This window comes from Protopterus annectens, chromosome 8.part0 (genome assembly GCF_019279795.1).
Source record: "Protopterus annectens isolate FY-2018-M chromosome 8.part0, PAN1.0, whole genome shotgun sequence".
Classification (NCBI taxonomy): domain Eukaryota; kingdom Metazoa; phylum Chordata; order Ceratodontiformes; family Protopteridae; genus Protopterus; species Protopterus annectens.
In genome coordinates this window covers 1,930,492,453-1,930,744,952 of record NC_056741.1, presented here as the reverse complement: position 1 = coordinate 1,930,744,952, position 252,500 = coordinate 1,930,492,453, and the positions used below count along the sequence as shown (strand labels likewise).

The 252,500-nt window shown below is 37.3% G+C and overlaps 2 protein-coding genes across 2 annotated transcripts in view; both read right to left on the bottom strand.

Annotated features, from left to right (window-relative positions):
* KIAA0895L (KIAA0895 like) overlaps nucleotides 1–46,990 on the bottom strand; it is a 297,059-nt gene extending 250,069 nt beyond the window's left edge. Inside the window, exons 1-2 of the mRNA XM_044081439.1 lie at nucleotides 46,744–46,990; nucleotides 4,017–4,647 (exon numbers count right to left, since the gene is read on the bottom strand). Of these exons, the coding sequence (XP_043937374.1) occupies nucleotides 4,017–4,592 (576 nt within the window). The 5' untranslated portion in view covers nucleotides 4,593–4,647; nucleotides 46,744–46,990. The remainder of the gene's footprint in view (nucleotides 1–4,016; nucleotides 4,648–46,743) is intronic.
* Nucleotides 46,991–117,428: 70,438 nt separating this feature from the next.
* Nucleotides 117,429–249,941, bottom strand: LOC122809731 (exocyst complex component 3-like protein). Its single transcript, XM_044081437.1, has 4 exons — nucleotides 249,822–249,941; nucleotides 230,236–230,391; nucleotides 181,165–181,289; nucleotides 117,429–118,165 (listed from the first exon to the last, which is right to left on the bottom strand). The coding sequence occupies exons 1-4, from the start codon at nucleotides 249,906–249,908 to the stop codon at nucleotides 117,979–117,981; spliced, it is 555 nt and encodes a 184-aa protein (XP_043937372.1). The 5' UTR covers nucleotides 249,909–249,941; the 3' UTR covers nucleotides 117,429–117,978.
* Nucleotides 249,942–252,500: the final 2,559 nt, after the last annotated feature.

Genomic DNA, 252,500 nt, shown 5'->3' with positions numbered 1-252,500 from the left:
ACTACATTTGCTTCTGCTCCTACTGGTCAGTGAAGATAAGTGCAGCTGTACACTAGTAAGTCCAGAGGTTGCACTACTAGTTTTGCATTCTCTTTGGAGCAATATGATTTAATTCTGACCTTCCAGATGAGAAACTTCATATAACTACCCAGTCTGTAAATGCTAATAGCATCAGAAGAGCTGTGTATTAGCAAGGAATAATATAAAACTATTTAGTTACAAATCATGAAGTAATAAAAGGTATTAAACTTGGAATGAAGGCTGACACTGTTTTAGTAAAGGACCCAAACTCTTTATGTGACGGTTGTGATGATAGTTTCCATCTGAATTAGTTACATTTTTAAGCAACTGTTAAAATAGCTGGTGAATGCCAGTGCTGACTTACATACAGCATTACCAAATTCCTGGAAAGTGGTTTAAAGTGATGTATAAATGTTTTTATGCCGAGTGGGTGTTAGCAACATTAACAGTTTTGAGTATAAAACATACATCATTCAGAGGCATGCCTCACTGAACTATCAGCAGCTAGCTGTGTAAAACCAGAGTGCATGAAATAAAGAAGTACCTCACTAGGTGGGAAAAGGTAAAAAAATGTAAGTAGGTCACCTGTACAGGAGTGGTATTCCTGTTAGGCTCTACAAAATCGTACAAGAAGCTTGTCCTTGCAGGGACTAACAAAAAACAGAGAACAATGAGCCTGCATACTTCTACAATCCTTGATTATACTAGCAATAGTACAGGACTGTAATCTAACTAGTCTGTAAGCTATACCTCAAGCTTCAACTTTATTAATAGTTGTCAAGAATATCTATGTATTTAAGAAAAAATAATACAAAATAAACAATCGTGGAGATCTTCTGTAGGTTTAAATCCTCCAATTTATTTCTTTACGAATACTTTCATCATACAAATACTTCACTGTATAAAAAATGATGAAAAGGGGAAACGTGGAGTCGGCTAGCTGGCATGATTGGTTGATGAGACAGGAAATTGGATTGGTTAGAAAAATGTGCTGTGAACTGTAGGAGAAAAAATTCCCTTAAAGAATATGAAGGCTGACTTACTGGCATGGTTACCATACTCTTCAGGTTCGCATTTAAGAAGCATTTTATTTACAAGCAGAAAAAAACATTGAGTAAAACTTTTATATATGTGCAGATACCAGAGTTAACAAATCTGTCCTTAACAGTGCCCACTTATCCATTAGATATCAAGGGGTTATTATTTTCTTTTTAATTTTATTTTACTTTTGGTTCACTATCATCATTGTTACTGAGGGAGTACAGCAAGAAATCCAGATATCCAATATTGTCCAGGAAAGAAATAAAAGTCATTTGGAGGTCCTAACTATGCTTTCAAGAAAGGAGTCATGAGTACATAAAAGATAACTTTAAGGTACTCAGGTCTTAAGTTCATGTTACCAATACTGCTCCACACACATACACAGACACACACACACACACACACACACACACACACACACACACACACACACACACACACACACACACACACACACACGCACATGCACATATGCACAGAGAAGCAGCCTTAAGTCCTGTCATACTACATAACAGAACATACCCTTGTGAATTAAACTGAGAAACCCAGAAATATTTACTAGGCTTCTTTATGTGCCCATAAATGAATCCCACTGTGTGAAAGACTTGCTTAATTTCAGCTAGCTAACCATTTTTGGAAATCTTTTTCTTCTAGTACTAACTGCCTTATACTTAGTGGTCACATTATGCTCGCCAGAATAGCATTTTCATTGTGAAGATAACTGGCTTTCATTCTAAAGAAAAGTCATAAACAATCTTCAGAAGCTATGTTTTTCCTTGCATCTGTACCGCTAAACTCTTTGCAGCATAAAATACAACTTGCTGAGTCCCTTATGATGCTTTTGTCTGCAGTAGATAACTTTCAACCAACCTTTGCCCAGTGAATCATCCTTTTTGCTTCCATTCTTTTCTTAAGTATATTTTTACAATTATTTTTCATTGTTTTTTTATGCGATGGAATGCTTTGTCTATATTGTCAGTACTTACATTATGCTGACCCAGTCATTGCCTCTTGTACTGTTGTACCTTTGCATCTTTATAACACTGCTCTTCCACTACTCAGTCACTTCGGGAAAATATCTTCATTTTATTCATATTACCACACCCCTTATAATAGCTGCCTTTCCTTCTTGTCCTTGGTCTGTCTTCTTTATCAGCTTTAAGTTACATCTTTTGAAAAAGTGGAATTCAGTTTTTGATATAGTTTTTTTTCATGAGTTGGTTTGAACATAACAGACTTCCCTTACACTTGTACACTTAACATAATGGAATTAGAAAGAATAAAATTGTACACTTAACATAATGGAATTAGAAGGCAGAAAATTGAACACTTCCCCTGCACTGATAGGCTCTAGTTGATCATGGCAAGATATGGCTGTCAGGTACTGAAAATGAATGGATGAGCATATGTGTAATGCACTTAAGTGGATCTAGCTTCCATAATGTCAGACTAGGAGTTTAAGCGCGACCTGGATAACTGGATGGGGAGAAGAAAATAAATCCCTGGCATTCCACCTGTGTCCCCGCTGGACGGTGGCATAGGGTGCAGACCTGGTGGAACATGGGCTAAATTCTTGGCTAGGCTTATAAGGGCCTCAGGGTCAATAGCCTAATAACTTCCTATGATCCTTTGACCTCTGATGTCAGCATATGCTAAACAGAGATCATCTGCATTTGCCTCCTAATCTCTACCCCTCAGACCTTGCCTTTCTCATTTTCTCATCATTGTAGTTGGCAAACACTTCCTTGTATTATTGCATTGTACAACAGTGCAAGTTGCATCATTCATTACCTGTGATATGCACATCCTTCAAGGCTTCACTCCACTTCCTATCATATAATGTCGCTTCCTACCATATAACACCAAGAGCCTCCCTTTACTGCTCCTTCAGTAGTACATAACCAATGAGTTATAACCCTATTTATGTCAGTCCTAGTTATTTATATTGGCCCAGGATTCAGCAACGATTCTGAAGCATTTCAGTATGCCATCAATACTTGGAGGTTATTTATTTTATATACGAATTGCTCTGTATTAAGACAAACAATATTCTATGTAGCTTTAAACATCCAGGTGATGCTTACATGGCCTACTCTGACATTAGCTGAATTAATTTAGTTCTTGGTAGTTTTTCTTCTCATTTCATCTTAAACAGATCAAACTACCTTTCAAAACTGCATTTATTTCCCTCATTTCCCTTATTCTTTGAATTTTATTAATTTGTCAGACAGATAATTCCAATGAGCACAGCTCCTCCTTTTCAGGGGTGAGTCAGAAGCAAAGCCTTTTTAAGCAACTTACTGAAAGACACGGGGCTTGCAGATCAGTAGAGAATAAAACCAAAGACAATGGATAATCAGCAGCTCACAGACAACTTTCTATACTAAAGTGGCAAATGATATATTGTGCTTTTGAATAACGTACTTAGTTTTGTGAAATTATTCCTAGTTTGATCCTTTTTATTACCCATAGTTGGTTTCAGTGACTGAAGTATACTTCTGAGTATCTAAGTTTTTGGATAGCTGGTAAACAGTTACCAGCAGATAGTTTTGCATTCTAGGAAAATTTCCATCCCTGCACGCCAAACTGACCCTTTTTTCCTGATGTCAAATACAAGCATCTAAATTTGATATAAATTTGATATTTTCCTGTATGTCAACATCAGTTAGAATTAGGTAAACAACCTCCTTACATGATCTGCTTTTGAAACAAACTGAAGTTATATTCCTGAAATCTTTTTTTATATACTCATATGACAGATCATTGTTCATTGTTTGCACCTTAGTCTATCAAGTCAATGTTTTCAGATATTCATCCAAGGAATCTGACAGCTTAAAACAACATTGTAATTTTAAGAATGATTGCTCATCACATTTCATCACTTAGAAATATGCCAACTTATTAATTCCTGACCTCTGAACTTAATGTTCTGATCATGACCCTGCACAACTCACCTGAGTGAGGAAACGGTCAGATGCCACATTGTACTTGTCCAGCACTGTATCAGATGGTTGTTCTGCATATTCAAACTGAGGATTGTACATGTAGCCAGAAGAGAAGAATCGCTCTCTCTCCTCTTCAATATTAGATGGTCTCAGTGCCACCAGCAAGCATGGGCTTTTAGTAATGGAGTTTTTTTCTCGATTGCTGTATTTGGCAATGTGAGGTAAGGAGGTTGCATTACGGATACGACTCTGAGTGCAACTGTTTCTGCTATTAACACTGCAGGAGCTCTCACTACGTCTCATCCAGCTACACTGTCCATTTAATAGTGGTGCAATACAACACCTAGATGGCATCACACGTGAACTCCGGTCATCAGGCCTAGAGGTAGTTCTTTGTTTGCACCTTGTGACTGATGATGTGACAGTTTTTGGTATGGAACAAGACAGGCCATAATGAGGACGTAGTCCATTTCTGTCAGATACTTTTCTTTCTGGTTCTCTCTTGATCACAGCAGACATATCTGCAGTTTCTTGTCTGCCTTTTGGAGTCCTCTGAAAAGACTGTGGCCCTGAATCAAGTACCATTTTCCAAATTAATAAAGCAGGTGTTAAACAGATGTTCAATCCTGTTTTAGGTGACCTGTGAAAAAATAAAGACATAGGATAAGTGTGTTTCCTAATATGTGTGTGTGTGTGTGTGTGTGTGTGTGTGTGTGTGTGTGTGTGTGTGTGTGTGTGTGTGTGTGTGTGTGTGTGTGTGCATATCTTTGTGTATATAAACAAACACATGCACACGTTTGCACACATATGTTACTGTCTCATTTCCAAGGATGACTTATGATGGATAGAAGAAGTACATGTAATAACACTGTCATCTTTAACAAGTCAAGGACATGCACAAATAAAATGAACTCAGATTCAACTCACCAAATGCAGTAATGTAAAAAGAGGTATTAAATTACTAAATGAATCTGGATTAAGGAGAAACAAAATGGTAAAGAAACATGAGAAACCTTGACGTAGATGAAATTTGCTGATTTTGGCTCATTGTAAAATAGGATGATAAAACTTCTTTTTCTGATTCTGTCTTCACCAGTCAACAAGCATTTCTAATGAATATGCAAAAAAATAACTGTTGGTAGTATGATATGTACAGAAAAGTGACTCAGATGAACAAGGTGTAACAGTTTTTCATGAATCATTTACACTACTTATACTTGTGGTGTTGCGGTAGCGTTGTCACCTCACAGTAAGACGCTGCCCAGTTCGATTTGCAGTTAGAGTGTCTTCTGCGTGGAGACATGCGTGAATGTGCGTACCTTCGTTGAAGGTTGTGCATCAGGGCTGGCAACTTGGCACGTAAAAATCTACTGCCAATCATTAGCGGACCGGAGTTCCGCTGTGGCCACCCCTAACCGGGAAAAGCCAAAAGACACAACAACATACTCTGGGTCATTCCACACATCTGTAAATATTACAATAATTGACTTTTTTGATTGTATCTGATTGTGCTTCCTGTATTTCTCTTTATAATTTTTACACTTTGATTTTCCTTTTGATTTCTTGTGCCATGTTACTTTAGTACACCAGAGCTGAGACTAACATTGGTTCATAGGGATCAGTGCTCTACCCCGGTTTATGAAATCTAAATAAATAGTCAGCTATTACGTCAGTTACTTAGGCCAATAATTCATACAAGAGAATACATATACTGGAAGGAAGTTTTCCTAATTTAGATAGATGCCATAATTTAACTTATATAAAAAATAAAATAACATATTCTTTTAAGTGTGGCACTTCAAATCTTAGCAGACATCTGATTTAGCTGATAACATACCAAATAAAATGTTCTCACCACATGTGCATACAAGAAATGCAGACTGTTTGAAAAGTTGCAGCACCATTTCCACCAATTTAATACTTATTTGTTCGACACATTTTTTTTTTGTCATGTGTTGTTTTGTCTTTTCTAGTTTTACCTGACTCCCATACTTTAAGCCACACAGTGGCATGATCACCATTGGCTAATGATGCCATAACCTTAACATCCATGATATCATCTTCTGCATTGAGTAGAGCCATGCCCAGGAGTCCAGATGTTCTGCTGCAGTCCTGAACCATAAACGCATCCCATAATGCTGTAATGGCTAGGTCACCTTTATATAAAAAGCCATCTTTAATTCTGATCAGCTTCCACCCAGTCCCCAGTTACTGAAACATAACCACAGTCTCTAAAACATGCTATTTCAGGATCTGACCTCTAGACATTTACCTCCTTTCATCATCCCCTTAACCTCCACTACATATATTGAGCTATGTAGGGGTCTAGTGTACTGCAAGCAGTTCTGTTTACACAGTGTAACGTGCATCTGTATGTGTATCAATGTAATATTTATACAGCTTGGGAGGGTGAAAAATGACACACATATATATATATATATATATATATATATATATATATATATATATATGTGTGTGTGTGTGTGTGTGTGTGTGTGTGTGTGTGTGTGTGTGTGTGTGTGTGTGTGTGTGTGTGTGTGTGTGTGTGTGTGTGTGTGTGTGTGTGTGTGTGTGTGTGTGTGTGTGTGTGTGTGTGTGTGTGTGTGTGTGTGTGTGTGTGTGTGTGTGTTTGTGTGTGTGTGTGTGTGTGTGTGTGTGTGTGTGTGTGTGTGTGTGTGTGTGTGTGTGTGTGTGTGTATAAAGAATACACATTCTCAAGTAAGGTTTAAGGGAATGCAGGAATTAAGTGATTTATGTAACGTACTGAAGATAATTGTACAAAATAATATATATGACGTATAATGTTCATAAATAATGTGAATATGCTAATATTATTTGTTTCCTTTTATATAAATGTATGTTTGCCTACGTCTTAAATGATAATTCAGTAAAGGCATTAAGAAAAAAAGATTTTACACACACACACACACACACACACACACACACACACACACACACACACACACACACACACATATATATATCTATATATAGGGTGTATATTAGAACATCGAAGTTTCAAAACTTCGAATGTTCTAATATCGACCCCTATTCAATGAAAGCTGAAAATATCGAAGCAACAGAAAACCAAATTTTTTCCTAGGGAAAGAATTTGGTTGTCTGTTTCTGTTGCTTCGGTATTTTCAGCGCTGTGTTGGAAAGTTATGGGTTGGGTTCAAGTAAGTGTGCGACTGAGTGCGGGTTAGATTAGTTAGGGTTAGGGTGTAGGTTAGGTATGTTTGTAATTATGTGGACGTGGAGGGTAGGGCAGGTTAGGTGAATTAGGGTTAGGGTGCGGGTTAGGTATGTGTGCGATTGTGTGGATGTGAGGGTTAGGGCAGGTTAGGTGAGTTAGGGTTACGGCGCAGGTCAGGTAAGTGTGCAATTGTGTGGATGTGAGGGTTAGGGTGGGGTAGGTGAGTTAAGGTTAGAGCGCGGGTGAGGTGAGTGTGCGATAGTGACAGACCTTAGGGTTAGTGTTTGGGTTAAGGTAAGTGGAGAGTTAGTGGTGTGTGTATAGTTTAGTGCAGGGTTAGGTGTAAGATTTTAGGTGTATGTGTGTGGATTGCTGTTTGTTTGGTGTGCTTGTGTTGTTTGTATGTTTTGTAACAACAAATTTTTTCCCTAGGAAAAAATTTGCTGTTCTGTATGTTCGATGTTTTCAGCTTTTGCCGAATAGGGGTCGATATTAGAACATTCGAAGTTTTGAAACTTTGATGTTCTAATATAAACCCTATATATATATATATATATATATATATATATATATATATATATATATATATATATATATATATATATATATATATAGGTCTACTTCACATCACCTAAAATCCATTTGACTGACTTTCATTTCACTAAGACCAAATTACCTAATTTCAAAATACTGAAAACTCATTTGACTGAATCTCATTTCACCGAAAGCTTACAATGCTAAATTTAAAAAGAGTAAACGTTAAACCATAAACAAACATGCTCACAACACTAATAACTACCTCTTTCCTGACCTTAAAAACTACTTACTTACCCTCTTAGCAGAAACTAGACAATATAAAACCAAACTACGTGGGGGGGCTATGCCCCCTGCTACCCCCAATGTGAGGGCTGTGCCCCCCACAACCCCCCTAACTATATATATTAATTCCAGGATTGCACTACAGTGGGAATAAGGGCATACACATTTTACTTGCTGTACAGTACTCTACACACTGCCACTACTGCTAGTAATGCACAAAACAACATGCCCACATTTAAAAACACTACAACACTGCTTTCTACATGGCTATTGGTATTCTGACAGTCCACACTGTAAGTTGCAGAAATTCTTTTTAATTACAAAGCACAGGTGTGTGAAGACTCACATCTTGTCTATTGCTTACAATTCAGTGAAATCTCTGGTTCAATCCTCGGCTGGGGTGCCTTCTGTGTGGAGTCTGCATGTCCTCCCTGCGATCGCGTGGGTTTCCTCCGGGTGCTCAGGTTTCATCCCAAAAACATGCTGTAGGTGGATTGACACTCCAAATTGGCCCTAGACATGAGTGCGTGCCTGTGTGTATCTTCTGTGGAAGGTTGGGTGTCGGGCTGGCAACTTGACACCATAAAACTGCACTGCCAATCATAAGCGAACAGGTGATCTACTGTGGTGACCCCTAACTGGGAAAAGCCAAAAGAAGCTGAAAGATTTACAACATCAGCTACAACTGGATCATGATATAGACAATTACGATTGGGATTATTTTAATGCTGAACAGTAAAAGCTCAAATATGTGACATAAAACATTTTTAAGGCTGTGGTTAGAAACTGTTAGTAAAAGTAAAACTAACATTTTAGAAATTCTAACAGCAAACAGATTTAAAAGAGCATTGGAGAAAGTGAGTATTGCAAGGTGATTAACAAAAACTCTGATAAGTTAGTAACTGAGTAGACTATGTATGGGGTAATGACACATTGCTTCAAAATGAATAACCTCCTTTTAAGTCTGAAGTTATAGTAAGAAGTATACCTTATTTGAAAACAAGCAGCACGCAATGGGTTAACTTCTTTCAAATGGGTTTAGAAAGGGGTCACATAGTTGAATTCTGCTCCATTAATACTGATGATTATGCTAGTAGCATAAATGTGAACACTGATATGCATGCAACAGATGAAATTATTCCTTCAGAATGTGATAAGACTGTAAAATTGTCAGCATAGCATTATTGTGTTATAATCAAGCTAGTGACATTTAATATATATATTAAATGTATGTATATATGTATATATGTATAATATATATTATATATGTATATATATATATATATATATATATATATATATATATACACATACATTTAAAAAAAAAAAATAATATATATATATATATATATATATATATATATATATATATATATATGTAGAGAAACTTAAGCCCTGCTAGATTCTGGCATGACTCCCTTCTCAAGGATGCCTTGATATTTAAGCATAAGATCTGTAACAAACAAAAAGTGGAGGTAATACAAATTCCTGGTGATGGAAAGGAATATCCCCTCAAACATTTTGAAATTCAAACACTTCTAAGAATGCTTTTACATCCTGTGGCTGCAACCCCTGACTTGACTCATGACGTCATATTAGGAAAAAGTGCCTCCATTTTAAATTACTATGGAAAATGTGGGAGGAATGAGAACCCATTGACACTGCTGGCTAATACACTTCAAAAAGAGGAAAAACAAGAGCTAGATATAACTATTCAAAACAAGAGCTGTGACAGCAAGACAGTGACATACATATAGAGGCCAAGAATCAGAACTAGAGAAGACTGTTAGCAATGATGTTAGAAATGGACTAGAATCTGATTGTGGTTAGGCAATGTAAAGGATCCTGTGTGTTACAAAGAGTCTGGTCCAATGACAGAGCAACAGAAACAGAGCAAGAGATGTTAGTAAAGGAAAGTGAACTGATAGCAAAGTCTGGATTAAAACTTAATACAACTCCTGAATTAAACATCAGTTCAAGACAGAAGAGTCTTGAGTCAGGACACTCAGGGCAAATAAATGGTAGCAATGTCTAAAATTAAGGTAGGTTAGAAAGTGTAGGCACCGAGACCTTTGCCGATCCATGGTGATCTGAAAGCAAAAGAAAAAGGGAACTCTTAAGGAGTTTGCTTAGATAGTTGAAAAGTTAAAGGGGAAGGCAATTTTTATCTAAAATTACCATTTGTAGGGAAAGATAGAAAAGAATTTGCAGTGCCAATATTTATGGGAGAGGAAACTATACCTTTCGCATCAAGACAGGCTAGTGAAGTAAGTGCGAGTTAGTAGACTTACAGGTGAGACATATAAACTAAAAATGGGGAGATGGCACTTAGGTAGGCATGAAAGAATATTACCAAGTTTATATTCCCATTACTTCTTACCATTATTTGGAGTTAAAGTGGCCTCTAATATGCAGTAAGTAAAAGACAGGGAGGAACAGCTACATCTATGTACAGTGCCAAAACAATCTCATAGAACATTAGCAATGAATTTAATCCATGATCTTATGCTAGGAGGTCACCTGGGCATGGACAAAACTAAGACAAGAGTACTACCCATATTTTATTGGCTAGACATAATGAAGAATAACATTTTTGTGCTTATTGTCAGAATGCCAGAAAGCTAAACCATCCTGGATTTATAAGTACATTGATCCCAATGCCAGTTAGATTGGTACCACCTGAATATATTGCCACATACTGTGGTTCCCACTAGTAAAGTCTAGCAATGAGTATCATTACAAACTGGTAGTGATAAAACCCGTCACAAAATTTCTAGAAGCAGTACCATTATGCAAACCTAATGTTACAAAGATCCTTACAAATATCCTTATTACCAAGGCAGTCATTTTATATGACTTTCAATTATGCCAATGTTTAAAGTCAGACAGTGGAAAATGTCATTCTACTATCCACAGAACAATGGATTAGTGTACAAATTCAATAAAACACTGAAATCCATGCCAGAAAAGTTATTAACATAGATTGGAAGAACCGAAACTGAGGTGCCACATGCTTCAAATGGGTTTTCTCTCTCGTCTGGTCAGGATAAAACAGACGAAAAGTTGTGGGTTCTGTTCAAGCAGTTTTATTATATGCAAATACATCAGGACTGAAGCTTAGTAACTTAAACTTAGATAAACGTATAAACAGACTGACTACCACACTCATACATGTTCACATTCTGGCTGCTCCCTCAAAATGTCACTGCTGCCTGCACATGTTCACTATTTATATGCACTTGCCACACCTGGAAATGCTTCTTAAAGATACAGCACACACACTGTTCTACAGTTTACCCCATTTGAAATTTTAAACAGAAGGCATCCTAGATGATGTGCTTGATACTGTTTAGGAAACTTAAGGGTAACAGAAAATACTGTTTAAAAGTTTGATAGTACAGTACATTATTTTGCAAGACAGACTAAAAGCTGGTTATGCCTGTGGTAAAAAAGCACAAGCAGGCAGTCCAGGAGATGCAATACAGAGGATTACAAGCAGATGACCGATCATAACCTGCTCATCATATGTAAGAAACATGAATGTCAAGAAATCCACCTCCAGAGGGAAGCTCAAGAGTTGAATCTTGACATCCATGTCAAGAACACATTATTGAAGGTTACGACTGAAGACCCTGTGATGATGTGAGGTACTGCCAACTATGCCAGGAGAAGTAAGGCAGTGGATGTGTAACATATGCCAGCATAGTTAGCTGGAGTTTTGTAAAGAATTATATGCCATCTGTATATAAAATGATTTGTACAGGTGCTTGTGTTGAAAATGTATTTGTAAAGCTGCTTGTGCTAAAAATGTATCAACAGTGGGTCCTGCTGGACAGAAAAGAAATATACCTACATGTTAGACTGTATTGTGACTGTTAAAATTAATATATTGTAACAGAGGATATTGTAAGAGAAGAGGTTAATCTCAGTCCAGCTAACTTTGACAAATATTCTGAAATCAAATTACCTGGTGTAGGCCATAAAGATTGTATCTTACAGTTTGGATTGCAGCCAGAGACAAAATATGTGCAAAAAACAGGACTAGAAATCCTACTGTGTTGTCCTTAGGGGTAAACTAATTGCTACACTGGAAGGGTGGAAGTTTTTGAAATGGTTTTATAGCTTTCAGATGCTATTACATATCTTAGCAAAGCTCTACATGTGTGTGCATGGTAACACATATGCACTAGATTCTGGTTCAGTTTCTAGTAAAACGGGTAATGTGGGAACCAGAAGCCAGATGATCAGATGCATGTGATATCATTCTGTAATCCAGCACTGAAATGATGTTTTAATACGAGATGAACAGAAGTCTCATGGCAGTCTCTTTTTGAAACCTGGAAGATAAACACTTTATATTCAAACAACAAAACACGGCAAAGCTTTCAGGTATAAACCCTTCTTCAGTGCATTCATTACAACAATTAAAACATAATGCTTATATAGTGTGGGTTAACATCACATGACCTGCAGCCCAATAGTCACATGACGCACATTTAAAATGACAACATATCTCATCTCAATTTAGTTTGCTGTAAAAACTTAAGGACAGGTTTCAATGTTACGACATCATTTATTCCCGGTGGTTTGTCTGCCTGTAACCTAGTTATCCACTCATATTCCTTCAATTCCAGTTTATTATTTATATCACCTCCCCTAGGTGTTACTTCAACTGTTTGTATAACACGAAATAAAAATTTATGTTTGGTTCCATGCTCTTCTATGTGCTTATACAGAGAGTTAGTTTTTATTTTTCTATTAATTTCTGACTTGTGTTCAATTATTCTGTTTTTTAATTTCCTAATAGTTTTACCTATATAGAACGATGAACACTCAGAACAGGTAGCCATATATACCACTGATGTACTGTTACAAGTGGCTTTAACATTAAAATTATACATTTTTTTGGTGTTAGGATGTTTAAATAAATCGCTATTTTGATCATAAATATCTGGACAGCATGTACAGTTATAACATTTACATGTTCCTGTCTTTATGCTATTGGGCACATGTAAGATGGAAAAGTCTTTATAGCATAATTGCTGTTTCAATGTTCTCATGTTCCTAAAAGAAAAATGGTTTCACATCTAATATTTTCCTTACATCCATACATGCCATCAGTATAAGCCAGTTCTTGCGTATAACTTGTTGTATCAAATGTGTGTTAGAGTTAAAAGAAGTAACAAATCTAACTTTCATATCATGCTGTCCTTGTTCTCCCACTGTAACACCACTAGTATATATAGGTTTAAGGGTGGTAGCTCTCTGGGCTATAGTTTTATACTTATACTCCAGGACTAACCTACTATCATAACCACTAGACAGCAATTCCTGTGTTGTGGATTCTAGCTGACTATTAAACATAATTTCATCTGTATTTAGTCTGCTCACTCTACCCAATTGTGATTTTATTATACTATTAAATACATGGGGAGCATGCATACTACCAGAGTTTAGGTATCGTCCTGAGTGTACTTCTTTTTGATATATACTGGTTTCAAACGAATCACTGGTTTATTGTAACATTAAATCCAAAAACACTATTTTATCTTTGGAAAATTCCATTTTAAAATTTAAAAAGTTTGTGCTCTCATTCAAATATGCTAAGAAAGAATATAACTGAAATTCAGATCCCTTCCATAGTAAAAAACAATCATCTACAAACCTCTGGTAAAATGCTATATGTTCTGCAAAAATATTATCCTTGTTAAGTATAAATTTATGTTCCCAAACATACAATACCAGATTCGCATAGGTATTCGCTGTCGAAGTACCCATGGCCACACCCGATGTTTGTAGATATATGTGTTGATTAAATAAAAATACATTATTGGTTAGGACCAAATCCAGTAATGTACAAATAGTTTCTACCTTACGTGATGTGTAAGGAGTTTCTGCAGTTAAAAATTCTCTTATACAATCAATACCAAAATCATTAGGTATCACTGTAAATAATGATGTAATATCTAACGTTACTAATAAAACATTATTAAATATTATCCCTTCATTTTTTAGTAGCTCTTGTGTATGCTTTAACTTCAATAGAAAATCAATAGTGTCCTTCAAGACCGTACTACATTTTTCCATAAAAGGATATAACTGTTGCTGGAGGTAAATAGATATTGGTTCCGTGATCCAACCTCCACCTGAGACTATTGGTCTCATGGGTGGATCACTAATAGACTTGTGTATTTTTGGTACCCCATATAAGCTAGGTATGAGGGGACACGGTACTGTAAGAAAATTGAACAAGTCTATGTCTATATCTTCCTGTAATTGTAGTTCATAAATGGCCATATTGATTCTACTAATACACTTTTTAACTTCAAGCTGGTTAATAATTTTAAATGCTTTATCATCACTTAATAAAATATCCATGGATTGTATATATTTATCTTTGTCCATTATGACAGTAACATTCCCTTTATCGGCTGTTTTAATGATAACATCATTATTACAAACTAATGACTTTAGGACTAGATGCTCTTCCATGGTCCTTAAGTTTTTACAGCAAACTAAATTGAGATGAGATATGTTGTCATTTTAAATGTGCGTCATGTGACTATTGGGCTGCAGGTCATGTGATGTTAACCCACACTATATAAGCATTATGTTTTAATTGTTGTAATGAATGCACTGAAGAAGAGCTTTGCCGTGTTTTGTTGTTTGAATATAAAGTGTTTATCTTCCAGCATCTGTGTATATCTTTATTGCTGCTTTTTACTTAAGTATTCTTTTTGAAACCTGACAAAAAAGGATCACTCACCTACATCATCTTGCCTTGCTCTAGTAAATGCACTAGGGAACAGTAACTCTTTAGTCAGTAAGGAAAATATAGTGAGATTAGTTAAGTATTGTTTTTCTGTATCTATGTTAAAATTCCATCTGTGTTATTTTTAGTATTTCCTGTGATTGAAACTCTGATGTTTATTGTAAACAGATATTTAGTATTTTCGTGTTCTTTTATTATTTATTATTAAATATATTTAAACTTTTGATTGTGGCTGGTCTTTTAGAGAATATTTTAACCTTTGAGAGTACTTATATTTATTTGGAGACACTGTGGCCATTCCTAAAAGCCTTGCTGCATTGATCAAACATCACCATTTGTATTAGTACTAATTTTACTCAGTATAATTGGGTACCATTGTAAGGGACCTTAGACTATCTGGCTTTGGAGTGTTCTGGTAGCAGTATCTACCTTACAGTCTGGGCAAAGGGGTGACAGCTGGTAAATATGTGCCAGCCTCTCCCAGGTGTGTATGTTTGTGTGTGTGTGTGTGTGTGTGTGTGTGTGTGTGTGTGTGTGTGTGTGTGTGTGTGTGTGTGTGTATGAAAATCAAATCTCAAAGAATGTGTCTGCAGGGACACAGAACACTGGTTTCACAGAAAGGGTGGGGAAGGACTTGGCTTGGAACACTTGGCTGAGGACTCAACTCTACAGCTGTGATCAGTGTGAAGTCTTATTTGGGGCCTGGTGAGACAGAGAGGGAAACCCAGCCCTGGATGGGAGTGTGCTCCCTGTCTGCTCTTAAGGAAAACTGTGCTTGGTGCAGACAGTTGCATCTGGAAATACTGTGTGTATCTATTTTTGTTCCAAGTGAACGTCCCTAACCAGTGTTAGTGGTGAGGACTGAGGTTCCTTGATTACTGTCCCAGAAGAGGGGTGTCACAGACCCAATCATAATTCTACGTAGTGCAAGGAGCTTTAGCTGCTCCTGGTACTATTAATTACAGAAAAAAAGAAAAGAAAAAAAAGTGATAAGTGTTTTCCTGGCTTTCAAAGCTGTAAAGCGCTTAGCAAGCACTGTCAGAAAGACAGTGTAACACAGTTCCTTATGTCTGCCTTCACCTTGCCATGCCTCTCAAATGTCCAGATTTTTGCAGAATGTCCAGATTCTCACCTCATATGTTGGTCTGCTCCTCATAAAATATTTGAGTTCTTAAGTCACTGAGGATTGACATCACTAAATAATGACATTCATTTTAGTTTCAGGCTTTGTTTCTTTTAATAAATGCAGGTAAGCACACATAGGTTCATAGGTGTGTACTAGGCTAATGGCCCTGGAGTACAAGCCTAGCCCAGAAAAGTGTCCTGGCATCGTGCCACTCCACATTAGTTCCCAGTGCCTCTATCAAGTAGAGCCACTGGAGTGATCGCCGGGTGAACTTTCTATTTCCATCCACTCATCAAGATTTCTTTTGAAGAGGCCAGTGAGGTGCTCTGCTTGACATGTATGGGAAGTCTATTTCATAGCATGGGCAGTCTCTGGCTTATGAACCTGTCCCTCCAGCATATTCTGTTGATTGTGGTAATGATGCTGAGGTCTCTGGAGCATGTAGTGCGTAGGGATTGGGATTTCTTTAGATGTAGCATTTCTAACAGAGCTGGGTCAGACATGGCTTTGTAAGTCAAGCAGAGATTGCCTCTTAGTAGATAATATGAGACAGAGAATAGCTGGAGTTTTTTGAGTCTGACCATGGAGGCCTCATGAGGTACTTTTCCTGGCCTTTCCAGCTGTTGCAGGTGTCTAGTGAGGTACATGCCAAATGGGGCATTACACTCGAATTTCAAAGTTTGGCTATTGGCGTTTTTTCAGCACACTCGATGATTGGCCTAATGAGGGAAGGGTAGAGAGAGAGAGAAAATTACCTCTTTCTTCCTGGATGCAAAACCCTTGGTAATGAGATGTGCTATATAGAAGAACCTTCTGACCACAGTGACAATGTGGTGGTCAAAGGAGAGGTTGCTCTCAACCTGTGTCCCCAGATCTCTTATAATGCCTTCAGTGTTCAGTGGGCTCCCATCAATGTGGTAATTAGTGAGAAGTGAGTTTTTCCCAAAAGGGATGATGACGCATTTTTTGGCATTAAGCTTAAGGCCATGGCTTCAACACCAGTTACTGGTCTCAGTGAGGCCTTTCTGCAGGATGTCTACATCACTTGGGGAGTTAGTAATGGCTCACAGCTTGCAGTTGTCTGTGAACTTGGTTAGCCAGAGTCCCTCCGTGTTCACCTGAACTTCTGAGAAGTAGATGTCAAACAGGAGAGGACCCAGGACCGATCCCTGTGGGACTCCACTCGTGACTGGTCAGCAGTCTGACTTGGAGTCCGCTACTTTCACACTGTGGGTTCTATCTGTGAGCCAATTTGCAACACACCTAGTGATATAGGGGTTGATGCCTAAAAAAGACACCACTGCCAAGCATTGAATCCAGGACCTTCTGAACTACAGTTGGAGAGACACACCACTAAGCCAAATCAACTATACATCCTGTTGTTCTAGCTTCTTTCTAAGTTTATGACAGGAAGTGAGGAACACATTATTAGTATGGACAGCAGGAAAAAAAAAATCTCTTTATTTATTCCACTGCTGTCTTTTGCTAGTCAGTACTTGCAGATATGACTTCCTAGAGTGAGACCCGACCTTAACAAGTTAAAGTAGGGAGTGCTTAGCATTTGTTAAAATCAGGTCTGGTACTATAGTAGTGTTTAATTTATTTGTATTTTTTTGGATATCAGATCATAATCACCAAGCTGCATACACTACAATGAGTTTATAATAGGAATGCCCGACTTAGAGAATTAAACCCAGTCGATCAGGTATTAGTGTTAGTGACCTCCAGAGAGAACAAATTTATAGTTTAGTGCTAACGGTCATATAAAGTAAGTGAAAGAATGGGGTGTAGTGAATTATAAGTGTAGACAGCCAAAAAAATGAAAGATAGACTGAATCTGTTTTGTTATTGTACTGAAGCCATGGAAAGAAGTAGAATGTTCTGTGGTAAGTTTGTAAGCTGAAGTTCATACAGAAGAGATCCAGGAACCTCTGCCTTAAGCCAAGATAGAGAAATCCTTGTCAAAAGTATAAAGGCGGAAAATCAGAGAATTTTTATACAGAAATAAAGGAGTGTTCTCAGACATGTAACTGATAAAACACAACACATAGACAACACCTGGACTGAAGGTTAGAATGAGACCTTAAAGAGCACCAGAGTTACAGATATAAGTAGTAATAGAATAATCTGAAAAGATGTTCAGCTAGGAAATTATAGAAGAGGCACAGTGTGAATAGAGTACCAGTTCCTAAGCTGGACTGAAGTGCCAGATTCTGTAAAGACTTCAAGAAATTGCATAACAGAGATGTAGCTGGCTCATTTAATGCCTGGTGCCATTCTGTTCTATCATTGGATGAGCATCACCCAATCATGTCCTCACACATTCCACCCAGTGTGGCTACCTCCATCGCCCCAGCCTAAATATGTCCCTACTAAATAGCATTTTAGAGTCTAATAGCTATCCCATGCTCAGACGTGATGTGTTAACAGAAAATCTAGGAAATTCCAGATGCTTAATAATATTAGACTTGATAGGGGGTTATAGCAAATATCCCCTTCTCCCTCTCCTGAAGAAAAAGAACAGTCTTTGTAAACCTTAATGGTCTATTTCAATACCTAGTGCTATAATTTGGTTTACACAGGGACACATCCATGTTTCAGGTATCAACATCCAGAACATTAAAGCCTCACTCCCAATATACTGCATACCTGCATAACGTGGCCATCAGTTCAGAGGGCTTGGAGCCTCAATTACCAGAAGTGCTGACTGTGTTAGACCCCATAGTACAGGCAGGCCAGACTGTGAATGCTAAGAAAATTAAATTGAGCATGGTGGAAGCCGAGTATTCTGGATTCCTTAAAGCAAAAGAGGTTCTAAGACCACAACTAGAAAATGTACAGGCCATAAAAACTGGCTTATGCCCTCAAGTAAATAAAAGATGCAAGCTTTTCTTGAACAATCTGGGTACTGCAGAACATTTGTACCTAATTTTGAAACTACTGGTTGTCTTTTGACAGATCTCACAAAAAGAAAAACTCCTTTCAAAGTACAATAGTCCCTTGAGACAGAGTATTTAAGGAGCTAAAAAAGAATATTATGTTTTGGGACCACAGTTTGTGACTTCTGATTTTGCTAAGAAATTTACTCTGTATATGAATGAGAGAAGCTTCCTGTGTGCTATATCATTCAAAAATTAAGCAATACTGAAAAATAGATATTCAGTGTTTGAAAGTTTGTTAGACTATTTAGCATTAACGGGAACCTTCTGTTCCTTAATGTACTATGTATTAGGTTAGCACTTCAACCAGATGACTGATCATGCCACATTACACTGGCCAAATAAGCAATGAGACAGTAACACGAGATTGCGCTACTAGGCACTTTCCATCCAAACAAACCTCTCAACTGTCCCTATTTTGGAAGAATTCTCCTCTTTTCAGGCTTGATTTGCACCTGCACTTATTTTAGAGGTATGTGCCTATTTTCAGGTTTGATTTACTCCTTCATACAACTTTCTGTATTATTCTCGTAACATGTGATTTTTGAAAGTGTCTAGTACACGGAAAACTTTGCTACATAATCAACATTTTAGTGGCATCAGTAATTTAAAGAAAGAGGAGACAGATCTTACACCTCCTTTTTTCTGAAGCAAAAATAAATGACCTTATGTGATAGAACTTTGCAAGGCAGTTTATTAAAGTCGACAGATTTTACACAATCTCTTTATAATGTACTGATACTTTTCCATCATTTTTGTCCCTCTCCATTTTTTATTTAAACACGTGTTTCTGGATAATATCCTACATTTCTACTGGAAGCAGGAAAAGTTATGTGCTACTTGATATTCAAATATTATGCTAATTAGCTGCCCAGATTTTCGACTGTAAATGTATGCTGTCAACTATTTGAGTATACAGTATTCTATAGGCCTGGCTTGGTTAGTACAATTGCCAATAGGTTATCAAAGTTCCACAAATCTTTACTGCATGTCCAATACTGATTTTTGGGGGCTGGGAGGGAGATAGCATGCTTTTAAAAGTGTGGAAATGTAGCTTAAAATTCATAATGAATTGTATTAGCTTGTTAACTGCTATATGGTGCTTGTATAAAAGGTAGTTGCCTGAAAGAGGAAAGCCAAGAATTAAGTTTCTCAGTCAAAGATTTAGCATGGAGTGCAACAGGGTTTTTACCCAAAAGTCCAAGACTCATGGAGTTGGACAGTCCAGTTGGGGTTCATTCTGGATATGGCTTGAGTAAATTCAGGAAAAGATGTTTTGTTGGTTGCTAAAGCTGAAGGGAATGTCTGGAAGCAGCTACAGCTGTAATTACATATCTATGTATCCAGCTATTGAGAGATAGATATAGATAAAGCTATAGATATAGATATACATATAGATACACATATGCATATACATATAGATATAAGGTAGCAATTCTAATGGTTTTGCACCCCAAGAAAAAAGTTATCCCATGAAGCATGCAGGATAGTAATGATTATTTTATAAGAAGAGTGCAACAAAACACTAAAATATTTGGAAAGCTTCCTAATCCTGTTAAGATGCAGAGAGGGCCATCTGCACTTAATGGAGAAACAGTCTTGTTGACTGTGTAGAATCCTGTTTTGAATATATTTACCTTGAGACCACAGAAGCTGTCAAAACTGCTTAGAGTTTCTAGTAGTAAAACCTCTACTATCTTATTAGAATTTAAAAGCATTCAGTCGTTTACAGACCTTAAGTCCTTGAACTGGTGATCAAGAAGTTGCCAGCCTCTCTATGCTTCATTTTGCAAACTAAGTAAAGCCAATGATAGAATAGCAAAGGGAAAAAGTATAGGTGTCAATGGACATCCATGCCTGGTACCTTTCTTACTTGCGAAGCTGGGATGAGTCAAAGTTTGTGTACACACTGACTTGATTGTCATTATGTAAAGGTGTCCGAGGCTGACACTGGAAAAAAGAGATATCAGAAAGAATACAGGACTCCCTCCGCTAATTGCAGGTTTGATAAGAACATAATATAGCAATAACTCACACCTGGGTGTGGGTAATGCTGGATTTACCCACGGTTGGTGTGGTTTGGTCATGAGGGTGAACTAAAATTCTGTCTGATTTCTTTGGTAAGGGCTCTGCCACATCAGGGTTCTTCCAGACTTTCCTGGTCTGGCCAAGGCCCTCTCCACAGCCTCAAAGCTGACTCAGCCAGTAGAATTGAAAAAAGAGCCACCTAGTTTAGCAAAATCAGAAGTCCTCTCAACTCCCAGAGTTGAAGGCTCCAAGGAGGACTTTGAAACTGAGCTGTCCAATGCCAAAGCCCTAAGAAGTAGGGATTACTCTGAAAACCTCGTGATTGACTCCACCATCAGAGCTCCAACACCAACACTGTGGCTGCTGGACTCTACACGACCTGAGCGCACTAGAGTTGAGTGAGTGAGGGAAGATGTCATAGCCAAAGTCTCTGAAGCTGGTAACGTGGGAAGGTTGGAGCCAACATACACGCTCCAGGAATGGAGATGGCATAGAAAGCAGAACAGTTGTGGTGAAAAGAGCTGATCCTGGTCCTTTCCTCAGGGAAAACTCCCAGCTGAATCTGAGTCCTCAAAATCTTCCTCATCATTTGGTCAATGTCAAACTCAGTAAGGCTAGTATATCGACCAGATCCCAAGGAGGAGGCGAACTGGGATTCAAAGGCAGTTTTTGTAGGATTGGTGAAGGAAGCCTGGGGCTGATGAACCCCAGTTTAAAAGAAGTCTTCTGTGAGGGAATCTGGATCTTAAGAACAATAGGATCTGACTGTTTCAAAACTTTAGAAGCTGGACTCGCAATAGCTGTGGGATTGGGAGACCTTTGCTTGGATTTATTTGAGCGATCCTCGTGTCTCTTTTCTTTATAATTTTCTATTGCTTTATCTCTGTCCCTTTATCTGTCTTTTTCTTTTGATCTTTCTCATTCCTTATCTTATTTCTTCTCAAAGGAAGGGGAAGAGGTGAATGTCTTTTGGTCTAAAGACATTTAGGACCCTGTCTGTTGAGGCAGAAGGCCTTTAAAAATTTTCTCTTCTCCCCAGAAGGGCACTGGTGCCAAATGCAGTACAAATGGAACATGAATACTGGAAGTGGGAAGGCCCCAAACAGTAGACAGACTGAGTGTGAGTCTTGAGGGGATATTTTATGCCCACAGGAGGAACACTTTTGAAAACCTGTTGACATCAAAATCAGAGTAACAATGAATATGTATATAAGTCTTAACTACAAGCTATCCAAGCTACTAGCTTACAAAAGTAACTACCTATCCTGATACTACATATAGGAACACACACACACACACACACACACACACACACACACACACAAGGAAATATTAGTCACAATGATCTACCTTAAACAACTAGTAATAACCTAACATTATTCTAATCTAATAATAGGTATCAAAATTCTCAAAAGGGTGGATGATGTGTCCACTTATCATGAAAATGATGGGGCTCTTGGTCTACACGTCTGGTTTAGTCAAGCAGCAATGAGATCTGAGGTAATTCAGACAGGAAAGGGGAATTGTGGGTAGGGGAGAAGTTAGAGTTCTCAGATCCAAAGCTTTGATACAAGGCGCTGAAGTAGGATCCAGCCAGATATGACAACCCACATGTTGAAACCACATGATGAAAAATAAACATCGGATCCATGATTTCAGATTAAGAAAACAAAACTTGTACACTTGTCTTACTGAAGGGCCTGAAGCAATTTTTCCTTGTTTTTAAAGCTTTTAGAAATTATTTGCTTTTCAGTGTTTAGGCTTAAGAAGATGTACTCCTGACCAATTGATTTTAACTACAGGATTTACCTCTACATGTTGGAGACTAAACTGAATTATAGAATGTACAGTTCCTTCATGGAATGGACTGTCAGTGGAACTTGTGGATTGTAGACTCTAGTGAGCTTTTTAGAAAGGACACATATACACTTATGTTTTTTTTGTGTGTGTGTGTGTGTGTGTGTGTGTGTGTGTGTGTGTGTGTGTGTGTGTGTGTGTGTGTGTGTGTGTGTGTGTGTGTGTGTGTGTGTCAGTTTGTTAGGAAATATAAGATTCAGTAGCATAACATGTGGAGTAGAAATATGAAGTTGGTGTGCCCTGGCAGTTAACTAATTAAGGCTATGAGCTGTTAATGAGCTGCTTCATGTAGTCAGAGGGTTTAACTCCCTCAGCCTCTATTTGCCTAATAAGTGACTCTGAGCAAGTAGCTAAACCAGACAGTGATGTGGAACAATTGGGAAATTGTACTTGCTTCATTAATGATCTCCTGGACTGCATGCCTGGCTGCTGCCTACAAACCTATCCACATTTCTTGTCTGGAAATTGTGATGCATGCACTTATTTATGTGTGATAACTTGCATGATATATGCAGCTTGCAGTTATCAATGGCAATGGTGTTCTGTTGGCGCACTGGTGATCTCTTGGGTTTGGTAGTAGAAGTACTGAGTAATAAACATCCAGTTTGTCTTATTTATTTGCTAATAGAGATTTAAGTCTTTTATTTAATGTTTGTGGAGCCATTTATTCTTTGGAGGTGTGGGAGTTAGAGCTGTAGGAGCTGGAACAGTCTTGGGTCATTAATAGCATGAAATGCTAAACATAAATCACCTTGCAGAAGCCTATAACAGACAGAGTGCTATAGGTTCATAGGTAATTACTAGGCAATTGGTCTACAGACCATTTTAAGCCTAGCCAAAAAACCCTATTCAGAATTTTCCTTTAGCCTCAAGGATGGCAAGACAAGATAGACTGGGAAAGAATTTGAGGCTGCCCATCCAATTATTTACATTTAACTTGAAGATGGCAAGGTGAACATGGAGTGGAGGTTAGGTCCAGAGGTGAAGAAATGTTTGATTATGATTCTATCATGCCCATGTGTCTTATTTATCTGCTGACAAAGGTTCAGTTCCTTTAACTGAGTATTTAAGGCATCATTAATTCTGTGAAGGAATAGCAGCTCAAATAGGGCTGGATCTTTCATGATACGAAGAGCCAGACAAAGGTCTCCATGGAAGAGTCTGTAAGAGATGGAGTACAGAGAAAGGGCTGCCAGTTTCTCTTGATATCTAAAAGTTTTGAGGCCACTGATCTTTTTAGGTATGAATCTCTGAGGTCTCTCAAGTTGCATGATATGCTTAGATAAAATACATGTCAAAAGGGGTCTATGGTTTATCATCAAACAGAATAATCACCGAATGGCATATCATCAAAATCCAATTGTCGAACATCCATCAAACGAGCACTTCATCGAACCTGTGAGATGGGTAAAGTAACTAGCTGGCCAACACTTTCCTGTCTCACTTTTCCCCACAGTAGTGTGACTTCAGAGTTGGTATATATAATTGGGGGTGTGGGGGGAAAATCCCCCCACATGAGTGGGTTTAAAATACTGCCATTTGTGAGACGGAGAAGTGTTGTCCAACTACTTACTTTGTCCGTCTCACAGATTCGATGAAGTGCTTGGTCAATGGATGAACATTCGATGATTGGATTTCGATGATGTGTCATTTGATGGTTAGTCCGTTCAATAATTAACCATAGACCCATCCAAAGGTGCATTATATTCAATAATGGGTCTGATAAGATACGAGTAAAGGGAATCAAGACTTATTTGGATCTAGTAGTGATGCCTTTGGAAATTAGATGGACCAAACAAAATGTCTTCCATAGTACTATGGAGACATGATGGTCAACTGATAAGGAATTAGCAACAGCAGTACCCAGATCCCTTACAACAGTATATGATTGGAGGGTTATATATCCTATATGATAATTGAACTGTTTTGTTGACCAAAATAAACTATGCTACATTTCTTTTTTACATTTAACTTAAGACCATTGCTCTTGCACCGATGTTAACATAGTCTAAGCCATGCTGGAGCAATTGTGAGTCAGTTGAAGATCAAATAACAACACCCAAATTACAGACATCTGCAAACTTATTTAACCTTAGACCAAAAGTGCTGGCCTGAAGGTATAAGAAATATATGCCGAATAAGAGACAGCCCAAAACTAAGCCTTGTATTACATCTCTGGTAATGTTTTTTTCTTTCAGAAGTGGCATCTGTTATTCTAACAACATGGGTTTCGTCAGACAACCAGTTTGCTATCCATCACAAAATATAATAATTTAAGTTCAGATTTACAAATCTATCATTAATGCTTGCATGGGGAATACTGTCCGCATTGCCTGGCAACATATACCTGTCTTGGTAACTGAAGGCCTTTATTCCAGTGACCTTTTTAGTTAGGATCCACAGAGGGTCTTTCTAGGTGTGTGCATATGTGTGTTTTATATTTTACATACATATATGTGTGTGTGTGTGTGTGTGTGTGTGTGTGTGTGTGTGTGTGTGTGTGTGTGTGTGTGTGTGTGTGTAGCTCAGCTTCTGAGGAAGTGCAAGCAAAATCATTCCGTCAGTCATTCCACCTTGCAAGACATTAAATTTTCATTAACCACATGTAAGTGCTTTTTTTCTCTTTTTTATTTTTCCTTTGGTGTTTTGCTATCTATCTATATGTGTGTCTGTGTGTGTGTGTGTGTGTGTGTGTGTGTGTGTGTGTGTGTGTGTGTGTGTGTGTGTGTGTGTGTGTGTGTGTGTGTGTGTGTGTGTGTGTGTGTGTGTGTGTGTGTGTGTGTGTGTGTGTGTGTTTGTGTAGCTCAGCATCTGAGGAAGTGCAAGCATCATATTCCCAGTCACACTCCCTTCAAGACATTATTTTTTATTAACCATGTAAGTGCTGTTTTGTTTTTTTTTTTTTGGTGTTTTGCTGTCTATCATATTTCTGCTTAACAACAAGCCTTATAGCATACAAAAGAAACTGTAAATACGCAGTAATAACGCTGAGCAAAAGTCCACTCTTTTCATCTACATTGTAAATTAACTTTTAAGTTCTGTTTTCATCACTACAAATAAATTACACCTGAGCCAAAGAGACTGTCTCCAGTGTATGCTATACATTACACTGGTGGTTTTGGCAGACATAGTGTGGCCAACATATACTGAACTGCAGTTTTTTTTTTTTTTTTCCTGACTAACAGCTTGCAAGTGCCAAACATTTCTGAGTGAATTGCCCCTCATGGAAAGAGAGAGAACAGTAACTATTTTCATGGTTTACTCCACAAAAAAAGTGGGAGTGAAACTGGGTTTTCTTTTTTTCTGCACTGTGACTGAACTGTTAAAGTTTACCAAAATGAAGATACTTGTGAAGACTTTGATGCAAACCAGTAAAAATATGAGTCAATATGGCTTTCAAGGACAGGACTGAGGCTATTGACAGACTTTTGGTCATTCTCCACAAACAAGTGAATCCACAGTATTGACTACTCCAAAGACTACCTTACCATTAAAGAAAATGAGTAGACATGAATGACATTGAAGCATATCTTGTCACTTGTGCAAGATGTGCCACTTAAGAAAACTGGTTTCACACTAACTGGGTAAAAGTGTTATCCTCACAGATTATAGGGCATGCAGTGGAGGCTTGTGTGAACATGGAAGGTACTGGCTGCATGGTCAAGCAAAAGCTCAAAAAACTGTCTGGTAGACGAGGCCAGTCTGTCTTCTGAAACACATGACAGTCCAGCTGTGTAAGTAAAACTTAACATAACAGTAGATCATTGAATGATCAATGTTCATACCTCTCAACCTCTTAGAGCAAGGAATCTAGACAATATTGCTCTTACAAACTTAAAAAGTTGATAGAATAACAGGTTTTGCATTAGCATGAATTTTCTGAAGAGTATGAAGTCTGAAACTCAAATGGCTGTCATTATTTTCTAACTTCAATCTTTAATGATTTGCCACTAATTTGCCAGAAAACCACAACTTTATGAAAATCGGACCAAAAATATGAAGCATAAATCTGAACATTCTGCGAAAATCTGTGCAGTTGAGAGGTACGTATGCTGTAGGTTATATCCTGCCAAGGATATAACAGCCAGCCAACTTCCAAAGGTTCAGGGCACCTTCCAAGCACCCATATTGTCAGGCAGCTTGATCTGAGCTGAGCTGACTAAAAGACAAGTTTGGGTGCAAAGCCTTTCAGAGCTTTCCTGCCAGCAGAGAGAGAGAGGGAGGTTAAGCCCTGAAAGGACAATGCTAGGAACAGCAAAAAATAAATACCTGGCTTAAAAAAACACACCAAAAAAATGGGGATTTAAGAAAGTAGTGGCTACTGCAGCAGTTGATCATTCGAACATTTACTGTTATGGTAACTTTTACTTACACAACTGTACTACACTCATCATATTGATCACTACTGCAGTAGCCTTAGCTATGCATGGGTAGATTACTTTAGCTAACTACGCCTGAGAGGTGGAAGGAGTAGAGTCCAGGAGTCCCTGGAGAATGATCCTAGCAAAGCCTGATCTGGACCTATAAAAGGAATTCTGGTTATAGTGCCTTCCAAACGTATGTACAGAAAAACAAGTAGCAGCTTCTAGAATACTTCTAGAATCCAACCCTTTACAAAAAGCCAGAGATAAAGCCAGGGCCCTAGTAGAGTGTGCTTTGACCCTTCCTGGAGTTATGGTGAGTAAAGCAAAAGTTAATAGCCTTAGACAACCACTTGGAAATAGTCTGTTTTGGCACAGGTTGCTCTTTCTTACCTTCACAAGAAATGAACATCTGATCTGAAAATCTGAATCATTTTTTTCTGTCATGATAATGATGGGCATCCAAGGAAATGGGTATCTTTTCTCCCTCATTTCTAGGTTGAGGAAAGAAAATGGGGAGAGGGATAGTTTGGCTTAAAGGTAACTTGGAGACCACTTAAAATGAGATAGGGTTGTCTCAGCATAAAACGTTGCAACTCAAGATACCCTTCTTGCAGACATCAGAGCTATCAGTAAAACTGTTTTCCATGGTAAGAACCTCAAGTCACCCAGATTAGCTGGTTTAAAAAGAGAAAAGGTTAGCTTCTCTAAAACAAAATCAATCCCAAGGAGGGATTTTCTTAATAACTGATCTTGGAATGTGGGTTGCATTTTCCTTAACTATGATTTAGTTTGGTCTAATCAGTAGTAGTGTGTGGGGATCGGGGATGGGAACTTGCTGTTCTAAAATGCAGTTTTATAGCCCTGTTTATATTGCTTGCCATGAAAAAGCTGGTTTAAAATTAAACAATGCATATATTTTCCGGTTTACTACAAAAATGTTGTATGGCCGTTACATGAAAATGGGATGGTGGAGAGTATGGTTCCCCGTTTCTGTAACACTGATCTGAAAATGTTCAACTCTACCTTAGTGAATGCTAGTGTGCATTTGCTCATATGAGGTCTACATTCTGATTGGAGATCGCACTACAGTGGGGATCGGGAAATTTACCTTTTTCCTCACTGTAGTGCATTCTCAGAGGTTGTATATAATATGCAGAGGGTGTGGGGATGCAGCCCCCCATATGTTTAGTGCAGGGGAGCAAAATGTAAGTATAACATTACCGTAAGTCAAGGTAACCTGAGTAAAGTTGATAATATTGAACTGCGAATTATCGACATTACCGCTGTTGTCGTTGTGATGAAATAACTTTTTTTATTTCTGAAATTTCTTTTCGGCTAAGTGCATACAAGAAGAACTGTAATTCTTGATTTTGATAGTAAACCATATTTTCCACACCTACTTCTAAGTATATAAAAGCTGATATGTTTAACACTGTTAAAATATTTCAGATTTTTTGTTACTGACCATCACTTGCCTGTAACCAATAAAGGCTTGTTGCTTTGGAACACTACCTGGGTTTTATTATTTTTGGAAATTATTGTGACAGAGCTCATCAACGAAGTTTTAAGACCACTAGTTTCTCTGTTTTTTACAGTTTAGAACTGAGCAACCTAAGCCAGTAACCGAAAATGTGCCGATGTCTATGAATGTGCAAAAACTGTCAGCAACTGAAATAGGCTGTCCCAGATGAGGAACAAAGGAAACACAAATAAAGATTGTTTAATTTAAAATGAGAATGTAAATGTTTTACCAATGAAATGTGATTTCTAACCAACATACTGGTAATGAAAATGGACTGATAGAATATTGTAATATAACTGCTAATTTAATGGAACCAGTATCAGAATCGGATCATGCTCAAATGGGGTCCTAGTCGGGGTAATGGAGCAGGATCCCCCCAGCCACTCCAGTGTCCTGTTAGCTGTCTCTCTTCCCCACTTACCATAAACAGTATTAAAACTGTCATTGCACACTATTTTCTTCTTTACTTTTGAAATGAGCACAAAGATATGGATTTAATTTAAAACAAATGATAAATAAAAATAACGATTTCTGGAAATCAACTGAGATATCCAAATTTGACAACTATCCAGTGGCTAGAGTAGATGAGAAACTATGTAAATCAAGGGTTTTAACCACTCTAGATCTGAACAAAGGGTACTGGAAGATTCCACTCAGCCCTGAAGGCAAAGAAAAGACAGCATTCTCTACCCCAAATGTATTTTTCATTATACTGTCTGGACTTCACAGGCCTCATGCACTTTTCAAAGACTCGTGGATACATTTCTGATAGTTTCATGTCAATCACTTAGCAGCTTGCCATCATAATCACATTGCAATTTATTTGTAGAAGTATAAGTCACATTTAGCTAAACAACAAACTGTCCTAGACTCCATATGATAGGTAGGAATTGTAGTTAATGACATCAAAAGTAGGCTTTGTGTGACAAAGCCAGATTCTTAGGACATATGATTGAGACAGAGGTAATCACACTGCAAACAGACAAAACAGAAGCTGTTAAGAAATTACTTACAGCCAATACCACACATCATGTGAAGCCATTTTTGAGATGAGCAGGCTACTATAGAAAGTTTGCACCCAGCTTTTCTACCACAGCCTAACAGACCTTACAAAAGGTAAGGCTCCCATGCAGATAAGATGGACGATAGCAGCAGGTGAGGCCTTTAAGAAATGTAAGATTATTTTGTATTCAGGGCCAGTCTTAGTTGTCCCTAACTTCAGTAGATCATTTACTGTATACACTGATCCATTTGAAGTAGGGTTAGAAACTGTGCTGTCTTAGAAGGTAAATGTTGTAGAAAATCACGTCTGCTACTGCAGCAAAAAGTTAGGTAGGGCTATGGTCACTCCTAGAGAAGGATTTTCATGACAGGAGTCAATATTCTTTGGGAACCTTGACCAGAAGAAGCTGAGAAGTGCAGCCTAACTGTGGATACTCAAGGAATACCAGCTGAGTACTAGGGACATGTATGTGTACATACTAAGAGGTGCAAGGCAGCCTAACCTAAACTGGAGTACCAAAGTTGGGGACTATCAAAAAATAATGCACTTCTTTGAAAGACTTTAAGCTGGGCTGTAAGTAAGCAACAATTGTACAGAATGAGAGAATACTGACTTTGTTTGTATTGTAAGTGAACTCCAAGTTTTATTTTCTTCACTTTAAAGAAAATGTACTTTAATCAAAGGCTGCCTCCAGTGTGTGATATCCATATCTATTTATATTTAAATATATACATATTTGATTAATAGGGAGTTTGGCGACATCTATTTAATATATGACATTTGGTCAACTATACAATAGTCGACAGGTGTGCAAAATCGACAATCCCCAGGTAGGGGAATATTCTCTTTCTTCGGGGATTGTGCAATCTTAAAGTTAGCATATATAATTGGAGGGGGGGGGGGTTCCACAGGTGAGTATATTGTTATGTTTTGTTTTGTTTTTTTTGAAGTGATATTTCCATGTGCCAAGAAGTAACCTCAGTGCATGTGTACTAGGAAGTCGAGATTTCCATTTTTGACATAGAGTGGTTTACCTTCAGTATGTTGACATTCACGTTAGTCGATCAACTGAAAGCAAATCATATATATATATATATATATATATATATATATATATATATATATATATATATATATATATATATATATATATATATATATATATATATATATATTAGACTAAAAAAACTTTTGCTTAAACTGTAGAACAAAAGAAACACTAAACCATGAAACTGATGTTGAGCGCTTTCACTCATTTAATGTTTACTTGAGCTTCATCAGAACAATAAACTAATAACTTTTATTGTTCTGATGAAGCTCAAGTAAACATTAAATGAGTGAAAGTGCTCAACATCAGTTTCATGGTTTAGTGTTTCTTTTGTTCTACAGTTTAAGCAAAAGTTTTTTTAGTCTAAGATTTTTTATTTTACTTCTTTAGTGAGTCGGATTCTAATAATATATATATATATATATATATATATATATATATAGATAGATATATATATATATTTCATATCTATAGTTGATTGATACTCTGTTGAATAGCAGTTTGTTTCACAGCAGTTTTGGCTGGGGAAGTATGTGGGTAGGACTTACTTTTGTGTGTAACTTGTGCTGAAAGTTGGAACTTCGAGTGCATCTGAGTATAGTAAACAGGAATGACGTTTTATGAACTGGCATTAAAGTAAGGGCTATGTTAGGGGACAGATTTAGTGGAGAGTGTGTGTGTGTGTGTGTGTGTGTGTGTGTGTGTGTGTGTGTGTGTGTGTGTGTGTGTGTGTGTGTGTGTGTGTGTGTGTGTGTGTGTGTGTGTGTGTGTGTGAGTGTTTGCAGGTTAATAGTGGAGAAAGGGCTAGTTTATGGGAAAGAAGTATTGCTGTGCATGTGAGTGTGTCCAAGACTCCTGCACTGTGGTACTATTAGTGAAAGAGTCTTCAAAACTGAATGCGTAGGTCAAAGTTGGGGTTAGCATGCATGAGTAAAGTAAGGCAGTGAGAGTTCAACTTACTCATGCATGCTTACCCTGTCTCTGCCACTGACCCTAGCTTTTCACATTATTTATTTATTTATTTATTTTATTTTACATTTGTTAACCGGGGTTGTCTGACTGAGCCGAAAAGGCCCTTTTTCAGCAGAGGCCCGGGGAGAAAAGCTCCACAAAGAAAAATTACAGACACATTTAGTTATTTAGACATAATCAGTATACAAGAAATGCCAAATACTGCCTTAACCAGATAATCACTTCCAAACACTCGTGTATATATAATAAAGATAAACCAAACCAAGCTGTGAGTGATGGAGTGAAGCAGAACAAATGCTCCAAAAATAGTCCAGAAATAGTACAAAACTTTAATTCAAGTATTGTAAGGCACGAATACAATACACTAAGTTGCAGTTGATAAGCGCTTTCACCCAAGAATGAGCTTCATCAGATCAAATCACTGCTACCCATAATACACTTATATATTATCTGACGCCCTATCAAATAACTTCATCAAAACAATTGATTCCAATTAAAACATATTCAAACATATTTCAAACACATTTAAAATGATAAAACTCTTGTTTGTAATTAAAACATGTATCTATGCTTGCCATTCCAAAGCTACTATGCAAAATAAGAATATATGTACATATAAGAATAATTCTGGACTATTTTTGGAGCATTTGTTCTGCTTCACTCCATCACTCACAGCTTGGTTTGGTTTATCTTTATTATATATACACGAGTGTTTGGAAGTGATTATCTGGTTAAGGCAGTATTTGGCATTTCTTGTTTACATGATTTACTTTGGTTCCTGCCTTAACAGAAGCAGAATTGCTTAGAACTGAAATGATCTAATACTTATAACATTTACAACGTTTACAACGTACATACGAGATGCAGAAACAACAAGGAGAAATAGATATAGAACTTGATTATGAGCCCCGGGGTGTAGACCTGGGCTCTTCGGTTCTATTATTTAAGAGGTTTGAACAGCAATTGCTATGATCGAAAGCGGCTTCCTGGCAGTTGAACAACGAGCAGCATACTGATGACGATAATGCGCCGACAACAGACTTGGAGAGGCTACAGCACTTGTTGGATAAAATAGAGAAAGATTTTGGCCGTTTGAAGAGGCTGCAAACGCAGCGTATGCACTTTCAGTACTGTTTAGATAAACGCATAGTACCGAGAGGTCTACGCGTTTTTAATATGCCGAATCAAGGGGAGCATCATCCGGAGTTAATGACTAAATGGCAACGTATCAACTTGGAGGTCAGTAGGCAGTATATGCAACTGCTGATTGAGTATTTTGAACCTGAAGAGAACATGTTAATTCCGAACATTAAAAAACAACAGTTGGACATTTTTTCTATGTTTCCGAATGCATTAGTAATGCCTTTGTTTGAAAGTTTGCTGGACGGCGTTTCGGCGCTAGAACGCAAGCTTTTACAACAAAAGCATAATAAAATTAGATGTGACCACAAGGATTTTTCTTTGGGTCATGTCTTTGTATGGCCTAAATACGGTAGTGAATTAAATAAAGAATGTGTTGATGTTAATAGTAGGAATAGTGGTCAAATTTCACACAGTAATGTTATAGATAGTCAATCTACTCCGGTCATAAAACCTACGGTTTCTAGGAATAAGAACATGGAGTCTGTTGCTCTATCTGAACATAATATTATTGTACAGGATCTGGTGCATGGAGCTAATTCTAATACTGATGTTTTATTGAACAGAGCATCAGTTAGGGCATCTAATGGGTCTGTGGACACTGATGATGTGATTAGTATTATACATGCAGATAATGATACAGGAATTAATGATGTGACAACAGTACATGAATTTGTACAAAATAAGTCTATAGAGACGAATTTATATCCTAATGTACATGTTTTGAATAAAACATTGAGACAAGAAGGAGCAGTTAATGACAGGGTTGTTAGACCGAAGGAAAATAATAAAAACATGGGTGTAACAGGTATATCAGGTGGAGAGATCCCTTTTCCCTTACCTGTAAGAAAAGACAGAGGGATGAAAAGAGGGTGGTCTTTGAGTAGGGGCCGACAGAAAAGGAAATTCTCGGAGGAGTTTCAGCCACAACACACTATAAAGAAAATGTGGAGGAACAAATTAGGACAGTAAATTCAACATATATACCTGATAATAGTGATATTACTTATAATACCAGTACATTGGTTTGTAATATCTCTAGACGTATGTTAACAAATGATGAGATTAATTTGTTGAATAAAGGACTCAGTTTCATCCCTAGTGGTCATAGCAATTTAGCTGATATGGTGTTAGATATGAGGATGTTTTGCCGCAACCTAATGTTGAAATTGTTGTTTCATGACAACAGTGATCACATAACAGCTGGAAGGGAAACACCATTAGTATTTAAGAAGTTGAGTTGCTTTACACCTATACATCACCCACTCGTTGAGGCCTATCTAAAGCTAACAGAGGATGAGTTATACAAATACTTTAATGGGAATGTATACATGAAGAAGAAGGATAACCTCAATAGAAAGGAAAGAGAGAGTTTACGTAATTTACAGGTGGATGAATCTATAGTCATAAGGCCAGCGGATAAGGGGGGACAGGTTGTTATCATGGATACCGTGTTTTATCATACAGCCATGTTGAAATTGTTGAGCGATAAGTTTTATTTAGAAATTAATGTAGATATAGTGAATAATATTGTCTCATATGTTGGTAACATCTTGATAGATATGTTTAATAGTGGTACCATCGACAAGGATTTATTTGATTATCTTAGAATAATCAACCCCTTGATTCCTTTGATACAAGGTTTTCCTAAGATACATAAGAATGTCAGTGATCCACCCATGAGACCAGTAGTAGACAGGGATGGGTCACTGAACATCTTTCTGTATACATTGAGAAGCACTTACGTCCTGTACTGAATAACAACTCCACTATACTTAGAGATTCCAAGCAATTTCTGTTGGAATTATATGAATGTGTTAATAAGATAGTAGATATTGATGAATTATTATTTGTCACCTTTGATATTCAATCATTGTTCACTGTGTTACCCAATGAGGTAGGCATTGTTTATATTAGAGAATATCTGTCTAAACATAGTACATATTCACCGGTTTTGATAGATTTGTTGTCTCTTTTTATGGATATAGTATTGGGAAACAATGTTTTTATGTTTAATGAAGTACTATATCAACAACAAGCTGGTGTTGCCATGGGTACACCATGCGCAAACAGCTATGCGAATATGTTTTTAGCCCATTGGGAAAACGAGGTCTTATTTAAAACTGAGGAATACAAACAGTATGTGATATTTTACAGACGTTTTGTAGATGATGTTTTTGTTTTGTGGCGAGGGGATGAGAGCACATTGATGGGATAGATTTTTTGGATTTATTTGTTGAGAAATTGGGCAATGGTTTAGTGAATACAGGGGTGTATCGGAAACCTTGCCATCACAATACAATTTTGTCGTGGCTTAGTATGCACCCACACCACATATTCAAGAACATCATTAGAGGACAAGGTATGCATACATCTAGACTTAATGCTACTAATGCAGGTTTTGAGACAGCTATCAATGATTTGAAAGGTAGATTGATAGAACGTGGGTATGGTGATAAAGAGATTGAGAACCAGTTAGGAGACATTAGTGAACTTAGACAAGGTAGAGCGGCTCCATATTTTGGACCAAGACAAGTGAGAGATGAGAATCCTCGTGTTATTAACAAAGAGGTCAAGATTTCATTACCATATACTAATGATTGTGAAGTCCTTAAAGACATTATTGGTAAGCATTGGTCAATATTATGTACAGATGAGGGAATTAGGAAAGTGATAGGAGAAGTACCACGTTTTTTATTTAGGAATAAGTTGAATCTTAGGAGGCTACTATGCTATTCTAAGAAGGATGGACGGCACTTAGAGACCAAATATACTAAGGCATGTGGACGTTGTAATCAGTGTATACACATAGATAATGAAACAGTGTTTATACATCCAGATTCACATATGCATTTTAAGACTCAGGTGGGTGCCACGTGTATGAGTATGAACATTGTATACTTGGCAGTCTGCCAGGTATGCAACGCATTCTATGTAAGAAAGACCAATCATCAGTTTAAAGATAGAATACGTGAGCATGTATACCATATGAGGAAGGGCAATTTGCATAATGCACTAGCCAAACATGTGGCTGAGTTAGGTGATGGACATCATTTTTTGTTCAGGGCTTTGGAACATATAGAACCTAACATTAGGGGGGGAGACATCAGAAACCACACTGAGGACAGAGAAAGCAAGTGGATCATAAGATTACGAGCTGATAGGGGCTCTGGGTTAAATGAGAGAGCCTCTATAAAGCCGGCTCTAAAGAAAAGGAGAAATGTCAAATTTAAGTGCAATTAGTATATGTTTATATCTTTCTTTGATTTTGACCACTTTTATATCCTTCTCTGATTTTGACCACTCTTATATAGACCAGATTTAGGCAATTGTAAGTTAGATATTACGTTAATGTTTTATATAATAGCACTACCAGCCTATTATGCTATAGTTTTTAACATAATTCTTATATGTACATATATTCTTATTTTGCATAGTAGCTTTGGAATGGCAAGCATAGATACATGTTTTAATTACAAACAAGAGTTTTATCATTTTAAATGTGTTTGAAATATGTTTGAATATGTTTTAATTGGAATCAATTGTTTTGATGAAGTTATTTGATAGGGCGTCAGATAATATATAAGTGTATTATGGGTAGCAGTGATTTGATCTGATGAAGCTCATTCTTGGGTGAAAGCGCTTATCAACTGCAACTTAGTGTATTGTATTCGTGCCTTACAATACTTGGATTAAAGTTTTGTACTATTTCTGGACTATTTTTGGAGCATTTGTTCTGCTTCACTCCATCACTCACAGCTTGGTTTGGTTTATCTATAATCAATATACACACAAATTACAAGAGACATGTTTTTACAGTGGTATGCGGCACAAACAGTTACAGTGGAGAGAACAATCAAAAAAATATTCATTTTAAAAATAAAGGTAAGTAATAGATTTGTGGTGTACAGCTGAACTTTGGAATGTAGGTAGAATACATACATAGTACACAGGTACAGTACATACACTGTAGATTAGCCAGTGTTTGTGAGTAAGATTGAAAAACTATTATCAATTGCTCTAGATTTAGTATGTATACGTTATCCATGTATATGCTATTAACTAAGAAAACACATTTCACCAACACTACTAAATTTAGATAAATTTGGTCTAAAGGTACTTTTAAGGTTTGGTTTTGGATCATCTGGATTTTGGTGTTTTCTTGTCTGGGTGAGTATCTTTTCAAAGAGATTTGATACTTGTATAATTCGATAGTGTTGTATAATGATATATGCATATAGATATATGTGTGTGTGTGTGTGTGTGTGTGTGTGTGTGTGTGTGTGTGTGTGTGTGTGTGTGTGTGTGTGTGTGTGTGTGTGTGTGTGTGTGTGTGTGTGTGTGTGTGTGTGTGTGTGTGTGTGTGTGTGTGTGTGTGTGTGTGTACATATAATGTGTGTGGGGCGGGTAATTTCATGGAAACTCTCCAATGTTGACATCTGTTTTGTTGACACACTTTGATCACCAAAATAGACGACCAACAGGCATGTAAGATCAGCATACCTTTCAACCTGCAGAGACTGAAAATAGGTACAAAGGCCCTTGAGAAGTAGGAATATCCAGCCAAAATGTAGACATATAATTAGCATAGAATGTGACTACCAAATAGCACATTATTTGCTGTTTTCAGAAGGAATTTGAGATATTCCTCAAAAACATGTCTAATGATCAGAGTGACAAAAATGATAGAAAAATGTAAACATAAACAAAGTGATAGTCCACAATCAGTAGACTTTAATTAATTAAATTGTGAAATTTTACCACACAGGGTCAGTTATTTTTGCTTTCAAAAAAGGGAGGTATAATAAGACATCTGTCCTCTTTATTTAAATTATTGGCATCACTAGTATATTGGCCATATAGTGTGGTTTTCTGTGCACTAGGCAGTTTCAAAAATCACATGACGAGGAAGGATTCAAAATTTGTGTGAAAGGGTAAATCAAGCCTGAAAATAGGAACATCATGTGTAGAAGTGAATTAGTCCTGAAAGTATGTTCCTCCAAGACAGTTGAGAGGTTTGGAGAGCAACAATATCTGGGACTGGGGCATATGCTCCTTTCCTGGGGACTGTGCATTTACAGATACAGAGGGTATGGGGTGCTGGGGGCTTGCCCCTAGTAAAAACAGTATTTTTGTAATTTTTTTTTATTTTGTAAGGTGTTTTTACATTCAGAGAGTGTACTTTGTGTGTGTGAATACTTCCCTGTCAACATTTACATTACCGACCTTATGTTGTCAATGTTATTCATACCCTTGAACCAATAACTACTAACTCCCAGATCATCCTACCTCTGAGAAAAGGGAATCTTCTGAGAAATACCTGTTTTGGACTTAGTATATGTAAGTCAATTTTTTTGGCCATTCAGTCTCAGCATTACATGACTCACTAAAATGTGTCCCAGATTTCAACCCTGAGGCAAAACTTTAAAGAAGTACCTCTAAGCTTTTTTTCCAAATCCAAAGCCATGTTGCTTAGCACATCAGGAAGGTTGAATGAAGTTAATATTTTGGCATATTCTTCGCCTTTTATTTAGTTTTTTAGATTGTCCAGGTAAATGGCTGTATTCTACACTATCTCACTTCTCCTGTCTCTGCCTACATCTATACTCACATACTACAAAACAGACCAGCATCTTAAGCCATTTGTAATATCAGTATATTCAATTCTGTAGGCTATGCTACCCATGAACAAAGGTATTTTAATCCGGCACTGACAAGATGCACCATGTACCAATAGTTGCTACCTCAGTTACTAATTCTACTTGGTTCCAGGCCCTATTGAAGAAGCAGTGTAAGTTCATTGTTCAACTGCATCTATCACTGTGGCTTTCTGAATACTCTTGGTTGGCTGCCTCTTGTATTACAGGCTATGATAGAACTTTGTTGTACCCACATTTTGAAGCAGTTCTTTAATAAATACCACCAAACCTCCACTTTCATTCTTCCTGCCTACTGGAGTAGACAACTATGGCTTTCTAATTCTTCATAAAACTCCCATAACTCCATACCAAAAATTCACCACTGTCAATAAAGCATTACTCCATTAAGAATCACAGATAAAGAAAAGGACTCATGTCTGCCTTATGGATGGTCATGATTTGAAGGGCTTTCCTGTAAAACTGAGAAAACATTCTTTGTAAATATCTAACACTTTATATAAAGAAGTTGCATTCAATAATTGGATTACTTGTATTATTTCCTCTTAATATAACTACAGAGTTTATTGAAGGAACCAATGTTAATATTATAATGAGAATAGGAAATAAGAATTTCATGTTCTGGGCAAGTTGTTTAGAACATAATAGAATATTAGATATTAAGTAACTCATTAATATATTTTATCTTCAACAATGTGATTGGTTATATACATACAAAGTACAAGAAAATTTTAATGGACAAACCGAATAGCCAAAAATTTTAAATAGTAATATACGATCCTGACAAAAATATAAAAAGTCAACAAAATCTGATTTATATAAAGTTATAGTATATTATAAATAATTACAGACATATTTTAGGGAAAATGTTTACAACAGAAGAGTAAGTAATGAGAACAAAATGGTGTCAAAACCTTCCTCTAAAATTACATCTTCAATATTTAGGAAATAAATGAAATTCTTAAATTAAGTGTACTACAATTCCAAAAAAACTGGGGAAAATTTGACAGAATGAAGAGCTATTCTTAATTAACCCTTAACAAAGAACAGTCTTAAAATCTCCTGCTTGCAGGGTCTTTGTCAGAAATATTTTATTACCCAAATTGGAATATAGCCTTCCTTTTGTTGTTATGCATTCAGCCCACAATATTAAGAGAATACTTACTGCACCATTGCAATTTGCTAAAAATTCCAAATGGCTTTCAGTGCCTCATCAGCCCACTTTTCTTCTAAGTGCTCTAATTTACAAAGTATTAAAGCATGGCTAATGCTCCCCTCTAAGAGAGCAACTACCTTTATATGAAAACCTTTATTTACAAGTGCACAGGACAAATAAACTTCCATGGTGGTGTAGTGGTAGCGATGTTACCTCATGGCAAGAGGTTCTCCCATTCAATTCTCGGCTTGGGTTGGGAGTGCCTTCTGTGTGGAGTCTGCATGTCCTCCCCCGCGGTTGAGTGGGCATTCAAAAGACATGCGTTGAATGGGCATGCTTTCATTGAAGGTTGAGTGTCGGGCTGATAACTCGACACCATAAAAAAAAACAACTGCCAATCATTAGCGGACCGGAGTTCTGCTGTGGTGACCCCTAACTGGGAAAAGCCAAAAGACAAACAACAACAACAGGACAAACAAATTTTCTGTCTGTGGTACACCCTTCATTTAAATCTGCTGTAGGTGAGAGAGCACCTTCTCTAGACAAGGACCTAGAATCACTTGCCTACTGACTCCGAAAACATAGGAACCATTAAAAACTTGAAACTTGCACTTAAAGTGCATTTCTTTACAGAATCTACCTGCAAACTGTAACCATAGCAATGCTTGGTAACTTACCATTCCATATTGTAGATAATATAATGCACTTAAGAAACTTTTCTCTGCCTCATAATGTAGCACTTTATATATGTATATTATATCATAAATATACAGCAGTATATGTTTACGTACTACTTGCATAACTGCACTGTATTTTATAAAAAAAAATAATCTTCGCTTCAGTTTTTTTTTGTTCTCTCCATGCACTCTGACTGGATTTTTTTAATCCTACCGTACTTTCATTGCATTTTATCATTATGTACTGAATTTTACCATTTAGTCACTCTGTATATGATATTATTGATTAGTAAGATCCTAAAGTATTATTTGATTTTTGAACATGGGTGATGGCTGAAAATGCTGACTAGACCAGCACACTTACCTGGTGAGCAAACAGCAATAAAATAAACAAACAAACATTGCAAATGTAATTCTCAATTTGATACAGATTTGGAACATATGTTTTATATTTGTTCATTATTATCCAAATTAAAAAAAATAAGTTATTTGTGCAATCTTTATGGTCATATAATTTTCAAGTATCAAATTGACTAATAAAGTGTAAAGTTACAGTTCCAGGTTGTCTACCTAATGATCACTGTCCTCGTCTTTGGGCTTTACTATTCACTGAAAGCAAAGTAATTCCTAGAAATTGGGGAAAAATACTTCCTCTTTTTTGTAGACTTTGATAATTTAACTAGAGATGTGCACTATAAAGGTATGAATATGATTATTATCATATGAAATAGTGCTCAGTTACTATTTCAACAGTTAATTATAAATATTTTACTAAGGAATGCTACTGGATAAAATGGACGTTAATCAGGGATAACAAGCAGCTGATTAAGATAAATATTTAAATGTGGATACAGCTTTTAAGTACTATATATGTGTTTAGAGTTGAGTTTAATTAGATTATTGTTTAGAAATTTAGATGTACAATACAGGGTCAATTATCCAAATGTCGATTATCTGAAATGTCAACTATCTGAACACAGCCTTCTAAAGTTTTCAGGTATGAAATATCATAAAGTCTGAATATGTAAATGTTATACATATTTACTTGTGCATGTTTTTTGAGCTTGTAGTCTGCTTGTGTGTGAAAAATATTCTTTTTTGTCCACCGGAATCACTGAATGTTTGAAAAGTGTATTCCCTGCATACAGAAAACACCAAGATTTTAGAAGTTTTTCATTCAGTTAAATGTATGTTTGATTATCTGAACTACCCCAGGTCCCAATTAGTTCAGATAATTGAATCTCTACTGTATCTTATAATCATATTTTATCCTGAAAAAAATAACCTTTTGAAAATTTTAGTATATAGAAAATTGGATATAGAGATTAAGAAAAAAAAATGGCTAAGTGAATCAAAGTATCATATTCTCAACTGATAAATAAAGTAAACAGAACATATTTAGAATATAAGCCCAAGAGTTAGTGATATCTTCGCAGATGAGGTCAATCCTGATGTTTAACACATTTCACATCATTTTCCTAATCAACTTACTTCTTTGTGGTATCCTTGGTTTTCCTATACCTGTTTCTGTGTCTCTCTCCTATTAATGCCTCCACTCTCCTCATAGGCTGTTGCACCTAACTTACATACCATATATTTCCTTTCTTTAACTTACTCCACAGACCACCTATACTTCACAACCTCCTCCATGACTCATACACCATCTGTAATCACCTTTTAGTCTCCAGGTAATATCACAACTTTGGCATGTCACAACTCCTCTAATTCACATTTGTATGCACTACTACTGCATTTTATGTTGTATTGTTGCACAAACAGCATGTCCTTGTCACTGACTGGACTGCATTTTTTACTTAACTTTTGCTAGTTACTTTTTTGCATGTTTCTTTTCTCCAAGGTTGTGTCTGGAATGTATAGTTTGTCCACTTACCAGGTTATTAAAAGCATAAATAAACAAATTAAGCATACAAATAGTGTGAACCCAGGTGACATTGTACTAAGTTACAAAACACTTATAGGTTTCATTATATAAGAGCACTCCCTCTGGAAATCGTGTTCTAGTTTGCTACATCATAAACAATCCTGCAGTCTCCATATGTACAAGCTGTGCAATGCACTACATAGATACATGGGAGGGCACTGGGTGTAACTGACAGATCCCAGCATGGTATAGATACATGGGAGGGCACTGGGTGTAACTGACAGATCCCAGCATGGTATAGATACATGGGAGGGCACTGGGTGTAACTGACAGATCCCAGCATGGTATAGATACATGGGAGGGCACTGGGTGTAACTGACAGATCCCAGCATGGTATAGATACATGGGAGGGCACTGGGTGTAACTGACAGATCCCAGCATGGTATAGATACATGGGAGGGCACTGGCTGTAACTGACAGATCCCAGCATGGTATGAAACAATGAAGTGAAGTTCCAGATGCACCTGTATTCTGCACTACTGCTTAACTTCAAAATGCAGAGATATAAGACTGCAGTTGTGAAAAGGTTCTACTAATAAAACACCTATATGTGTATAAACAGGAATACAAGCAGGTCATGCTGACCCCCACTTTTGGGTAAATAAGAGAGCACAGTTTGACCCTGTACCTGTCTACACACTGCTCCATATCCCAGATCTCTTGTGTGTGATTTAAATAACTCTGAGTTTCTATGTCTGTACATATGTGTGCATGTGTGCACGAGCGAGTGCACACGTGTGTGTGTCTGCATATATGCATTTGCATGGGAGTTGTTTGTCAGGGTTGTAAGAGAGCAAATGGAAGATGACTTACAGCTACTATCTAGCACCTTTCCTAACCAATACATGAGGAGTTGTAAGACTGCCAGAGTCCATTATGTAGTCTGAGTTGGTAAGAACAAAACTTTACCTTACAACATACTCTTTGACCTATACTCCTCTTAAGTCCAGCTTACTCATAAGATGCATCAATAAGCAGGTAGAATGTAGAATACAGGATTAGTCATATCAGAGATGTAGCTCCATGCATTTTAAGACTCCTTTGTGTGTATGTACTGTGACTCTCAGTAAAAATCTGATCCTTGATATTACATCTACAAAAGCACACAAATGTGCATGCACATATACACAAGCATAGAGACACGCACACACACACACACACACACACACACACACACACACACACACACACACACACACACACACACACACACACACACACACACACACACACACACACACACACACCAGCTGGCATAATGGTCAAGGTCTTCACCTCCCATGCACTGTATGCAGATGATGTGGCATTACAGGCAGACAATGAACTAGGACTTCAGTAAAGGACAGGAGAATGGAATGCAAACTGAAGGCACATGGGATGAAACTAAGCATAGACAAGATGGTGGTAATGGCAACAAACTGGGGAAATCAGAAGAAACTGAGAATAGAGATAGAAGGGAAGATAGTGGAACAGATAAACAGCTTCAAGCATCTGGGAAGGGTGGATGAGGAGAAGGGAAGTCTGAATGAAGAGGTCAAAGCTAGAATCAGAGGGGCTTTGGCCAACTGTCATAGAGTGTCAGGTGTAGTCTATGACAGAAGAATGCCAAAGTAACTGAAAAGTAAGGTGTACAAGGCAATAATGTGACCAGTACTACTGTATGGTACAGAAACCTGGGCAGTAAAGGCAGAACAGTTGAAGAAGGTAGAGGTGATGGAAATGAAGTGTCTGAGAATGGTGGTAGGATGCACACTGTGGGACAGACAAAGAAATGAGGACATACGAGCAGAAGCCAAAGTAGCTCCAAGTGCAGAAAAGATCAAAGAGAACAGATTACGGTGGTTTGAACACATGTGCAGACAAACAGAAGACAATCTGGTGAGGAAGATTTGGAACAGGCAGGAAGAAGGATAGAGGAAGTGAGGATGTCCAGCAAAGAGGTGGGTGGATTGTGTGAAAGAAGATCTGCGACAGTCAGGCACGAGTGTTGAAGAAGGCAGGAGTGTGTCACTGAATCGAGAGAGGTGGCTGCAGTTAACATGATACCCCGACCCCATGTAGAAAAATGGGAAAAAGATGGCTGATGATGATGGTAACACTGACACATTTTGTTATCTGGAAAATATATGTTCCATTTACTAAACACATAAAGTAAACTACCCCTGAATTAACTGAAGTGAAAAGAAGGCTTAGATTTCAAAAGCAGCCTTGCATCTAAACTAACACCACTTTTAGGCAGTGTATTAGGGAGCAGTGCTTACTCGCTAAAAGTATAAATACAGAGCCTACTTTGACAATCATGTACTTGCAGCCTGTTTAGACTACACATTAGCATAATGACCCCGAAATGATTATTAGCTTTGTACTTAATGTCTTGAATCTCTAACTAGAGCAATCATTAATTTTTAAACCTTTGCCATCTGGGATTACTTTAATACTGTACTTTTAGAGGCGCACATTAAGTGGTGTGTAGCTGAATTGTGGCAAAATACATTTTAATAAAAAATAAGATATTACAAGACGAAACAAAAAAACACTGTACTTTTAGATGTTTAAACCTCCAGATTCTTATAATCTCATGTTGGTAATTAAAGGTAGTGTTGGAAGAATTGCATAAGATAGCACAAATTTATGATGTAAAGCTGGCTGATTAAAACAGTGTTTACTTACATTAATTAAGTGTTTTTTGGACAGTAGAACATTAATATTCTTATTCACTAAATATTTTTTACTTAAAGATGATATTCATTCCAGATTGCATTGCAGTTAATTTGAGATGCAACATAAAACATCTTCCATAGTACGTATTCATGTATGTGCATATGTATGTACATAGATGTGTAATTTTTATTTATTCAGTCATTTAGTCATTAATTCATTTAATTTATTTTCAATTTATTAGTCCCAGTAAGCCAAGTGATCATTTTACAGGAATACAATGATTAGAAAACTGTGTAATAGAAACCTAGGGACATGTTATAGTAAATAGCCCATCAAATATGCCTTTGAGAGACAGGCAGCAGTTGGAGATTCCAGAGAAAAGCCATGTTGATATGATGAGAACATGCATACTCCACCCAAACCACATCCAGGAATTAGGACTGAACTCTGGATTCAAGTGAAATCAGCAGCACTAACCACTGGGCCACCAGGCCATCAAGTCTTATTTTAAGAGCTGCATGTACAGCAAAATCTGAAGTAATACTGCTTCAGACGATTAAAAAAAAACATAACAGCGAATATCAGTGTAAGCTAACAGAAGAGACTAAGTGACTTAATAATGGACAAAATAAACAGGAAGGATATGCATCTCAATGTACTCCATGAACTAAATCTCAGCACTAGCAAACGGAGAAGCAGTTTTTGCAATTTTCTAAACAAACAGGACCTTGCTGCTTTGTTTCCCAAAAGAACTTTCTCAGTTTCTAACAGGTTGGAGACAGCTAATACTTAATTTCTGATATTCTGGTAAGATGGCATTAAAAAAGTCCATGCAGCAATAGCAGCTTAAGGATCAGAATGGGCACTGACCTTTCTGAAACTTAAAACTGGTTACATGTGACCTGAACTGCTCATGCCTCTTACCTTATAGCCAGGGAATTGTTATGGCTAGGCTTGTATTAACAAACACAATTGTATTAATTGTATGGCTACGGCCGATAGCCTAGTACCAACCTATGAACCTTTTACAACTTCATAACATTTGTGTTTCTTATCTACATTATCTGTCCAGGTAGAAGATAACTGAAACACAACCCATCTATGAATTAAAATGTGGGCATTATGGCTTCTAAAAAAAACCTGGGAAATAAGAATGCATTCTCATGACAGATACACATGTAGATATCCAAACATCTCAAGCTGTTGGAACTTGTTTGATACTACCCCTGTACCTTTTTGCCTCAGATTTTTGGTCTGTTCCTCATAAAATTTGCATTTTTCAAATCATTGAGGACTGAATTCACTAAATAATGACAAATATTTGAGTTTCAGACTTCATATTCTTCAGAAAATACACAGCAGCAAAAGCCTTTTATTCTAACAACTTTCTAGTTTATAAGAGCAACATTTAAAATTTATCCCTATTTTTGGGCCTTTGTCCCTCCATTAAATGACTTTGGCTGGATTGTTTGTGCTAAGAGGTTGAGAGATACGGTTTGCCCCTTCCCTGTTATATCCAGATGTCTGCAGTACTGCTTGCCTACAGAAGAGTCAAACATGAATAATGCCAATAATGAATGTGCTGTGATGTGGGCTGGGGTGGAATTCCCAAGGCAGGAAGGGGAGGAGAAAATGTAAAAATAAAAGGTGAAGATGAGAAATAAATCAGTCACTACTGAGCAGTCCAGCAACAGTTAAAATAGAGATGCTCCTTTCTCCTTTATTCCAGTTGCATAGACCCAGCTGGAAAATGCTGAATTACTCAAACACTGATATTCATTAGCATCTTTTCTTCACATATCACAAAACACGTAAATGCAGCAGCAGAAACAAGTGATAGGCATATACTGTACTTACAATGAAGCATTCCGGTTAGCTGGGGCTGCTGAATGCTTACGCTCTGTAGAGACTGCAGAGCTGCTGCTCTTCCTTCGATGACATGACTTCAGCTGTATGGCTTACGGTTTTTCCTTCTGTATATTGATGCTGCTGCTGTTTATAGACAGGAAGCTATCCTCCTCCCTCTTTCTCTCTCTGATCAAATGTTAGAATCAATCTCACTTACACCAGTCAGCTGATCGTAAGGCCTTCTGCCTGTTAACCATGTGGTCTTCTTCTGTGTATATGCAAGTATACAGGGAGGGGGATGGGGAAGCTGCAGAGAGGTGGTGACATCACCGCTGTCAGATCTAGGATTTTTTAAAATCAGTTCAAACTATCTAGCAGAAGGGCACAGAGCCAAAGTAGTAAGGTGAAGCATAAAGGTATTTCATTTTTTTTTTTTTTGGAATTCAAAGTGGCACATTTTGGCCAGCTACTCAAAGCTTCCATTTTAGGTTTGTGATCAATTTATGCACTCTAGATCAAATGTAACTGAAAAGCATCAAAGAAAGGTTCAAAACTGCAGGCTCTGTGATCTCCTGTTGTACTGCACCCAATTAAAGTGAAAGGCAGTTGTTAGTTAAACCAAACCAAAACAAATATTTGCCAGTGCACTATTGTTGGTTTGTATGCACTTGTCATCTTAGCTGTCTCAGTTTTCATTTTAGGTAACTCTTTATTACAGCACAAGTGGACAGTGTACATTTGTGAGTGTGTGTGTTGTTTTAATATAGCAGCATTATCCTGGATTCCTTCAGTGACTTAGCAGTTTCTCAATCAGCTTAAAGGCACTGTCAGAAAGTTGTACATTTTATATGAGCACGTGTGGAGTGGAATAGCTCCCAAGATGCAAGCATTTAGATGGGAACTACAAGTCACTGTACTGCTTGCCTTTTCAGCTGGGAATTTGACAAAGCAGCAATGATCCTGTCCAACTACTGTGATAAGTGTCGGCACATTTTATAGGGCTAATTGGGGTTCCTATCACGAAATCGAACAGGCTGAAGAGCAAAAGGCTTTAACATCGGAAATGCCATTCATCAATGTGCTTTTTGTGACATTGCGGTAGAGTGAAGATTGGAAATTTTGCTCTTTCCTCACTGTAGTGCGATCTTGAAGTTGGTATATATAATTACTGGGTGGGGGGATGCAGCCCCCCCAAGATTGACTTTGGGGTACGGCATTTTTGATGTTTAAGCAGTTCGCTCTCTGATCTTTTCCATCTCATAATATAGACCTGGCTAATTGTACCCAGACTTACAGATTCACTGAGACAAGCGATTAAAGAAAGTAAGGAAATATACAGAGGGAAATCTGACTGTGAAAAGTAATACAGTAACCACAAATAAAGTAGAACAAACAAATGTTACATATATTGAAGTCAGTTATATAAACTAATCCTTTCATCTAAAGTTTTTAAGGTAAGCACTACAAATGCTTACAAAGGCAGCAGGTCAGTACGCACCCAGTTTTCTGAAGAACAAAGGCTGTATTGCTAATTCTATTATTCAGGAAAAAAGCAATGGGTAAACCAAGTAAGGTGCTTTGAGGAGAGTAGAGCTGACATCTATATAAAATGAAATTTTTAAGTAGTGAGCAGTGGTGATCATTCAGAAGCTTACTGGACAGTATGTTTAGCAAAAAAGATGTTCAAGTGTGTACCGAGAACCAGTTATTCTTCTTAAGATAAATTTTATTAATTTAACTGATTCATTTATAATGTCAGACAGTGATGTTCTGACAGTGGTGCAAGCTGTGTAAAGATTGTGTTTTCAGTCCTTTGCACTATGTCAGGGTTTTGGGAGAATGTAGTGGGATAGGGAGGAGGGCATCTTTTAATTTGGGAGTAGGCATTGATGGCAAAAGCTTACGTCGATTCCTTCGGCAAGAAGTTAGAGATTTTATAACTAAATCTGAGTTGGCAGAGGACCATTTGAGTCTGAATATATTTGTTTGAATGTCTATACATATAACACATCTATACAGATAGCTATAGAAGGATATAAAGGCATAAAGAATATGCCTCTTGCACTGAAATTCACATTACAAAATTCTAGCAAAATAAATGTGTGTGTCTGCATGTGTGTCTTTTTTGCAGATTATGCTGGCAGCAAGGTAGCTCAAAATATCCTGATGTCTTGCTCCTGTACAAGCCTCTCATTGTTAGGATGATCCTATGGCTTACTTAATCTCTGTGTGTCTCTTTGGTGATGAGTACAGCAATCACATGCCTACAAGCATACATCCTCCGTTGTGTTAGAGTAAGGCCATATTACTGAGAGTTACCAACATGACCCCTAATATTGGCAGCAGGGGTTGTTAGCTTACTTTACATGTACTTGTTAGCAAGTACATCTGCTGTATGTATTCTCATATGTGGCTCTACATATGGGCATAACACAATAACTACCCCTTAGTTATAATAGGATGGTATAATTAGATGTCCAGTTTGCCTGTAGCTGTCATTCTGTCAATCCAAGTAGCATACAGACTCTAACTTTATGTTTTTTGTTCTGAAGTGTCTTAATGTCTGTAGTGTGAGGTGAACAGCAGATGTAGACAATTTCAGCCTGTTGCCTCACTACAGGCATTCTTTAGAGAAGAAGTAATGGCCATCCTTTTACATAATGAAGTATGGGAGAAAGTAGTCCATACCATGAATGCAGGGGGAACACAGTCACACATTTCGGTAGTCCTAGAAGCATGTTACCAACATGCTATGCTGTATCGTTGTAATGACACATTCCAGAGAAGCTGAGGAAGGGACGATCTGAAAGTAGTAAGCTGACAGAGCCTGAGGACTTTTTATTGTCCATCCCATGATCACTACACTGTGCTTTTTGTTGTGTATTCACAGAGCAGAGCACTGCTGCAGTGATACCTGAAAAGGCTGATGATGACAACAAGCCATAGATATCCAAGTCCAGTCTGTCACTCCTGGGTTGGCATCCATCTACAATACAGGCTGAAGGTGTATCTTGACCTACAGATGAACAGGAGGCTATGCAGTCTGAGTGTTCACTGGCCACAATGAGGAGCGAAATTGCCCATGGCTCCAGTCACCAACAAAGTCCACCAAGTGGCTGTAGCAGCAAATGCTCACACTACATCTTAAATGGGCATACCAGCCATTTTCAGCCTCTCAAAAATGCCTGACATTGGCATGTGCCACAGTTGGCCCAAGACATGTGAATAACAATCAGGATTAATTACTGCATGTGTCACTGTATAATCCAGACACAATCTGCTACAACCAGGTCCAGCATAAACCTGAATGCTGTGTTGCATGAAATCCTTGTGGACCTGGAGGCCAAGGACACTGTAATGACTGATCTTATGATGTCTATAGCGACATGCACTGCTTTCATGTCAGCCTCATTGCTGGAGATTGCCAGTGCTACCATTGCCGCTCCACTGGTAGTGTTGTCTATAGTAAAGGTAGGGTACACAGAAGGGGTGGCCATGTAGGGAAGGCCATACATACCCCTCACCTATGTGTGGATGTGAATAACATACTGTCACCCATCATCTTGGGCAGCCATGACACTCAAACTCTACAGACAGATACAAGTCATGAGTGAACTACATTCAGGTAACAGTCCTTTAGTCACACTCCATCCTGTAACAGGGAACCCCAAGTCTTAGTGCAGCATATAGTTACCCACAAACCACATCACAGCATGAAATTTTCTATGACACAGAGAGCCAATCACATCAAGACTTCCATTTTTTATAAGGGTATGTTCACATATGGGTTGCCTCATTTCAAAGCAGGAGGAAATTTTGTATACACAGAGTAAGCATAACTTCAATACCCCTGCCTCAGGCTCTTGTGCGATGCACCTCAATCAGTTAATGTAGACAATCGTTCATCACTGCGTCCCTAGACACCTGTGTTTATGGTGATAACTGTGACCCACTCCACCCTCCCTCAAATGTGATAAATGTGGGAATGCCTGATGCACAGAATGGATCAAACATGAACTTACCAGAATAGCCTGAGATTAGCACTGCATGCATCATGTTTGATTAGTGTGACACCATTCTGTCATCATATGCTCTGCAAAGCTGACAGATCTGCACTAGATGTAGCCGATTTGCCTGTATTGGCACATACTCCATTTGTTGATCTAAAACTATACCTAAGAAAATTGAATTTTAAATGTATATTTGGCAAGTCTGTACCATTCCAGTGTAAGAATGATGATTTTCTAATAAGTAGCACTTACAATCCACCCCTGAATCCAGCTTTACAACTATACGAAAAGGTATGTGAATTAGATATAAGAAAATCTTTTGCAAAAGTACATATAAATAATAGAGGGAAACGGTTTAACCTTGCCTTGGAAAAAAGAAATATTCTAGAATATATAAAAGGTCAAAATATAAGATTTATGAAGCTGGATAAGGGGGGTGGGGTTGTAGTCATGGATGTGCACGATTATAGCTATAGAATAAAGGAGTTATTGGAATCAAGTACCTATGAAGTAGTATCTAGAAATTAATTAAATGAAACCTACCCTAGAGTATATCAGAAGCTAAATTATCTATGTGTACAGGAACAGATAGATGTAGATTTTTATAATTATCTGAATATACCTTATCCAATGGCACCAGTTATTTTTGGAGTGCCTAAATTACATAAAAATATTGAAACACCACCTATGAGGCCAGTAGTTGATGGTCATGGGTCTATATTATAAAATCAAATAGGAAGAATGTCGAACGCTCTAATGAGTGAAACTGCCAAAACTCTAAGTCTTTATTGTGAGGGGCTGCACCCCCCACACCCCCGCTAAATATATATTCCAACTCCAAGATTGCATTACACTGAGGAAAGGGCAAATATTCCACTCTACACTTTACTAAAACCTCAATAACGGACCCTCGAGTTTCGGCAGTTTTGCTCATTAGAGCATTCAACATTCTTCCTATTTGATTTCATGATATATATGATATATGATGGGCACAAATCTATAACAATGCCATGTGCTAAGTTTTTGGATATCAAACTTAAAAAGTATTTAATTGATGAAGTACAAATTTGTTCGGATTCATGGAATTTTTTTGGCCCTTATAAATTAAATGAAATATGACCCAGATGATGTTATTAAATATTGATGTTAAAGACCTATACATAACCATTCTGCAAGATGTAGGGATAACATGGGTAACTGGATTTTTACTAATGAAAGGGGCATCACAAACAGAAATAAACCTGTATGAAGAACTATTATAACTGGTTTTAACAAATAATTATATTCTTTTTGAAGGCACTTATTACCTAGAGAAAAGGGGAGTAGCCATGAGATCACCATGTGGAGTGGTTTTTGTCAACATGTTGATGGCTTTTTGGGAACACCAGTTTTTATTTAATAGCAAATATAAGAACAAGTTTTGCTTGTATGTCAGGTTTTGATGATGTGTGTATAATCTGGAAAGGAAGTAGGGATGAAATAGGAGAATTTATCAACTATATCAATAAAACTATGAATATTTTAAAATTTACGTATGAAATGAATGCAGAAAATATATCCTATTTGCATATATTATTAAGAAAAGACAGAGCAAATGGTTGATTTATTTCTAATATTTTTGGCAGGGTATTTACTCTAATAGTTTTTTGCGCTATACAAGTGCTCACCCACTATTTCAGAAATGTTCGGTAGTTAAGGGGCAACTAGTTAGAACTTCTGAAATGGTCTCAATGGAAGGCTATTTTATTCACGAATGTTCTAAACTAGTAGAAATGTTATAATGAAAGGTTACCCTTCTGAACGCTTAGATGAGCTAGTACAGGAGGTTACACTGAAGAGAGAAAGATGTTCAAACCTATTTAATATAAGGAATCAACAGGAATATCTACTGAAACAGGCAGGAACTAAATGTATTAATGCTATATGGATAGTACTTCCCCTTATGTATGTAAAATGGAGCTTGATTCTAAGGTGACTTTTATTACTACCGTTAATAAAAATATTTGAACAATAAAATTTATTTAAAAAAAATGGCTGTTATTAGATGAGGAGGGACCAATTAGGAATACGAAAGGAGAAAGACCTGTTTTAGTCTATCGTAAGGTACCTAATTTAAAGAATATTATTGGAAAGGACTAATAATTATCCCAATAACAAAAATGGAGAACTGAAGAAATGTTTTTTTGCCACTATTGTAAGCATGTGAGTGAGGGTAAATGGCTCGAAATACAACAGTTTAATTATAATATTAGAGGTGGATTTAATTGTGAATCTAGGGGAGTGATCTATATTGCTAAGTCTATGAAATGTGTGTGTTTTTATGTAGATAAAACTGATCATAAACTGAAAGTGAGGATATATGAACATGAATATAATATTAAGAAGAGCAGGTCAAATAGCGCCTTAGTGAAACATATTAATGAGTATTCGGAACACCATTTTTCTTACATAGCTATTGATTCTATACCACCTAATATAAGGAACAGCCCTCAAATATTGCTATTGGAAGAGAAGGAACTTATCTGACAAATCCAATTAAATGCAGGTACGTGACCAAGTGTTAATGAACAGACTTCTATTTCTTGTCTGTTAAAACTTAAAGCCCTTGAGCGATGAAAGTAAGGGCCTGTTTTAAAGTGGAGTTATAAATATTTTTAATATTTTTATGTAAGTATGAGTTTAAATGCATTGTACCTTTGTTCATTCTTTGATTTAGAATGTGTAATTTGATTCATACTGATTTGCTGCTAAAAATGAGGATGTAATGATTGAGGAAGTAGCAAGAAGGGAATATATTATGAAAGGGTGTGTGGTTTAATCCGCCAGTTGGATCACAATTTATTTGATATGTAAATTGGAATTATGTTGGATAAAGGTTTTTGTTTAAACCAATCAGTGAAGCTCTGGGTTGTCTTTGATAACTAATGAATTATCTTTGATGTGTATTTTAACTTCAGTTTCTAAATGCATAGTATCTGAAGAAGTCCATTATTTAATGGACCAAAGCTCTTTTGTTACATTTTTTATGTTTGTCACAAGTTTTATCCTGCTTTTAAATATGAAGAAATTATTAAAAGTTAAACTTATCTCCAGTTCATTTTCTGCGCTGTGGTTTCAGAACATTTTTATGGGTCTTGGGGATGGTTGTTTGACTGCTAGTTGTTGCTGTTCCATCACAGTACCATAAGATAAAGGTGGTGATGCTAAGAAAATCCTACTAGCTGTGACAGAGCCATACTGGGGTGCCCCCAGTCAGGGAGCAGCAGAAGTCTAATATTAAATAAGACTACTGATGTTGCGAGTTTGTAAGTGTGCAGTGTTATTCTGAAGTTGAACTACATTCTATGGGTTCCATGTGGCTGTCATGAGCGAGGGCTCCAACAGATATGCAGCATTACCTGCTATAGAGTATGATAATGTGGGGAAGTTACTACATTTGGAGACATCATAACAGTCACTGTAAATATCTTGTCAGATATGCGATTCATGCAAGCTCTCTGGATACTATGCAGGAATATTGGTTACGATCCAATGCATATCATACACTGCCTGGTAGTTCACAGAATGGAAGCCATTCCTGTTCACAAACCACTGTGACTGTGGGTCAGGTGGGAGCTTTATTGGTACAGGTGTACAGTGTTTGCTGCCCACTACTCCAGGGAAGTAGACAATGTTATAGGATGCTTGCATACTGTTAGCTCACTCTTGTAATCAGCTAGGAAAACAAATGCGATGTATTCAATATTCTAAGGGTACAAACATGCCACTAGCTGGTATCTGAAAGGTTCCTGTAGCTAGTATAGAAAAAGCAATACATACCTTGCTCTCCACAGATATGGGAAGGCCATGCATTCCAATCAATTCCATATGACGGTGATACATGTTGACCAAGAGCTGCACAATGTTCTGATCAACTCTAAAAAGATCAATAATCTCTTGTTCAGTAATATACTGATAGGTCACCGTTAAGATGTTTGTATTAGTGCTGGATAGTAGCTCACACATACTGGCAGGAACCAGTGACAAAAGGGATTACAATATGCTGCTGTATGATTTCAGCTGCTATGCTGAGCAATCTTACTGTATGTCATGCTTTGCCCCATTTATAGGCAGGTGCACAAAGCTGTACAATTTACTTTGTGTGGGACTATGAATAATTACTATGTTGAACTCGCAAATATTTTAATATTATTAGGACCTTGTAACTTCCGCAGTGGTGCAGTGGTAGCATTGTTGCCTCACAGCAAGAGGTTCTCCTTCATTGAAGGTTGAACATCGAGCTGGCACCTCAGCGTTCGTGAAAATCTACTGCCAATCATTAGTGGACCGGAGTTCCTCTGTGGCAAACCCTAACCAGGAAAAGCCGAAAGACAACAACAACAGCATTAGGACCTTGTTATAATACTCTATTTCGTTTGCATGTCATTCTGCTCTCTTTTTTGTGGTGTCACCATGTGTTTCACTTGACCGTCTGCCTATTTTTGCGTACTCTGTACTGAGCTGCATTATTCAGCCTAAGGCTTGTTTCTGCTGAGCTGACAGATGCTGCACATCCGTGTACCTGATGTTTCTGAAAGAGTCTTCTGAACCAAGCCCTTAACATGAGTGGAATGATGTTTTTCAAGCTCCTTATTGAAATGTCGACACTTGAAATGCAGAGTAATCAACAAGCCAAAAAAAAAAAAGACTGAAAACCCAGGAGAATAGTGTATCTCAAGGGATCACTCTTCTACTTTAAACTTCTTTTTTGCAGTATGGTAAACCCCCTGCACCCCCAATGTGGAGGTCAAGCCCTCCCACATCCCCAAACTTATATATATCAACCTGAGATTACCATACCTAGGAAAAAAAGGGAATATTCCAGGAAGTGGCCATCACAGACTTAGTATATGTAAGTCCATCTTTCGGCTGTTCATATATTGTTTGATTTCACTGAATATTGCATAGTACTACCCCATTTTTGAGGTTTACTATGATTTATTCTGATGATTGTATAGATTTTTTGGATGTGTGTATTAATAAGACTGTCAATGATTTATCTAATTGTTTCTTTAACATACCATGCAAGAAGGTTTAATGTTTTACATCATAATAGCATGCACCCCCGACATGTACACAGAAATGTTCTAAAGGGACAGTTTTATAGGCTTGCTAGGCTTAATAACAGTGATGATATGATGTTGCATGCATCTGAAGACCTGAAATTAGATTTTTTCAAAGGGGTTATATGGAGCGAGAGAGCGTGATAGTGCTCTTGATGTGGTTTTAAATCGTAGGAATGACTTTGCTAGACCATGTTTTTCTGCTGCTAAAAATGCTAATGCCATTACAAATTACTATGTTTCTAGCAACCTTTGGATGAACATTATATGTTATAATGATGTGCATTTAGTATGCAACATTATTAAAAGAAACTGGTCCATCCAAATGACAGATGACAGGTTTTAGATGCTCTTAGGAGATGCGCCACATTTCTGCTTTTAAAACAGTTGCTCTTTAAAAAGAAACCAAAACAGACAGAAAGGCTGTGGGCACTAAAGGTCTGCAGCAAATAAATTCCACAAGTGAAACCAATTAAAACCACAGAATACAAGGCTAAAATTATATATTTTAATCCAGGAATGGTAAGTGCTTTCGGGATACACCCTTCATCAGACAACTTACAGCAGTAAAATCGCATTATTTAAACAAATTACAACCAACCAAAAGTCAAAATTCTAATAACTGGTCTACACCTCTTTAAAACAGGTTTTAAAAGCACAACCCCATTTAAACCAGGGCTCCTATCTGCCCCACTTTCAATAATCCACTGTATTTCACAAAATTTAATTATTTGAATTTTGACTTGATTGGTTGTAATTTGTTTAAATAATGTGATTTTACTGCTGCAAGTTGTCTGATGAAGGGTGTATCCCGAAAGCTCTTACCATTCCTGGATTAAAATATATCATTTTAGCCTGGTGGTCTGTGGTTTTTATTGGTATCACTCTTTAGAAAGAAAACTTTGTTATAAATATTATAGAAAATAATGTTTAGGTTAGAAATGCATGGAACTTGTAATATGTGCAAATATATCAGTAATGACCCTTTTTTTATACATCCATTTACAAAGAGTATCTACAATTTTAATTTTTAATCTATGCAACCTGTAATAGTAATAATCTGGTTTATTTAGCTATATGTAAATTATATGTAAATCATGTAGAAGCTTTTTATATAGGCAAGACAAGTTATGCACTTAGCGATCGCACTACAAAGCACATTTCATGACATCAGAAAAGAAGATCTAAGGACTACTCTCTTTAAACATATTCATACAGCTGGTAGTGACTATATGTTTGAATTTTTGGATTTGCAACTATATAATGTTAACTGCAGGGATGGTGACACTAAGACTTGTACAGAGTGTCTTGAGCTTAACTGGATTTTAGAGCTGCAGGTTGATAAGGGTTTGGGTCTCAGTGAGACTGTCCCTTTAAAGCTGGTTTTAAAGTCACATGCTTTAGTCTGCTAATTTGGTAAGTTTGCATTTAAATGACTTTGTGTTTCTGTGTAGATTATGATTTAATGAAGTGCCTAGGTTTGGTGTGAAAGCGCGTATCTATTTTATCTCTCTGTCTGTTTGTGCAATAAATAGATTAATTTTGCTGCTATGTTAGCTGGATTTCTATAATCTTTGCTAATTTTCATAAAAGATATAATTTTAGCCAACTTAAAAGAATGCTCACAAAGCACAATGACAGTCTTCTCCTCCTTTCATCTTTTTCCGGTTAGGTGTCGCCATAGTGGAACAACGGTCTGCAGAACGATTAGCAGTGGAGTTTTATGGTGTCAAGTTGCCAGCCCAGTGCTCAACCTTCCACAGGAGACACATACATGCACGCACTCATACCTAGGGCCAATTTAGAGTGTCCAATCCACCTACAACATATCTTTGGGGCATGCGAGGAAACTGGAACAAACTTACACAACTGCAGGAAAGACATGCAGACTCTGCACAGAAGGCACCCTAGCCAAGAAACGAACCAGAAAACCTTTTGCTGTGAGGCAGCAATGCTAACTGCTGCACCACTGGGCACAAAGCAAAGTGACAGTGCACAAGGTCTGACTGTTACCATAATGGGTCAGGACAGTGTGCTGCATGTGGCAGAAGCTGTAAGAAATCTAAGAGACTGGGTCATTTTACTGACATTTCTAAAACAAAGCTAATTTAAATTGTGGCTTCTATAAATGGGAGTAAAAATAATGTACAGAAATAATTTTTCTGGGGTTCAGTCACTATTGTGACAGATGTAGAAAGCAAACTGGAAAATTAAAATTCCAGTTCATGGAACAGTTGTGAATTTTAAGATTGATATAGGGGCTGATGTTACTGTGGTATCACGTGTTCCATATAGATGAATCTTGGAGCATCTGCAGTTGTGTGAAGCAGAAACAGAAATTCGTAGCCCCGAAGCCACATCACAATGAAAGGAGCACAGCTTTGAGTTTTGGATTTGTGTGCTGAATGGTCCTTACATAAATAACCTGCTTAGCACAGTTTTAGCATGTGAAATGAGCTTAATTGCTAGATGAAGTTAGCATAAATGTGTTGGGTGAAGTTCATTTGTTTATTCTTTGTTCTCATGATTGATTGTTCATAGGTTTTTACTAAGCTTACAGCCAACAAGCCCATCAAGAATTTCATCTGTATCACCAGTACTGGTAGGAGGCCACCACTGTCTCCAACTGGAGAAATTTTGTGTTCTTAAATCCAGTCATCCAGACTACTTGTAAAGGTTGCTACAGAAGTACTCTGTGCTGCTAGGGAATTACTATCTATTCCAAAATGGGGGAGGGGGGTTATATTGGGTTAGGTTTCTGTCATGCCATCTGGTGCTGTTGATGTGGTAGTGTAGGTTTAGGCCTCCAGAGAGTTTGTTTGCTTTTTCTCTGATTCTGTTTACGTGAGGAAACTTTAAAGAGTGCTAGGTAAATCACAACATGGAAATCTAAGCAGAGGTCACCCCTCAGTAGTATCTATGACATGGAATAGTTAGACGGAGCTTTAAGTCTATCAGAATAGATAAGGTTATGGAAAAATGAGATCTTTTTGGTATAAAAACATTGAGGTCTCTTGGGCTAATTTTGTGCTTTGAGAGGTAGTTACAAAAAAGTTCATTATATATAATGACAGGCCTGATAAGGAATGAATAAAGTTGGACTATAACTTCTTTTGACCTTGAGGAGATACTATGAAGCAGGCATTGTGCAAGGTGGCTTTTCATCCACCATTGAGATGTTGTGGTGAAAGAAGAGTCTATTGCCAGCATGCATACCCAAGTCATCAATGATGGTGTCAGGTTTAAGTTGAATGTTTTCATAATAATGATAGATTTACAAAAGGTGAACAATCATTTTTGATGTTGAGAGTAAACCTATGATTATTATACTAAGTATTTGTTTGGTTCAGTAATTACTAGAGAATTTGAGTATCAGAATGAGATTTGATAACCAATGAGAAGGTCACAGAGAAAAAACAATCAATAAAAACTAAATTAAAGCTCCATCCAAGCTAGAATTGTCAGTCAATAAATGCGATATAACTGGTGAAAAATGAGTGTCCGGTTCCAAGGAGAGACAGAAAATACCAAAACTGTAGTTTATTAGTACATCAGGTTAAGTGCTTTCATCTATCCTCCATAGACTTCTTCAGAACACCATTTCCCAAACTAACAGCCTTTAAATAGTACTAATTAATTAAAATTATCCAATCCTGTGATACACCAATTTGATCTCATGAATATTAATTTCATGGATACTGAATGACTCATCCTGACATGGATTCTCATAACACAACAACCATTTAAAATCATGAAAATACATATAAAATAACTAAACAGTTATATAACTGTTTACGCATGATATAAAATTCATAATATTCAATAATAAAATTACATAGTAAAATAAAAATTTAAAAATGTTAAAAATACAACTATTAGTTGTGTCTCACAATGAACACACAAAACTGTGGGAAATATATACTAATCACAATATAAGGATAATGACCCCCGACAAAGGAGGGGGAATTGTGTTATATGATGCAAATGAGTACGCACAGAAAATGTATCAAATACTAAATAATTCCGGGAATTATGAAATCTGTTCTATAAATCAAATAAATATTGCCCATAGGAGAATTGACTTATACCTCGAGGAATATTTAATGGATAATAGAACAGACAAAGAAATATATCAATTTTTAAAAGTAGAACATCCAGTATTGGTTACAATAGTGGGGATACCCAAGATTCATAAAAATATGGAGGATCCCCCATTTCGACCTATCATTTCAGGTAGTAAAAGTAAGACCTTTCCTTATGGAAAACTAATAGATAGATGGCTAAAAAACATTTATAGCAAGGCCCCACACATTGTCAAAGATTCTTTGGAATTTTTGAGCAGGATAAAACCCCACCTGTGGAAAGATAGTGTCATATTTTTGACTATTGATGTGGTCGACCTATTTTCTTGTATACCTAGAGAAGATGGAACAACTAGGTTTATTAACAGTATACAGAGGTATACACAATTGGAATGAGAGAAAGTTGTTTTATTGGAAGAATTTATGGGTATTGTGCTGGATAATAATTATATATATTATGAAGGTGAACATTACAGACAGACCTGAGGTGTTGCTATGGAGGCCGCGTGTGCCCCTATGTTTGCAAACCTTGTTCTGTTAGATTGGAAGGATGAACATATGTTCACCAGTCAATGGTACCAGTTTATTAGTTGTTACATCAGAGTTTTGGACGATATATTTATATTGTGGACTGGTACCATGGATGAAATAGTATTATTTTTAGACTATCTCAACACTTCCAGCCCATACTTAAAATTTACCCACAAATGTGACAAAAGAGGTATATCATATCTTGATACATATATCTATACTACGAGTAAAGGTTTTAGGTCAAAGATATATAGAAAAGATACCTTTAGTAACACATACTTGGAATTTTCCAGTAATCATCCATGGAAGCAAAAGAAAAGTATAATTAAGGGGCAATGTATAAGAGCAGCCCGGATGACATCGGACTATTCGGAGATGGTAAAAACAATAAGAAATATAACAGGGCCTGTATATTGGGGTTCAACCCTTGAACGAAGAGACTACTAATAGTAATCAAAACAATAAGAAATATAACAGGGCCTGTATATTGGGGTTTAACCCTTATGTAAAGGAGGCCAAAAGTATTATACATAAAAATTGGAATATTTTGCGGTGTGATGAGGTGGTGCATAATAAATTGGGAACTGAACCCCTTTTTGTATACAAAACTGGAAAGAATTTTAAAAGAAAAATCCAAAATAGTGATAGAAATAATGATACAACCTCTGTAGGTACAAGTAAATGTGGACACTGCAATCAGTGTTGCGCCATATATGAGGAGCACACCCGCACTATAGATAATATCAATAAAACAACAGTAAGGTTCAAAAAGGGCAACTGTCAGACCCAGTTTGTGATTTATTTAGCCATCTGTACAAAATATCCATGTTTCTACGTAGGAAAAACTGAGAGGAGGTTAAGAAAGCAAGATACTAACAACGCCCTATATAGGCATATTAGAGATAGTGAGACTTGTAACACTTTCAAGTTTGCAATTGTAGAGTGTGTAAAGATTAATCCTGGAGGAGGTGACATGAAAGGTATATTGGGGGAAAGAGAAGTGAAGTGGCAAATATTATTAAATGCAGCCACTTACCCCGGATTAAATTATTGTATTCCCACCAAGCCCCTGTTAAGGGTCTAGAATGGGTAAGAAAAAAGTAATATTAATAGTAGGGTAGGTGTTGTTCCAAGTTGATTATACTCATCGAGCTACAAGTTTCCCACAATTTTGGGTGTTCATTGTGAGATACAACTAATAGTTGTATTTTTAACATTTTTAAATTTTTATTTTACTATGTAATTTTATTATTGAATATTATGAATTTTATATAATGCGTAAACAGTTATATAACTGTTTAGTTATTTTATATGTATTTTCATGATTTTAAATGGTTGTTGTGTTATGAGAATCCATGTCAGAATGAGTCATTCAGTATCCATGAAATTAATATTCATCAGATCAAATTGGTGTATCACAGGATTGGATAATTTGAATTAATTAGTACTATTTAAAGGCTGTTAGTTTAAGAAATGGTGTTCTGAAGAAGTCTATGGAGGATAGATGAAAGCGCTTAACCTGATGTACTAATAAACTGCAGTTTTGGTATTTTTTTGTCTCTTTCCTTGGAACCGGACACTCATTTTTCACCAGTTATATCGCATTTATTGACTGGCAATTGTTGGGTTTGACTGGTGTAGTACTTTTTCAAGCTCAAATTGTCACTGAGGGGACTTCTTCAACCTTTTATATTAGAGGCACATGGGATATATACAAACAACCCTTATGAACATCAGGAGTTCTAGCGATAAGAAAATTCTAAACACCCATGACTTATTACTTTTAAAATCATTTCAACAGACAATTAAAGCCAATAAAGTCAAACCCCACGAGTTGCAAAAAAGCACATATAGCAGACTTGCTATAACCTCATATCATAAGCAGAGTGCTTAACTAACCAAAAGAAACACAGGGCAGTTATACCTAGATGATGTCCATTACCATAAGGTTGACTGCAAAATATCCCAACTAACAAACTGAAATAAAGAGTGAGAAGGTCACACAGAAAAAACAATCAGTAAAAACTAAATGAAAACTCCAGCCAAGTTAGAACTTCCACTGAGTGACCTCTCAAACCTCTTGTATCAGAGGCACATGGGATATATGCAAATTATGCAAATGATGTTCATTTGCATATATCCCATGTGCCTCCAATACAAGAGGTTCATCCATCATTTGCATATATCCCATGTGCTTCTGATACAAGAGGTTTGAGAAGTCACTCAGTGGAAGTTCTAGCTTGGCTGGAGTTTTCATTTAGTTTTTACTGATTGTTTTTTCTGTGTGACCTTCTCACTCTGTTTTAGTTGAGATGGATGTCTGGCATAGGTACCTGGATGACTGCTGGATGGTTTGGAAGTCTGATATGATTTATTTAAATGAGTTTGTTAGTCATTTAAACAAAAACAAATGGGGAATTCAGTTTACTGTAGAAGCCAATAAAAGATCCATTTTTTTTCTGGATGTGTTAGTTACTAAAGAGCCAGATGGTACATTGGCTAGCACGGTTTACAGAAAGCCCCTTTGTTCAAATTCATTACTACATGCCTCCTGCTGTCATCCAGGTCATATTAAGTGAAACATCCCTAAATCCCAGTACATGAGGAATAAGAGAATTTGTTCAAGAACAGTCGATCTTGAATTATGTAATCAAGACCTCAACAAAAGATTTATGGAAAGAGGTTATTCAAAGGGTCATCTATCTGAGATTAAACATCTTGTAGATAGGATGCCTAGAGAGCAGTTAATAACCTATGGTGAATCTAAGTCTAGATGTACATCCACCTATCCAACTGTATGATAAAATACAAAGGACCATTGGGGATTTTACATCATATGGATGTTACCCCTGTGAACATTGTACCTTCTGTAAGTATGTAAACAAAACCAAAGAATTCTCTAGCAGAAATACATCTAAAGTCTTTGAAATCCATACATTGTCCAATTGTAGTAGTTGTTGGGTGATTTACTTTGCTGAATGTCAATGTTCAGCTTTTTATATAGGCCAGACGTCTCAACCCTTTAAACTTAGAATTTCTGAGTATTTGAGTAATATACATAACAAGGTAATCACCAATGCACTGTATAAACATGTTCAGGTTCAGAAGACAGTGAGATTTTCATTCACCATCATTGACAGAATTGTGGGTTCTAAATTCTCCAAGAACAAATGGCATGATATTCTTAATAAAAAAGAAATATCTTGGATCATTAATCTGGGTGGTTTATTTCCCCCAGGTTTAAATGATCATTTATGAATATTGATCCAGGTTCATTTGAATACAAGAAAATTTAGATCTTGTTTCATTTGAATATAAGAACATATATATGTATATATACATATACATATACATATGGAATATTTTGTGAGACATTAACAAATCATCAGTGTGTTAGAGTAGGTTAGTTTTTATGGTATATGCATACATGGTTATTTTGATGTATTTTTCATATATATATCATATATATTTTTTCATATATATTTTGTTAGACACCAACATTATTTTTACAAAGGTTGGTTAAGTATGTACATTTATTTGTATTTTGATGTATTTAATATACAATGTATGTACATTTTTATTACTTGGTGTACCACTTTATATATATATATATATATATATATATATATATATATATATATATATATATATTGCATCTACCTTTAACTCTTGATGAGGGCATTAGCATGTTTTGTTTTTTGATTGGTGCGTTCAAATTATGGTGTTACTATATCTGCAAGTGTTTTGCGGATTCCAAATGTTACATTGATAAAGGTCATTAGACCAAAACCGGTTTGTAGTTCTTCATAAATAAATGTGGTTTCTCGAATCTGCTGGCCAATTTGTGGTGATATTTTGCAGTCACCCTAATGGTAATGGACATCAGTGGGTATAGCAGCCATGTGTTGCTGTGGGTTAGTCAAGTACTCTGTTTTCCTGACGTTCATAAGAATTATTTGCATATAACCAATGTGTCTCTGGTACAAGAGATTTAAGAAGTTTGAGAGGTCATTCAGTGGAAATTCTAGCTCTACTGAAGTTTTCATTTAGTTTTTCTTTTTCACCATTCCCACTTTGTAGTCATCAGCACCCTTAGTCGGCTGTTGTTGCTTGATATCAGCTATTATATCATAGAAATATATGCCAAAAAAGAGCTGGCCCAAGACCGAGTCCTGTGAAATACCACTAGGGACATTTTTTTCTGTCTATAGAAAATAAACCAAAACCTAATGGCATGGATTCTGTAACACAGTCAGTTACCCATACAGCAAACTATGTATGGGTTAGTCTTGAGCTGGGAAGAGTTTGTCAATAGTGTCAGCATGGGGAATAGTGTCAAAGGGCTTGGCAAGGTCTAGACAAGTAGAGTAGACTGCATACTGCTTATCCATGGCCTCAGTAACCCTTTCAAAGAGCTTAACAAGACTGAGCAGGCATGAGCTGCCTTTTACACAGCTTTACTGGTGTGTACCTAGGGAGATTCCATAGTCTTGTGAATAATACTAGTTAGACTAGTATGCCTGTAATTCTCAGGGTCAGTAGAGGAACCACCTTTATGCAAGCTCACCACAACTGCCATTTTCTACTGCTTATATAACCAGAGGAGAAACTCAGGTTGAAGAGCTGATAGAGTGGTTTTGCTAGGTTAGACTTTATGCTTCTCAGCAGACATTTGGGGATATTGTCAGGACCCACGTAAATATGATTTTAACTTTGGAAATTGCCAAAAGGTCTAGGTCCAAATTGATCTCAGGAATGGGAATGTGAGGGAGAATAGAAGGAACACTCCAGAAGGGTGAGTGGGAATTAGTTGAAAGACAATTTGTCCACAAGAATATCAGATATCTCCTTAGGACTAGAGAAGGAAGTACCATTGAAGATGAGTTCAGTGCAGAGCTGTTGATTACTTTATAAACGTTGTAATATAACTGAATAATGTCTTATGGTTGTCTTTTTTATTAGTTGCAACCCTAAGTTCATAGCTGGATCTTCCTAATGGTAAGTTTTGAGGTAGTTACTCACCAGTTTTAAATCCCTTTTGTAATGTAGTGGACAGGAAGTATTAAGCTAAAACCAAATTTTGTTCCATATGCTTTGGCAGCACCCAGGAGGATGCTATTTCTTATGCTGTCCAAAAGTAGAGGGAGAACCTAAACAAATGCAAACTCTTAGCATAATTGAATGTGTTACTGAACTGACTGAAAAAGCTCAGTGATGCAGTTGTGCATAAAAAGTTTATTCTACCTACAGTAAAAGACATAGCACCCATGCTTGTTAAGGCTAAAGTGCTTTCTTATGAATCTGGATGATTCCAGTTGTTTGACAACTATACCTTTCAACCTTCCATCTCCAAAATGTGGAAAACTACCTTTCATAATGTGGAAAAAATGGGGAAAATGTGAAAAACTAAGTTTACTGACAACTTCAACTTGGGAGCTCACAAGATGGTTGCAGTTTGTTATTTATACTTAAAAAGGTTCTTTTGATGAGTTAATGTGATTCAGCAATACTTACCATGGATATCAGTTTAAAAAATTTAACAATGAATAACTGGCAGACTCCTTTCAATGTCAAACTGCAAGTAACATAGATATTTTGAGACTCAGAATGAGAAATGCACCTTATAATGAACCCAGTTGACAGGTATTCTTACAACCTTCATCCCTCCTGTGTGAAAGTTTTGTTTTGAAAGGCTGTTACTTGGTATAACCTCAGCAACAAAAAACGTCCAACTTAAAACGACTGATTTACTCAAGGATCTCTATGGTCCAGGTAATGAAACATATCATTCCAGTTTAGAGGCAGTGTGCTACAAACTATTAAAAACTCTTGCTAAAAGCTAAACCAGGACAAATACTGCTTTTGTAAAACAGAGCTATGGTATTTTGATCATAACACAAGTGCTTGTGAGATCAGATCTGATCAGATGTAAGCAAAGTCAAATTAATAGCCAAGCTACAAGATCAATATTGTGTGACTGAATTGTATGCCACCCTAAGCATGATTAACTAATTGGGTAAGTGTGTAGCTAACCTTTCCCCAATACATCATCCTTCAGCGACTTGTTAAAGATAAATGTGTGATGGTCTCAGTGAAAAGTTGCAGCCCAAGCATTCAGAAAAGTAACAGAAATGTGACAGCAACTCCACAGCTAGTGTAATATGTCACTAAACAAACACTGTTGAGTGCAGATGCTAGTAGCTATGGCCTAGGGGCAGCATTACGCCGAAGAGCTGAACAAGTATTATGCACAGTTGCCTATTTGCTCCAGAATGGTAACAGACACTGAGCAGAGAGATTTGCAAATAAACAAGAATGCCTTTCAAGTGTGCTGGTCTGTGAGAAATTTTGCATATACCTCTTAAGGCATGAGAAGTTCCAGCTCAAGACTGGCCACCAGCCACTAGTTCCACTAATCAATTCATATGACTTAGACAAAGTGCTACCAAAGTTCCACAGACTGTTAATAAAACTAAGAAAGTCCAATGTCAAAGCAGTATGTGTGCCTGGAAAAGAAAACAATACATGTCCTTTGAAAGAAAACAATACACGTGCCTGGAAAAACAGTTAGTTGTTGTAGGTGTGTTATCCAAAAAGTATGTATGTAACCAACCTTAATCAGAAACCAAAAATGATGTAGCTGGTTATGTACAGAACATAAAAATAACCCAAACAGTAACTGCTAAAAGAAGATAAAAGCTGAAATAAGCTAGTCAAAAAGGGATGCATGTTGTTATCCAACATATGAAAAATGATGGTTAGATACAAATCACACACTTGTGCATAAACACTTCACAGTTAGAGTCCATATACCATTGCAGTGATGAGAGCAACATGATTGCCACAAGGAAGATTGCTTCTGATTTTATGTGACGTTGAAGGTAAAATCTACCTGCTTGCATTAGACTATTACTTAAATACTGTTTCATTCTCAACATTTTTGCTTCATTCATACTGAAAACTAACTACATGTGCTTTAATTTGGTTCAGACTTTCCATGATAAAAATATGCCTTTTTCCCTTACTTTGTATGCCATTTCTTTGGTGATAGTAACTACTTCTTCTTTCGGTCGCCACAGCAGATCGACTGTTTCCAGTTCTTCCTATCCTCTGCATCTTGCTCTGTCACACCAGCTATCTGCATGTCCTCTCTCACTGCATCCATAAACCTTATCTTAGGCCTTCCTCTTTTCCTGTTACCTGGCAGCTTCACCCTTAGCATCTTTTTCCCAATAAACTCTGCATCCCTCCTCAGCACATGTCCAAACCAACATAATCGTGCCTCTCTGGCTTTGTCTCCAAACCTTCCAACCTGGGCTGACCCTCTAATATACTTATTCCTAATCCTGTCCATCCTGGTCACACCCAGTGCAAATCTTAACATCTTCAACTCTGCCACGTCAAGCTCTACTGACAAGCTAAAAGTGAGTTCTGGCCAAGGAAAGCCAGTCCGCATTATAAGCAGCTGTCCTACATTGCAAGCAGAACTGTTTTACAGTTCTGTTCTTGCTTCTGCTTTTGACAAGATATTGTCCCTGTACTGTACTCCTGTGTTTATAAACCTTTTTTTCCAGGCTAGTGGCTGCCTGGTTATGAGTGTGGTGTAATCCCAGATAATCCATCAATGTAGAAAAGTCTCTGGAAATACACCAGTCTGCCTGTGGCTGGCATTCATGAAAGCCAGACAGATTGCAGTGTATGTTCAGCTAGAGTTCAGATAATAAATGAAGGTTTAGATAATAAAGTATGCCTATTATATATAAATGGTCTACTCGTGCTGTTTTGAAGACATTATATCTAAGAGAAAGTATGTTGTTGGATTAAAAAAATATTCCTGCTGAACCTAAAATGACCTATTTGGGAAGAAATGACTAATTTAGGCCTGCTGTGGAATTGTAGTCAGCATATACTGAGAGAACCAAATGACTTTTCAGTGCAAATGATTTTTGTGAAGACAAGCATGCAACAGCATTATTGGGTGTGGTGGCTGCTTCTACATGTGGGCTACTAAGAAATGCAAAATATTTGGTTCAGAAATTAAACTGGCTTTGTGTTACAGAGAAAAGGATCCTTGGTAGTAAGCTGAGTGACAGGGGTTTGATTATTGGCCATCTCATCTCTATGTGGGGGGAAGGTGGTGCATGCTTGGGGACAAGACAGTTAGGCAAAATTTATCCAGTGGAGATCAGAAAAGTTACCTACCATGCTCAAGGGTTGGTGAGCGAGGCTGCTTGCAGGTCTGCATCTCCTGAGAAATGAGGGACTTCCCAGCACCACCAACCCATTTCATATTGCACCATCCTCGGAATACCCAAGAGTGTGTGTGTGTTTGGGGGGGGGTACAGAATAAGAAAATATACTCAATCCACCTCTGATGGCGGCTTCATTGATGTACTATTTCTGTCTGATTTTCACCCTGGAGGTTACTGATGATCTTCAGGCAGTATAGGCAAATTGTAGGAACACATCATATTAAAATCAAAATACAAAAAGATGAAAACACATTAAAGCAAAATCTTTCATCTTTCCACAGCTATCTATAGTTAGGGCTCAGAACGACCACTTAATGTTAAATTAATCTTTGCAACAGGAAGGTGAAAGATACTATGATTTGATATACTGCCAAGCTGAAATAAGATGCCCTCAGCTTTGAATTTGAACCGCTAAAGGATAGAGCCATTATTGGTATTCGCAGTGAAATGTCACGTAGAAATGCAGTATCTAAATTTAATGTAACACTCCCAAAGGCATATGAAACTGCTTTGGTATGAAAATAGCAGACAAGAAATGCATTTGCTGAGGAAAAAAGAAGTATTTGTTATCACAGTACATAGCAAAAGTTAAGACAGATAACTAGAAAGGTTAAGTATTTTATAATCATTGTTACAGGAGAAATAATAATCTATAAGACCGTTAAAGAAGAAAAATTCCATAAATGTGAGAAGCAGGGACATCTAAAAATAGTATGCCACAAGACAGTCCCAAGTTAAGATTAAGCATAAAAGAGTTTTTTTTTTTTTTTGGAAAGACTATGAAATATGTCACTAAAGAGGAAATGGAATTGCCAGTGTTTTCATTGTTAAATGATACCAGGGAAAATAATTCTGTGTTTGTCTACTTTTCTGTTGAATAATTGAGTGAAGAGGAGACTGATCCTGGGGCAGAAGTGTTGATTGCATCTGAGAAAAAAATGCTGCATTTAGTGTTTCTAAACAAATCATTATAACCATAACTTTAAATTAAAATGTAAGATAGGGGAAGTTTATTAATATTGCATTAGATTATGGCTACATTAAGATGTAAAAAGCAAAAGAACAGTTGTCATTAATTGTAATAAAATGAGATGGTCCTTCTTGGTTAAACTGGAAACAGAGCTTGTGAGTTAAAGTAATTGGACAATGATCTTGAAATGTATCCTGAAATGTTTCAAGAGAAACTAGCAAGTCTTTTGGTGTGAATGCCAAGACACATCTCCAACATTCATAGTGAAAGAGATTGCCAAATATGAAAAGGAAAGGAAATATTATCAGTGTCAAATGAAAAATACTAAATGGACTGCACCTCTATTTTTCAGTAATAAAAAGGGACAATTCCATATATTTGTGAAGTAGTTACAGGTTAACTGTGATCTAACCAGGCTACTTGGATCTATGGAAGGAAAACAGAAAATTTACAACAGGACTTCCCCCTATGCTACTTATGGACAAAGACAGCTCCTAAATGCTTTATTCCTATGCTTGGGTCCCCTCATTTTATCTATGGCATGATCACAGTTATTCTCATTAGGTAATATATAATTATCGATCATGGGATGGGCAAGACTAATCTCTAATCAAATGGAATAGGTTAATTTCAGCATAATAAGGGAAACTGGCTAGGTTTTAAAATGCCCCTCAAGAGCAGCTAGCCAAATACTTACCTATGAGCCTATAACTGTTAATGGTCGTCACAAGTGGTGATGCTTTATTCATTTAAACTGATTTAGAATTTACTGATCATCAATTTTGCTTAACGGTAGATCTAAGAAATGTGTAAATATAAACACTCACAAGGGTCTGTTTATCTCTAGCAGATTACTGTGTGAATTTTGTCCTGTTTTTCAAAAAATTAAGTAAAACCCATGGAAAGATGTAAATGTAATACTGTACCTAGATTGTTTATTAGTCACTGACAAATGGACAGACAGTAAACACCTTAAGAACATAACAGAAAACATTGTAAGGACTATAAAAGTGTGATTTTAAAAAATATAAATGCAAGTGTGGCACGTCACAGCCTATTTGGGACTTGCGTCCAGCAAAACAAGGAATTTGGCTTCTTCGGCTGAGAAGGTAAAAAGCAGTGCATGAACTGCCATCATCTCCATACACTACATCACTCATATGAAAGACCTATAGGCTATTCTAGGATTAATTAACTACTCTGGAAGTTTGAATCTAGTCAGAGTAGAGTATTAGACCCTTTGTACAGATTGCACATCAAACATGTTTCATAGTAATAGAAGAATCAGAAACAGCGTGCATTAAAAATGTAAAGAATTATTGACGTATGATAAAAGTGTTCATATGATCACTGGAGATTTCTAGGCTATTAACCCGGAGGTCATTTTAAGCCTAGCCATTTCATCCCAATGTAATACCATGAAAATGCTAGTTAATACCCAAGAGTGCATTTAGTGATGACTGCCCATATCCAGGAAGGTTGTGAGCCCTATCCCCAATAAGAATTTACGGTGCCCCATCCACTCGTCCAGGTTCCTCTTGAAGAGTGTCATAGATGTGCTCTTTTTCACATGAATTGACAGCCTGTTCCAAAGACCCAGCAGTCACTGGAAGATAAATCTGTCCCTCCAGCATGTCTTATTTAAGTTTCAGGTCATATTTAGGTCCCTGGAATGGGTAGCCTTAGTCCCGTTTGATTTAATGCAGCAAGTTCATTAGGTTTGGGTCTTGGATTGCTCTGTAGGCCAGGCATAAGTCTCCCTCTAAGATGTCTATACAACACTGAGTATAGTGACAGAGACTTTAGTTGGTTTGTGGAAGGCACATGCTGAAGCCCCTTGATCTTCTTTGTTAGAAACTTTGAGGTCTCTCCAGATGCTGCAGGTGCTATGTACGGTACATGCCGAATGGGGCATTATACCCAGTTGTAGGCCAGATTAGTGCTGAGTATAGAGGGGTTATAACCTCTTTTGCTCTCGAGGCAATGCCTTTACTAATCAAGTGTGTAGGCACATGATGGTTGAAGTTAAGGTTGCAATCAACTTGTGATCCAAGGTCCCTTACCACTTTATGGGTACTTAGGGTATTCTTGTTGATTTGATAGTGTAAAGGGACATTGTGTCAAAGGAAATGATGATGCATTTCTTTGCATTTGTTTGAAACCATGACTAATACACCAGTCATTGCTCTGCGTGAGACCCTCCTGGAGTATACTGACATCATCTAGAGATTCAGTGATTGCACTAGTTTGCAATTGTCTACAGACTTGTTCAGCCATAACCCCTTAGTTTTGACCTGAACTTCTGAGAAGTATATACCAAACAGTAGAGGGCCTAACACTGATCCCTGTAGCACCCCACTAGTAACATGTCCTGGTTGACATGGAGTTACCAACTTTGACAGTGTGCATCCAGTTTGTGAGCCAGTTGACAACCCATCTTACAATGAAGGGGTTTACATTCAGTTTGCTAAGTTTATCGATAATGCCTGAATGGGGGATTGTGTCGAAAGCCTTTGCCAAGTCAAGGTATGGTGTGGGCACAGATTCACTCTCATCAGTGGGCCTGGTTGCATTTTCAAAGAAGTCCACCATATTTAACAGGCATGATCTGCCCTTGACAAAGCTGAATTGGGTAGAATCCAAGGTTTGGAGGTCATCTATGTCTTTGTTTAAGAGGCCCATAATGATACATTCCATGGCCTTACAGATGAGACTGGTCAGCCTTATGCATTTGTAAATCCCCAGGTCTGTTGCTAGGCCACCTTTGTGGAGGGGAATAACTGTTGCTGTTCTCCATTCTGCAGAAACAAAGCCTGTGGTTAAGCTATCATTGAAAAGGGTACTTAATGCTGATACTAATTAATGTTTTACCCTGTTTAGAAGACAGTCTGGGATGTCGTATGGTCCCATAGAGGCTCTGTTTTTTACCTTAAACAAGGCATTGAGGACCTACTCTTCAGATCATACCTCTCAGCTGTCCAGATTTTTGCAGAATGTTCAGATTTTTGCCTCTTATTTTTGGTCTGTTCCTGATGAAAATAGTGGTTTTCTGGCAAATTACTGAGGATTGAAGTCACTAAATAATGACATAAGTTTGAGTTTCAGTCTTTATATTTTCAGGAAATGCATGCTAACACACATCCTGTTATTATATCAACTTTCTAAGCTTATAGGAGCAATAATTGAAATTTGTCCCTATTTTTGGTCCTTTCTCAGCCATTATTTTAGACTTTGTCCAAAATTCTTGTGCTAAGAGATTGAGAGGTATGTTTAAGATATGTGAGGGGTGGAGTTTGGGGGAAGGTTTGTGATAAGTTAGGAGAGGATAAGGGAGTGAAATTTTCGCCAAACCTATCCACTAGCAGGTTCGCTATCTCTGTGGGGTCAGTGTGTGTGTGATACCGTTGGTCACTAGTTCTGCACATGCTTGGGTCCTACCTTTTAGGTTATGTATGTAGCTGTAAAAGGCATTATGGTTATCCTTGGCTGTACTTGCTAAGTTTCTCTCAAAGGAGCCCTTAGGCTTTGACAAGTTGTCTTATTTGCCTGTTAAGCCTGAGAAGGGTGCTTTTTGATTGTTGGGGCCTTGCCTTTGTTTTCTTGGACAGGAACATTTTGCATTTATTGTAAAGTTTGTTGATGCTAGATGTTCACCATGGCAGCTTGTTTTTACTTGGGGCTCTAGCTTTGATTCTTTTTGGTACAGACAAGTTTATACACTTATGCAAGTGATTGTACAGGGCTTTAGTGTAAGCTTCAGCATAGTTACCACTTCCGGCTTGGCGTGGGGCTTGGAATGCATTTGTATCTTCTCCGTGGAGAGTATAGTTTGCCTTGGTGAAGTTTTTTAGTCTGATTGCACCCTTTGTGAGTTCTGGTGTTAGTGCCAGCTCAATGGTGACAGTTTTGTGGTCAGATTTAAATAATGACTGTCCGACAGTTGCAGCAGTGCATCTCTTTGACGTGTTAGTGAGGACCAGATCTAGACTGTTTGTTCCTCTTGTCAGGATATGAGCAATTTGTTCCAGGACATTTGAATTAACAGAGTCAAGGAACTTTTGAGCTACCAGGTTGGGGCTAGCATTGGTTTCCCAGTTGAAGGTGGGATAATTGAAATCCCCCATAACCAGACTGTTCAGTAAAATGTGGATTGTCTCCAGTTTGGTTAAATAAGTTTTGAGGGCATCATGGCCCATGGAGGGGGATCTATAACTGGCTATGGCTTGAATGGGGGTCTTACCTACCATGAACTTATCTCTAGTATAGCTAGAAACACCAACTCCTTTGGTTTTACCACATTCATTTTGCAGTCTAAAGGTGTTGAAGGCATTGTAGTCTTGCAAGGCCTAAGTACTCTCTGAGGCCTTGAGCCAGGTTTCTGTGACTGCACAGACATCTACATCTTCTAGTGATAGAAATACTTTCAGGCAGTGCAGTCTTTGGTTTAAGCTTCTGGCATTTAGCAGCATGGCCCTTACTTTGTCTGGCTGGCTAATTTTATGTCAGTCCTGTTTTTGTGACCTTGCTTAAAAAAGGCACTATGGGGGAGGCAAGACCCTTTGTCAGCAGCCAAAAGCCTAGAGGGGCCAGGTCAAACTTTCTCTGGCAAAGCAGTGAGGTTTGTCGAGCATGGCTTCTTAGTCTGACGGGAACTGGATCCCCTTTGAATGACACCAAAAACTAAGCCAACTGTTGAAATCAATCATTTTTTTATACTACAACATCATTCTAGGTGAGAGTAGTATGCTGCTCAAGGCTAGGAACATACCTGCCTGGGACACATACTTAGAGAGTTTAACCATGTCTACATCTCAGGTCATGCAAATGGTACTTGTTTCTGAGAGACCTGAGTACATGTGTCATCTGATGAATCCTGGCACCGGGCAGGCAGCTGAAAGTCCAGCCTGGTAAGTGGGACATCCGTGTGTTTCACTATTGGGGCTCCAATGACAAGAAAATTATTTTTTGATTGTTTCACCTTATTATATGCTTGGTGAGTGAGACACTGGTGTTGCTATGTATCGAGGGTTCTGTGGGGACTGTGTTAGTTGTAGCTGTCTTATGTTTTGGAGAGCTCTGGTGTTTATGTGAGTTTTTTGAAAGAACCTCCATGTATGTAGATTTTTGTGTTTGATACATACTATGTGTATGAATAATGGTTCTACATGCATATGCAGTGGTGGGTGAGTTGACAACCTCTTTTGTTTTACTGTTTTGAGTGCTCAATAGCATGGATTCAAGATTCTTGGTGTAGATACATCCTTCACACTCTGTACTAGAGTGAGTTATTAGTAGAGGGTTGTTGGTGTACATGAGGCAATTGCTACACTGCCTCAAGACACCCAAGTCAACAAGGTTGGCAGGAGAAACAAGGGTAGTCCAACTGTTTATAATGGTAGGCTGAAGACTGTTGTCACTAAGGGTGGCGTTCCAGAATCCTTCATGGAGGAGCTCAGTGGTTAGATATTTCTGCCTGGGGTTTTTTTTTTTTGCTGGTATTTAATAGGTTACAGCTCACTAGCAGTATTTCTTTGACCAAGAAAATACTAAGGCTGAGGGCTACACTAGTGTGCTACAGTAGTATCTAAGGGAAACAATTGTTGAATCTAACTGTCCAGCTTTGACATACAATTGAGCAGTAGTGTGTGGTGCTGTGCAACTTGCAAACATGCAGAAACAAATGTTGGTATATTATGACCAAAACTTCCATTTGCATTAGTTTGTGATGCCTCTGCATAGCGCGCTGAAGATGTGTTTCTACATGTTATATCTGTGATTGAAAAGCAGCCAGATGCTTAGACTTCTAGAACCTTTTCTTTACCAGACAAAAATATCATGAATCAATAAAAACACCTTGTACTTTGATTATTGGAGTAAAAAGTTCCATCTGAGTCTTTGGGATAGAAGAGTCAGCATGGTTACAAACCATAAATCCTACGTAACACTGTTTGCTAAGAATAGTGGTCTGCCTGTCCACTATGGCAGCAATATACATTGAAAAATGGATTATAATTTTATCAGCTTACGATTATCAGAATGAATAGTCAATGTCCAAGGGACACAGTAATGCTGATAATAGCCCAAGAATTCTGCAACCACAAACTTTTTGTATAGTAACAGAATAAAAATAAGAATACAATTCATGTATTGAAGCTCATTTTCAGGAAATCCTAGCAAAAGCTAAGATGATAACACGTGTGATGTGATAACAGTAAGTTTTTGAAGTGTTAATCTTCATAATTGAAGGTTCTCACAGAAAGGTTAACAGTTCAAAAGTATATTGCAGAAGATATGAATTAACCCTAGTGAAAGTTTTATGTCCTGTAGGAAACTAGAGTTATTATTCCTAGGAAACTGAAATATAGGATTTAAAGAATTGTATACTGCACATCAAGGGGTTAACATGTGGAGCCTGATTTTAAAGTTTGTTTGGTGATCAAAGTTAAATCCTGCAGATGAACAAGTGTAACAAAACGTGCTCTTTGTCATACAGAACAAAATTGCCTAAACAAGCTTCCTTGCATTCCTAAGAATTTCCAAGAATATTTTTGGGAAAACACTGCATATTGATGCTGCAGGTCTAGTCATGAATTGTGTGATATGGTGGGTATATACTCAAAATGATTGGAAATATTCTGTATGACTGCTGCTTACAATTTACCAGAACATAGTTTTATAAATAATGACATTTGGTTCAAGCCAGAAGAATGCAATTGTTTCTTTTAAAAAAATGCAATTGTTTATTCCACTAGTTTAACAGGACACCCTGATATGAATGGTTTAGCAAAAAGGGATGCTCCGGCATTTAAATTCAGAATGAGACAATTATTGAACACAGTGCTGGAGATGGAAAATGAAGTCCCACTGCACCCCTCATGTGAAGGACTGTGCCCCCCACACCCCCTGCTAACTATATATACCAACTCCAACATTGCACAACAGTGGTGAAGGGGTTTTTCAGTCTTCTGATTTAGATATATATGTACATATATATATATATATATATATATATATATATATATATATGTATATATATATTTATTTTTTAACTTCTAGCTCAGTCTTCCCTCACTCAGTTGGCATGAAATCTCTGAAGGGTTTGGCACCCAAACCCATCTTTTTAGGCACTTCAGCTTGGGTAGTCTAATGGTTTGGTTTTGGGCATATGGAAGATGCCCTAAAGCTTTGGAAGCTGACAAGCTCTTATATCCTTAGCAAGACATAACCCCATATAGCTAAGGCTACTGCAGAAGTGATCGATATGATGAACTCAGACTTATTTCTGTTCTAGTGCAAACAATCCCAGTTGTATTACCTGGTCAGTTACCTGCAAATTTTTGTTTAATATCCCCATTCCACTCACAATTGAATTAATCAAACAAGCATGTTGCTGTAAGGAAAAATAATTTAAAGAAATGTCTGCATGAGAGGCATAAGAAGAATATGTCATTCCCTAAATCTGATTCAGTGTGTCACCAGGATATGAGAAAAACACTTGACAATGATGTCATATATAGAAGACAAAGTCCCTCTGACAACCAGAGTGACTGTGGACACTAAAAATCCTGAGGAGGTGAGTGTACATACAGAAATAATTGATACCAATACTGAAAGTGAGCTTAACACTTTGTAAGATACTGTCATGCCATATGTGAGTCTATTGTTCCAGGATTAGCTGAGTCTATGGTAGAATTGAGACATTTCTAGGAGGTCTGACAGATACCCCAGTTTTGAATTTATGGTGCCCAAATCCATGATATATGGACATCCTCTTCATAGTAACAAGAACTAATCTTCCTCCCTATATAGACTCTGACATGCCATTATTCTCTGAGTAAAAAGTCTGATTCTATGTATTAATTTAAAGGAAAAGGGCACCTTCCTACAGTTTAACTAAACCCCTGGGTTGCTTTTTTCCCTGCAACATAGTTCCAGTATTGTTTAGGTACCAGACACTTACACATACTTCATGAAACTTTCAGTGCTTTGCTTTGGAATCAACTCCCTTGCGGATTTTCAGATTCTTCAAGAAAGATTAACATGCACAAATAAGTGGGGTCATGACCATAGTCTCAGTTTAAATGCTGAAAAGTGCATTTGTAGTATCCTTTGGCAAATAGGAACACATTCTTACCACATTAATGGTATCTCACTCAAAATGAAGCAAAGTTATCAGAAAACTAGGCATATTTGTGAACAATGAGCACTCATTTGAATATCACATAGCCATGGTTATTAGAAAACCTTTTAAATAACCCATTTGATTATTAATGTTATTTTCTCCAGATCGAAGAATGTTATCCTCTCTCTCTCTCTCTCTCTCCCTATCCCTTCATTATTAGACCCATAATTGAATACAATGCACTCTTTGGCATGTCACTGTCCAGGTCATATAATTGGGTCTATATTTGAACATCAAAAGTTTAATGGTTCGAATCACTAAAGGTCGACCTTTAATGATCGAACCATTAAAATTTCTAATGTTCAGAAAAAATAAATTAAAACAAAAAAAGAAAATCTAAAGGGTGTAGGCAGGGGGGCAGGCCCATCCGCACCCCCCACACCCCCTGCTACTTAAATATACCATCTCCGAGGCAGCACTATATTGAAGTAAATGGAAATCTCCCCTTATGGAGATTTCCATCTAACCATTCGACGTTCAGCACTTTCGCTATTCTCGTGTCGACAATGTCATCACTTAAACACCAGGGATCTGAGTTTCATTACCTGTGTAAAACACCTTAAAACTCTCTTTCTCTCTTCTGTGGAGTGACCTATGTCTGTCTTCAAACAATCCTGTCCTTGATAACCTACTTCATATTCACAAAACCAGCAACACCATGGCTATCAGCACTAAAGAACTGTAAGTATGTTAGGTGACTGTCTCAGAGATTTCCTCTCTTATAGAACATAGTACAAATAAAAACATTCTAGTGATTGGTGACTCCATAGTTCACTTTTCATTAAGTTAGGCAAGAACAGAATGATGATGAGTTTTCTTTCAGGTGCCAGGATCTCTGAAATCTCACTGGCCCTTAAGGTCCTTAGACCTAACAAATACAGTTATGACATGGTGATGGTCAGTATGGAAATAAATGACTTAGTACACAAAACCCAGGGGGAAATGCAGAGATACGTCACAACCCTTCAAGACCTTGGTATTGAATGGACTCCTTCCTTCTGCAAGAATAATGCTGAAGTACAAAGAAAAGCTTGGCTTCAACAACTGGCTAAATATCTTGTGTTATTCCAGGGGATCCAGTGTGTTTCAAATTGGGATACGATGCTGGACAGCCCTCCTTGTTTGCTAAGGATGGCTTGCACCTCTTGTTCCAAGGCTTTTGCATACTGGCTATAGCCTTCACTATCCCCACAGTGCCTTTTATAGACAGTCAGCTAATGGACCTATGGATCTCCCAATATAATAAAAAAAAAAACAAATTAATCAAACACAAGATCACTTCAAGGTGGCTCTGTTCAATGCCAGGAGTCTCAATAAAATGCCCAACCTTGAGGTCCTCCTGCATTTGGAGTGCCTCCCTGTATATGCAATCATCAAAACTTGACTTAAATATTCTGATAGCACTCTCACCATACCTGGTTTCTGTACCTTGCATACCTTTAGACCTGATGCCAACTGTGGCAAAGTCTTCATATTTGTGAGAAACCACATCATCTCTAGGCAAATTCCTAGAGATCCACAAAAATATCTCATTAGGGTAAAAATTACACTATATAGGACTGATTATCAGGTCATAGCCTGTTAACAAGACCCCCTCTATATCTTCTGAGAATTATGTTATGTTCCTAAATATACTTGAAGAACTTCCCTTAAGCAAAAACTATATTACTCTGGAAATCTTTAATTACCTCTTTAATAAACTGGGGCAGCCATTCTTTGAATGTAGGATATACCCCAAAATTTCTAGATTTAATAAACAAAAACTCCCTAAACCAGATATTCAAAGATCCCAGTAAAGGGTAGAATATCCCAGACCTACTTCTTACAAATACAGTGGCTGTATGCACATTAAACTGATATCCCCTCCCTGGTTAAGTCTGATCATAGACTGGGAAAACCCTTATCTTCAAAATATTAAAACCAAAAGATGCCAGTGTCATTGAATTCATGAATTTCTAATGTTTAAATCTTCTCCCATTCTGTGATTACATGTAGCAGTATCACTAATGACATTGATACAGTAAGTAGCTACACACACACACACACACACACACACACACACACACACACACACACACACACACACACACACACACACACACACACACACACACACACACACACACACACACACACACACACACACCAGTCCATACCCATATACACATCCATGCTAACCTAGATAAATGTATAATGCTTGCAGCCCCAATCAGATATAAATATAATTTGAAGTTTAACACCAAACTGTCCTGGTGGTCCACAACCATAAGTAAATAATGTAACAAAAGAAAAAAACTCCTTAAAGTGTATAGCAGAACAAATGACCATCAAATCAAGGTTAACATTAAGGAATAATCGAAGACTTTAAAAAATACCATTAGTAAAATCAAGGTAGCGCATAAGCTAAGGCTGGCATCAGAAGCTAAGAATAATTACAGATTCTTCTCTACCTACATAAGGACCTACGAAATAATACCCAACTTTGCTCAGAACTTAATCAAAATGACATTACCCACTCAGATCCTGTGGATATTGGTAAGTATTAACAAATAAACTCAGTGCAAACTTCACCAAAAAACAACCATCCAAAGCTCACATATCCCTGAAGATCTGAGATCCTATCATCACTAAAGAACATTTTCTAAACCTGCTCTCCAAGACTAAAACTACATCCTCCATGGGACCTGATAATATACCTGGCTGTGGGACCTGATAATATACCTAGCTGTGGGACCTGATAACATACCTGGTTGTGGGACCTGATAATATACCTGGTTTTGGGACCTGATAACATACCTGGCTGTGGGACCTGATAACACATCTGGCTGTGGGACCTGATAATATACCTGGCTGTGGGACCTGATAACACACCTGGCTGTGGGACCTGATAACATACGTAGCTGTGGGACCTAATAATATACCTGGCTGTTTATTTGGTATTAGAGAATTGGCAAACTGTACATCAACACCCTGACTGGAGAACAAACCTCCTCCAGCAGGGTATTAATGTGCAAGTAATGCCTGCTGAAAAATGAGTCCTGTGCTTCACAGTAGCATATCAAGCCGCCGTGGAGCTCGGACTGAAAAAAGAAATAACATCCGCCATTATTTTATGCTTGCTAAACAGCACTTCTGCTGTTTAGCGAGTGTAAAATATATTAAAAAAAGAAAATTGAAAAACAAAAGTGTGTGTGTGTTTATGTCTGTCTGTGTGAGCATATGCCTGCATGTGAGTGAAAGTGAAAACGATCGCACCATTATTTTGCACTCGCTAAGCTGCACTTTTGCTGAGTGTAAAATTTAAATATAGCACAAAAAAGTGTGTGTGTGTGTGTGTGTGTGTGTGTGTGTGTGTGTGTGTGAGCTCGCACATGTGCACGCGTGTGCATCTGCGTATGTTTCTATTTCTGCGTGTGTGTTTATGTTTCTGTCTGTTTGTATGAATGCATACATGAAAGCGAGGTGAGTATATGAGTGAGAGACAGAGAGTGAGAGTGAAGAGTGAGAGCGATCCAACAATGGCAGCAGCAGCAGTCAAGAGGTTTATGTATCCCTCACCTCTTAGACAAGTTAAGTGAACAAAACATAGAATAAAGAAGGAACAAAGGCTCAAAACAGGAACATATTCCTGTTTAAAAAAAGCACAAAGTTGGTAGAATAATAGGACTTGTGTCAGCATGCATTTTCTGAAGTACAGGTCTAACGGGGGGGGGGGTGTCTGTGTGACAGAGGGAGAGACAGTGACATTGATGGAACACTGGCAGCAGCAGATAAGAGGTTTGCGTACCTCTCGACCTTTTAGCTCAAGAAATGTTGATAAAGCCTGAACTAAAGGGGAACAAAGGCTCCAAAACAGTAACAGATTTTAAATGTTATACTTAAATTAAAAAGAAAGTTAAATAACAAGATTTGTGTTAACATGAATTTTCTGAAGAAAATAAAGTCTGAAAGTCAAATTTATGTCGTTATTTACTGACTTCTGTACCCAGTGACTGGCAAGAAACCATTTTAGCAGTAAGGGACCAAAAAATAAAGCAAAAATCAAGATATTTTTAAAAATGAAATATTTTGGATGTAAAAATGCTTCCTCTAACAGCATTTACATATACTACAGCAACTTTGAAACATTAGGCAGAGGAACTATTTTACATCCAAAATATATAAAAAAAAATATAGTAATAAAAATACAAATAAGTAAGTAAAACACAACAATTTTACAGACAGCCCATTCTCTAAGCACAATAATGCCCTCCAGGGTGTGTGTAAATGTGTAATTAATATCCTTTCAGGGATGTAGAGACCCTCTGCCTGAGGCATCGGGTCACACAACACCACAGGGTGGGCATTAATTATACATTAACACACATCCTGTCAGGCATTATTGCTTGTGTACTAAACAGGCATTGGCAGGGCCACTCCTTATACTATTCAGCCTGAGCCACTGACTTTACCCCTGTGGTCTGGAGCACAGCAGTTGTGATGCCACTTCACAAGGGTGGCCCCACCACTGACCGAGGAAAAATAGCTGAATCAGTTTGACAAATCTCATCTGCAAAGTTATGAATCATATCTTGACTGACCTGATTAACTATAATATTAAAAATCTTATCAGACTAGATCTGAAGCAGTTTGGTTTTATCAGGGGTAGATCTTGTCTAGTAAATCTGATTAACTTTTTTGAAAGGGTAACACGGGGTCATGCTATACACACAGCATACCTCAACCTGTCAAGAGCGTTTCCTACCAATTTTCATGCTAGCATAATAAACAAGTTACATATAGCTCTATGTAGTAAGCTGCAAAGCAAATTGACTAAAAGATAGAACCCACAAAGTGAGGGTAGTGGGTGCTTCATCAGAGTGCAAAGGTGACAAGTGGCATTCTTCAGGGTTCATTGCTGGGACCAATGTAGTTCAACATCTGCTTTTTTGATTTTGGTTAGCCAAGTTTGAGGATGACGATAAACTGGGTGTCATTCTCAAATCCCCTTCTGACACCCAAGATCTTCAATACATGCTGTACAAATAAAATACTCGTTAAATGCGAAAAAAAGTGCAATATTAGATAACACCTCACTTCAAAATGACAATGTAATTAGAGGACCTTAAACATATGTTGAGAATTCCTTCTCCTTTGATCATTATGTTGTTGTTGTGGTCAGGAAGTTCTTCTACTTAGTGCAGCTGATCGCAAAAGGAATAGCATCCATATCTAAAGAAGTCATCGCCAACCACACATCGCTGTGTATGTAGTGTACAGCAATGCACAGAGCAGCACTCAGCAATTACAGAGCATGTTCTAACAACAAGGAACATGTGTGGACAAATAAGTACAGCTAGAAACATAACAGTAAACAAATTGTGATACTATTAGCTAGACTAGCATGATCCATCATAAAACACAACACCTACATCCAGATGAAAATGTTCTGAATTTATAGACTTGTAATACACCTGTATTTCTTCTAACATTTAACTTCCCATGAATATAGTGATGAAACATAATGTGAATTATGCACATGTATTTACCATGTATAGTCAGCATAACAGAGAAATGGAACGTAATCCATGAATCCTGGATGGCTGTTACAGTGCAACAGGAGCAAAACAAAAGGCAAACAAAGCAGCAATCAGGAAGCATCGTCATTAATAGGAGGTGACACAAATACAACAAAATCAATGTATTTTTCCATGAGAAGAATATCAGCATGAAACTCTGTACAAGATGCCATAAGGTTCCTACCACCCCCTTCAAACTTACCTGTATCCTCTACTCTTGAAGGGTCTCTAGCATTATGAACTGCTACATGAGTGACATGGTCCATGTCTGTTATCAGAAGTAGAAACCAGCTGTAAAGGCCCTATAGCTGCCAACACTTCTGGATTTGGAGGTAGGCTGTTTTCATTCCCCTTCATGACAACCTGTGTATGTTGGCACCTTAGAGGACTCTTGCAGAAGTGTATCCAGAGAGGATGACCCAGAATATATGTTTTATCTTTGCCTGCAGATACTAGGATAATGAAACTGGAAAATTTACAGACTTTGATGGCACAGACCATATGGAATATAGGAGTCATGACCTCTGCAACACAACATGTCATCTTCCATAAGTTTAGTGATATGACTTTTGGTCTGCCTGGTGGTTTTCAAAGTTGCCTAGCAAGGAAGCTTCTGTAAAGACCCAGGCAGATTGCAAACTCCTCTGGCCATCAATCACTAGATATATCTGAATTTCTTAGACACTGGGAGGACTCTCCCATGCGGTCCTCTAGGTGTTAGGCCAACTGATAGAAATGGATTATGCAGAGATCAGACTGCATGCTCCATGGCAGTCACTGGAATATAACCCATCATGTTTATTGTGCCTCCTATCACTGTTTTTGTACATCCTGCTGCTGATCTACAACACACAAGTAGATAAAGTGTATTTCATTACAACACTGACATTCCTCACCCACATGACAGCATCCACAGCATACATTGAAAAAAGGGTTGAAGAATTTCCCCAGTGTCCTGGCTAAATTTCTCAAAGTCAATATGATTACCACTTCGGGTCTCCCCTAAAATAAGTTATGCATTGTGGGAATAACCTGATCAACAAAAAACTAACTAAATAAAAAATTGTGAAATGCATGTGTCACATTTTATTACTGATATTTATTTTATTATTAGGTTCCCTGATCATCTGCTAGCTAATGCATTAGTTTGATACATGCACATACTTTCAAACAGAACCAGATCAGATATTGCCTAATAGATCAAGTACAGGTCATTCCGAAGTGACTAAGAAGTAGAATAAAGCAATTATAAAGCCTACAGTTTCCCTAGTAAAGACTCAGTACACTTCAACTTGTTTTAAGTGGCTTCTTTGAAGGCTTTAGCAGTCAACATTGTATTTTATAATAAGCTGCATCAGTGAAGCAAGATGGAGCAATGATCTCTTTATAGTAAACAGGCATGCCCTTTAGAACTGGACAGGCTACAAAATATGCTTTTCTTACTTTGAGAGATACACAGTAGTCAACATGTTTAAATTGCTGTCTACTGCTCTCCAAAGGTAGTGATGGCATAATTTTTATGATATGACAATTAATTTTATAATTGTAATTTACATTTTTCCAGTTCTTATGTTGCTTCATCTACAGACCTTAAATGTGATGTCAGTACTACTGCATCAGTATGTATTGTACACAATCGAGGAGAAATTCAGCATCTTTCATTGAAGTAATTATGTTACCCAGTTTGCAGTCATTAGCAACAATACAATACAGTTGGGAAATAAATTGCACCACGAATAAGTAAAACAAAAATCATCCAGAACTAAACTGGTCAAGATAAACTTTATTACATACGCAAGTAGTAACTTTCACTCAAAGCTTCTTCAGGCATAAAATACTTAGTAAAACACACCACTTAAATACAAAGTTAAGATCACATGACAAATGTTAATAAGATTAAATTAAAAATTAAAGGTATAACATTAAGTGACTTTATTTTGCAACTTTTTTAAAATGGGTTTAATACTGACAGCTCCATTCAAGCCTGGGGCTGAACGTGCTCTGAATCTAATCACCTATTTAGTTTCATGCTTTTCTGCCATATTAATCAAATCGCCTCCCCTAACTTGTTCAAAAACTACATGTAAAATCAAAAATTTAAAACAATAAAAAACATGATTGGTGTCAATACATTCTACAGATAATAGGAATACTGAGAATGTTAAGAATATTATAAGAAAATATTGGCCTCTGGTTTATCATCTACCATAACTTAAGAATGTAATAAATGATAAACCTAATTTTGGTTATAAAAGGTGTTATAACTTGAGAGACAAGTTATGTTATAATGAACAGAAAAACATAGTGAAATATTAGTACAAAACACAGTACTTTTCAATGTCACAAATGCTTCTACTATCTAGCTATCTATCTATCTATATATATATATATATATATATATATATATATATATATATATATATATCTGGGATACGGGCACATGCTCGACTAGCATATGTCCGCATCACAAAACATCAAACACACATACATGAAAGCGCTTAACATTGACAAGCGCTTCTGTGTATGTGTGCCTGTTTCGTAGTTCAGACTACAGTGTGAGTAAGGGAAAATACCCTTTTCCCCACTGTAGTGCAATCTCGGAGTGAGAATAATAAAGTAGGAGGTGTGTGGGGGGCACAGGGGGGTGAAGCTCCCCTGCAGAAAAGTAGATTTTTTTTTGAACTACACATACAGGCGCTTTTGATGTTAAGCTTTTGTATGTGTTCGATGTTTTGTGATTTGGACATATGCTAGTCGAGCATGTGTCCTAGACCCATACATATATATATATATATATATATATATATATATATATATATATGTCTGTGTGTGAGTGTGTGTGAGTGTGTGTGTGTGTGTGTGTGTGTGTGTGTGTGTGTGTGTGTGTGTGTGTGTGTGTGTGTGTGTGTGTGTGTGCATGTATATATGAAAAAAAATCAATAATCCATCCATCATATGGTAACACTTTTTTTCTACAGGCTTATTTATTTATTTATTTATATTTGTTGACCGGGAGTGTCGGACTGGACGTAGGTCCATTTTCAGTAGAGGCCCGGGGGGGGGAGCTCCACAGTTAAAATAAACAGACAGTAGTTACATTGGATTACATAGCGATTAACAATTTACATAGCAATTACTTACAACATATTTACAGATGAAGAACATAGTACATCAGTAGACAACTAGAATCTTTATCTGTGAAGTACATAACAGACATTAACAAATGTTACAAGAAGAAGTTCCTGCTGTATAATAAGTACTGGCTTATGAGCATCTGAGCTTGCTATAATCAAGGTAGTTAGTGGAGTGGAAAGAAAGGTAGTGGTTGGATAGGGAGGGTGATATTAGAGTGGGAGTTGCAAGGGCATAGCCAGCATGTTTTAGGTGCGCTTTTAGTAAAGTTTTGAAGTGGGTGCATGATGGTATGGAGGTAATTGTGGGTGGGAGGGAGTTCCATAATTTGGCTATGGTGCAAGAGAATAGTGCTTCACCAGCAGAGTTATTGGCTTTAGTGATATGCAAGTGATTTTTGTTGCTGGATCTTAGTGGTCTGGTGGTGCGATAGGGTTGGAGTAGATTCTGGAGGGATGGGACATTTAGTGGAGGATTTACTAGTTTGTGGGAAAGTGACAGTTGATACCATTGAAGGAGGTGAGGGAGTTCAAGCCAGCCCAGTTCAGCAAGTGAGAGACAGTGGTGGATGCCCCTGTGGCGAATTTGGCGATTTTGTTGTAGCAGGTCTCTAGCTTGTTTAAATCGCATTGCCTTAGGTTGGTATATATTGGACAGGCATAAAGTAGGGTGGAGATAAGGTGGGAATTTGCTATTGAAATCTTTCCCGCTTTGGTGAGAAGTTGCTTATTTCTGTATAGTGCTCCTAGTTTATTGTGGACTTTTTTTATGGTCAAGGATATGTGAATGTCAAATTTTAGTTTATTGTCTATTTCCACTCCTAGCAATTTGGTGTGTTCAGTTGGGTATATAGTGGTGTTGTCTTTTGCTGTGATGTTAAAGTGAGAGTTGTTTTGAGTATGTTTGGTGGGTTGGAAGATGAGTAGTTTAGTTTTGTTTGGGTTGAGTATTAATTGGGCATCGGATAACCAAGTTTCAACAGAGGAAAAGGCTTCCTGTGTGACGTTTTGCAGTTTGGGTAGGGACTGGGCTGAGCAGATGATGGTTGAGTCATGTGCGTATTGTATGAGTGTGCCATGTTTGGTGGCAAAGGCTAGATTATTGGTGAAAACAGAGAAGAGTAGGGGTCCAAGGAAGGATCCTTGGGGAACCCCTATGGAGACAGGTAGTTGGGGAGATATGTCATTCTGCCATACAACGGATTGTTGGCGGTCAGACAGGTAACTCTGAAACCAGTTGGTGACCGATTGTGAGAAGGATAGGTTATTGAGGACAGAGATAAGTTGTTTGTGTGGGACCATGTCAAATGCTTTAGATAGGTCTAGGAAAGTAGCAGAGGAGAGATAGCCATTGTTTTTATGCTGAAGGATAGTGTTAGTAAAGGAGAGTAAGGCAGTGGTGGTGCTATGGTTTGGTCGGAAACCATGCTGAGTATTGGAAAGGAGGTTGTTAGTAAGGAGGTAGTCTGAGACCTGAGAGTGTATGCATCTCTCTAGTATTTTGGAGAGTGGAGAGAGGATAGCTATGGGGCAGTAATTGGTTAGTTCTGTGGAGGGTCCACCTTTGTGGAGGGGAATTATATGTGATACTTTCCACAGTGTGGGAACGTAACTTTCTGACAGAGATTGGTTAATCAAGATGGATACTGGGTAGGCCAGAGCATCAGCTGCAATTTGTAGGTATTCACTTGGGAGGTTGTCTGCTGCTAATCTGGTGGGCTTAAGTTTAGTTAAGAGTTTTTTATGTTGGAGGTAGGTACAGGAGAAAAAGGGAAGGCAGTGGGGAGATTACTAGTTGAAGGTGTGGGTTGGAGGGGAGGGGGTTGTGTTGTTTAGCTAGTGATAGTATGGTTTATGTGAAGTGTGTGTTGAATGAGGTAGCAATATTTTCTGAGGAGTGAGGGATGTTAGGAGGAGGAGTACTGACTTTACCTGGGTGGAGGATGGAGTTTATGGAGGACCAGAATTGTTTGGGGCTGTGTTGAGAGGAGTCTAGGGCAGACTGGTAGTATTGGAATGTGTCCTGTTTTATTAGCTTTTTGACTCTATTGCGTAGTTCTAGGAATTTCTGTCTAGTTGAGGGGGTTTTGGTTTTGCGCCAGTGCTCCCAGGCTTTATCCCTGTTTTTCATTTCTGACTTAGTGGTTTTCTGTAGCCATGGGGAGGGTTGTACTTTGATTCTGGAAAGTCTTATGGGGGCATGGTAATTAAGGATGCTCAGGAAGGTAGTATTAAAAAATTCAACTGTGTCATCAAGGCTGAGGTACTTTTGAGGATGCCAGTTACATTCTTTGAGGGATGAGATGAATGTGAGTGGGTTAAAGTTTAGTTTTTTACGTATTTGACGGTAGATGACAGGTTTAGGTTGGTATAGGTATTTTTTGTGTAGGAATGTTGGGGAGTGATCACTGAGGCTATCTGATAAGCAGCCTGTTATATACGACTGGGGGCTCTTACTGACTAGTATCCAGTCCAGGGTAGTGTGCTTGCTGGAGTTTTTATTTATCCTGGTTGGCGACTGGACTAGTTGGGTGAAGCCATGAAGGTTTACATGATGGGTTGGATGGTTGCCAGAACAGGATTGCCAGTCAATACTGAAATCACCTAAAATGATAGTTTCTTGAGGGAGATGGTGGGTAGACCAACTGAGGAGGTTTTCTAGTGGAGGGATGTTTTGGCCAGGTGGGAAGTAGCATCCAATTATGTTGATGGTTTTGTTTTGGTTTATTTTGAGGTTGGTATATATTATTTCTTCATTGCCTATTTGTGGAGCTGATGATTTTAAGATCTGGATGTTTAGATCTTGTTTAAATATTATAGCTACACCGCCTCCTTTCTTGTTTAGCCGGACTACTCTTAGTATGCCATAACCTGTGGGGAGTATTTGCTCACTGGTAATGTAAGGTTTTAGCCAGGTTTCTGTCAGGATGACTATATCTGGGGAGTACAAGTCTATGGTGGCATGGAGTTCATGGACTTTGTTGGATATACTTCTAATATTTAGACTTAGTAGAAAGAAGTCACTTGGCTTTCTATTGGCTGTAATATGGGAGAAGTTGTGGTTTCTAGTCTGATTATGAGGATTGGGGTTGGAGATGGTAAGGCCAGGGTTGGGGTGGATATCTCCACTTAGGGCTAGTTTAGATATGCATGAGGTTATTAGTTTTCTCAGTTTTTGAACGTGTTTGTTTATAAGGGAAACTTTATGATTGTGCTCTTTGGGTAATAGGTATGGTGGGAGGGTTGCTGTGTAAAGTTGTAGGGATGCTTTATGCTTGAGTAATATAGTTGGTAGGGATGTTTCTTGAGTTGGTGGGAGGGGAGCTGAGTGTGGGTGAGACATGAGTGGTGGTGTGAGTAGTAGTACAGTGGTAGTGATTGAGTGGGGGAATGATGGAGCTTTGGTAGGATGTAAGATATGCAAGGAGAGTGCATGCTGTGAGCATAGGTAAGGTATGCTTGTACATGTTAGTTGAGGAGTTGTGATAGTAGTGGGAAGATGGAGGAGGTAGTGTTGGGTTAGTGCTGTGGTTGGCTACTGGAAAGATGGGAGGGGTTTGTGAGTGTAATAAAGGTGGGACCACTGGGGGCGGAAGGGAATAGGGGGCAGGGTGGGGAGAGAAGCGGGTAGAGACCCTGTTACTTGCTCTTATGAGGGGGCTGGAAACAATCAGGTAACAGAGTTAACTGATAAATGAACATATGATAGTGACAAGGGTGGTTGTAGTTGTAAAAATGGTACATGTGACACCAGAAATATTATTTATATGACCAAATGTGAGTCCTGTGATGCATACTATATAGGAAAAGCAAATCGTAAACTTAGGGAGAGGTTAGGCGATCATTTGTCTGAAATCAATAGGAAAATAAAAACTAATGCTCTATATAAACATATTCCTGAGACTAGCATATGACACTATTTTAAATTTTTGATTTTTCAAGTAGTTTTTGAACAAGTTGGGGGGGGTTATTTGATTAATACAACAGAAAAGCATGAAATTAAATTGATTAGTAGATTCAGAGCACATACAGGCCCAGGCTTGAATGGAGCTGTCAGTATTAAACCCATTTTAAAGGAGAAAGAGTTGAAAAATAAAGTTACTTAATGTTATACCATACATTTTTAATTGAATCTTATTAAGATTTGTCATGTTATCTTAACTTTGTATTTAAGTGTTGTGTTTTACTGAGTATTTTATGCCTGAAGAAGCTTTGAGTGAAAGTTTATCTTGACCAGCTTGTTTATGGAAGATTTTTGTTTTACTTGCAGTCATTAGCATTTGGTTATCTAGTGCTCATATCTCTGATTTGTACCCTAGAAAATTATCCAGAAAAGAAGTGGATTCAATACATAGTCATGTGGGACACCCCTTGTAGCAACCAGTTGGACAGACATATAATCCCCACCTGACTAGTTATGCCCGGTTGCTTAAAAGTAATTTACACACTGAATTATGTATGGATGGATATTTAATGTTTTTACTCTTTCAATTATTTCCTTATGCAGAATCACATCAAAGTCAATGTTAAGGTAAACTTTATTGTCATACAGATCAACACAGAGGAAAAAGTGCCTATCACTGCACAAAATTTCGATACTCAGGCTCGTACCAGGAATTACAGTGTACAGAAGGAAGATAAATTAAATTAATAACAATCTAAAAATACTAAAAATAGAAATCAAAATAAGATACTAAAATAAATACAGAAAATAAAATTGAAAGGTTTTTACAGTAGAAACAAAAACAAATACAACAGGAACAGACTTAGTAGAAATATAAGGATATATAACAAACAGTGCTATAAATAAAGAGGCACATGTAAAAAAACGTACGCACCATCAACATATGCCATAAACTTACAGTTTACAGTTTTCATAGTGCAGATAGAGATATGTAAAATAAGCTATGTAGAGAGTTATGTAAATAACAATGACATATTGCACATAAATAATGTTTTACCCATTTATCAGTCCTTGTTAGGTGAAGAAAAGCATCTTTCATTGTCAGTCCTTTATTAAGTACTGCTGTTACCACTTCAGACATGTTTGTAGGCATGTGATACAGCATACACAAATGTTTAAACAGTACGTACATGTGTAACCTACAAAAACATGGACTGCCGGGGGGTGGAGCCTAGATGGCCAAATGAGAGCAATGAATTTTGAGACCTCCATAAACTAGTATAATAATATAGGAAATTTTTATTATTTTCAAGTTAAAAATGTCAGAAACCTATAGATAAACTGCTAAATTCCATAAATATTAATTTTGGTGGAGATATACAAAAATTTTCCTGTCAAGTAACTTGGAGATTCATTGAGTCACTGAATATGAACAACTCAAGGAATTCCATCCAGATGCTGCTTTGAAAAAAGAACTGCAATTGATTACATCTATTGAAGATTACATCTTTGAAGATGGATGGCTTTAAAAATGACTTAGAAAACCTCAAATTAAATTCTCAAAAACAGACTGATACTCTTAAGGAACTATTGCAGCAACACCATACAAAAATAACAAATATAGAGACTTCTCTAAATGACATTGAAGGGAGACTCAAAGAGGAAGAATTCCAAAAAGAATTTCTACTTAAACAGAATACATGGCTGCTTAACAAAATAGATGACTTAGGGAAAGGAGAAACAACATAAGGATCTTTGGTCTGCCTGAAAACACTGAAGGAGAAGACATTATTTCATTCTTAACAACCTGGATTCCTGAATTTTTAGACTTGAAAGAGGAACTTTCATTTGGAATTGAAAGGGTGCATACAGCACTGAGGAAACCTCCTTCTAACTCAACAAATATTCCACCTAGATCCACAGTTATAAAATTAATTTCATTTCTGGACACGGAACTAATATTAAAATCTGCTTGGAGAAAATCACCCTTAAAATACAATAAAAGCCTGATAAGGTTTGACAATGATTATTCTTCCAGAATACTAGAACAAAGGAAGAAAGCCTGGCCAATAATAAAACTGTTGAAACAAAACAACATTAAAGCACAGCTGGTCTTTCCAGCCAAGATAAACATACTTTTTGCCAATGAGATGAGAACTTGTAATGACTTAGAAGAAGCTGCTATATTCATCAAAAACAACAGCATAGTGTCTATCCCAGGCAAAATGGAATGGATGGCCCCCTACTCTTAAAAGAATAAAAGAAACAAATCCTGGGACTGATGCTAGAAAGAAGAAACAAAAAACTGATTCCAAGATAGCTGTCCCAAAAAAATAACTTTTGCTACTACGTCTCGCAAAGTATCAACTTATATGATACATCACTTGTCATCTGTTTTTATTTTTAAAAAAAGAGGGTTTCTTAAACAACTGAGAAACAGTAATGATTTATTCAGAATGTTGAAACAGTCCAGTAATTTCTTCACAAACAAAGGTAGGTCAAGATGGGTTACTATTTACATTATATATAAGCCAAACAAAGCAACATATAATACAAACATAGAAGTTTCTATTCCCCTACTTGAACTCAATGAATATTTATCTTGTTCATTTTTCATTTATTTTACTTATAATAATTTAAGAATTAATTAAATAATTCAAAAAGGTACCATTCGTCAGAGATCAAACTCAAATGTAACAAATTAACATCACATATAGTAGCAGTAACAGTAGAGTGTTTTGAAAAAAAAAATGGTGTCATGGAGACTAATGCCTTCTTCAGTTAAAGTATGATTTAGAAATGTCACGTATATCCTGGTTAAATAATAGTAGCAAGCTCTTAGTACAAATGTCATCATTATTCTGCCTAAATATAATTAATATCAGTTATGGCAGGTATCACAGCTACGAGGGCCGTTTGATCAATCCTGATATCGTGTGCATAGATGCAGCCGTGTCTGGCAGCTAGTACAAATGTCATTATTATTCTATCTAAACATAGTTGATATCAATTATGGCAGGTGTCATAGCTTTGAGACCTGTTTGAGTAAGCCTGACATGGTGTGTGTGGATGCAGCTGTGTCTGGCAGCTGTTGAATGTTGCCATTTTTGTCTCTGGGAAGCTTTGGGTTGTGGCTTGTGATTGAGGTTTACTGATGATTGTGTATTAGAAAGAGACATTTGTTTTTTTAGCTTGGATCCAGGGGAAAGGGGTGGATACAACTGCGATTTGGGATATTTTGGCAGAGAATAGTTTGTTTATACATCTGCTGAGTTAGAGGTGGGAAGCCTGGAAGAATGTGTTATCTCTTGTTGTGGCGGCTTGTTGGAAGTTTTTTTTTTTTTTGATCCGTTTGCTCTCCATTCTTTCCCTTGCTGCTGCCGCACTGAAAGGGCAGGAATTTAGGCTTGAAGTTGCAGTGAAGTTAAGCTTTGCTTCAGGTGCATCGTGAGCCTCTAGTATGCAGTACACAGACACAGTAACAGAAACAGACACTCCCAGGTTGCTATGGTAACAGAGACAGAATGATGATAATGCTTAACGGCTCTGAGGAGCCTCCAAGATGATTCTCGGCATTGAAGTTTTTGGTTTAAAAAAAAATATATATATATATATATATATATATATATATATATATATATATATATATATAGGGGCTGTTTTAAACCACATATACACATATTGATGGTCATTTAGCTCATTAAGTTGATTCTTGATTAAAAAAAATAATAATAAGCACAATTTATATTTAAAATGTATTTTGGTCCAAACACATTAAGGACTTCCATAAGAGTGGAAGTCTCAGTTATTGTGAAAGACTAAGAGCACTTGGTTTTGTGCAGTACCATTTGCAGTGGTCTGGGAGGTGAGCTTGCTCGGACGTGTTGGGCATATGGGGATAGCTGATTTTGGGGTGTTTGAGGTTGCCAGGAAGTGCTAGAGAGTCATGGAAATATCCATGGGAATGGAAGGTGTGTTGAGTGGTTCACTGGCAGAGTGGCCACTGCATGGAACAGGCTGGCAAAATGGAACAGGACAAATACTGGTTTGGATATTTTAAGAACAGCCTGGAAACACATCACATGAACTAGTGAATGGTATTCTGACAAAAATGGATGGGCATTGTTGCCCATGCCTGAAGTACTGATATGTGTGTATGTAAGGATGGAAATATGTTTATAACAAATAAGAAACTAGAAAAGTCTCATAATTTAAAGTCTATCGACTGTATAAACATGCTTGGAAGGAGCTAATAATAAGAATAAGCATTACAGCTTGTGGTCTCTCAAATAACTAAGCAAAAGCCAAAAAAAAAAAAAAAACACACACAATAGTTATGTAATGTATGATTTTAGTAAATCTAGACATAAAATATATAATCGTCATATAAGATGAAGCAGTCTGCTGAATTTAGATATTAAAAACAGGATTTAATAACATGGGCTTGTGTATAATAACACTACTGTCTTAACTTGTCATAAATGACATGCACTACATTGAACATCAAGGGGAAGCATGATGATTTTCTTATATAAGTAAACATGCATAATAAGTCATGTAATTGCTTTAACTTGAATTTTAGTTTTTGTAACCCATCTTGACCATATATAATACCTAAGTGGTTACCAAGGTAACTAATGTTTTATACATGGCATCAAACTGACAAAGTTGTTCAAGAGAAACAACAGAAGCCTGAACTTGAAATGACCCTCAGTTTAATAACATGTGCTTGTGTATAATAACACTACTGTTTGCCGTAAATGACATACACTATATTGAGCATCAAGGGGAAGCATGATGATTTTCTCATATAAGTAAATGTGCATAACAAGCCATATAATTGCTTTAACTTGAATTGTGGTTTCATAACCCATCTTGACCATACATAATACTTAAGCTGTTACCAAGGTAACTAATATTTTATACATGACATCAAACTTACAGTTGTTCAACGGAAACAATAGAAGCCTGAACTAGGAATGTCATAGAATGTAACAATCACATTCTGAACAAATAGTATTAAATTGACAATAATCACTCACTTTAACCTTTGCTGATTATACAAAATAGAATGTTGCCATTTAAATCTAAAAAAAATTCAGTATATGCCATAAAAATGGCAATTTATGAATATGGAAAGGGAACTTGTAATCATTAATCACAATAAGTGAATTTGTTGTTTGTAACCTATAATTTTGCTCATTTTATAATAAGAAGTGACAGATATGAAAATCCTTATGTGCAGGAAATGGGGGGAAGAGGGATGCACTGATAATTAAAATGCACTAACTTTCATCAATGTTCACATAAAACAAACCTGATGCTTTAAGTAAGTTAGCAAGAAAGTAATTATTTAAATGCTGGCAACCAATGAAATATAACTTCTGATATAGCCAGTTAAATACATTGTATTATAAACATGAGGTATACATATTATTACCATCTATTTATATTAAGTAATAAGTTTTGAAAGACTTCATCAATAAGGGTGAATATGTTAAATAACTGTGTACTATAATCTTTCTCTGAGGTTTTATATATGATACATCCTACTTTACAAGGATTGAATTGCTTGTCATCTATCTTTCATGTAAATATTAATTGCTTATACAATAAGTAGACATTTATATTGTATTAGAATTCTGTCTAATCTACAATATTACTATATCTGTTCATAGGTTCATAGAGTAGTACTAGGCTAATTGCCTTTATGGGCCATTTTAAGTCTAGCCAATTACCCCATGTGAGAATCAAACCCTGCACCTTTGGTTTATAAGGCAAACACCTTAACCATTATGCCAACCTCCCCTTGCTTATTCCTATTACAAATATTCTCCATATGATAATTCAATTTATGGAGCTCAGATGTTCTGGATTGTCAAGGTATGAGTGATAATCTGATGAACTTAGGTTTATCCATCATATTAGGAATGATTTTCATTCCATGGCTAGTGTGGATCTTAGTTTTAACATTTATTTATTTAAATTTATTTCACAAAAACAATTTTAGTATGCCTGACCAAAACATTACTTTATTGGTAAACACTCAAAGTATAAAACTGATAATTTCTTTTAAAAGCTCAAACATATACTTTATAGTTATCAGAGGAAAATGTTTAATAGTCACAATAAAACAAAAAATACATAGTCTAAATAACCTAAGATGGATTTAACTTTATTATCTTTAAATACCAATGGCTTAAACAATCCTAGCAAGAGATCGAATCTACTAAAATATTTAAAACTGAACAAAGCACAAATTGTGTTCCTTTAAGAAACTCATTTCAGAACAAATGACAATTACAAATGGAATCCTAAGGAATATATGATATTGGCGCAATCCACTTATAAGACAAAGACAAAAGGGGTAAAAAATTTATGGAAAACAATGTGATTAACTCAGAAATCATTTATGAGTATGAAGATAAAGAAGGTCTTACGGCATTAGTAATAGTTAAATATAATAACAGAATATGGACCCTAGCCAATCTATACTAGTTCCCAGGCATTGGGACAGGAACTGTTAAAAAACACTTGAATTTCATTTCCAGTAATTATAAAGGCAACTTAATATTAGGAGGAGATTTTAACTGTATATTTGATATTTCTGAAACTACATATAAAAGACTGATGCATACATCTTCTATATCAAAAGCTTTAAACAAGTGGGTAGAATCATTTCATCTGGTATATACTTTCAGATTTAAAGAATATAAATCTTTGTTGTTTTCCCATCAAGATCACAGATTTGGTACCCAAATTAGAATAGATAAAATATTTGTTGCCCATGACTTACACTCTAAAACCATTAATTTCTCAATCACTCCCTGCCCTTTTTGAGACCACAATTCATTAATACTAAAACTTCAAAATGGGTACAAACCATTAATCTTTAACTCCAGAATTCCAGCATATATAACTACAATTAAAGAGTTCAACCCCTAGTTACCACAGAGATAAATAAAATAATGATATGGGACTCTTTAAAAAGTTTACATATATGGTAAAACCCTAACTTGGTATAAAAAAAATCAAAGAATGGGATTCTGAATTATTATATCTACAATCCAAACTTTTGTCAGTAAAAGCTGAAAAAAATCAAAATCATTTGGAGATGAAAAAGAAAGTAAAAGTATTAAACAACAAATACAATGACATTCTAACTCATAAACTAGTTTAGCTTTAGACAAACTAAAAATTAATACCTTGGCCACTTCTCCCAAATATCTACATAATTTATCCACAAGAATCAAAATACAATCAAAAGCTAATAACAATAAAAGTATCTTTCATGAAAATAAAGGTTAAATGACTGGGATATAGGTGACATTCTTGATGCCTATAGAAATCACTATATGGAACATTTCCAAAAAGTAAATATACATATTGATCAATTAAATCTAGATGAAAAATGTTCTATTATAAAAAAAAACAGAAAAATTTAAATTAAATCTGCAAGCACCCATATCCTACAAAGAAATTACATACACAATAAAAGAGGGTAAAAATAATAAAGCTCCAGGTATAGGTGGTATAATTATGGAAATATATAAACTTTTTCCTTCAAAGATACTATCCCTCTTCCATAAAACTCTATTTGAAACTCAGTCACAAGCTTTAATACCACCCTTTTGGAGATAGTCCTTAATCATATGAATCCTAAAGGAAAACAAATCTCCAAACATCTGTACCTCTTATAGACCTGTATCATTATTAAATAATGACTATAGGATATTTATGACAATATTAACTAACATAATGAAAATACCACTATCCAAAACTATAAATAATAATCAGACTGGAGTTATATATCATAGACACACACATGACAATATTAAAAGGATGATTCCTTTTATAGATTATGTTAACAAAGAAAATAAAGAAACACTCATAATTGGCTTAGATATAGAGAAAGCCTTTGATTCCCTAAATTAGGACTATTTATTCAAAATCCTAATGCTATTTGAATTTCCTGCATCCTTTGTTCATCTCCTAAAGAATATATATACAAATAATTTAGCGTATGTCAATTAGGTCCTTTTACCTCTGAATCTATACAAATAACAAAAGGCACTAAACAAGGATGTCCCAAGTCACTGATTCTATTTGCTCTGGCTATTGAAATATTGGCAAATCCAATTCATAACAATATAAAAAATCAAAGGAATAGATGTTTATGAGCAATACAGTTCTAAAGTAATGCTATTTGCTAATGACATATTACTAACATTATCTAATACAAAAGAGACATTAGACGAATTAGATATATTAATTGATATATTTCACATGACTTCACAATTCCATTTCAATAAATCAAACTCAAAATTTTTATTTTTAAATAAAAAAAGAACTGCAGACTAAGGGTGATCACATCATAGGGAAAGAAGAATCTACCTTAAAATATCTAGGAATTGAGTTATGCAAGAATAATAATGAATTAGTCTCAAAAACTACAATAATATCATCAATACAATTAAAATATCTGTGGATAAATGGAACAAAATAATATTAACATTTGAAGATAGACTACAGTTAATAAAAATGGTTTTACTGCCCAAGATCCAATATATAGCCTCGGCAATACAACTGTTACCAGAAAGGAATATACTTAAAGAAATAAATTCACGCCTAATAAAATTTTTATAGTTTCCCAAAAGAAACAGAATAGCTTTAATACATCATATCAGACCATGGAAACAGGAAGGATTTAACTTTCCTGCTATAGAAACATATATAAAGGCATCAATATCTAAAACAATCTCAGATTGGATAAGTCCAAATTACTCTGCAAATTGGAAAGAATTACTAACTGTAATATCAATAAATGAATTTGATTTACAAAAAAGTTTCAAATAACAGATAAAAACAATTTGCCATGGCACATATGTATTAGTATGCAATATAACATAACCAAACCCAGTAAATCTCGTATGATTAATTATTACATTTACTCATTTCGGAAAATTATTAATGCAAATATTGATTTAAAAATCTGGTTTGATCTTTTAACACCATTTATAGTCACAAAGAACTTTCCACATAAAATATATAGAGAGATTATTAATTCCTGGGAACAGAAAGGATTTGTTCGTTGGCTCCAATGTATCAAAGAACTAAAAGTTTTAGATATGCAAGTAATAAAAACAACATACAACATTCCACAGCAGGACTGACTAACTTTACAGAGTAGTCTATCATATTCGCAAGATTTAAGTAGAATAATTAACAATTCTTCATTTAAATAAATACCTAAATATAAGAAATACATATATGAAATCATATATAATGACTTTGACATAAGAAACAGTATTTCAAAATTTTACAAAATATTGATAAACTAAAAAACAACACCCAAAACCTCATATTGGAAATATATAACAGAAGGACACTCAATACAGTTAACTGAAGATATTAAAACAAATATTATCGATAAAATATACATCCTTTACACAATACTGCAACGTTTTTAATTGGAAATGCTTGCACAGAGCATTCTTAACTGCAGACAGAATCTATCAAATTAGTTCTTCCATAAATGGAATATGTTGGAAATGTGAGCAAGTACACAATGCAGAACGGACCCACATTTTCTTTGATTGTGTTAAAATTAAGCCATTTTGGAATGGTATTAATAACTTTCTCAAAGCTTTATTTAATGAATCATTTTATTTAACTAAAACTCTTGTATTATTAAATGTGAGCGAAGGTCCTCACATGAATAGGTCAAACATGTATCTAGTATGGACTATACTTGCAATTTCAAGGAAGTGCATAAAAAGAAGATGGAATACAAACACAATATCAACTTTGGAAGACTTCTACAGCCTACTGAAGACTACAGCATTATTGAAAATTAAAATTAAAGAACTAAGAATTTATCCAAAGCCATTTATCAACAACCCTTGGGGAAAAGTCTTATCATTGATTGACACTATGCAATAATTGATCAGGCACTCTGATAATGGATTGGGCATTCTTATAAAGTAACTGTATACATTAAGATCTGTTATAGTGTCAGGCTAATGTAAATAGTGTACATAGTTATTCGAGATGTTATGTATAAATACTATGGAATTAATTTAAATGTATTTGAAAAATAAAAAGAAAATGTTTGAGGAAAAAAAACATGGACTGCCAGATCCTTCCTAGTGTAACACTCTTTAATGATGTTTTAAATGTAATTGTTCCCATATTAGTCTTGGTAAGGATAAAGAAACAGATCCCTTTCTTTTTCTTCCTTTGATCATCACACAGTTTTTTTTTCCATAATGTGTTTGCCAGTGCATATTTTACTTGGCTTTTGGTTTATTTGGATCTGCAGTGACCATGCATGATTTCTTTTGCATACTGTCTTCAGTAAGAACTCACACAAATAAAACAAAAATTGTTGAATCAAGTATCACTTTCCCCAATAAGATTCGTAAGAGCACAGGCTGAAATTTTTACCCTTTATTAACACTGATACAAAATAAGGTTTAGTGCTTTCATCTACCTATTGTAGACTTCATCAGAACACTGTATTAATTACACTGCTGGGTTATATAATGGCCATCTTCCAATCATTCTAAACTATTAATTAACCTATTACATAGTCACACTCTCTCATAAATATACATAATATGACTTGATGCTTAAAAGGTTAAAGTGACATCCTCCCTAATAGAAAATCATTGCTTGTACAATACAAATACATCACATGTAAGCTTTAAAACTATTTAAATATTGTTATTTAAAAACACATTAAAAGCATTAAAAATACAATAAATTCTGTCAACACTAGATAAAAAGCAATGATAAGAACTATAACCTTCTTCTAGCACTGTTTTAATAGGTATTTTCTCATTTATACTTGGGGGGTGTAGTAGCATTCAATAAAATTTACCATTTCACTTCCCTATCCCCCAATTTTATCTTCACATTCCCTCCCCAAGGGTAGGGCTTAACATGCTCTAAAATGACAAACTTAAAATTATGACAATTGGCACTCCCTTCGATGTGCCTATAAAGTACGTTGTTCCTGTCTTTTCTTCTAATGCTATATAAGTGATCATATATTATATTTCTAACACATCTATTTGTTTTGCCCAGATAAAAACTTGGGCATTTGGCACACTTAGCCAAGTAAATCACATGTTGTATCTGGCAGTTTCCTTTCTTAAACTTAATCACTGTTCGATTAAAGTTACTTAGTGTTACAGTTCTATCTTCTAGTACAGCATGACACTGATTACAGTGTCTGCATTTGCTAGTACCCCCTTCTCTTCTATCATATCCATTATTAGATGTAGTTGCTTCACATTTATTTTTTAAATAAAAACCAGTCTTGTAAACAAAATGGGTTTGCTCTCCTAATTTTTTGTGGACACTGTCATCACATCTCAAGATGTTCCAATTCTTTTCCAAAATAGCTTTAACATCTTTAATGAAAGGGTTGTATTGAAGTATACAAGCTCTTTTAAAATTAGTTGTAGTCTCCATAACCTCAATGTAAGGGGGCCCTTTTGCCATTTCCAGCCCTACCCCCAATAGGGGTTTATATTTTTCCCCACTCTCGCTGAACATAACAAGTAATGTCAGCTATGAGTGCATCTGGATATCCCCGATCTCTAAACATGCTACCAATTAAATGTAATTCATTAATCATCTCCTGATAATCTGAGGTCATACGGGGGGCTGTTATACATTGTGCTTTAAAAATACTTCTTTTCTGGCTTACAGGATGACAACTAGAATATTCTAGATAAGAATAACTGAAGGTGTCTTTTCTGTAAATTTTTGACTTAAAACCATTTGCTGTGGAGTAAATATAAGTATCCAAGTATGGTAAACCCATACTACTAGAATTGTGTGTAAATTTAAGATAAGTACTCGACTGATTAATGTTCTTAACAAAAATCTCCATCTCCTTAATGCTACCAGCCCATAAAATAAAAATGTCATCCAGAAACCTGACATAACTTTTAACGTTTGAACAATGTATTCTTACATAAATATTCTTCTTCCCAATCAAGGAGGACTAAATTAGCATATATATTGGGGGCACAGGCGGCCCCCATGGCTACCCCTCGATTTTGCCTGTAATATTCCCCTTTATAATAGATATAGTTGTCTAATACGAGGCTCATAAAATCCAGAAGTAGGCTCATCTTATCCCATTCAAGTTCTGAATGTTTCCGTATACTCTTACTAAACCTAGCCATACTGTCGTCCTTGGGTATGCATGAAAATAGATCCACCACATCGATAGTTAGAAATATTAAACTGTCCTCTCACAATTGGAGTTTCAGCTGACTTAAAAAGTCCCAGGAATCTTTAACAATGTGTGGGAACTTCTCATATATTGGTTTCAACCATCTGTCAATAACTGTACCAAATAGGAATGTTTTTGCCTTACTACCTTAAATTATAGGCCGGAATGGGGGGGGGGGGTCAGATACATTCTATGTACTTTGAGTAGTCCCACTATAGTGGCCAAAACTAGAAACTCTACTCTCAGATATTTATATCTCAATGTCAATTCTATTGTCCAATAAAAATTCTTCTAAATAACAATCAATTTGTCGATGGGCAATATTGATCTCATTTAAAGAAGAATCTTCCTATTTACCAGAATTAAGTAGGATGTCATGAATTTTATTAATATAATCATTAGTGTCATATAACACACTGCCACCCCCTTATCTGGTTTCATTATGTGTATATTGTAACTACATAATTCTCTTAATATTTGATATTCGCCTCTACTTAAATTGTATTTCATCTTGCTTTTTTTACACACTTCCTGATATTTATATAACTGATCTGTCACTACTTTTTCATAAGCTGCTAAAGTACTATTCATTGGTGGGGTAAAATTACTCTTCCTCTTTAATTCTCTATCTGTTGGTACTTCCTTCTCCCCATGAAAATAAAAAGCTAAATTTAATTTCCGTAAATATAGTTTAAATTCAACCAAGCTACCAACAATGTCAAATTTCATGTTCGGGACATATTTCATTCCCCTAGAGAATAACATAAAATGCTCTTTTTCAAGTTTAAATTGAGTATAGTTAAATATATTAAAATCACCCAGACTGAATTTCACCTCATTATGCTGGATTATCCCCTGTTCCACATGTCATTGTTCAAATTCTCCCATCCCCTGTGAGATGGCTGATACCCCCAGTTCCTGTTGTCCTGTTTCATATACTCCTCTCTGTTGTCCCCTATCCAGCTCTGATTCATTCCTCCTAAAAAATAACTATTATTGTTGTTTCTCTTTTTGTAGTGCCCAAAGTAGTTTTTTTGTTCACCTATTACTTGATGTGCCCCATCCTTAATATTGTATCTACCAACTATATAATTTGCTTTGTTCCACCTATATGCAGTATGTTTTTCATATTATTCTAAATCTCTCCTTAATTTATGACATTTTCTATCAAATAGTTTGTTACTGTTTTTTCTCCACCACATCAAATTGTTTATTATACAGTTTCTCCCATTGACTGAATAACAAGTCATTCAATATCAATTCATTAAATTTTTTGACTTCTTTAAACATCCTACATAAGAGGATATATGAGTCTTATTGGGGAAAGTGATACTTGGTTCAGCGATTTTTGTTTTGTTTCTGTAATTTCTTTGTGGATTTTGCTGGTTTGTGTTATTTAGTTATACTGTCTTCAGTACTTGTAATCATTTGGATTGCATTGTGTCAGAGATAAAGCAGAATGAAAAATTAACTTTGTAGTTACTTTTTTCCATTATGAACAATCTTACAGTTAGTACATGTAAGTAAGAGAGTAGAGAGAGTGAAAGAAAGGCCTTGCCCATTGCAGAAATGTTGCTTTAAGTATCTTGGTTCTATTTTATTTCACTCATTTAAGTTATGAGTTCAGTCTCAGGTTGATATTTGTGTGTGACGTAGGCATGAGCAGTTTAGTTTAGCAATATACTGGTGAATCCCATGCTTCTGCCAGGGGCAGGAATACTATTTCCTCTCTTTCACTCTCTTTCAGGCCAGGATTCTGTTTATATTATGTTGCAAACAAAGAAAGACTGTTGTATTACAAATGACAGCTACCTATATACAATCATATCTTAAGAAATAAAAGCACTTTATAATACTTAAAGAGAGAAGCCACATGGCTAAGCTGCTCAGAATCAGAGTTTCTTTTGACCTCCACTTTGACCTGAGGAAGCAACAAGGGGACAAAAGCTGGACATTAAATAGACAAAATGCTTTGTTATGTGTCATTTTATAATTTTTATTTAACAGCATTTCTGGCCTTTTGCACTTCAATATTGAACCATTTTTCTGCCTTACACACACTGTGAAACTTTTAACATATTTAATCCTAAACTGATATATTAAAGAGAGTCAACATTTTTTTTTGTTGCTGTACTAAATAAGTTAACTAGATAATTCATTCTTAAAGTAATCAGTCACTATATTAGGAATTAGCTCAGGTATGCTATAGGGTACATTGAATAAGGTAACGTATGTATATTTCTTAAAAACAGAAAAATCGAAATAAATAATTTGACATAAATATTCATGAAAAATATTAACATAAGATAAATGTCACTTCTTTTCTTTCCCTGCACTGCATCTCTGTCTTGCTATGCATTAACCCTTTCAAAGGAATAAATAATTTAAAAATGTTATGGATAAACATGCAGAAATTGATCTTAAAGCTCATTAGAAGACCAGATGATAACAGATTCTGGTCTGCATTTTTGTGTTAGTTTTCCAGTAAGACTTGTGTCTTTTAACTTTATTTTGCAAATGCATTTTCATATAACATATTATGATTTTTAATTTTTGAAAGACTGGAATTGTTTTAATTGTGTCATGTGGAGTAAACAATATAATCAACAAAACTTTACTGATATGCTTTTATATGCAAGTGTGTTTTTATGCCCTTTTTAATGCTGCTGCTGCATTTTTTATCTCACAAATTACATTCATAATAGCATAACCAGGGAATATCTTCCAATAAAAGATGACTTCTTTATTTTGTAATAATAGTCCTTTTGTAAAAGCATGTTTACTACAGCTGTGAACATAGATTCAGTTGTTTTTGCAAAGATGCTCAGTGCCTTCCACAAATAAAATCTATAGCTCACTAAAATAACTTGTAACCTTGAAGTCAGAATCTTCCACGCTAAGTAATATGCATTGCAGACTGTTACAGCGCTTGACACATTGGTAAATAATAGCTTAATTCAGCATGTGCCCAAATGAGATAGCAAAGGGACAGACTGAATGAAGATCGCTTTGTGTTCCTGTGATGCTACAATCTCATGCTGTAGAACATATTACATTTCTAATAAAGAACTTCTATATCACAAGAATATGTTTGATGTCATCTTCTCCATGGAGTCTTAAGCATGTGATAGCTCTCTCATGCCTTGGGATTCCTGAATTAAAAATGCATTTATTTCCTTCATAAGCCCTCTCTGCTTCACAGTTATTTTGAATCCTTTACAAAAGGCCATTTTGTAAGCTAATTTCATCCATGCAAATATACTGTTGAAACTGAAGTTATTGTGTAGAGGCAAGATGAAGTCTTCCTTACACCACCTCTTCTGTTTTGGACATGATAAAATGTGAAACAGTACAGAAGCAGAGCATGACTGGAAGACATTCTTAACAGGGACAATAAAGAAAGGGTATTCCTAAAAGATGATTTGACTCTGTCATGTGTGAAACAGTTTATTCACAGTAAAGTTAAATATAAACAAGAAGCTTTTTATTTCATTTGTTGTACAGGCCTCTGGTTCCACTGAGTTACAGTACATTATAAATACCCAAACAAGTCATCATGATGTAACCAACTTTATAGTCACACAGTACTGTTGTGCTCAACACCAGAGAATTCATTTGTCACAATTACTGTTGACATCAGAAACCACTAATGAAGGTATGAAAGATATTAGACAAAAGGGACTTCATAATGAGATATGTACTATTGCAAGCCATTAGATGTTCCTTTGATGTGTTCAGGAGGCTTTTTTATGTATTTAGGCTATAGGAAATAATAGCAATACTATAAGCAAGCATATCAATTAATGGATCATAGTACAAAAAAGTCCAGTATAGTCAATTATATGGTAATAAGACGAGGTATGACAAAGACAATATAGGTAAAGCACAGAACAATGAGCCAATGATAAGAATACACCTGACAGCTAAATGCCTCAAAATATATAGAATTCTCATTCCCCAGGTGCTGAAAATACAATCAATCTGGACATTACAAAAACAGATTAATCACTTGAAAGTTGCCTTACACAATTAATGAAAATGTAGAGACAACTGCAATAATGGATAACTGAGAAATTGAAAAGGATCTAGGCAAGATAATTCATTCTACAGGACAATAAATTTATTTTCAGAAGTAAAAGCTGCTCATATCTAGACATGCTGGGATCTGATGATGTGAATTATCAACATGTAAGAAAGGATATATGATGCAATAGGCTATTAATTATTTTAATTTCAAAGCAGGCAAATCTGTACATGGCATTATTCAGTTTTTCTAAGGCTTTGAATTGTGTCTATAGACTACTGATTCAGAAAATGTTAACACTGGAATTTAAAAAGAAATCCCATAGCTTGGATCAAGGAATGTTTAAGATCAAAATGGCAGCAAACTAAGTTTAGCTCAGAGCTATGGAAGGAAAGTCCTCTGGTTAGAAGAATCATAATGGGGTCAGTGTTGGGCTGCATACTTATTCACTCTTCATACAAGTGGCATTTCTATAATTCATAGAGGAACCATAACTAAATATGATGATCAAATAATACATAAGATGGTTTTGAGAAGCAAGGATACAGAAGTGCTACAAGTTAACAATGACAGAACAGTCCTCCAGTGTAGAGAAATCCACGTCAGTAAATGTGAGCAAAGTGAATGCATCAGTTCTCAGTAAAGATGCATACCAGTATGGGTACACAGTAAGCACTAAACTAATCTCTTCCAGGAAAAATTACAAAGAATTTGGTATAACTACAGAGCTGTATTTAATAACTCATAATGCATAGGCAATATATGCATGCAAGCTACAAGAATGTATTCAAATGTATCAAAATTAGAGACCAAAACATCCTCAGTTTAATAGTCTGATAAGGCCTAAAGTGTAATGTGCAGCACCATCTGGATACTGTACAAGAACCATCAAAAAAGGATATAATATTTTCAAAGAAGGTTTACTCAAAAAGTAAACAACATACAATGAAAACATATGAATATCTGCAGAGTTTAGGTCTGTACTCCCTTCAGTATAGAAGACATGAGAAAATTTAATTCTGAGATGCAAAAGTCATTTTATACTAAAATATTATTTTACCTTATGGGTTTACAAATAAGTTCCAGAATGAATGGGGTTTTCGATGTAATAAATTAATGTTACAACAACACTAAATTCAAAGTAAAGAATGGCTAGGCCAATACCTGGCTGGAATAGTAAAGGACTGAAATGCATTAGCATGTGTCTTAAGAAATTGAAACTCTTTGGAGCATTTTCAAGTAAACTAGATAACTAAATGAGGCCAAAAATATGCCTGACCTCATGAGAGACTTTGCATAGCTTTCCATATTACTATGTTACTGCAAAAAATGTGCATGTCCATACTGATTGTACTGATATATGCAACAAGTTTCATAGTTCTAAACATGTTATATAAACAGCAAACACAACCCCAACACAGGCTTCTGAGTTAAGGAATAAATATTTAGGCCTGACCAAGTATCTAATAATTTCTTAAATATGTCCAAAAAATTACTCTGCAAAATATGGAACTTTCTTAAGAGCTAAATATATAACTTAGTGTTGTAAGATCCTGGAATAAATTACTCATACAGATTAAGCAGTTTGGAATATATAATGTCCACCTTGTGATATTCAATATGATTGTAGCAATTCAGCTTTTAATTAAAGCCTGAATTCTTCTTCATGAAATGCCCAGTAAGCCAAGCAAAGCCTACCTCTTGGTCAATGACAACTAATAGAAGATACAGTTTGCAATTCTTAATTTTTTTTGTATACTTCCCTTGATAACTCTCCCTTTGAATATGAACAAAGTATGGAATAATATTCAATAATAGGCCGAACATAAGCTAAATATAATTTCACAAGCACAACTTCAGATACTGTCATAATGTATTTGTCTTAACTATGCATTTATTTCACTTTAATGATAAATTATGGCTTATGTAGATAACTAAACCCTTATACTAAGTCACCTCTTATATTATATTACAAAATTCCCCAATCTAAATGTTTGTTTTCTTCTAAGTGTACCAAATATATTATCCACTTTCTAGAAAATTAATATTGAGACCATGTGTTGAACCATCTAAGCACATCAGACATATATGAATTAAACAACAATAGGTTAAGTGTAGATGATAAATATGGTTCAGTTTTAAGATCAAATGAATGGTTTCCCATCCAACAAACTGTGATGAATGGGTAATTATGAAAATACAAAATTAAATAATATAGGGCCCAGTATGGATCTCTGATGGACACCAGATGTAATCTCTGACCATGTAGAAAAATGACCACGGATCTTAACATTTTGGCATCTATGATTAAGCCAACACTTTGCTCATTCAAAAATGTATGGGTTAATATATAACTTTATCAAATAATTTATTAATACGATGTGGCATATTGTCAAATGCTTTCTAAAGGGCAAAGACTTTACTGACAGTTTCATAAAATTTTAAGTTGGTAAAGGTTTACCTATTTCTTGTGAAATCATGTTGATAGGGAGGAGCAGGAGAAGAAATATCTCAATCTTTACTTAGTATGACAATAAATATGTTTCAAAACACTTGCCCAGTAGAGTTGTTAAACTTATTACGTGATAGTTATTATTATCATCAAGGAATCCACAATTATGTTTTAAGACAATATTTGCTAAATTCCAAACTTTAGGAACCATGCAATTGTCTTGCATGGTTCCTAAAGCATGCAACTGTCTTGTTATGTGTTAAATAACAAAGTTAATGGATGCATCAGATGGTCTAAAAAATTGGAAGTGAAACAACATGGGATAAGATTAGGTCCAATACCAGTAATCTTGCTATAATCCTGTATTGTCTGTGTCATGGATGCTATTATGTAGATATATATATATATATATATATATATATATATATATATATATACGGGTTTCGTACACTAGATCAAATTTACACTAATTCAAATTAGTGCATGGAATGCTCACTGCAGAGAAAGTCCACTTAATCGAAAGTGCACTTACGCGAAGTTCAGTACAACGAACTGGTGTTGTACTGAACTTTCGTGCGGTACTCATGGACCTTAGGGTTAGGGCATGGGTCATACAGACTATCCCCTTACCATGACCCGTGCCCTAACCCTAAGGTCCATGATGACTGCAGCGCAGTGAAGGACATAGCAATGTCCTCCACTATTGTGCGATAGTCACGAACCTTAGGGTTAGGGCATGGGTTAGGGTAAGGGGATAGCTTTACTAACTATCCCCTTACCCTAACCCGTGCCTTAACCATAAGGTCTGTAACTATCGTACCATAGTGGAGGACATAGCTTGTTTTTTATGTCCTCCACTGTGCTGCGGTGTTTTCGGTGAAGTGCACTTATGCAAAAGTTCACTTTCGTTAAAGTGAACTTTCGCAGAAGTGAGGCTTACTATTACAAGTTCAAAGTAGTGAAGTTTCATTCTTGTAATAGGAATCCATATATACATATTTATATGTACATACGTAAATATATATATATATATATATATATACACACACACACATGCACACGCACACACACACACACACACACACATATATATATATATATATATATATATATATATATATATGGATATATATATATATATATATATATATATATATATATATATATATATATATATATATATATATATATATATATATATATATATATATATATATATATATATATATATATATATATATATATATGGGTGTGTGTGTGTGTGTATAAATATATATATGTGTGTGTGTGTGTGTGTGTGTGTGTGTGTGTGTGTGTGTGTGTGTGTGTGTGTGTGTGTAACCAGATAAAAGCAACATTCCATAAATCATTACTCTGTAAATATTTAATTATGATATGCAGCACACCATAATAGTTACTGAAATTTATGAAATGACACATAACCTAACCACACCTCACTCTCCAAATGCTAAGTCATGGCTTGGTCAGAAATGTTCTTCCTCAGTGTCTGATCTGAGCCCTACAGCTGACCTTATGGTCAAATAAATGTCCCACTACCTAGGCCACCTTACAGCCCATGCAAATAAAAAAGAGATTTAGTCACAACATGTGCTGACGTTCACAGATCACCTACAAGTATATAATTTATACCCCCGTGAGCACCACCTATCTGATAATTTCATTTCTCATGTAAAACTTAATTCACCTTGCCCTGAGAAACCTGTTGCTCTTCTTATTCTGATGAATTCTATTCTATTCTTCTACATTCTGTAGAAGTCCAAACATATTAATGACTGTTTATGAAAATGACAGGCTGATTCCTTGTTGGAAGGTATCTCTCCTGTCATATGTAAAAGAATAGTTTATTTACTTCTACAAGCTGGCCGTTCATAGCTTGTATGCTAGGTGAAGTACTAAAATGTATTCATATGTGACAGGGACACAAATTTAACAGACAGGCTTTATTCTGTACAAAAAATAATACTGCTGAAATTATATTTAGATTAAAAGTGCAATGTTTATTTTACATGGTTTGACACAGAATCATACCATTACTCAAATTAAATGAAAAAAGCAGACCCTTTTTCTTAACTGTCTTTTAAATTCACATTTCAGAGCACTTTACAATAATATATCAGTGATAAGTTGTATACTGAAACAGTTGCACAAGTAAATAAAAATGAATTTTGTGGCATGTTTTCTCACCTCCAGCAACAACCAGCTCCATTACTGCAGTGACTCACTGCAGTTCTATTCTTTAAAGACACAAACTACCAGGAGGCAATAAGGAAAAGTCAGGAATGCATTGTTGGTAAAGTTAGCTCTAGATTGGGTACCATACTATGGAAGGTAAACAACAGGAAAAACATGACAGATACATTATGCAGCATCTTCCAAGACTCTGAAATGATCTGCTCTTTGAAGAAAGATAAAAAATGGCTTGTTCTGATTCTAATATTTATGAATCGTGCATGGGAAGCAGAAAACATTAACATGGGGTTACAGCAGTCAAGCTTATTAAAGCCAGTTGGTCAGAAGCTTATGAAATGAAACTATGTTGCTAACCCCTCAGAAAGAATTCTCATTTGGGAGCTCAGCCACTGGTAATCAACTGGAAATATGTACTGCTAATGGACATTTTGAGTAGTTTATCTAATAAAGTAAATTGATTACCGATTTGTATGACCGTTCCTTTTGTTGTCCTTGCCTGCTTGTTTTCACAAACCCATCTTTTTTCTTTACCATGAAGTATTATCAGCTTTTTTATAACAGTTATTTAATAGACATTATTTCAAATGTTTTAACACAACTCCAAACAAACAGTGTTGTTTTAGGAACTAAGCAATCTGCTTCAAGGCCCTATCCCTGTATTTTGTCTCTTACAGGCTGTTGAGGGGAGATCTATGCCTGGCAGACAAGGCATTGTGAGATCCCACTCTGATGGACCTACTGCATATCCGCAAAACAAACAGCACCATAATTACCTATCCTAAAGATTTAAACCTTGCCTGTGATATAAATAGGACATGCTGGAAAGACAGGTATGCATCCCAGAGACTACCTCTTCTCTGGGACAGGCTTCTTATCCATGTGAAGCAGAGTTGCTGCCTAAACCAATTCAAGTGTAACATGGAAAATTGGATGGGGAACAGGAAATTCATTGTACCAATTGTTGGATGTGACTGATAAGGTACATACAAAAGGCAGAATTGCACTCAGTAATAGGTCTGATGAATGCTGCGTACAGTGGAACATTGAATTCCGTGGATCTACATGCCATACCTTTGTTTATAAGTTTCTAAAACTTAGAATGATTTCCCACTAATGCTGACACATGATGGTCAAAGGTTAAATTACTGTCTATGTATATCCTCAAGTCCCTGACTACTGGGTCGACTCTTAGGGGTGTACTATCAATATGATAGTTTCAAGGGGTGGATGATTTCCCAAAGGATACTTTCATGCATTTCTTGGCATTTAGTTTTAGTCCATGGCTCTGACATAAGTTACTTGCCTGAGTCAGCCCTTCCTGGAGAATAGTAGAGTCAGTGGGGGATTCTATGACTGCTCAAAGCAAAACAACTGGGTGCATAACTAATACTAATAACCACAAAAACATTGTGCAATGGTTACGGTAGGCACGCATGAAAAGTCAGAGCGTGAATAGGTTTTCAGATCCAATGAACACTATGGTCCAGGTAAAATCAACTCCATTTATTGTCACTGGTTTACCACTTTTGTCCTATAAAGACCAAAAACTTTCTCATAACAAATCCATAATTATGCAAGCCCCTATATATATATATATATATATATATATATATATATATATATATATATATGTATGTATATATATATATATATATATATATATATATATATATATATATATATAATATAAACATACATTTTCTTAAGCAATTGCTTCCCACAATAAGCATTAAATAATACAATTATTATCCTTAATTAAACCAATTAAGAAACTCATCTTAAAGGAACAGATGCATAAAACCTTTTAAACAATTAAATATTCATTCCATTCTAGAGTAAAATCTGAATACACAACTCTTAATAGATAATTCAGACCCTGAATACTACAAAAAAACTTTCAAGACATTTCATTATTTAAAAACTTGGGCAAAAAAAAACTCATGAATCAGTTCTATAAGTAACAATAAATTTAAAAATACAACCATTGGTAAAATAGACTTTAAAGTGTGGCTGCTCTCGGTCTCACTACAAGGCTAACTGATATATTTTCATTCAAGCTAGTGGGGATAGAGGTGTTCAATTTAAGTTACCAAAGCAACTCCTAATATTCTAACTTATTTTCTCATGCTCCTCCCCTCCTATCTAAAGGAATAATCTCCAGAATACAAAACAAAATGCTTTTAAAATTGTCGCACATTGTTTTCCTTCTGAGGTTTAATATCATAATAAGGCTTGCAAAAATTTCTCAGTTTTTCACACATAATAATAAGATCAGTTGGAACATATAGATAGATAAACCATACCTTTACTGTGCCAATTGCCTTGCTTTGGTTTAATGTAAACTCCTATATGACTCCCCTATGAAATTTGGAGTACCTGTTAAAATATGTTTGCATTGTTTACAAAATCCACAGGGATATGTTCCTTTATTCGCTATATTTATTGGTCTGTTTTCCCTCATACTATTCTCTAAACATTTTTAAATATTTTTAGGTGTTTTATAAACATAGGATCTTCACCTGTCACTTTATCAACTGTGTCATATAATTTGAATAAGATCCAATTCCTTTTTATTATATCCCTGGTGTAATTACTCCTTGCATTATATTCTATAATCATAGCGGCTTCAAAACGGCTTTTGAATATGGTTCTCATGTGAAGTTTCTAGTGAACTGAATATTCTTTTAAGTCCTTTTCCCAATAAAGGACCAACATAAATATGTCTCCAAAGCTGGATGTCTTTATACATGTCAATAGCAAATTTCCTAGGGTACCCACTGCCAATACAAATTTTGGTCAACTTTTTACTCTCCTTTTTAAACATTTTATCATCTGATATCATTGTGGATAACTGTATAAATGACCCTTTCACAAGTCCTCACTTAACTATATAATGATGAAAATTTTCAAAAAGTACATCATTATTACTAAAGACAGAGTTCCTATAAGTATTAGGAAGAAAACCATCAGTTTTAACAATTAATGTACCAAAGTAATTCATTTTTTTCCAGAAATGTGGCCAAAAGTGAACTTCGAAAAATTTATTGTCTTGTTCAAATACTCTGCAAATTCCTCAATGTTATCCATTGATTCAATCCAAAGAATAAAAATATCATCCAGAAATCTTAAATACAGGAATCAGTTAGAAGAAAAATCAATATTTATTCTCTCAAGTGTATAAAACTAAAATCCATGCAGTCACAAATTTTAGTAATATTGTTGCTTGTCAAAAAATCAAATGTAAGAAAGCTTCTTAAAAAAATTAATTCCTTCTAAACGAGGAATAGTCATAAAGGGATCAGCTACATCTACTGCTAAAAACTGGGTGTGATCCCCATCATACTCCTCTTTTAATCTCTTTAAAAAAAATCTCAAGAACCCTTAAGTGAACATTTGATCTCAGAAAAAAAAACAAATTTTAGTAATCTGTCTATATATATACAACCAAAGGATAAGTTTTAGAACTTTGGGCTACCACAATAAATCTGAAGGGTGGATTCTCACAACTTTTATGTCTCTTCAGTATTCCAAAGATTGATGGAGGTGGATTATATAAACAATTGTATGTATCTACATCAATAGCTCATTATGTTAGATAATCTTCTATCTATAAATCCACTTTTCTAAAATGAATATTGGCTTCATTACGTAATGCCTCTTGAAACATTGTCTGAAATGTTTGTATAGTGGGCTGCATGAAGGGTAAAAAAGTACTTTAAATTTTATCTGGGAGTGTGCAGAAAAGCACTCTCACTGGAAGTCATTTGTGCGCAAAAGCATGCATTCACAGTGGATCCAGCATAACAACCATAGTGTTGCACATATATTGATCTCAAAGCAAAGATGACCAATATTTTTTTGCCAAAGAAGATACACAATTTTATATTTCAAGTTCAGTAAAACAGAGCAGGATATCAAAGAAACTTTATATATTTGCCAACACAGGCAATGAATTATGGCTGAAAAGTGATAGATTAACTGATACTGATAATAAAACTAAAGATTACATATTACAAAGTTGCATATCTACACAACTGAGAAAAAAAGTCTTGTATAACCAGATCTTATGTTAAAAGACTTGTCAGAATATGGATGGACACTAAAGATGTGTGAACAATATGGCAATATGGCAGTAAAATTAGGTAAAAAAAAATAAACAACATTTAAATGCATAGATACATATTCAGACAAAAAGATATTTTAGAAATTATATAAAGTAGTCAAAAAGGAGATTGCAAAAGTCACTATATCTGTCCATAAAACTTATGAGTAATGTTCCTTGTAAAAACAAAAGTCTGTCAAAAGGAAAACAGAGTCCTTCTTTTAGAAAAAACAAATCATTTTGCAAAGGGATGCAGATCAAAATGGCAAAAATAAATGAAAATTAACAGAAAACCACTAAATGTGAATCATCCCATTAAGAAAAAAAAATCAGGTTTCTAGTAATCAGAATCAGAATAAATAAAATGACTCATCATACATGCATCACAAAAGGGCACGCCTAAAAAAAAGTATACATAAAGAACACACCACTAAAAGTTATTAATTCTGGAGGAACAACTAACTTAATAAAAGAGTCATTTTTCTCCATGCTGAATTCTAAACCATTTTAAAATATCAATGTTTTCATAGCTTTCCTTAAAAGAGCAAACAACATATTTCTTTGAAGAGAATAACGGAAAGTACAGTCTCAACTAACAATTCTAGTCCCACTTTGTCAGTGTAAGTTTGCTTGATGGAGTCCTGTAGAAGGTATATAGAACATTTTTGGTGAGAATATTAAAAGATGATTAAGGTCTGGTCCTGAGATAAACCAGATTTTCAAATATACAGAAAGCAATGCATCTACTGAAATGCATTCCTTCATTTAACACTATTTACAGACAGCCTACGAAAAGAAAAGTGGGGTTTATGATCCATGGGAAATACAGATCCATAAACTTTTTGAATTCACAGTCATAACAATACAGAAGTTCAACTTTGATCCATAAAGGTAGTAACAGATTATTTATTGTTTTGTATAGTGATTAAAAACCTATTTGTTTTAATTTACAGACATATGGCAGTTACGTGTTGATGATATATGACTGACCAGTATTGCAGAAAGGGACAATTCTTGGTTATTGCATTTAGCACTTGCTTCATATAGTATTAATGATGATGTAAAGCACAAGAGGGACAGATTCTAAACAAATTCATAATGCACAAGTCAGATGAGATGTTAACACATTTGGTTCAAATATTTAGATATTGTACGTGCTACTTGTGCAACAGATTGTCAATGTATTCCCTCACAACACGCAACACTAATAAACATCAATAAGGCAAAAATTCCACGAGTTATTTTCTTAATGTTTCAGACATTTATTTTATAATGTGCTTAAAGAACAAATAATTTATGGTCTCTTCTCAGACATAGTGCCTTCAAAAAAATCATTCTGTACAGAAATAAAATAAAACACATGAGCTCAGAGGCCAGGAGTATCTAGCCTTTTATCTTCCTGAGGTTTAGGATTAGTGGATTCTTCCCAATGTTCAGATTGCTACAGACAAGTCAAATTGGTGACAAAAGTGACAAATGGATGGGGTGTTGCATAAAAATAAACAATGTTCAAAAAACTTGCTAACTTAGAGTTTCTTTTGTTTGAACATTGTTATTGAGTCAGCAGCAGTTTTGCACTAATTAGCAATGCTTTAAACAGTGTGGGATTACTGAGCACAGTGTATATAGTGTCTGTGCATATATATATATATATATATATATATATATATATATATATATATATATATATATATATATGTATATATATATATATATATATATATATATATATATATATATATATATATATATATATATATATATATATATATATATATATATATATATATATATATATGTATATATATATATATATATATATATATATATATATATATATATATATATATATATATATATATGTATATATATATATATATATATATATATATATATATATATATATATATATATATATATATATATATATATATAGCTACCTTACACATACCAACAATATCCCTCCCACTATCCCTGGAGAGGAATACCAGCTTCCTCAAGATCAAGATCCACTTTTCATACAAAACATTAACAGATAATGCACACATCATACTATACTCAGTTATTTCATATTTACTTTCTGCACTATGTTCCTTCTCATTGTAGGTGGTAGAAAAATTATTTCAGTATTTAACATTATGTTAGCTAAAAAGTATAAATTCATATCTTTCTCACTTTAAATTCATCTTTCCCATATATGTAAGGAATGAATAAAGGTTTAAACCGAAATAATGTACTGATCATAGATATGTTCCAACCTCGGGGGTAAGAAAGTTCCCAGAGGTGCTGAAATACATTCCTGTCATCCTGCTACTGCTTCATTGGTAGAACATGACTTCTGCTGCTCTGTATCCCATTGGTAGTTGCTGCTGTCACTGCCTCTATACAAAAACAATCACCACCCAAAATGAGATTGCCTACATCCTGCTCCCAGAAAGATCATTCTGTATCAGGGACAGAGAGGGCAGGGCAATGGTAACCTTTTAGGTACATTTAACAGCTGGAATGCAGAAAGCCATGGCTGGTGTTGGAACAAGGATATTGCTGAATACAGACTGATAACCTTCTGGAAGTGTCCTTGAGTTTTCCTGAAGCAGTTCAAGCACAGTCATGCGAGTTTCTTTGGAGACATCTCCCCGGATATCCAGCAGCACTGAAACATGCTCATCACTGCAAAACAAAAAGTCAGCAAAATAAATGTTTATAGTATAGACTTTCATTCCTGTTTACAGGTGATATCAATCTAAAATAAACCTCAGCAACAGAAAGAGAGGATAAGATCATATTTAACAGTATGGTACAGATAACGATCTTATCAGTCCTGTATTATTAATAACATAATTTAACTCGTACTAAGATCTTTTATTAGTTTCTCCCTATTCCTGTTATTCTCTGTTTTTCTGAACCTTCTAGATAATATTTTCAACTACCTGTGAAATGCACCAACACTAGCAACCTCAGTAAGAAACTAGAACTATAAAGGAAACAGAAATTATTTCCGAACCCATGTCATCCATCTGTTAGCATGATTTCCCACTACTAAAGAACTGGAAGCAGCACAAAATATATATTATGAAAAATTACTTTTTTAGAAATTATGTCCTGTATCATAATAAAATGTTATACCTAGCACAAAATAGTGTTAATGCTAAAAGTGAAGTCGTATTTTAGTTAAAACTTTTCAGTAACATTCACATCTTCACTGATGCAGGAAAGGACATGCAGACAAATGTATCTTACTGTTCCTTTGGCACAGTAGAAGAAATTAATAATTGGTTGTTATAACAGAAGACAACTGAAACCATCAACTGTGTTGTTCCATTATGTGGAGCTCAAAACTTTTGTCTTGCTTGATATCCAAAGAAAGCTATGTGGTGTTATCGCATTTTAGGATCGAACTGTACTGAATGTCTGGTGAAAGAATACAAACAGCAGCATACTGAAAATCCTTCTGCTTTCCTGAAGGGATATTACAAACATATTTTGCCTGAAATCAGAAGAGAGGATCAATGCATGACATCAGCAGACCCCCCCCCTTTACAAGTGAGACTCACAAGAGCTGTAAAGGCTACATCTTCTGAAGCAGGATCATTTGTGACAACACTAGATGGTTTAGCACACCAGATGAGTTCCCTAGGCTGTAGAGTCAGCATTGAAGTTACAGAATGAATAAAGAAAGGGCAGGAGATATATTATTAGGAAGCTCCTGCCTGGTGGAATGTACATAGTACTGCAACATTCTGCAAGGCTTCAGATGAAGTGAGACAACTGTAATATTAACCCTCCAGCCATTTAGGGAGCTAATCAGGAATCAACACCTGGAGATACTAGATAGGAATATTCATGAGTATTCTGTAACTAAAAGGCTACTAACCATTCACATGTCCAGCTATATAAGAGGCCAACGAGGGCAGTATGTGTCAGATGATAGAATATGAGCACCTGAGGCAGGTCAATGGATCACCCTGCAGTGATTTGTTCTCTGAGCTAACTCAAGGAAACCATTAGCAAGGTAAGCCCTCTGGAAACTACATTATGGGGTGGCTGTACTTAGGACGTCAGCTAAGCATATTTATATAAGTTCAGGGATATTTCTTTTCACTGTATTAATTATGCTGTTTGCATTTGTACATGATGGGCAGAATCACGTTTCAAGGGATCAGATATCCACGGAGAAGTTAGAGTTCTTGAGCAGCATGTAGCTAGATATATTACTCTATATAATAACTAGATAAAATGTCCAGTCTATCACTGTACAGTCAGGTTCAGTGCTATATACATTTTGATAGAAGTAGGACAGTGTAAGTGTGATATGAATATACATGGCTGCAAGTGATCAGTTAATCAAAGACACACAGATCTAACGGAACAGAAAAAAATGTGGCGACTTTAGCCACAGGGCCTTAGCCTTTTGGTGAAGGTGAAACTGTCCATGTTTGCATGTCTGTCTATTTACTGGGCACAAATTTCAGAAATCACATACACAGGTACAGTCAAAGAAATGTTTCAGAGATTTTCTGTCTCCCAAAGAGCCAGATAATTGTTTTTAAACCTAAAAGATCGATTAGTTTCATTCATTATGTAGCAGTTTTCTTGAAGATGAGAAATGGACAGTAAGTGGCGAAGGAAAATGGGTGTGGAAAACAATTCAAAGGAAATATCACAACTAATGATACTCAGCTATGAAAGGCTTACTCTAGATGGTAATGTAGGGTGCTACCCCTATTAAAATGCCCATGGGAGAAGAGGATGCAGAAGAAAATGGAAACTGTTCTAATATAAAATCTAACTAACAGAAAGTGATTTTTTTGGAAAGGATAAAAGTAAGTGAGCAATATGCATGCTTTATATATAAGCTGAGATGGACTGAACTTTTAACAAACATATCAGATTGCAGAAATACAGGAATGCTAGCATTCATTAAACAGCTGAGGAAACTGTTCAAAGTTTGAATGGGTGGAGTATATCAACAACATGTTAATGAGATTGTCAGTCTTTGCTAATTAGGGCAAACTCCAAAATTATCTGAAGCACTGCCTGCCTTCACACCAGAAGAAGAAGCAATTCTCTACAGACTCTTTTCATTCATGGTTGAATCAAAGTTGAGAAAAGAAAAGTTCCTTTAGAAGGTATTGGGTCCACTTACTGTACACCATCTTGGTAGCTTTATTCCATTTTTAAGAGATCAGCATTTACTAGAAAATGTAGTAATTGTTGCACCTCTGTAGAAAAAAAAAATCAAACTCTATTTAAGAGCTATAGAGTCAGTAGAAACAAACGTTCTTGTTTGGATAACAGAAAGCATACAATGAAAAAAAAACTCTGCAGACTATTCTAACGCATCAGTAGTGCTCACTGCAAGTTAACAAGATAGAAAAGAAGAAAAACGCTCTGGTTAAAACAGCATATGCCAATGCAGACTGCGAAATGAAGTACGGTATGGCATAGCATAGGGCTTGCTGACTCTCTGTTGAAATGTCAGCACTCGAAATGCCAAGTGCTGATAAGCCGAAAAAAGACAGAAAACACAGGAGAAGAGCAAATTTCGAATATCGCTATTCTCCTTTAAACTTCTTTTGGTGGGGGGAGCCCCCTGTACTCCATTATATGTATAGCACAAGCACCCCCCCAAACCCCCAAACTTATATATGCCAACTCCGAGATCACCATACTTTGGAAAAAAGGAAATATTCCCAGAAATGACATCTCGGACTTACTATATGTAAGTCCATTCTTTTCTTCGTAATTCGGGACTCAGTCTAGCAGGTCCCAACATTTCAAATGGCTATCAGCCTTGCTTCTTACTCTAGCTAATTAATTTGGGATTTTCAGAACATGCCCTTTTAAAGACAACCATGACACATAGTGACCACTTGCAAGCAGCAATGCCTAACTGCTTGATTTACTTATTTTTCTTGAACTGTGAAAATAAGGAGATCATGCGTTAAAGTGCAGTTGTCAGATTAAGTCAGGAATATTGTTCAGCTGCCTTACACCCAAGGAAACTGTTGTCAATGCAGACAGACTACAGACGGAACCCCTCTAAATGGCAACTTTGAACATTCACATGGTCTTGTGATGAGTCATCTGAGATTAGAGGGTTCCTCAGTATAAAATGATTACTTATTCTTTATGTTGATCACTTAGAAAAATTGTTAATTTGCTTACTGATTGCTTCTAGAGATGCAGATGAGGGCATATCTACTAGGAAAATAGAGGAACGAAGTACAATCCCTCGCAGCAGTGTAAATACTTTAGAGTTGCACTATATGGTGGGACAGCCCTACTAGAGGACTGCTGATCACAATATTCAATGAGTGTGAGCTTGGTGTTAAAAAGGCATTAAGATAAAGTACTAAGAAGATTTAATACATTCAGAATTGCATCATTTTGATGATTAAAACAAAGAATGTAGAAAAGGGATGCAACACTGAGCATTTAATAGGAGTGCGAATGGAAATGGAATAAATAGCCTGCTGATAAAACATGTTTTAGCTAACTTGTTAAGAGACCCATGCCAGGCATCCTTTTCTTCCAAGAATCAATCACATTTGTCTCATAGGGAGTGCATTCTCGTCTGTTTATCTCAAGTAATGAGTTAATTTCCATTTCTACCTTCTAACATGAAAAAGGAGAGGGATTGTTATAAAAAAGAATACACTTTCAAGCAGATAATAAGATAATATGCCTGGGAAGACTTTAATGGTCATGGTATCAAATACTGTTTGACATCATGTCATATATTTCTAAACCTCTTGCAATAATATCACAGTAATTTGTGACAATGTCAGAAAAACTAGAAAACTTTGGGGGGTGGACTCCAGTGTCGTTTATCATAGGTATATAAATCAACAAAAAACACATGTTGAAATGAGTGGCAAAAAAATCAGATTTGAGGAAACACTTCTCTCTCATCACAGCACCACACTGAAAAACAAATACAGCAGACAGATTAGATAGTTTCAACCTGCACATAGACCACTACAAGTAAAACTAAATAAAGGTTATCAGTTTTAGTGGAACATAAATACTTAAGGGATACATCTTAAGCCCAATGTTTTCTTATCCAGGAGTATTTGTCCCTATCAAATGACTCATTCACTGTCTCATATAAACAAAGCATAACTTAGAAGCTTTTCCCTTTCTGTAGCATCCATATGCTGTTTAACTTAATCAGTCCACACCATGCTGGATTTGCATTAAATTGTATAATACTCACTTTAGAAATGTCTCTTTATGACTCTTATAACACTAAGACCTTTGACCTAACAAAGTCCACACAGCAACATATTTATAGTCCGTCCTTCTTTCCACTCCACCTGAGGTTATAAATGCATAAAGGCTCTTGGGATTTATTGGTCTTTTTCTGCAAGTACAAAGAACAACTGAAGCTGGAATTTCAAAAATCTGACACAAATGAGTGACACAGACAAAGGAAAGGGGTCTCTGAAGGTTGCAAATTGTTGGATACTGTCTGCAGTATAAAGAAAGGGATCATTATAATTCATGTGCAACAAAAAAAAGGTCACTGGAAAAGAGTTACTGATACTTTGATCAGACATTATGAAAGTAAGTAATAATTCTGAGAACTGCTATCATAAGTGAGTAGAAAAAAGAGCGTAAAGAGAAAGGGCAGTATATTATCTTCTAGGCACACAAAATAAATTCAAACCAGCAAAAAACAAAAAACACAATCCAGGGTAAAGTATCACCTCCTAAAAAGTAATATGTATGTCCAAGATGAAAGAGGTAGATACACCAAGACAATCGAAGTCAACCACAATTGTATATCACAGCAACACGAATTTATTGAATAAAGTAAGCGCTTTCACGTCTGCCAGGACACTTCATCAGACTTAAAGACATCAATTGTGGTTGACTTCGATTGTCTTGGTGTATCTACCTCTTTCATCTTGGACACAAAATAAATTGTTGAAAAAGGCAGCTTAGTTAAAAAAAAAAACAAAATCGCATTAGCATGTCTGTCATAATTGGGCCGTTTTGGGGTAGAACTCATGAACATGAATGTTAATTAACTGCTAATTGTGGTGTACAAAGATTAGTACTGTACAAAGCAGTACGAAGATGAATTTATTATTTCTCAGTTTCCAACCATAGTGGTCTTTTAATATTCTCTTTTAGTCACTAGAATATACCCAGACGTTGCTTGAATTTCAGGTACTGGAAGACAGTGGAGTGTCTTCAATTCCTGCAGTACTTCAGGTGAAGAAGAATCATGGAAATGTCTTCTGCAATGTTAAAGTCTGCAAGTAATTATTGCTTAACGCAAGGAAAAAATGTTAAATGTAGTATAACAATTTTAGCGCAGACTACTTTATAGAGACTTTACCATTTTATAATTTGGAAAAGGAAGAGGACAGTAGGAGACAAGAGGCCTTCCCAGTCTGCAAGCGGAATATTGTGAGGAAAGATCAGAGTTTGCACTGGGAATTAAGGTGAAGAGCCATCTGTGATGTCTCATACTTAGCCAGGATGAGATGGTGCAAGACGTACTGATGAGCCATTGACAAGATGGAGACGTGCTGTGACCAAATAAAGCAGCTACTGACAGCATGCTGTGGAGTTATTCTGAAGGCTGAAAGAAGGTTGTACTAATTACAGCCATAAGGGAACAGCAACTTCTGTAAGTGCCATTATTAATGAAACAAGCCACCAAACTGTTGCAGATCTAAAAGCTTGCAGCCAAGATGAGGTACTGCTGCAGCAGTTTGGTTGAGAAAAAATGAAGAAGTAGAATCCATGAGCTTACATAGCCATCAAACAACCTAAAACATATTTCTTCTGATGTTAAGAATTCTGTTCTTCACAAATGCTTTTCGTAAATGTGCAAATCTTTTCATGTGGCTCAGAGCTTAATTTTACCGTCTTCAGAGTTTCTGTCTAAAGATAAAGTCTTAAGAATGCAAACAGTTTCACTGCATATGAAATATACTTTGTAACACAACTAAATGGGGAACAGAGATTCCATATTAGTTTCAGAGTAGTGTGAAAAAATAAAAAGAGGTAGAAGGGAAAAATACTAATCCTCCATTTACCTAAGAAAAAGTAATATATATTGCAAAGCATGAATGTACAAGTTGTGTTCATTCAAAATAAGCAGGGTGCTGTACATACTTTGGTTGACAAGATGGGTGGTCAACAACAATCACAGGGGTTGGGGAATATGTGGCTTTCCCAAGACTTGTGTGATGTTGGAGTCAGTATATATAATTAGCAGGGGGTGTGGGGGCACAGACCCCAAGCAGGGTGCTGTACACACTTTGGTTGATAAGATGGGTGGTCAACAACAATCACAGGGGATGGGGAATATGTGGCTTTCCCAAGACTTGTGTGATGTTGGAGTCAGTATCTATAATTAGCAGGGGGTGTGGGGGCACAACCCCCATATGGAAGCTGCAGGAGGGCTTGACTTCAGCAAAAAAATGTTTAAATTCTGCATGCTTCATGGTTGTAATTAAAGCATGTGCAATGCCGTGTCAATGTTCTATATTTAGATTTTTTGCTATCAACACCAGCTACAATGACATGACATTTGTGAATTTCAGTTATTTTGTGTGTGTGTATGTGTGTGTATGTATGTATATATATATATATATATATATATATATATATATATATATATATATATATATATATATATATATATGGATCTACTTCACAAAAACGAAACCCCATAACACCGAAATCCACAACACCAAGACCACATGCATGAAACCCCATAACACCGAAAACACACAACCACGTTAAAACACATACATAACACACACATAGAAAACTTCCCCAAACTACCTAACACAACATCCTATAATACAGTTCATATCATATTTAAGTAAGGGGTATGAGACAAAGGCCCCACATATGGGTGGATTGCTCATCTGCAAAACAAACTGTTTTGGGTGTTACTTGAATGCAAAGCTCACAACTGCAAGTTCAAGAATGTTGATCACTAAAATGTGAGTTCATTAAGGCTGAGACCACCACACCTTGTATTATTCCACTCACTTTACAGTAAAGGAATTATGACATTAGGGAAAATATGTAGCATGTATGTGTGGGTGGGTACTTCATAGGTTCGGTTCATAAGTGTGTACTAGGCTAATGGCCCTGGAGCCTTTACAAGCCTAGCCCAAAAAAAATTGCTCAGGCACCGTGCCACCTGATGTTAGTTCACAGTGCCCCTATCCAGTTGGGCAACTGGAGTGATCCCTGGGGTGAACTTTCTGTTATCCATCCACTCGTCAAGATTTCTCTTGAAGAGGGCCAGTGAAGTGCTCTGCTTGACATGAATGGGAAGCTTATTCCAGGGTATGGGCAGTCTTTGGGAAATGAACCTGTCCCCTCCAGCATTTTCTGTTAATTATGGTAATGAGGTTGTGATCTCTGGAGCATGTGGCATGGGGGGATTTGGGATTACTTTAGGTGTAGCATTTCAAGTAGGGCTGGGTCGGACATGGCTTTGTAAGTCAAGCAGAGATCACCTCTAAGTAGATGATAAGAGACTGAGAACAGCTGACGTTTCTTGAGTCTGTCCATGTAGGACATGTGTTTAAGGCCTAGGATATTTTTTGTGAGTACTTTTGTGGCCTCTCCAGCTGTTGTAGGTGTCTGGTCAGGTACATGCCAAATGAGGCATTATATTCAATGATTGGTCTAATGAGGAATGAGTAGAGAGGGATGCGAAACATTTGGTTATAACTTGTGTCACATAGAAGGACTTTCTGACCACAGTGGCAATGTGATGGTCGAAGGTGAGGTGGCTGTTGACCTGGGTACCCAGATCTCTTTATGGCCCCTTCAGTGTTCAGTGATCTCCCATCAACATGCTCATTTGTGAGAACCAAGTTTTTTCCAAAGGGGATGATAATGCATTTTTGGCATTAAGCTTCAGACCATGGTTCCAACACCAGTCATTGGTCTCAGAGAAGCCCTTTTGTAGGATGTCTGCATCACTTGGGGAGTTGATAATGACTCCTAGCTTGCAGTCATCAGTGAACTTGGTCAGCCAGAGTCCTTCTGTGTTGGCCTGGACTTCTGAGAAGTACATTTCAAACAGTTCTGATTAGTTTGCTACTTGTGTGTCTCTGCTATCCTTAAACAAAAACAAAAAAACAAAAATATCTTGCTATTTTCCCACTTTCTATAATTTAAAAAAAGTTCAGTTACAGAGTTGCTGTTCTGAACTGTTTGTAAGTTTCTTGGAGGCCAGTACTTACTTGGGTAAAGGGAAGTCTCTGTGTTCACCAGTGGCAGTGGTTAACACTGAGCAGCCTGCCTGTCCCAGTAGGAGTGGTTACTGCCTAGAAACTGTAGTTTTATTGGCCATTTTGGGTCAATTCCAAACTCTTTGATCTCTCTGTCTTAAAACCCTGCAACTCTCTTTTTGCGCAGTCTTGCACACAGAGCAGTGTCAGGCAGCGCCGGTTATCTGGGGTATACTATTCCTGGCTCCACAAAGTCTGCGCTGCAAATTTTCCCTTAGAACTAGGCAAGCCTCAACTCAAGTGCTTCAGATCAACTGCTCTTTTGCAGCACTTGCATAACCCAAATCAGCACTTGTCCAAATCTCCTAGACAACACTATTATTTTCCAAATCTCCTAGACAGCACTATTATAATATAGCATAAGACCCTCAACTGTCTGCAAGACAAGTGAAACTCACTTCCAAGCATGTCCAGAGGTCAGCTTCAAGTGTACTCTCCAGTTCATCTGGTGGAATTGGGCATCCTGAGGCAATGTCACAACTACCTCATGTATACAGACAACCCTCTCCTCTTACCTCTAGACACAAACACTTGTGAGAGATGCAAATACACAGCCAGACTGGAGGCTAAGCGCTGTCAACCCATGACTGTAACAGACAGTCAAGAGGAGAAGAGACACACTAGCATCACACCACCAGTCACACATGGATCTACAAAACAAGCACCGACAAAACATACACATAAATACACAAAAACATATTCGGAGGCACTAGGTACCAATCTGAAAAAGAAACAGTGCCCTCCAAAGCAGACTAGCAAGCAACCTGCACCTCCAAACACAAGCCAGAAAACACATAATTCACCTCAGCAGTGTGCCTCACGACAGCCCCTAAGGCAAAACACCATACCCAACATGCTAGTAATAGGAGACTCTATAGTAAGGCACACAGATATTCCACTCACCAGGCTGAACAAGGAGAAGGTTACTGTCAGCTGCCTGTTGGGTGCTAGGATCCGCCACATAACACAGGCACGTAGGTCACTCCAGAACAAGTACAAGTATGACGCTGTCATTGTACATGTTGGTGTGATTGATCTAAGACGTACCTCCCTGGACTACATGAAAAGAGACATTGAGGAGCTCTCTGATCATGTAGTCCAAGCTGGTATGACCCTGACCTTGAGTAGCATACTAACTTCACCTAGAATGATACCACAATACAAAGACAAAATAATCAACTTCAACAACTGGCTAAGCTTCTGGCATCATTCTAAGGGGATCCAGTGTCTGTCTGCCTGGGATGACATGATAGACAAGCCTCGCTGTTTCACCAGAGATGGTTTGCACCTGTTACCCCTAGGCTTTCGAATACTGGCCAAGGCTCTTGCCGTCCCCATAGTGCCTTTTTTAGGCAAGGCTCAAAGGACAAACCAACCACCCTAACTTGCACAGGTAACCAAAAACTAAGGGTAATGCTACTCAACGCCAGAAGTCACAACTTCAAAATGCACGCACTCAAGGCACTCCTCAGTATGGAGGAAATCGATGTTTGTGCAGTGACGGAAACCTAGTTCAAGGCTCCAGAGAGCACCCCAGCACTACCAGGTTACAATTCATATCATACCTTCCGGCCTCAGTTACCGGATTGCAGTACAAAGGGGGGAGGGTATCCATATTCATCAAGGATACCCACATCTCCAGGTTAGTGGCGCAGCATGATGCCCCAGAGATCATCCATGCACAACTATCAGCAGGCAAAACCACATTTCAAGTCGTAAGCTGTTATAGATCGCCCACCATGTCCCAAGATTCTCACTCAGCATTCCTTGAGGCATTGGAAAATATAAAGGTCCTATCCAACACCATAATCTTTGGTGATTTCAACTACCCTGGTATAGACTGGGTGAACTACCTTAGTTCTAACTCCTATGCCCAGCGGTTCATAGAATTTATAAATTCAAATGCCCTTGAACAACTGGTATGTTCTCCCACTAGAAGGGACAACATATTGGATTTAGTCATCACAAATATGGGCGTCCATTGTACCACACCCGTTATCACTCCCTCTCTGGTCAGATCAGACCACAAACTGATAACCCTGGACGTCCTCACCCCTCCACCTCCACCAGACAAAGAAACCATTGTAAAAAACCTTTCCAAAGCAAACTTCAAACTACTTGCGGCTGAAGTGGAAAGCTTCACTATTCCCTTGCAGAAGGATAATGATATCCAGGATGCGGAATCCTACACCGAGGCACTTTATATACATCTTCAGGATTGCATGGACCGTGCTATCCCAAATAAAACCAAGACTCCTTCCTCAAGCAAGAAGAAACCAGTCTGGTGGACCCCAGCCATAAGCAAACTATACAATAAAAGGAGGAGACTTATGAAAAAAAAGGCCACATCTCAAGTAGAAAAATCATCCCTGATCAGCATTAGTAAGAAAGTGAGGGCCGTCATCAAGGCAACTAAAGCCAATTTCGAAAAGAAGGTTGCCAAGGATGCCAAGGATAACCATAACGCCTTCTATGGTTACATCAAAAACCTAAATGGCAACACTCAAGGTCTTTTCTGAGCTAGTACAAAATGAAACAAAATGCACTGACCCCACTGACATTGCCAACATCTTGGCTGATAGGGTTCAGTGCAAATCCCCCCCCCCCACACCTACAGGGCCTATTACTATTCCAGGAGATTGTGTAACTCCAATTATTACCGATATGTTGGTTAATAAGGCTCTATCTAAAGCTAAAAACACTGCCTACATGGGACCAGATGGGGTCCCGGGCTGTGTCATATGCGAGCTCCAAAATGAATTAACCCTGCATCTGAATACCCTGTTCAGTCTCAGCCTCTCGACAGGATATGTGCCCATAGAATGGCGCACAGCAACAGTGGTTCCGCTGCACAAGGGTGGGCCCACAACCGACCCTGGGAACTACCGACCAATAAGCCTGACCAGTCTGATCTGTAAGGCAATGGACCGAATCATTATGGAACTCATAAATGGAGAGATTGGGAACCCCCAAACACTTGACCCCACACAGTTCGGCTTCGTCAAGGGCAGATCATGCCTCCTGAACCTGGTGGACTTCTTTGAGACAGTTACTCAGGCTATAGATAAGGGAAAGGAGGTACACACGGCTTACCTTGACCTTGCTAAAGCATTTGACACCATTCCCCATTCGGGTATTATTGATAAACTCACCAACCTGGGCATAAACCCTTACGTCACAAGATGGATTGCAAACTGGCTCTCAGACAGATCCCACAAAGTAAGAGTAGAGGGATCTATGTCCGAATCCAGACCAGTAACGAGCGTTGTGCCTCAGGGCTCTGTCCTGGGGCCCCTCCTGTTTGGCATATACTTCTCAGAAGTACAGGCAAGCACTGAAGGGCTGTGGCTGACCAAGTGTGCGGATGACTGCAAACTGGGTGCTATAATAGAGTCTCCGGCCAACATGGATATCCTCCAGAAGGGCCTTAATGAGACTGATGCATGGTGTCAAAGCCATGGTCTCAAGCTAACTGCTAAAAAAATGCGTAGTAATCCCCTTTGGAAAAAACAGAGTACCTGCGAACTACCACATAGCAGGTAACCCCCTAAAATCTGAAGAAGTAATAAGGGATCTAGGGACCCAAGTAGATAGTCAGCTTTCCTTTGACAACCATGTTGCCAAGGTGGTTAGAAAATCCTTCTACGTGACACATCTGATCACGAAAGGGTTCGCATTAAGATCTAAGGATGTAGTGTTGCCCCTCTACTCTTCCCTCATCAGACCCATTATTGAGTACAATGCACCAATTGGAATGTACCTGGCTAGGCATCTCCAGCAGCTGGAGAGACCACAGAGGTACCTCACTAAGAGGATTACTGGCCTCAAACAGTTGCCCTATGCAGCACGACTGAAAAAACTAAGGCTTTTCTCTGTTGCATACCGCCTTCTCAGAGACGATCTCTGTCTAACATACAGAGCCATGTCCAACCCAGAACTGTTGAACATGCTCCATCTTAGCAAAACAAAATCTACTCGAGCTACACACTCTAGGGATACAAACCTCAGCACAACAATGAACAGAACATGCTGGAGGGATAAATTCCATTCGCAAAGACTTCCCTTGCTATGGAAAAAGGTCCCGATCTACATAAGACAGAGCCCCTCACTATCACACTTCAAGAGGAACCTTGACGAGTGGATGGGTAACAGAAAGTTCATACCAGTGATCATACTAACAAGCTCTACTAGATAGGAGCCAAGGGTACTAGCTGCTAGATCTAGGGCCTAGGGAACTAACCAAAGGGGCGGTGAATACCGCACAACGTGGCTGGGCTAATATATGCCTTCAGGCAGATAGCCCAGTACCTACCTATGAACCTATGAACCTAAGGAGAGGTCCCAGGACCAAGCCCTGTGAGACTCCACTTGCGACTGGTAGACAGTTTGACTTAGAATCCACAACTTTCACTCTGCGGGTTCTGTCTGTGAGCCAATTTGCAACCCACCTAGTGATGTAAGGGTTGATGCCCAGTTTGCTGAGTTTATCAATGATACCTGAGTGAGGAATGGTATCAAAGGTGTTGGCCAAATCGAGGTAGGCTGTATGCACTGCCTTACCTTCATTCACAGGCTTGGTGACTGCCTCAAAGAAGTCAACCAGGTTCAGCAGGCAGGATCTCCCTTTGACAAAGACAAACTGTGTGGGCTCAAGAGTTTGGAGATTGCCTATATCTTTGTTAAGCAGGTCCATGATGATGTGCTCCATAGCCTTGCATACCAGACTCATCAGGCTAATGGGGCAATAGTTACCAGGGGCTGTAGTTGCTCCCCCTTTATGAAGCGGGATGACTATAGCAGTGCGCCATTCATTAGGGACAAATCCAGAGGTAAGGCTGCTATTGAACAGGGCACACAGATGTGGTGCCAGTTCATTTTGTAGCTCACATAAGACAGAGCCCCTCACTATCACTCTTCAAGAGGAACTTTGACGAGTGGATGGGTAACAGAAAGTTCACACCAGGGATCATACCAACATCTCTACTAGATAGGGGCCAAGGGTACTAGCTGCTAGATCTAGGGCCTAGGGAACTAACCAAAGGGACAGTGAATACCGCACAACGTGGCTGGGCTAATATATGCCTTCAGGCAGATAGCCCAGTACCTACCTATGAACCTATGAACCTATGAACCTAAGGAGAGGTCCCAGGACCAAGCCCTGTGAGACTCCACTTGCGACTGGTCAACAGTTTGACTTAGAATCCACAACTTTCACTCTGTGGGTTCTGTCTGTGAGCCAATTTGCAACCCACCTAGTGATGTAAGGGTTGATGCCCAGTTTGCTGAGTTTATCAGTGATACCTGAGTGAGGAATGGTATCATAGGCGTTGGCCAAATCGAGGTAGGCTGTATGCACTGCCTTACCTTCATTCACAGTCTTGGTGACTGCCTCAAAGAAGTCAACCAGGTTCAGCAGGCAGGATCTCCCTTTGACAAAGCCAAACTGTGTGGGCTCAAGAGTTTGGAGATTGCCTATATCTTTGTTAAGCAGGTCCATGATGATGTGCTCCATAGCCTTGCATACCAGACTCATCAGGCTAATGGGGCGATAGTTATCAGGGTCTGTAGTTGCTCCCCCTTTATGAAGCGGGATGACTATAGCAGTGTGCCATTCATTAGGGACAAAGCCTGAGGTAAGGCTGCTATTGAACAGGGCACACAGATGTGGTGCCAGTTCATTTTGTAGCTCATGTAGGATGCAGCCAGAGATATGATCAGGTCCCATGGATGCTGTATTCTTGGTTTTGGACAATGCAGCTTTTACCTGTGCTGCAGAAATGGTGGGTACCAGGCTTTTTTCTGGTATTGTGATAGGGCCCTGGGGGGGAGGGGTAAAGTTGGCACTGAATCTGTTGGCCAGTATGTTGGCTATATCTGTTGGCTCAGTATAGGAAGGGCCATTGTGCAATAACTCAGAGCAAATCTGGGTATTGCCTTGGAGGTTTTTGATATAGCTATAGAAGGCTTTGTGGTTGTTTTTGGTGTCAGCCGCAATTTTGCCTTCATAGCTGGCTTTAGAGGATTTGATAAGGGATCACAGCTTTTTGTTGAGACTTATAAGGTAGGTTTTAACCAGCATTACTGAGAGTTTTTGATGTTCACTGTTTTTATTGATAAAGTTCACTGTTGACATTTCTATGATTTAAAATTGTGAGGCTCAGTCTTTGGTCAAGGAGCCATATCTGTAACACACAGACACTATATATATATATATATATATATATATATATATATATATATATATATGTGTGTGTGTGTGTGTGTGTGTGTGTGTGTGTGTGTGTGTGTGTGTGTGTGTGTGTGTATGTGTATATACACACACACACACACATATATATATATATATATATATATATATATATATATATATATATACAGGTTTGCTGATTTTAGTAAGATTAGGTTTAACTTAAATGTAGTTTGTTAGATATAAATACAGTATTCTGTTTGCATAGGTCTAGAAATGTAACCATATTAAAGCAGGCCTGTATCTTCATTTTATACTTTACATTTTACATACAGTTTCAATAAAAAGGAATGTTTCAGTACAAATTAATAACCATCAGTCAAGAATACTAATAAGAATAAAATCTGCTAACAGAAAGAGCAGTACATTGAGTACAAAGTGATCTTGTTTAGATGGTACGAGACTTGAGAACCAAGGTTAAAGAGGCATGTATAACATGTAGGTAATTTACAGGGTTTTGGTATTATTAGGAGAGATACTTCAGACACAGAAGTAAGTTTGTTTGGACTGATATACAGAAAGTCGTAGCTGTACAGTCCACAGAAGTCTGGTAGAGACACTTGAGAGTGAGTGCAGAAGGAACAATTCTGAGTACAGAAACTACAGACATTGCAATTCAGTCTATTTCAGTTTATCAGCACTGTTATTCGAGGCAGAAAGATTTGATTTGGATATTGTTCACATCTACCTCCACTGTAATTAATAAAACATTCTTAATTGTAGTTTAGTGTATGCAGTCTTTTATTCTGAAAGGAACAAGATTTGCCGCATACAGGAGAGACTGGCATCTGTTCAGCATAGTGCTGTGTAATAAAAAGATAAAGACATTCATTCCAGTCTCATTCCAGTTTCTTCGAGTTTATTCCAGTATCATACAATCCTTGCAATTCTTACACTCATGTTTGTTGAGTAATCCATACATCAACCTACAAAACAAAAAACACAAAGGTCAACAAAGCAAACATAAGGGGGGTGTAGCCCCCCTCCCCTACAAAAGGAGGGTCCAATGTTCACTGAATCCTTCTTTTGTGAGGGATTGTGCCCCTACACCATGCTAATTATATATACCAAATACAGTGGGGAAAGGGCAGGTTTCCTTATCACTGCATTACCAATAAGTAGGTACTATGTTCCATTTCCTTTATGTTGGCCAACTATGTTCATTCATTGAAATTATTTATGATCAGTTGGCCTTTTGAGGAAAGGAAGTTTCGATGGGCTGTGTACTGTGAACTGCCATTTGATGAATGTTCTGTTCAGTCATTAAAATTAGACCCGGGCAAATCAGGTGCATTTGAATATAATGATCTAGAATATAAAGAGAATATAAAAATCAACTCAGTACCATAGGGCATTCCGTCTTCATGCTAAAGTGATTACAGTGCTGTTAGTTGCACAATTTCTTGCATTACATGTCAATATTAAACTCTAAACAATGAGCTATGGTGTGCAGTATAGAATATATCATAACAGTCCTAATTTGCACTATGTATTTAACAACACAACAATATCTCAAGGTGGTACTCAGCTGAATTCAATGCTCAGCAAATCAGCTCCTCAGCCTATGTATTTCAATGCAACATAAATCATCTTGTGATAGTACTGAACGTTATGTTCTACAGATTCAGCTGCATAAACTGGGGTATTTTGTGGTGGTATTTAATTGTCCAATGTACAACATACCATGGCAGTACTAAACTGAATCCAATGCATGACAAATTCAGCTCTGCAAAGTAAAGCATTCCATGGCAGTATGACACTGAATCAAGTGATTTGCAGTTGCTCTTAAACAAATCAAGGTAGAATAGTGTCCAGATTTCTACCTGTCAGCCATCTCATACTTTCTCATTTTCTTTACCACACATATTTATCCACTAATGCTATAGTACAAGCTAATATTGATTAATGACAATGTTCCTTTATCCAAACTGTGAAAGTACTAAATCACTGCCCAGCTAAAATCACGTTTTTCTCTGTATAATTTAGTGTTTGTATAAAGGGTAGGGTACTCTGTAGTAGTGTGAATAAAAATGCACTTTATTTTCTGATTTCTCATCTCATGGTGCATGCTACTCATGAATGATGCCTGCACAATAAGAAAACTAGAACAAACACTTTTTTTTCAGTTTTAAGGACAAAATAGGCATGGAAATGTTTAATGTGAATCAGGGACAATTAGACATTCCTCGACCATCTGTGAACATTACGTTTATTACCATCATCTTCAAATATTATCCATTTTGTATACATCACAGTTGTCAAAAATGATGATACAGCATATGTGAAAACTAGATTTTGTTAGCAGTTGCTTTCTACAAGATGATGCTAAACTTAAGATCTGCTTAAATAAAAGAGATTTGTTCTCTTAATACATATCAAACCGTTTTATTTCATTTTTTTGGTGAAGGATGAGAAAAAGTTCACTTTGTATAACAGATGTCCAACTGAGTATTTTATATGTAGTGAAGGTAAACATATGACAGAGCAATGTAATAATGTTCAGGTACTAAATGTAGGGAGCTGGGGCAATGGTTTTAAAGGTAGAAAAGTAAAACTAATGATTCCTTGAAAATACACAGACTCATTTGTGATCAACTCAAAAAATACTAATCACAAATGAGCAAAACCCTAGGTACGTGAACAGCATTCTGTTACACAAAAATACTGCAAAAAAACATTTTTTGCAAGAGAGAAAGCCTCCCCCTGCACTCTAATGAGGGTACTGCACCCACACACCCCTGCTGCATATATGCAACAACTCCAAGAGTGTACCATTACTGGGAAATAGGAAATACCTAGCACACTGACAAGTCAACCTGCCAGGTACTGCACCCACACACCCCTGCTGCATATATGCAACAACTCCAAGAGTGTACCATTACTGGGAAATAGGAAATACCTAGCACACTGACAAGTCAACCTGCCAGGGCAAAGCCCAAGTGCTCACTAGTGATCTACCATATGAGTATTAATCTCTACAGTTTCATGAATAAGTCTGGTTCTCAGAATGGCAATTGGCTTGTGTAAACGACAAGGTCATGCTGTTGAATCATGTGAACCTGTAGATTAAGTATCTGAAAAAGAACAGATTAGATTGATCAAAACATAATAGAATGAATTCCGAAAATGAGATTCCGCCGATAGGGATGACTGCAATTAGGGATAAAGGCAATAGGCAAGAGGGGGCTGGAATTTATTGGAGAATACTGGCAAATAACTAGACAGGGGAAGGGTAATACTGTGGGAAGATGCCAAGAATTTATTTGGACTGAAGGTTAGAGATTGCCTTCCCTGTCAAGGATTGTTAACAGAGTATAGGCAAAGAGAAAGAAATAGGGGTGTCCTAAATGATAGGCTAGCACTTGCAGAGTTTTTAGTAGAATCTAGAAGAGAAGCTGCCAGTAAAACAGGAATAGTTAGTAAAGCATATAAGGTATTGCATGATAACTATAAGGAATCAATCAGAGGAGGTTAGAAAGAATTGGGAAGAGAGATTGGAGAAGCAATTCACAAAGAAACAATGGGAGGACATATGTATGTCTCCCAAATATGCAACAACATTTGGAAGATTTAGGATTTTTGCTTGGAAATGTTTAAATACATTTTTTATATCCCAAGTAGACTCTAGAGAATTTTTCCTCAGGTAGACACCACATGTTGGAGGTGTGATGGGGAAGAAAGAGGTAACTGGAAACATATTTTCTGGGAGTATAATGAGTTGGCAGACTTTAAAGATTAAACTCAAGTTTACAGTTTGCTGTTTGGCTGGTTGGACCTCTGCACTTGCTGTCCTTGCAGAGGTTTGGTGTCAGAATTTAAAGATTCCATGCAAACCACTCTGTCAGAGATGCTGGGTGAGCAAATTGGTGTAAATAGGGAATTGATTTTTCTGAGGTATGATACAGAGTCAGAATTGTGTAGACATAGTAAGGCCTTGCTGAGTCTAATTATGGTGGCTGCCAAAAAAAGCAATTACTGGAAAATGGAAATTTAAGTCTAAACCAGCTGTACTAAAAGTAGTGAATATAGTAACAGAGATAAAACAACTGGAATTGGGATCTTTGCAAAAGGGCAGGAGCAAATTATATATGAAAAAAATGGGAACAATACATACAGGGGAATAATGAGGTTTAAAAGAAGGCACGACTTGAATGAGCTATATAATGTCTGACTGCCAATGACTGGGTAGATTATAAATGATGTATAATGTCTGCAACTAGATTATGTCAATATGGTTTGTGATGTAAAATGTTTGCAGCTAAGATTGTGTCAATATGATTTGTTTTCATTTATATAAATGTATGATTGCCTATGTTATTACATGGTAAATTAATAAAGATGTTTCTTGTTAAAAAAATTCCAAAAAATAAGAAAAAAATTGTAAAACAATATCAAAAGAAGTGTGCAGAAAAGTATAGAAGACTTTAGAAAGAGACACACAGCTACTAATGATAGAAAGAAGTGTCAAAGTCATAGTGAAATGGATGGGATACCCAGTGTTTCAAGAATACAGAAAAATAAAGAAAAATACAGAATTAAAGGATTATGGAAAAAGGCAACAGTCATCCCTTTGCACAAGGTAGGCCATCTACAGACCCTGGAAACTACAGACCCATAAGTCTCACTAGTCTTATGTATAAAGCCATGGAATAAATTATAGTAAACCTCCAGGCACTGGACCCAACCTAGTTTGGTTTCGTCAAGGCAAATCATGCCTACTCAACCTGGTGGACTTCTTTGAAAAGGTCACCAAAGCAATGGATGAGGGCAAAATCATTCACATTACCTACCTTGACCTGGCCAAGGCATTTGACACAATACCCACTCAGGCTTGTTGACAAATTCAGGAGGTTAGGTACAAACCCATATATCAACCAGTGGATAACCAACTGGTTCACAGGCAGGACCCAGGAAGTTAAAAATGGGGAGTCCACCTCAACAAAGAAGCCAGTCACAAGTGTAGTCCCTCAGGGATCAGTCCTTGGACATCTCCTTTTTGGCATTTACTTCTCAGAAGTCAAGGCCAGGGTCAGTGGTCTCTGGCTGACTAAATTTGCAGATGACTACAAATTAGGAGCTGTCATTGAATCTCACATTGGCACAAATGTTCTCCAGGAGTGACTGACACAGACAAACAACTGGTGTCAGTGCCATGGACAAAATCTAAATGTCAAGAAATGCATAACCTTTGGGAAGTCACTTATCCCTGGTAACTATCATATTGACAACATAACCCTTAGAGATGACCCAGTAGTCAGGGACTTAGGGACACACATAGATAGTAATCTAGTCTTTGACCATCACATGTCTACAGTGGTGAGGAAATCATTCTATGTTGCCCAACTTAGAAACAAAGATATGGCATCTAAGTCCAATGAAGTCATTGTTCCACTGTATTCAGCATTCATCAAACCTATCATTGAGTACAGTGTCCCCTTTGGTATGTACCTAACCAGGCATCTCCAACAACTGGAACATCCTTAGAGGTTTTTGACTAAAAGAATACAGGGTGTAAATAAAATGCCCTATGCAGACTGCCTCAAGGCCCTATCCCTGTATTCTGTCTCCTACAAGCTTTTGAGGGAAGATCTATGCCTGCCATACAGGGCATTGTCAGACTCTGCTCCAATGGATCTCCTGCATATCTACAAAACAAACAGCACCAGAATTACCCATTCTAAAGACTTAAACCTTGTCTGTGATATAACTAGGACCTGCTGGAGAGATAGGCATGCATCCCAGAGACTACCCCTTCTATGGAACAGGCTCCCCAACCATGTGAAGCATGTGAGCTCCTCCCTAACCCAATTCAAGTGCAACTTGGACAATTGGATGGGAAACTAAAAATTCATCCCTGGTTTGGCACCTATGTCTCTAATGGACAAAGGCGACCTGTAAATGGTTCATCTCCCAGACACCTCCTTGTAAATTTTTCATCACCCAATCTCCTCTTACACTTATCAAGTGTATCAAAACTTGTCAGAGATTTGGGATGCATGGCTAGGCTTAAAAAAGCCTTTGTGGTCATTAGCCTAGTAAACACCTATGAACCTATGAACCTATAAAGTAAATGATGAATACCAAATGCAAGAGCCACTAAGGAACCCCCTAACCCAAATAACAAGCTATAAGTATGAGCAATATTTTTTATTGTTATTTATTTATCTGTTTGTTTGTTTGTTTGTTTGTTTGCTTGTTTGTTTGTTTAACAAAGTGGGTTGACTGATCCATATTGAATGCTTTTCTTTTATCCATTTATGACAGCCTGTGAAACTTGGATAAACAGAAGATAATTCAGATGCTTAAAAATAATGTGAAGTACATAGTATGGAAAAAGAATAAAAAAACAGGTTATAAATTTAAAAAAGTTGTGAATAAATATTTCATGAGAAATATTCCTTTATTGTTAACAACTTCACAGCTACAGAAATAAGATAAGTGACTTGTACCACTCAGTTATTAAATGAATATAAGGTAGATACGTAAGGAATATAAAACATTAGGCTGAGCATGGAAGATGTTACTCATCTGAAACTGAATCCATTATGGAAAAAAACATTTTCCAGTAGAAGCCAACAGAAGCAAAACAGTTGTCAAGTATAATAACAAGATTTAGATGGAACCACTTGCAGATTAATATAATACTTGAATTAAAGGAAGGAAGGAAGGAAGCAAGGAAGGAACGACAATCATATGAGTATGTTTTCAAAGAAACATTTACAATAATAGGGATATGTGGCTCACAAGTAAAACTGGTAAATTTGAGTAGGTACATTTAACAGTTCCCTGTTACGCTGTCACAGATGCAGGTTGTCGAATGCATCTTTGTCGAACTGAAAAGCGTGAAATGGCAAAATACCGAAGCGGCTTTTCAGCGAATTCTTTCCCCTGGTAAAGAATTTGCTTGGCCGCTTTCGCTACTTTGCCGTTTTTGGCACAGTAGTGCGATCTCGGAGTTGGTATATTTAAGTAGGGGGATGTGGGGGGCAAAGCCCCCCACATTATGTAAAAAAATTGTTGTTCTGAGGTTTCGACATTGTAAGCTTTCACTTGCATGGGGTCGATTATGTGTCATTCTGAGCATGCAATATCATAATATAGACCCCATTTAACAGAGGTGTTTGAGGGAGACAGAACATCTCTGGACTAGACATTCTGTAAAGTTATCAATAACAGCAGTTTAAGACAAGATCACTTTTAATTAAATTTACAGTAGATAATTTAGTAAGGGCACAGATTATGCACAGGTTAAAAACATTAGCTATACAACTTCTGGCTAATAACTAATTCACTAACCAACTGGCAAAAACAACATTCAATGGAAAAAAAAACAGATTTTATCAGGTGCAAGTTTTTTACCTCTAATAAGTGGGGTTGTATTCCGAACTATATTTTAATTTCAAGATTAAAAGCGCTTGTGAAATAAGAGCATAGTTACTATCAGTGAATGTTTCATTCAGTTTTTGTATCTTTGAAATACAAATAGCTACATATTTTAGATTACTCGCATAACATATTGTGTATGAATCAACAGTATATTCTATCCAAGTTACAGGATGTTTTAATTTATTACTTTTAGGAATATAAGTACAGTAGCTGCAATTATAACAGAGAAATGTTCCATTAGACTTGATATTCTTCTGGACAAATTAGACTGTCAGTTAGGTGCAGTGATGATATTACTGCAAGAATTATAATGTACCGTGACTGTGAAAAGTGAGGCTTTACCCATAAGTCTATGTTCATATCCTCATCTATGACCATTTGGGTAGTGACCAACACGATGAAATCTGAAATGCAATGGCAGAAATGAAATTTCCTCACAGGTTTGATGGACTCATTCTTTATGACAGAGTCAACAGGTCAATAATCTGTCAGGATAGCTCAACTATTTCTATGGACTGACAGACCAACTGATGACATATGGGTACCTCACAAAGATACTTTCATAGGTTTATAGGTTAGGTTCATACTAGGCTATCTGCCCAAGGGCATTTATAAGCCTAGCCATTGTGTGTTTGGCTTTCGCCACCCATTTTAAATTAATTTTTCTATGCCCTTTTTCGAGGTTAGTATACTGTGCCTCTGTCTAACAGTGACACAGAAGTGATACCCGGGGTAAACCTACGATCCCCCATCCACTCATCAAGATTCCTCTTGAAGAGAGTCAATGAGGGACTCTGCCTAACCTGGACTGGGATTTTATTCTAGAGTGAAGGGAACCTCTGGGTTATGAATCTGTCCCTCCAGCACGTCCTATTTATTTCAGTGCTGAGGTTCAAGTCTCTAGATCGCGTAGCTCGATGGGATTTGGATTTTCTGAGGTGCAGCATGTCCATTAATTCCGGGTTGGACATGGCTTTATACATCAGGCACAGATCGCCTCTGAGCAGGCGGTATGCCACTGAGTAGAGTTGGAGTTTCTTTAACCGGGCAGCATATGGCATCTGTTTGAGACCTTTGATCCTCTTGGTGAGGTACTTTTGGGGTCTTTCCAGTTGCTGCAGGTGTCTGGTAAGGTACATCCCAAAAGGGGCATTGTACTCAATTATGGGCCTGATGAGGGATGAGTAAAGAGGCACGATGACCTCCCCTGATCTAGATGTGAATCCCTTCATGATTAGGTGGGCTATATAACATGATTTTCTAACCACTTTGGCCACGTGGTTGTCAAATGAGAGATTGCTATCAACTTGGGTCCCTAGGTCCCTAATTACTTCTTCTGTACTTAATGGATTACCACTTATGTGGTAATTTGTGGGCACTTTGTTTTTGCCAAAGGGGATGACTATACACTTTTTGGCATTTAGCTTGAGGCCATGGCTTGGCACCAGTTGTCTGTTTCTATGAGGCCCTTTTGGAGGATGCTTGTGTCGGCTGGAGTGTCGATTATGGTGCCCAGTTTACAGTCATCTGCGAACTTGGTTAGCCACAGTCCTTCCGTGTTGGCCTGTACCTTTAAGAAATATATACCGAACAAGAGAGGTCCCAGGACTGAGCCTTGTGGGACGCCACTTGTAACTGGTTTGGAGTCTGACATAGCTCCAGCAATTCTAACCATGTGGGTTCTGTCCTTGAGCCAGTTTGCAACCCATCTAGTGACATAGGGGTTTATATTTAAGCTGGTGAGCTTATCTATAATGCCCGAGTGGAGTATTGTATCAAAGGCTTTTGCGAGGTCCAGGTAGGTTGTATGGACCACCTTCCCCTCGTCAATGGCTTTGGTGACTGTTTCAAAGAAATTGACCAGGTTTAAGAGGCAGGATCTGCCCTTAACAAAGCCGAACTGGGTAGGATCCAGTGTCTGTAGGTCCCCAATATCTTTATTTATAAGGTCCATGATGATCCTTTCCATTGCTTTGCAGACCAAGCTAGTCAGGCTTATGGGGCGATAGTTTCCAGGATCCGTTGAGGCACCACCTTTGTGGAGAGGGACCACCATTGCTGTACGCCACTCTTTGGGTACATATCCTGTAGTAAGGCTGAGATTGAACAGTAGTTTTAAGTTTGGGTTTAGCTCTTCTTGGAGTTCATGTAGGACGCAGCCCGGGACACCGTCTGGTCCCATTGATGCTGTGTTTTCTTGCTTTGGAGAGGGCGGCTCTTACCTGAGCATCTGAGATGTCAGGGGGGGCAGCACTCTGCTGGGATAGATATTTGCCCTTTTGGTGGGGAGGGGGGAGAAGTTTGCGCTGAACCTGTCAGCTAGGATGTGGGCAATGTCTGTGGGTTTGGTGTATTTTTTGTCATTTTGGACTAATTCTGAGCATATCTGGGAATTCCCACCCAGGTTCTTAACATAACTAAAGAAAGCCTTGTGATTATCCTTAGTGTCCTGTGCAATTTTTCTCTCAAAGCTGGCCTTAGACGATTTTATGAGTGCCCGTAGTTTTTTGCTAATACTGATCAGAGATGCCTTCCCTTTTTGGGATTTTGCTCTATCATGTAGTAGCTTCCTCCTTCTATTGTATAGTTTGGTTATGGCTGGGGTCCACCAGACATGACATCTGCCTTTGGAGGATTATGTCTTGGTTTTATTTGGGATTGCATGATCCATGCATTCCTGAAGGTGTTCATAGAATGCGTTTATAAAAGATTCTGCAGTCTGGGCCGTATTTTCCACTGGCCCGGGGGCTTTGAAGGATTCCACCTCAGTTTTTGAGGAGTGTGAAATTTGCTTTAGAGAAGTTTTTCACTGTGGTTTTCTGGGCAGGGGGTGGGGTCGGGATGTGAATATCCAGTGAGATTAGTTTATGGTCTGATCTTACTAGTGAGGGATACACTTCTGGTCTGGAGCATAGAGTCCCCATGCTGGTGATGATCAGGTCCAGTATGTTTTCCCCTCTTGTGGTAGTGGTAACAAGTTGTTCCATAGCATTTGAGTTTATAAATTCTAGGAACCTTTGGGTTAGGGTGTTGGAGCTAGAGTAATGCTCCCAGTCTATGTTTGGGTAGTTGAAGTTGCCCAATATAATGGTGTTTGGAGAGACCTTCATATTTTCCAGTGTTCTCAGGAAGGCCGAGTGGAGTTCCTGGGTTTGGGAGGGTGGTCTGTAGCAGGCTATAAATTGGAAGGCAGTTTTACCCACTGTTAGTTGCACATGGATAGTCTCTGATGCTTTGTGCTGTGACACCAACCTGGAGGTGTGGGTATCTTTGATGAATATTGATACTCCCCCTCCTTTTGTGGTTCGGTCCAAGTTTTGGGGTCGAAAAGCATGGTATCAGGTATAACCTGTTAGTGCTGGGGTGCTCTCGGGAGCCTTGAACCAGGTTTCTGTTACTGCACAGATATAAATGTTCTCCATGCTAAGGAGAGTTTCGAGTGCATGCATCTTGAGGTTTAGACTTCTGGCATTGAGTAGCACTACTCTTAGTTTCTTATCCCTTGTGATACCTATAAAGGTGGGTTTGTCTTTTGAGCCTTGCCTAAAAAAGGCACTATGGGGGTAGCAAGAGCCTTTGCCAATATCCAAAAGCCCAGGGGTGATAGGTGCAAGCTGTCCCTAGCGAAGCATCGTGGCTTGTCGAGCATGTCATCCCAGGCTGACAGGCCTGAATCCCCTTTGAATGACACCAATACTTACGCCAATTGTTGAAATTGATCATCTTGTCTTCATATTGTGGCATCATTCTTGGTGAGGGTAAGATGCTACTCAAGGTCAGGGTCATACCGGCCTGGGCTACATGCTCAGAGAGCTCCTCTATGTCTCTTTTCATGTAGTCCAGGGAGGTACGTCTCAGGTCATTCACATCTCACAGAAGGTGTACCAGGCAAAACCAGGAACACCAAGCCATTAGCCAGGAGCACACCAAACCACAGTTTTATTGAAAATTTCAAATAAATGTAAAGCTGTGAAAACACAACAAAAAGACACTCATCCAAATGGAAATAATTTAAAAATTAAGCACTTTCATCCAGGTAGAGTGGGACTTCATCAGAATAAAAAACACATGCTGTTAAGCATCATTTTGAACAATAAAGTCCTTCCCTTCCCATTAAATACTAATTAATTACTATTCTTCTTAAAAGCATAGTCTAAACAGATAACAATAATCTGATGGATTGTTATATGAATACTTATATGAACATAGCCAGTTGGATCATGATATGATTTTATTATTGAGGAACACAATGGGAATAATTTTGTGTAACAATAATATTTATTTTGAAAGTCAGTTATCTTACCAGCAGAAGGGGGTAGCAATGAGTGTGGCTTGCTCCATGATTTTTGCGAATTTAGTAGTGACATACTAGGAATGCAACTTTGTGTTCAAATCTGAATTTAGTAAATTTTGATCATTGTATGGGTGGTTTTTGGATGATATTGTTATATTTTGGGAAGGTAGTGTCTCATGTCTTGTGTATTCAAATGAGGCACTGAAGCACAGGAAGTGTTCAAGTCATTTATTGTACATAATCGCATCAGGAGCTGTAACAGGAACATATATTTTGAACTTCATAAGCTAACTGACTGACATTACTTCAAACACACTCGCATATGCATCGCCATTCATTCATTCACTCTGAATGACTATGCAAAATGGCACTGATCTTGCATGTGCTCAGTAACTTCTATAAATGTGATATCTAGCTACAGTGGCTGACTAGGTACAATATACACAATGATCTACATCCTCCCACATTTATTTGTTCAATATGCAATAGGAGAACAAGATATTTTTACAAGTTAGATATCACATCAACATTTCACAACAAATTAATTCAAGTCTAAGTCGTGTATTTTGGATTGGGTCTGAAAATTCTGCCCAATCTGGTCACATAAAAATCTCAACAGGGTTTAGCAAAAGGTGCAGTCTTTGGGGATTCCGTTACAATTGGAACTTCAGGGATCACATCAGGGATCACATCAAGATTACTTGAAGAAAGTACACTGTCCTATGGAATTCGAACAAGTGCAGAGTCATTCTGGGAAATAGAGTCTCTGGAACAGGCAACCTGCTGGTTCATTGATTTGGAGACTGGTAGTATGTGTCTTCGATTCCTACTGAAATCCATTCCTTCAGATTGTATGATGTAGGATCTTGGTTCTTCACAAATATTTTTGATGATTCCCACTCGGTCATATCCTTCAGACGTTTGCATTCTCACAATCTCTCCTTGTCTTAATGGTCTGAGAGGTTTGCTGGATTTATTGTAGTACTTTTGTGACTGGTGTTTTCTCAAAATTTGAGCCTTGACCATTCTGTTGTTCTTTGCATTTGGTATCAGTGATTGTTTACTGATTGGAAGAGTTGTTCTAGTCTATCTGGACATCAATTTCTGAGCAAGTGAACCAAGCAAATTATCAAGAGGAATATTTCTGAGATTAAGTAGGTTAAGAAAAATATCAGTACCGTCTCTCTTGGATTTCTCTGACAAGTACTTTGCACTTTGAACAGCATGGTCAGATAATCCCTTGGACAGTGGATACTCAGGACTACATGTAACATGGACAAAGTTCCAAGACTCAGCAAATTTCTTGAACTGTTGACTTGCAAACTGTGCACCATTGTCAGATACGACTTTGTGCACATTACCATGGACAGAAAAATGTCTCTTCGATTTTGTAATGGCAGTGCTAGATGTTAAGTTAAGAAGAAGGTCAATTTCAAAATAATTTGAATAAGAGTCTACTAACATAAAGTAATGTTGACCATTCCATTTGAAAATATCAGTAGCTACCATCGATCATGGTGATTCTGGAATCTGGTTTAGCTGAAGTGGTTCTTTTTGTTGGTGTGATTTACTGCTGTTGCAAACTGAACATGCCAGACGTTCCTTCTCTGTATCTGTTGACATAAAATGCCAAAATACTATGCCTCTTGCTCTTCATTTGGTAGAACCAGTACCTGAGTGACCGAGATGCAAAATTTTGATATATATATAATGCTGAAGGAATTACCACTTTAGGACATTTCATGATGATTCCATCTTCCATCAGAAGCTTGTGTCTATAAGGAAAATACTTCTGTATGTCAAGGGGTAAACTGGTTTGTCTTGCTGGCTATCCTTGACTGATAACATGTTTCAGCTTCTGAAGAATTGGGTCTGAAGCTGTATGATTTCTGAGTTCATTAAGACATTATGAGGAAAAATTTTTGACTTCCATGACTCCCATGACTTCGAAGTCTGCTTTCTCATTGTCATGCTGTTCTGTTGTTTGTCTGGGTGCTATTGACAAAGCATCACCAAGGTATAGAAGTGTGCCTTTTGTATAGACAATACTGAAATTGTTCCTTGGCAATTTTAACATCATGCATTACAAGCATGCTGAAGCTACATGTATTGGCTTTTTCAGAATTGTCACTAGATTTTGGTGATCAGTCTCTATTTGGATAGGTTTGCCATAAATATAATCACTGAACTTCAAACATGCGAACACTACTGCCAAAAGCTTTTTTCAATTTGTGCATATTGCATTTCAGTTTGGGTTAAAGTTCTGGATGCAAAGGCTACTGGTATGCCTTCTTGAAGACATGCTTCACCAAGACCATACTTTGAAGCATCACGTGAAAGCGTTACAGGTTTGTGAACATCATAATATCTTAAAGTGGGCGGAGTGGCAATTTTCTGTTGCAGAATCTCAAATGCTTTTTGGTGTTGTTCCAACCAAGACCAGCTTAAATTTGTGCAAGTCAATTCACGTAACAGTGCTGAAAGCTCATTCAGGTCTTGGATGAATTTTCCTAAATAGCTGACCATACCAAGAAAATGTTGTAAAGATATGACATGTTCTGGAACTAGCATCTCAAGAATTGCTGCTTGCTTAGATGGATCTGGTTGTAAGCCAGAACTGGTAAACAAATGTCCCACGTAAGTAACTTCTTTCAGTTTGAATTTATATTTCTGAGGATTTAGTTTAAGATTTACTTCATGTGCACAGTCTATAACTTTTTTGAGGTTTATATCGTGTTCATCTTCACCATTGCCCCCTACAATAATGTCACCTACTATGACAGCACATGGATAACCAGAAAAAATTTGCTCCATTGCACATTGAAATACTTCACTGGCAGAATTTATCCCAAATGGCATTCTCAAAAATGTGTATCTATAAATGATGTACTGAAAGTGGTAACAATGAAGATTTGTGATCCAGTGAAATTTGCAAAAAGGAACTTTTTGCATCTAAGACTGAAAAAACAGTGGCATTTGGCATGACAGGGGCTACTTCTTCTACTGTATGCATCGGATGATGAGGACATTTAAGTGCTTTGTGTAAGTCTTTCAGATCAATACATATATGAATATCATCTGAGCTTTTCTTATGAGCTATGACCATGAAGGATACCCATTCAGTTGGTTCTTTTGTTGGAATAAGGACACCCAAATTTACCGTTTTGTCTAGTTCTTTTACTTTGCTCTGCATTGCTTCCAGAACCTTCCTTGCTGGTCTGACAACTGGGCTTACTTCATGGTTTAACTTCATGAAATTGACTGGAAGTTTGCCAAGCTCGTCTTTGAAAATATGAGCATATTCAGTAAAAATATTCTGTGTAAAATTATCTTTGTTGTTGAGACTTATATGGTGGACCTCTTTATTAAATTAAATCAGTCCCATTCTGAAACTGTCTTTGAGGCTTAACAGTGACTACAGGTCTCTTTTGACTATGTAAAACTGCAAATCAGAGCTGTTCCCAGCAGAATGGCATGTGAGAACTACTGCACCATCAAGTTTGAATCTCTTCACGACCATAAGCAACTAGTTTTACACACTTTGCTGAATCAAGTTACTCACCAGCTTTTACTTTAGCAAACATTTGTGCTGATATAACATTGCACTTGGATCCATTATTTACTTTAAGTTCTACAGGTTTCCCCTTAATTCATACAGTACAAAATTGTTCACTCTTTGTTGCCAACTGATAATCTGCTGTGTTAACAGTTTCCTTGATCACAGAGACACCATCAACATAGTTTGCTCAGAGCTCTGTATCTGATCTACTTGCTTCTTCAGATGATCTCTTTTAATAAAAGTATGTGCCACTTTAGACTTGTAATACGTTTGGAAATGATTCCACTTTTTACATTTGTGACACTGTTGACCAAAAGCTAAGCACTTCTCTCATTTAGGTTCATGACTGCCTCCACAATTATGGCAGATAACAATGAGGTTGTTTGGCACACCCTTTGGTTTACATTTATTTTTCATCTTAGCTTTATGTTGTGCACTACCAACATTCGCACTGGCAGATACTGCATGCACGCTTTTCTCATTCGTAAGAATATTTGTATGCTTTTCTGTAAACTCATGTATTTGACAAATCCCAATGGTTGTACAATGTTAAATCACTGTCTCAAAGCAAAATCTTTCTCACTACATCATTAACACTACACACAAGCCTGTCTTTTATCAACTCATCTTGTAAATGACCAAATCTGCACATTTTTTGCTTTATTTCTTAAGTCAGTAATATATGCTGCTATAGTTTCACCAAACTTTTGATTTCTTGTGTAAAACACGTGCCTTTGCATTGTAATATTAATTTGAGGGTTACACATTTCTCTAAATTTATACTTTAAGCACTCAGGGTCTTCCCGCATTTCAGTCTGTATTACAATATGGTGGTCCAACTTCTCCCTCTCCCCTGCATACATGGCAGGTGCATATACAAATAAACATTCCCTTTCACTGACTTCCAAGCCAGCTAAATTAAGTATAAATGCTTTTGTACATGTGTCTTTATCAGAAAATGCAGACTGTATGAAAATATCATATTCTTGTTCACCATTTCTCAGCAATATTATTATCAAACATCATAGGCCCAGGTCTACTAAATCTCTCTGCCATAACAACAAAATTCATTTAAATATAACCATAGACTAGGTACCTGTAGTTATGCGCAGCTGCACAACGATCTCTCTGAAAAGGCTTTATTTCAACACTGCAAACACTGCGAACATGCCAGAAACTTCAGATACTTTGAAAAGTTTTAGTTAATGCAAGAAAGTAGTACATTGCAAAAAAAGTGGTCATTTTAGCTTTTCCATACATTTTAAATACTTTGGAAATTATTTCAAACACTTCTGTAATTATTTTAAACAATTTTCTCCATATGTTGCTATTTTGGACAGGTCTATATCACTTCATCGAAACGGCAGAAGTTCGAACACCATATGTTCGAACTTCTAACCTTGAAGTGCAAAATCATCAAAGGCTTAGAACAGTGATTTTTTTTTCTCAAGGAAAAAGATTGCTGTTCCAAGAAACACACACACAACACAAGCACACCAAGAAACAACAATCCACACACATACGCTTAAAATCCTACATCTAACCCTACACTAAACTGTACATACACTACTATCTATCCACTTACCTTATCCCAAACTCTAACCCTAAGGTCCGTCACTATCGCACACTCACCTGACCCACACCCTGACCCTAACTCACCTGTCCCACCCTAACCCTAAAGTCTGTAACTATCGCACACCCACCTCACTCACTCCCTAACCCTAACTCACCTAACCCGTGCCCTAACCCTAACGTCCACACAATCGCACACTTACCTAAACCCGACCCGTAACTTTCTACCACAGTGCTGAAAATCATGAAGTCACAGAAATGGCCCACCAAATTCTTTCCCTAGGAAAGAATTTGGTGTTCCCCGGCTTCACGATAGTCAGTTTTCGAAATTCACAGTTCGAACATATGGTGTTCGAACTGCTGAAGTTTTGACGAACTGATAGGAACACATTTTGGACATATGGATTATCTCAGTAACTATTTCAAACATTTTGAATGCTTCGCCTCTTATTCAGCAACTGAAAAATCACTTAAACGAGTTTAAGTACTTTTGAATAACCGCTGACCTGTTTGTGAGTTGGCTCCTATATATTTCTCCACTTCTAATTGCATGTCTCATCGTTTGTAAGCTGCTTCAACTTTGGATCCCACTTCTGACACCATGTCACATGTCTTGTGTATTCAAATGGGACACTGAGGCATGGGAAGGGTTCAAGTCGTTTACTGTACATAAACGCAACAGGAGCTGTAACTGGGAAATATACTTCAAACTTGATAAGCTAACTGACTGACTTGTTACTTCAAACACACTCGCATGTGCATCTCCATTCATGCCTGCACTCTCTCTGACTGACTGTACAAAATGGCACTGATCTTGCACTTGCTCAGTGACTTCTATGCACGTGCTATCTAGCTACAGTAGCTGACTAGGTACAATGCACACAATGATCTAAAGGTAGTGTAGACAAACTTAATGAATTCTTCACTTTCATTAATAACTGAACTGAATTTTTGGAATTTATAATGAATTACACTGTACAAGAGATGAGTTACTTAAATGTTTTAATTTTTAAAAAATGGGATGACAAAAATTTTAATCAAATATATCTATAGGAAACCTACCTTCTCTAATTTCTTACTTCATTTTACTAGCTAGCATCCCAGGCACCAAAAGAAGGCTTTGGTGTAAGGGCAGATGGTCAGTCTGGCCTGGGCCAGGTTTCCCAAAATAATTTATTTGATGATGAATGTCAGAAGGTGAGTGGGATGTTGCAAAAAAGGGGTTTACCACTCCTCTTTTACTGATAACATTGTTGGAGAAGTAAGATATAAAACACAAAATAAATATATTACCCCTTGACTGGTAAGAAGGGTTCAGACATTTTGCAATAAACAAGTTAGTAGTAATGAATGTGGGAAGGCCATGAGTCTGATCTATAATATTGATTTTGTTAACATCAAAAATATCATTACAAAAATTTGATTTTTTTTTTTTTGGTGAACGGGGAGCAGTTTCAACAACTAGGTCCCTACCTTAAATTTGTGTATAGGAAGGATGTTTGTTTTAAGAATACTTTAGAAAAAATTAAGGATGCAAGTGAATGTCCAGGTATGAAGGTTTGTGGTTATTTTAAACAATGCTCTCATATTCCCGAAGTGCAACATTTTTATTGACACTTATGGTGACGTTCGCTTAAAACAATCCTACCAATGTTATAGTAGCAGGGTAGTATATATTGCACAGTGCACAGATGTCCATGTTTTTATGTAAGAAAAACAGAAAAAAAACTTTCGAATTAGAATATATCAACACATTTATGATATTAAAAAGGACAATCGAAATTCCCTTTTTAAATGCATTAGGGAAATGAATGGTCATAGTATCAAGTTTTGCATAGTAGACAGTGTTGATTATGACATGAGGGGAGGACCATGGAAAGACTGTCTTGAATCTAAAGAACTTAAATCGCAATTAAAAACTAATGCTACAGGTAAATATGGATTGAATAAAATGGTATCTATTAATAGTTTTCTTAGGATGAAAGCAGTTTGTACAGTGCAATAATTTATTTTACATTTTTTATTACATTATTTATATATTCTTACATTTGAAAATTATGGAATATTTATAGTAGGTGCACTTGTTTTAAATGTATTTTTAAATTTTTAATGGATGCTTTATTTCGAAATTTAGAAGCAGTTTTATGTTATCTATTTAGACTACGACTTTAAGAAAAACGGTGATTAATTAGTCTTTAATGAAAAAGGAGGGACTTTTTTGTTATAAATTATGCTTATGAGTTTGTGTTTTTTATTCTAATGAAGTCCAGCTTTACTGAATGAAAAAGCTTAATTTTCATCTTATTTACGTTTGGATGAGTATCCTTTTGTTGTCTTTTCTCAGCTTTACATTTATTTGAAATTTTCAATAAAATGTACAGTTGTGTACACTTAACATAAATGTAGATGTTCGAGTGTATTCACTGTTGCAGTCATCACATCTGGGTTATCTGCCTGCAGTCCTCAGCCAGCCTGAGTACCAGAGTCTTGGGATTTCTGCATCGGATGCCGTCGCTTCTTCCATGACGTCAGGTCGTAAGGGGTATAAAACATGCAGCCGACACCATTACATCAGTGTTTCCTGCCCTAGATGTCAGGAGCCCCCACAATAGGAAGCAATTACATGTTGTGGAACACCCCCAGTAGAAAGTAAATACCAATGTTATAAGTTATGGCCAAACAAAAAAGAATAGGTAGAAGTACAGAGAAGTCAGGGGGCTGGACGGAGGGTAACCAGGACTGCAACAGTGAATACACACGAACATCTACATTTATGGTAAGTTTATACAACTGTACTATGTTATTTGTATTTCATTGTTGCAGTCATCACATTTGGGTTGATTCCCAAAGCTGAGGACGGGTGGAGGCAGTCGAGAAGCATTAGGGCTGGCAAGCAGGTCCTGTAAGACTGCTGTGGCAAATCCAGCTCTGGATTTAGAAAAGATAGGTAAGTGGTAATGCTTGGTGAAGGTGTATACAGAACTCCAGGTTGCAGCTTCCAGGATGTCCCTGGTAGGGACTCCCCTAAGAAATGCTGTAGAGGTTGATGTAGCCCTAGTGGAATGTGTTCTGACCCCTGTGGGGTAGGTTTCCCATGGTGTTTGTAGCAGAAATGGATGAACTGTGCTATCCATTTAGAAATGGTTTGCTTTGAAATGGCCTTGCCCTCTGCCCCTGTAGCAAAGCTGACTAGCAGCTGGTCAGATTTTCTGAAAGGTTTAGTCCTGTTCAGATAGAACCTAAGCTGCATGTGCATTTCCAGGGAGTGCAGGATGCTTTCCCCTTTATTCTGAGGATTAGGAAAAATGGTTGGCAAATGAATGTACTGGTTTAAAGCCACACTAGATACCACCTTTGGCATAAATGATGGGTTAGACCTGAAGGAAACCCTGTCAGCGTGGAAGATAATGACGGGTTCCACTGCCATAAGGGCCTGCAATTCAGACTCTTCTTGCTGAAGTGATGGCTAGAAGTAAAGCTGTTTTCCAGGAGAGGAATTTTAACTCTGCTGAAGCAGCAGGTTCAAAGGGTGGAAGCGTGAGTTTTTCCAATACAAAGTTAAGGTCCCAGGCTGGAGTGGAAGTTCTTCTGGGGGGGTCTTAAATTTTTGCTTCCTCTCAGGAACTGTTTGACCAGAGGATGAGAGAAGAGGGGTGGCTCAGTATTATAATGAGCTGAGATGGCAGAGGCATGAATCTAACTGAAGAGAAGGATAGGCCTTTGTGGAGCATTTCTGTTAAGTAATCTAGTATATGAGGTAAGCTGGGCACAGTTGTACCCATTCCTTGAGACTAGCTCCAAGAACAGTATATTTCCACTTTTCTGAATAGGATTTTCTACTACTAGGCCTCCTTGCCTCAAGGATGACATCCAGCACCTGTTTACTGAGGTTTGCTGGTGATGAGTTCAGGGGATGAGCCAGGCTGCTAGGTTCAGGGTTTGTAGCTGAGGATGCAAAATCTGGCCCTCCTGCTGGGACAACAGGGAGGGGGTCTGAGACAGGTGCCATGGTGGCAGTACTATCAGACTGCACAAAAGTGGGTACCAGTGCTGGCGTGGCCACTCTGGTGCAATCAGGATTGTCCTTGGCTTGTCCTGTTTGATCTTTTGTAAAACCTTCGGGAGGAGGGGCAGAGGGGGAAAGGCATAGATTGAGAGGTTTTCCCATGTAAAGGACAGAACATCCACTTTCCATGCTTGGCTGTGGGGAGTTCTGGTGCAATATTTGCTCAATTTATAGTTCTGAGGGGAAGCAAAGAGGTCTACCTCTGGTGCCCTCCACCTGTGGATCAGAAGCTTGAATGATTTGGGTTCCAGTTTCCACTCGTGTGGATTCATTAGATTTCTGCTTAAGTCATCTGCCAGTGAATTTAGTTTGCCTGGCAGGAATTGAGTTTGCAGGTGCACTTGATTGCTCAAGGCTGTGTTCCACAGAGCCATGGCTAACCTGCAGAGTGAGTAGGAATGGGTTCCCCCCTGCTTGTTTATGTACCCCATAACTGTGGTGTTGTCTGTCTTTTATCAATAGTTGCCCTGGAAGAATACGGCATTTGAAGGCTGTCAGAGCATTCTGTACAGCTAATATCTCATTTTGATTGATAAGCAGGTGCATTTGCTTTGGGGTCCATTTGCCTTGAATACATTGTCCTGCCATGTGAGCCCCCCCCCCCCCCCATGCATGGTCTGATGCATCTGTTGTTAGGGTTTGGGCGGCAGAGGTTGAATGAATGCTAGTTCTTTGTTGTGGTAGCAGACATCTGCCCACCAAAGGAACTCTGCCCTTAGGCAAGGAATGACAGGAATTATTGTTTCCAGATCCTGAGAATGTTGACACCAGAGACTTTTTAAGTACCACTGAAGTTTCCTCATATGCAGTCTTGCATACGGAATTAGTAGAATGCAAAAGGCCATGAACCCTAGGGCTTGCAGTATTTTTCTTGCAGATAGCTGGGTTCTGGTGGACAGTAGTTTGAAGTAGTTTGTCAAATAAATTTGTTTTTCTGGAATGAGGAATGCCATCTGGGAAGTTGTGTTCAAGCTTGCTCCCAGGAATACAGTCTGCTGGCTGGGTACCTGATGTGATTTCTTTTCATAGATGGTGTAGCCCAGTAAAGTTGTAAGTCTCTTTACAAATGTCAGGTGCTGGAGTAGCAATTCCTGATTGTCCGTCTGAATCAGGCAATCATACAAGTATGGGTAAATTTGAATTTTTCTCTGCCTGTAATATGCAATGGCTGGAGCTAGGCATTTTGTGAATACCATGGGTGCAGTAGAGAAGCCAAAGAAGTGCATAGAGCCTGGCCTGAAACATAGATATTTCCTGCAAGATTCCCTTGTGGGAATGTGCAGATAAACTTCTTTTAAGTCTAAAGTGGCTAGCCAGGAGTCCTTGGGTAGCATAGGAAGCAGCTGTTGGAGAGTAAGCATTTTGAACCTTAGAACCACCAGGAAGGTGTTGAGGATAGACATATCTAGGATAGGGTGGCAAGAGTTTTCTTTTCTGGGTACCAGAAACAGTCTGGAGTAAAAACTTTGCCCCTTTGCTCTGCTGGGACAGGATGAATAGCCTTGATACTGAGAAGAGAAAGTACATGCTTTTGGGCCTCTGCCCACTGGTTTGGGGGGAGGTCTGGCTATCTGCTTGTGGTTGGCAGTGAGTGGAAGTACAGTTTGTATCCCTGGGATACAATGTTCAAGACCCATCTGTCCTGGGTGATGTACTCCCAGTTTTCTGCATGCAGGGCAAGTTTTCCTCCTAAGGGTGCAAGTACTTGGGCCAGGCTTGGAAGAGTTAAGGATAAGTCATTGCGAGATTTTACCATAAGATGGTAGCTTACTACTCCCTGTTGTAGAGGTGGGAGCACTCCATTGCTTAGATATGTGCATATCCTGAGACTGTAATCTTGGTGCTCTGCTGCCCCTGGGTTTGGACTGAGAAGATCTGGGATCGACTGGAAAGGACCAGTTTTTAGAAGGTCAATGCCTACTGAATCTAGGTGGCTGTACCTGTAGGAAATCTTTAACCATTTGCATAGATTTAGCTTTTTCCTCCATCTTTTTGAGGACTTCTTTTTTATTGCCAAACAGGCATTCTTGGTTTAATGGTGCATCTAGTAATTTTGCTTTGATATGGTCTGGCAAGATTTGTTCCTTAGGCCAAGCATGCCTTCTAAGAACAGACTCAGTGACAGCAGCCCTGCAAGATGCTTCTAAGGCATCAAAACCACACTGCAAAGTATGTTTTCCAACTTGGTTAGCAGAATGCATTAACTCTTGTAAATCTTTATGTTCTGCACAATCAGGAACCAACATCATTTTCTGTTTAATTAGCTCCATAATATGCTGCTGATACTTTAACATATGAAACTGGCAATTTAAAGCCCTGATGGCAAGAGTAGCAGAGGTGTATACCTTCTTACCCCATCTGCCTAAAGCCCTAGAGTCCCTGTCTGAAGGGGTAAGGTTTTTGGCTGTTGTAGCCTTAATGCCTTTAGGTCCCTGGGAAATGGTCTCTGGATCCGCAGTAGGATTCTTAAAGTGGAATTTGTGGGAGTCAGGTACTCTGTAGTACCTGTCAGGTTTCCTGGGAGCTGGAGGCAAGGTATCACGGGTAAGGCTGGATTCCAAGAAGACATCATCTACAATTTCCAGAACAAGAAGGATAGCTAGAGGCCTGTGCTGAAGCAAGTTTAAAAATTCCCTAAGTCTCTTTTTGGACTGTGAGTAGTCCTGGCACTCCCAGCGGAAATGCTCTCTAAGGGTGTGCAGGGTTTCACCAAAAGAAAAATCTTCTGGTAGGGAAGCAGAGGGAATGGAATCCTCTGCATCAGAATCCTCGTAGGTAGATAAGGGCATGTCCTGGTAATCAGAAGGATCAGAGTCAACAGACTCATGATCTGAAGAATCAGAAGGAAAATCAGTTCTTGGTCTTTTTGGGGGGGGAGGCTGGCTTCCCCTAATTAAAGTAATAAGATCTTCAGCCATTCTAAGCATTTGTTTCTGAGGCATGTGGGCCTGAGAATGCACTTTGGTCGTCAGTTTCCTAGGTGTAGTGCGAACTCGGCCTGAGAAATTTAGTATTTTTGGTTTGAAACAAAGTTGTCGGTTTAATATGAAAATCGGAAGGCCTGAATACACCCTCAGAAGCTGGGGCCTGCACATCGGCTTCAGACTCATCCAAGGTAGAGACATCCACAGGTTCCATAGTCAAAGAAGCATCTTGTGGTATAATGGACTCCGAATGGGTCTCAGTAGAAGACTGCAAATCTGTAGAAGTGGGTATCAGGGGCTGTGAAGGTGCCTCACTGAGTACCGGCGAACTGGTGACTAGCTTAACGGAAGCGTCGGCGGTAGTTTTGGACCTATGCGGTCTGTCTCTGTCTTTATCCTTACAGTTTTTCAGAAGATCGGTAGTCAGATGGCTTATCAAAGCCATTTCAGAATACGGAGAATGAGAGCAAAAGAATTTAGCGACAAAAATAGCCCGACGATGAATAGTTCGGGCGTTGAACAAGGCACAAAACTGACAGCGAGGAACGTCATGATCTGGGCCTAAACAGATGACGCAGTAAGAATGAAAATCTCTGTGAGGTATTTGCTTTCCACAGGCAAGGCAATTATTAACTTTTTCTGACATCAGTTAGAGCAAGAAAAAAGGATCCCCAATGGGGTACTTATCTTTTAGAAGACTTCAGGTCTGAAACCCGAAAAATTTAAATTTCAGAGGCGGCCGACCAGCACTTGCGAACTGCTTCTGCTTCGGACACTGCATGGCAAGAAAAGCTGATGTAATGGCAGGGGCGGCTCGTGCTATAGGAGGGCAGGACTGCAGCCCCCCACCTATAGAAAGAAAGAAGAAAATAAAAAATAAAATAAAAGAAAAACAAATTGTGAGTCCCGGAACTCCACGCATGTCTGCTTGGAGTTCATGGTACTCACAGAACTCCAGACTGCTATGTCAGGCAGTACAGATAGGGGAGAAAGGCATCTCTGCCCTGCAGCCCAGAAGTCTGTGTGGTGAAACTGCATGGAACAGAAGGACACTGGACTGCATCATCTGCAGGCTGGAGCCTCCAGCCTACTCTCACGGGGGAACCAAGAACCGGAAACCAGCCGTTAGCTTGCGTGGGCTGAGGAGACTGCTTTTACCGAGGATTTACTGTGTAGCCACGGACCAACCAAGGATTTACAGAAGTAGTGCAGTTAGGGGGTGTGTGTGTGTGTGTGTGTGTGTGTGTGTGTGTGTGTGTGTGTGTGTGTCTGTGGTGCATATGGTATTTTTGTGTACAATAGCAAGCACTGTGAACTTTAAATTGGTGATATAGCAGAAGACAGATGTGACTTTTTTATGACAGCACTTGGAGTAGCTGCGTGATCACAGTCATGCCGACACAGCAGTATCGTGGAATTCTGTTAGTACACTCTTGTGGTACACAGTATAGCTGCATCTTATTTGTGGAATCTGCGACACTCTAGCGCTAGTTGCCAAAAGTGTGTTTATGCCATTGTCTTGGTGAAGGAATATATCAACTACTGAGGAGGACACCGAGCTCAGGGATTTGCTAGTACAAACTTTGGAAAATAATGGAGTCCTCAACAAAATTAAGGTGAGCGACTAGAAATATGCCGAGTTCATGTCTTGTCATACAGTTTGGCTTCTGAGAACACTAACAAATTATTTGTTTTGATATTCTTGCTGAGTCTGCTGTGCCTGTCAGTACTACGGGCCCATGTTAAAGCTGCTCTAGTTACTGCTTATAATGTTACTGCCACATGGAACAGTGTAGCTGATATATTTCTATGATTGTACTGTTCTTTAAGCTAGTGGCTTACCCCTTTAAGTTTTGTTATTACTTGTAGTCTAAGTATTCTGCGCCATTTTTGTCTTTGAAGCACATAAGTCTGCTACAGGCATTTCAAAAGTTCTTCAGCAAATTAAATGACAGCTGCTTATAATATGACATGAGTGAGACTGGAAACCTAAAACACAACATAACCAAATTATATAGTGCCCCGGCGTCATAAATACTATGACTTTATGCTTCTAAGTATTACTGGGCAGTGTGTAAAATCACTTTCTTCCTGTAGATCAATGAGAGTATGTAAGTTTAAATGATCGAGTCATGTTTAACTGAGTGACAGTTATGGGTGCTATCAACTCTGATTTGGGGGTGAGTGGAGGATGGAGGGAAGTGTTGTTGGTGTACATATTTTTCTTGTAAATATGTGAGCAAGGCTGTAATTCGAGTAAAACAAAGTACAGTTATGTGTTGAGGTTCTGTGTTTGTTTTGACCACCAAATGATCGCAGATGGCTTGGGTTAATAAACACTTATTCACTCTCCAGTCATGGTGTTATCAAGTTACAAGAGTCAACTGTGTTAATCTGCATGCAGCCTCCAGAGGATATCATGAGGAGAAGGTTGCACCTACGATGTTTGTCACTGGCAGACACTAGCACTTGTTGCTACTTCAGTGCCTAGCCTAGGACCCATAACAGTGTAGATACAGTCTTCCCTTATGATCTTTACTAAATCTTGGCAGCAGTGGTTTTAAAAGTCACGTCACGGTCAGGGAACTACAGAGAGGCACATTTGAAAAGTTTTGTAATAGTGTATGTGTGGATACTAGAATTCCCGCAGTAATGTTTTAAGTGCTTTCTTACTTAAGTGGTATCATACTGTATGCAGCAATAAATCAATAAATCAATATGATTTATTGCGTTTAATTGCTTTTGAATGTGAAATTAATTATTGTAGGGAGAAAATGTAAAGAAGCTTCACGCAGGGAGCAGCTGTATCCCAAATGGAAAGCCTAATTTTCTTTTAAGTAATATAAAGTCCAAGTCTGGATTACTGAGTGACTTTTTAGGATTCTCCTGTTAATAGTGAAGGGATTGGGAATGTCGCAGACAACTGATTGTAAATCCTATTGATTACAGTAAGAAAACAAGTGAATCTGTGTGGAGAAAAGAGTGAATCTGAGGACAAAGTACCAGTTTCTTTACGAAATTTATCCTTGCCTTTTGTATTGGAATCATAGCTCTTAACTAGTCAGGGACAAATTTCAACAGAATCGGGGACAAAGCCAGAAAAAAATCAGGGACAATTGGGGACATTTTTAAAATATTAATACTATTAACTTGAGACATTGGCAGAATAAAAGAATGTTAATTGATATCCATTTTTTTGAAATCTATAACTCTTAATTCCTGTCATTATTTATTGAGTATAATTCACCATCTTTCATCCAAGAGTCACCAATTTTAGGAGGGATTAAGAGGACAGAGCTAAATTTTGAGTCAAAATCAGGGACATCCCTGGAAATCAGGGACAGTTGAGAGGTATGATTGGAATTTTTGACTGTAGACAACATCATTCTATTCTTGGTATCCTCTATGGTGGTTGTGATGTTGCGAATGTTTTATTTGGTTGTTTGTAGTTCTAAAGATTGATTTTCAAGTACAACCTTTTAGAAGCAGGAGGGAAGGTGTTTGCACTATTGTGGGAGGTTTGAAGTGGCTAGACCACCATTAACAAGTCCAATAACATTACATTATAGCTGTCTGGATCCACTTATTCTGTTCACTGTTATGGCAGCAAAGGAGATGGAATGACCATGTGGCATAGTTACTAGTTAAACTGACTCTCTCATCTGGAAATGCCTATATATACATATGCACACACATATAATGTGTGTGTGTGTGTGTGTGTGTGTGTGTGTGTGTGTGTGTGTGTGTGTGTGTGTGTGTGTGTGTGTGTGTGTGTGTGTGTGTGTGTGCCTATTTTTATATATATGAGGGTGTGTGTGTATTTGTGTGCATGTGTATTTATAAACTTTATATTTGAATGCTAACATCACTTCAAGCTTTCTTTCATTCCTCCCTTCGACAGGTTCCCAGCTGTATTGTGTGGCTATTTCATATTTTTGCATCACATTTGGTCCGCTTTTCATGAAATTGTGGTTTTCTGGCAAATTAGTGGCAAATCATTAAAGATTGAAGTTAGAAAATAATGACAGACATTTGAGTTTCAGATTTCATACCCTTCAGAAAATTCAAACTAATGCAAGACCTACTATTCTATTTTCTTTCTAAGTTTATAAGAGTATATTTAAAACTGTCCTTATTTTTGGGCCTTTGTCCCATTTCTATTTATGATTTTGTCCAGAATTCTTGTTCTGAGGTTGAGAGGTATGACAAATGTCAGGGCCATCACCGTCAACCAGAGACATTTCAAATTGTGACATACTTGTTGTACCCCACTCCAAGCAAGGCAAGGAGCAGTTATGCAGTGTAAGTGTGCAGAGTTATCCCCTCATCCAAGGTAGGCACAAATACTACATTGGCTTTTCATCCGTCCTTGATTTTGCAGAATGTTCTGTTTATCTGTCATATTTTTATACTGTTGATTTATGCTTCTTATTCAGAAAATGCATGTTGCTGCAGTACCTGTTGGTCTGTGTTTAACTAGCAATGCTTTAATGACCATTAGGTAAGCTTGTCTGAGATTGTAAGATGCAAGTAAGCTTTAATAAGCATACTGTTAAAGAATTACCAACATTGAAAGCCTTTTTGTTGTGAAAGCCTTTTTGTTGCTGCCATGCAGAGAATATTTGCATAACTAGATAGTGTATAAGCCTTGGGTATTGAAATGCATATGATAGTATTATGATAGTATCTGTAATAAAGGACAGGATTACAGTATTTTCAGAACCTCATTACTTTTTGTTTCCATCTAGACATTAAGTAAGCCATCATGTAGCCGATGCATTGAAATATTTTTTCTTCTACACTTCATTTTGTCTCGATTGGACTCTCATAATGATGGTTTGGCACCCAGGGCAGCATATTTAATTAAACTCCCAGTTTTTGCATTTTTTTAGCATAGCTCCACCCCTTTCTAGTTGGTCATACCTCTTTTCATTGGCCCCACCCATTCATCTGTCTCTTGCAGCCCCCCTTTGATTTGAAGTCACCAGCCGCCACTGGGTAATGGCATCGGCTGCATGTTTTATACTCCTGATGTCCTGACGTCATGGAAGAAGCGACAGTATCTAGCACAGAAATCCCAAGACTCTGGTATTCAGGCTGGCTGAGGGCTACCTGCAGGAAGATAACTCAAATGTGATGACTGCATCAGTGAAACACGAAGAACATCTTTAATTCGGTATGCACTTGGCGAATGGCTTGGTGTTCCTGATTTTAAAAGTATTTTATTACATGGCTGCTAGTGATTCAAGAAGGTGTACCAGACACAGTCTACTGAAAAAAGGTCACAGGGAAGACTCAGGACATAATGGATATAGTATATCTTTCATCTGGGTTGAGAATACCTGAAGATCATATAGGATAAGCTAGAAACTGTCGCTGGGGACAGATATGTCTGGATTGTCATGGTCAGTTTGTGACCTTTGCCAAAGCAAATGGTCACCAATACACACATGGAGGTGTTTTGTGTGTGTGTGTGTGTGTGTGTGTGTGTGTGTGTGTGTGTGTGTGTGTGTGTGTGTGTGTGTGTGTATGCACACACACACTGATAATTTTATGGGTTATTTGGAGAGGTTATACATTTATGAGGAGTCAATTAATCCTTTTTACAATAACTGGACGTCTGGAGTCATTTAATTCATGACTATTGGTTGATGTGAAAAGTGATGCCCCCACCAGACAAGGTCTGTGGATTTGTTGAACATTGATGCGCTTGATAATTTCTGCAGTCTCATTTTCATACACAGCCCATCAGTTATTAAATGTTTTACTTATAGAGGAAGGTAATGGTGTAATTAAAATCTCAATATATATAAAAAAAATGAAATTCATTTTTGGCTGCATATAGTTGTCTATCCTTATATTTAATTAGGCATATTCCCAAATCTTAATTTTTAAGTATTCAAAGAATTTATAATACTGAGCAGAATTCTGAAAGGGAAGTAAAGACCATGACAAAAAGTTTTCTGAATAAAGGTAGTAGTGGTAAAGAGGTAAAGATGAATGATGTTTGTCATGCAGCCAGGGAAAGAACTACAGCACACTTTTTAGAATATGGCTACAACAGGACTGGATCTACAGAAGATATCCCACGATTTGTCACTACTTATGAAACTAACAATAGCCAGATATGTGAAGATTTGATGAAACACTGGCATCTACTAAGCTGACAGTTTTTTTTTTCCAAACTGACAGAGTTCAGTACAGCTATCATAGATGTTGGAAACCCTGGGTGAATATTTTTCCTCATTACAATCATCCAAATGTTTAAAGATATACTGATCCTCTCTAGAATCAGCCAGGGGATTGTTAACCATGTGGCAATTACACGTTTTGTCCTACAATTTGTAAGACAATTTTTCCTCTAATAATGATGCAAAAATGAATGACAACAGACACCATATTATTTTGCAACACTTCCTGGATGATTTATTTTGCAGTATGTAGATGTGGGGTATTTTATGTAGGATAGACTTCCCGTTCTTTTTTTTTTTTTTTTTTAATTCTCTTTATTGTTCTATTCAAACATTAACAGTAAATAACATCAGACAAACATACACGAACAAGTTACATATGCAACTATATACACTTATACATTGCCCAAAGAAACGCAAAGGGTAATACAGTAATCAGATAATCATTTCAATATATGTTCAAATATCATTCTCCAATATTCTTTAAGATATGGTTTCTGATTAATGTTGTGGAACAAGTATCTATGTGCCTTAAGGTGTTTAATAAGAGTCTTGAACCCTTCCCAAGATAATGAGTGCCTATTTTTCCAATTAAGAGAGATATAGTATTTTACTAACATACATATGGGAATCAGAATTCTATATTTCGCCTCTGATAGGCCTGGGGGAGGGATGTGTAGGAGAGTGAATTTCCATGAAAGGGTTGATTTTTCGTAGCCAATTTTTTCCAGTAGGACTCTCAGGGCACACCATAGTTTATATGAGCATTTGCAGCTCCAAAATATATGTAAGAGATCATCTGTTTGATTTTGACAGACTTGACATTGAGGGGAGTAATTAGGGTATATTTGGTTGATTATGTCAGGGGTAAGGTATGCATTGTTCATTACCATGAGCTGGGTATATTTAAGTTTATTTAGGGGTATATGTTTAGCGCTAATTCTTATGGCATTTGAAATCTGGTTATGGGTAATAGAGGGATCTTGCATGAACCAATATTTGGAGAAAATGGGCTCATTATGTGTGTTGGAGGCCATGATAACTTTGCAGGTATTTGAGATCATTTTCTTTTTAAGGAGAAATAGTTTCCACAGTGCCTGGCAAGTTGAGATATCCTTATCAGTTACCATGGGGTGGTCTAGATACATATGGACTAACTCCCTGATTTGTCTTAATATGATTGTATATTTTTTTGGTAAGTTCATGTCAATTTTCATATCAGAGATGGTCTGTTGCTTGAAGGGGAAGAAGTCAGAGATGCTTGTATTCCTGAGAAGGGGATATTGGTCTAAGTTTAACATATGGCCGTTCATGTTTAGATTAGGGTTGAGATGTAGTGGCTTTAGAGTGTTAAAGGTAGGGGTCAGGTTTAGAGAACTAAAAAGATTTTGTAGTGACTTTATATTAGATTTAATGCCATTATGCAACGCAGTCTTGCCTAAGTTTTCTTTATTCAAGAAAGGGAGAGAAGAGGGATTGAGGTTTAGAGATTTTACATAGTTGCTAAAAAGTATGACCCAGGCTGGACACCACGTAGTGTAATCTTTATTGTTGGAAGCAATGTTTATGATTCTACTACCATTGATTATTTCATAGTATAGTTTAAAATCTGGCAACCCAAGACCTCCTTGCTCCTTAGGGAATGTAAGTTTCTTGTAACTAATCCTAACAGATTTGGGGGACCATATAAATTTTGAAATGAATGAGAAAATAGTTTTAAAGGATTTGTTGTGTAGGGTAATATTTGTTGAATTAAAAATATATAGAAATCTAGGAAGTATATTCATTTTTATGATTGCAGTTCTGGCTAGGAATGGAAGTTTAAGTTTGGCCCATCTGCTTAAGTCATTTTGAACACTCAACCATAATTTAGCCATATTGCCCTGGTATTGAGCTGAGTGCTCCTGGAAAAAGGGTATTCCCAGATAATGGAAGTGTTGTTTAATGTTTATGCCTATAGTAGAGAATATGTTTGGGAATGGGGAAGACATATTTATCGGGAATATTAATGATTTATCTCTATTGAGTTTGTAGTTTGCTAATTTGGAAAAGGTGTTAATGGAGGACATAATTTTCTCAAGATCGGAACTAGGTAAAGTAAAGTAGATGTTTAAATCATCAGCATACGCTGATAGGGGAAGTTTAGTGTTAAATAGAACAGGGATATGATAGTAGGTTTTCTGTTTGATTAGTAAGAATAAGGGTTCGATATATAGGTTGAATAATAGAGGAGAGAGGGGACATCCTTGCCTAGCACCATTATGAATTTCAATTCTGTTAGATATCTGGTTATTTATTTGTAATATAGTATATGCATTAGTGTACAGAGTTTTAATCTTGTTAATGAATAAGTTTGGCATGTTGAAATATGGGAGAATATCAAATAGAAATTCTGAACTGATTCGGTCGAAGGCTTTGAGATGCATCAATAGCTACAGTGTACAAAGGGCTTTTGGTCAGGGAAGAGAGAGAAATCATAGCGTCTAATGTAAGGGTGTGGTCTATTGTTTGTCTGTGCATAATGAAGCCAGATTGTTCAGGTAAAACAATAGTGGAAATGACTGCATTGAGTCTATTGGCAAGAATTGTGGCCAAGATCTTCATATCCATGTTAACAATAGAGATGGGTCTATATTCCCAGGGTTTTTTCGAATCAGCATTATGTTTAGGGATAAGGATAGTTCTAGATGCGTTAAGGTGGATGTCCTTAAATCCAGCTCTGATGATATGATTAAACAGCAGAAGCAAAGCTTTGGAAATTTTGGGTGTGAAAGATTTATAAAATTCGGTCGTGAAGCCATCTGGTCCAGGGGATTTGTTAGATTTTAATTTATTAATTGCCAATATAATTTCTTGTTGTGTAATTTCCCTGTCAAGGGAGTCTTTTTGATTCTTAGTTAGCTTGGGGAAGGATAAGTTGTTTAAGAAGCTTTGTAGTTCTGCTTTGTCGATAGGGCCTTCAGGAATACTGTAAAGTTGAGAGTATAAGGACTCGAATAGTTTAATAATATCATGCGTATTCTGATATCCTTTCCCCTGATAAGATATTTCCGAGATAAAGGGAGATGTTCTATTTTGGTTTACCACTCTGGCTAAAAATTTAGAGGGGAATTTGGCCAATTCCAAATAATTTGCTAAGGTTTTTATCTCGTGAAATGTAAGATTCTCAGCTTGCAAAGATATAAGTTCCTTTTGTAGTTGAATCATTTAATTCTCAGATTCAAGTGAGTATTTTAGTTGCATTTTAGCTTCAAGCTTATATATTTTATTTGTTATATCTGTTTCATTTTTATTATATAGTTTCTTGTAGTATGAAGCTTTGTTTATAAGAAATCCTCTAATCATTGCCTTGGTGGCTGCCCAGGAGCAGTCTAAAGAGGTTGGGAGGGAATTACAGGATTGGAGAAATCGATCCAGATAGGACTCCACATGAGAGAGTATTTCTTCCTTCTTTAAAAGGTTAGGGTTTAGATGCCACCAAATAGCTTTGTTATTTAAGGATCTTGTAGAAGGCCGGTGAATAGAAAGGGAGATCTTGGAGTGGTCGGAAAGGCTTCTAGGATCAGTGAAAAATGAGATGTCAAAATTACTAAATATTGAGGAGATTAGAAAGAAGTCCAGCCTGGGCCAACTTTTATAACAGTTAGAGAAGAAGGTGAATTTGTTATTTTTTGAGGTGCCATTTAGAAAGATATAAGGGTCGAATAAGTTATAGTCTTCTTTCAATTCAGATATGGTTAAGGTTGCAGATTTATTATAATTAGCTTTAATATTTGTCCTGTCATTTTTTGGATCCTGGATAGAGTTCCAGTCACCCCCTACGATGTAATAATGGTTAGGAAATAATGAAAGTAATTTGTAAATCTGCATAATAAAATTTTGTTGCCCTGAGCATGGGGTATAAATATTAATAATTAAGATAGGTTTATCTAAGTGAGTGCAAGTTGTAGTTAAGTAACACCACCTTCCTTCTTTGTCTGTGTCAAAACTAATTATGTCGTAGGAATTTATTTTTAATTATTGTAGCGACACCTGCGCTATTGGATTTAGCTCCAGATGCTATAATCATTTTAACCCATGGTCTCCCTCTGTCCTGATCCCACTGGTGGTTAAACAGGTGCGTTTCCTGGACAAATATAATATTAGAAGCAGATTTAAACCCCAGATGCATAAAAAGTTTTTTTTTTTATTGCATGCTTGTAACCCTTTAATGTTCCAAGACTCTATATTAAGCATTTGTGCACTATATTATAAAAAGTAAGTAAAATGTGAGATATGGAGAATGTAAAGCTGCTTAAGAATAACAGCAATTTAAATGAGGGTGTTTGGGCAAGGATAAGAAACCCTTCCTGATTTAACCCCATGCCTAACCACCTTCCCATAGGCCCGGAAGGGGCTGGGATATTAGGAGTTAGTGTAACATAAGAAAGCCTTTTACAAAAGTTCTGTGACCTCAGTCAAAAGGTGAAACTAATATATCCCAGAGTGACCCAACTATAACTACAGAATCTAGAATGCATAACAATCCCAAACAGGTTAGATAAACAGACTCATAACTCAGCTACCTAAGTCTTAAACTGAGAGCTATTCATGTGTGTATCTTAGAGTTAGCTGTTTCTATCCGTGGTATTTAATACCATTATTTTGTAAGTAGGTTAGTTGTTGTGTCTTTCAGCTTTTCCCTGTTAGGGGTTGCCACAGCGGAACTCCAGTCCGCTAATGATTGGCAGTAGATTTTTTACGTGCCGAGTTGCCGGCACTGACGCACAACCTTCAACGAAGGTACGCCCATTCAAGCATGTCTCCACACAGAAGACACTCTAGCTGGGAATCGAACAAGACATCTTACTGTGAGGTGACAATGCTACCACAGCACCACCACCGCAGTATTTGTAAGTAAGTTAGTGTTACATTATTTGTATATACCTTTTCTTTTATAGCTAACATCAAAACCCTTTCTGAAAGGAGAAGAAAAAACAAACTTAGTATTATTGATAATCAAGGGTAATCAAGGATAGTATTCAGGTAAATTCTTGTGAGTAGGTTTAATGGAACTAGTTATCCAGAAGATGTAGTGGTGAGGCTCTTTGGCCCCAAGGGTAAAAGATCATAGCAGAGGAACTAGAATTATAGTGATACTCGGAGGACTCCGGATATAATATACAATGCCATATTGAGGAGATAGAGACAACTCAGAACGGTTTATATTGAAGTCATTCCTGTAATAAAGAATTTCTTGGATATAAGGTAGATATCCATTGTACAGTATCAGAAAATCATATATTACTCCTGCCCTCTTATAAAGTGGCCTCCTGTACATTAGAACAAGTAAGTTAGCAAAAGTACCTGGCATCAAATAACATGTAGCATCAAAGCATCAGGCTTATACTGCTAGTAGAATACTAACACAAATTCCATATAATGTATAACATTGAAAAGGTACACACAGCCTGTTTTCCAATAGATGAAGAAGCCCCCACAGCTTTCAGTCCTAGTACACACTCTTATCACATGCTATCTGTTCTATATTCGAAGCGCAGATATAAGTATCTTAAGTGTCCTGAAACCCTTTCCAATAATATTGGGTCAGTTACAGTCAAGCATTTGTAGTAAAAACGGGTGCTTGTATCTTTTTAATCATGTTACTGTATCAAAATGTCAGCATTCAGATCAAGTACCCTATATCATATTGGTTCTACCTGGCTTTAGACACGTAACTGAATATAACATGCGTAGAAACATGGATCGCATGTGAGCATCCGATTTGACCCTCAAATTAAGTTGAGGAAATGAATTGAGGCTGTATTTGCCTTATGTACAGCCTACATATTCCGTTTTGATATTGCTGGTGAATGGAGCTGTTTTAGTAGGCAAAAACCCAAATTAAATTAAGGCATGCTTTATTTTTAGGCTATACAGCAAAATTTGAAGTAGCTTTGCACTGGGAGTAACTGATGCTTATTCTGACATAGCCTACAGCTTTAAGAGCCGCTAGGGCTCATGGGAAAGCAGGGGTCAAGTGTAATCATGCTGCAGGATATCATGGCGGAAAATAAAAATTTAGTTACTGGACCACCAGGGACCACAAGGCTAGTAGGCCTGTAGAACAGTCAACCAAGGTCAAGGCAGGATTCCATTTCTGTATTGAGGAAAGACGACACAGGAGTGAGGCAAACTCTCCATGGTAAATCCGAACGAGAGGACATTGCACCAGGCTTAAAGTAAGTTAGCACTTTTGTTGCATAGCATCCGGACACTCCTTGAATGCTTTAAGGAACACTGAAGCAGCTTCCTTGCTGTTTACTACAGATAGTTTGGACCCCTGATGATGGAATATCAGAGTGTTTAGGTATTTCATCTGAAATTTTATTTGTTTTTTAATTAGATATGCACAAAAGGGTGCAAGCTTTTGTCTTTTCATTTTTATCTGTGTAGAAAGATCCGATGAAAGATATATTTTGGATCCATTCCATAGGATATATTTTTTATTTCTAGCTGCAAGTAAAAGTCTGTTTACATGTTGAAAGTTAAGAATTTTTGCATAGACAATTCTCAGATTTGGTTTGTCATAGGATGGTCTTAGGGCGCTATGAGCTCGTTCAATTATTATCTGGTCTGTCAAGGGCACATTATCTAGGAATAAAGCAAATATTGTAGATATGGTTTCAAGTAAAGTGGTATGATCTATGCATTCCGGAATGCCTCTTAAAATAATATTATTGCGCCTGGATCTTGCCTCAAGGTCCAAGAGTTTCTGTTGCATACCCAGGATAGTTGTGGCATTAGTTTTTTGTTCTTTTTGTAACTGGTCAATTTTGATCTTATTGTCAACAACCTTTGCTTCAGTTTTGTCAATTCTTGTAAGTATTCTGTCTATAGAGTCTCCAAAGTTTTTTAGTTGAGTGGAAAAACTTTGTATTGCTGTTTAGATAGGCTGCAGTGCCAATTTTAAATCTTCCATGTTGGTAGGGTCAGATTTCACTTTAGAAGGTGGTTTTATAGATTCCTGTTGCTTGCCAGTCCTTGCCTTTTTAGATATTATTTCTTTCTCTGGAGATGAGATTGAGGAGTATTTCACTTTTGTATTTTGAGCCTCCATAGATTCGGATTCCTGTGACATAGCTGAATGTTCCTTTTTTTTTTTTTTTTTTTTTTTAAGTGTAGGCCGGACAGCCCCAGACCTCATGGGCAGCAGACACGCGTAAGGTAAGGAAAGATTAACAGCAATCCACCAAGTATTTACTTCAGTTTCCAGTTCAAGAGTCAGTATTTAGTTTCAAGTAAGTTCCTCAGATCCAAGGTAAGGTTATTGCTCGTAGAATTTACTTCTCTACCATAAAATAAGGTTGATATTTTATTGTATGAAGCTGAGCTATGGTCTAACACTGCTTATAGGACGGTAGCCATCTTGATCTCCCCTTTCTTTCAAACAATGTATTGTACTACATATAATTATCTCTAACTGTGAAAGAACAAGAAGTGCCCTGTATAAGTGTTTCATTAAACATCCTTCAGATATTTTCTCATTTGTGTGGGTTGATAAAATTATGTATGATTGTCTTCTGAAGCAAAAGCACAATGCCTTAAGCAAAAAGGAAATAAAATGGATTTTATATTTGGATGTTGTGTTTCACCCACTATTTGTTAGAAATTATTACAACAGTTTTCCTGACTTGACATAATACTATTAATGTGTGAGATTTTCTTGATTAACAAAATATTTTATTAAACATTTCTAAATAACTGCACTTTGATATAAGAGCAGTTTTGAATTTTCATTGTATTTTCATTTTTGTAACATCATAATATATGCAATATGCTCCTGGCCATTAGGTGATGCTATTGAGTTAATTTCAATATGGAGTTAGTATTCTGTAAAGACAGACCCAGGTTAGTACCTTTAAAAATAAAAGTAAAAAGCCACTTGCTATACTGAGACTGGAAGGAATGAATGTGAGCAATTTGTTTGTGACACAAGTTTCTTGTGTCATGCTTAAATTGCTCACATTCATTTCTTCCAGTCTCAGTACAAGTGGCTTTTTGCTTTTATTTGTGCTTGATTTGCCAGCTATTTGCCTTTTATCTTACTTCTAGGTTAGTACCTTTGCTAATAAAAACACTGATATTTAGAATAAGAACATGTTGCTAAAGGTGCTCTAAGAGCATTTGATAAGTTTGCAGGATATTAACGTTAAGAGATGTTTATGCTTTAGTTTTTATTCTTATTGCTGAGTAATGCTACTGAGTCATCAATAATTTGAATAGGTATATTTAGCTGTTTTATATTTGACCTGACTGGAATTTCACACCTCCTGACACCTGAGTTCCTGCCTGGGCAGTCTTCGCCTGAACTAAAAATTCTGAAAATGCACTTTTCCAGCTTAGCTATAAACAAATGTATATATATCTCAAAAATAATAAAAGTTACTAAAATGTTAACATGCAAAAGTTATTCAGCACACACTCCTCTTTACAACGGTGGTATTAATATGTCACTCAGACATATTACTAATTTTATTTCGAACAAGTATTAATATCTCAGAAACCATAGTAGACTGCTGTTTGGGGCAGATGTTATCTTCATTTTGCTGCAAATTAGATTTGTACATAGCACTCAATTTTGAATTATTTACATAATTATGAACAGTATACATATCTGAATTTTAATGGGCAAATACATGTAAATATCTGCCATGCAGTGCTGGTTAGATATCAACTACCAATGTCTTGTCTTGTGTCTTTCGGCTTTTCCCGGTTAGGGGTCACCACAGCGGAACTCCGGTCTGCTAATGATTGGTAGTGGATTTTTACGTTCCGGGTTACCAGCCCTGATGTACAACCTTCAATGAAGGCACGCCCCATTCACGTATGCCTCCACACAGAAGACGCTCTAGCTGAGAATCAAATGGGACAACGTCTTGCTATGAGGCGACAACGCTACTGCAGCACCACCCCCGCAGTTATATCAACTACCAATGTAAAGTTGTTTAATCATTTGCGTACACTGTATATAGTATTCTATGGTATGTACACACTAATTGTACACACTAATGCTGTATACTGTTAACAATATAAGTGCTTCTTTCACTTGTTCTTTCAACACCTGCATATTGGCATGGCCTGAGATCTGGAATTCAAACTTTGTCATGACCAACCTCTTGTTCAGTGAGCTGAGGAAAACTAGCATTGTTTAGCAACTCTGTAGCCAGAACTCAGAGCTGTTTACATGATATAGCACTTCTGTCTAACAATAAATGCTGTTCAAAATTTGATTAAATTCTCGAATTGTGTGAAGTAGGGCAAACCATGTTCATGGTATATACTCAGATAGGAGGTGAATATTGAAAACAGCACAAAGCAGGTAATTGCAGAGTTGCCCTGGTGAATAACGATCTAAGGACACATTCTTCATTTGTAGAAACCTGATTAAGCATTACACTCAGTCATCTATGGAATAAAATAACCACTATCCAAAAGCAAATTATTCTGAAACATCTATGGAATAGTTTGAAATCTGTTAAATGGAGTTCAGGTCCATAAAACATAACAGTACTCAGAAGTGAAACATAAACAGTCTAATGGCAAAAGAATCTCATTTATAGCCTCAAATAAGCAGCTAACAAATATATATTTGGGTAGCAGATATGCCTTTAAGTTATATAAAACAAAAAATATACTTTAAACCCTAGGTTCCTGATTCAGCAATATCAAATATGCCATAAAGTTGCACTATACCATATCATTTAACTCTCAACCTTCCTTCCTGAATAAGGAACACTACCTTTCAAAATGTGGAATAAATGGGAAAATTGTGGAATTATATAAAGATCGGTGGGTGAACTGATATGATTCAGTACTATTCAGCATGGAGATCAGTAATAAAATCCCAACACTGAATGTATGACAAACCCTTTCGATGTTGAACTGACAGGAATATAGACTACAAGACCCATCTGAGGAAATTTCCTCATAGTAAGATACACATGATATGAATGCATCATTTATAATTCAAAAGGGAAAAGGGCAGCTTATTTTTTTTCTGTTCTAGTAACCTCCACAAAGTGATAACACTTCAGTAGCACACCTCCACAAATTCTACACACACACACACACACACACACACACACACACACACACACGCACGCACGCACGCACACACACACACACACACACACACACTTGTAAAGCAAATGGGAGATCACCTTGTTTCAGCAAGTTCAAAAATTAGCAAAAGGTACAGATATAACTTCATGAAAAGAGTACATCTACACTTGAGCTTAAATTTATTTGAAATGCAATTATAATTCATGCATTTGCAGTGAAGTGTAATAGTAATTAACAAGTAAAGACACACAATATGTTCTTAACTGTGCTTATTCCCTAAAATCATAGATAGCACAATATTTTTACTTATTAATTTCTGATATAATCTTACCAGAATGACGACTGCCTCAAAATCATAAAAGCAAGTAATAACTCAGCTTATTATTACTATTATTTTTTTTTTTTTGCTTTTCCCCTGACTTCTAACTAGATGGATACCTTAGAGCTGAATTATGTTATACTATGACAATATATGCTTTACATTGGTAACAAGTACCAAACAGTCATTTTTCCAGAACAGTGGCATAGTCTATACTTAAACTAGACTGGCACCTTACAGTTTTAATAATATGCAACACACTTGCTATGGCACAGTAATTATAATGTGCTACTTTAGTGTTTAGAGAAAAAATTACCTTTTCACTCTATACTAAGTTCCAGAAAAAAATCACTAACACACATATCCTTAAACATGGACTATGTACTTGCACTTAAAAAAGAAAAATACACAACCTTGCAGACTAAGCATGTCCTTGAACATGTAGTTTCCCCAAATGAAGGGCACATTTTCTCCAAAAGCTTGTAGATTTTTCCACATTTCTTAAATCTTAAAGTATAAAATGCTATATATTTTATATTATCTGCTCTGTTTTATTTTCAATGTGTTGCTGACTATTTTTTCCCTCCCTGTTTCCTCTTATTTATCCATAGCTAAAGCAATAGTAAATGAAGTGCAGTACTGAGCTTAGATTTTGGCCAGCATTCCAGACCAAAAAATGGGTTTATACTGTTTGTAAGTTACACCTCAATTCCCAGTTACTCATGTTCCTTCCAAAACATATGTACCATTACAGCTATAGTCTTGCTTACATCATGGCTGAAAAGGATGGTAGAAAATGTGTTGCACTTGTACAAACGGACATTTGTAAGTGGCAACAGTTGAAAACAATGTCTTCCTATTTCCTACGTATAGCGGTAACACTGTAAGAGTCCAATGTATTTTTTAAATAAAAATGGCTGGGGAGGGGTGGCCATATTAGACTGAGTACAAAACTTCTTTCTATATCCCTGCATATGCATCAAGAATCCATATTCTTCTAAAAGACTTGCAGTGCAGTCAGTATGAACAACAGATGTGATTTTGTTTAGAGAAATGACCTCATTCTTTAAGTTGCTGTAACTGTACTAGTTGGGATTTCGCTACAAAAAGTGACTGGGGGAGTTCTTCAAGGAAATGAAGAAAGCAACCTTACTGGAAACTAGATTCTCTAATATTCCAAACACACTGCAAGGACAGTTTCTGTATTTAGCAGAACCAATATACAGTCCATAAAACACAGGCAACAAATAAACTGCAAATGTATGACAAACATCTAAAAGACTACAAACAGAATATGCCATCTAGGGTGGCATTTAATCCTTCACTGTCTCGATTTCTAAATAGTTTCATGCTGCACAAATTGTCAAAGTCCTGCATAATCAATCATCCCACCACAGACTGCAATATAAAAGGTAAGCTCAACTACACATTAGGTTATCAACAGTTTTGAATAACCCCACATTTGAACTTACCTATTAGCAAACATTTCCTCAGAACACCACAAGAAATTATTACAGTCTGTCTCTGTTTTAAAAGAGACCAAAACATTCAACTGTCCTCTTTATATTTCTGGTAACTGAGCACACAGGGAGAGATTTCCAACACTATCAGTTGCTTTATACCTATGTCAGACATCTCTCCAAGGGGTAGTGCAAGCCTACAGGTTACAACTTTAGCTGAGATTTAGAGTTATCTTGGCTAAAGCAGCAATGTATATCTTTATTTATTTATTTATTTATTTATTTATTTATTTTATTTGCAGTTGGTTTGCCAGGATAGTCCATTGGGCCAAATGAACCCGTTTTCAATGGAGTCCTGGGGAGAAAAGCTCCAAAACTAAGTAGGTTACAGTAGGTTATTCTTAATAGATGTACAAATTATGCAATTATACAGAAGTTAATCATACAAGAAAAAACAATTTGCAAATAATACAACAAAATCTAGAGTGAGTACAGTCTAGTGATGAAATTAATAGGTAATACAGACTAAAGGGAAATTTCGCACAAAAGTACTGAGAAATAACAACATATTTGGAAGCATTTCACGACAATACTGAGGAATAATAACAAATTAGGAAGCAATGCACAAAAGTACTGAGAAGTAATAACGTATTAGGGAAGCAATACTTAGGAAGTGTGGCCTAGTGTATTCTTTCCAGTTTTTGCAGGAATAATAATATGTTTGAGTTAGGGTGGGTAATAAGGAAAGTTGCAGGAGGAAACAGAGGAAGAAGGTAGATGTAGTTTGCAAGTGTTAGTTATGTGGGGTGGGAGCAAGGGCATTCCCACTGGGATACTAGATGTGAGTGAAGAGATCTTTTAAATATAAAATGGTTGAGGGTGGTGCGAATGGAAGGTGGTAGGGAGTTCCAAAGGTGTGCAAGGCCATAAGACAGAAGATTTTTGCCTGGGGGACGAGTTGGTTTATATACTTCTAATAGATTTTGATTGTTGGACCTTAATACTCTAGCAGGAAGGTGCATTTTAAAGGCTAATGAAAGGGAGGGACAGAGGGAGGGGTTGAAAATGAGCTTATGCGCAAGATTTAGTTGAGTATATGTGAGATAACTGGGTAGCTCTAGCCATTTTAGTTTTTGGAGAGAGGAACAGTGGTGGGTGGAGGACTTGTGGTTGGTAGCGAACTTGGCAATTTTGTTGTAGCAAGAGGAAAGTTGTGTTTTTAGAGAGGTCTGTAGATTAGTTAGGAGTGGAGCTCCATAGAGAAGGGAGGGGATAAGAAATGAGGTAGAGAGGGTGATTTTGGTAGCAGGTGTAAGGTAATGATTTTGTTGGTAAAGCATACCTAGTTTTTGATGGGTTTTCTTGATATTTAACTGTAGGTGGGAATTGAATTTGAGCTGGTTATCAATTTGGACCCCAAGTAACTTGGTCTCGGACACCAGTTCCAGGGGTAGATTATTTTGACTAGAGATGTGGAATGTGTTTATATTGAAAGAAGTTGCCTTAGAGGGGGTGAATAACATTAATTTGGTTTTATAGGCATTGAGTGCTAGGTGATTCCTTTTCATCCATTGCTCAGTTGTTGAAAAAGCATCTTGAGTCAGTTTTAGGAGTGAGGGGATAGAGGTGGCAGTGCAGATAATAGTAGAATCAGGCATATTGGATGATGTCTGAGAATGGGATAGAGTTGCGGAAATCATTTATAAATATATTGAAGGAGAAGGGGACCCAGTATAGAGCCCTGGGGTACCCCAGTAGGAGTATTTAGAAATGAGGAGGTGGCCTTTTTCATTTGACTGCTTGAGATCTGTTAGATAAGTAGCTGGAGAACCAGTTCAAGGAGGAGGGAGATAGGTTAAGTTTTGAAAGTTTAGTTAGTAGCAGGCTGTGAGAGATAGTGTCAAAGGCCTTAGAGAGGTCGAGTAGTAGGGTAGAAACAATTTGGCCAGAGTCGCGGGCTTTATTTACAGTTTCAAGGAAGGAGAGGAGGGCGGTCATAGTGCTATGATGTGGTCTGAATCCATGTTGTGTGGGAGTTAGTAGGTGATTATCTAAGAGATGTGGAAGGAGTTGTAGTCGGATACACTTTTCTGGGAGTTTAGAGATGGGGGACAGAATAGCGATGGGGCGGAAATTAGTAACATTGTTGTTGTTGCCACCTTTATGTAGAGGTATGATAAAGGCCCTTTTCCAGACTTGGGGTACTATACATTCTTGGATAGAGCGGTTGATTAAAATGCTAATAGGGTAAGCAATTGCTTCAGCAGCTTTGCTAAGAAAGTAAGAAGGGATGTTATCAGGAGCATTGGTGCATGGCTTCAGTTTCATAAGGAGTTTCTTTATAGTGGAAGTGGGTATAGGTTTAAATGAGAAAAAAGGAGAGTGTGAAGAGGGAGAATTAGGGGCAGATGAAGCTGATGAAGTAATAGGAGTAGGAGAAGGAGTGGAGGGATGGGAGTTAGTAGATGGGAATGAGGAAGTAGTAGCAGAGTAGGGTAGAGAGATGGTTGGGGATGGTAAGGGAGTTTTGGAGAATGTAGCGGTGTTAGAGAAAGATGACGTTAATTTGGAAATAGATTCAATGAAAAAAGAGTTAAATTGGGTAGCCAAGTCTTGGTCAGGAGCGTTTGGGTCTGGGGTAGGGGTGTCTGGTTTGCTGGGGTTAAGTAGAGTAGAGATACCTTTCCAGAATTTCTGAGGGTTTGATTTATTATTGTTTTGAAGTGTGGAAAAGTAGTTTTGTCGGTCAGAGATTATGAGCTTTTTTACCTTATTTCGAAGTATTTTATATTCATTGTGGACTAGGGGGGATTTGTTTTTCAGGTAATGTGCCCAGACTTTGTCTCTGTGCCGCATAGATGCTAGCGTGTTTTTGGTTAGCCAAGGGGCTGTTTTAATTTTAATTCTCTTAGTCCTTAAGGGTGCATGGGAGTCAAGTAGTTTTAGGAATATTGAGTTGAAGTGGGCAACTGCATTATCTAGAGATAATGTTTTAGACAATTCCAGTTAATAGCTTTTAGAGAGTTTGAAAAGGATGTTGGATTAAAGTTTTTTTGGTTACGGATTGTAATATAATTATGGGTGCGTTGCAGGAGTGATGGGAGTCGATGAGTGAAGATGGGTATGTGGTCACTGAGGCGATGAGGAAGAGTGCTACTATCAGAGAAGTAGTGGGGATAAGAGACTAGGATGCAGTCTAGAATACTGCCACTAGAGATGTTTTTTGAGGGGTGTGTTACAGAACTGATTAGTTGTGAAAAATTGTAGAGGTTGATATTAAGGTGTTTTTTAGGAGATTGAATGGAGGCCCAGTTAATGTTCATGTCTCCTAAGATTATAGTTTCATTGTTAATATTATTGGAGAGCCAGGAGAGGATTTTTTCAAGTGTAGAAATATTATCCCCTGGGGGGATGTAGAGTGAGGCTATACATATGTTTTATGTAGGTTAACTTGGAGTAATGTGAGGAGTAGTTCAGCATTATTAAAGTGTGGAACAGGTTTGTTATAGGGGTAACTGACTACGAGGATGAGTATAGGAGAGCTACTCCACCCCCTTTTTTATGGGACCTGTCTTTTCTTATGATAGAATAGTTTGGAGGAATAATTTCAGAGTCTTTTATATGGGGGTTTTAACCATGTTTCAGAGATGGTTAGGATGTCATGTTTATTATAAATGAGCCAAGCATGGAGGTTTGGGACTTTGTTTACTACACTTTGGGCATTAAAAGGAGTAAACAAGATGGACTTATCTGGAGCTTTTAGAGACATTACATTGTGGGTAGAAAGCTTAACATCATTTTCATAATCCATTTATGACTGCAACTGCCTGAAAGATGTTATCATTGCCAAAAATAGATGTATTCATTTTACACTTTACAATAGCTTAACTGTGGAAATTACTTTTCCACTTTAAACGTCTGTAAATTACAATAAACACTTTAATGTATGGAGAAAGGTGTAGTGCACACTAATGCAACTTAAGCATGTTGGGAGACTGCTTCTAAAAGTGACAGGCATTTTAGACATTGATGGAGAATCCATGTAGATAGTGCTATAGGTATAAGAGAGTTAAACCCCTGGGTCTGTTGTTTGCTCATACCATTGATAAAGTCTTGACGGCAAAACCCAGGTTTGTTGTGAGTTTGTTCAATAAGCCAGTAATAAAAGTGGATTTGCAATTTGGATATGATATTAATGTTAAATAATTGAAAATCTGATGGAGGAAGCTTTGAACCCCACCTGACTAACTCTTGACAGGGGTTGGCTTTATTGACTTGTACCCATAAAGACTTAAACTGATGCCCCATCAACCTGAGTTGGCATTCAAAAGTCATGTAGCTGAAACACTTGTGTCCTTAAAGGTCATTTGTATATATTCTGTGAGACTCCTTTACAGGAGATTTAAGGTGTTACACAGTGAAAACTATCTTAACTGGGTATTTTTGCAGTTTTTACTAAATGTTTTCTCTGTGTGCCCTTTTTACCCTTTACTAGTCGATTCATGCAAATGTCGATGTGCTTAACGTTGATACACTTACTTTGGCATGCTACTGCATGTGCTCAGTGGCTAATCCTCAGAACATGCAAACTGAAATAGAGTGTGTTTTCCACCCCCTGACACCTTCTGCTAATTATAGATACTAACACTGGGAGTGTACAATCCCCAGGGAAAGGGCATACTCCCCTACCCACAGAACTGTTGAGCTTGCACATCAGTTGATCATCTGTATATATCAACCAAAATATGTCGATAAACAGAGGCCAATTTAACTATAAATAGATCTCTGCTGGGCTCAGCATTTTCACAAAAATATTACTGTGCATCTGGCTACATTACTGTGTCATTACTGTGTGTAACTGTTCAATACCTGCCGAATATAAGTGATCACTGAATACACACACACACACACACATATATATATATATATATATATATATATATATATATATGTATATAAAGATATATATATATATATATATATATATATATATATATATATATATATATATATATATATATATATATATATATATATATATATATATATATATATAGGGTTCCTATTAGATGACCGAAGATGCATTCTTTCGAATGTGTCTTGGTCTAACTTGAAAAGATGAAAAGACAAAATGACGAAGCGGCATATAAGCTAATTCTTTCCCTGGGAAAGAAATTGCTTGGCCGCGTCCGTTACTTTGCCATTTTCATCACTGTAGTGCGATCTCGTAGTTGGCATATTTAAGTAGGGGGGTGTGGTGGGCATAGCCCCCCCTTTATGCTATGTTTTAAGTGCTTTTTTTTTTGGAACAGCGATTATTTTCCCTTGGAAAAAATCTGTGTTCTAAGTGTTCGAGTTTGTAAGCTTTTGCTTACATGGGGTTGATAAATCATCGTTTGCTTTTCTAAGCGTTCGATGATTTAATATAGACCCTCTCTCTCTCTCTCTCTATATATATATATATATATATATATATATATATATATATATATGTGTGTGTGTGTGTGTGTGTGTGTGTGTGTGTATATATATATATATATATATATATATATATATATATATATATATATTTACTGTTTTACTGTCAGTCTTTACTTTAGCAGGACCTTTATTCTTTGGCTATCAGTATTATTCTACTCTTAAACAATGCTTTCTCCTTCCTAACTGACATCTCAAAATAAATTGCTAGGCGCAGTGTTCGAAAAAAATAAATACATGTTCTTCAGGTTTCCAGCTCTGCAGGCCACACAGTTAGACTTTAATGCAAATAACTTGTAGAGGACTGTGGCTGTCAGTACTATGGCAACAGCAGCATTCTTAGTGTTCACTGGCAACAGAGGGAGGAGCTAAAAGCATAGCACCTCTGAATATTTAGCCATTCTGGAAGTAACTTTCTTGAATGGGACATGCTGGTAACAATATGCAGTGAACAAAATTACTGTCATTATATGACAGCAGTCATCTTTTGGTCAGGCAGCCTTAGTCTGGGATCCCCTTAAATGCAACGAGTTTTCAGTGGTTAGAGGAAGCCAATCTGTATTTGTTGCTTCTGAAGTTCTTATTGCTTCTGTTATAAAAAGTAGCAGAACATGCAATTGTCTTTTCTAGAAAATATATACACTTGTCAAATGGAAAATTTTTAGGGACTTTACTACTGGCTATAGTCATTTTTTTTTAATTCATTGTATATTAAAGTACGTAGCAGCACTTGGCAGCATCTTCAGGTAATCTGAATTGAAGTTCCAGGTCCATTGCTTCACATTACCTGATATCCGGGTATTTCATGACAAGGTCTGAAACCTGTAGACTGAGCAGTGTGGTGTCTGTCACACGGATCAGGTCAGAGACCAATGGGATTACATTCATAATCGGTTCACTCTTTTCTAAACCCTGCAATGGAAAAATACAATACTGAAAAAAAGCAAACAAAAATACTAGAATGAAATAACAGTTACTGAGCACAAAACCTGATTTTACATTGTTGATAATTGTCTATAATTATACCCATGGCCCAGTGCCTGCAGTCGGAAGCAAGTGTGTGTTTTCTGTGTTATCCATACATTTTAATACACAAATGTATACTCTCACATATTCTCCATGAGACAGTATATGTACTTTTATTTACACTTTGTTAACCAGGTTTGTTCCACTAGGTCATTGGCTACTTTTCAAAGGAGACTTGGGTTGATATTCATAGTGAGTAGGGGAAGTTTGGCCAGGGCACCGGGGAAGTTCTCTTTTCAAAACGTTCTCTTTTCAAAACGTGCTGTGGGAGCTATCACATCCTCCTGAGCTACCACCAATTTGGGCAGATGGGGCCTCGGTTTAATGTCTCATCTGAAGGATGAGACACTCTGACAGCAGAAACCCCTTTATTCTCCACTTCAGTGTCAGTATTGGAAGCGTACTTCAATTAGGTGTTGTGGGAATAAAATCCATAGCATTTTGTACCAAAGGCAAGTGTGCTATCTTTTTAATTTTACATCTTTCTGTGTATAAGCATATATATATATATATATATATATATATATATATATATATATATATATATATATATTTGGTTGTATTTTTGCTTATACATTGCATGTCATTCTGCACCATCCTCAGTGTGACTATATAACATAATATGATATTATACAGTGTTAGCAGAGCTCTACGCTTTTTCATGCCCACAATAATACGATAGTCATATATTATACAGTGTAAGCAGAGCTCTACGCTTTTTACATGCCCACATGTATCTCTACATATCTGTAGACAACTTTTTTTGTATATGTGGGTAGTTTTCTTACATATGTTTATATTTAGGTAGTTGAAGGACATTGTTTCCCATGAATCCATTCCTTTACCCCTAAATTTAGCAGATGGTAATAGTCACAGATTACAATTTTCTTACCTGACCTTGGTTCTGGGTTCATTAGAGCACTGACAGATGTAACAGGAAATAACTTAAACAGACACATGACATCCCAGATATAACAGGAAAAAACTTGCAAAATGAAATATATAACAATATTGTGCAAAGTTGTGCAGTAATGCATAATCCAGCAACACCTACACATAAAGCCGACAACTGTTTCAGAAAGGCAAATGGTCATACTCCTGATGTAATGCTTTATAGACTTTTGTATGTATATGCGAGTGTGCTTGCACATATGCATGGCTGGCAGTGTATGAACTGTTGGCATGTGTGTGAGCTTATTTGTATTCTAAACAATACACACCCTTTGAAATATAGAGCAAGAAAATAAATAACAGGATTTTGAAGACTTACTTGCCTATTGAAAAGATTCTTTGTCACCATCAACATCATTTTTATTTATTTATTTACTTTTATTTCCCAAGAAGGTCTGTCTGGGAACTATAATGCCTATTTTCAGTGAAGGCCTGCTGAGAAAAGCTCCAAAACAAGGTTAGAAGTATAATTTTGGAAAATTAACAAAAAAAAAAACAGACAACAAACATTATTTACAAAGAATTTAAAAGCAGACGGTCAACAAACATTATTTACAAAGCATATCATTTTAAAAAAATATATGTTTTCAAGATATTGTAACTAGAATCAAAACTACTATGTTAATACATTAGTATCCACAGGGGACAGAGATAGGATCGCATCATTTTTCTCAAACTCTTTTTCTACTAAGGGTCAAAGTAGTAACAAGTTAACCAGGGTAGGTCATAATTACGTTTATAAAAGAATACTTACATTTCCTTTCATAGATCTTCAAGTGCATGTTTACTTATATGGTGCTATGCAAAAGGCAGAAACACCTGCACATAAAGTTAAATTTGAATCTGCATTAGTGAAATGCCAGGTGTTTCAGAAAGAGTCTTCAGCTTGTAGATTGGAAGCATCCACCATTCACAGGTAATGTATATGTAGTCTATGTGTATGTATGGGCATATGTGTGCTTGTGCGTGTGTGTGTGTGTGTGTGTGTGTGTGTGTGTGTGTGTGTGTGTGTGTGTGTGTGTGTGTGTGTGTGTGTGTGTGTGTGTGTGTGTGTATGTGTTTTCCAAGTTTACTTTCATAGTGCTGGAAAAAATTAACATGGGTTTGGGCAGGGGAAGTTGGGAAACACTTCTGGAATACTGTGAGAAGAAATGACAGCTCAGACTTAAGGCCAACCATCCCCTAGGTTTAAATAAATCTATCAATATTGCTAGCATTTTTAAAATTAAGGCGATAAGAATATAAATGATTATTTTGATTTTGCAATATTTATTTCTGTTTAATAAAAAAAACGTAATCATTTTAATAACTTTGTGTTTATAGTTATCATATGGCTTTTTATCATATGATGATTTTATCAGATTACGTTTTTAGCACATGATTTTTTTACCCATCACTTTTGTTTTAAATATGCAAAGATGTGTCTCTTATTTTCTGAAGAAGTCTTGGTTTTTAAGATGAAAGAGCTCAAACAAAGCTTTAGTGAAGTAAATTCTTTGGTGAGGATACATCATTTTTATTCTTTGGATTTCTGTTTTCTTTCTGTTAAACCGTTAACCTTCTTTAGATTTTTCTTGGTTAAACTAGGGTAGAAATAAAAGAAAGAGAAATATGGTTAAGAGATGACAAAAATTAAACTCCACTTCCATTTTATTCCACTCGCTAGCTAGAACTTCTTAAGAAATGTCTGGCTTTATCTAATAATGCTTGAATAATTTCCACTACCCATCCTTTAAATTCCTCTCTTTTTTAACAGGTAGGTGGGGAAGCACCATTGTCCCATTTTTACTTCATTATGCTGTATTTTCATCTTAGCTGTTGTTGGTGCATGATCTGAAACAGTCATTGAATGTGTGTCATAGCTTTCAATTAAATGCACACATTCCTGTTAAATATAATTTCCATATAGTCTAGACTGGTCATTGTACAATTGGGAATACTATGTAAATTATTTCAGAGTTACTACTACTGAATTTATGCCTTCCATACTAAATATTTTTATAAATTTCTTAAGAAATCTACCCTCTTTTGTTATATTTTTCTCTTTTAGGTCCCCTAGATACATCCTCACTATTGCAAATTAAATTCCAGCCCCTGCCTATAAGTAATATTCCCTGCTGAAAGCCAGTCATTTCTCCCAATTTTTTCTTAAGTTCCATAATAGCAGTTTTAGGTGGAATATAAATTCATGACAGCATAATCCTCCTCCCTTGCCAGCAGCCTCTTACCACCACAAATCGACTATTATCTTTTTTCCCCTCTTCTATCACTACTGGAGTTCCTGTAGCAATTAATACAACTACTCCCTTTCCTTTGCCCCAGATCTTCTGCGGAATAATCATCCTGAAATGTTTTCTTTATCAAATTTACGTGCTCACTTCTTTCGAAATGTATATCCTGTAACACTGCTATTTGCACTCTGCATTTCTTAATATAATTCAATATTCTTTCCTTTTTGTCTGTACCTTTGAGGTCATTCACATTTTAAAATAATATCTATAGTGTAGCCATTCTGATACAAAGCTATTCCCACCTATTATATATGACTTTTTTTTAAATTGTCTATTTCCAGCTTTTGTGTTGCATAAATCCACTAATGTTTGGCAGGTTGAACTTTTATACAGTTGTTTCTTGACATCTCCTTTTGATCCCATGCCACATTTTACAAGACGTTTATTTTTAATGAACACCCTCAGACAAGCAAAACAAACAATAGCCACACACCAGAACACCCCCATAACCTACTAACTTAAAACAAACACACAGAATTATGTACATTGTCTAATAATGAAATTTAATTTTCCTGATAGGAACAATTGTCCCAAATCAACAGTTGTCCCCTTAGGATTTACCTAACCTAAAGTGAAGGTTATTCATGCTAAGATGCATCTTACAGCCTGTGCTTATGCTTACATTAATTGCTGTATGGTCATGCCTTATGTTTATTCCCATCCCATATATGAAAAGCAGCTTGTATGCCTTCAGAAAGCATTAGCTTTTAGCCTTAGAAAAGTGTCCTGGCTTTTATTGTCTGCCCCTTTTCTCAGCTTGTTTCCATGGAAATATACAAATGAAATGTTTAGCTGACCTCAGCTACAGACTTTTTAACTCACACTGAGCATTTATTTGCTAAAGGAAACTTTTAATTACATTCAGTGTTCTATTATTTACACAAAAATGTGTTATTAGATTAAGCCAAGGGCCTTAAAACCAACCCAGGCATTCACATATGCAAAAGTAAGAGAATGCATATCACCTCTGTATATTATTAGAGTTCCTATCAGCAGACCAAAGACGCACATTTCCGAATGCATCTTGGTCGTACTGAAAACACCAAAATGGCAAAATATTGAAGTGGTATGTAAGTAAATTCTTTCCCTGGGAAAGAATTCACTTGGCTGCTTTGGTAGTTGCCATTTTTGGCACTGTAGTGCAGTCTCTGAGTTGGTATATTTAAGTAGGGGGTGTGGGGGGCATAGCCTCCCACTTAATGTCATATTTTAAAGTGCTTTTTCTTTTTTTTTTTTTTTTTGTTGGACAACGATTTTTTTCCCTTGGAAAAAAAACACTGTTCTGACAGTTTGGTTTTGTAAGCTTTCACTTACATGGGGTTGAGTAATCACCGTTTGCTTACCTAAGCATTCAGTGATATAATGTAGACCCTATTATTCTAATATGTGCATTTTTATACCCCATCCCCCACCTCAACAATCCAAGATTGCAACATATTAATTTAAACATGCTTTTGTCTAGCCTTCCTTCTCTTCTTATATTGTAATGCCTACATTTCTTAAAATTCAAAAAGAAGACAAGGTGGTGGTTTACTTTATCATCTTTATCACATTCAGCAATAACTGAAAAAATGCTTTGCTATATAACATGTAATGTATATCATGAAATCTTTTATATAACTACTATTAAGAATAAAAAATGGTTTCATCAGAGTTACATGTTTCCTTTTACTTTCCTTTTAGTGTCCTTCCAAACACTAATGACATGAAGTGGGGTATACGCTTTTCAGTCCCCCACAAGTTTAACAAAGTCAGCAAAAGTCCAATCTTTCCATCTTTTCTTGTGAAGCTATATTTTAAAAATGTGATTGATGTTTTATAATCTCACATTTATTCGCTAATTTCAGTGTTGCTGTTCTTCTTTTTTCTCCCAACCAGACTCTGGTTTAAGTCCAAGGTACTCCTGATTCTTCTTCTTCTTGTCAACTCATGTTTTTTTTTTTTTTTCTGTCTTTCAAACATTTTCCTTTGGAATATTGGAAAATGATTTCAATGGCAAAGTCTCTCTGTGAGTTTTATTATTAGAAGAATGAGAATCAGAGCCCCCCTTCTGTGTGATGGCCCACTTTTTTTGGACAGACTTTTGTATTTCCTCCTTAGCCTGTTCTGTATCGAAAAATTACTTTCATCCTTCAGGAAAAATATTCTGAAGATAGCTGGACACAATGGCTTGAATCTCACACCTGCCTCTCAACATTCCCTCATTACAGGGATGCATTTCTTTATTTTCTGCCTGTTGTACAGTGAGATATATTTTTTTTCACAAACACTCAACTGTCACCAATTTTAATACTTTGTCCTTCTGCCACAATTTTATCAGATTCAACTCTTTCTGATGGTATGACTGTATATTACTAATACAGCTCGTGGCTGCTTTCTCATGCTCAGGTTTGGAGCATACCCATGATATGTCCTTTCAATTAACAAATCCTGCTGTGGAATACAAGTCCAGTTGCTTATTAATGTTTTTATGCAGTTAATACACTCTGTTCCTTCTCATTTAGACCTTTTTCCCCAGGCCTTCACTGAAAATGTACATATATCCAGTCGGACTATCCCAGCTAACAAATGTAAAATTAATAAATTTGTCTGGCACAGCAGAAAATTTCAGGTTTTTTCCATGTGCTCTGTTCTCTAACTGTACCATTTTTTGAAACGTCTCTTCTTAAACAGTCTTATACTCAGCCAAATGTTTCCTTAATTTTGATGTCTGATTCTTTTCAGTTTTATGTTCATTTGAATAGCTATTTAAAGATGCTTCCATTTTTTTAGCCTTTGTTAATTGAGTTTTTATATTCCCTCAACATTTCATTTACTGTAATAAGTTCTGATCATATTTGATTTATTTTTCTCTAGATTATTGGAAGCCATGTCTTTCACCAAAGCTGGAGGTTGAACTGCTTTTTTGAGGAACACCTGCAGTATTCTTCCCAGTCAGTGTTTTCTCTTTAACTTTTCTAGTTGATTTTCTTTTAGGCTCTCTTAGTTTCTTCTTTGTTGGCATCCAGGCAGTCTACTTTATAGACAGTAACTAAATTTACTAAAACTGTCAGAGTTACTAACCCTTATCTCTCAGTTTCTCTTTTCAAACTTGGAGAGCTGAAATTAACAAATGCAGATGCAGGGTAGCTTTACCAACAAGACAGAGCCTTGGTTTATGTAAAAAAAGCTTTATATGAATCACAGCAAACGTTGTAGCCACAAAGTAAGGCTAATATACATAAAATAAGTACAGGATACAAATAAACAAAGAAATACAACCAAGTGAAACATAAAACCAAGGAGTTAAGCGCTTTCGTCAAATGTTCGACTTCTTCAGAACTGTTGATTCCTGGCTTCCCAAGTTTAAAATACTATGTCTATCCAATCAGCTTGCTACTAAAATCAACATCACTTCCTCCCAGATAGTCAAACATGTAAGTAATCAAACAGTTGTATTACAATGATTTATAAATGCATAAACATACATATGAAAAATGCTATCATTTAATCTAGAGCTGAAATTAAGTTTTTTACTAGTGTTCAGCCATTTTTGGAAGGGTTTACCATGTGTATTATCATTCTCATTGTTTTCTCCCTGAGCCCCCATTCAAGAGCACCTTTCTTAACCAGTCTGACAATCCTACTCATCAAAAATAAACTAACAATCAACCAAACAAAACAATTAAATACATTTTCTGCAGTGCATTCACTATGTACATACTGATTCTACTCATTACTACTGTCTTGAGAAAGTGATTTACTAATTTTGTAATTAAATTTATAATTAAACTAATGCAGTAATATTCTTACCATTTCATTAGTGTTTTACTAAATTATGGGCCAGGACAACATTGCTGAAATTCATATTTGCCTATACTGATTTTATTATGTGATTTGTTAACAATATTGAGGCTTTTTCCATGCTAGGTTATCGTTAAAAATGTGACAAACACAGTCAGAATATCTATTTAACTTAAACAGAATGACTGAATGAGTACATTAATAGAACAGAATAAACTAAAATTAAACAAATAAATGGGCCTGAAGAAAGACCATTTTTATATATCTGGTTTCGCAAAGTACAGGTGACATTGCCAGTAAAATAATATGCTGCAACATCGGCTATGGAATGAGAACACCAAGCCTTTTATACTGGGAAAAAAGAAGAGTAGTATTGCTGAAACTTGAATTCATTCTCAAGCCTTTACATGGTTGATCCTGTTTTCATAAAAATTGCACCAAGATGACACTGATATATAGAATATTTTATGCAGCATATATGCGGGAGAGAGGTATGTTAAAAAATAAAAAAGACAGCTGGGGGCATAAATGCTAGGATAGAAAAGTGTCCAATCCTGGTAGGCAAACTGGTGCCAGGACTAGACAAATGACAGTGTAAAGTCTTCTAGACACAGGAACATTCCTACAATGAACTTAGGTCAGGTTCAGGGGGAGGATGGCCTCCTGTTGTAGAAGGAAATAGTATTCTACAAAAAAAAAAAAAAAAACACAAAAACTGACAGGCCAAAAAGCCATAAACATGATAGTGAACTATTGTGGATAAGGAAGAAATTATTTATTGTTACTGTTATTCAAGAAGCCTAGAATTTCCAGATAGAATACATTCAGAAAACTGTCAAAAGCTTCATATGCAAATTTGTGTTAATTAATACAACAGATACATGAAAAGCACTACATAGACAAATACTTTGAGCCACTTGGAAACAGAAGTGACACAGGAAGTGCTAAAATATAAAGAACATAACTAATAGATTTTGAAAGGTATCAAAAAGAAATATGGACATGGGAAAGAAAAGGCTATCTGTTATGGTACAATATTTACACGAAGGAGAAAGCTGGATTAATCAATAGTGAAAAAGCAGGTTCAAAGATATTTGAAGAGAAATATAGGCAAAGACATCCAGATATGGAAATTTTCACAATCTAAAAAATAAGATCACAAAGGGGAAACACAGAACAGACGATTAGTAAAGTGGAATTTGAACAAATAGAACCTGATGTTATGGAATTTCTGGGAACTGAAGGATTTAGAGTAGGAAGTCTAACAAAGTTTATGACACAGCATGATAGAACAATGAGTCCCCAGATTAGGGAGAAACAGGCGGAAGATGAAGCATATGATCACTTATCACATGAAGACACTCTGTACCCTTCAGAAGGAAACCACTATAAAAGATCATTTGGAGTTATTCAGCAAGGGAAGATTCAGGAAACAGTGGCAACTCTGACACAATCAATGTGTTTCTTCTAAACTGATCTAAGGGTAGAGTTGCTTGATTTAATAGAGATGGATAGACATATTAAGATCAATGACAGACACTGATTACAGAAAGTAAATAATAGCCAAAATGTTAGAAGTCTGATAAAAACATATGAACACAGTAATAAAGACCATTAACAGAAATTCATGTGATATAACAGAAGTAAATTGGATACATTACTGTGCAGTTAAATTAATAACAGATAAAGACTTACCAGAAAAATGCATGGCAATAAGAGAAAAGAAGGGAAGAAATAAAATGCTATCATGGATGTACTGAATACAGAAAACTATAAAACAATTAAGACAAGTAGTGTTAATGTTAGAATAGTATAAAATTGGGAGCAGATCAATAAAAATACTTAGAAAGTTAGATATGATAAAAGCAATTCATTGTATCAAAACAGACAAGAATATATCATACACTATCACAAATAATAAATTAAAGATATCAGCACAGGCAGAAAAACTTACAAGATATACAGGTAAAGGAAAAGTACAAAATAAATAATTCATTAATAAACCAAAAAGTTTTATAGAGAATTGGGAAACAAAGCAAAAAGAATAGAAACCCCACCAAAAAAATAAAAGAAGAACTAGACACATTTTGGAAAAATATTTATGAAGACACTGGGAACGTAAAGATGCTGAATGGACAGAAGAAGTAAACGAAACAGTAAGAAGTTCAAATGTACAGGATATGAAATGGGATGAAGTAATGGCCAAAAAATTGAAACAAAATTAAGAAAAAGCTCTTAATTGGAAAACCCCAGGCCCAGATGCAGTACCTAACTTCTCGCTAAAAGTATTAAAATCTTTACATGATGATTTAGCCTTGAGTAATAACTACTTATATGCACATCCCAAACAGACACCAGCTGAGTTAATGACAGGAAAAACAATAGTTCTACTTAAGTGTGAACCTACAAGCCATCCTAAAAACCTTAAACCAATAACTTGTCTTCTTACGATGTACAAACTATTTACTGGAATTGATGCTGACAGAGTTTATAGTCAATTAGAAGACTACACTATCATGGCAATAGAACAAAGGGTAATAAAGGAAAGTCATATGTTGCTAAATAAAGTCATAATAGAGAATTGTAAAAAGGTGAAGAATCTAAGTATGGTATGGATACATTACAAAAAAAGCATTTGACAGTATCCCACATTCATGGATAAAGGAGTACTTACAGATGCATAAGATGCATCCTTCACTGATCAGCTGCAATACAGTGACCATGAAAAGTGGCAAACCATTTTGGAGTTAAGCCATGACAAAGGGCAAATTGTTATCCCAGGGATAAAAATTCAAAGGGAAATATTCCAGGGTGATTTATTGTCACCATTGCTGTATTGTCTTGCCCTTAACCCATTAAGCTCTTTACTTTTATCTTGCCCTTAACCCATTAAGCTTTGTACTTAACAGACTACTTCTTGGTTTTGAAACTGAGCAAAAGGTAATAGAATTTGAAAAGAAAAGGTAAAGAGAATGAGTAAATAAGTATGTTAAATAAAGTATTAGCAATTATCCTCAAACTGCTACACTGAGTTGATTCGGTAAGATAATTCTGGAGAGCTAGCCTGTAGGATTATATAATGGGATGTTTTATGAACTCTGAAGGAAAATAATTCTAGACAGCTGGGATAAGTTTGGAAAAGGTTATTTCAGAGGTGGCATGAACAAATAGAGAGCTACATAATGTGATGATTCCTAAAGCATAAAATTGAAATCTAAGGGAATGTGGACTACATGAAGATAATAGTTTGGTGGCTAAACATCAAAACTCCATGTGAAATTACCAATAAACTGTGATTGCAAGGAGAAAGGTTGTTTGCCTATGGTATGGTCACTGTAGAAAAAGTTCTATTGCAGATTCATTAGACAGCGATGCACTCCGTTATCTGAGAGAGATTTTATAATATTCTGAATGTTACAAAATACAGTACTAGAAGGAGCATATTCTAGCTTGTACATTCGTATATTTTCAGTTACAGACACTGTGTTTAAGAAGAGAGAAATCTCACTAACTCATAAAGTCCAAGTTGACTGATAACTTTACTAATAGTAGTCTCAGTACATTTTAGAATAGGTAGCTGTTTGATATTCTAAGACTTGTTAGTCTAAGTCTTGGAAAGGTGAGACTGAATGACAGAAAACACAGACTTAGATATACTATTTCCTAGATCGCTGTTTCACAGAATATTTCCTTTGCTGTGAGCTATGGTGATCTTGAAGACAAAATATATTAATTTGGAGGGGTTTGTCCCCCCACAAAGTGAGGAGTGCAGTGGAGCTTGTTCCCTGCTAAAAATAGCTTTAAAGGAGAACAGTGATATTTACCATTCTGTGTTCTACTGCATTTTTGAACTTTTTCTTTTCTGTAATTCCGGAGTTTGCACTTCTTTGAGTCTCAGAATTACAACAGGGAGCCTCTGTAATGACAGTGTAGGGTTTATTAAAACACCAAGGCATTCAGAGCAGACAGCTGGAGAGAAACTATTTTCCCAAAGATCATTTACTATAAAAGAAGATGTAGCTAAAGTCAATTAGGTATTATGAGTCGCATTGTTTAATTTTTGAGGCATTTAATAAAATCCTACTATTTGCTAAACAGTATCAAAAGTATTGAAATGGGTTATGATGTGAAGTAGTGCCAGCTCTGCCAGCGGAAGTAGGGCAGTGCATGTATAACGTATGCCGGCATAGCTAGCTGGAGTTTTGTAAAGAATTATATGTCATTTGAATATCAAACTGATTTGTAAACATGTTTGTGTTAAAAATGTATTTGTGAAGCTGTTTGTGTTAAAAATGTATCAACAATGGGTCCTGCTGGACAGAAAAGAAATATACATGTATGTCAGGATGTATTGTTGTAACTGCTGAAATGTATATATTTTACCAGATGATACTGGATGGGAAGGGGTTAAGTTCAGCCAGCTTACCTTAAGAAAATAGCCTGAAATTAAATGACTTGGTTTAGGCCATGAAGATTCTATCTTATAGGTCTGAATGCAACCAGAGATGCAATGTCTATAAAACGCCTTTCTGCATGAAGGGTAGAGATGTTGGAATTGTTTTATAGCTTCCAGATGCTATGTTAAGCCTTAGCAAAGTTCTATGTGTGTATTGTGACACATCTGTGCCAAATCCTGGTTCAGTTGCTAGTGAGAGGGTAGAGTGGGAATCACAGCATCAGGTAACCCGATGTGATGTCATTCTGTAGCCAGCCCTGAAATTGTATTTAGATACTAGTGAGACATGTGTCAGCAGCACTCAGCACTCTGGTTTTGGCAATCTAACAAGACACCCATTCACCTTCATCTTGCCTTGCTTTGGTAAGTAACTAGGGGAACAGGAATTCATCAGTCAGGAAAATATAGTGAGAGTAGCTGAAAGTTGTTTTTCTTTGGCTCAGACTTTCAATCTGTGTTGTTTTTTATATTTCCTGTGAATGGAAACTCTGGTGTTTATTGTAAATAGATATTCAGTATTTTCATGTTTTCTGTTTTATTATTTATTATTAAAATATCCTTATACATTTCATTATGGCTGGTCTCTTAGAAAATATATTAACCTTTGAGAATAATTGCATTTATTTGGTGGCACTGTGACTTCATGCTCCTGAAAGTCTTGCTGCTTGACTGAACTTTACCATTTGTATAAGTATTAATTTACTAAGAGTAATTGGGTACCCTGGTAAGAGCATGAGAGTAGCTGGCTTTGGGTGTTCTGGTGGCGGTGGATTGCGGTGGATCTATCTTTTAGTCTGGGTGGAGGTGGCAGACCAGGTAAGCTGTGCCAGCCTGTGTGTGTGTGTGTGTGTGTGTGTGTGTGTGTGTGTGTGTGTGTGTGTGTGTGTGTGTGTGTGTGTGTGTGTGTGTGTGTGCGTGTGTGTGCGTGTGTGTGTGTGTGTGTGCATGTGTGTGCGTGTGTGTGTGTGTGCGTGTGTGTGTGTGTGCGTGTGTGTGTGTGAAAATCAAATATCAAAGACTGTTGTGTACATGTTAGCTACTTTGAGCAGACATACTGAAAGCACTAATTTCACAGAGAGGATGGTGGAGGACTTGGCTTAGAACACCCAGCTAAGGACTTAACTCTATACCTGTGCCAGTGGGGAGTCTTGTTTGGGGCCTGGAGAGAAAGCCCAGCCCTAGGATTGGAGTATGTATTCCCTGTGTGCTCTTAAGGGAAATTGTACTTGGTGCTGAGAGCTGCATCTGAAAATACTGTGTGTGTTTATTTTTTTTCTTAGTGGATGTTCCCACCATTGTCAGTGGTGGGATTGAGGCTTCTTGATCACTGGCCCAGAGGAGGGATGTCACATATTAGTGAGCAGTGATGTGAATATTAATTGAACTTCTGTAGCCTGGAAGCAGTTGTCAGTAAAGGTGTGCTTACTCTCAGCAGCTACAAGGTAAACTTACAGAGTTTCATTTTTCACAACAGTTTTGTTTATTTCTATTAGTTTAGTTTAGTCATGGAAAGCAGGCAAAGATGTCAGCAGAAGATTATGGTAAACTGACAGTGAACATGTTGGTTAATGTGTGCAAATCCAAAGGGCTGATGCATGCAAACCGGACTAAAGAGGAAATGATTTTAGCCTTAGTCACAGCTGCAGCACAGACCAGCAACCAGAAAGATAACAAGTCTGGTGATAGGGCATGTGCAGCTCTCAGAAACAGGACAGTTCACTTTTTCCTCAGAGGATTTAAAAACCCATCTGGAGTTAAAGAGACTTGAATTGGAGGCAAAATGCATGAAATTAAAACCAGAAGAGAGACTGCGGCATTTGGAGGCCGAATAAAATGAGAAATGGTGGTGTTTTGAGGCTGAAGAAAATGAGAAGCAGCATCATCATGAGAGGGACATGCTGACTCGTCAATGGGAACATGGAGGTAATGGGGAAAGGAATAACCGAACCCCAGAAGCAACAAATCAGTAGATTTCTTCTGTACTATAAGGTGATACTTTTGATAGTTTTATGCATGTATTTTAAAGAATATGCAAACAGTATAATGTTGACCAAGGGTGCTGGGTATGGTTCCTGACCCCCTTACTCCATGGTAAAGCTGTAACTGCTGTTTATAAATTGTCTGATACTGATTGTTTGAATTCTGATAAGGTTAAATAATGTTTAATGGAATGTTATAAGTTAACACCTGAAGATTACAGAAAAAAGTTTCATGAGCATAGATGTAAGGCAGATGAATGTGTATGTGACTATATTGCTGAGCTAAGGACTTATTTTCATAGGTTGGTGAGTGGGTGTCAGGTCACCATTTTTGAAAGGCTGGCAGACCTTCTGGTGAAGGAACAAGCCCTTAGCACCTTGCCCTGAGGACATAAGAAACGGATTGGCAGAGCAGGAGTGTAACTCTGCAGATGAGATAGGGAGAAAAGGGGATCTCTACTTAGCAAGCAGGGCACCACTGCACAAAAAGAGGATACCCAGTGCTGTACATCGATATAAGGGAACCCATGGTTTGCAGCCTAAACCACCCCAACAGAGTCCACCAGTAACAGGAGAAGCCTGCAGTTCAGATACAGAGCCAGAATCAATATTTATATGTTTTAAATGTAACCAGCAGCATTCAAATGTCTACTGAAGCAAGGTAAGGAACAAAAGGTGAGGGAGCCAGCAAGTGAAAATAACAGTATGCCAGTGGTAAGTGGTCTGGAGACAACAGGGGTACCAAACTATCACTGAAGTGTGTATCCTATCTTAGTGGATGGAAAACAGGCCACTGCTAAGAGACACAGGCTCTGACCATAGTGAAGCCTATAGTGGTTAAACAGGAGCAATACCGGCTTGGGCAGTCCACTCTAGTTTTAAAAGGGACCCCATTCCAAATACCTTTGGCCAGGGTTCACCTTGACTGGGGGGGGTGGAAAAGGAAGCAAGCAAGTAGGTGTGTTTGAGGATATCCCTGCAGATGTCTTGATAGGCAATGATTTTGATAATGCAGTACCTTGTGTGCATGCAGTTACACACAATCAGACTTGGAGACAGGCATGTGGGTCTGGTAGCCTGGCGGAGACCCAAACAGACCCCACACATAAAGCCGAGGCTGGTGATGTGGCTATTTTGGGGGGGGTGTGCTACCTTGTAGCGGTGAGCCTGAAGTTGAGCCACAGCTGTTGATAGGTACTGATGTTCCCTTGTAGAGAATGACTGCAAGGGCAGAGGTAAGTTGTAGTACCCAGGCTGACAGTAAGGTACCACTGTCAGAAGATACCAGACTTCCTGTGGAGGGGGAGCTGGGAAAGGTCCGCAAAGCTGGAGTTGAGACAGGCTCAGATCTCAGACCCTACATTACGAAATTTGAGGGAGGTAGCTAAGGAGACACCTGAGTCTCAAGGAAAAGGGGAGTCTGCATACTGGAACAAAGGGTTACCATATAGAGAGTGGACCCATGAGGGCAGGCTAGAGGGTGAAGTAATACAGCATTTGGTAGTGCCCAGAGCCTAACATGTGGCATTTCTAGCACTAGCCCATGGCATTCCTTTTGCAGGTCATACTGGCATAAAGTGTATCAAGAGATGTATTATGCAGAACTTTTATTGGCCTTGGATTGCAAGGGATGCAACAGGGTACTGCAAAACCTGTGATCAGTGTAAAAAAGTAGGAAAGGCAGGAGTTCAAAGCTGATTTGATGCCTTTGCCTATGATTGAGGAGGGTAGCTATGGATATTGTGGGGCCTCTGACTACCCCAAGTTCCACAGGGAAGAAATATATCCTAGTGTTAGTAGATTATCATACTAGTTACCCTGAGACAGTGGAGCTGTCCTCTATTGAGGCAGAGAAGGTGGCAAATGCTTTGTTAGATATTTTCAGCAAGGTATGTTTCCTCAGAGAAATACTGACTGACAGAGGTTCCAATTTCATGTCAGACCCCCACTTGCTTGCCTGTGGGAGCACTGTAGGGTAAAGCACCTAAAGAGTACCCCCTACCACCCCAAGATTAATGGTGTTGTGGAGAGGTTAAACTCTACACTGAAGGCCATGCTAAGGGCATTTACAGAGAAGTTTAAGAGAGAGTGGGACAAATATTTACCGCATCTGCTGTTTGCATACAGAAGTGCCCAAGGAATCCACAGATTTTCACCCTTTGAGTTGCTGTATGGGCATATGGTAAGGGGTCCCTTGGATTTGATTCATGATGAGTGGGAGGGTGGGTATGAATCTCACAAGGAGTCTGTTGTGGCATATGCCCTAAACCTCAGGACAAGGTTTAGGGATCTCAAGGGCTTGGCCAGGAGCATCTGGCAGGAGCCCAACAGCATAAAAAGTCTGGTATGACAGGAATGCTCGAGCCAAAGAGTATGCTGTGAGACAGCAGGCTATGGTGCTCATTCCTGCCAGATACAATAAGCTGTGGACAGCTTGGGAAGGACCCTTTGAAGTGGTAAGAATAGAGCCTACCATCTGGCGCTTCTAGCCATAGCCCATGATATTCCCTTTGCAGGTCATATGAGCATAAAACATACAAAGTGGTGTATTATGCAGAACTTCTATTGGCCTGGAATTTCCAGAGATGTAACAGGGTACTGCAGGACCTGTGGGCAGCTTGGGAAGGACCCAGTAAGAATACTCTAGAGTACTTTGCATGTATATAAGGATCCTGTACCAAGTCACTCTAATAAGCCTTGACTGTTTAGTCACATCTACCAATTGGATAATAATATTGTGTAGTAATAATTGGACACCCTTTTAAGGGCCTTTGAGTATCTGATAATTATTATCTGGGTGATGGCAGGGTACTACCGTATAGTCTGGGTAAAAGGGGCACAGCTGGAGAACCTGTGCCAGCCTTCCCTAGAAGTGTCTGTGTGGTTGTATAAACTCTTATCTCAAAGTGTGTGTGTGTGTGTCAGCTACTTGGGTAGGGGCACGAAGCACTGGTTGGACAGAGAAGGTGCTGGAGATTTTAGTTTGCCCAGCTAGGCTGAGATCTGGACCCTATAGCTGTACAAGTGGGGAGTCTTATTGGGGACCTGGGGAGCAAGGGAGCGACTAGCCCTGGACTGACTGTGTGCTCCTAAGGGAAATTGCACTTTACTGTGTATATTTGTTGTCCTTTCCTCATATATGAGACACCATCTCTGGTGTTAATGGTGAGGATTGAGGTTCCTTGATTGCTGGGCCAGGGCACGGGTGTCACACTGTTCCTTCTAAAATGTGTGGTTTTCTGGCACATTATTGAGTACTGAAGTCTTTAAATAATGGCAAACATTGGATTTTCAGACTTCATACTCTTCAGAAAATGCATGCTAATACAAAACCTGCAATTTTCTAAGGTTATAAGAGCAATATTTAAAAAGTATCCTTACATTTGGGCCTTTGTCCCCTACTGCCTTTGGCTTTTTCCAGACTTCTTGTATTTAGAGGTAGAGAGGTATGTCTGGGCTATACATCTATACTGCCAGTAGGTCCTACTTAAATTTTTGTGGAAGTAAGCATCTCTTGAACAGGTGTTTACGGTGCTATTACTTTTGCTAATTTGCAGGAGATTGTAGAGGACTGGGTCCTTTGTAGCTTTGCAGGCTAGACAGAAGTCACCTCTCAAGAGTCTGTAGGAAGCAGGAAAGAGAAGGAGCATTTTTAAGGTGGCCTGGGCAGCTGAAGGAAGACAAGTCCTTGATTATCTTAGTAAGAAATCACTGTGGTCTCTCAGGCTAGATAATATGTTTAGACAAGTGCATACCAAATGCCACATTATACTTTATTATGGGCCCCAGGTGATTAGTTTTACCAGGTAAAATGATTTCCTAAAAATTAGAGGATAAACAATGATCAAAGGATTGTGTGTTATCAATGCAAGTAGCGTGGTCTCATAATGAATGAGTCAACCTTCAGAGGGGTGTCACCTTTGGATAGGTGCATGGTTTCCCAGTTTTGACAAAATACACAATACTGGATTTTTTGGCATTTAGTTTTAGGTCACAATCCAGGCACCAATTATTGGTGCATGTTAGTCCCTCCTGAAGAATCTGGAAGTCAAATGAGGAGCTAATGACAACTCTATGTTTCCAGTCATCTATCAACTTGTCTTGGTCAGCCACAGGTCCCTGATGTCAGCATTGACATCAGAGAAGTAAATACCATGAAAAGTACTCTTTTCAAAGAGAGTGTCTCTCACATGAATAGATTGAGTTGCATCAGTTAGCTAGTTTGCTATCCAGTGGGTAACACAGAAGTTTACTTTTATTTATTTAACATTTGTTTACCAGGAAAGTCTGACTGGGACAGAGCCCATTTTCAGCAGAGGCCCAGGGAGAAATGCTCCAGATACATGTCTTTGGAATGTGGGAGGAAACCAGAGCACCCAGAGGAAACCCACATAAATGCAGGGAGGACATGCAGACTCCACACAGAAGGCACTCCAGGGAAGAATCGAACCGGAGAACCTCTTGCTGTAAGGCGACAATGCTAACTGCTGTACCACAGCTCCACTTATTGATAATGTAAGAATGTGGAAAGGTATCAAAGGCCTTGGCCAGGTCCAGATAGGCTGTGTGGACTGATTTACCTGAGTTTAATTCATCAGTGACATGTTCAAAGTTCATCGTATTCAGGATGCATGATCTGCCTTTAACAAACTTAAACTGGCTTGGCTGCAGGGCTTCCTATGTCCTTGTTAGTTAGTTCCATAATTGTATACACTGCATGGCAGAAAAGGCTGGTGAGGCTTATAGTTCTATGGTTCCTTGTGGAGCAGGATGACTATTGCAGTTTTCCATTCCTCTGACTTGAGTCCAGAGGACAGCCTGAGGTTAAATAGGCTTAGTAATGAGTCTAACAGACAGTATCTGATACAGCCTCGCACCTTATCAGGACCCATAGAGCAAGTGTTTTTGGTCTTGGAGAGAAAGCATTCAGGGCTTGCTTAAAGGTGATCAGAGGGTGCTAATTAGTTGGGTAAAGTTAGGTGCAGGTATTGGAGCAAAGTTAAAGCTGAAATTTTCCCTAATAAATGTTGGTTATGTCCTCAGGAGACAAGTGTTATTAGCTTTGAGCACTGCTAGACATTATGTCAAAGGCTTCTTACATAGCTGAAGAAGGCTTTGAGGGCTCCTTAGCAGATGTAGCAATTCTCAATTAATTCTTTTAGAGGATTTTATTTTGTTTCCAAGTTCTTTGTTGATTTTTTTGAGTTCAGGTCTAGATGATGGGGTATTAAGTTTGCTTTTATGGGCTAAAAGTTTCCTTCTCTTATTATTTAGTGTGTTTATACTAATGTTCCATCATGAGAATTTATTCCTGTATTTGGTATTGTGTTTATGTCATATGGGGACTGATGCCTTGATAAATTCCTCGAGGAAGGCATATAAATTATCCACAAATGTGCAGAGTATGAATGGGGTCATTGGGGTAAGGAGAGTACAGATTTCATAAGGTCACCTGGATTAGCTTTGTCTTACAGTAGTCTATAAAGACAGCAAGGTTTTGTGGTAAGCCAGGTTATACCCTTATTAGTGAGTGTTACCAAAATGTGGTCCGAATTGACCAGTGACGTGGTAATTATAGATGTTGTGCAAAGGCTGGGAATATTGGTGAGAACCAAGTCCATTATTTTTGAACACCTATTTGGGACTTGAACCAGTTGGTATAGGGAGTCAGCATTCAATCTTTTTACATATTTATTTGAGATGGTGTGTGTTTCCCAGTTAATGGAGGGATACACATGATCTTAGCCAAAAGGCTGAGTTCCCAAAAGAACAGTGTTAGGCTTGATAGGGAGGGATATTAGTTTGTTTAGATATACCTCATAGGCTACAAATGACATGAAGGAAAGTATGGTATGAGTAGCTGACTATGATATGATATGGTACAGAGTTTAATTTATCATGAAGAGTGAACTGCAGATCCTGGCACCTAAGAGGCACATAACCATCATTCTGCCTTTCTTTAGCCCGATTAATGAGCATCTGTGTGTCTGGCTATGGTGACACCTATGACTAAGATCTTGCCAGATGAAATGTCTCAGCCTTGCTGTCTTATGGGGTTCTTCCTTCCAATTTAGTGATACCTTTTTGTGTTTTCTGTAGTGCCTGTGTATGTTGTTGACTGTCCTGTATATCAAACCTTCATCAGGAAGCCTTTGTGGTTTAGGCAGGGACTTTTTAAATCCCAAGACATAAGAAGAGTTATTTGTTTATAACCTGGTAGGCATGGTTATGTGAAGTGGATGTCAGAACTGACAACATGCTAAGTATAATCTACATTCTTTGAAGAGTGGATGGCCTCCAAAGGTTAGTGTATACTTGCACCTCTCAAATATGAAATCATCTATAGGAGGAATCAAACAGTTGTCAGTGAGCATTAGGCACTTTTTGACTCAATGCCCTATTGCTATCAGGCTGGCAACAGACAACAGTGAGGCGGACTTTGACTTTCTGATATTTAGTTCTTGGTGGAATGTGGGGGTACAAATGAGTGCTAATGAAGTTGGTTTGTAGGAATGATCTATATACTAGAACACTAGGATAACCAATGAGTCAAAGCACCACAGTTACAATCATATATATTTGGTGTCAATAAATGAAGGGTGCAAATGTCAGTAAAAAGTGTAGCAACAATTAACAGAAATGTGAAGTAGTGACCACTAAACTAGGCTCATTGCAAAAGCAACTTAGTTCAAGTGATCTGGTTAGGGTGTCACAATAGCTGAAAAGACTAGATTTAGGCTTGGAGTGTCTAAGGACATCAAATGAAGAGTGTGGAAGATGGTAAAGGTGAATATAATAAGTAATAGTTTCTGGGAAGCAGTGAAGAAACATCTAAGCCTTTCAGTTAGAGCACTGTGCACTAAGCAGACAGGAAGATAAGGATTATTCAGGTTTTAGCAGTCTAAGGGGAAGAACCCATCAGTCTGATGTCTTAGTGCTCACTTGTACAATCAGCTGAGATGAGACAGGGAGGAATTTCCAAAGACAATTTGTAAAAAGGGCAGTCACGTCAAGAACAATGCTGGTTGACTGGGTGAGCACTTGGCATTCTGATTTTATGTTGTCTTAAAAGATACTGATGTATTAGACTGTCATGTCCCCAGTTCATACACACATTTATATTAGTCTTACTTCCAGTATTGCTTATACAGAAAGCAGCTGATAAGGTTGTTTCTCTCCACACTGGATCTACTGGATTGTTGAGCTATGCTGCTGACAAGGTGTGCATATCCATGAACATGAAAACTTCTTTATTTATTTTATTTTATTTATTTATTTTACATTTGTTTACCGGGCTAGTCCAACTGGATATATTTCCATTTTCAGCAGAGGCCCGGGGAGAAATGCTCTACATTAAAGTTAATACAAACAAGTCCTTACATAAAGAAAGCAAGTAGTTAGTAAGAATACAAACAGAAATAAGGTTCAATCTAAAATATACTAGTAGGAAATTTATACTAGGAAGGACATTTACTTTTATTTACAGTATAAGAATAGGGGAGTTATACTTTAGTAAAACATTAATGAAGAGTATAATTGCATAAGCAATTATAAACCATACAACCATACAACTTTCTAAATTAATTTGTGTCAGAGGCTAATTAACAAAGGTGTTTTTGAGATAGTCTTCTGAAGGGAGTGAGTAAACAGAGGTAAGAGAGGGTGTATAAGATTAGTCGGGATTGATGCATGGGCATAGCCAGAGTGTTTTTAGATGTTGTTTGAGCTTTTGTTTAAAGAGGAAGGGTGATGATGTAATAGTTAGAGTGGTAGGTAGTAGATTCCAGTATTTACCTATGGTGTTGGAGAATAGAGAATCACCTGCAATGTTATTGGACTTAGTTAGCTTCACAAGAAGTTTATTAGAGGAGCATAGTGAATTTAGATTAGAATAGGGAGAAATAAGGTCAGAAAGTATAGGGGTATTTTTTGGTTGGTGAAATATCCTGTGAACAAAGGTAAGTTGGGAGAGTAATAGTGTATTTTTCAGTTCTAGCCAGTTTAGTTGTAGTAGATTCTGGCAGTGGTGAGTTCTAAATGGGTTTCCAGTAGCAAATCTAGCAATGCTATTGTATGCATTTGCTAGTTTAGTAAGGTTATTTTTCTTTAAGTTAGTGTATATGAGTGAGGCATAAAGAAGAGTAGAACTAAGATGAGAGTGAGCGAGTGTAATTTTGGCCTGTGGAGTTAGAAAGGTTTTAATTCTATAAAAGGAGCCAAGTTTTCTATTTACGGTTTTAATAGTATTATTAATGTGGTTATCAAAAATGAGGTTATTGTCAATTATAATACCTAACAGTTTAGTGGTAGAGTCAGGGACTATATGTGTACCATTATTGGAAGTAATAGTGAAGTCTAAGAGGGGGGACTTACTATTAGGTCTAAAAAGCAGGAGTTTGGTTTTATTGGCATTCAAAAGTAGGCAGCTTTTCAAGAACCATGCCTCAACTGTGCTAAATATGTTCTGTGTTAGGGTTTGTAGGTCAGAGGAGGTATTTGCAGAGCATATGAGTGTTGAGTCGTCTGCATATTGAATACATGTAGCTTGAGGTATTGCTACATGTAAGTCATTTATGAATAAAGAGAAAAGGAGAGGACCTAGGATGGAACCTTGTGGTACTCCAAGAGAGACTGGCAGAAGGGATGAAAGTGTATTTTCCCAGAGAACAGCCTGTTGCCTGTTACTAAGGTAGGAAGTAAACCATTGAACAGCTTTGGTATCTAGAGAGAGAGATTCAAGGGTTTTTAAGAGCATATGGTGGTTTACCATGTCAAAGGCTTTTGACAGATCTATGAAGAGTGCAGATGATAGGATACTATTATTGCGGTTTCTATTGATACACTCGGTAAAGGATAGAAGAGCTGTGGTAGTGCTATGAAATGGCCTAAAGCCATGTTGGCAGTTGGCTAGTAAGTTATATTGAGTTAAGTGGTGCATTAGCTGATGAAGAATACATTTCTCCATAATTTTTGCTAAGGGTGATAGGAGTGCTATAGGTCTGTAGTTAGAATACTCATTTGAGCTGCCTCCTTTATGTAATGGGATTATGTGGGAAATTTTCCAGATAGCAGGGATGGTTCCTTCATTGATGGTTCTGTTTATAAGGAGAGATATAGGATAAGCTACTGCTTCTGCTGCTTTTTGTAGGTATTCAGATGGTAACTGATCTGCAGATGGGGTACAGGGTTTGAGTTTTTGGATGAGTTTTAGGATATAGGAAGTAGAGATAGGTTGTAGTTGAAATATGGGGAGATTAGCAGGTATACAGGTGGGGGGGTAAGATTTGTCTATAGTAAGTTGACTTGCTAATGAATTAATGGTGTCTGTGAAAAAGGAATTAAAGGCATTGGCAGTTTGGTATGAGGTATTCATTTCGGCCCCTGAGGGGGAAGGTGTACTAGAGTGGCCTGGGTGTAGGAGCGAATTTAAGGTTGACCAGAACCTTTTGGGGTTGTTATGATGAGTTTGATGTAGTTTACAGTAATAGTTCTTTTTATTTGTAAAAACAGCTTTTTTGTGTTATTTCTTAACTGTCTAAAGTTTGATGGTCTGAAATAGTTTTTGTAGTTCTCCATTTAGCCAAAGATTTATTCCTAAGTAGTATTTTATGTCTTGTCTCTTTGGACAGCCAGGGGGCAAGTTTAGATTTAACTCTGACAGATCGTTTTGGAGCATGTTGGTCAAGGATTGATAGGAATTTGGTATTGAAGTAATTGATAGCATCTTCAAGGGTTAGGGTTTTTAGAAGATTCCAGTTACAGGCTTTTAGTTCATTTTGGAATAGTAATGGGTTAAAGTGTTTATTGCTGCGTGAGACCCTGTAGGTAGGGGTGTAATTAATGTCACTTTTTTGTCTTGTGATGTAAGTTAAGGAATGATCACTTACATCATCAGGCAAAGTTCCTACTGGTTAGAAGATAAGTTTTTCATGCAGGACAGCCCATTAGACATTCTTCAATAACTAATCCTTTTTTCTAGTCCCTCTGCAATCATCTAACTAGTATTATAGCAATGGTGGTGTGAAGTTGACTTGGGCACAATGTATTAGGAGGAGTGATTGAGAAGTGCAGAATTGCACATCTCCCATTAATATTTAGTATGCTGGTGTCTTTTTTTTTTTTCTTTGCATGAATAGCGGAAGGGGTATGGGTCTGCTTTTAGAAGCTGAATGTACAAATGTAAGCTGAAGTCCTTTTTTTTTTTTTTGATATTCACTTGAAGAGCTTAGGAAGTGGGATACAACATCAGGAATGGTCATCTTGCAGGAGTAGAGGAGGACTTTTGTGTACACACCTATTCACACTCCTGCTATTGGCTGAGAAATGCACTGCAGTGGCAGCTAATGCTGAGGATGTAGACATGTATGCTTCTACACACACCAGTCCCCCAATTAAAGTGCATCCCAAGAATCCCCATACTCTTAAACCTTAAATATCCCATGTTCCTCCAGGTGTTGCTATTGTTGTGGAACTACAAGTATCTCCTTTTAGGAGGGGCACGTTGGCCTTACCTTCTGGCTCCCCCCTCCCCCTCAGTCAGCTCCTACAACACCCAGGTCTACTTGCCAAATCCACATAATGTGATCTGCAGTCAGGACAAAAAAGGAACCATCTTTCCATATATAATTCTTATGTTTGGATTTATGTCCTGAGTCTCAGATTAGTATTAGAAGATTTTGGGATGCAAACAGCAAATATACCTCTTTCCTTACAGTGGAGTGTAGTGAAGGTAAGGTGAGGTTTGCTAGGCAGACCACAGTGATACTCTAATGGGCTGTCCTGCATGAAAAACTTATCTTCTAACTAGTAGGTCTGATTGGATCAGCATGAACACTTAAGTGACATTACTGCCAAATATCTACAAAAACTCATCGCATAGGTCCAAGACAGAGTGCAGAATCTTACATTAGAAGTAGAGGTTTCTGTTTACATTTGGACAATTTTATTACACTGTGGAATGTCGAATCACAATGACTGCTCTATATGGAAGCTTGCTGACATTGTCCTTGAGGAATACCAAGCCTGCGTGCTTATCCCCTCTCAGGGGGAAATATCAGTCAGCTAGTCTGTTTATCAAAAACAGGAAAATATTTAAAAAACTAAAATAAAAATTCTACCTACCATTGAAGCCTAGGATACCAACAAACATGTATGTTGCCATATACTTCAGTTGGTTGAACTTTGGTCAGCCAAGTTAAACAGCATTTAGGTTCATAGGTTCATAGGTTCGTACTAGGCTATCTGCCCTAGGGCATTTATAAGCCAAGCCAGAGTGTGTGTGGCTTTCGCCACCCCTTGGGATGAGAATACTATGCCCATTTGGGGTTTAGTTTACTGTGCCTCTGTCTAGCAGTGACACAGAGACGACCCCCGGAGTAAACCTACGATCTCCCATCCACCCGTCAAGATTTCTCTTGAAGAGAGCTAGTGAGGGGCTCTGCCTAACGTGGACTGGGATTCTGTTCCAGAGTGTAGGGAGCCTCTGGGTTATGAATCTGTCCCTCCAGCACGTTCTATTTATTTCTGTGTTGAGGTTCAAATATCTTGCTCTCGTGGCTCTGGTGGATTTGGATTTTCTGAGGTGGAGCATGTCCATTAATTCCAGATTGGACATGGCCTTATACATCAGGCATAGATCACCTCTGAGTAGGCGGTATGCGACTGAATAGAGCTGGAGTTTCTTCAGCCGGGCAGCATATGACATATGTTTGAGACCCTTTATCCTCTTGGTGAGTGTTAGAAAAATATGTATTTGAACATGTATAAAGTGCTAGTTTAAAAGCAAATAGTATATAATGCATTTTATTCTATTTACAATATGGCAATAAGAATGATTTTACATGCAATTGCTTGAAGCTTTGGAGCTGCAGTGTATTTGAACTCTGACCCTGGCAGTAGCCAGCTCAGCAAGCTTATGTTTTTCACTAATGATTATCTGCTGGGTCAGGAAAATTAAATGTATAAAGCATTGAATATTCTTATTCCTTCCTCTGAGATAATTGACCTTGTGAATGTATCAGAGATAAGACACAGCTGCTAAAGTAAAGTTGCAAGAAGAACAAAGAAGACTGAACCAACTATTGTATTCAAGCAAGCCTGAGACCTTGAAAGAGTAACATTTACAGAAAGACATTATAATGAACCAGGTGCTTTGCAAGGCTGTATTATTCCCATGGGAAAACTTTTAAAATGTATAACGTCATCTTTTTCTTATGAATAGAATATTGTAGACCATAGTGATGTAGGTGCCCTGTGACTAACCACGTCAGTAAGGTGGGCACAGCTTGAATGTAAGACTATATAAAATTGTGTATTTCCTGCATCATGTCAGACAAAACTCTGTACTTGTATGGTTTTTTGCCTCCTGGTGTACACTAGTAAACTTTTGCATCTGAGCCTCCTGTGTTGTTATCATTTGTTTTTATTTAACAGTTTGGTCCTCCTTGAACCGGAATTCCCTTGGTAAGCTGCAGATCAGAGTGTATCGGTGGTCGAATACTGCGCAGGAGAAGTTACCGAAACGGTTCTTCTTGAAACACAAAGACCTCCGACTGAATTGTCGTTTTGAGAGGCTGGCCACTTTCTGATCTGCGGCCGAAGAGCGGTCTCGAACTGGTCGACCCAGGAGGCTCAGGTAGGAAAATATTTGCCTTTTTTCTGTTTTAGATCAGGGACTAGGTTGCAGTAAATGTCATTGTCAGAGATTTGTTATACAGATCAGGGACAAAAGGAAATTATTGTATGTTTTGTCAGAGATCAGGGAAACAGAATAAGGTAGGCAGTTATTCTAGATAAACTGTGTAAGGAACTGAAATACCACGTGGTGAAAAGGGTTACGTAACATTTTTTTTAGAATGGGAAATCAGTGCACTAAAAATCGCGAGATCCGCCCCTAACTGATGACGCAAAATATATTCAATTACAACGGACTGATAATGTAAGGTATTATACAAAATGGGTTAATAAATACGGATTTGATGGTAAATTAAACAAGATTTCATTAGTTAAACTTTTAAAACAGCTTAAATCTGACGCAGAAGGTCAGGCAAAAAAACAACAGCGATTAGGCATTCCTCAGGCACACAGGTGGATTGAGGAAGTAAACCGAAGGGAACAGAAAACTAAAATGCAAAAACATTATTTTTAGAGAAAGAGGATAATAATACAGTAATACCGACGGCCCCTCCGCCTGCGGGGCCTCCAATGCCTTTTTCAGGATATGAAGCAGGAGGACAAGCTGGTCCACCTCCATGTTATCCTGAAGTTACAAGAGTACTAAAACCATTTGTTAGAGATCCTATTGAAACTAGGTCCCGGACACGTAAAACACTTGGGGACACAGACTTATATCAAATAGGGAGAAACACACTAGAAGAGAGTGAGGAAAAAATCTGTCCACTAATCGAGGTACCAAATCCTCAGGCAGGACAGGAAGGGCAGGACCCAACTCTTCTAGTATATAGACCATGAACACCGGAAGATATTCGGAAAGCTACAGAGGGAATCCCTCATCCAAAAGTTAATTACACAAAGTTTTTACAAGATTTACAAGGTATGAGATTAAGTTACCACTTGAATGGGGAAGAAGTAGAAAAGGTAGTTAGACAGATTGTGGGTCCAGACTGGCACATGATTTGTGGCACCTGGAATCCTCATAATGCAGAGCTTAAACCACTCCCACATAGTGACGCAGAATTAGACAACAGAGTGAAAGGTCTTACAGACCGAATTTCTGAAAAATGGAAACCTAGAGCAGATTGGACTTGCATTAATCAATGCATACAGCAAGAGAATGAAACTGTAGATGGGTACTATGGTAGATTATTGGAATGTTTCAATAACCATAGTGGTATGGCTATTCCTGAAAATCAGACACATGATACCTCGTATGAACAGCAACTGAAAAATGCGTTTTGAAAGGTTGCATTGCACCTATCAGTAGCTTTATTACAAAGCATATGATAGATCATCGAACAAGTAGGCTACAAGCCTTACTTGAATATGCCAGACATGCTGAAAGACACTTTAATAGTAAAAGAAAAAGAAGACACAGGTCTTCACAGCTGAAGACGGAGCAGAGGTCTTTGTAGTACAGTCAGGTAAAAGGGTAAGAAAAATACCCAGGAAATAGACAATCTGACAAAAGGTCAGAAGATTTTGAAGAGAGAAAAAGAAAGGTGAGTGCTTTAAGTGCAGTAAGAAAGGACATTTAGCAAGGGATTGCAGGCTAAATAAAAAGGTGACTACAGAAAATAAAGGTGATGAGGACTGACTATATGATAGTGATGAAAATCAGAAATCATCAGGAAGGAAAACAAACAAAGGGCAAACGTAAATGTAGTGGAAGGAACAGAGGAAGTGCAAGCAGATGTAGAGGATGAAGAAAGTGAAATTTTAGATTTGGCATTACTGAGCTTGGAGCTCTATTTGGCAGACACAAAACCGGAAGTTACACTTCTGGTGAAAGGAAGGGAAGTGAAATTCTTGTGTGACTCAGGAGCATCACGAACTTTGATACACCCTTCAAAGTTACCAGAATTTTCTGAATCACCTGACTATATATTAGTGAAAGCAGCAAATGGACAGCTATATATGGAGCCACTCTCCCATGATATAGCAATAACTGACCCTATTTCAGGTATGACTCAGAAAAGTAAAATTGTAGTTTCTGCAAAATGTCCAGTAAACTTACTGGGAAGAGATCTTATGCAGATATTTGGCATAGCAGTAGTTCCCACTATGCAGGGTATGGAAGCACAAAGACAAATGGATACTTTTGTGGTGCGACCGAGGGTGAAACCTTTTACTGGTACAGCCAGGACCTAGTTACGACTGGTCCAGGGGCAGTAACCGGAGAACTGATGAATGTAGCCATCAATAAGGCCCCCTCCCTTGACACTGACCAACAGCATTTGTTACATTGTACTCTATACTACTGTAGCATGCCAGGACCTGATAAAGAATATGAGCAAGAGTTGTTCAAAAATCCTGCTAACAGATTAGTATTACGAACCTTGTATTGGGATACTGAGGGAAACAGTGTGGTAAGCTGTTCACTACCTCAGGAATTCATGACACTGTACAAATCTAATAGACTACCACATGTCAGCTTGACAAAAAACAAGAATATGAAATGGGCAGACTTAGGAGAAAAAGTAACAAGATGGGAAAAACAAACTGATTTAGAATTATCAGAACAGGGAATACAAAAACAGAAATTGAATTGGCTAACACAGACACATCCAGCTGTACACTTACAAACTAGTGAAGACAGCTGATTAGCATTCTTATTAGAAGAAGAAGAAAAAGCCTTGTGTGATATACCAGATATTCTTTGGTCAACAGGTAAATCAGATGTAGGACTTATTCAAACAGCAGGACCAGTAACTATTACACCAAAATCAGCATTTAGACCACAAAAGACAATACCCTTGAGGAAAGATGCAGAGCAAGGAATCAAGCCTATAATAGCAGCATTACTCAAGGAAGGAGTACTGGTAGAATCTCTTGATTCACCATGTAACACCCTCTATTTCCTGTTAGAAAAGCAATTGGGGAATGGCGGATGGTACAGGATTTACAAGCTGTAAACAATGCAATAATACCCAGAGCACCTACGGTGCCAGACCCACACACCTTGTTGAATGATTTAAAACCACAACAAAAATATTTTACTGTGGTAGATATAAGCAATGCTTTCTTTTCAATACCTATACATCCTGATAGCCAGTATTGGTTTGCATTTACATTTCAGGGTAAAAGATATACCTATACTGCTACCGAGGGATATTGTGAAAGTCCAACGATATTTGCACAAGAAATGGCAAGCAACCTGGCAGGGTTTACTCCACCAGGAGGTAGTCAGATTCTACTTTATGTAGATGACATCTTGCTAGCAGCCCCTACCCAGCATCAATGCAGGGAAGATACAATAGCATTATTGAAATTTTTAGCAGCACAAGGACACAAAGTAAACAAAAGTAAGTTACAACTTTGGAGAAAACAGGTTAGATACCTAGGATATGTAATATCCAATGAAGGTAGAATATTAGACGAAGACAGAAAAACAGCGATTTTACAGGCACCCAAACCAGCAACCAAGAAGGAAATGATGTCCTTCTTGGGAACGACTAATTTTGTCAAGCTGGATATCAAACTATGCTTTAGAATCTGCTCCACTGGCTGATTTAATATATAAAACACCAATGGCAGCACAAGATGTATTACAATGGACACCTAAAGCAGAAACAGCTTTCTGCAGACTAAAACAATTGATAGCTTCATCACTAGTTTTAGGACTTCCAAATTACCACAAAAGATTTTTTCAGACAATAGATTGTAAACAGGGATACATGACGTCAGTTTTGACACAACAGCATGGGGATAAGCAACACCCCATAGCTTACTATTCATCACAGTTAGATCCAGTGGCACGATCATTGCCTCACTGTGTGCAAGCAGTAGTCGCAGCTGCAATGGCAGTACAGGCTTCGGCCTCAGTAGTGTTGTTCCACCCTCTCACATTGAGAGTGCCTCATGCAGTCGCGATAATTTTACTGCAAGAGAAAATAGCATATCTATCTCCTGCTAGACATCTTTCATGTATGACCATACTGCTGAGCCAACCTCATATGGTAATTGAACGTTGTACAACACTAAATCCATCAACGTTACTTCCAACTCCTGTGGATGGCACACCACACAGTTGCCTGCAGGAAATTGAGCAAATAACTTTGCCCAGACAAGACCTTACTGATATGCCCTTGGATGATGCCGAGGTGACATTTTATGTGGACGGTTCATGCAGAAAGGGTCCTACAGGGAAAAATCTAGTAGGGTATGCAGTAGTCACAGATACAGAGATTTTAGAAGCCCAACCCTTACAGCATAACCTGTCTGCTCAAGCAGCAGAACTGATAGCCTTAACACGGGCTTGTACTCTAGCGAAGATAAATGTGTGAACATATATACTGACAGTCAGTATGCTTTCTCTACAGTGCATGTTTTTGCACAGCAATGGAAAAATAGGGGAATGATAACATCTACTGGCAAACCGATTAATCATGCGCAACTTATTTTGAACTTGTTAGATTCCATTCAGTTACCTACTAAAGTAGCTATTTGTAAATGTTTAGCTCATACAAAACAACAGGATGCAATTTCAAAAGGAAATGCAAAAGCTGATGCAGCTGCGAAGCAAGCAGCCTCAGACTCAGAAACTTTACTTTTAACCGAGGAATTACAACCCTCTGAGATTTTAGATTTAGAAATGTTAAAAACGATGCAGACATTAACTACAAAAGCTGAGAAACAAAAATGGGAGAAATGAGGTGCAATCCTCAAAAATGGACTGTATATCTCCAAAGAGAAAAAACCAATATTGCTGTCTAATTTATTTAGATAAGCAGCTTTGTTGAGCCCATGGGCAGTGCCATGTCTCAACAGGGGGGATGGTACAGTTAGTAAATCGAATATTCCAAACATATGGATTCACAAACTTCACACAAACATTTTGTGCAGCATGCCATGTCTGTAATAAACATCATGCACAAGGAGCATTCAAACCCAAGCAAGGGAGTTTTCCTATACCACCATATCCGTTCCATACTATCTGTATGGATTTCATAGAACTGAACAAATGTGAAGGGAAAAAATACTGTTTAGTAATTATAGACATGTTTTCCAAATGGGTAGAAGCTTTTCCAACTAAAAATCCGGATGCAGCAACAGTGGCAAAGGCCCTAATAAAAGAAATAATTCCTAGATTTGGCATACCGGAAAGAATCTATAGTGACAATGGGACACATTTTGTGAATCAGACGATTCACCAACTTGGGAGATTCTTTGGGATCTCCTTGAAGAATCATTGTGCTTACCACCCACAGTCTGCAGGACTGGTGGAAAGATACAATGGAATTTTAAAAAGCAAGTTGAGAAAATTGATAGATGATACACAGAAGAATTGGATTTGCTGTTTGCCTTTGGCACTGCTGAGCATGAGAACAGTTCCAAATGTAAAGGGTTTGACCCCCTTTGAAGTGATATTTGGAAGGGCATATTATGTGCCACAGTGGAAAGCTCTCATGCCTGCGGAGCTAGAGGCTGACAGCTCATTAGCTAATTATATGAGGAAACTGTTATCAAATCAAACTGTTTTGCAGTTGAACTCTTTTTTCAGATAAAAGACAGACCAGACCATTGGAAGCAGTGCTGACCCCAGGGTCCTGGGTTTGGTTGAAGGTCATGAAGAGGAAGAATTGGGTGAGTCCAAAGTGGGAAGGACCATACCAGGTACTGTTGGCGATGCCTACTGCAGTCAAAGTTGCTGAGAGGTCGTCCTGGGTCCACCTGACGCACTGTAAACCGGTAAAGAATTTTCCACTTGATAAACATTTTGTGACTGACACACAACAAAGGCAGGATGGCCAAGAGTGAAATGAGTAAAAATACAGATCAACCCCGAAGATATTGTTTAATCATCTTGCTAACTATGCATTTATTGACTATGATTGTGATGACTTTCCTTTTGTTGTGGTTCTTCCTACATATAACCACACAAGTGAAAGTGGAGAAACGTGATGAACTGTCTATAGACTGGCATCCATACTTTAACACATACCTAGCTATGAAGCGTGTATATGTAGAGACTATGAACATTTCAAATTGCTGGGTTTGTACTGCCATACCAACAGCATATGGAGGACTGTTGATGTCCACTGTCCCCTTGGGGATAAATAAGACTTGGGAAAATTTACTTTTTGATACAGGTTCTGTAAGATCACAGGACAAAATTGCACTGTATTTGCCTATTACACAGAGGGGAATTGTATGTTTTTATAAGAATAACACACTCCAAGTGGGTTGGAGTAACTGTAACATAACTATATCTTATAAATGCTATATTAAAGCCAAAGATAAAGGCACTGTTTGTAACACAAATTATGATTCATATTTGAGCTTAATGAAAACAACATTAAGTGATGTGCGGAGAAATCCTGTTTTGCATAAACAATTGTCTGTTATAGACAAGAAAATGTTTCATTCAGAATTAACCCGCATCGGTACCAAAGTAAAAAACTGTTATTTTGTTTGTGGGAAAAAAGCATACAAATGGCTACCTGAGAATTGGTCCGGCAGTTGTTTTTTGGGTTATCTGGTTCCAGCTATAAGGCATACTGCAGAATTACCTCTAGGTAAGATACGAAATGTAAGAGATGTAGCCCGAAAACCTGAAGATCCTATCGGAAAACCTGTAAATCCAATGGGAAAAATCGAAGCTGGTTGGAAGAACCATCATTCCGTGAAAGATAAACAAAAATTGACTCATATGGACTTGAGTGACAGTGTTATATCCTGGGCTGGAATATTTCCAGCATATGGAGCAGTCAAATCGATCTGGGAGTTGAGAAAACTGTCGAAGCTTCTTGAAGTAATGAGTAACGCAACTTTTTCTGCTCTCGAACTAGTGACTGACGAACTGAATGCAATGAGAACTGTTGTGCTACAAAATCGAATGGCTCTTGACTTCACCCTAGCGGCGAGAGGTGGTACTTGTGCGCTTATCAAAGAAGAATGCTGTGCGTACATACCAGACAATCGACACGAGATTAATGATCACCTAGAGGTAATACAGCAGGTATCGGCCATGACTGAACCAGGCCCAAACCCACTGACGAACTTTTTCCAGAGTCTGTTTGGTGGGTGGGGTTCTATCCTAATGAATATTTTGATTGCTATTTGTGTTGGTCTGCTCCTATTAGGAGCATGTGTCTGTTGTGGGATCCCCTGTATGAAAAGATTAGTCAAAGATTTTGTTAATATATCTGTAACTGAAACTTTGTACCAAGACATTGAATTGGAACTATTGATTCCAGACGAAACTTTTTCCGAAATATAAACTAAATGACTTGCCTAGTTAAAAGTCCTTAAAGGAGAAGGCTAGGAGACAATATAACATTGTTTATGTTTCTGAATAGAATAAAAAGTATTAAAAGGGAGGAAAATGTTATAAAAATATGTATTTGAACATGTATAAAGTGCTAGTTTAAAAGCAAATAGTATATAATGCATTTTATTCTATTTACAATATGGCAATAAGAATGATTTTACATGCAATTGCTTGAAGCTTTGGAGCTGCAGTGTATTTGAACTCTGACCCTGGCAGTAGCCAGCTCAGCAAGCTTATGTTTTTCACTAATGATTATCTGCTGGGTCAGGAAAATTAAATGTATAAAGCATTGAATATTCTTATTCCTTCCTCTGAGATAATTGACCTTGTGAATGTATCAGAGATAAGACACAGCTGCTAAAGTAAAGTTGCAAGAAGAACAAAGAAGACTGAACCAACTATTGTATTCAAGCAAGCCTGAGACCTTGAAAGAGTAACATTTACAGAAAGACATTATAACGAACCAGGTGCTTTGCAAGGCTGTATTATTCCCATGGGAAAACTTTTAAAATGTATAACGTCAGCTTTTTCTTATGAATAGAATATTGTAGACTATAGTGATGTAGGTGCCCTGTGACTAACCACGTCAGTAAGGTGGGCACAGCTTGAATGTAAGACTATATAAAATTGTGCATTTCCTGCATCATGTCAGACAAAACTCTGTACTTGTATGGTTTTTTGCCTCCTGGTGTACACTAGTAAACTTTTGCATCTGAGCCTCCTGTGTTGTTATCATTTGTTTTTATTTAACAGTGAGGAACTTTTGAGGTCTTTCCAACTGCTGCAGGTGTCGGGTAAGATACATCCCAAATGGGGCATTGTACTCAATCATGGGTCTGATAAGAGAAGAGTACAGGGGCACAATGACCTCTCTTGATCTGGATGTGAATCCCTTCATGATAAGGTGGGCAATATAGAAGGTCTTCCTAGCCACCTTGGCAATGTGAGTGTCAAATGAGAGGTTACTGTCAACTTGAGTCCCTAGGTCCCTGATTACCTCTTCCGTACTTAATGGATTACCACCTATGTGGTAATTTGTGGGTACCTTGTTTTTCCCAAAGGGTATGACTATACATTTTTGGCTCAGTTTAAGGCCATGGCTCTGGCACCAATTATCCATTTCTATGAGGCCTCCCTGAAGGATGCTTGTGTCCGCTGGAGTATCAATTATGGCACCCAGTTTGCAGTCATCTGCGAACTTTGTCAGCCACAATCCTCTTATGTTTGCTTGCACCTCGGAAAAATAAATGCCAAATAAGAGGGGTCCCAGGACTGAGCCCTGTGGGACACCGCTTGTGACTGGCTTAGAGTCTGACATGGCTCCAGCAATTCTGACCTTGTGGGTTCTGTCCTTGAGCCAGTTTGCAACCCATCTTGTGACATATGGGTTTACATTTAAGCTGGTGAGTTTGTCTATGATGCCCGAGTGGGGTATTGTGTCGAAGGCTTTTGCAAGGTCAAGGTAGGCTGTGTGAACTGCCTTACCCTCATCAATGGCCTTAGTGACTGTTTCAAAAAAGTCGACCAAGTTCAAAAGGCAGGATCTGCCCTTGACAAAGCCAAATTGGGTAGGATCCAATGTCTGTAGGTCCCCAATGTCTTTGTTTATGAGTTCCATAATGATCCTTTCCATAGCTTTGCAGACCAGGCTCATCAAGCTTATGGGGTGGTAATTTCCAGGGTCCGTAGAAGCACCGCCTTTGTGGAGTGGGACCACTGTTGCTGTATGCCATTCTTTGGGTATGTATCCTGTAGTAAGGCTAAGATTAAACAGCAGCCTTATGTGCGGATTTAGTTCCTCTTGGAGTTCATGTAGCACGCAGCCTGGGACACCGTCCGGTCCCATTGATGCTGTGTTTTTAGCTTTGGAGAGGGCGGCTCTCACCTGGGCATCTGAGATGTTAGGGAGGCTACACTCTTCTGGGATAGATATTTCTCCTTTTGGGGGGGAGGGGCGGAGAAATTTGCACTGAACCTGTCTGCCAGAATGTTGGCAATGTCTGTGGGTTCAGTGTATTTTGTGTCATTTTGGACTAATTCTGAGCATATCTGGGAGTTTCCTCCCAGGTTTCTAACATAGCTAAAGAAGGCCTTGTGATTGTCTTTTGTGCCTTTTGCGATTTTTCTCTCAAAGTTGGCCTTGGATGATTTTATGAGTGATCGTAGTTTTTTGCTAGTACTGATCAGAGATGCCTTCCCTTTTAGGTATTTTGCTCTTTCATGTAGTAGCTTCCTCCTCCTGTTGTAAAGTTTGTTAATGGCTGGGGTCCACCAGACAGGGCGCCTGCCTTTGGGGGAATGGGTCTTGGTTTTATTAAGGATTGCATGATCTATGCATTCTTGAAGGTGCCCGTAGAAGGCATTTATAAAGGATTCAGTGGTGTGGGTTGTGGTTTCCACTGGCCCAGGGGACTTGAAGGATACCACTTCAGTCTTAAGAAGTGTGAAGTCGGCTTTTGAGAAGTTCTTCACTGTGGTCTTTTGTGCAGGGGGTGGGGGCGGGATGTGGATTTCCAGTGAGATTAATTTATGGTCTGATCTCACCAATGAGGGTTTTGCCCCCATGTTTGTGATGAGCAGGTCTAGTATATTATCTCCTCTTGTGGGAGTGGTGTCTAGTTGTTCCATCGCATTTGAGTTTATGAATTCTAGGAACCTTTGGGCTAGGGTGTTGGGGCTTGAGTAATGTTCCCAGTCTATGTTTGGGTAGTTGAAGTCTCCCAATATGATGGTATTTGGTGAGACATTCATACTCTCCAGTGTCTTCAGGAAGGCTGAGTGGGGTTCCTGAGTTTGAGAGGGTGGTCTGTAGCATGCTACAACCTGTAGGGCAGTTTTGCCTATGGTTAGTTGCACCTGGATGGTCTCCGATGCTTCGTGCGTTGCCACTAACCTGGAGGTGTGGGTATCTTTGATGAATATGGATACTCCCCCTCCTTTTGTGGTTCGGTCCAAGTTTTGGGGCCAGAAAGTATGATATGAGGTAAAACCTGGTAGTGCTGGGGTGCTCTCAGGAGCCTTGAACCAGGTTTCAGTCACTGCACAGACATCGATGTTCTCCATACTGAGGAGGGCTTCGAGAGCGTGCATCTTGAGGTTTAGACTTCTGGCATTGAGCAGCATTACCCTTAGTTTTTTTTCACTTGTGTTTTCTAGGGAGGTTGGTTTGTCTTTTGAGCCTTGCCTAAAAAAGGCACTATGGGGTGGCAAGAGCCTTGGCCAATATCCGGAAGCCCAGGGTGACAGGTGCAAGCCATCCTTGTGAAGCAGCGTGGCTTGTCAAGCATGTCATCCCAAGCAGACAGACATTGGATCCCCTTAGAATGACACCAGTAATTAAGCCAATTGTTAAAGCTGATCATTTTGTCTTTGTACTGTGGCATCATTCTTGGTGAGGGTAAGATGCTGCTCAGGGTCAGGGTCATACCGGCCTGGGCTACATAATCAGAGAGCTCCTCTATGTCTCTTTTCATGTAGTCCAGGGAGGTACGTCTCAGGTCATTCACACCAGCATGGACAATGACTGAGTCGTATCTGTACTTGCTTTGGAGTGACCTGAGTGCTTGTGTTATGTGGCGGATTCTAGCGCCCGACAGGCAGCTTACTGTAACCTTTTCCTTGTTCAGTCTGGTGAGCGGGATGTCAGTGTGTCTGACTATGGAGTCGCCTATTACAAGTGTATCTGGCATGTTGTTTGGCATTAAGGGCTGTGACTGTTTAGCACACTGACTTTGTGAACTATGTGTTGCATGTGGTATGTCTTGAGGTAGTGGTCCCTTGGGTGTCTGCTTTGGAGGCCTCTGTTGTTTTGGTAGATTTTTAATCAGAGCCTCCTAGTATGTTTTTGTGTGTTTATGTGTTTGGTTTGCAGTTGTGATAGGTCTATGTGAGACTGGGTTTGTGGTGTGCGTGGTTACCTTCTCCTCCTGACTGGTTTTGCCAGTACTGAGTTGAGAGAGCTCAGCCACCAGTTTGGCTATATAGTTGCATCTCTCACATATATTTGTATTTGTTGGGAGGAGGAGTGGATTGTCTGTGTACATGAGGCAATTGTAACATTGCCTCAAGATTCCCAGATTCACCAGCTGAACAGGAGAGGACGCCAGCAACTGACCCTTCGACATGCTAGAATAGTGTAAAGGATTGCTGTGTGACTGAGTCAGAAAGGACCTATAGGGAAATGGGTACTCAAGGGAATTTAGGTGAATGAAGTACTTTCTTTTTGTTTAAGAGTGCTTTACCTGTATAAAAATGCTTTAGGAGCAAGTGCTGGGCTTTTCAGATAGAGAATAGACTGTTTAGATTGCAAGTAGAGCAGTTCTAAGGGAAATATTGAAGAGCAGACTTTGCGGAGCCAGAAATACTTTAAACTTGATTAACCGGCGCTGCCCGATGCTGCTCTATGAGCAACTTCGCACTAATTCGTGCTAAAGCGGGCTTTATAGCAGGGGGTTGAAAAGAGCTAGGAATTGACCCAAAATGGCCAATAAACTACAAGTTGCTGGGCTGGGACCACTCCTCTAGAGACAAATAGTTTGCTCAGTGCTCCCCACTCCCACTGGTGAACAAAGAAGCTTCATCTTATCCAAATAAGGATATGGATAGCACAGGAACTATGACAAAGCCCAGAAATCAGCAAAATCTGAAGACTGGACTATTCTAGTTCAGTAAGGCGGGAAAACAAGGATATATATATATATTTTTTCTTTTTTTCAGAGACAGAGGAAAAAGATAGAGTAACAAACAGTAAATGCTTTAAAACGGCTAGCGCACTTGAGTGCGTTAGCCTAACAGTTAAATTAAACAAAAACTAACTTTTAAAGTGCAAACAGTTTAGAAGCAACACAAATACAGTATAAACAATATGCAGAGCTGATTTCAAGGGTTTTTAGGTGAAATGCAGTCGAGATACAGTAGTCAAAAAGAAAGCCAGAAAAAAATACTTATAAATCAAGGAAAGTCACTCTTTCACTCTCTGTTGCTTGTAGAACTCTGCAGGACACTGTTTATTTTTTCTTTGATTCAGTGCCATCATATTATTCCCCCAAGACTCAGTTTTTAATAGGATAATCTCATTTTTCAAGCATATTTATTCTGAAAATGAAGCAACCATAATTTCCAAATCACTATCTGCATTGTGTTGGACCTGACAGTAACCTTTGCTAAAATGGGACTGATACTGCAAGGGTGTTTTTTTTGTTATTGGTGTGCGTGTGGTGGGGGGGGGGGTGACTTTACTGAACTGCTTGTAAGCCTTGTTACCTTACCCTGGGCAATTGTACTGAAATAATAACTTGACATAATACCTGTAGAGTGATAGATCCTGTAAGAAATTGTTCTGACAGAACATTAAACATACTTGGAGCTGTAGTGTAAAATTGTTGTATTTGCTATCCTGTGTATTACTTTGCACTGGTCATTATCAATAGCAGGCAAGAAAAAATATGGGGCATAATCTGATGCCAGCAAGGACTCTTGTCTGTACTGAAAGCAACAAATGAATCAGAATGGTGACTAAAACAAAGGCAATCACGGTTAAAGTCAGGAAGAGAAACGAAACAGTAGAGCTGTTGTCTGAAAATATGCAATTAACAGCAAAACTGTAGAGATCCGGGCTTCCTCCTAAGGGTATCAAGGTTAACAGCCAGAGTCCTTCATTTTCCAACATACATCAGCTGGTCTGTTCGAGTCAGTGAATGCAGCTGTATTTTGTCTCAGAGTAATAAATATTTTTTCTTGATGTTTCAGTTACAGTGTATCAGTATAAGGTGGCTGCAAGGGAAGTGAGACAGGTAAGTGGAGCATGGTTCAGCATATGTGTGGGTCTATTTCTGAGCTTAATAAATTGAATGAAATCTTTTGTGCATTACTCTACATTACTAGGCTATTTCCTTTTCTTACTGTTGTTCAAAGTGGACAAGGACCCTGGCAAGCATAAGAAAGGAATGCTCTGGATTATAATATTAATAGTTTTATTGGGGATGTTATAATGGTTAAGGTGTTTACCTTATAAACACGTGGTACAGGATGTGAATCTCACATTAAGGGAATTTGTTTAGGCTTAAAATGGCAGCTATTCTAGTACTTACCTATAACATATTACTTAGCTGGCACATCAGAAGATCAATAGTTTCTAAAGAAAAATGTGATTTTTAAGTCCCTTATTTATTTCATTAAATACCAAATGGAAATCTTTGTAAATCTGCCTTCCTAGAAATTATTTCAAATGTTAACCGTGTAGTCAGAATCATATATAACTTATGTATCGCTCCTCCTTACTAACATGGATTTTATTACTTCTGTGGTAAACTGTCTCTGTAGTTTGCATTTTGGTGTATTTATGCTTGCACCTGATATCCCATATAGTTAAACATAAGTGTCTGCCTATATATATGTATGCCTATATTTGAAGAAATTGTCTCAAGTTTACTGATAACCAACTAATTTTCAAACAATCTGGTACGAAGTGTAAGCGATGCAATTATACACCGTCTCTGGATGTAAGGCTGTCACATACAACTACTACAAATACCACACAGGATGTCAGAAGCAGTGCTACACAACACTTGCCACTTACACTACAGGACAAACACACGGACCCACAGAAGGAGATGGTCTTAAAAATAATCAACTCAATTCAAAATCTTAAAGGTTTCCATACACAGTAGTTACAGTAAGTACCCTCAGCAACCTCAAAAAATATTAGGATAACACGCACCACAACATATTCAGCCTCAGCTCACTGTGTAAGCCCATAAGGCAGACCAGCACACAATCCTACATTTTTGTCATAGGAGACTCCACTGTGAGGCACACCAATGTCCCACTCACCAGAATGAGCAAAGAGAGGGTTATGGTCAAGTTGCCTATCAGAGTTTTGGATCCACCAGATTACACACACACACACACTCAGGCCATTGTACCACAAGTACCAGTATGACTCAGTCATAGCCCATGTGGGAGTATATTATCTGAATATTTGAACAGAGAAATGATGGAGCACTCAGACACTGTGTCGCATGCCAGTATGAGCCTAGCATTGAGCGGAATTCTACCTTCTCCAAGGGTGATGCTGCAATAATAACAAAAATAATTGATTTTAATAACTGGCTTAGATTTTGGAGTCATTTGGAGGAGCTACAATATTTGTCCATCTAGGAGGATACAGTGGACAGACCACGGTGCTTTGTCAAGGATGGTCTGCACCTGTCACCTGTAGGTGTTCAAATATTGGCTAAAACCTTGTCCACCCTCAAAGAACCTTTTTAGGTTTTGTCAACCTGATACACCAGCTGACATAACTAACCCAACCCCAGAACATTTTAAAGGTGATACTGATCAATACTAGAAGTCTACACAAGAAACTTCACCCCCTCTAAGCTCTCCCCACCCTGGAGAATGTAGATGTGTGTGGAGTTACTGAGACATGATTTAGAGCTGTGCTGAGTGCCCCAGCACTGTAGGAATATAGTACCTCCCGCTCATTCAGGTCAGCTCTTGCACACAAAGGGACAAAAGGTGGAGATGTCTCAATTTACATCAAAAATAATCACATCACACTTCACAGCTGGTCAAGATGTTTGATGCACTCGAGCTCCTCCATGTACAATTCATCATAAGCAAAATTCCTTAACATATCCGTGCGAGCTGTAGGTCCCCTTCTATGACCCAGGAAACACATACCACTTAAATGAACTCAAGCTGCTGTCTGTGCAACCCAACACCATAATCATGAGTGACTTCAAGTCTTCATCTACCACACTATTGACTGGGAATCATACACAGCCTCAAACTTGCAAGCTCAAAGATTCCTGGATTTTGTCAATATGTCCTAGATCATAGACCATACACCCACTATGGAAGCACATATCCTTGACCTAGCATTCACCAACATGGGTTAACTTTGCAGTCCCCCAAGTATGTCCTTACTGGTCAAGTTGGACCATAAAGCCATCTTCTCTGAAATAAAAATAACACCAGAGACACCAGGTTACCATAGTACTTTGAGGAATTATTCCCAAACTAACTTCCTACTTTTAAATGACACCCTAGCACAACTTCAAACCCTGTACAAGCATATATCTGACTTCACAGAGGCAGCAGTTTCTCACTGAAACAAGCGCAGGATTAACTCTCCCAACAAGCGACCCTGGCGGAATTTCAGCATCATTGCATTGTATAAAAAAGGGAAGAAAATGATGGCCAAAAATAGTAAGTGCAATGCCGCAAAGTAAGAGCCCCCTCATCAAACTAAAACAACGCAGGGAATCAATTACACCTATCAAAGCCAGCTTGAAGGTTAAAGTAGTTTCTCAGGCTAAGAACAACCACAAGACCTTCAGCTATGTCTGAAACCACCATATCTCCAGAGCTCTACAAATCATCAGTCATCTGAATAACACTAATGAAAGTATCACTTCATTCACATACCTAGGAATTTGGTTGGAGCCCTTCGTAAATTTTTGTCTCCACCTGGACTACATACACACACACACACACACACACACACACACACACACACACACACACACACACACACACACACACACACACACACACACACACACAAATCAACTCTTTCCTGTTCTGAACTAAGAGGATCTCCTCTTTTTTTCCATAAACTACAGGAGTGCCATAGAGGTATCTTACTGACTCATTTAGAATATGGTCTCCCTTTGATTGCTGAAAACTCTTAAAGAAATGCACCCACCATTCAAACCATCTCAAATGCCATATGCATATTCATAACTCTCTACCCCCAAAATGACAACCGCCACAAAACTTATTTAAAGTTTGTGAAACCACTGCAAAACCATGGAAAAAGCCAACTAGCTGCCTGTAAAACAACATGCTAGCTTACTACTCAGCTCTCAACTATTTAAACATATCAAGAAGAGTCTTCTCCTCATTAGACAACATACTATTCAGATCTATCAACATAAAACCTTAGAAATCGTAACTACTCAGGTCCTCACCTACATCCCCCACAGCCAAACTAGGTTTCAGCGTGAAGACCATGCTTTCTCAGTCATTGGTCCCAAGCTGTGGGAATCTCTTCCTTCTTTGCTTAAAGATTATACACTTTTCCCTCATTTTCCAGTCAGAACTAAAAGCACATTACAAGACTCTTAGAAATACGACTGCTGTCTGCCTCTCTCTTCTCATATAACTTAACCTTTTCCTTTCCTACTTGCCTCTTCGTAGATTTCTCTAACTTTACTTTTTATTGTGATTCTGTCAGTATGGTAATTATAATTCCAACTGTAAATGTATTTATTTATTTATTTATGGAATTTGTTTACCTGGGTAGAGCACTGATCAGTTCTGGCCAATTTCAATCCCAGTTATTCTCATTAGGGGTAATATATAATTATCAACCATGGGATGGGTAAGGCCAATCAATAACTAAATGGGATAGGTTCACTTGAGCTCAAATCTGGAAAATGGCTAGGCTTAAAATGGCCTGCATCGGTAGCTAGGTCAGTACTTACCTATGAACCTAAATGCACATCATAAATCATGGAATCTGATGTACGTGTGTCAAAGTATAGAATAAGAGAGAATGCATTTTATAAACCGTTGAATCAGAGAATTGTACCTAGCACTGAGCACAAAATATATGTTATAAAGCATAGAATTAGAAAAGAATGCATGTCTTAAAGCCTACAGTTAAACAGAATATTTTGCCATAACACATGAAATAAATATTGTGTCATAAAGCATAGAATGAGACAAAGACTATCACTAGGATTCAACAGCCAACACAAGCATAACTCACAACTTCTTGCTCCTAATTTTAGTTTTCCTGCTAATTTTCTTGCAGCTTTAAAATTGACAGGGATTCATACAGGTTACCACAAAGTATAGAGTACATATACACGTAGTGTAATCTTACTGAGTGACTAGAAAGCATAAAAATGTGGTAGGGATGTTCTTGTATACATATCATGTACACTTACTGTACGTTTATTATTGAATCTGGCCCTCTATGTAAAAGCATAGAATCAGACATGCAGTGTATGTCATAATACATGGTTTCAGACATATAATATATGTAAATGCATATAGTAATAGACAAAAAATTAAACACAGGAATCTGTCTGGTTACAACTTCACCGACACGAGGACTGAGGAAAAAATAAAAACAGAAACTAGTGTTCTTAAAACTTCATTGATGAGCTCAGTCACAATAATTTCCAAAAATCATGAAACCCAGGTAGTGTTCCAAAGCAAAAAGCCTTTATTGTTTAATTTAAGCCAATATTTGTTTGCCATGAATAGGCTGGTTTAAAATTAAACAATATGTATATTTTCCACATCTACTTCTAAGTTTAATAAAAGCTGATATGTTTACCATTGTTAAAATATTTCTGATTTTTTGTTACTGAGGATTGCTTGTCTGTGACGAATAAAGGCTTGTTGTTTCTTTGGAACATTAGCTGGGTTCCATCATTTTTGGAAATTATTGTGACCACCAGTTTCTCTGTTTTTTTTTTTTTAATGTATTTATTTATTTTTATTCATGTAATAAGACAGACTACATGTCATAAAGCATGGAATAAGTTATAAGATATATGACACAAACCACTAAATTACACACACAACATAAGTAGCAGAGCATGGTAACAGATTCAGAATATACTTAACAAAGCATGGAGTCAGAAATGGGATACATGTCATAGAGCATTAAATCAGACATAGAATATTATTTCATACAGGGTGGAATCAGGCATAGAATATTATGTCATAAAGCATGGAGTTGTACATAGAATATTATGGCAAAGTGTGGACTAAGACAGAATATTGGTAGGAAGCTATGGAATCAAACATATTTGTGACACATAGAATGTGTCACAAATCATGGAGTCAAACACAGCATTTACACATAGGATTTTGTAATTAATTTATCAATAATTCATGACTATACGTGGGTATATTAGGATTTAGCCATGGATGGCATGGTTTGATCATTGAAGCCTGAGTGATTAAACAAAGCCAACTATGGGTAAATCCTTATATACCCACAAACCAGAGTGGATTATTGCTATTGTACAATCACATTATTTAAGAAAGAGATTGCTTATCTTTGTTAAATAATTTGATTGTACAATGTAGTGTTCTTCCACCTTTCACAGTAAAAACTGATGTACTTATGAATGTGTATCACATGTACGTCAGCACACTTGCACAGTACATCAGTTTACTGCTGAATCAGAAATCTCTCTTTGTGGTTTCTGTCTTTCTCGCTCTCTCTTTTTAAAGCATAACATTTTATAAAAAAATTATGAAAAACAGGACAGAATAAGAGGAAAATGAGGGACATAATGCAAGTCTCTACGCAGTTGAGAAGTATGATTATTGTATAGCTAGTAATCATACTTCCCAGCTCTGTAGACTTTTGCAGATTGCCTTTAATTTTCCTTATATTTTGTCCTGTCACTCCTAAAATATGGCAGAACAGTTGCTGCATTTGTTAATAATGAAGTCCAACAACTCAAGAAGACATCAGGGGCCAGACTTTTTTCTGTTGAGTTCTACTCAATTTACAACGGACACACTGACTGTGTTGTCCAATCAGCACACTCATTTTGGAACACTAATTTCTGTTTATTGTATAATTCTATATATAATGTCATGCATCTAAATAAATAAAATAAATCAAATCTATTATTTTTACCCTTGGGCTTAGACTGAAATGAGTTTAATGGGATCAGTGTTCTGCCTCCATTTAACAAATTCAAAATGAAATAAATACAAATGTGCAACTGTCTGAAACAGAAAAGAAGAAAAGGGCAAGCATATCTTCATGTCAGTTTTCTACATCCTGACAAATACAAACAAAAAACAACCACTTAAACAAATAAACAAATAGCATATTAGTTTGTCAGAGGTAATGATACAAATTCTACTGAGTTCAGGGTTGCTAAGGGGGTTAACATGTAACAAACTGCCTGCCTTTGTAACCTATAAATGTGGTAGATATATAGAGAAATAAAAACACAACAGACAATACAAGGACAAACAAACAGAAGAATACATATACACACACACACACACACACACACACACACACACACACACACACACACACACACACACACACACACACACACACACACACACACATACACACACACACACACACACACACACACATGTAGCTATATAGATGTAGATATAAATGTATATAATGCCAAGGGAGGAAGACCTACGGTTTATCAAGCTTGGGTGAATTTTGCACCTAGCCCCTTGCATCCACTCCACTGTTATCCCTGCCCCATACCTTGAATTCATATCAGCAGCTCAACATAGTAAAACAAACAAATGCTAGAAGATCAAAGCTAGTTGCCTGAAACTTGCTAGCTCCATTAAAAAATAAGTAGACCAGATAGGAATACTATTTTTTGTAGGAAGAACGCTCACTTGCATTCCATATCATCCTCTTACTTAAATATACAAAGCCCACCATAATGGTACAACTATACAAACACTACAAAGAACATATTGTGATTTCACTCTGGCATAATGTAAAGATAGGGGGAATCACAGCTCTTCTAGTACTGTCTGCAAAGAAAGTTCTTTATAAGAAAAGAGAAAACAGCTGTAGCATGCAACTCACCATTATTTGGTCAGTTAAATTAAACGGTTGTTTCATTTAATAAACTTCAAGTAAAACACCATAACAAATATGGTCATTGATTTAAAAGTCTGCAAAAAACGTAGCTTTGTTGAAATATAATTTGTTACAATGGCATTTTCCTGTTTCAGCTGCCCCAGACATCCTTGAACCTCTCCCTTGACTTACATTGTATTTTTGTCAGTAATTCCTGGGCTCTACCACATCCTCAATAAGATATTTAGTCAGTCTTAAATCATTCCGTTCATCTCCTATATATATATATATATATATATATATATATATATATATATATATATATATATATATATATATATATATGACCCTGTCATCCCTTTTTTTATATCACCCTCTCATTTACCTCAATAGTCTGTTGTGTTTTAGAATCAAAGCCTTTCAGTTATATATTGTAGTGTAATTATGCCAGGCTTTGTTCGCCGTATTTTTTCACTAGTTTAGTTTATACTCTCCAGCAGTCGAATTTCCCTTCCATTGCATAAGCAATTGAAATAGACACAGTTTTCCAAATGTCTAAAAAGGAAAGGATGATTTCTACGTCTCTAGAGTCCACTGTCTACAGCATGTACCCCAAACCTATCCTGGTCTTTGTAACAGCCCTTTCTTACTGAATTGGATGATTCTTCCTTGATTAGAACCATCAATTTGCTTTCCCTTCATAGTTTATAGTCACCTATTCCTAGCAAATATGATTTCCCTGGATCCTCTCCCCAAAGTGCATATATTTTCAATTTTTCTTTTGAATTCTAATTGTGCCTTTCCATCTATGCTACAAGCTATAGCACATCTCCCTAGAGATTCCATCTTGCTTCCATTACAATTACAGCAGCTTTAGATTTGTGTGTGTGTGCATCTGTGTGTACAAAATCATCTTGCTCAACAACTCAGAGGTTGTATCTAACACAGATACTTTACAGGGACTGGTGTTAACACCAAACCCTGAAGGAGTGTTATGGTGGTCAGTACTAGAACCAGTCCTGCTTAGTATATGTGCAATTGGCTGTCAAACTGTACTGGACAGTAAGATCAATATACATATTTAGGATTTTAATACTGGGATTGTGGCCACAGACAGGCCAACCTCAAAAGTGACCTGCAGCAGCTTGCAGGAAATGATCACAGATGGCAGCTTAGATTTAGAGAAAAAACAGGTGAAGTTATACACATTTGTTGCGGAACACATGGAAAGCATTCATACTTGAAGGTATGACCGTAATAGAGACAAAAAAGGAGAAGGGTATTAACGTTATGATTACATTTTAACATAATTGTTTGGAACAGTATGAAATGGCAGTGGCAAATGCCAACAGAATACTGGGATACAAAGTCAGGGGAAGTAGTCTCTTAAAGATCCTTTCATTTTTCATGCCACTAGTTATCCTTGATTGGAGTACTGAATTCATTTCTGGAGAAGACACAGAGAAAGAGAGGTTAGACTGGTAGACAGTATGCAAAGAAAATGTGAAATTAGTTATGGCGTACAAATTTTGGCATGTACGTATTGGCAAATTCACCCTCAGAGCATTGTTAAACAGTAGTCCTTGTAAGCATAAGTTTTCTGGTTATCACATCTATGTGTTTTAGGCTCACCTTTAATTCTGAGGCAAAATAATAAAGCTGTTTTTTTGGGTCTACTTTATACCCTCGAAGCACGAAAAACCCGAATCCAAATCACACGACACATAAAGAGTGAACAGTGGATACGTTGAATGTACTAAAGTGCAAAAATGTAACTCTCGAACCGTCATAGTTGGCCAACCCACCACCCGCAATACACTACCTACCCAAACACAATAAAAAAAACACATACATACACTAACCAAATCCCTACTTCTAACCCTAAATTAAAGCACCAAAACCTACTGCTAACCCTACACTAACCCCACATACACAACTGTCTATGCACTATCCTTAACCCCTCCCTAACCCTAAGGTCCGTAACTATCGCACACTTAGCTTATGGAGCTATACCGCAGATGGGCCAACTATGCAATTTCGATATTTCCCCTTTCACAGTTTCGTTCGTTTGATGTATTCGCGGTTCGCTCTTTCCATGTTGCGCGATTCGGATTCAGGTTTTACTGCTTTCGAGAGTTTAAAGTAGACCCGTTTTTTTCACTAAGTAGAATGACCAGACTTAAGCAGATTAAATTTCATTCCCTTCATGGCAGAGCTAGAACAAATTACACTAATATGATCTGTTAAAGACCAAAGGGGAGACTGAGGTGAGTGGGGGAATTTCACTCATTCACAGCCAGTCATAATGATCAAACTTCTTCAAAGGTCAGACCTCAGTCCCAGACTGAATATATATATAAAAGCCATAAAACGTCCAGCAGCTGGGACCACAGACATGCACAGATGCTGTCAAAAAGCGTGAAAGGCCCACAGTGATATTAGGTAAGAGAAATGGGGGGAGAGGATTAAAGCATAGAACACACATGTATGTGAAAGAAAAAAAATGGAATTGTTGGATGGTGCAGTGGTGCAGCGGTAGCATTATCGTCTTACAGTAAGAGGTTCTCTGGTTCAATTCTCTGCTAGAGTGCCTTCTGTGCAGTCTACATGTCCTCTTTGTGCTCATGTGGGTTTTCTCTGAGTACTCTGGTTTTCTCCCACATTACAAACACATGCATCTGGAGTGTTTCTCCCTGGACATCCACTGAAAATTGGCTTTTTTCCAAGTCGGACTTTCCCTGTAAATAAATTTTAATTTTATGTTCTGTGAATAATATCAAAGAGTAAAAATAGAGAAAGAGACTGACTTACCATTTTGCAGAAGAAGTCATTCAACTGTAATGAATCCTGAGTCATTTTATCTGAAAACTGGCTCCTTTCTTCTGAGTTCCTGCATACCATCCTCTTTTCCATGAGGGCTCGTAGATACTCAACAACAACAACATGCTGGCATTCTTGCAGTAGAATCTGTCACCGAAGAAATGAAACATTAGAAATAACTTTTCTTTTAAGCAAGGCAGTCCAATTTTCTAGCACCCTGTCCCTGTGCCTTGTGACACCAGATCTTTTTGTCACTGGTCTAGGACATTCATACTCTGAAATTCAATCAATGATTTACTGTGTGTATGTATGTGTGCATGGGGCAAAGACACTCATTAAATATACAGGTTATTCATCACCTGCACCTTCTTTATTTATAGAATCACATCTGAGGACAGTCCATCTAAAGGAAAGGAGGATTCCTTTACCCATTATCAGTGTATTTTTCAATCAACAGAATACCTCCACACAATTAGTAAAAGCATTGATATTATGTACATTTTAACTGGCAGAGTGGCACATGGAAGCAGTCTGTCTAATTGTCTAAAAATAAATCGGGTCAAGAGCAAAATTCAGAACTGCATAAATGCCACATGGCAGGAATGTACACACATGCATACATATATATATATATATATATATATATATATATATATATATATATATATATATATATATATATATATATATATATATATATATATAAATGGGTCTACTTTGATTCACTGAAAACTCATTTCACTGAATTTCAATTCAGCCTCAAAAAATCACTGAAAGCTCAAATCACTGAAAACTCATTTCACTGAATCACGTTTCACTGAATGTAAGTACTGTTGGGCAAATAAAACATATATGCCCTTTTCCCAACTGTATTGTGATCCTGGATTTAGCATATATAGTTCAGGGGGGCACAGCCCCCTCACACTGGGAGGGTGTAGTGGGCATAGCACCTACCTACTTAGCTTTTATATTTATGAATCTCATTTCACTGAATGCTAACAATATAAAACCAAAAGTAGGTGGGGGGGACTACAACCCTCCTAACTATAAATACTAACTCCAGGGTCACGTTACAGTTTCAGCACTGAATGTTTGTGTGTGTTTGTTTCGCATGTTACAATTAGAGTAAGGACTCCAAGCATCCATCCATCCGCAACCCCTTTTTCCCATTTTTGCACATGGGATTGAGATGTCACTTCAACAAGGACAATCATTTAAAGCCAAGATTTTCACTACCAGGTGGCTAGTCCTGCTACGGTAGTTCTTCCACACCACACACTCAAGCACATGTTCACACCTATGGCCAATTTACTGTGTGCAATCCATCTACTGCACATCTTTGGAATGCAGGAGGAAACCAGAGCACCCAGAGGAAACCCACGTAAACACAGGGATGACTTGCAGACTCCACACAGAAGGCATCCCAGCCGAGAAGTGAACCAAGGAACCTCTTGTTGTGAGGCGACAAAACCATCACCTGTGCCACTGTGCCACCCTAGATTAGGTAATGGTACATTTTTAGTATTGTGCATGTGTTCTGTTGTATAGGAAATGTGCCCAGGTGTCCTGTGTAGTGGTACTGTTAGGGGAAAATTATTTTTATAAGGTAATGTTTATGGCTGGGATTATAGCAAGGTTAGGTGGCATATAGGGGAAGAAGCCCCCTTGTCCATCTTTACTCATGCATGCTACCCCAAGTCCTAACAATGGCCCTAATCCTAACCCTTCACACATTATTTTATGGAAAACTATTCAAAGTAGGCCTGATGTTACAGTTAGTTTTTCTGTTTGTTAACTGACTGACCGGGAGAAAAGAGCATTTGTTGTCCTTTATCATTTGGTGTAATTTTGAAAATGTTACTGGTCAAGTTAGATAAGTGTTGTTGTGCAGAAGTTGATGTTCTACATATTGAGATATTTATACAAAGATATACATAGATATAGATATAGCTATAGATATAGATATAAATATAGATATAGATATAGATATAGATATAGATATAGATATAGATATAGATATAGATATAGATATAGTGGTTAATTACTGCTTGTTCTGATTGTAATGGGAAGCATAGTCCATAATCTTGGAAGATGTATTATAACATACCCGATATGTTTGTTTTTTGTTGTTTTTTTTTAATTGGTATTTACTGTTAGTTTTACTTCATCAACCACATCAGAACTTTGTCATGATTGGGCAGACATCAACTCTAAGTACATTGTAATGAACAGTATATCATTATCATTACATTTACAAAAACTTTTCTAAATAGTTCATGTTTATTACAACTCTATGATTTTGTAGTATGAAGCAACTGTACTTTGTCATATTTCATTAGATGGCCTGTTCAAAAGCTATATCATGCAGAATATTCAATAATGGACCAGATTTTAAGGCATTAAGTTGTAAAGTGTTCCCCATGGAGTGACAATACATACCCTTTATAATTTGCTAAGCTTTCTTGGCTTTGGTAGATATACAATGGTTAATGTTCCCTACCATTGTCCCCAGTTGCTGGTGATATCATTTTTATAATATGGCCATTTATTTTGTAATCATAATGTGTGGCCTTTTTGCTAAGTCTCGTAATAAAGTCATTAGCACTGCAGCAACAACCATGCAATTTTTTAGGCTATCTTTAAGAACTTTTTATTTGGAAGCATTTATATTATGTAGTTTGCAGTTGTCAGTGAATTTAGTTATCTAAGGGCCCATTTCTCATTTTTATACTGGGAATAGTCTGAAAAGAAGTCTACTATACAGCCTAATGGTATCATACAAAACACACACTGAGACAGGCAGGTAACCAGCCAGCTCTGACTTTTCTATCATTTTGATTATTTATATGTATAAGAAATTGTTTAATTTAATATTCTCTGAAAAAGGTGGTGCCATGCTAAAAGCAAATGTAACTGCCTCCAGAGAAGAAATGTGATCAGTTGAGAGAAGTTTGCAATTGTCCTTCAGTAAAACATACAGAAGGCTGTATGAAACTGAGGTAAATGCAAGTATTTTCCCCATAACAAATTATGTTAATAAAATTGTGTTATTTCTTTGTAGTAAAAATGTAGTACAAGTGGTAAAATGTAGAATCCCTTGCCAGCTTCAATTAGACCTATACGCTACCTTGCCACGTCCAACTTTTGCTTGGACTACTGCCACCAAAATGTCATGTCTTATAATCTCCTCAATAGCCTTTACTGAGGCTTTGAATTTTATGCATCGAGCATTAAAGTGTTAAAGAATAAAACTGTCTTCTCAAATGTGTGCACTCTTTCAGTGCTTATAGTTTTCTGAATTTAAAATACTATTTCAGGTCAAAAGAATGTGTTTCCTGATTAGACTCCATCTTTCCCCCATAAGTATATCACTGTAAAAATGAGAAACCTTGCATTCATACTGAAAAAAAAAAAACAGGAGATATTGTGTGCGACAATTAAATGTAGAGAGAGTGAGACAAAGACTTAACCAGTTTAGTTTCTACCCTGCTTCTGAATTGTGTACAAATAGACTGCATTCCTGGACAGAGCTCATGCTCTAATATACACTGCTTGGCAAATTGCATAATTGCTGTTTGGACATGCAAGTCAAAGGTAGATAGAAAATCATGTGTGTCTTTAACAACTAGTAGCAATAGGCCCAGTTAAGATGTTAGTTAGAATTTGTCTTTCTGCCATCTGTCTGTTTAAGCTCATTTATCTGCCATTTCTTTATGAAAGTATAAAGCTTTTTGGATTCTGAATTTTTGGATATTGAATTTTATAAAGTGCAGTGTTTAATTTCATTTATTTCAAATACAAAATTGTATTATTCAGTTTTAATGCTTGTGGCTAGTGGTGTATTTATTAGCTTGTGCATAGTTATACTGAACAGGTATAAACTTAATTGTTGACTTCCACCTTTTAAATGCTGACTGTTTTAGTCATAGCTACCAAAATACAGTTACCTTACGTGAAGAATGGACAGTAACATTGTTTTTGGTATGCTAGAGTGATCTAGCTGGTAGCATCATTACTATAAAGACATTGAAGGGATTCTTGATACTGGATATATATCACTAATACCTTCTGGAAAATATTGTGTGTATTTGTATGCAATTGCTGTTGGTAAGACTGTAGTGGAAGACACTGGTCTTAATCTGAAGTAGATGAAATCTAAGAGAACTAGTGGATAGTGTTCTAATCTGTAGCTGTACAAAGTAAAACTTATTTGGGTGTGACAGGTGTTGACTGTCACAGAAGGCAGCAGTGTTTTTTTTACATCACCTTGTTTCAACTTGCAAGACATCTCCAAGCTTAACCAGTTCTTGTCTTATAGCATTTTATTTCTTCTTTACTTTTCTCTTACTGCTCTTTGTTTTTCTGGTATGACTTTATCTGTTATTAATTTAACTGTATAGTAATATATATTATTTACTTGTGTTATATCACATGCATTTCTGTTAATAGTCTTGATTACTGTGTTCATCTGTTTTTTTTTTCAGACTTCTAACATTTTGGGTTTTATTTACTTGCTGTAATCTAATGTGTTTATCAGTCTTAATAAATCTATCCATCTCTATTAAATCAAGTAACTCTTCCCTTTGACCATTTTCTTCTAAACTTAGAATACATTCTTTGCTGTTTTCTGTAGGCATTCTATAACATTGTTCTTTTCATCCTCAGTCATCTGCTGCTCCTTCACATGGGAACCCATTGGCCCATCACTCCACAACATTGTCTGCATCACAGTTGCCACTATTTCCTGCTCCTTTCCTTGCTGTGCAACTCCATCTAATGTTTTGTTCCACTACACAGAATTATCATCTGACAAATCAACAAAGTCTTCCATTCCACTTGTTTCTCCTTAATTTGGGAACTCATTGTTCTGTTATGCTGTGACATTACCTGTGCTAGATTTTCTATACTAAATCCTTTACTTTGCAGATAACATATAACTTCAAATTTTTATTTAACATCTTCATTACTAATCTTGCAGCTGCTCTAGATTATCATAATGTATGCAATCTATCCTAGTAGAAGGTAAAGAAACATTGTCAAAGAAGGATACTGTACCAGACATAACTATTTTTCAACCTGTTCTTGTTATTTTCCCAGGCAGTCCACTCTACTTAGGTTCAAGAGGGGGATACATTTTCAAGTGGCCGGTGTTCATTTGAACTGAGAAGAGGAATAGGGAGGCAGATAGGTGGCTGTGTTTGATGATAATCCTGCAGATGTTCCAACAGGTAATGACACTGAAGATATTTTTATTTAATTCAACTTAAAAAAGAAGAGATTTACCAAAAAAATTTTGTTTTAAAAACAAAAATATCTTTAAAAGGAAAAAGTAGTAGTATCACAATTTTTGACTAAAATAGACAGTGGTATAATGAGAGAAATGATAAATAAAGATGGAGAAGTTGAAAGAAAACAAATATTATGAATATTGTAGTGTAGTGTATTAAAGAGATGGTAAAACAGAGAAATAAAGAAAAAATATTGGAGGATGAAGCAGTTTATAGAAGAAATGAATAAAGAATTGGAAAACAAATTCTAAGTGTGGATTTAGATATGGTAATGAGGAAAATAAATATAAATTCAGCAGCAGGACCTGATAGTATAGGATATTTAATGTTAGAAAGAAATTTTGCTGAAAGTATTTAATGAGTGGCTAAATGACAGCATTTGTTATGGATAAATATGTAGACGTGCTAAGAGATTTAAATGGAAAAAAGAACAGAAGAATGAAAAAGCACTGGAGGCTAGTAATGTTAAATACTAATGATTATAATATATTTATTAAGATAATATAAAAAGATTAGAACATAAATTGGAGTATGTAATGGAAGAAGGCATTACTGGGTGTTAAAGAAAAAGGAAGCCAAGAATTATTAATGATAGTCAGGAAAACTGGATGATATCAAAAAAGAACAAAAAGACAGAAAATTAAATGGCTAAGAATAGAGAGGAAATGAAAGACATAATTATATATGTGCACAAAAATATTGCAAAAAGTTGGATTAATAATGAATAGAGAAAAATGTAAGGGTTTTGAATATGAGGAGCAGTTGGAAGGAATGCAATGTGGAAGGAAAGTGATATCAATATTAGGAATTAATTTCAGTGAATATTCTATATGAAATGGGAGAACATTTTGAAAGAATTTAAAGGGCTTAGTGTTATGTGGAGCAAATGTAGGTTGTCTTATAAGAAGAAAATGCACTTAATTAATATAATATGGATGGGAAAAATATCATACATGGCTATTGTGTATATGATACCAAGAGAACTGTAAAAACCTTTATTGAAATAATCTTTAGATATTTATGGGGAGCTAGGTTAAACCCAGCTAAAAGAGAAGTGTTTTTATATATATATACATATATATATATATATATATATATATATATATATATATATATATATATATATATATATATATATAGAGAGAGAGAGGATGGGGTTGTGTTTATTGAATCCTATAATATATGGGGCTTCATTTAATTAATACAGGGTGTTAAAATGGATCACAAAAGAAGAAATGTTGGGAGAAAGACCTTTTAAATATATGAAAGGGAAAGGAAATTATTACAATTAAATAAATGGAGACAGAATGGGGTAATGAAGAAATAAAGATGTATCAAGACAAAATAAAAATATGGAAGTTAAGTATAGACAAGATAGGAAAAAACATGGAAATATGGTATAAAAATATAATGATGGAAAATTATTGCATGAACTCATTGGGACATCTAACAAAAAAAACAATAAAAGCCATAAAACAAAGAAATTAATGGTGATTAAAGAATGATGTATGTCTTGAATTTTTATGGAGTCTACAAGCTAATAGATGGCCTGTAAAATGAAATACGGTGTGTAAAAAAGTAAACAAAAAGACAGTTTTTTTGTGGTGAATTAGAAATGGTAGCTCATGTTTTTTTAACATATAAAAGAGTAAAAAACATATGGTGAAAAATAATAGAAAAGAATACTGTGAGAGAAATACAAGATTATAAACAGATAAATATGGCTATGATTGAATATGGATTTTGTGAGAAATGTAGTATGAAATATGTCAAAAATTTGGATAGAAAAATGTTTTGTATTCTACAGATAATATGGAATGAAAGACTGGATGAGATTATGTTTACTGGAAATTGGATATTACCAAATATAATACAGGAAATCAAATGGGTTAAAAGAGTGAGGGTCTATACAAATGTGAAACAAAACATTGTAAATGATCACGGAATGTAAATTCAATGTAATTTCTTTAAATATGTACATTTTTATATAGTTAAGTATAATAAAGGAATCCTACTCTTTTTGATAGGTCCCATGGGATCTTTTGCATCCACTTGAGCTACCACCAATGCAGGCAGATGGAGCCTTGGTTAAACATCTAATCCAAAGTACAGCACACTCAGGATTGCAGCACTCCCTTATGCTACACTGCAGGGTCAGCAGTTGATCTTTCTAGTGTGCAAATAGAACCACAGCCTTATACACCAAAGGTGAGTGTGCTACCTGTTGAGCCATTGCACTACTGCCAGTGCCGTGGAGACAATCAAGTGTGGAGGGTGATAATGGAGATCCAGGCAATAGCCGCATCTCCAACAGAGGCTGGTGTGACTAATTCATATAAAAAGAGCTGGGTAGCAGGAATCCTGAATCTGAGCCACAGCTGTCAGAAGACAATGGATGTCCTCCAGAAGAGTTTACATAATGGGAAAAGACGGTAGCACTTTAACTCTTAGACTGAGCTGTTGAAATAAAAAAAAAAAGACTTCCACTGTAAAGGGGACTGGGGAGAGTCATAAAAGAAGAAATAGACTGTGTGTTGAAACAGGCAAACCTCTCACATACCCCCTTACTGAACTTGAGAAAAGTAGCCAAATATGTCTGAAATCCTCAAGGGCACTGTGTGAGAAAACAGAGAATAACCTCCTAAAGGAAGGCTGGAGTGAGATGTGATACAGCAGTTTTTAGTCCCAAGGTTCTACCGTAAGGTATTTCTGGTTATAGCCAATGATATTTCTTTTCAAACCATTTAGGCATAAATCATACAAAATAAGGTGCTTACACGAAATGTTCATTGGTCAGGGATTACAAAAGAAATGACTGGGTGATGTAAGATACCGAGTAGTGTCAAAAGGTTGGGAAGGTAGAAGAAAAAGCTAAGGTTATTTTAAAGCCTTTACCTGTTATTCAGGAACCATTTCACAGGGTATCCATGGATGTTGTGAGGCCTCTTGATACCCCGGGTATGACAAATAAGATTTATACCTGGATTGTGCTACTGGATACACAGAAGCATTGATTTTGCCCTCTACTGGAGCAGAAAAGGTGGAAAATTCTGTGTTAGAAATTTTCAGCAGAGTGGGTTTTCCTCGAGAAATACCTTTTACCAAAAGGGCTAATTTTATATCAATCACACTGACTTGTTTGTGGAACTGCTGTGGGATAAAGCAGTTAAAACTATCCCTCACCTTCCAAAACAAATAGTCTGAAGACCATGCTGAGAGTATTCTTAGACTAGTTTAAGTGGGAGTGGGACAAGTACATTCTCATTTCTTCTTTGTATATGATGAGGTGCCATAAGAATCCATCATTTTCACCACTTGAGTTAATTTATAGTCACAGGGTGAGGGGTCCTTGAATTCATTCATGATGAGTGGGAGAATGAATGTAATTCCTACATGAAGTCTGTTGTCAATATGTGCTGAATTAAAACACAAGGCTTAGGGAACTCAAAGGCTTGGCATAAGAGCTGCTTGCACAGTATAGCAGTGACTAAGATTTTGGTGCAACCTGGCAGAAATGTGAAAGCATACAGTCAGACTACAAATAATAGTGCTTATTCCTATCTAACAAAATAAGCTGCTGGCAGCATTGGGGGTCCTTTCACAGTTAATTATATAGTGAAGTTAGAAGGCAAAAACAAACTATACCATGTTAATATGAAGAAGCCTTACCATGTTAGAGACACTAGCACTTAGTTTACACAGTAGCTTAAGAGCCAAACTGAAGGGTGGTCTTGTAGATGATCTCTTCAGTGAGGCATGAACTGATGTCTCAGTGGATGAGGTAATGCACATCAGCTGTACCTTAAACAGGTTCAGGAAACCAGAACTATGCAACAAGAATGTCTGGATATGTCCACTGCTAATACTCAACTAGTAGAACAAGAAATAGACAAAGGATCCCAATGAGCAATAAACAGACTTCTTACAGAGAACAAGAGCAAGTTACAGAGCCCATGAAGAAAGAACATCAGGAAGTATTGAATCTGAGGTTAATCCTGAAATCTAACAGTATCTGGTCCTCAGTGGTGGTACTTATGGCCAAAAAGGGTGGGAGCAGCAAATACTATGTTCATTCCAGGAAACTAAATAGTCACTGAAAAACAAATACATACCATATGCCCAGGACAGATGAAGTGTTAGATCAGCAAGACTGAGTTAATTATCTGACCATACAAACCTTCGTGGTTACTGGCAGGTCTCTTTTGACCCTCTCAGCAACATTTGTTACCCTGCTTGGGTTGTATGAATTCCATAAAATATCCTTTTGAATGGGACATGCACAAGGATTTGTAGGTGTGCATATATAATCTTCCTGTGGGAGCCATCTAGCTATGGAGTTAAGGTTACTTTAGGATAGTTACAGCCTTATGCAGTGGTTGATATATGCAGAAGTTAATTACATTTTTTTTCTTCTAGTTTTAGACATTAATACGACTAGGCACTCAAAGACTGAGATTTTTACAGCTTTTTGGTTAAGAGCACATGATCTGTTTGTCAATAGTTACAATTCAAGATTTGAAAAATAGTACAACTGTACTATTATCCTTGGCCTCTTTTAACCACCATGCCATGTAAAATTCTACAAGATTCTAAAATGCTAATGGCCACTTGTGTCTCACTGAAGAAACAACTTGTGATGAGTTATTAAAAACTGGAATATCCACAGCAGCCATGATGTTGCAGCAGGCTGCAATTACAGGCCTCACCAAGCAGCTGCAATCACAGAATTTGAAGCAAAGTTCAAGCAGGATGAGTCAGACAATCTGATAATGTAGAAATAAAGACTGGTCAGCTAACCAGATGGTAATGAGGGACATGAACCAGTTACCTTTATTATGCAAGAATTTATGCCACATCTGCGTATTCCAAAGCAAGTGAAAATAGAACCCATAAAATTAACAGGAACCTGCAAACAAATGCACAGACACTTCATGACTAAATTCCTGAATTATTTAGAGATACCATATCAAGATAGCCTGGTTGTGCAGTGTAAATTGTTGGATACCTGGTAGAGTTTGCTCTGGTATAGTTCTGCTCTGCATAGCAGGACAAAGTGTTTCTCTTCCTCAATAAGGAGATTCATGTTTCACTGTACGTCATTCAAGGAGGTGACTTTTGGTTTTCTAACCAAAGCTATGGCCTTCCCCTGACATCCATTAAATGCTAGAAGATACTCAGCTACATCTAGGAAAAGTCAGAAACTTGCTCTCAAGATGCTTCAAGTGAGGCAGAAAACTAAACGGAAAACTTTGTCATTCCCTAGCACTCCTGTCAGAAGCCCAGAGGGCCAAACAATTGAAGACACTTATGGAGGACTCAGAGGGCAGAAGCAACATTAAGACAGCCCACCAGTGATTATCCTTTAACAGACTTTATCAGTTAGATTAATTATCTTTGTAAGCAGGAGGAGGCATTATTTTCCATACCCTGACCCAGTTCTAAAGGAGGTGGAAGAATACAGAAGATGTGCAGGAAGAAATATAGAAAATGTGCATTACAGACACGTAGATCAAAATATTTGCCCAGACTGCAGAGGTTGATAAGGTAAGATGAAAGATCTTCAGCATGCCTGAAAGTGTTACATTCATCATGCCTCAAACTCTTCACTATGGGAATGTTTCACTTTGCTGAATTTCTATTTTTTGATTAAGGTTTCATTGATATTTGTTTCCAGTGGTTGCCTAACATTTCTACAGCCTTGCAGAGTGGGGCATTTTTGCATGTACATTTGTCACAACAGTCCAGTAAATGTTTTAAGTAATAAACATCAATAGAATATAGTAAGCTGGTTAAGAAAATGTTATTATAGTGTATGTTGTTACCAAAAGTCTAAATTTCATTATGTTTTTGAGTGCACATTATCTAAAGGAGGGTTTTTTGGGAGGGGGGATCTTAATGGACAGGGGTAGCACTATCTTAAGTGCTGGTTTTGCACAACGTGGCTGACTGTCTATGTGGCTGATTAAGTGAACGAACTACCTTTTTCCCTGATGATAGCCACTTTGATCGATTTTTACGTTTGTCTGGTGATGGTGAAAAGGGCAGTGCTGCATTTTAATGGAATCTAGTTAGCTGTAACTATGTATTTTCTGGCTTAAGTGCAATTATAGGGATGGTTGTGTAATCAATGAGGCGATTATTTCTTGCCAGGAATATTTTTTTACTGTTCATTTTTTGCATTGCACTCATTTTAAGAATGAGTGTGCTATATGATTTGATGTTGCAGTTTTATGACCTATACTATTTTGCACTTATGTGCAATGTTTTTTCCAAGGTCATTTACATTTTATAACCATAAATATAATGTGGGTCTTAGGCAGATACTATACTGCATGGAGTCACGGAGGTTTAGTAGCTGAACATTAATAAATGAACATAGTTAAATTTGTGGGAATTTGACCCTTCATGCAGCACACAGTATTTGAATGCATTTATGCTCTTACTAATTGTATTTCTAAGCCTGTTCCTTAGACTCCCTTGGAAATGGAGGGGTGTACATAAGCAGATTAAGCATTGCCTTACCCCAAATCTCTTCTTCTTAGTATAAGAGGTTAGTGTTAAACAGTAACATGTAAAGCTGGTGCTTGAGTGGCAATGTGTGTATTACTAAAATGTTTGGCTGAGAGATTGTTAGATTGTTAATAGTAGTTCACAACCTAGATAACTTCATTTGTATAGTCTGAGGAAATGGAATGGGAATGGAAAACAGAGCAAGCTTATGGTATTCATATTAATACCAAAGTTAAACTAACTGCTATACTGCATAAATCAATGCAGCACAATGCACACATTGCCTTTCTTCAAGAAGCTAAACTGTGAAGGAGTATTATGGGTGACATAACCAAAGCATGGGAGGTGCACATTTCTATTGTACACATAACTTTAACTATAAAAGTCCATGATCACATTATTCAGTAATAGCACAGGATAGCAAATGCTTAGCAATGCCTCAAAAAAAGTAGACCTTTCTGTATTCCAGACCCTGGCAGGCAATTCTTTGGGGTTTCTGGTTTGTCTTTGGCACCCTAATGACTGACTCCATTAAGAATTGATTACTGTGTGACTGCAGGCTTTTTTACCTAAAGAACAAGGTTGCAGTGTTCCAGGGATTTCCCTGAGATGTTACAGAGTTTGTGTATATATAAGTAGTGGGTGCACGGCAGTGCAGACCTCCTCCCACATTAAGGATATGGGGGGGCTTGCCTTTTTTCAATCAAAACAGAGTCAAAGATTTGTCATAAAGCCAATGTTCCAGACGTTTTAAAATTACTCTAAATGTTTTGGGTTTCTAATACTATGACAGGAATGGACCCCATTCCTAAGTCAAGGCATAGTTAGACTTCATGAAATTAGTATTGCTTCAGTTTTTGATGTCAGCCAAGTGTGCTTTTCTCAGCACCCACATTGTACCCAGAATTACTTAGTTCTGCAATTCATATAGGGTTTGCAACTTTTATGTCCCCAGTAAGGAGAACATGAATGCTCTTGACTGATTTTCTATTGAAGTGGACAGAATAAAAAGGATATGCTTTCCTTTTTGTTATGGGAAGGGGCTTCAATTTAGTGCAGTTTCTTATTATAGATAAAGCACCCATGGACTGAGAGGCTCTTCCAAAGTATTAGCAATAGTAATAGATTTAAAGTTAGACATTTGCTTATTTGACCCTTGGAGACTGCTTAACCCTATTGTATTTAACTATATTTACTTGGCACCATCCGTAGATACTTTCTAGAAGTACTTCACTGGTTATGTAGCCCCTCCTGATAGTTATCTTGACCATCCACATCGGACTTTAATCTCAACCGGTTAGTACCGGCTGGCCTTACCAAGTAAAAACGTTAGATTCAGTGATGGCTGGACCAATTAATTTTTAAAACAGCACCTGAAAAGAAATGTTTGAAATCTAATATTTTATCATTTTTTAAAGAGAGACAAACTCTGATAGGTAGACATTTTGGTAAAATAGTAATCTTTTAAAACAGCTGTTTGAGCAGGCCAGAAGGCATTCCAATACAATTTAAAAACTTGAAGACAAGCACCAATACTTGGGAAGAATATATATGGTCTTCCAATGTAGGAACTCCCTTTTATTGGAAATTATAAAACACATATAAAGAAACTGTAAAGTTATACAATATTCAATAAGACAATCCAAGTGGAAGAGAATTAATTTTGGACAAAGTATTTATGTGCACCCAAACTTATGGTAAATAGACTAAAGAAAGGAGAGTGGAACAGGTTACCTGGTGAAAGATGAAATGGGAAAGATACATTTTTTCTTAAAGGCTATTAATGAAGCAATGGCTCTGTTTTACAGGAAGCTATACACCCAAATCAGGTGTGTTAAGGTACAGAAAAGGAAGCACTGTTTCAAACATTAAAATGCCACAGTTATCATTAATTGACCTAAAACGTTAGCAGTCAGATTACAATATGAAAAATATATCAAGCTACAGCTTCATTGAAAGCATGTTTGCTTTTTCTTTCCAAGCTGCACGACAGCCTAATATGCTGCCATGAAGTGGCGGACTTATTTTGCAGAGGGCATTACCTGTACATTAACACCCAACTAGAAAACATTCATTTTCTAATCAGGGGGAAGATATATAGTCTGCCTGTTCTCTAAGAATATATAAACTATCATTTTAGGACAACATGCCAGCTTTAGGAATCCAAGAAAAAAATAAGCGAGAACTACAGAGGAGATAACATTCAGTATTCTGTAGGATGCAAGTCTGATGTTGTGGTCTGCTTGTCTTAAAAGAGTTCATATGTGGCAGTACTTCCCTTTGATGCTCATATAGTAAGGGCTTCATTCAGGTGATGTTGGAGATGCGTTACATCTACAAAAGAATATTATCATATGGTTTGGAACTACAGGAACAACAAAGGTATATGGAAAAGGGTATAAAAAGCAGCATGTACAGTGACTATACTCACTATCTTTTATCTTGAGGACCAAACATTTTGGCTGCTAAATATTTGTGCAAACACTTAGCAACTGTGATTAATGTCAAATTTTGAAACCTTGTTCCCCCAGACATGACACAATTTATTCCCGGTTATGCAGCCAAGATGAAGTTTACCTGCCCCAAATGGACCACACACACACATTTTTAAACAAATTATTGTGTGCCCTCCTGCATTGCTGGGACAGAGTTTTAAGTTGTTGTACCTGCTTGCCCTTGTTCTTGCTATACTGCACTATATAATGTTTCACTCATTTTGGTCAGTGTTCCTATATTATATATAGTGCTCTTTAATATGTATGGTCTCTTTTACTCTTACTAATTTACGTTTTCTCAATCAAATTCTTTTGTTAACAGACAATGACCTTTGAGATGATGAATGTCCCAAGAACTTTCAGAGGCTGGTAGAGTGAATCCAAGAAAAAGCAGAAACCTATTCTCTAGCATATACAGACAATATTTCAATCCTTACTCAATCCAGTCAAGAACACATCCAATATGCCAGAGAGGTTTTAGGAAGATTAGAAGGGGTTGGGTTGGCTACTAAGATAACAAAAATCAGGTAGGAATGTAAAGTGACTTATCTTGGTCATCAGGTGAGTCCTGGTACAATTTATACCAACTTAGGGAGTGGTATGGCTTACCCCTATCACCAAAAAGCAGGTGAGTATGTTCCTCAGGATAGTGGATATTACAGAAAGTTTGTCCATTACTGAAGTATCAAAACCACTCCTCTTATTTTCTGTTCTCCAAAAGTAGGCTAGATAAGGCTAAATTGACAGTGGTTTATCCATAGGCATTCACTCAACTCGAGGCAGCCCTCTGCATAATTAGGAAATCAAGCATGTTAACAGCAAGCCAACACTCTATGAAGTCTAATAGACAACTGACAAGAACAATCCAACCAGTGAAAAATCTCAAAAGAAACGGCAGTGGAAAAAAGCTTTGAGAACGGTCATATCATAGTTTTGGAACACAGAAGTGTTCCATTGCAGGTATTCAGTCCTCAACAGTTAAGTTGTTAATGAGCAAAAGATGAAAATCAAATTGTCTTCCTCATCTACATTGCTAATTCTTGAACATCAATACAGTCATGAAATTCTGAAAAGAAAGCAGCAGAGATAGAAATACTCTAATGAAAGGAATTGGAGTAGACTATCAGATTTACAAGTCGGATGTAAAGTTAGAATACTAAATCCATGGTAATAATTTCAACCTGAAGATAAAGTTATTAAGTCTCCAAGAAAAGCAGTAATGTAGCAAGTGTTGCCCAAAACATCACCACCACAATAACCACAGAAAATAGCTTGTAAAATTATTTAGCTCTAAAAGACAACTAAAAAAACAGATATCTATACTCACAGTTCAAGGTTTGACCATGATACTAATAGATATATTTATCTGTACATATTTTAAATGTCTACAAAAGATCTTTTCTGATGTAAAAGTGCATTACTTCATTAGTGTAAAATTAACAATTTTTAAAACAATCTAATGTAGTGTATATCTCATGCAATGTATATAAAATGAGTATGTATTTTACAACTAAAAAGGAGTTGCAATATATCATGTATATAGCTTTAAATACGCCAATGCCTGGCTACAAGGAGTAGCAAGTTCCATGGAAAAAAAGATTCTGTCTATAAGCATTCTGAATAATGGTCTATGCTATTTACTGAGCACTGTAAACACCCAGATGTGACATGGACTTTCATAATTCTGATGGGTAGAAACCATGTGAGGAAATCCCTTATGTTCATTACTGAGTGAAACAGTCGCAGTCATGAAAATTAATAAATTGGCACTGTGACTGATCAGAAAGGAGAAGAAGAAGTGAGGTTTATGAAACGGTTAATTGAAGCTCAGATCAGTTTTAAAAGGAAGTGTCAGTTTTAAAATTATAACAGGATATAATCATGTCTAGAAAGTAAGGACTGGTAGGCATTTTGTATCTGATTTGGGTTAATATAAAGCAATCCATGGCTATTAGTCTTCATTGTAGAATGAGACATCAAGACAATGGTGCTGATTATGAGATCCATATATAAAGTTATGTAGTCTGAATTGGTTAATTAAAGAACGCACAAGAATTGACAAAGACAACAAATGAAAAATCCTACTTGACTGGATTATAATCAAGAACAAAACTGTCTGAAAAATTGGCATTTTGTCAAACTCCATTATAGAGCATCATCTTACACATGTAATATGCGCTAATGCAAAAATAACTATGGATAGCTCTTTCATCTGGATAAGATTTAAAAAGACTTTCTGAAACTACTTTCAACTAACTTTTACAGCAATGCAATGCATTTGGAACCCATTCAAAAACTTAACCCTGGACAATGCTACTTCAATACAATCTTTTTAGATGCCTTAAATGCCCTAACTCTGATCAATAAAAAGAAAAAGAAAAACTCTCCACCCCTTGGCTATTTACAGAACCTAAACATCTTTTGACACAGAGGTACAGGGGGACCTGGAAAACATGGAATAATCAGCCTTCAGCAGGCCTCAAAATGTATAAACTTATAGATTGTTAAGAAATAATGTCAAAAGCCTAATATGATTCTGAGGGAAATATAACCTCTAAACAACTCATTCTAAAAAAAAAAAAAAAAAAAAAAATTCTGAAACAACGTTAACAAAACTAATGAGTCCAAGCGATAAAATGCAAAACCATTATCAAATAAAATAAATTACTATATAGGCTACAAAATTAACATGCATTTTATTCAAGTAGCCATCTCAGTTGTTCAACAATGTGATATCAGCTCTGATAATGATAAGCAATAGACCAGGACTACTTTATCATACAATAAATGCCCACAGATTACATCAAGAAACTAATATAGAAACTCAAACTAACCACTATAGCCCCTTATTGACCACCAATGGAACTCCTCAGAGCCACAGGCAACAAAATATCCATCCTTATAAATGGGTCATTAAGAAATACTATGTCCCATTGATAAGGAAACAGTCTTATACTATTATCAAACAAAAAGGAGGGTGGAAAGTACAGTTTTGTACCTACCATAAATGTAGATGTTCGAGTGCTAATACAGCTGCAGTCGTAACAGATGGGTTATCCTGCCATCAGGTGGGTCCGCGGTCGGCCGAATTCCAAAGTCTAGGTCCGGCGTCAGATGTCGTCGCTTCTTCCCTGACGTCAGTGCAGCAGGGGTATAAAAGAACCAGCTGACGCCATTTTCTTCAGTCTTTCTTGCCGCGCGGTGCCTGAAGCAGAAGCAGTTCGCATGTGCCGGTCGGCCAGCTCCTGAGATTACGAATATTTTTCAGCCAAAGTCTTCTTGGAATTCTTTGGAATTCGACTGACCGAGGACCCGCCTGATGGCAGGATAACCCATCTGTTATGACTGCAGCTGTATGCACGATGAACATCCACACTATCTCTAACTTCTTCCCTATAGTCACACACTAAGAGCTGTCATCCTCCTCAGCCTCTCAGTAACCTTATAAATAGGACTCTTAAAGAACTGTCAGTCTCATTAACATAAGAGCTGTAAAACAGACAATCAAAAATAAACATCATTAACACCTCACACATACATGGTTCCAAAGTTATCTCACCAATACAGCTCAGGTTGTTGAGTGGAAAGACTCCTACACTTCATTTACTCTGATTATCACAGGTGCTCCACAAGGATCAAGCCTTGTTCTTTTGTTATTTAATATATTTACCAACATGCATAAAGTAGTAGATAAAGGAACCTTTGTAGAGTACACAGATGATTCAGCACTAATATGCTCTGCAAACTATATTACCGAATTACAACTAGTAACCCAAACCTCATTTTATAAACTGGAAGCTTCACTTACACAGTGTCATCCAATATTAAATCTTAATAAGACAAAAAATACTGCCAGTGAATAAGTTAACCAATCAAAATTACTAGGTGTTATTGTCAATCAATGTCTCACATTTGACAACAGTGCTAGAACTAAAATGAACCATAAATTCTGTATGCATTTCAGAATCAAATCATGACTTATACTTCAAGCCCATCTATAAACAGTCTGACCTATTCTACTTCCCAACTTATTCTATACCTCACCCATTTTAACTAACCTCCAAAAAAAGCATCCACAAACTAAAAAAAGAGCCTATATGAAATTGAAAACTATATTACGAACCTACCCCACAAAGCTCATTCCTACTTAGCCCTATAAAACTCTAACGATTAGAACTGTGGGACATACTTAACTGTGCCCAGCTGAAAACTCTACACCATCCTCTGCTCCTCTGCTACCATTAAGTAAGCTCAGTCATCACAATATATAATTTAAAAAGACATCTCAGTTCACAAGACCAGTACCAAATTGCCCCACTCAAATCTAGTAATGACGTATTATATGCTACATAGGCAAATTATGGAAACCCGTCCCCCCCCACAAATTAGGGCAGAAACTAATGCTAGACAATTTTAACAATTAAAGCAACTGCCTTATGAGCAGTCTGACCTCTGCAAAGTCTTAAAATTCCTAACTGCATTCATTCCTATTCCTGTCATAGTACCAGGTTCAAAGGTAGTGACTAGGCATATTGTGAGGGAGACCACTGAGATGCCTAGCCCATTTTCTCAATTTCCCAAGAGGTCTTGTCTTGTTAGGTGAATCACTCACAGCTACACAGTAAACTAAACAAATCACAGGACTCTCAGAAGCATCTCACCGACAGCTCATAGCTTCAGTTCTCTGTGCTGATTACATACCATTAGCTCTGTTATTGAGTAGCATCCTGTCTCATCCCAAAATCATTTTCCTCTTTCTTCTTTACATCTGTTATCCACTCTCTAACTCAGACCAACCCTAACTTTGACATACCCATACTAATTTAATATCGCTCTATTATCCTACCTGCATTCCACCTAGATAAAATGCGCACATGCATTGTTTTCATGCTAATGTTCTACCACTGCCTACTCTGTTTACTGTTTTGCCCAAATACTCTTGTGTGTTCATTCCTTGGTAACTCTCCTATATTATTGTACTTGCATTTAATATATTCATTGTCAATAACACTGAGTTTTTTTCCACGTTAAAAGCAAATATACATATCTATATGTATATGTATATACATATGTAGGACTTTGTTATTTTCTAAGCATATCTCCTTGGAGATCTGTTTTGTTCATTCAGACTATCCCAGTAAACAAATGAAATACATAAATGAACACATACGTTTCTGCACACTGTTATTGCTTGCAATGTAACGTGATGCATTATTATGTGGCTGTAATAAAATGCACTACAGTAAAATAAAAAGTACGTTTGTGCATCGGAGAAACAACATACCTGATATATGGGTTCTTTAACCCTGCCGAAGCATTTACAGTAGTGATCCAATACCATGCAAACGTTATCAATGAGGTCAGATCCCATCCGCCAAGACTGAGAAAACACATAGAGGAATTGTGGCTGTGGGAAGATACATGAGGGTTTAACAACTTTTACTTTTATATTTTTGTCATAACACATCATTTAGGATATAAAACAAAGTGAACCAGGAATCCAGGAATCCAGGACGCCAAAAAGGAACACCAGTATTAGCAAAAGTAACACTTGTTAATAACACCTTAAATCATAAAATTTGTGTCAATACAAATAATGTTTTTAGCTCCAGTTTAACAAGTGTATGTTTCTTTAAACAGACTTCAATTAAAGGTGTGACATCATGTATTAAGTACTATTTAAAAGTATAATTAAAATCTATTCATTGTTTCTGAAGAAGTCTCTATCAGGAGATGAAAGCGCTAAAACCTCTTGTTCATAATAAATGGTTTCATATACTTTTGGCTAATACTGGTGTTACTTTTGCTAATACTGGTGTTCCTTTTGGCGTCCTGGATTCCTGGATTCCTGGTTCACTTTGTTTTATTTCAACAGTTTGGCTGTTTACTTTTGTCTTTGGTTACTATCATTTAGGATATAGACTGAAAAAATTATCTTGAGCTTAGAGATATCTTTATGGGTTGAAATTACAATTCTGTTACCATAAGTTACACCAGTAGACATATTGTTATATACATTTTGCAATACATCATTTCATTTCAGAAAATGTTCAACCAAAATATTTTCATAAAATTGTTTTATTTCAAGTTTAACATTAGCTATACATAATATTTACAAGATTTGTTCATAGTTATTTTCTTATTAATTATAACATTATCATAACATCTTCAATGTTGGAACTGTCAGAAAAAAGCAAACGGAATGACAAAATTAAGATGAAAGGCAAATGAAGAGAGAAATAAACATCATAACATACTGGATTATTATTTTATGACTGTCTCTAATAATTCTGAAATTTTGAGCTACTATTTAAAATTTAAAGGCTTATTAGGAGATTTTGATTTCATGTTTGTCATTTACTAATTTTGATGATAAAACAAAGTCTGAGAAAGTGGGGGGAATGCTCTGTAACCATCTTCTTATGATTGATTTCCTTTCTATGGATAGAACAATCCATAAATGAGAATTTTTTTCTTAATATAGAATGGTTTATCATTACAATATAGAACCATATTTTTAGTCAATAAATTATTAGACCAAAGATTTTGACCAAAGAATTAAATTATCATCCAGTAGTCTTGCAAACTTTCACAATCAAATAAAATGTTCTTCCAATCTGCTTCTATATGTATATTTCCAGTGATATATTTCTGATGTCTTGGTTGTTTTATTTAATCTCTTTGGGTAAAGAAGCCTCTTCATAATACCTTCCACGTGTAGATTTTTCAAAAGTGAGAACTAATTGTTTCCACTGTTGATTGAAGGGTGAATTTATTGACCATTTCTGAGAATTTATATCAATCATCTTGAAAAAATAAATTTCCAATATTTTTCATTGATATTAGATTGGTATTCTAGTATTCGTTATCATCATCATCATCATCAACCCTCTTTTCCCCCTTTTCTACATTGGGTCAGGAAGTTGTCAACTGTTGCCATCTCTGGATAATGAATGTATTTTAATAATATGATGTATAAGTCAGACAGTTATATATTTGTTATTCTATAAGATATTTCATATATGTTCTATTAGATTTGGTATATGTAATGGATTTGATTCACTTACTTCTATATTTCCAAGAATAAATGTTCTTATTCCTTAAATATCTATACAAGTTTCATCTTTATTGAATTTAAATTCTTGTGGTGTAGGTTCAGCTATTTTTAGATGTGCCCAGAAAAAAATATACCAACCAAGAAGGTTAATTTCTTTCCAGCTGTTTGTTTTGTTTAAATTAGAGCTTTCCATCAAACCTTTAGCTGCACAGAATGATTATGTCAAGCTGATCCATTTTTCTGAGGTCTGTTTATATGTGCCTAAAAATTAAGAAAATTGTTTATGTGTATTGATTCACTAGGACTGTATATTATATATGGAAAATAACCACCCAAATCTAACCAGCATCTTATTTATAACTAGAACACCTGTTAACTTTTATTTCTTTTCATTCATCATTTTAACTGCAAGTCTTTTAAAAATAATTAGCGCGGGTAGCAGAGATATTTTTTATATACAGATTATAAATGACCGGTGTGATTTGATTCCTGTAGAAAATCTATCTTTAATAAAATTCTCTATTTTAAATGTTACTTGAAGAAGCAGAAGCTGTTTAAATACTAAAGTCATTTCATGTAGTTAATTGCTATACTGACCATTAAAATTTGTGTAAAGTTTTATATTAAAGGAGTCTCATGACATCTCAGTCCATATTGATAGTTTAAAGACAAAAGTGCTTTCATGTTTAACCTATTTTTATTATTCCATTTTTGATGTTTTATTTTTCCCTGCTTTTGTTAAATAGTCGTTTTGTATGTTGTTGATGGCTATTGAGTGCTCTATTACTTGACAAGGATCATTGTTTTTTCTTCATATGCAGAGCATTATTATCTGCAATTTACACTGCTTTCAGTGTCTACAAAGAGTTGTGGTTTCCCTGTTAGTATATATTGGCATCAGCCCCT

Coding starts and splice junctions, on each gene's coding strand:
- LOC122809731 (XM_044081437.1), bottom strand. CDS start 249,908: ATGGGATCTGACCTCATTGATAACGTTTGCATGGTATTGGATCACTAC. Junction 230,392..249,821: donor TTAAAGAACCCATATATCAG/GTATGTTGTTTC, acceptor CTTCGGTGACAG/ATTCTACTGCAAGAATGCCA. Junction 181,290..230,235: donor ATGACTTCTTCTGCAAAATG/GTAAGTCAGTCT, acceptor TTTCCATTGCAG/GGTTTAGAAAAGAGTGAACC.